The 288,358-nt window shown below is 39.4% G+C and overlaps 1 long non-coding RNA gene across 3 annotated transcripts; it reads right to left on the bottom strand.

Moving 5' to 3' along the window:
- Positions 1–114,931: 114,931 nt before the first annotated feature.
- Positions 114,932–224,919, bottom strand: LOC133052486 (uncharacterized). 3 transcript variants are annotated; one of them, XR_009692055.1, is made up of 5 exons: positions 224,724–224,919; positions 222,491–222,588; positions 175,203–175,349; positions 143,800–143,968; positions 114,932–117,252 (listed from the first exon to the last, which is right to left on the bottom strand). It is a non-coding gene; the product is annotated as an uncharacterized LOC133052486 (long non-coding RNA). The 3 variants fall into 3 exon arrangements; XR_009692056.1 differs by lacking the exons at positions 175,203–175,349; positions 222,491–222,588; positions 224,724–224,919 and adding an exon at positions 145,180–148,890 and having other exon boundaries at positions 114,934–117,252; XR_009692057.1 differs by lacking the exons at positions 175,203–175,349; positions 222,491–222,588; positions 224,724–224,919 and adding an exon at positions 144,110–144,224 and having other exon boundaries at positions 114,934–117,252.
- Positions 224,920–288,358: the final 63,439 nt, after the last annotated feature.

Below are 288,358 nucleotides of genomic sequence, written 5' to 3'. Positions count from 1 at the left end.
GTAGCCCACCAGGCTCCTCTGTCCATGGGATTGTCCAGGCAAGAATACTGAAGTGGTTGCCATTTCCTTCTCAGGGGATCTTCCCATCCAGGGATTGAACTTGCATCTCCTGCATTGGTAGAAGGATTCTTTACCACTGAGCCACCAGGGTAGCCGGATTTATGCTTAAGGGGCCATTAAAGCAGTGAACCAAGCAACTCATTTACCACCACAAGTAGAATGATCCATGGATTTTGGGAGGCTACACTGGGTGGACACTAAAACTTTCATTCCATTTATGCCCTGCCAAGGCTCTTAAGATGACGAAATTTTTATTAACAGGATGTTCTCATTAAAAAGGGAAAAGGCAGTGATATATCAAGACAACAATGTAGTTTTTCCTGACTTCAGTCCCTCTCATAAGAAGATCAAGTAGTAACTATCCATAGACAATACATCATTGTGAAAATCCAGAGTCCAGGGGTGAAGCTGAAGCATTGCCTTAGACCAAAGAGACTGAGAAAGACTCATTAGAAGAGTAGGGGGAGTGGCTATACTCTGACCATATTGCCGCTTCCCCAGACTCACACAGTGCCATACCAAGAGGGCCTTCCTGGGTCTATGGTTTCTCTAGTGAGTAAAAGAGAGCCCAAGATGGACATCCAGCTCCATTAGTATTGTGGAATCATTCTCAGGAGTCCCACTAGGGGAAATCTGCAGGGTCTGAACACTGAGGATCAGATAGAAATGGAGAAGAGAAGTGGGGCTTGCAGTAAAGTCAAAGTAAAGTAAAGTCACTCAGTCGTCTCTGACTCATTGCGAGCCCATGGATGGTAGCCTACCAGGCTCCTCTGTCCATAGGATTTTCCAGGCAAAAGTACTGGAGTGGGTTTCATTTTCTTCTCCAGGGAATCTTCCTGACCCATGGATCAAACCCGGGTCTCCAGCATTGCAGGCAAACGCTTTACCATCTGAGTCACTGAGGAAGCCAGGCTTATAGCAAACAATATTCAGATCTTGGCAAACCACATTCACCCTCTCAGCTGTGCTCAAGTAGAGATCCCAGCCAGTAACTCTGAGTTGGTGCCCCTGTATGGCTGTGAAATACAATGGTCAGTTCTGCCTGTTCTAGGTCATCAGTCAGCAAGCTATACCAGCTATGGAGCTTATTCTATGGGTGTATGCAGGTAGGAAACCAAATTTGAATCTGTCTACTGCTGAATATAGCTCCCAATCCTGCCCGACCAGAGAACCCAGGTGGTCTCATAACCAATGCTATAGTCACATTTGCAGCAACACTCAATCAGTAAGTTCAGTCACTGACTCTACTCATCTGCCCAGCCAAGTCAATGGCCCTCTCTGGCCAGGGACCTGATGGGCAGTTCTTTTTGATTTGGATCACCAGCCAATGGGCTGAATGGGCTGTAAAGCATACACTACGTAGTCACACAGGCAGAGAAGCAAATCTGAAGCCCTGCCCAACTGCTCAGTATAGCCTCTGGTCTCACCCAACCCGAAAGTCAGACCAGAGAACTGAGCAGCTGCAGAGCCCATCTGACAGCCACACTTGGGCATGAATAAAGCCAGCAGTCCTGCCCAACAGTGAAGTATAGCCTTTGATTTTAAATAATCAGGGAGCCTTAATAGAGATTCTGGACAGCCTCAGAACCCGGCCTATAGTACCACCCAGCCATAGAGCCCAGCCGACAGCCTTTCTCACAGCAAAGCCCATTCTATGGCCTTGATGGACTGCTGAATGCAGTCCACAGCATCAGTCAGGCAAGGAGCTCAGCCAGTGATCCTGTCCAACCACAAAGCATAGCTTGCAATCCCTCCCAACTTGGACAGTGACTCCACCCAACCATGGAGCAAAGTCTCTAGCCCTGTCGAACTGTAGGATACAACAGCAGGTCCCTCCTGACCAAAGAACCCAGTCAGTGACCTTGATCACCAACAGAGCCGGGCCAGTGGCCTACCCGATCATGCAAACCAGCCTATGGCCCACCTAACTTCGGGGCACAACCTGCTTCCCTGTCCAATCACAGAGCATACCCTATCCAACTAAAAAGTCCTGCCTGTAGCCCTGCCTAAATGGAGTTCAGATAGCAGGACCATATAGTCAGGTGTCATACAACCTTTCATCGCCACAAGATATGATTGCAGAACCAAGCCTGTAGCCCTGCCCAATCAAGGAATCCAACCATGGGAACCACTCTGCCAGGGAACACAGCCAGTTACCTTGTCTATCAGGAGGTGATTGCAGAGTCCAGTTAGTGGCCCTACCTAAGGATTGAGCATAGTCAATAGCTCTGCACAATCAAGGAGCCTAGTGGCCCTGTTGGAATGTGGAGCAGGCTCACTGAACTGCAGAGCCCAACAAACAGCATTACCCTTGACCTCAAAGAACAAGCAGTGGCCTGACTCAATGAGAGATCCCAAAAGCAAGAATTGCCTGCCCAAGGATGCTACCAACTGACTCGTCCAGAACTCCAAGCTGAGATGTTTGGTGAATGACTATTCTTGTGAAGAGAATCTGTAAAGTCTGAAAGAGGAGACCACTTAAGCAATTGCATGCATAGAGATGCAAGGAATCAGGGATCATAAAATATCAGGTAACCATGACAACACCAAAGGAATCTAATAAAGCTCCAATAACTGATTGTAAAGAAATGGAGATCTATGAGCTATCTAACAAAGGAGTCAGAATAATCTTCTCAAAAGAGCTCAGTGAACTACAAGAATACACAGACAACTACAAAAAATTAGGAAAACAGCAGAACTAACCGAGCAGAAGAATCCATGAACTAGAATATAGTCATATGAAATTATCCAGTCAGAGGAGCAAAAAGAAAAAAGAATGAAAAAGAGTGAAGAAAGCCTACAAGATTTATGAATACACACACACACATGCACACATACACATACACACATTATAGGAATCCCAGAAGAAGAGAAAGAGAAAGGAACAGAAAGTCTATATAAATAAATCATGGCTGGGGATGAGGGGAGTGGCCAAGATGGTGAGCTCACCTCCCACAAGCACATCAAGCTTACAAGTATTTGCAGAGTAACTGTCCATAAAGGCAACCTGAAGGCTAGCAGAAAAGATCTACAGTTAAAGATATAAAGAAGGAATCACAACTAGATGGATAGGAGGGGCAAAAATGCAGTATAATCAAGACCCATACCCCCAGGTAGGTAACTCACAAATGGAAGGATAATTACAGCTGCAGTTGCTCTCTGCAAGGAACCAGGGCTCTGAGCCCCACATCAAGTTACCTAGCCTGGGGGTCCTGCACCAGAAAGATAAGCTCCCAGAATGTTTGGCTTTGAAGGCCAGCTGGGCTTACTTTCAGAAGACCCAGAGGGTTATGAGAAATAGAGGGCCCACACAAAATCTCACATGCTTTGGAATCTAGGGTAGAGGCAGTAATTTGAAAGAAGCCTGGGTCAGACCCATTTGTTGATCTCAGAGAGCCTCCAGGAAAGGCAGGAAGCAATTGAAATTTACCCTGGTGACATAGATGCTGACAACAGACATTTTGGGGAGCTCATCCCACAATGGACACTGGTGCTGATAAGCACCAGTTTGTAATCCTCCCTCCAGCTTGTTAATGCCATAACCTACCCTGACCCACCAACCAGTGAACACCAGTCCTGGGATGTCCCAGGCCAGACAGCTAGTTGGACAGGGACATGGCCCCTGGCACTAGGACCCCCTGAAACTCTGGCTGTCCTGGGACTGGCTTTGCCTACTAAAGGGTCCAAGAATTGGCCCTACCCAGCAGTGGGCTGACATTCCTTCCAGGATCTCCTCATCACAGACCCCCTTTACCTTCCAGCTGGCAACAACTCCAGGACCATAGGGCCCTGCAACCAGAGACCCTAGGACCTGGTTCTTCCCACCAATTGGTCAGCACTAGCCCCAGGTACTCGTGGGTCTTGACACCACCCACCAACAGGCCAACACCAGCTCTGAGACCCCTAACCTCATAGCCAGAGTCCTCAGGACATGTTGCCTCCCATCAGTGGACTGGCACTAGCCACAGGACTAAGCCTCATCCACAGCTGGGTGGGCACCAGCCTCAGGATGCCCTGGGACCCATGCTCACCCATCAGTGGGCTGAAACCAGAACAAGGACTTCCCTGGCTGTGCAGTCAGCCACGTCAGGACCCAGCCCCACCCACAAGTGGCCAGCAGTCTCCATATAAGGCAGGGCCTGAAAACCAACCAGATTGGGGGCCAGTCCTACCCACCACTGAACCCATAGTAGTCAGTCCACCATAACAAAGGACCCATACAGCTCACATAGAGGGCACTCCTAGGGCATATAGCTTTACTGACCAGAGGGGAGCACACTGCTGAGCCCCACAGGGCATTTCCTACATAAGGCCACTTCTCCAAGACTGGGAAACATAACCAATTTAAAAAATATATAGGAATAAACACATAAAATTAGGCAAAATGAGGTGACAGAGAAATATGTTCCAAATGAAGAAACAAGATAAAAAACAAAAAAAGAACTAAATGAAATGGAGACAAGCAATCTACCCAATAAAGAGTTAAAGGTAATAATCATAGAGATGCTCAAAGAACTCAGGAGAAGCTCAGAAGATTAGAGTAAGAAGTTAGATATTTTTAACAAAGAGTTAGAAAACATAAGGAAGAAACAAACAGAACTGAAGGATACAATAACTGAGATTTAAAAAAAAATACACCAGAGGAATCAATGGTAGATTAGATGAGACAGAAATGGACCAATGGACTAGGAGACACAGCAGCAGAAACCACTGAAGCTGAATAGATAAAATGAATTTTAAACATGAAGACTATTTAAGAAAACTCTGGGACAACATCAAGCATCTTAACATTTGTGATATAGGGGTTCAAAATGAGAAGGGAGAGAGAACATTTTATAAGGCATAATAGCTGAAAATTCTCCTAACCTAGCAAAGGAAACAGATATCCAGGTCCAGTTTGTGCAGAGAGTCCCAAACAGGATCAACACAAAGAGGACCACACCATGGCACAGTGTAATCAGAAGGACAAAAATTAAAGATGGAGAGAACATTAAAAGCAGCAAGGGAAAAGCAACAAGTTATGTACAAAGGAAACCCATAAGGCTATGAGCTTATTCTGAAGACTAGAAGGAAGTGCAAGATATATTTAAAGTGATGAAAAGGAAAAATCTAAAACCAAGAATACTCTACCTGGTAAGGCTACCTGGTAAGGCTCTCCTTCAGATTTGAAGGAGAGAACAAAATTTTAGAGACAAGCAAAAGCAGAAACCATGAAATCCACTTTACAAGAAATGTTAAAGATAATTCTCTAAGCAGAAAAGTAAAGGCCATGACTAGAAATAGGAAAAGTATGAAAGGAAAAATCACATTGGTAAAGTAAAATATACAGTAAAGGTAGTAGCCCAACCACTCATAAAGTAGTTGGAAAGTTAAAAGATCAAAGTAGTAAAATCATCCATATCCACAGTAAATTGTTCACTTCTTTTACACCTCAACATAATACAGGCCATATATGATAAGCCCCCAGTGAATATCATACTCAACATTGAAAAACTAATGGCATTTCCTCTAAGATAAGGAAAAAGACACGATCCCCAATCTCATCACTTTTATTCAACATAGTGTTGAAAGTTCTGAAATATCAATATTTTTATACCCTTTAGATATGAAGACATTAAGTTAGTCACAGGTTATTTTGAAATTATGAAATTTAAAACATTTTTGTTCTATTAAAAAAAAAAAAGAAAGTTCTAGCTACAGCATTCAGATAAGAAAAAGAAATAAAAGAAATCCAAAAAGGAGAGGAAGAAGTAAAAATGTCTGTTTGCAGATGATATGGTCCTGTACATAGACAATCCTAAAGATGCAACCAAAAAGCTACTAAATGATGGTCATTCTGACTGGTGTGAGGTGATACCTCATTGCAGTTTTGATTTGTATTTCTCTAGTAACGAGTGATGTTGAGCATCTATTCATGTGTTTATTGGCCATCTGTATGTCTTCTTTGGAGAAATGTCTGTTTAGGTCTTCTGCCCAGTTTTTTGATTGGGTTGTTTGTGTTTCTGCTACTGAGCTCCATGAACTGCTTATATATCTTGGAGATTAATCCTTTCTTGGTTGCTTCATTTGCAGTTATTTTCTCCATTCTGAGGGTTGTCTTTTAATCTTGTCAGAATGACCATCATCCAAAATATCTACAAACAATAAATTCTAGAGAGGATGTGGAGAAAAGGGAACCCTCTTGCACTGTTGGTGGAAATGTAAATTGATACAGCTACTAAGGAGAACAATACAGAGATTTATTTAAAAACTAGAAATAAAACTACCATATGACTCAGCAATCCCACTACTGGGCATATACCCTGAAAAACCACAATTCTAAAAGACACATGTACCCCAATGTTCATTGCAGCACTATTTACAATAGCCAAGACATGGAAGTAACCTAGATGTCCATCAACAGATGAATGGATAAAAAAGTTGTGGCACATATATAAAATGAAATATTATTCAGCCATAAAAAGAATGAATTTGAGTCAGTTGTAATGAGGTGGATGAACTTAGAGCTTGCTATACAAAATAAAGTAAGTCAGAAAGAGAAAACCCAATATAGTATATTAACACATATATATGGAATCTAGAAAAATGGTACTGATGAATGTATTTGCAGGGAAGGAATGGAGACACATACATAGAGAAGATACTTGTGGACACAGCAAGGGAAGGAGAGAGTAGGGCAAATTGAGAAAGTAGCATTGATATATGTACACTACCTTGTGTAAGATAGATAGCTAGTGTGAAGCTGCCATATAACACAGGGAGCCCAGCCTGGCATACTGTGACAACCGAGAGGGGTGGAATGGGATTGGGGCATAGGAAGCAAGCTCTAGAGGGAGGGGGTGCATATATAGTTATGATCAACTCATGATGTTGTACAGCAGAAACCAAAACAAAATTGTAAAGTAATTATCCTCCAATTAGAGATTCCCTGGTGGCTCAGACAGTAAAGCATCTGCCCATGATGCCAGAGACCCAGGTTCGCTGGGTTGGGATGAAGGGGATGGCAACCCACTCCAGTACTCTTGCCTAGAAAATTCCATGGATGGAGGAGCCTGGTGGGCTACAGTCCATGGGGTCATAAAGAGTCAGATGTGACTGAGTGACTTCACTCACTCACTCTATCCTCCAATTAAAAATAAATAAAAAATGAACTAAACTAGAAAAAAATTTATCAACAAATTCAGTAAACTTGCAGAATACAAAATTAATATACAGAAAATGTTACATTTCTATACACTAACAATGAACTATCAGAAGAAAATTAAGAAAAAATCCCATTTATAGCTGCATCAAAAATAATAGAATACTTAGGAATAAATCCAAGGAAGTTAAAAATCTATATTCAGAAAACATTGATGAAAGTAAGACATCAATGAAAGAAAATGAAGATGACACAAACATCTGGAAAGAAATACCATACTCATGGACTGAAAGAATTAATATTGTTAAAATGACCATACTACCCAAGGCAATCAAGAGATTCAATGCAATCTTTATCAAATACCAATTGCATTTTTCACAGAACTAGAACAACAAATAATTCTAAAATTTGTGTGGATACACAAAATATTCTGAAGAGCTAAAATAATTTTGAGAACAAGGAAAACAGAACGTGTCACACTCTCTGATTTCAAACTATACTACAAAGCTACAGTAATCAAAACAGTATGGTACAGGCACAAAAGCAAATACATAGATTAATGGAACTGAATAGAGAGCCCAGATATAAACCCACACTTATATGTGGTTAATTAAATATGACAAAGGAGGCAAGAATATAAAACAGGAAAAGTACAGCCTCTTCAGTAAGTGGGAAAACTGGACAGCTACATACAGGACAATCAAACTAGACTATTTTATCACACCATATACAAAAATAAACTTAAAATAGATTAAAGATGTAAACATAAGACCTTAAATCATAGTACTTCTGTAATGAAGCATAGGAAGTATGCCCTTTGACATAGTTCTCAGCAATATTTTTTGGATATGTCTCCTCAAAGGAAACAAAAGTGAAAACAGACAAATGTTTCTTTTACATCAGACTAAAAAGCTTTTGCACAATGAAAAGAATGATCAACAAAAGGAAAAGTTTGCGTACTTGATGGGGAAAGATATTGCAAATTATATTGACAAAGAGTTAATATTCAAAATATACAAGAGCTCATACAACTCAACATAAAAAAATAAATAGCCTGATTAAAAAATGGACAGAGGACCTGAACAGACATTTTCCCAAAGAAGACATACACATGACCAACAAGCACACTAAAAGCTCAGCATCATTAATCATCGGGGAAATGCAAATCAAAATCACAGTCAAATACAATCTCATGCCTGTCAGAATGGCTATTTTCAAAAAAACAACAAGCAACAAATCCTGGCAAGGTTATGGAGAGAAAGGAACCATCATGTACTGTTGGTGGCAACATAAATTGGTGCAGCTACTATGAAAAAATGATATGGACTTTCCTCAAAAAAGTAAAATTGGAGCTACCATATGGTCCAGAAATTCTACTTATAGGTATTTCTCTGAGGAAAATGAAAACACTAATTCAATAAAGATATATGCACCCCTATGTTCACTGAGCATCATTTATAATAGCCAAGATATGGAAGCATCCTAAGTGCTCATTGACAGGTATATGGATCAAGAAGATGTGTATATATATATATGTACATATATACACATACATATGCACACACATCTATACATGTATGCATATATGCACATACATATATCTACATACACACATATGTATACATACATATACATATATACATACATACTTATACATATATATACATACACACATCTATACATGTATACATATATATATATACATATAAATAAAATGGAATACTACTCAGCTGTAAAAAAGCATGAAATCTTGCCATTTGCAACAACATGGATAGAGCCAAAAGGTATTATGCTAACTGAAATAAGTCAGACAAAGACAAATACTGTATGATTTCACTTATATATGGAATCTTAAAAACAAAACAAAGGAATAATAACTTAACAGAAACAGTGATAGATACAGAGAACAAATTGGTGGTTGCTAGAGAGGACAGGGAAAAGAGAAATAAATGATAGAGTTAAAGATGTACAGAGTTTCTATTACAAAATAAATGAGTTATAGGTGTAAAATGAACATTGTGGAATATAGTCAATAATTATGTAGTATCTTTGTGTGGTAACAGATGACAGCTGGACTTATGGTGATCATTTTGAAATCTATAGAAATATCAAATATCTGTGTTGTGTACAAAGAAACTAACATAGTGTTATAGGTAAATTATATTTCAAAAACAAAAAGAAACAAACTCCTAGAAAAATATCAGATTTGTGGCTATCAGAAGCAGAGGTTAGGGGCAGGGGAAATTAGATGAAGGTAGTCAAAATATACAAACTTACAGTTATAAGATAAATAAATACTAGAGACATTAACAGTGCTATATGTTATAAATGAAAGTTGTAAATCCATGGCTGATTCATGTCAATGTATGACAAAAACCACTACAATATTGTAAAGTAATTAGCCTCCAACTAATAAAGATAAATGAAAAAAATAAAAAAAAATAAAAAAATAAAATGGAAAAAAAAGAAAAAAAGAAAGTTGTTTAAGACAGTAAATCCTAAGAGTTTTCATTTCAAAAGAATAATATATTTTTTTCTATTTTTAAACATTGTATCTATATGAGATGAAGGATGTCCACTAAACTTCCTGTGATAATCATTTCATGATGTATGTAAGTTGAATCATTGTGTTGTACACCTTAAACTTATATAGTGCTGTATGTCAACTATACCTCAATAATACTAAGGGAAAAACTCTAAAGTAATTATGGCAGATATGGGCTGTGGATATAAAGCTTTATTTATTCATTTTCTATTGCTATATGTGTATTTTTTAACTTTTTACAATAGAACCAATTCCCTACACTCTCTCAAACACACAAACAGAAAAAGAAATAACGGCTGAAAACTTCCCAAATATGGTGACAGAAATGTGTATTCAGATTCATTATCCCAAAAATATTCCAAATAGATCACACCTGAAAAAAAGCACATTATGATTAAATTCAAAAGTCAAAAACAAGAAGAGAATTTTGAAAGCAGCAAAAGAAAAGTAACTTATCTCAAAGAAAGAAACCCCCATGAATTACAGCATAATTCTCCACTGAAATTTTGCAGGCCAAGAGACAGAGGCACAATATACTCCAAATGTTGACAGAAAGAAAACTATTAAGAATATTATTGTAATTGGCAAAGCTGTCCTGTACTAATGAAGGATAAAGATTTTCCTGAACAAACAAAAGCCAAGGGAGTTCACCACCACTAAGACTGCCTTACAAGAAATGCCAAACTTCTTGAAGAAATGCATTCTTCAAGTATCAGGAGAAATAAAAGGATACTAATTAACATCACAAAAAATAGGAATGTGTAAAACTCACATTTATAGTCAAATATATAGTCAAACTCAAATATATAGTCAGATTCTCTAAAAATATAATAGTGGTATATAATTCACTTATGACTCTAAAAGTAAAAAAATAAATGTATTAAAAATACCCACAACTACAATAATTTGCTATTGATAAATAAAATTGAAGAGATGTAAATTATAATGTCAATAATTTAAACTGTAAGGAAGCGATAAGTAAAAGTATAAAGTTTCTGGATTCTATTAAAGTTGTTTTTTAATTTAAAATACAATAATTGTTGTGGAATTTACTATCTTATTCTCAGCAAAGAGTAGATGATTTAGACATGTACATATCATATGTAAGCTTAATGGTAACCCAAAGAATAAATCTATAATAGGTACAGAAAAGATTATGATAAAGGACTCAAAGTGTACCACTACAGAAAGTCATCAAACTGCAAAGGAAAACAGTAAGAAGGTAAGCAAGGAAAAATGGATTTACAAAACAGTCAGAAAAAAAATTTTTATTAGCAAATAAGTCCTTATCTATCAATAATTAAATATAAATAGATTAAATTCTGCATTCAAAAGACATAGAATGCCTGAATGAACTAAAAAACAAGATCTGATGATATGCTGTTTATAAGACACTCACTTCAGCTTTAAGAATACATACAGACTGAGAATGAAGGGATGGAAAAGATATTTCAAGCAAATAGCAACCAAAAGAAACCAGGAGTAGCTATATTTGCATCAGAAAGTTGAAAGTGTTCAAAAGAGAAAAAGAAGGTCATCACATAATGATAAAGGAGTTAATCCATAGAGAGTATTTGAAGCACCTAAACATACATATGGGGCTTCCTTAATAGCTCAGTTGGTAAAGAATCTGCCTGCAATGCAAAACACCCGGGTTCAACCCCTGGGTCAGAAAGATCCCCTGGAGAAGGAAATGGCAACCCACTCCAGTATTCTTGCCTGGAGAATCCCATGAACAGAGGATCCTGGCAGGCTACAATCCATGGGGTGTTAAGAGTCAGACATGACTTAGCAACTAAACCACCACCAAACATACAAAGCTAATAATAACAGAACTAAAAGATAAATAAACAGAAATATGATAATGGTTTAGGACTTTAATATCCCACTTTTATCAATGGGTCGATTATCTAGAAAAAATATTAATGAGTAAACAGTGGATTTGAACAACACTACAGACTAAACAACCTAAAAGACATATACAACACATTCCAATGAACAGCAGCATAATGCATTCTTCACAAGCACCCATGAAATATGTTCTAGGATATATCATATGTTAGGCTACAAAATAAGTCTCAACAAATTCAAGAAGACTGAAATCATACTGTGTATCATGTCCAACCACATGCTATGAGACTAGAAATCAATAACAGAAGGAAAGCTGAAAAAAATCACAAATATATGGAAAGTAAAAAACACACACCTAAACAACCAATGGATCAAAGAATAATGAAAATAGAAATAGAAAGTATCTTTAGACAAATGACAAACAAAAATGAAAACACAACATACCAAAAGATGGGAAGCAATAACAGCAATTATAAGAAGGAATTTTGTAAAAATAAAAATACTAAAAAAAAAGAGAAAAACCTTAAACAACCTGACTTTACATACAAGGAACCAGAGAAAGAAGAACAAACTAAGCCCAAATTTGCAAAAGAAAGGATATAATAAAGAGTATAGCAGAAATAAATGAAATGGAGAATAAGAAAACAACAGAAAAGATGAACAAAACCAAGATTTGGTTCTTTGAAAAGATAACCCAAATTGACAAATCTTTAGCTAGACTAACCAAGACAGAGAGAGATGCAACTAAATAAAATTATAATGAAAAGAGGAGACAATAGAACTTATTGAAATAAAAAGGATCAGAAGAGACTATTATGAAAACTTAAACATCAACAAATTGGATAATCTAGAAGAAATGGATACATACCCAGAAATATGCAACCCACTGAGATTGAATCATGAAGAAATAGAAAATATGAACAGATCAGTAATGAGTAAGGGGTTTGCATCAGTTAAAAAACTTATTAACAAAGGAAAGTCTGTGTCAAATAATTTCACTGGTTAATTCTGTCAAACATAAGGATGAATTAATACCAATTGTTTTCAAATTCTTCCCAAAAAATGAAGAGGAGGGAAAACTCCCAAACACATTTATAAGGCCAGCATTACCCTAACAGCAAAGGCAGATAAGGACACTTCAAGAAAAGAAATTGACAGGCAATACTTCTGTTGAACATAGATGCAAAAAGGATTAACAAAATGTCAGCAATCCAAATTCAACAGCACATTAATAAAATCATATACCATTATCAAGTGTGATTTATCACTGGAATGTAAGGAGGGTTCAAACCATGTAAAAATGTGATAAATCACTTTACCAGAATGAAAGCTAAAAATCACATGATCATCTCAATAAATGCAGAAAAAATATTTGACAGAAGTCAATATCCATTCATGATAAAAAGTCTCAAAAATTAGGCATAGAAGGCCATACCTCTATATAATAAAGGCCATACCCATAAAGCCCACAGGTAACATCACATTCAAATAGGTGGGGAAACAGTGGAAACAGTGACAGTCTTTATTTTTGGGGGGCTCCAAAATCACTGCAGATGGTGACTGCAACCATGAAATTAAAAGACACTTACTGCTTGGAAGGAAAGTTATGACCAACCTAGACAGCATATTAAAAAGCAGAGACATTACTTTGTCAACAAATTTCCATCTAGTCAAGGCTATGGTTCTTCCAGTAGTCATATATGAATATGAGAGTTGGACTATAAAGAAATCTGAGCACCAAAGAACTGATGCTTTTGAACTGTGGTGTTGGAGAAGACTCTTGAGAGTACCTTGGACAGCAAGGAGATCTGACCAGTCCATCCTAAAGGAAATCAGTCCTGAATATTCATTGGAAGGACTGATGTTGAAGTTGAAGCTCCAATACTTTGGCCACCTGATGTGAAGAACTGACTCATTTGAAAAGACCCCAGTGCTGGGAAAGATTGAAGGTGGGAAGAGAAGGGGATGACAGAGGATGAGATGGTTGGATGGCATCACCGACTCAGTGGACATGAGTTTCAGTAAACTCCGGGAGTTGGTGATGGACAAGGAGGCCTGGCGTGCTGCAGACCATGGGGGTCTCAAAGAGTAGGGCACGACTGAATGACTGAACTGAACTGAACTGAACTGAACATTCAACACTGAAAGGCTGAAAAGTTTTCCTCTAGTTAAGTGAGCATGACAAGGGTTCCCACTCTGACCTCTCTCATTCAACATAGTAATGGAAGTCCTAGATAGAGAAATCAGTCAAGAAAAAAAAAATTTTTTAAGTATCCCAATCAGCAAGGAAGAAGTAAAATTGTATTTGTTTAAAACAATTTTTTTTTAATTGGGGCTTCCCTTGGGGCTCAGTGGTAAAGAATCCATTTGCCAAAGCAGGAGACACAGTTTCAATTCCTGATCTGGAAAGATGCCACAGAGCAACTAAGCCTGCATGCCACAACTATTGAGCTTGTGCCCTAGAGCCACAATGACTGAGCTACTGAAGCCTGTGTGCCATACCCATGCTCTGCAATAAGAAACCACTGCAATGAGAAGCCTGTGCACTGCAATGAATAGTAGCCCCCACTCACTGCAACTAGAGAAAAGCCCACATAGCAATGAAGACCTAGCCCAGCCAAAAATAAATAAATAAATAAATAAAATTATATTTTTAAAAGTCTTCATTGAATTTCTTACAATATTACTTCTGTTTTATGTTTGATATTTTGGCTATGAGGCATGTGGGATCCTAGCTCCCCAACCAGGGATCGAACCTGCACCCCCTGCATAGGAGGGTGAAGTCTTAAACACTGGACCACCAGGGAGGTCCTCTGCATCTGTTGGTAAATAACACGATCTTATATATGGAAAATCATAAAGACCCCATAAAAAATTTGAAACTAATCAATGAATTTGGTAAAATTGCAGAAGATAGACTCAATATAGAAATATTAGGTGCATTTCTACTCACTAACAAAGAATTATCCAAAAAAAAGAAATTTAAAAATTCCCATTTAGAATAGTATAGGAATAAATTTAACTGAGGAGGTTAAAAATCTTTCTACTGAAACATAAGAAATTGAAGAAGACACAAATAAATGGAAAGATATCCCACATTCACTGATCAGAGAAATTAATATTGTTAAAATGTCCATACTCTGCAAAGTGAATCTGTAGATTCAATAGATTCCCTGTCAAGATTCCAATGCCATTTTTTAAATAGAAGTACAAAAAGGCAATCCTGAGAAAGAATAAAGCTGGAGGCATCATGCTTCCTGAATTCAAACTATATTGCAAAGTTACAATAATCAAAACAGTATAGTACTGTTCTGGCTTCCCTGATAACTCAGTTGGTAAAGAATCTGCCTGCAATGCAGGAGACCCTGGTTCAATTCCTGGGTTGGGAAGATCCGCTGGAGAAGGGATAGGCTACCCACTCCAGTATTTTTGGGCTTCCCTTGTGGCTCAGCTGATAAAGAATCCACCTGCAATGTAAGAGACCTGGATTTGATCCCTGGGTTGGGCAGATCCCCTGGAGAAGGGAAAGGCTATCCACTCCAGTATTTTGGCCTGAAGAATTCCAGGAATTGTATAGTCCATGGGGTCACAAAGAGTCGGACATGACTAAGTGACCTTCACTTCACTTCACTTCATAGTACTGTTACCTAAACAGACATATAGAGCAATGGAACCAAATAGCAAGCCTCAAAATAAATCTATGTGTATACAGTCAGCTAATATTTGAAAAGGGAGCCAACAATACTTAATGAAGAAAAAGTAGTCCCTTCAATAAATGGTGTTGGGAAAACTGGACAGCCACACATAAAAGAATGAAATTGGACCCCTATCTTTCTCTACTCAGAGAAATTAAACTGAAGTAGGTTAAATTAAGACTTACATGTCCAACCTGAAACCACAAAACTCCTAGAAGAAAACATAGAAAAAAAGCTTCTTGACATCGATCTTGGCAATGATTTTATGGGGATAACACCTAATGCACAAGCAACATAAGCAAAAATAAACGTGGAACTACATCAAACTAAAAGATTCTGCACAACAAAAGAATGTGCATGCTAAGTTGCTTCATTTGTGTCCAACTCTGTACGACCCTGTGGACTGTAGCCTGCCAAGGCTCCTCTGTCCATGGGATTCTCCAAGCAAGAATACTGTAGTGGGTTGCCATGCCCTCCAGGAGGTTTTCTTGACCAAGTGATTGAACATGCAACTCTTACATCTCTTGCATTGGCAGGCGAGTTCTTTACCACTATTGCCACCTGGGAAGCCCAACAATAGAATACTCAGCAAAATAAAAAGACTATCTATGGAATGGGGGAAACTTTTGCAAACCACATATCTGAGAAAAGAATATTAATCCCCAAATATATGAGGAACTCATACAACTAAATAGCAAAACAACAACAAAAGCAAAAAGAAATTTTTTTAAATGGGCAAAAGGACCTGAAATGACATTTTTCCAAAGAAGATATTCAAATAGCCAACAGGTACATGAAAAAGTGCTCAACGTCACCAATCATTAAGGAAATGCAAATGAGAAACACAATGAGATATCATCTCACACTAGTTAGAATGGCTGTTATAAAAGACAAGTGATAACAAGTGCTTGTGAGGTGTAAAGGAAAACTTTTTGCACTACTGTTGACAATGTAAGTTGGTTACCGTCACTATGAAAAGTAGCAATTAAAAATAGAGCTATCATATAGTCCAGTAATTTCACTGCTGAGTATATATCCAAAGGAAGTGAAATCACTATCTTGAAGAGATATCTGCATTCCATGTTCACTGCAGCATTATTTGTAATAGCTAAGACATGGAAACAACTTAAATGTCCATCAGTGGATAAATGGATAAATTATATACACAGTACTATGTGTACACAATGGAATATTTAGCCATAAAAAAATTCTGCCATTTGTAGCAACATGGATGAAACTTAAGGGCATTATGACAAGTGAAGTAAGTCAGATAAAGAAAGGCAAATACTTCCTGATTGCATATATATGTGGAATCTAAAAGGGCTGAACTCATAGAAACAGAGAAGAGATTGGTGATTGCTAGAAGCAAGCAGTTGAGGGTGGGGATAATTGGTAGAGATGGTCAAATGGTCCAAACTTCTAGTTATAAGGTGATTAATTTCTAGAAATATAATGGACAGAATGATTATAATAATAATATATTATTAAATAGTACATTTGGAAGTGGCTTCTCTGGTGGCAAAGAATCTGCCTGCCAATGCAGGAGATGCAAGAGAAGCAGGTTCAATCCCTGGGTCAGGAAGATCCCCTGGAGAGGAAATGACAACCTACTCAAGTATTCTTGCCTGGAGAATCCCATGGATAGGGGAGCCTGGTGGGCTACAGTCAATAGAGTCGCAAGAGTTAGACATGATTTAGTGACTAAACCACCATATTATTAAATAGTATATCTGGACATGGCTAATCAAATACATTTTCAAAGTTCTCAGTACATACAAAAGTTGTAACTTTGTGAGGTGATGGATGTGTTAAGTAATCTTATTGTGGTTATCATTTTGCAATATATACATTATATAAAATCACTACATTATACACATTAAACTTACATAATATGCTCAATTATATCTCAATAAAGCTGGAGGAAAAGTGGGGGAAATCCTAAACAACTGAAATGTAATATTTAATCACATCTAAGGAATTTGCCCCATTCTCCCATTTCTGGAGAGGACTGTTACCATTTTATTTTCCTGTTTTGGGCAATTCAGGAACACCTGACTGTGTAGTCACAACTTAGTAATGTGACTCATGTAATTCATCTAAATTGGAGAATAATTAGCAAAATGTGTTCATATAAATGACAGTTTCAATACTAAATTCTGGGGAGAAACCAGGAGACATGGAAGACAAAATAGCATGGGGGAAATGGTAATTAAGCTTTACTAAAGTAAAATACATTTGTCATAGCTTTGAGTGAAGAGAGTCAAAGTCAGAATGATTTAGGAATTTTTTAAAGTTACTATTAGAATTCCCAAGCTGTAGACCAGTCATAGTCTGTAGCATTTTTTATTTTTTATTTTTATTTTTTATTTTTTTTTAATTATTATTTATTTTTTTTTCCAGTGGGTTTTGTCATACATTGATATGGAGGGGGGATCGGGATTGGGAATACATGTAAATCCATGGCTGATTCATATCAATGTAGCATTTTTTAAATGGGAAAAAATACGTAGACTCCAAATATTAGACTCAGGAGAATAATGTATTTGTAAGACTAAGCTAACACTCCAACTTTAGCAATTCTAGATTTAGAACCAACCTTGAACAGTTGAAGGTCTGTGTCCACAAGAGCTGAAAAGGGAAGCTCCCTTGTTCCACTCCTTAGTGCCTATAAGAAACACAACTCCTTGATTCCAGGATCAATGGGGACAATAAAGGGATAGATATTTTTTCCCCCTTTATAGCTCAAAATCGAGCCAGTTGTCAACCAGAGTTTGGCCATGATGTAGACCACAGACCTCTGTTTCTCAAGTATGCAGCTGTGACCTGTGAGGATATGAGGAGATGCAGGTACATTTGAAAAGTAGACCTATAGAGCTGCCAACATACAAAACAGATGTTGAGAAGAGTTGATAAACAAGGTCCTATAAATGCCTTGTTTTCCTGACCTGGAGCCCTCTTTAGCCCTGTACTCTGACATGGGGTAGAAACGCATTTCTACCTGGCCTCCCTCAGGAAGTAAAATTTGACCTGACTTCTGAAGTATGTTGTTGTTCAGCCACTCAGTTGTGTCCAACTCTTTGCAACCCCATGGACTGCAGCATGCCAGGCTTCCCTGTCCTTCACTATCTCCCTGAGTTTGCTCAAACTCAGGTCCATTGAGTCAGTGATGCCATCCAACCATCTCATCCTCTGTCGCCCCCTTCTCCTCCTGTCCTCAATTATTCCCAGCATTAGGATCTTTTCCAACGAATCAACTCTGCATCAGATGGCCAAAGTATTGGATCTTCAGCTTCAGCTTCAGCATCAGTCCTTCCAATGGATATTCAGGGTTGATTTTCTTTAGGATTGACTGGTTTGATCTCCTCGCTCTGAAGTATGCAAAAGAAGAAAACGCTGTTCTAGACAATGTTCAGACAGAGCTGTGAACAGGCCCTGTGTCAAAGATATTAAGGCACATTCAAGGCCCAGAAATAAGGTTTGCATGGCTAAACTACAAGGAGTGAGGGGGAGAGTGGCTGGAAGCATGAAGTGTCAGATCATCCTTAGAAATCTTATCATTTTCAGTTGTATATCCTTACACTCAGAAAAATGAGTAGCCAATGAAGATTATTTGGAGAGACACTGCATACCCTAACTGTCGTTTTGTGATTACTGTGTATGGATTGTGCTGAATGGATTGGAGGTTGACAGATTGAGTTCAAGGGTATCTTTCAAGAGGATATTTAATAGTCTGGGCAGGAAATGAGTGTAGCTTAAGACTGAGGTGGTAGCAGAGGGGACGGATGGAAGTAGATGGGTAGGGAAGAGAATCTTGAAAGGGCTTGTTGATGGATTGGCTATAAAGATTTAGAGAGATGTAGGTACCAAAGAAGATTCCTAAATTTCTATCATGTTCAATTTGGTGGAGCTACTGACATGCACTGATCCCTGGGTCAGGAAGATCCCTTGTAGGAGGTCACGGCAACCTACTCCAGTATTCTTGCCTGGAGAATCCCATGGACAGAGGAACCCTGGCAGGCTATAGTCCACAGGGTCACAAAGAGTTGGACATGGCTGAAGCGACTTAGCACGCATGCATCCACTGGCTAAAGTAAGGAACACTAAAAGAGAGTCAGATATTTGAGAGAAAGCATAAGGTCAGACTTGGACCTGTTGAATTTAAGGTATCTTTGAAACTTGAAAGGGAAGATGTTAAGGAGGACTTTGGATATTCTGGTCTGAATCTCAGAGGAGAGGTTTCACATGGTGTTACATCATTTTAATAATCAGCTGTGTTTGTGAATGAGTTTGCCTCACAGGAAGTGTTAGAGAAAGAGAAGGAAACGGGGCCTTAGACAAACTGAGTCTTAAGAAACTCTGTTAATGAACCTGTAGAAGATGATACACCTTCTACATAGAAATAGGAGAAAAACTATAGGTACATGATTTCAGGAAGAGAGAGCTTCAAGAATTAGCTAAAAATTTAACAGTGTCAGAATTAATAGAGGTGCTTGAGTGAGGAAATCTACAAGGCAAAAACTTTAAACAAACTTGACCTGATGGTGAAAATAAAAGTGTTATTATTGATAAGGAGAATGGTCAGTGGTGAGAATTACAGGGTTGTAAAATTTGCAGATTTATCAGAATGAGTTGTCCTCAAATGGGATTTGTAGTTTGGGATTCTGGTATGGGTTTGTCTAAGTTTGGTAGCAAGAGATGTGGGTATTAGGACTGGGCTTGAGTAACTGTTTCAGGAGATAGTCTAGGGGATCGCTAAGGAATGAGAGATTAAGATTTCTTTTCAGAGAGATAATTGCCCTTTCCTCAGTTTTCAACCCAACCAGTGATTCCAACTGACTTGACAGGAGATGACTTCTTGCTATATTGCTTCTGCTTCCATTTCTAAAATAATTCTTAATCTAATACAAATTTGTAACAACAAATTAATGACCTAAAAGCATGTGATTTGCTTATATACGTTTATTCAACAATGTCTCCTCTTTCATTTATGATTTTATGCATGAGTCCTCTCTCTTTTTTTCTTAGTCCAGCTAAAAGGTTTGTCAATTTTGTTTATCTTTTAAAAAATAGCTTAGTTTTGTCAATCTTTTAAAATTATTTTTCTATTGTTTACTTCTACTATTATCTTTATTATTTCCTTCTTTTGGCTCACTTTGGACTTAGTTTGTTCTTTTCCTAGTTTTTTGATGTGTGTAGTTATTTATTTGAAACATTTTTTTTGCCTCTGTTAATACATGTTTATCACTATAAAATTCCCTCTTAGAACTGCTTTTTACTACATTTCACAAGTTTTGGTATGTTCTGTTTCCATGCTTATTTGTTTCAAAATATTTTTTAAATTTCCATATTGATTCCTTCTTTGATCCATTGGTTGTTCAAGAGTATGTTGTTTAATGTCCACATCTTTGGGAATTCTTGTTTTCCTCCTGTTGCTGATTTCTAATTTCATACCATTATGGTCAGAAAAGATATTTGGTATTATTTCAATCTTCTTAAATTTGCTAAAACTTTGTTTTATGACATAACATATGATCTATGATGGAGAATGTTTTATATGCTCTTGAGAAGAATGTGTATTCTGATGTTATTGGTTGAAAGTTCTGTATATGTCTGTTAGATCTTTAGCCCAAGTATAGTTCAAGTTCAGTGTTTTTGTATTGATTTTCTCTCTGGATGAACCATTCATTGTTGAAAGTAGGGTATTAAAGTTCCTTGCTGTGGAAGAGGATGAGATAGTTGGATGGCATCACCGATTCAATGGGCATGAGTTTAAGCAAACTCTGGGAGATAGTGAAGGACAGAGGAGCCTGGCATGCTGAGTCCATGGGGTCACAAAGAGTCAGACATAACTAGGTAACTGAACAACAGCTACCACATTACTGTCAAATTCTCTCTTCAGATGTGATGATATTTGCTTAATATATTTAGGTGCTTCTATGTTGGGTGCATAATCACGATGGTGTGATCATTCACCTAGAGCCAGACATCCTGGAATGTGAAGTCAAGTGGGCCTTAGAAAGCATTACTATGAACAAAGCTAGTGGAGGTGATAGAATTCCAGTTGAGCTATTTCAAATCCTGAAAGATGACGCTGTGAAAGTACTGCACTCAATATGCCAGAAAATTTTGAACACTCAGCAGTGGCCACAGGACTGGAAAAGGTCAGTTTTCATTCCAATCCCAAAGAAAGGCAATCCCAAAAAGTGCTCAAGTTCAGTTCAGTTCAGTCGCTCAGTCATGCCCGACTCTTTCCGACCCCATGAATTGCAGCACGCCAGGCCTCCCTGTCCATCACCAACTCCCGGAGTTTACTCAAACTCATGTCCATCAAGTCGGTGATGCCATCCAGCCATCTCATCCTCTGTCATCCCCTTCTCCTCCTGCCCCCAATCCCTCCCAGCATCAGGGTCTTTTCCAATGAATCAACTCTTCGCATGAAACTACCGCACAATTGCACTCATCTCACACGCTAGTAAAGTAATGCTCAAAATTCTCCAAGCCAGGCTTCAGCAATACATGAACCGTGAACTTCCAGATGTTCAAGCTGGATTTAGAAAAGACAGAGGAACCAGAGATCAAATTGCCAACACCTGCTGGATCATTGAAAAAGCAAGAGAGTTCCAGGAAAACATCTACTTCTGCTTTATTGACTACACCAAAGCCTTCGACTGTGTGGATCACAATAAACTGTGGGTAATTCTGAAAGAGATGGGAATACCAGACCACCTGACCTGCCTCTTGAGAAACCTGTATGCAGGTCAGGAAGCAACAGTTAGAACTGGACATGGAACAACAGACTGGTTCCAAATAGGAAAAGGAATATGTCAAGGCTGTATATTGTCACCCTGCTTATTTAACTTATATGCAGAGTACATCATGAGAAACGCTGGGCTGGAGGAAGCACAAGCTGGAATCAAGATTGCCGGGAGAAATATCAATAACCTCAGATATGCAGATGACACCACACTTATGGCAGAAAGTGAAGAAGAACTAAAAAGCCTCTTGATGAAAGTGAAAGAGGAGAGTGAAAAAGTTGGCTTAAAGCTCAACATTCAGAAAACTAAGATCATGGCATCTGGTCCCATCACTTCATGGGAAATAGATGGGGAGATAGTAGAAACAGTGTCAGACTTTGTTATTTTGGGCTCCAAAATCACTGCAGATGGTGACTGCAGCCATGAAAGTAAAAGACACTTACTCCTTGGAAGGAACATTATGACCAACCTAGATAGCATATTAAAAAGCAGAGACATTACTTTGCTAACAAAAGCCCGTCTAGTCAAGGCTATGGTTTTCCAGTGGTCATGTATGGATGTGAGAGTTGGACTGTGAAGAAAGCTGAGTGCCGAAAAATTGATGCTTTTGAACTGTGGTGTTGGAGAAGTCTCTTGAGAGTCCCTTGGACTGCAAGGAGATCCAACCAGTCCATCCTAAAGGAGATCAGTCCTGGGTGTTCATTGGAAGGAATGATGTTGAAGCTGAAACTTCAATACTTTGGCCACCTGATGCAAAGAGTTGACTCATTGGAAAAGACCCTGATTCTGGGAGGGATTGGGGGCGGGAGGAGAAGGGGAATGACAGAGGATGAGATGGCTGGATGGCATCACCGACTCGATGGACGTGGGTTTGAGTAAACTCCGGGAGTTGGTGATGGACAGGGAGGCCTGGCGTGCTGAGATTCATGGGGTCACAAAGAGTCAGACACGACTTAGCGAATGAACTGAAATAATTGCTATATCTTCTTGGTGAATTGATCACTTTATCATTATGTAATGACCTTCTTTGTCTCTTGTTAGAGTTTTTGAGAAAATCTCTTCTGTCTGATATAATTATAGCTACTCCTGCTTCACTGTGGTTTCTGTTTGTATGGAATATCCTTTTCTATCTCTTTAATTTCAGCATATGTGTGTCCTTAAAGTTGAAGTGATTCTCTTATAGGCAGTATAAAGTTCGGTCTTATTTTTTCCCCCATTCAGTCATTCTGCCTTTTGTTTGGAAAATGTAATCCATTTTTATTTAAAGTAATTTATTGATAAATAAGGACTTACTGATGCCATTTTACTCATTGTTTTCTGGTGGTTTTGTAATTCCTTTATCATCTTCTTCCTCTCTTCATGTCTGCCTTTGTGAACTGATGATTTTCTGTGATGATATGCTTTGATTACCCTCTCTTTATCTTTTGTATATCTACTGTATGTTTGACTTCCCTGGTAGCTCAGACGGTAAAAGCATCTACCTACAATGCGGGAGACCTGGGTTCCATCCCTGTGTTGGGAAGATCCTCTGGAGAAGGAAATGGCAACCCACTCCAGTACTCTTGCCTAGAAAATCCCATGCGTGGAGGAGCATTGTAAGCTACAGTCTGTGGGGTTCCAAAGAGTCTTTTTCTTTTTGGTTCTCACATGGCTTATACAAAACATCCAATAAGTATACCAATATATTTCAAGGTAATAACAACCTAACAACTCAACATACAAAAGCTCTACCATTTTACTGCCTTACTGCCCTCATTTTATGTTTTGATATGACAATTTATATCTTTTATATTATGTATACATTAACAAATTACTGTAGAGAGCAGTTTGTTGTTGAATACTAATTTTTCTCTCTGCATCTCCCTAATTTGTCTATAAATTCTAATACATTAGGTTTTCTATACAGATAGTAATCTCAGCTTTGAGAAATAACAGTTTTCTGTTTCTTCTTTTGGAGTTCTTATATCTTTAATATCTTTCCTTACTGTGCTCATTATGACAATTTTAAACATAGAAGTGATGATGGCAGAGGCCCTTGTGTTGCACCTGCTCTTTAAGGATATACATTCAACATTCTTACATTAAGTATCAATTTTGCTCAAAATTTTTAGATATCCTTTGGATTAATGGGGTTCCTTTATGTTTTTAGTTTAATAATTTTAAAATCAGCAGTGTTTTTAATTTTGCTGAACTTTTTGCATATATTCAGATGATTATAAAATGTTTTATTTAATATATTAATGTGAAAATTTTATTAGATTTTTATTTAATCCAGTCTTGCATTGCTGGGATAACCCAATTTGGTCATGATGCATTATCTTTATTACACACTACAATGTTCTATTTGATAATGTTTTATTTGGGATTTTGCCTCTATGTTAATTGTTCCTGTCCTTTATCATGCCTACCTTTGCATTAAATGTTCTCTTGATATCTCCAATTTTCTTGAAGAGATCTCTAGTCTTTCCCATTCTATTGTTTTCCTCTACTGATATGCAGATGATACTACTCTAATGGCAGAACTAAAGAGCCTCTTGATGAGGGTGAAAGAGGAGAGTGAAAAAGCTGGCTTGAAACTCAACATTCAAAAAACTAAGATCATGGCATCTGGTCCCATCACTTCATGGCAAATAGAAGGGGAAAAAGTGGAAGCAGTGACAGATTTTATTTTCTTGAGCTCCAAAATCACTGCTGACAATGACTGCAGCCATGAAATTAAAAGACACTTGCTCCTTGGAAGGAAAGCTATGACAAACCTAGACAGTGTATTAAAAAGCAGAGACATCACTTTGCAAACAAAGGTCCATCTAGTCAAAGCTATGGTTTTTCCAGCAGTCGGGTACAGATGTGAGAGTTGGACCATAAAAAAGGCTGAGTGACGAAGAACTGATGCTTCCTTTTTAAAAAAAAAAATTATTTATTTTAATTGTAGGATAATTACTTTACAGTATTGTGATGGTTTTTGCTATACATCAACATGAATTGATCATAGGCATACATGTGTCCCCCACCCTGAATACCCCCGCCCACCTCCCTCCCTAGGCCATTCCTCCAGGTTGTTACAGAGCACTGGCTTTGATTTCCCTTCTTCATACATCAAACTCCCACTGGTGTCTATTTTGTATATGATAATATATATGTTTCAAGGCTATTCTCTTAAATCATCCCACCCTCTCTTTTTCCCACTGTGTCCAAAAGTCTGTTCATTATGTCTGTGTCTCCTTTGCTGTCTGGCAAGTAGGATTGTTGGTACCATCTTTCTGGATTCCATATATATGCATTAATACATGATGCTTTCCTTTCTCTTTCTGACTTACTTCACTCTGTATAATAGGCTCTAGGTTCATTCACCTCACTAGAACTGACTCAAATATATTCTTTTTTTATAGCTGAGTAATATTCCATTGTGTATATGTACCACAACTTCCTTATCTATTCAGCTTGCTTCCCTGTCCTAACTATTGTAAATAGTGCTGAAATGAACACTGGGATACATGTGTCTTTTTCATTTCTGGTTTCCTCAGGGTATATGCTCAGTAGTGGGATTGTTGGGTCGTATGGTATACAGGCAGCTCATGCTGCTCAATACTAGAAAAAAAAAAAAACAAGCCAATCAAAAAGTGAGCAGAAGACCTAAACAGACATTTCTCCAAAGAAGACATAGAGATAGCTAACAAACACATGAAAAGATGCTCAACATCACTTATTATCAGAGAAATGTAAATCAAAACCACAATAATGTATTATCTCACACTGGTCAGAATGGCCAGCACCAAAACTCTACAAACAATAAATGCTGGAGAGGGTGTGGAGAAGAGTATGGAGATTCCTTTGAATTGATGCTTTCAAATTGTGGTGCTGGAGAAGACTCTTGAGAGTCCCTTGGACTGCAAGGAATTCAAACCAGTCAATCCTAAAGGAAATCAACCTTGAATATATATTGAAAGGACTGATGCTGAAGTTGAATCTCCAATACTTTGGCCACCAGATGTGAAGAGCCAACTCACTGGAAAAGACCCTGATGCTGGGAAAGATTGAAAGGAAAAGGAGAAAGGAGTGGCAGAGGATGAGATGGTTAGATAGCACCACCAATTCAATGGACATGAATTTGAGCAAACTCTCAGAGATAGTGGAGACAAAGGAGCTGGGTGTGCTGCAGTCCATGGGGTCACAAAGAGTCAGACATGACTTAGTGACTGAATAACAACCTATATTAATCAGTAAGAAAGCTCTATAAATCTCCTTTTTCATACTGTCAGAGTCAGGTTTTGATATAAAGCTGATGCTGGTCTAAAAAAAGTGTTGGGGAATTTCCCCCTAGAGTTGGTTATATAAGTACAGTTTTTCTTTGCATGTTTATAGAAATAACCTATAAAACTGTGTTGTGCTTGTGCTCTCTAAAAATGGGCTTTTGAAAGGCTGTGGATTTGGGGCTCATGGAAAAATAACCAGTGATTAGTGCAATAAACTATGCAAGCTTCAGTAAAATACTATGAGAGGTGGACCTATGTTAGATTGGCCTTTAAGTGCTTGTCCAACCTCCTTTGAAATTGTTTCCACTCCAAGATATTCACTTCTCACTAGCCAAACAGAGTGCTGATAATAGATGGCACAGAAAGGGGTTAAAAAAATAGCATTTTTATTCATGTTTTCCTGGATAAGAATCAAAGAAAAGTAGTATGAGTAGCACCACTTTAAAAAAATGTTTTTTCTTGTTTTCACATACTCTGCTCTGCTAAAAGTCTTGATACCCAGGGAAAGGATGCACCCATAAGGGTTCAGGATGGGGAACACATGTAAATCCATGGTTGATTCATGTCAATGTATGGCAAAAACCACTACAATATTGTAAAGTAATTAGCCTCCAACTAATAAAAATAAATGAAAAAAAAAAGAAAATATATTAATGAGTGAGTGTTTGAAAGCTGAAATAGAAAATATTCACTTTAACTTTTTATTTCATAAGTAGGAACTGTTTTTACAATTGTAGTTAGCTTAACAAGTAGAGGTATTTTGCTCATCGGTAAATATATCATTTAAGTTCACAGATATTTGAATATTTTTTTAAGTATCCAATTTAGAAGTTGCTGTATAACACAAGGAGCTCAATCTGAAGCTTGGTGGTGCCCTAGAAGGGTGGGCTGGAGGTTGGGGTTGGAGGGAAGTTCAAGAGGGAGGGTATATATGTGTACTTATGTCTTATTCATGTTCTTATACAGCAGAGACAAATACAACATTGTAAAGCAATTATCCTCCAATTAAAAATAAAATTTAAAAAGTACCCAATTTAATAGAATCACACACAGAAAAAACTGGGAATCACCTGGTGATCATACTCTTAACACAGTCTAACACTTTACTAATATACTTGAACAAATATAGTTTTGATTAGCTATTACCCCACATCACCACAAAAGTTAGTGGCTTAAAAAACAGGTACTTTATTATTTCTTATGGTTTCTGTGCACTAGGAATTTAGGGAAGAACTACTTTGGGTGGTTCTGGCTCTGGACCTCTCATGTACCTGCAGTCAGATAATAAGTAAACCTAGGAATAGCTGGGTGCTGACTGTTCAGGGATCTCTCATCCTTCACAGAGTCTCTGGGAGTTTCCATGTAGTCCCGCTACATTTGCTAGTTTGAGCTTCTTAGTAACTCAGACTGCCTAATGGTTGCTGAAAGCTTCAAGAGCAAATATTCCAGCTCATAAGGTAGAAGCCAAATTGACTACTATGACCTAGCCTTGAAAGTCCCATAACATTAAATTCTGTCATGGGAAGCCAATTCTGTCATGCTCTGGGTCAAATCAATCACAATATCCCACCCATTTTCAATCAGAAGGGACATAGACCCAATCTCTGAATGGGGTGGGAATCAAAAAATTTGCAAATATATTTTAAAAATCATCACAAATATACAGAAAGTAGAGGAGGGCAATTTATAGTCCTTGTTTAGAATGACTGAGTGTTGGTCAATCTTAAAATAGACCTTCCTTCACCTGGATGTTGAACCCTTAAATACACACATTTGCAGTGTTTTAGATATTTGGAGTCCCGACTTTTTTCATGTCATCACCTTTGTTTTCCTTCAGCATTAGGATCTACATTAGAAATGAGGCAATCTTGGTCATGTATGTCTCATGATAGAAGCTCTTTGGGAGGAAAAAAAGGAAAGAAACTAACATTAATGAGCACCAAATTTATACCAAGTATCAAGCTAAATTTGATAATTCTATCTTACTGAACCTGTCCAACTATCTATTGCTGTATAACAAATTACTCTATAAACTCTTAGTGTTGCAAAACAACAATTGTATTCGTTTGGCAAATTTAGGAGTCAGGAATTCAGACCGGGCACAGTGGGGCTGACTCATTTATGCTCCACAATAAAGTCTTAGCTAGAGTGGACTGGAAGGCTGGAGAAGACTGTCATGGCTCTTCTGGGGCCATAAATCTGGGAACATGGCTCTAGTCACTGGTTGGGTTCCTTGATTCTTTTCCACATGGCATTTGTTGGAGCTGGAATGTCTAAGATGACTTCATCATTTATGTTTGGTGCTTGTTCTTGGATAGCTGGAACTGCTGGCTTTGTCTAGATATCCCTTTCTCTCTGTCTCTCTCTATCCATGCAGGCTCTCCTCATGGCTAGCTTAGTGATCTCAGGCTAATCAGGCTTTTTACACAATAGTTGGTGCCAGTCAGACTGAGTGTTCCAAGAGACCAGGTGGAAGCAGCAAGGCTTCTTATGACCTAGCCTTGGAAGTCACCCAGTGTACTTTCCACCATATTCTATTAGCCAAAAGTGAGTCACGGAATCAGCCCAGATTCCAAGATATGGAGGAATAGGTTATACTTCTTCATGGAAGAATAACTGGTGCATATGGAAAGGTGGGCTTCCCAGGTGGTGCCAGTGGTGAAGAACCCACTTGCCAACGCAGGAGATGTAAAAGATGCGGGTTCAGTCCCTGGGTTGGGAAGATCCCCTGGAGGAGGGCATGGCAACCCACTTCAGTATTCTTGCCTGGAGAATCCCATGGACAGAGGAGCCTGGTGGGCTACAGTCCATGGGGTTGCAAAGAATCGGACACAACTGAGGCAACTTGGCACACATATTGGGAAGGAAGGAATTGATAGTGGCTATTGTGGAAACAAGCTGCTATGCTTCCTTTCTCATAGGTGAGGAGAATGAGACTAAGAAAAGTTAAACACATGTAAATCCATGGCTGATTCATGTCAATGTATGACAAAAACCACTACAATATTGTAAAGTAATTAGCCTCCAACTAATGAAAATAAATGGAAAAAAAAGAGAAAAGTTAAACAAACAGTTTGGGATTATACAGTAAGTATGACAGTAAGCAAGGAATATGGAACACTAACCCAGGTAGAATGACTTCAAGTTGAGAACTCCTCTCACTTTATTGTGAGGCCTCTATGCAATCTATCAATTGGTGAGTCCCCACATTTGTTCCTCAGAAGCTCTGCTCCACAAAAAGCCATGGTTTGAAGTAGCTTGGGAAACATTGCATGACATATTTCTTTTTGGAGAATCAAAATACATATTAATGTGCAAAAGATGCTGAGATATCTGTTTAACTTTTTAAAATTTGTTTGACTAAAGAAAATTTTAAATATAAGACCCATTAACATCAGTCCATGGAATATGCTTTCACAGGTGTTGTATTAAATAACATTAAAAGATGCGTTATTGTTGATGTTATAAAATGCAATATTACAGGAAGAATATCATTTTAATGAGTACCATTTAACTGTCAAAATTACATAATGAGGCTATTTTCATGTTCTGATTAATCATCAGATTGAAATTGCTGTTTGTGTGCATGTGTGTGTGCTCAGTTGTGTCCAACTCTTTGGGACCCCGTGGACTGTAGCCCTGCAAGCTCTTCTGTCCATGGGATTCTCCAGGAAAGAATATTGGAGTGGGTTGTCATTTCCTACTCCAGAGGATCCTTCCCACACAGGGATCGAACTCGCATCTCCTGTGTGTCCTGCATTACTGGCAGATTCTTTACCACTGAGCAATGGGGGAAGCCCAGCTAAATCTAATGGATCCCTTATTAAGACTGATGAATGAGCCCATGGAGGTAGTAAAGAGTGATGTGAATGCTTTCTCTGGGCATAAACACGAAAGGGTGAAATTTAGAACTAGAAAAACGTATGACTGGCTGTAGTTGATTGATTAGACCATTGGAGACCAGTGGAGGTGCTCTAAAAGTGTAGCCACTGGGCAAATGTAGGGTTTTGTGAGGATTATTCTCACAGTAGAGCTGTATAGAATTAACTGAAGGAAGGGGAAACTATAGACAGGAAGATCCAGTGAGGAGGCAATTGAAGCTCACAAGTGAAGCAGTGAAAGTTGTTTTGATACATTAGGAGTAGATATATAGAAGAGGAGATAAATCTGTCATATTTCAAAGAAAGATTTTCATAACTTGGTGACAGATCGACCATAAGGGATGACTTTGGTTTCCCTATTTCTAAAATGAGGGAATTAATTACATTTCCTTCAAACTATATAATATCTATGAGTCTTGGATACTCAGACTAGAAATGTATTTTTGTCTTAGGACTCAGGCTGCTATGTATAATGAAATACCATAGACTGGGTGGCTTAAACAGCAGACATTTATTTTCTCACAGTTCTAGAGGGTGGGAAGTCTAAGATAAATGTGCTGGCAGATTCAGTTCCTGTAAGAGCCCCATCCTGGCTTGCTGATGGCTGCCTTCTTGCTGTATTTTTCCATGGTAGTGAGGGAGAGAACCAGCTCTCTAGTCTCTTCTGACAAAAGCACTAATCCCATCATGAGGACTTCATCCTCAGAACCTCATCTCAATTTAATTATCTTTTAAGGGCTCCACTCCTAAAACCATCACATTGAGTGGGTGGCAGGGATCCAATGTATGAACTGAGAGTGGCACAAAAGCCTTCAGTCCTTAAGAGTTTCCCATTCTGAATTTTCTGTTGTTGAGGTCTACTATAGTCTTAAACACTTGTGTTATTAAACGATGGCTATATCTGTGCATGCATTCTTGCAAATCATAATTATTTGTACTATGGAACTATACTTGCATTGTGCAAGTATTACACATTACTCATAATAATTAGCTGTCTTCCTCCTTGATAACTTTGAGTAAATCTTTCAACTCGTTTTCTGATTTTATGTGTATCAGCTAGGATTAGGTTTGGTTGAATACAACATAAAAGCCATATAATAGTGTCTTAAACACAATAAATATGTCTTTTCCACATAAAAGGATGGTGAACATAAGCTGTCTAGACCTGATATGGCAGGTGTACTGATGTCAGAGACTGAAGTCCCTTTACTCTCTCAGCTCCTCCATCCTAGCACATGGCCTCCATTTTCAAGACTGTTTCATCATTCACCACTTGGGAATTGTCCTAGATGATGTCATATCTCTAGCACTTCTGGGTTGCTCTATGAGAAGGCTAGGTAAGTCCTCAGGCAAAAAAAAAAAAAAAAAAACAAAGTAGACAGGCTCAGGAACTTGAGGTGAAAAAACTGTTAACATACTGGAAACTCTTCTGCAGCTACCAATGTACTAGAGGTGGATGAGGCAATGGGCACCCACAGGGTCTACTACTTGCCCCTGAGGCTCCATGTTCAGGTGGTCACATGCCTGATCAATCATAGGGCCACTTTCTGTGACCACAGTGATTGGGTCAGGTATGGGCAGATCAGTGATCAAGCATTTGTTACTTCACAAACACAGAACCAATCTCTTTCCTTCTTAAAATGCCACCCATTTCCCCAGAAGTGACTTTTTTCCCTCAGAGGTCAGTGAGGGCTCCTCCCTACTGTATCTTCCCTTCTGTATTAGTTATCTACTCCTGAGTAACAAATTACTACAAACATAGCAGCTTAAATAACATGCAGTTAATGTGGGTTAGGATCTGAGCATTGCTTAGCTGGGTCCTCTACCAGTCTGCGGTCAAGGTGCTGGTCAGAGCTCAGTTCTTATTTGGAGGCTCAACTGGCGATGGATCTGCTTCCAAGCTCACTCAAGTTGTTGGCAGAATGTGTTCCGTTTTGGTTGTAAACTGAAAGTTTAAATTCTTGCTGGCAGACAGCTGTAGGCTGCCCTTAGCTCTTAAAATCTTCCCACAGTTCCTTGTCATGTGGCCCTCTCCATTGGCGCCTCTAACAACATGGCAGCTTGCTTCTCTAAAGTCAGCAATGAAGAAAGAGAGCAATTCTGCTAGCAAGATGGAATTTTGTATAACCAAATATAATCATAGAAGTTACCTCCCATCATCTTTGCCATGTTCTGTCAGTTAGAGGGCTTCCCAGGTGGGCTTGGCAGTAAAGAATCCGCCTGCCAATGAAGAAGATGCGGTTTTGATCCCTAGATTGAGAAGATCCCCTGGAGAAGAAAATGGCAACCTACTCCAATATTCTTGCCTGGAGAATCCCATGGATAGAGGAGCCTAGCTGTCTACAGTCCATGGGGTCACAAAAGAATCAGAAATGACTGAGCAAGTAAACAACCACAACAGTCAGTTAGAGGCAAGTCACAGGTTCTACCTACATTCAAGGGAAAAGGGACTATACAAAGTTATGAATTCTGGGAGGCAAGGATCATAAGGGCCACCTAAAAGTCTGACACCACTTCTGAAGTACTCAATTCTACCATGATAAGAAAGGTCCCTCTCAGAAATTCCAAAGCCACCATGCCTTCTGAGGCAGGTTTCTTGCTTCTGCCTACACTGTGATGATTTAATAAGTTCTCTCTCTAAGAAGAGAAAAACCTCACAGATTTAGTCTCTCATAGAGCTCTCTCTCTGGTGGAGCCTCTGATAATTTGGAATTTACTTCAATTGTTTTGGACACCATATTTCTCTTTAGTGAATCCCAATAATGAATTAGCCTTCTTGGCAATCATGTTACATCACTGATTTAAATAATATTAAGACCCACTAATCCATCTAGGTCTTCTTTAATTATGAGCTGCTGTTATCATATGTGTTCATTCTTGCACTTTTCAGATCTCAGTGAATTACTTTACATTTATCCCTATTAAATTTAATTTTGCTAGTTTTTTTTTTAACCAGATTTAAAAACTATTTTTTCTATTTATTGGTTTTGGCTATCCTGCAAATTCTGGGTCATACACAGGTTTGATAAATGTGTATTATATGTATCAAGCCAGGTATTTGACTTAAAATGCTAAAAAAGGGCAAAATTGAGTTCAGAGTGCTGTCACCATGCTTGATACTAATAAATTCTTGCATTTAATGCTGGTTTTGCTTGTTCCCAATGACCCAAGCTAGGTGCTTAATGGTCACCACTTACTTTTCTAAAGGCTCCAAGACCATCTATTTAATAACCAACTGGTTGAAATGTAACAGCAAGTTCATTGGTATATATTAATAGTTTCTGGAATCTAAGTTTCTCTTTCCTTTGTAAACTGGGATACTATGATAATGCACAGCCAGATACCTCTTTAGAGACTAGGGAAGAACTCATTTTCTTGGCTGTTGGGAGTTTGGGCTATGACAGCTTACAGCTGAGTCCCTCTCTAGGCATTGCCCTCAGCTAGAGAGAGCACCTCTCCTAAGGTCACCAATCATGGCTCAGACAGTAAAGGATCTGCCTGCAATGCAGGAGACCCAGGTTCGATCCCTGGGCTGGGAAGATCCCTGGAGGAGGGCATGGTAACCCACTCCAGTATTCTTGCCTGGAGAATCCCAAGGACAGAGGAGCCTGGCAGGCTACTGTCCTTGGGGTCACAAAGAGTTGGACACGACTGAGTGACTAACACTTTCAGAGAGAGCCACCTCTCCTAAGGTTACCAATCCTGAGGTGAGAATGGGGCCACATTCATCATCCAGTGGAAATAAGTTTATGAAGCCTTGACTCTCTTGTCTCAAGTGAGACAACTCTGTAAGGCCCTCCCAATTCCAGAGCCCACCAGGGGACCACCTTAAGTCTTTGCCATCATTTAATTGCAGTTCAATCTCTCCTTCTGTCCAGTTATGCTTCCCTTACTCCTCTGTGAGTGTTGTTTGGTGAATGTGAATGTGTTAGTTGCTCAGTCGTGTCTGACTCTTTGTGACCCCATGGACTGTAGCCTGCCAGGTTCCTTTGTTCATGGGATTCTCCAGGCAAGAATACTGGAGTGGGTTGCCATTCCCTTCTCTAGGGGATCATCCCTACCAAGGGATCTAACCGGGCTCTCCTGCATTTCAGGCAGATCTTTAACCACCTGAGCCACCAGGGAAGCTCTAAAGGCATAGCCTAAGGTAAGTCTCTGACTCAGAGTCTGTTTCCTGGGGACCTTGACCTGGAAGGCCATCTCCATTCTTTTCAATGAGGGAGTCTCTGACACCCTCCCAAAATCTTCTTTCAGAGCCCAGGGTGTAATTTAAATTCATTTTTATCAAGCAAGAGCTCTCAATATCTAAGTCTTGTGCTTTTGTCCCTCAATAAATTATTGGTTATATGTTTTGGAGGCTAAAGATACTTTGTGATTGTGAAGGAAAAAAAAAGTTGAAGGATTTTGCTTTTATCCCGTGACCTGCTCACATTTGGCGAGCATCTCCTTTCCTTGTACTTCTTGTTTTGTGCGTAAGTGACTGAGTCCATTTTGTGCTTTTTGTGCTTTCCATATGCCTTAACTCATTCTGAACCTGACCCTCCTGGCACTGCTCATTATCCCCTCATGCCTTGTAGGTCTCAAAAAGGACTGATGGTGGACCTACAGACCACTCACTAAGAACATCCACTTTGTAATTCAGAGGTGAAGTCTGTGCCTTGATACAGAAAAGTGCAATCTTGGTTTTATCACTGCCTTCCTTTTAACTTCTGGCGTATTTACAAAAAGATTCTTTTCCTCCATCCCCCAAATCCACCCTGCCCAGCTCTGCTTTGGGTACCAATTTTCCTATAACCAATGCTTTTGAATAGACTTTTTGTGCCATGTTGTTTCAGACTATAGGAAGCCAGCCTAAGCAGCATTAATGCATCTTGCTGTTTTCCAGCCAAACATCTAATTGAGTTGATTTCTATGACATTTAAGAGCCGCCCACTGAACGTCAAATTTTTTCAAACTTACATTTGCATCTTTGTTTTTGCTACCTCCTAAATAAAATAGCACACATCACATTTTTCTTTGAGGAAAAAAAAATTATTAATAACCTTCTGAGAACTAGGGAGTGGAGCTCCTTCCTCCCATGAAGTCCCAAGTGAAACAGAAGAATGGTGGCTGTTAGAATAATAGCCACATTTATGCTGTTATGAGACATAAAATTATTCAGACACATGCAAGCACATTTCTATGTATGTAAAGTTAAAGTCATTTCCAGTTAAAGGGAAAGTCATTAGTATTGTCTGAACTTCAACAGATTGGTTCAACTTTTCCAATGCACTGTTACATTCCCAGCACATATCAAACTCCGACTGAAAAGGCTTCCTAATGTGGTGCATGTAAAATAAAATGGACTTGCAGTGGGCTGAGGTCTTGGATCACTGAGATCAAGCGCTGAACCAAGTTGAGCACACATGGTAATAAGCCAAAGAATGGGAACAGCATCTGAGATATTCAGGCAAAAAATACTCAAAGAAATTTCCAAGATATGATTAGGGATCTGGCAGCTCTATTGCCAGCCACGTGCAAAGGAAAATGCAGAACAGAGTAGAAGCATTACGAACTGACTGCCAAGAGGAAGCAGACAGAATTAGCATGACTCCTTGTCTTATCTAGCTACTGTGGATTTTTAATTATAGATTTCCAAAATTAATAAGATGTGGATGAAGATTTTCTTTGCTCACAGGAGGGGTACATCCAAGGTGTGTCTGTGTGTGTTCAGATGCTCGGTTGTGTCCTACTCTTTGTGACCCCATGGACTGTAGCCCACCAGGTTCTTCTGTCCATGGGATTTCCCAGGCAAGGATACTGGAGAGGGTTGCCATTTCCTTCTCCAAGTGATCATCTTGACCCAGGGAGCAAACCCATGTCTCTTGTGTCTCCTGCATTGGCAGGCAGATTCTTTACCTGGGAAGCCCCATACATCCAAGAGGTACATCCTTGGAATTCTGACTCCAAGACGTTTTAGCTGTGTGACCTTTGGCGAATTTCTTAATCTCTCTGGTCTGGGTTCCTTCCACTGTAGAAAAGGAATAACAGTGATAACTAAGTCTAAGGTTAAAGATTAAATGAGATATGGCATTGGACGAGTTTAGCACAGTGCCTGGTTATAAAATAAAAGTCCAATGAATTTTAGCTATAAGTACAATTATGATTATTATAATATGACATTAATCTTGATGGTTTTTCATAGGTAATCTCCCTGATTGGAAATTAATTACAATTAATTAAGGATCAACAAAAAGTGTCAGTTTCCCCATGAGTGGGCATTGGAAGGACAGGTTGGAGGAAGAAGGGAAGCTTCTAAAGGTGGGTAAGGTCCTATGTGTTTTATGGGTCTATTGACATTTCTGTGGACCTGGACACATTTTAATCCCTTTTAGCTAAATTGTGGTGGTAAATGTACCTGGCTGCCAGCTCCCCTTGCCCTTACCACCTTAAGTATGATTGAGATAAAAATCTGACTTTTATTTTTTACAGTAGGTCCTTGTTGATTATTTTAAATATAGCCGTGGATACATGTCAATCCTAAATTCCCCTTAACTATCTCTTCCTGCCTGGAGGAGGGCATGGCAACCCACTCCAGTATTCTTGCCTGGAGAATCTCATGGACAGAGAGGCCTGGCGGACTACAGTCCATGGAATCGCAAATAGACACGACTGAAGTGACATAGTGCGCACACATCTCTTCCCGCCACCCTTTCCCTCTGGTAACCGTCAGTTCATTCTCTGTCTTTGAGTCTGACTCTTAATGAGAACACTGCCTCAAAGGCTGGGACAATTTTTATTTCTTGAGAACCTTATTTTTGTCTAAAGTTTCCCAGCCTTGGGATATAAGGGCTGGTGTACTCATCACCTCCTTTCTTGAAGGAAATGGAAGAAACAAGAGACAGAATCTCTGACTCCAGGTCTCTTTACAGCCTCGACCCTCAGGGATGGTGTCCCTCCTACTTTCAGAAGAAACCCTCATCTACTTCAGACGCTTCAAACACAGATGCCTACAACAGCCTAGAACATAAGTGAAATAGACCAGGAGATTTGTAGGGCTTGTAATGACATGAGAGCTCATGTCTCTCCAGAGGGAAGCTTCAGCACTCTGAGTACAGGTACAGTGATGTTGTTGTTACCTGAGGGTATAGGTGCAGTGATGTTAGAGTCTCCAATTTTTCAAGAGAAGCTACAACTCTAGTTTTTTTTATGTGGAATGTCTTAGTTTTTAAATGTTGGCAAGGATTCAGGTTTTTAAAAACACCATGTGGGCCAAACAAAATATTTCTATTTGCCAGACATGACTCAAAGATTGCCAGATTGGTATCCTCCTCTACAATTTTAGGTCCCTAGGGAGGTTCCTTTTGACCCCAAATATGTCCCCCTCTTAATGCCACAACACTGGAAGTCCAGCAGAGTCCTTCACAACTCTAAAACATTTTCCTCAAGATGCAAAGTCACCCATGTGAAGAGCAAATTGAGCACTCATCATTCACTAGCTGCTTAGGTTATGTTAGTTAATTGCATCAACTTAAGGACTGAAGGCAGGGGAGGTTGTAGAGGTGGGTGGGGATAAGGCAGTTCACTGGAATCAACACCCCAAATCCCTTGCTCTGATACTCACTGGTGGTTGTAACATCAAGGAAATCAGTTCTCTGGCACCCACTTTTCCTTATTTGTGAAAAGAGGCTAATAATTGCTACTTCATGGGACTGTGGTGAGAATCAAGTGAAATAAAGCATACCAAATATCCGGCCCAGAGCAGACTGTCCTTAAATAAAAGTCGAATCTGGAGGGAAGAAGGAAAGATGTCTTCTGGTTCAGGGGCAGTTCTTAAGTGGGGAGTGGTCACCTGGGATCTCTTGGAAGAGGGGTAAAAGGGGTGGGAAAACAGGAGGGAGCTGCAAGCAATCAGAGCACATCATTCTCTGGCCAGCAGCCCAGCAAATACAGAAAGGATAAAGTACTAAGGGAGAAACAGGCATATGATAATAACCCACAAATGCAGCCTGTCACACTGACCTGTATTCTAAGCTTTCACAGGTCTAATTCATTCTTCCCATATTTCTGGTCACCTATGGATTCATTTTTCTGGATACTGTTTTTTTTTACTTCTTTGCTCAAATCAATGTTCCATGCCTGCATTTCATACTTCTATAATACATAAGTGAGTTGGGAGCCAAATTTTCTGCTTTATGGAAAAAACTAAAACAACAAAATGTCTTACATTTTGTGCTGTGCAGAACTCAGGAGAAATTTTAGAGGAGAAAATTTGATCAGAAGGAAACCAACTTGAAAGGTGTATGGCAAGGGTGTAGAGTTGAGCGAAGAATGGGAGGTAAGCATAAAATCCCATCAGTAAGACAAAAGGAAATAAGTAAATGTTACAGAATCACATGCCAGCAGTTTGACTTGGTAAAAATGTCCTATTGCCACAATAAAAATGCAATAGAAGGGCAAAAGAAATTATGTACTATGTACCAAAACCACACTTTCAGATCCTAGCTTCTATCCCATGCCCTTTGCTGAGCTATTCCAACTACAAGGGCTTGCAGATTTGCCTGTTTTGAGAATTCGTAGAGGAAGAGATCAGGTTTTATCCAGGAAGCAGACCACAGGAAGATGTTTCCCAGTTGAGTATTGAAATGTCTAACACCCATATACACATGAATGTGAGTGCATATGCACACACACATTCATTCATGAACACGGCCAAAGGGCTTTGAATTTGTGTTACTATATTTTATAAACCAAAGATGTTGACAAATCTCCATATTCTGTGTGTTTTCTGTGGTTGGCCTCTTGTCTAAGGAAAAAGATCAGACAGGATGTAAACCAGGGGTCCAGATGTGACTTTTCAGAAAAACACATTCCTGAGGTTGGCTTCTGTATGTCTTAGTTGCCAAAATCCACTCTTCTGTGTTCAACTTAGCCCCTCTGCACCACCCTCACCCCTGCCTCATCTCAAACGGCCACCACTGTGGTTGGCTTTGGTACTGAAACAGAAAGAAGGAAAAGCCTTGAGAATATATGTTGGCTCCACAACAAGCTGGAGAAGTTGTGTCAAATGCAATCCACTACCGAAGGTCAACTCCTTTCCATATCCAAGTTATTTCTGCAAGGTGTATTGTCTCAAAAACTCTCACCATTTGTACAAGTGTGGCCATAATTCTTGTGATTTGGGTCTCTGGTAGAACAGATATTATGTCCATTTTGATCATCTAGAATCTTGAAAACACCACACTAGCAAGGGACTACCTTAACTGTATTAAACTAAAGCTTTATTCTGTTTGGAAATTTCAATATATGAAAACAAAGATAGGCTGATACTTTAAGAAACCTGATTCGGTCTAGGACAAGACACAGGAATATGCATTTTATAACAAGGTACTCAGGTGGTTCTGATATAAAGAGTTATCTAACCTAACTTTGGGAACCACTGCTCTATGTCACCTAGGCCAGCAGTTCTCAAATTTTTGGAACCCAGAATTTCTTTACACCTTCATAAATTATTTACCATATCAACAAACTTGGTGGGTTATATTTATTGATAATTACCATATTAGAAATTGAAACTAAGAAAATTTTAAATATTTATTTATAAAAATTTTGAAATAACAATAACAAACTTGTTACAATTTAGCAGAAGTTAAATATTCTATGAAAAATAATTATTTTTTTCTAAAACAAGAAAATTAGTGAGAAGAGTAGAATTATTTTACTTTTTCAAATCTCTTTAGTGTCGGGCTTAGTAGAAGATAGCTGAATTCTCACATCTGCTTCTGCATTCTAGCTGTTGAAATATGCTGTTTTGATAGAAATATGGGGCTTCCCTGGTGGTTCAGACTGTAAAGAATCAGCTTGCAATGCAAGAGACCCAGGTTTGATATCTGGATCAGGAAGATACCCCAAGGAAGGGAATGTTGTATATGAAGAAACTTCAGCTTACTCAAACATGCAATTGAGAAAGGGAGGGATTAATTTAATAGCCATCCTAGGTAATTGCGAATATTCTTCTTTGACACTATACCAAAATACAGGCTGTAGTTCCTTAAAGGTTAGTTGCAATATGGAATTTGAGATCCTATCAGTGAGTTTATCATTCTTTGCTACATTAAAATTCATTGGTTTGTCTTGTACTTGGAATGCATTTTTAGCTCATGCATGACATCATAAAACTATGAACTGGTCATTTAGAAAACATTGGCTCACCAAATTTTTCAGATCTTCCAAGTGTTGACACATTTCATTATACAAAAATTTAAAAATCATATTTATTAATATCAACACCAATCTCATCAGAAAAGGTCTTTAAGTATAAAGACTTTGACAAGCTCCTGGTGATGGATATAGGCTTTCCAAAATTTTAATTTTCTCTTGAAAGCTGAAATTTTCTTTTTGGCAACAAATACTGTCACTTGTTTTTCTTGAAATAACAGGCTCACTTATTCATTGTCAAGAAAATATCTGCCAAATACCCAAGTCAGAATAACCATGGTTTGTCTGTCAGTTATTTATTCAAATAAAAATGGTCTTCCATGAAAAAACCAATGAGCTCAGGTCACAACTCAATTGCACAAGTACTTTTTTTTCTTGAGACAAATATCACATGTCAGTGTGCAACAGAAATGCTTTTTGCATACTTCTCACTTTGTCACACAGAAAATTAAAATTTAAAAGAAAGTGAGGCTTAGAATTTCCCTAAACATGTATTAATACAAGCTAGTGTTTGAGAATCCTGAAGCACTGGGCACTCTTGATGGCTCTGGCTAGATACAAGTCAGATGTTTACTGGGGATTAGGACTTCAACATATGAGTTTGCAGTGGTTGGGGAGAGAGAGACATAATTCAACCGATAATAGAATCATTCCATGATTTGTTGTATATAGATAAAATTTGAAAATTCACTTCAATATATACTCTTTAGATTAAAAGTGGCCCATCCTACTTTTGAAGAAACTACCAAAATCCCAAGAAATGCTGCCAACAGCAACAAAAACCACACACCAGTAAATAACATCTCCCCACAACAATGGCTGAATCCAGTAAATTTACATTTGGTGGACTTAGGTTTGATTCATTATTTTCTACAAACTTTGTCTTTCATTGTGGATTTGGGGGATAAACTAACTGATTTGGGCTCTTTTTTTTCATTTTATTTATTTACTTTTTCCATTTATTTTTATTAGTTGGAGGCTAATTACTTTACAATATTGTAGTGGTTTTTGCCATACATTGACAAACAGAAAAAGAGACACAGATATACTGATTTGGGCTCTTAAAAGATGAGGTAGATGTACAGAGTGTGTATAAACATCACAGAAGGAGTCAAAATCCTCTTTTTCTGTCTAGAAGGACAGATATTTGCTCTAAAAAAACCCTGCCATTATGGATACAATGGCTTTATAACAAAGGAATGATATTATAATAGTGTTGGGCTAGAGATTCTAGAATATTGCTTCAACTCACCTGTCTCTCATTCTTGAAGGACCTCAGAAAATAGAAACAAAAATATTTGCAAAGTGAGACCAAGTAAAACTTGATTCCTAACTAGGATTTTGCTTCTAAACTCAAATGGAAGGAAGCTATAATTTGAGCTGGGTTCCATGGATGGCTCATTTACCCAAGTAAAGTTGGCTTCAATGTCCTAGAACATAACTATCCTAAAGGCCCACTTTGCATCTCTTCCTTAAGTTCAAAAGTTACTATTTTACTAAGACAAAAAGCCACCCCATACATCAACGTTCATAGCATTAATGACAATGGCAAAAAGGTGGAAACAACTCAAATGTACATCACCACATTCACAGGTAAACAAAATGCAGTATATACACACAATGGGATACTGGGCAGACTTTAAAAGGAATGAAATTCTGACACATACTACAATATGGATGAATCTTGAAGACATCATGCTAAGTGAATAAAACAGACACAAAAAGGCAAATACTGTATGATTCCGTTTATATGAGGTATGTTGAGGACTGAAATTCAGAGGAATATTTAATAGTGAAGAGACTCATTCAAATGCAAATATTTGGGGAAGACGTAAATACATTATCTAATGAAGTGAAGATAGTGAATAAATTGACAATTACATTTGGGTGAAATAATTGTGTCACAATTGATCCGAAGTGTTGTTGCCTGTTGGTTTATTTTTAGTCTTCTCATTCAGTTTCCAAAGTACTTTCTCTCTTTCTCCCCCACTTCCATTTGTTTCGGTTTTTCTCCGCGTGTGTACTAAGTCACTTCAGTTGTGTCCAACTCTTTGCCACCCCGTGGACCGTAGCCCACCAGGCATCTCTGTCCATGGGATTCTCCAGGCAAGAATACTGGAGTGGGTTGCCATGACCTCCTCCAGGGGATCTTCCAGACCCAGGGATCAAACCTGTGTCTCCTGTGACTCCTGCACTGCAGGAGGATTCTTTACTGCTGAGCCACGGGAATTTTCTCCTCCGTTTAATTCCTTTTCTTAATCCTTTTTACTTCTTTTGCTGCTATTTATTCGGCCTTCATACCTGCATTTGTTCCTGTCTGAGTCTTCCCTTCCCCCATTTTCCCAAGATGGGTTTTGTGGAAAGATTAAAGCCTCTACCTGCTCTGTCTTTTGCTTCCCATATACCTCTTGGTGGGGCTTTCCTGGTGGCTCAGTGGTAAAGAACACTCCTGCCAATGCAGGAGACGTGGATTTGATCCCTGGGTCAGAAAGATCCCATAGAGGAGGAAATGGCAACCCACTCCAGTATTCTTGCCTGGAAAATCCCATAGACAGAGGAGCCTGGCAGACTACAGTCCATGTGGTTGCAAGAGTCAGACGTGACTTAGCGACTAAACAACAAATACCTCTCAGTAATAACAATGTTATAGAGAGACTCAAGATAGCCCGGGCATCTCAAACGTGGTAGTATAGTGGACACCCAAAGAGGAAAAACTGACACAGCCTATTTTCAGGGACTGACAAGTTCTTAACAGCTAGAGTAAAATAGGTTGAATCAGATGAGTTTTTTTCCTTATCACACCAGAAATTAGAACTGCAATTCAGCACAGAACTCTAGAAGCATATTAGAGTACAATACATTTGACAGCAGAGACATCCTACCCACCTAGCATATAGTTGACAAATAAAAGAAAGTCATATTTAATTCATGTAGCTTATAATTGATATAGGGGCTTCCCAGGTGGCGCTAGTGGTAAAGAACCAGCCCGTCAATGCAGGAGATGTAAGAGACCCAGGTTCGATCCCTGGGTGGGAAAGATCCCCTGGAGATGGAAATGGCAGTCCTCTCCAGTATTCTTGCCTGGAGAATCCCATGAACAGAGGAGCCTGGCAGGCTACAATCCATAGGGTCGCAAAGAGTCAGACATGACTAAGTGACTACCACCACACCACTACAAAATGATATGTTGAAGTCCTAACCCCTAGTGCCTCAGAATGTGATCTTATTTGGAAATTAGATCCTGGTAGATGCAGTCATATTAAAAAGACATCATTAGGTTGAGCCCTAATCCAATATGACTGCTGTCCTTACCAAAAGGGGAAATTTGGACACAGAGACAGATGCTCACAGAAGAAAGACAGTGTGAAGAGACATGGGGAGAAGATAGCCATTTACAAGCCAAAGAATGCCAGCACTAACCGGAAGCAAGGAGAAAAACCTGGAACAGACAATTTTCTAGAGACTTCAGAACAAGCATGGCCCTGCCAGTATCTTGATTTTGGACTTCTAGCCTCCAGAGGTTATTGGGAGACAATAAATTTCTGTTATTCTAAGCCGCCAAGTAAGGTACTTTATAATGGTAGCCTTAGAAAATGGATACATTCTTTAACATGGAAACTTCAGACTACAACACTTCTAGGGGTATCTGTATAGTCAAGAGACAATTCCTTTACAGTGGCCAAGCCCATCTCAAGAATCTTCCCCCTACCCTTTCCTGCCTTAGCTCCCAGCATTCCTTCCAATAGAACTCAGAAGGCATAAAACAGACCTGCAGTACCTTCAGCATTCATTACCTTCACAACTAATCTCACAACTAATCTATAAACTAGTGCCTTAATCTGTCAGGCTGCTATAACAAAATACCACTGACTGAATAGTGTATAAACAATAGAGATTTACTTCTCACAGTACTGGAGGATGGGAAGTCCAAGATCAAGGTGCCAGCATTTTTACATTCCAATGAGAGCTCTCTTCCTAGTTCATGTGCTCAGTCTCTCAGTTGTATCAGACTTTTTGCAATCCCATGGACTGTAGGTTGCCAGACTACTCTGTCCATGGGATTTTCCAGGCAAGAGTATGGAGTAGGTTGCCATTTCCTACCTCATCTTTCTAGTTCATAGCTGACTCCCTTTTGCAGTGTCCTTACATGATGGAAGACACTAGAAATCTCTCTGGGGTCTCTTTTATAAGGCACTACTCTCATTCATGAGGGCTCTACCCTTACAATCTAATCACCTCCCAAATGCCTCACCTCTGAAATCAGACATTAGGATTTCAACATATGAATTTTAAAGAGACATATTCAGGACAGAACAATCAAGTATAAATACTCCCATTTTGCAGAAAAGGAAATTAAGCCCCAGTGGTCATGGAACCTATTCAAAATCATGCAGTTATGAGCTGCTGGAAAGATGACATTGGCTTCCATTGTGAAGTTCTACCTGCCACAGCATAGCAGCCTCCCTCTGCACCTGGACTCTTTTGAAGAGGGAAAGCATTTTGAGTGTAGAACTTAATATTTATCTTATTCAATGCATTTCTTTTTCCAAAGGCAGCCCTTTTGTTTAAGATGTTGTAAATCATTCATTTTGTTGGATCTATTGCCATGAGCCAGACTAAAGGTTCATAATAAAATTAAATGACAATTATTACCTTAAAAGTTATGAGTGCCCATTAAGGACATTTTAAATGTTCCAAGAAAACTAAAATAAGAAACTCTTAGCAGACATTTCTTGAACACTTACAAGTTAGTAAGTGTTACAGTGGTGCAGAGTTGAGTAAGACATGGTGACCACCAGTCCTCAGGTAGTCGAAGAAGCTAGTAATAAACACATAGTAGGATATGTAATCTCAAGGTATGGCAAAAACCACTACAATATTGTAAAGTTATTAGCCTCCAATTAAAATAAATTAATTAATTAAAAAAACCAAGTGACAGATATGTAATCTCATGTCTCATATGATATGTGATCTCACTTTTACACAGTGAGTTTAGATGGATGGTTCACCTGAAATAACAAGTGGCTTCCTAAACTCATCAGCAGTTTTACTCTGATATAAATACAACCTTCTGATTTCTAAATTGCTTTTGTTTCTAGAGGAGAGAGTCTCTATTTGTCAGGCTCACTCACAACTCCTTCCTAGATGCAAAAGGTCCATCCTGATTCACTGTCAACTGCCCTCTCCTTAAAAGCCTCTGATCACACTCTCTCTTTTGATAGCTCAGTGCAAATAAATGGGAACAAAGTTTTAAAGTTCATCAGTCTCAGGTTAACTCATATACATAGAATTTCATCACCACGGTGCAATTTCAGAATCACAAACAGGCATACCTCTAACTCCTTAAAAGTGCCATCTTTCATTGATTTTGTTAGAGAAAAAAAATTGAGCTAGTACTTCATCCTTTTGCCTTAAACCAAAATTGCAACCTTCTGTGTGCATGTATGAATGTTTACAAGTATGTGTGTCTGTATGTGTGTGAATACACATACATGTCTATATTTCTTAGTTTTATTTTCTGAGAGTACCTAGAAACACTGACGCATCAGTAACAATGAATATATGTAGTGCCATATCTCATTTTCTATTAATAAATATTATTCCCTATTAAAAGCAACCATGGATCCTTAGAGAAATGGATGATTCCAGCACTGGGACATAGAAAGCATAAGATGATACTGAAATATCTTGTTGTGCTAGAAGAAAGGAAGTGTTCAAAGAATAGTGGGGACCTATCAAAGGACACAGGACTCAGCTTGGAGAGGCTCCCACTGGTGAAATCTTGGATAATTTGAGATTTAAAAATAAATAGTAATGCAGTAATGGATTACAACCCAATGAATGTAATAAAAACCTGTGAGTCTATACTGTTATGAAAAAATGGAGGAAAGGGTAAAACTTTTCCTTTGAGTAAAATGCCAACTAATAAATGTAGAAGATATTATGGAGTTAGAAAATCATCAGCAGATGCCAAATCTCATGAGTAAAAGTTGGGTGAAGAACATATTGACATAGTCTCAAAGAATCTCCCCAAATACTTGTTAACTACCATGGGAAAAAATAATCTTACAATGGAGAAATTTCACAGACGTCACTTTAACAAAGGGATCAAACTTAACATCGCCAATATTATGACAAACCAGTGTTATGTCCCTCTTGATAGGATGCACTGGGGAAGCACAGCCTCACTTCTGTGGCATTCCTATCAGAGGATCTAATTGTGAGGAACCCTCCTGTATTGTTGGTGGGAATGTAAACTGGTATGGCAACTATGGAGAACTGTATGGAGGTTCCTTTAAAAGCTAAAACTAGAGCTACCATATGATCCAGCAATCCCACTCTTGGGCATATATCTGGAGAAAACCATAATTCGAAAAGATACATGCACCCCAATGTTCATTGCAGCACTATTTACAATATTCAGGACATGGAAGCAACCTAAATGTCCACTGACAGAGGAATAGATAAGAAGATGGATCATTACTCAGCCATAAAAAAGAACAAAATAATGCCATTTGCAGCAACACGGATGGACATAGAGATTGTCATACTGAGTGAAGTAAGTCAGACAGAGAAGGACAAATATCATATGATATAGCTTACATGTGGAATCTAAAGAAAGGGTACAAATAAACTTATCTACAAACAGAAATAGAGTTACAGATGTAGAAAACAAACTTACAGTTACTAGGAGGTAAGGGAGTGGAAGTTGGGAGATTGGGGTTGACATATACACACTATTACATATATAATAGATAACTAATAAGAACCTACTATACATTAATAGCACAGGAATTCTACTCAATACTCTATAATGACCAATATGGGAAAAGAATCTAAAATAATGGAGATATATATAACTGATTTACTTAGTTTCACATCTGAAACTAACAACATTGTAAATCAACTCTACACCAATAAAAAATTTTAAAAAAGAAACGACAGATTCAATTTGAGGGACATTCTACAGAATAACTAGTCTGTACTCTGCAAACCTGCTAAAGTAAAAAAAAAATACAAGGATATGCTGATGGACTGCTCCAGCTTAAGGGAAATTAGGGTTATACGGCAATCAAATACAACACATGATCCCAAGTCAAATTATGGATTAACAAAAACAAAATGGCTACAAAGGACATTGGGACAATTATGAGATTTGAATATGGAGCATGGACTAGATAATAGCATTTCATCAGTGTTAAATTTCCTGATTTCTATTGCTGTACTAAGGTTATATAAGAGAATATTCCTGTTCTTAGGAAATGCACAATGAACAACAAATATATACACACATATGTATATATGAAAGAGAGAATGATAAAGTAAATGAGTCAAAATATAAATAATTGGTGAATCCAAGTAAAGTGTATACTTTTGCAACTTTTCTGAAAGTTTGAAATTATCAAAATAAATATTAAAATAATCAAATATAAAAGAGCAAATTGTTATTTTTTAAAGGCAAGCTTCATAGTAAAGATATCATGGTAAGTTTTATTAGTCATATATTCTTAAATGTGGGTGAACTTATCAGTTCCACAGCACCTGAGGAAGAGTTCTGATGAGGTGAGCAGAGGAGAGAAGGCTTAAGGGCACTGGTTGTCTAGAGAAAAGAAGGAAGGCCACAGAGAAAAAAAAATGGACAGAACACAAATGAGAGGCTGGGGGTGGCCAAGCTTCCCTTTGCCATCACTCAGCTATTCCAGGCTTACTCACTCACCTCCTCCATCCTTGACACCCAAAGCAGATGGTATCTCTCAGAGAAAGAACATGGATCAATTCCACACGTTTTGGGATAGATGACTCTTATTTCTGCCCAGTGGTTATATGCCTTTTCCCCTCATGCTTCTTGTTGACTCCAATAACTATGCCTGTGTGTAGGTATCCTCCTATTTAACCTTGTTAACTACAGGAAGGCAAGAGCATAACTGCTTAAAATTTTTATCGTAGTAGTGAGTTATTGCTGGGAAAGATTGAAGGCAGAAGGAGAAGAGGGCAACAGAGGATGGGATCGCATCACCGATGCAACGGACATGAACTTAGGCAGACTCTAGGAGACTGGGGGACAGGGAAACCTGGTGTACTGCAGTCCATGGGTCTCAAAGAGTCAGACACGACTTGGTGACTGAACAATAACAACAAAGATGAGGCTAATATAAAGTTTTCTATGATCTATTCATCTTCCAATTATCATTTATTCTACTTTGATTTTGTTAATGTACAGAAACATTTCCTGAGCAAGCAGCAGTTTCATGTCTGATTATCTTGTCTTATCTGAAATGAGGATTCCAGTGAGGTAGTCCCAAAGGACTTAGAAATAAAATTATCTTTTCAGAATTAAATTCCTTCAATGAGAGGAGATACCAAACTCAGCCTTAGGATTCTGGAGGTTAACTTCTGGAGTTGGTATGCTGCAAGCAAGAAATTTCTTTAAAGTTTTATGCTTTACAGCAAACAGTTACATAAATTTCACATTTCACTCCACATGCAATCTGCATTTATATTATTACCAGAATGTTTATTGAGGCCTAAATCTTCAGTGAAATTGTCCTCCAGGAAGATGGCTTGAACCTTGGTTTTGTGTCTTGGGTTGAAAAAAATTCATGAGTAACAGCGATATTCATAGTCACCTTAAAGAAGGGCTCTGAGAATTACAAGAGTTATTAACTATATTGTCTTTATCGACTGGACAATACTAATAGCTTACACTCACTGAGCATCTTTTGTGTGTCAAGCACTCTTTTAAGGGTTTCCTTTTTACTAACTCTTTTAATCCTTATGACAAATCTATATGGTAGTTTCTATCATTCAGTCAGTTTAGTTCAGCTGCTCAGTTGTGTCCTACTCTTTGTGATCCCATGGACTGCAGCATGCCAAGTTTCCCTGTCTTTCACTATCTCCCAGACTTTGCTCAAACTCATGTCCATTGAGTAGGTGATGCCATCCAACCATCTACTCATTTTATATATGAGAAAACGGAGAACACAGAGAAGTTACTATAATACCATAATGGTTGCTACTAGCTCTAAAGCCTGCACTTAGTCAATACCACTGTGTTTCCATTCAGTGTCTAGGATCACAGGTGCAGTCTGATGACTGAAACTCATCATTCATTAGCAGCTCAGAAACCTGACTTAAGAGGTTATCAAGAGTGGATCTGTCTCTCCAGGGCAGCTTCTCATCAACCCAGTGTATCCAAAAGGGATATTTATCAATATGCTTTTGGAAATCAGAATCATGGGGGTGGAAATTATTAAGCCCCTCTGACCAGCATCTTGTCTTCCTGGGGGTAGCCTTCCACGTGAGGCCAAACCAAGGCTAAAGGAAAATAGACTCCAAACAAAACAAGTTGAGTCTAAGGTTTCATGGTGTTGGACCAATATCACTTGATATTCATGAATCCTTCAGACTAAAGAAATCTGCTTCACTGAAGAAATTGCTTAAATTCCTTCATCAGGTCATCTCTCCTATGGAGAAGGATACTAGAAATGCTGACACAAGTCTTCTCCTGAAAATACCAGGATTGATTTTGAGACTATGGCTCGAAGCAGTTCACTCAGAGTTGGCATCTACAGTGAGTACCTGGGCACATTCATCCACACTCCATCTGCATCTTTGATTATTGCTTTGTATTGAGATGCTAAGTAAAATGCTATAGCATTTAAAATTCAGGTGCATTTCAACTTATAAGGACTTCCATTATCCCTAAATAAGTTATGCCTTTTCTTGTCCTCAAGTCCTCGTTTATGCTATTCTTCCTCTAGATTGCTATTTTCATCATCTTCTTCTTATCAAAATTCTCTTTGTTCTTTTATGGTCACTTCTTCAGTCAATATTCTGATCTACATGATTTCCCATTCCTATCTGCCCCCTCCATACACACAGAAGAAAATTATGATGATTGTTTTATTCTGCCTTATACTGTATTTTCTTATTTGTATTCATATCCCAGTTCTCAACACTACATCCCAAGACTCTCAAGCTGGTCTGTCTTGGTCTTGAATGTAGAATATGGACAGAAGTAAATTTGTGGTGTAGGTTTGATATAATTAAACTCTTGTTGTATGCTTGTACCATAAAGCCTGACGTGCTGCAGTCCATGGGGTCACGAAGATTTGGACATAACTTAGCAACTGAACAACAACAAATCATAAACTTACATTTCTCTCCTAGGTCTCAAAAACCCATTGATAGCAATAACCAGAATCCAATACATATTTATTAAGTGCCCACTACTTGCCAGAACGTGGGGCTCTATATTGGAGGGACAGTGATAACTAAGACAGCCAAATTCCCTGACCTCATGGAGCTTACAATCTGGCAGGAAACACATATAAGAAAACAAACAGTCACAGAATTCATACTACAGGGTCCTATCCTACTGTGTGTTTGCGGAGAGGTCATGAGGAGGATATCCACAGAAATTAGGTGTTAGATAGGCAAAGAAACCCAGAAAAAAAGTATTCCACAAAGAGGGACCTGCATGTGAGAAAACATGGAGGTGTGGCAGGAAATGATGCATTGAAGGAAGTGGATGAAGTTACTTAGGGAAAGAGACCGAGAAGCCAGGGATGGTTGAAAGATGAAGCTGAGACATACAAAAAAGTCTACCTTCAGATGATGTGTTTGCAGCCACATTATAGCATTTGGACTTTGCCCTAAAAACAGTGGGAAGGTATTGATAGTTTGTGTTCTATTTTTATAAAAATTACTCTGGCTGCCACATGGTAAAGAGACTGAAGAGGAACAAGGAATAGCAGGGGAGTATGAGTGATCTTGGATAGCTTCCATATCCTCTCTGTGTCTAGGTGTCTTCACTTGTGAAATGTGGAAAATAATAGTCTCTTTCTCTTAGGCCTGTGATGAGGGTTAAATGAGTTAATATATGTAAATGTTCCAGGCATTACCTGGCTACATATTGGGCTTTCATTAAGCATTAGCTATAATTATTAAAACATTTATTCATGTGCTTTCAGAAAAGAACAGGTATATATACATATGAGCATACATCATATTTTATGTCAGGGATTTCAGTTTTTCTTTTATTTGTATTGTTAAAGACTTAGTTATTACCCTTTTGCTGCAAACCAAGATGATTTTAGGATATGAATTATGTTCTTGCAACAATATTTCCAAATATTCCACATACTTTCAACTTCCATGAAAAGTAGAAATGAAGTAAGTGTGAGGGGCAATCATTTCAGACTGACAGACTTAGTTTCTGTGTTGTGTCTGGACTGTGCTAAGCATTGTAGGCATAGCAAGGTGGTAGGGTCTCTCTCTTCCTTTGAACATCACAAATTTAGAGCCCATCAGACCAAGAAACAGATCCACCTGCCTTGAACTAAATGGTTATGCACAAAATGTCAGATCAACTCCCAGAGCTTCAATGCCACAGAGACAAATCTATAGTCCCAAAGTGGATGCTGAGTAGGTCTTAACAAAGCCTAACAAACAATATGGCAACCAGAACCAAGCCTCAACATTTTTCTTTTCAATTTGGAGAAACAACCACAAAAGGTTTTTGTTTTTGTTCTTTTGTCTTCACAGCTGTATATCTAATCCTCTGAAGTTTTATTTACTATTTCATTGCAAATATCAAATACTAAGTTGGGATTCTTTCCTCTAACTTTTTCAATAGTTTTCATAGTGCACTAAACTGGAAGAAAGCCTCTGCTGAGTATGAATGATTTCTGACTTATCCTCTCCACTACCTCCAACATTATCTTCGTCTAAACACCCCATAAGACACAGCATGCCTAGGTCTGTAAAAATATATTTGGCTTCTATAATGTAAGTATTTTCACATGGACCACATCCCCAGTTCATTCTTTTGTCTTTAACAGTAGCTGATATTTTTTTAATTTTTTATTGTAAAATAAAGCATAGATACAAAAAATCTCACCACCCAATGGAGTTGTGCTTTTGTAATCATCACCCAGGTCAAGAAAGAAAACTTTGTCAACCATCCTGAGCTTCTCAATTCTCTGCCCTAATCCCAACCTTTCCTTCCTCTGAAAATAACCGCTATTCTCACTTTCTTGTCTTTATAATTTCATCACCCAAGGGTGCATTTCTATGTTCTTTGGTTTAATCTTGCCCATTAAAAAACTGAAGTCTCTTAATAGATGGTTTCCTTCTCCATCTCATTCATATTATGTTTCTGTTGAGGAACTAGGAGAGTTTGATCTGTAGAATTTCCCACAGTTTGGAATTTTTATTGTATGTATAATTGTGGTGCAGTTAAGCATATTCATCTGACCTCACAATACCCTGAAAATTGACAGCTGGAGCCAGAGGCTTGATTAGAATCATTTTCAATCTCTTTGGCAAGACTACACACACACACACACACACACACACACACACACACACATATATATATATATATATATATAGGTGGTGTTAAGTTCTGTCATCAGTAGGGTTACATAATATCTGATCATGTCTCTTGTTATTTTATCAGCTATCAATGTTCATATGCCTGGATTCATTTATTCACTGGGAAGTTGTAAAATGGTGATTTTATAATTCTATTTTTTATTTTTATTAAATAAAATACTTTTATAAAGAGATATTGCCTCTCATTTATAATTGTTACTCAGTGAGAGGGTTCATGTAGGAAAAGCAGGATAAATGCTTGGTTGTTTCCTCTTTATTATCCCCTGATGATGACCAATTTGTTTTTTAAAATATTAAGAACTATGGATATAACCATATTTGATGGATTTTGATTGCAATTTTTATCCTTTTGGAGCTCAAATTGTCTGATCTTTTGCCAGTGGGAGCCTCTTCCAAGTTGGCTTCTGAGGCTTTTTTAATATCTCTGATTTGTTCAACCTGGATTCTCTTTTTCTTTCATGATCTGGTTTGGGGTTATCTGCCTAACTCTTCTATATCTCACATTGGTTTGTGTTATGGTCTTTATAGTTAATTTAAGCATCTTTCTTCTTCTGATTAGAGCAGTGGTTCTCAAAGCATTGTGTCCAGAGCAGCATCATCAATATCACCTTGGAACTTGTTATAAATGCAGATTTTCAGATCCCATTCCAGGCTACTGAATCAGATAGATACTCTGGGGGAGAGGCTCATGAGTATATGTATTTTTAAAAATCCCTCCTGGTTATTCTGATGAATCCTAAAATTTGAGAACCATAGTTTAACAAACAAACCTTTAGAGTCCTTAAATGTACTGCTACAGCTCTAGCCATTGCAAAGATCTGTTAATGAAATAAAGATTGGTTTTCCTTCCATATGTTTTGTCAAACGCCTATTGCAGCTACCAGTAGCTTTAGAAATGGCATCTCTGGTCCTTTCAATGAGGCAATAACTTCTGTTTTATTTAATGAGAGGACTGGGAGACCTGCTTTTTTCTGCTAAGGTGAATATGATAATATCCTACTTTATAGTTTCTAGGTAGAGTCAGTAAGAATCAATGAATACTTATTGTGTATCTGCTGAGAGCCAGACTTGATGCTAAAAGAAAAGGACTCAACATAAACTAAGACACAGACCCTTCCCTTGATGAATTAGAAGAAAGGTGTTTGGGAAGCTAGTATAAGGATGCTCAAGAAAGCAATTTCCACTGAGGTAGGAGCTTGGCATAGTTCACTTCAGTCAATGTAGCTCAAGATTGAACTTGCCTTCCTGGAGTCTCCTGATAGTTCCATATCCATCTTGGCCTAGAGCTCATGCATCCCTGATGTTGTCCTAGCCCAGCCATGAACAGGGAACAACCTTATGACTCAACCTGTAACTTACAATCAGAGAGAAGCAAGACAAAAGGTTAAGACCAGATTCTTAAGAATAGACTTGAATTCCACCGAACCCAACTTTCAGCCTGGGGTGGAAGAAAGTTATATCTTTCCATAACACTGATGGGCTTTCTGACAAAAGGATCAATGAGGCCCTAAGCCTGTGGCCAATTCCTCTCTGTTTATATCCACAGTTATGCACTGTGAGGGACCATGAACACAGCTATGTGGACACAAGACATTCCAGATTCCATGTCCTACCTCTATCCAAAGCACTACTCTCAAAAGGAAGAACTGCCCTCAGGAAGACAGGCCCAGGGAAGAGGACTATAAGGGTCTTAGAAACCAGTTTGGAGTTATCTATGAAAGGAATCTCAGGGTCCCAGCTACCCAGAGCATGCTCCAGAGGGATCACAGCCTCTGTATAGGCACATCTCCTTCGATTCATGGAATCCTTATCACACAGGGTTAACCCATGCTAAAGAAAGGCCAAAGCAGGTCCTTCTAAGGAGCAGGTACAGGTTATCCATGTCTAAGGGTGGTGCTGGAGAAAGGTAGTGGATGTGAAGTGCTCCCAAGTCCTTAGTTCAGTGAGAGAGCTTGCACTCTCAGAGCTTTTTTCAGTCAGTTGCTGGTTTTAATCCTGGCCATTTTGCCTGGTAAAGATTATCATTGAAGATATCAGCAAAGACACTAGCTCTGGTTCACAGTTGGATTTCAGAAAAAAAGACAAAAGGCTCAAATATATAAAATAAGAAATGAAAGAAGCAGCACTACAACTGATACAGAAATACAAAGAATCACCAAAAAATACAATGAACAATTATAAGTCAACTAATTGGACAATCTAGAAGAAATAAATAGATTCCAGGAAAAATACAACATACCAAGACTGAATCATAAAGAAATAGACCAAGAACAAATAAGGAGATTGAATCAGTAATCAAACCCCTCCCAAAACAGTAAAGCCCACACCAGATGGCTTTACTCATGAATTCTACCAGACATTTAAAGACTTAATATGAATCCTTCTCAAACTCTTCCAAAAAAACTGAAGAGGAAGGAATACTCCCAAACTCATTTTACTAGGCCAGCACTATCCTGATATCAAGCCAGACAAGGATACTACAAGAAAAAAACAAACTGCAGGCCAATATCCTTGATGTGTACAGATGCAAAAGTACTCAACAAAGGTATCGGCAAACTGATTCAACAGAATGTTAAAGGGATCACACACTCTGATCAAGCGAAATGTATTCCTGGGATGCAGGGGAAATTCAACATATGAAAATCATTCAATATGATACATAACATTAAAAGAATAAGGGATAAAAAATCATATTACCATCTCAATAGATGCAGAAAAGGCATTCGATGAAACTCAGCGTCATATCATAATAAAAACGCTCAACATTTTAGGTGTAGAGGGAATGATGTACTTCAACACAACAAAGGGTATGCATCACAAGCCCATAGTTAACATCATACTCTATGTTGAAAATCTTCCTCCAAGATCAGAAGCAAAACAAGGATGCCTTCTCTAGCCATTGCTATTCAACATAGTATTGGAAATCCCACCTGGAGCAACTAAGCAAGTAAAGACGTAAAAGAACTTTAAATCACAAAAAGTGAACCTTAAAATACACAAAAAATTTAAAAAATCAACCAAGAGGTTGGGGAATCCCAGGATGGAATGCAGACTATGACCAAAAAAATCTAACTGTATTACAAATGTAAGATATAACCTCACTGAATATATTGAACAAAGGTGCTGACCTAAGTAACTCTGACAAATGATGTTTTCATCATATACACTAAGACTAAAGACAAAAGGGACTGTATAGGAACACTGAACGCTAGTGGTCTCTCATGGGGATCAGTCAGTTCAGTTCAGTCACTCAGTTGTGTCCAACTCTTTGCGACCCCATGAACCGCAGCACGCCAGGCCTCCCTGTCCATCACCAACTCCTGGAGTCCACCCAAACCCATGTCCATTGAGTCGGTGATGCCATCCAACCATCTCATCTTCTGTTGTCCCCTTCTCCTCCTGCCCTCAATCTTTCCTAGCATCAGGGTCTTTTCAAATGAGTCAGCTCTTCGCATCAGGTGGCCCAAGTAGTGGAGTTTCAGCTTCAACATCAGTCCTTCCAATGAACACCCAGGAATGATCACCTTTAGGATGGACTGGTTGGATCTCCTTGCAGTCCAAGGGACTCCCAAGAGTCTTCTCCAACACCATAGTTCAAAAGCATCAATTCTTCAGCACTCAGCTTTCTTTATAGTCCAACTCTCACATCCATACATGACCACTGGAAAAACCATAGCCTTGACTAAGTGGATCTTTGTTGGTAAAGTAATGTCTCTGCTTTTTAATATGCTGTCTAGGTTGGTCACAACTTTCCTTCCAGGGATTAAGAGTCTTTTAATTTCATGGCTGCAGTCACCATCTTCAGGGATTTTGGAGCCCCCAAAAATAAAGTCTGACACTGTTTTCCCATCTATTTGCCATGAAGTGATAGGACTGGATGCCATGATCTTAGTTTTCTGAATGTTGAGCTTTAAGCCAACTTTTTCACTCTCCTCCTTCACTTTCATCAAGAGGCACTTTAGTTCTTCTTCACTTTCTGCGATAAGGGTGGTGTCATCTGCATATCTGAGGTTATTGATATTTCTCCAGGCAATCTTGCTCATGGGGATATGGCTCAACAATTTCAACATGGCTGCACATGCATACTGAGATGAGCAAATAAATAAATGGAAGGTGGGAGCCAGGTTGCTCACTACTGGTGAGGGAACTTACAGATAAGCAAGGAGAAAAGGCTAGAGTGGTTCATATGGTATTGGATTAGAGTCAAAGATATCACTGTAAACTCATGTCTAGCTTAACGTAGATACAGATGGATTCTGTGCTGATTCATACAGAAGTAATTTTAGATGTGAGTGTATCCATGGGTTTGAATGAACACATTTATTTCTTAGGTCTGCCCTCTGAGAAGGTCTAAAAGCAAAAACACCCCAGTAGTAACAAGCACACCCAAAACCCAGACCTTGTTTTCTAACAACATTCTTTAATAAAAGGAACTGGGGCTTACTGGAGAAATGCTGATACTAGGGTTGGATCAGGAGATACAAGACGAGCCTGGAGGGTCTTTTAGCAGCAAAAGGTAAGGAAGAGTTCAAATAACAAAATAATGTCAAAGTGACACAGAAGTCACCTGAAATAGTTACCTATGGCTAAAGCTGGAACAATTTGAGCAACAAATACATAATATAGTATTGGAATATAACATAGAGTGTAGAACAAATATCCATGAGTCCATACTAGTGGCTTAATCAGCAAAGAATCTGCCTGCAATGCGTGAGACCTGGCTTCAATTCCTGAGTTGGGAAGATCCCCTGGAGGAGGGCATGGAAACCCAGTTCAGTATTCTTGCCTGGAGAATCCCCATGGACAGAGGAGACTGGCAGGCTACAGTTCATGGAGTCACAAAGAACTGGATACAAAGGAGGAACTAGGCACAGCACAGCACATACTGATATAAGCAAATGATTGAATAATAAATGGAGAAGACACACATCTGCACACAGGACCTCCCAACTGTAAAGCAACTATACTCCAATAAAAAATATTAAAAAAAAATTAACTTCCAGTAATTTAGGTAGATACTGTATCCCTGATCAAGTAGGTAGAATTTAAGTCCCCACCTTTTGAGTGTGGGCTGTGTGACTTATTTCCAAAAATTAGAGTATATAAAGGAAGGGGTTAAAAGTAACTTTACAATTGAAAGAGACATGTGTACCCCAATGTTCATTGCAGCACTGTTTATAATAGCCAGGACATGGAAGCAACCTAGATGTTCATCAGCAGATGAATGGATAAGAAAGCTGTGGTACATATACACAATGGAATATTACTTAGCCATTAAAAAGAATACATTTGAGTCAGTTCTAATGAGGTGGATGAAACTGGAGCCTATTATACAGAGTGAAGTAAGCCAGAAAGAAAAACATCAATACAGTACACTAACGCATATATACGGAATTTAGAAAGATAGTAATGATAATCCTGTATAAGAGACAGAAAAAGAGACACAGATGTGTAGAACAGTCTTTTGGACTCTGTGGGAGAGGGTGAGGGTGGGATGATTTGGGAGAGTGGCTTTGAAGCTTGTATATTAGCATATGTGAAACGTATTGCCAGTCCAGGTTCGATGCATGAGACAGGGTGCTCGGGGCTGGTGCACTGGGATGACCCAGAGGGATGGGATGGGGAGGGAGGTGGGAGGGGGGGTCAGGATGGGGAACACATGTACACCCGTGTCAATGTATGGCAAAACCACTACAGTACTGTAAAGTAACTAGCCTCCAATTAAAAGGAATAAATTCATAAACAACAACAACAACGAAAACAGTAACTTTACAGTGGAAAAACCTGATAGATACTGTCTTGGGTGATTAAAGTCTACATCAACAGTGATAAATCTTGTTGATAGTATGAACTTTGATATAATGTGAAAAGAAGGGCACTTCATTCTAAATCTGTCCTCCCAAAGTCCTATCACCCTCAGTCTAACCATGAAGAAAACACCAGGCAAACCCAAACTGAAGGACATTCTACAAAACATCTGAGGGTATTCCTCAAAACTTTCAAGGCCATCAAAAAACAAAGACAGTCTAAGAAACTCTCACAGACTAGAGGAAGCTAAGAATGAATGTCATACGGTATCTTGAATGAGATGCTTGAACACAAAAGGAACAAAAGGGAAAAACTAAGGAAATCTGGATAAAGTATGGCATTTTGCTAATGGTGTATCAGTGTGCTCCCTTAGTTTTAACAAATGTACCCTAATCATGTAAGAAGCCAACAATAGGGGAAATCGGGAAAGGGGCATTTAGGAACTCTGTATTATTTTTGCAGATCTTATATAAATCTAAAAGTATCCTAAAATAAAATGCCTATTTACATAAAATAACCAGATAATTATAGAGGCTTATTATAAGTACTATGGAAAAAGCAAAACAGGGTAAGGGAGATTGAGTGTAGGGGGAGCTGGGTGCTCTTCTACATAGCGTGCTTAAGGAAGGCCTGTCTGAAGAGCTGACATTTGAACAGGCAAAGGAGGGCAGCAAGCCATGTGGGCATCTGGGGGAAGACTATGCTAGGAAGTGGAATCAACAAGAGCAGAGGGTCAGGCTCTCAGGCTCTCAGGGAGGCAACTAATAAAAATAAATGGAAAAATAAATAAATAAAATATTAAACAATTTGAAAAAAAAAAATGGTCCAGATACGACAGAAGAGTCTGAACCCTGCCGGTCGTGGGAGGGAAGGAGGGAACAGACTTGAAAAATCTTACTTTATGGATCAGGAAGAAGAAAAGAAGAATGGTCAGAGAGAAAACAAGCTTGTTATTACCAAAGGGGACAGGTGTGTGTGTGTGTGCTCAGTCATGCAGTCAAGGGGGAGATAAATTAGGAGTTGGGGATTAATACATACATACCACTATATATAAAATAGATAGCAAAGACATATCATATAGCACAGGGAACTATATTCAGTATCTTGTAATAACTGATAATGAGAAATAATATGAAAAAATATATATATATATGGAAAACCACTAGACCATTCAGGTATGACCTAAATCAAATCCCTTACAATTATACAGTGGAAGTGAGAAATATATTTAAGGGACTAGATCTGATAGAGTGCCTGATAAACTATGGACAGAGGTTTGTGACATTGTACAGGAGACAGGGAGCAAGACCATCCCCAAGAAAAAGAAATGCAAAAAAGCAAAATGGCTGTCTGAGGAAGCCTTACAAATAGCTGTGAAAAGAAGAGAAGTGAAAAGAAAAGGAGAAAAGGAAAGATATACTCATTTGAATGCAGAGTTCCAAAGAATAGCAAGGAGAGATAAGAAAGCCTTCCTTTTGTAAAGAAATAGAGGAAAACAATAGAATGGGAAAGACTAGACATCTCCTCAAAAAAAATTAGAGATACCAAGGGAACCCTATGCAAACACGGGCTCAATAAAAGACAGAAATGGTATGCACCTAACAGAAGCAGAAGGTATTAAGAAGAGGTGGCAACAATACACAGAAGAACTGTACAAAAAAAATTCTTCACGACCCAGATAATCATGATGGTGTGATCACACACTGAGAGCCAGACATCCTGGAATGTGAAGTCAGGTGAGCCTTAGGAAGCATCACTATGAACAAAGCTAATGGAGGTGATGGAATTCCAGTTGAGCTATTTCAAATCCTAGAAGATGATGCTGTGAAACTGCTGCACTCAATATGCCAGCAAATTTGGAAAACTCAGCAGTGGCCACAGGATTGGGAAAGGTCAGTTTTCATTCCAATCCCTAAGAAAGACAATGCCAAAGAATGCTCAAACTACCACACAATTGCACTCATCTCACATGCTAGAAAAGTAATGCTCAAAATTCTCCAAGTCAGGCTTCAACAACACGTGAACCGCGAACTTCCAGATGTTCAAGCTGGTTTCAGAAAAGGCAGAGGAACCAGAGGTCAAACTGCCAACATCCGCTGGATCATCGAAAAAGCAAGAGAGTTCCAGAAAAACATCTATTTTTGCTTTATTGACTATGCCAAAGCCTTTGACTGTGTGGATCACAATAAACTGTGGAAAATTCTGAAAGAGATGGGAATCCCAGACCACCTGACCTGCCTTTTGAGAAATCTGTATGCAGGTCAGGAAGCAACAGTTAGAACTGGACATGGACCAACAGACTGGTTCCAAATAGGAAAAGGAGTACGTCAAGGCTGTATATTGTCACCCTGCTTATTTAACTTATAGGCAGAGTACATCATGAGACATGCTGGGCTGGATGAAGCACAAGCTGGAGTCAAGATTGCTGGGAAAAATATCAATAACCTCAGATATGCAGATGACACCAGCTTTATGGCATAAAGTGAAGAAGAATTAAAGAGCCTCTTGATGAAATTGAAAAAGGAGAGTGAAAAGTTTGGCTTAAAGCTCAACATTCAGAAAACTAAGATCATGGCATTCCGTTCCATCACTTCATCGCAAATAGGTGGGGAAACAGTGGAAACAGTGTCAGACTTTATTTTTTCGTGCTCCAAAATCACTGCAGTTGGTGACTGCAGCTATATAATTAAAAGACGCTTACTCCTTGGAAGAAAAGTTATGACTAACCTAGACAGTATATTATAAAGCAGAGACATTACTTTGCCAACAAACGTCCGTCTAGTCAAGGCTATGGTTTTTCCAGTAGTCATGTATGAATGTGAGAGTTGAACTATAAAGAAAGCTGAGTGCCAAAGAATTGATGCTTTTGAACTGTGGTGTTGGAGAAGACTCTTGAGAGTCCCTTGGATTGCAAGGAGATCTAACCAGTCTGTCCTAAAGGAGATCAGTCCTGAGAGTTCATTGGAAGGACTACTGTTGAAGCTGAAACTCCAATATTTTAGCCACCTGATGCAAAGAGCTGACTCATTTGAAAAGACCCTGATGCTGGGAAAGATTGAAGTTGGAGGAGAAGGGGATGACAGAGGATGAGATGGTTGGATGGCATCACCGACTCAATGGACATGAGTTTGGGTAAGCTCCAGGAGTTGGTGATGGACAGGAAGGGCTGGCATGCTGTAGTCCATGGGGCCACAAAGAGTCAGACATGAGTGAGTGACTGAACTGAACTGACATATATATATTGTACATAACTTTGCTGTATAACTGAAACTAACAAAGCATTTTAAATCAACTGTACTTCAACTTTTTACAAAAGCATAAGAGAAGAATGGTCTAGAAGGGGAAAGGTCCCCCCTCACTATGCTATCATGTGGCAGTGCTCAAGGTGCTATGGCTTTACCACTGCACAGTACATCTGGTCCCTACTGCAGCCCTGGTCTCCTGATCTTCACTTCTAAGAATCAGTATCCTGAGACCCCAACTAAGAGTTTCCCAGGTCACAGTTCACCAGGACAAAATGAAAAGGTTGAAACCAGGCCTTCTGACTGTATATCCCGTGATTTTCCATTTTGCTTCTGTCCCACAATACTTTGTGTGAGAGTACCAAAGCATCTGGAATGAGCAAATATTGTGTGGTCCCCTGAATCCTAGAATGTCTGATGGGACAAGCTGCCACCCCACCAAACACCGGGAACAGGTTCTAGCCTAGTTTACACCTGACTCAGAGAAAAACTTTTAAGAACGTCTTTTAATTCTTGATATTAATCATGTCTCTTTACAATATGCATTCAGAAGTTCAGGAGGACAGGTTTTGCTACTCTCTTACCATCCTTTCAAATGGATCTTGGGGCCTCATGCCTCATATTGTGTGTGTGTGTGCATGCGTGTATCTCCTACATTGCTAGATTACAGAACATATGTCCCTCTTCTTTTCTCATCTTTACACATGTTCTTAAGGTTGCTGAGGGCTGTAACTGCCTCAAGCAAAATTTCCCAGGCCTAACAACTGCTGACTCTCCTCTAAGTGCTTAGCTGAGTGTAAAACCAACCACAGGAAATGATCATGCTAAAGTACCACCCTTTTAGGTTCTCAGACCTCAAGGAGATAATGGTGGAGATGGGGAACAGGAGAGAACTCAAAGTTATCTGAGTTCCCTCCAAATCTATTTGATTATGAGACCACGTTAAAATTAATATTATTTGTTTTCTGAATCTCCAGGCTCCAGAAACCATAACATGTCAAGATTCTTCTATGCTCTTTGCCTCTCATTTCAAAACATTTCCAACTTATTTTATCCCAAACCTCTTAGTGGTGGATTCAAACCCATCTTAGAAAGGCCTCATGTATACCTATGGCCAATTTATGTTGATGTATGGCATAAACCATCACAATATTGTAAAGATACTATCCTCTAATTAAAATAAATAAATAAATTTTTTAAAAAGAAAGGCATCTATTGTGCTATATCTGCACTTCTTCCCCAGCTTGGTCCCACCCTAACTCTGTGCCACCCCCCTCTTGTCCCAATAGAGCAGAATTTCTTCTCATTCCTGAACCCCACCCATGACCCTCTTCTGAGTGGTTATATGGAGTGTTCCCTAGCATTTTGGAAACTTCTGGGTATTAGGCCTTTCAGAATCTTATAGCATTGAGAAATTTGAGTGTGTGGAAAGATTTTTTTTTCTCAAGTCGATTTTGGTGTCAAAGAGGAAAATGTTAAAACGCTTATCAGTCCATAAGGATTTAAATTTTCTAACAATCTAATTTAACTTGATCCTTCTTCATTTATTAATAGATTTCAGAGCAGTGTCTTCCTTCCCTCTTTTACCCACTCTCTCCTTCCTAAAAGATGTATATTAATTACATAATCCTCAGGCTTAGTTGCTCAGAAGTGGATTAGAAGACCTCTTCAACTGTTACATTATTTTCTGTTCCTGAAAGGAAATAATTGGAACATCTATGTCTTGGAGAAAGACATGACATTGAAGGTGTTAAATTAAACTGTCTGAGAACTGACTTCCTCGACAGCTCTGATTCAGGCCTCCCGAAATGTCGCACACTATGACTCATGCTTCCTTCTGGAAATGAGAAAACTTCCTCACCACCCTGATCTAAGCTGCCTGCTTTTGGTCCTCTGTGCTCTCAGGAAGGGATTGAGTTGTATGTTACATTTTTTCCATGGTGGGCAAGGAAACCCATCTTTTGTTTTTCCAAAGGGAGAAACACACACACATACACACACACAGGATGACACACTGAAAATCCTGAACATTAATACCAGGCAGAGAATCAATATCATCACCCCCACCCTCCGTACCCCTGGAAAATAAATAAATGATCTAAGAATTGTAAAAACAAGAGGGAGCTGACTTTTTAACCATTTATGTTACAAACTTTTTTTTTTAAGCTCAGTTTTCTAAGGGAAGAAATGCATAGTAACTTTGCAAAGTTAATGTTTTTATTATTCAAGGTGGTCTTAAAGAGTTTGGATGCTGTAGGTAGCTAAAAATCAGTTCTAAGCAGTGCTGATATATTTTCCAGGGATACTGTATTCCCCATGTATTAAGATGTTGGGGGGAAGAGCAAACTTGGGGCACAGAAAAAAGAGGGAAAATGAGGAGAGGAAGGAGTATAATTGCTAACAATATTCTTTTCTGAAATCTGCTCTAGATTGTCCCATAGCAGTGCCAAGTATAAATGTGTGCCCATCTGCATAATATTCATTAAAAAAATACTGTTTACTACACCTGAGACTATCACAACATTGTTAATCAGCTATACTGCAATATAAAATAAAAAGTTTTTAAAAATAATAATAACTGGGCACCTTTTATTAATAAATTCAGATAAACATCCCAGGCAGCTATTCCTCTTTCAACCTCTCTCACTGAATTTTATTTCTACTAACTTATATTTCTTTTATGATAAAAAATATCTTCTTTATAATAGTTATGGAATATCACAGAAAAGTGTCCTTCCTATTGGGTAACTTTTTTTAAATAAATTTTTTAAAATGCTATTTACTAGAGTGAAAAAGCTCCTAGGATATTAACTCAGTATAAACATTTGCCATATGGTGAATAAGAATTTATTTTGAAGGTAAGGAATTCGAGATCAGAAATTTTAATATTTTTCTATTTTCCAGCTAAATTAGGTTGAAATTTTGACAATTGCTTTATATATATATATATATATATGTATGTATATATATATATATAATGTGTATGAAATAAAGAATGGTATGCATATCTATACAGGGAATCCCTGGTGGCTTAGAGGTAAAGAATCCACCTGCAATGCAGGAGATGTGGGTTCAATTCCTGAGTAGGGAAGACCCCTTGGAGAAGGAAATAGCAACCCACTCCAGTATTCTTGCCTGGAGAAGTCCATGGACAGAGGAGCATGGCAGGCTATAGTCCATGGGGTTGCAAGAGTTGGTCATGATTTAGCAACTAGTCCACTACCAGCATGCATATCTATTTACAAGCCTTCTATTTGCTCTCTGAGTCTTCATACATAATGATTGAGGAGAATATTGCCTTACACACTTCATCTCTTTTTCTTTCCTTACAAGACAACGGGTATCAGTTCTGAGTTTTATTCCCAGCTCCACTACTGAGTTACTGTGGACTAGCAGTTTAATTGAAAGTAGGAGGATGGATCAGATGACTTCCAAAGACCGTTGCAATTTTAAGATTTTGTTTATAGCTGTGGGCTTTCTCTTCCTCTTTTCAAAGGAAACACCAAGATGTATTGCCTGTTCTTGCTGACAGCTCTTGACTGTCACCCAGAGACCCCAGTGGCTCTGTCAAGCTCCCAGTCCTAGGATATAGGGCCCAAGAACAGGGCACTCACCCATCCACTCTTTCTGGACCCTCCTCATCACTGGCAGATCAGTTGGCCTTTGGCCTGATTCTGAGAGGGTTTGAGAGGTTTGAGAGGATCTAAGGCAGGATTCCTATGTTCTTCCTTGATCATTGTTGATTTGCATTCCTTTCAAACAATTTTATGAGTAGATAGAAGCCCCCATTCATGCCACACACATTTATGAGTGCTTGTTATATTCTTAAATCACTGTGCCAAACCCTGGATATAAGACATAGTTAGGTAAGCCCTTAACCTTCATGAGCCCACAAGTAGTTATGCAATTGTGCTTTAGATCAGGGAAGCAGAGAAACCCAAAATAGTTCTTTATCAAACAATAGTGGCCTCTGAAGTTTCACCAGTAATAATACATTCTTTGAGTCTTTTAAGTTCCTTGGACTTTGAAAGCACTTTACTATAAATTTTTAAAAGTACTTGGAATGAGGGAGGAGCCTATATTATGGCCCTGAAGGAATGAGGTGAAGAGGAGGAAGAGCTGGGGAGGGGTAAAGAGACATCAAAGAGAGAACGAGGCAATTAACAAGGACAGAGACAATGGGTCCCAAAAGGTCAATGCTTATAGAAAACAAAAAGTTCTAATTAATACATTAAATTAAGATCTGTTCTGATGGTAGCGTATTATCAGTTGGTCAGCCTGCTGCAAACATTGAACTCCTGTCATGTTCCAGGCACTATTCTAGGTGCTGGTGATATATCAATGAACATGACATCAATGAACATGACTGCTGAATGAAAGGAGCTTATAATTTATAGATAAGAAGAAAGGCAGGAAGGGAGAGAAAGAAGAAGGTAATTTCAGAGCTTAATAATCACCAACCACTAAAGGGATAAAAGAAAACGATAGTACCATGTGTGACTGGGGAGGGTGGGAGTGGCTACTGTAGCTGAGGTGGTCAGAGGAGAATTTTCTAGGAGGTAGTATTTGAGCTAAGGCCTGAATAATGAGATATAGGTAGACTTGTAAATATTTGGGGGAAGAGTTATATCATTAATAAGTTAAAAGAATAGCAAATGTGAAGACAGCCCACTTGAGGGTCAGAAAGAAGGTTGGTGTGACTCGAGCACAATGGGTGCGGAGAGAGAATTATAGGAGGTGAGCCTGGGAGCTGGGCAGGGGCCATCTCATGCAGGCTAAGCTGATATCCTAATAATAATAATATTAATAGCAGAATCTGGCATTTATTGCAACCTTGCACCATGCCAAACACTTTCTGTGGATTAGCTTCTTTATTTGTCACATCTAGTCCACGAGGTGAGTGCTATTTCCACTGAGCTCCTCAGAGCCTGACTGCAAAACTAGTTCTAGTTATTAAATATTTTACTCTATTGATATACTAAGGATATTGGTAGACTCAGATATCTTGTTGTGCACATACAAAATAAAGCATGCCCAGTATCATCATCCAACTTAAAGTCTCAAGGGCACTATGGAAGGGATTCTCTTTAAAAGTCTGTGTAAGGAAAGAATGCCATTTGCAGCAACATGAATGGACCTAGAGATTATCATATTAAGTGAAGTAAGTCAGACAAAGACAAATGTCATATGATATCACTTAGATGTGGAGTCTAAAAAAATGATACAAATGAACTTATTTACAGACTCACAAACTTAGAGAATGAAATTATGATTGCCAGAGGGGAAGGGTAGTGGGGAGAGAGAGATTGGGATCAACATCTACACACATGTACACACTGCTGTATTTAAAATGGAGAACCAACAAGGACCTACTGTAAAGCACAGGGAACTCTGCTCAATATTATGTAACAACTTAAATGGGAAAACAGTTTGAAAGAGAATAGATACATGTATATGTATAACTGAATCACTTTGCTGTACACCTGAAACTAACATCACATTGTTAATAAACTACACTCCAATATAAAGTAAAAAGTTTTTATTTTTTAAAGTCTGTGTAAGTGGAGAGCAATGCCTGAGAGTATGAATGACCTCTGTGTGACTGCTTGAGATGGGGAGATGATCTTGCATTATCCAGGTGGGTCCAATGTAATCACAAGCTTCCTTATAAGAGGAAGGCAGGAGCTTTAGTATCAGTGATTTGATGTAAGGAGGACTCAATCCACCATTTCTGGCCTCGAAGATAGAGAAAGAGGTCATGAACCAAGGAATGCAGACAGGCTCTAGAGTCACAGGAAAAAGCAAGGGAATGGATTCTGCCCCCAGAGGCTTCGAAAGGAGTCACCCTGTTGATACCTTGACTTTAATTCAATTAGACTAATTCTGGACTTTGACCTTCAGAGCCATAAGAAAAATACACCAGTGTTGTTTTGAGCCACTAAATCTGTAGTAATTTCTCTCTCTCTCTCTCTTTTTTGATAATTCCGTGAAAGCAGGGAGTCCTAACCGCTGGACTGCCAGGGAATTCCTGATTCTAGCTTTGTTTTAGAGAAATGTTCCATCTACCAGAACCACATTTGTTCTCTGAAGAATGTGACACAAAACGGCCACTTTTCTCTACTCCATGAATGGGATTCTGTGAAAGTACAAAATATGCTTTGGATCCAGAGCCATGGGCCATACACACCAGCAGTTCTCACAACCCTCACTCATTGACTAAATACAATGGGAATCGGGTGGAGAGGGAGGTGGGAGCGGGGATCGGAAAGGGGAATACATGTAACTCCATGGCTGATTTAGGTCAATGTATGACAAAACCCACTACAATATTGTAAAGTAATTAGCCTCCAACTAATAAAAATAAATGAAAAAAAAATAAAAATTAAAAAAAATTTAAAAAAATAAATAAATGCAATGGGAGCCGTGAGAACTTTAAAGTTGGAGTCACAGCCTCCTAGGTTTGAGAGGGATCTTAAAGATCACTTAACTTCCCCTGTGAAAACAAACATCTCAGAAGTGGGATAAGGTGGGGATCAGTCCTTCTCCAGATTAAATTGTGTCTTTGTAAGTTCTCACATGTCCCTAAAATAAATACAGAAAGACGGACCTTCCCTAGGGCTACTCTGCTTCCCAGGTGGCGCTAGTGGGAAGTACCGCCTGCCAGTACAGGTTAGACATGACAGACGCAAGTTCAATCCCTGGGTCGGGAAGATCCCCTCGAGGAGGGCATGGCAATCCATTCCAGTATTCTTCCTTAGAGAAACACATGGACAGAGGGGCCTGGTGGGCTGCAGTCCATGGGGTCGCAAAGAGTGGTACAGGACTGTAGCGATTTAGCACAAAGTGCACACTGGAGCGTTCTGGAGCAGTGAGAAGTAGGCCTCTTGGTCTATCCATGTAAGAGGATCCAGGATGCCCAACTTCTGATGATGAGCACTATTCCATTTCCCATTAGCCTGAGCTATGCCAACAATTTAATGAAGTTTTGAAGCTACTGTTGCTACAGAAGCTAACGAAGCAGATGAGATATTGATGTTCTTAGAAGAGATGATTAAATAATTAGAGAATAATTATCTACATCAAACAAAGAGTCTAGGAGAACTACACACTGCAGATTTCTTTCTAATCTAACACTGAGTAACAAACATTGTGGTTTAAGGTACTATTAAAAAAAAAGTTCTTCTTCAGCTTTTTTTGAGTTTAGCAGGGGGGATTTTTTTTTTAAGATATGAAACTTTTTGTTCTCCAGTTGAATAATTGACTAAACTGCCTTTGTGAGTCAAAAAATCTCTTAAAAGTCTGACCCTGAAAGATAGGTTTAATTTCCCTTCTCTCATATTATAACCTCAGATTACAAAATCCCATTTAAACTTCTCTTTTCTTTGAAATAAATGAGAAGCAGGAAAGTGAAACTAAAACACTGGTATAAATATGGAGCTTTTCTAGGAGTGCAAAAAAAAAAATCAGCATGTATACAATTTCTTAGTAGTACAAATATTTCAATAGATCTTTTTGAAAAGTTCAACACAAAGAAAATCCACTTAACCCTTAATAAAAATGCTCTCTGTATTTGCTTTTCTCTTCTTGGCTCTCTACAGTTAGAATGCAGCAAGCATAAGCTTTTTCAAGTGAACTTCTGCCTTGTAAATCAATGATATTGGTGATGTTTCTTACTTTTTGTATCAAGTTGCTTAATGAAGGTACCATAACTTTTAAGGGTTTGTAGTGTGTTAAGAAAACAATGAATATTTAGATGCTAGTTAATAATGTCTGACCAATTTAGAGGTTTTTTTTTTTTTTTGCCAAATCCAGGAGTCTTTTCTACAAAAGATATTTTAAGTGGTCAAGGCACGTTAAACTTCAAATTGCAAGGTCACTAAAAGACACTGACATATGGCTGATTCACATTGTTTTATGGCATAAACCAACACAACATTGCAAAGCAATTATTCTCCAATTTAAAAAAAGAAAAACAAACAATAGTGAAAGAAAAAGACACTGAGATTTTCAATTAAGTGTAATTCCCTTTTGGAGAAAGATACCACTACTGATTCTCTGCATGAATATTCTTTGGGAATGATAAAAAAAGTGTATGAGGGGCAAGGTTCTTTAAGATCAGAAAGAACATCAGGGTCATTCGTACATTTATATATAGCCTGCATGATGTGTTAAATCATGGGCTTGTAGGTTTGTGAACCTGGCTTGGTGTGTAGAGAAATCTTGCTACTGCTTCTCTGGAAAGAAATTAGGGAGCTCGTGTCCTCTGAGGGGTTCCCTGATGGCTCAGACAGTAAAGAACCTGCCTGCAACGCCAGAGACCCAGGTTCGATCCCTGGGTCAGGAAGATCCCCTGGAAGAGGGCATGGCAACCCACACCAGTATTCTTGCCTGGAGAATCCCATGGACAGAGGAGCCTGGTGGGCTACCTGTCCATAGGGTTGCAAAGAGTTGGACATGACTGAAGTGACTTAGCATGCACGCATGTCCTCTGATAGCTCTGTTGACTAGGAACCTTCAGTCTTCCGTGCCCTGGGTGAAAGCCTCTTGGCAAAATTCCAGGAGACTGAAGGAGTTGACAAGCTTCCTTGCTACATATGACATGCTCAATAAAACTACGAGTAGGTCCTAGTCGCCACAGAAATCTTTTATCCTCTCTTCATTTCCAAGCAAAGACTGGCCACTAGACAAATTATGAAGTAGGTGAAGTTAATCTCTTGTATCCTCATTCTCTCCTTTTCTCTTCTGAGGGGAACTCACCCCTAACCAATCAAATGCCCTGTAAACTAACATGACATCACTCTCAGACCACCAATGGCTTCCCATCACTTTAGAATAAAATTCAAAGTACATACCATGGCCAACAAGACCCTACACGAACTGACACCTGCCTGCCTTTCCATCTTTATCTGCTACCACTCTCCCCCTCTCTCACTGTGCTCCTGCCTCACTGAGATATTTGCTACTTCCTTAATAGGCCAAGTAGGATCCCATCCAAGGCCTTTGCACTTGCTATTCCCCAAGCCTGGAAAGCACTTCCCATGGACAAGGATATGGCTACCTTCTTCACTCTTTAGGCCTCTACTCAAATTTCACTTTCCCAGAGTTGGCACTGCCTAACAACCAACATCGGAGAAGGCAATGGCCCGACACTCCAGTACTCTTGCCTGGAAAATCCCATGGATGGAGCAGCCTGGTAGGTTGCAGTCCATGGGGTCGCTAAGAGTCAGACACAACTGAGCGACTTCACTTTCACTTTTCACTCTCATACATTGGAGAAGGAAATGGCAACCCACTCCAGTGTTCTTGCCTGGAGAATCCCAGGGATGGGGGAGCCTGGTGGGCTCCCGTCTATGGGGTCTCACAGAGTCGGACACAACTGAAGTGACTAAGCAGCAGCAGCAGCAGCAACAGCAACAACCAACATAAATAGCTTACTCTCTCTCTCTCTCTTTTTTGCTTCACTTCATTTTGTTTTGTTTTTGGCCACATCAGGTGGCTTGCAGGAACCTAGCTCCCTGACCCAGGTGAGTGGTGAGGACTCTGTACTTTCACTGCCAAGAGCCCAGGTTCAGTCCCAGGTCAGGGAACTAAGATCCCACAAGCTGCATGGCACAGCCAAAATAAAATAAAGCTGATATTTAAAAAGATAAAATAAATAGCCCATTCTCCCATTACAGTGCATCATTAGTTATCCTCTCTCATCCTGCTTTATTTTCATCTCCCTGGTCATTAGTATAACACTCTAGAGGAAATCCTCACTTTACATGGTATTGAGGGATCCCAAAAATGGTCATACAATCCTGCAAAGCATTCTTAATAATTGGGGGAAATTATGATTGCTCCATGAAAGACCATTAAAACTTTTGGTCAAAACATTAAAAACTCTGCTATCACTGATTATAAACATATATAGAAATGTGAAAAAACTTGTATAATAAATATTTACTACTTTGTAATTTAAAACATTAGGAATATCAAGAATTTAAATGTTCTGTTTCTTGATAGAAAACATAAAAGTTGGATGGACATTTCACAAAAGAAGATATACAGGTGGTCGAAACGTATGTGAAAAGATGTTCAGCATCTCTAAATCATTCAGTTCAGTTCAGTCGCTCAGTTGTGTCAGACTCTTTGCGACCCCATGAATCGCAGCACACCAGGCTAAATCATTACTGAAATGCAAATCAGAACTCAACGAGGTACTGTTGCAAATCCATTAAGATGGCTGTTAATTTAAAAAGGAAAACAAAATAACAAGTGTTGTTGAGGATGTGGAGAAATTGGAACCTTGTGTGTTGCCTCAGAGATGTAAAAAGGTGCAGCCACTATGGAAGATTGCATGGCAGCTCCTCAAAAAATTAAACATAGAATTATACCATGATTCAAGAATTCTAGTTTCACATTTAGGTATATGTATGAAAGAATTAAAAACTAAGGACTTGAGTAGATATTTGAACACCAATATTCATGGCAGCATTATTCATAATAGCCAAAATGTATGAACAATCTAAAATTGGGATAAATAAAATGTAGTATATACATATACTGGAATATTTTTCAGCTTAAAAAAGAAAGTGAATTCTGACATGTTACAACATTAATGAACCTTAAAGACATTATTTTGGGGGGACTTCCCTGGTGGTCCAGTGGTTAAGAATCTGCCTTCCAATGCAGGGGACACAGGTTCAATCTCTGGTCAGGGAACTAAGATCCCACAAGATCCCACATGCTGCTGGGCAATAAGCTTGTGTGCCATATCTAAGACTCAATGCAGCCAAATAAATAAAGTAAAATGCATTAAAAATTAAATTACAAAGACATTATGCTGAGTGAAATTAGTCAATCACAAAAAGATATATATGTCTCCACTTATATGAGGTATCTGGAGTAGTGAAATTCATTGAGAAAGAAAGTAGAATAGAGGCTACCAGGAACTGGGGGAAAGACAATGGGGAATAAGTGTTGAATGGATACAGATTTTCATTATAGGATGATTTAAAAAGTTCTGGACATGGAAATTGGTGATGGTTGTACAACAATGTCAACATACTTAATGATACTTTACATTTAAAAATGGTTAAAATGGTAAATTTTATATTACATATATACATTTGCCAATTGAAATAACTTATAAAGAGTAGTGTGAACAGTGTTTGCCTCTTTCTTCTCATTGTAAAACTTATGACATGGGGAAAACATTATTTATATTCCTTGGTGAACAGTCATACCCCTTTTTAAGTTTGGAGCAGCTTCTAATATTCTGTCTGCTGTGTTTCCAATGTCATGAAAAATCTCTAAGAGTTCCTTTAATGTAAAGTTTTTGCTGGTGTGCTTTCCTCTGGGACATCTTCATCCTTTTCATCACAAGTCACACTCACTTTCTTCAATTAAGCCCATAAAGTTGCCTTTTCAAGTTCCTCTGGCTACAAATCTAGAACCTCTCAAACAGAGGCACTGTTCCCTTAATCTCACAGTCAGCTTTTTACACTATAACTCCATTTGCTTTCCATTGTTCAGTTGCCAAGTCATGTCTGACTCTTCCTGACCAAATGGACTGTAGCATGCCAGGCTTCCCTGTCCATCACCATCTCCAAGCCTGCCCAAGTTCATGTCCGTGTCCATGTTACTTTCTATTAAAAACTTGTAAAGCTACTTACACAGCAGTAAAAGTTCCTGACATGCTGTGTGTGCATACTACTTGCTATATGCTTGAATATTTTCAACTGCATGACATGTATTTCTTTCAAAATTCAGCTTAAAAAATTGCATGAAATTATATATATATATACATACATATATATATATATATATGTATATATCTCCAGTTTTATCACCAACAACCTGTTAATAAAGTTCATCTGAGTGAGTCAAAGTCGCTCAGTCATGTCCGACTCTTTGCGACCCCATGGACTATACAGTCCATGGAATTCTCTAGTCCAGAATACTGGAGTGGGTAGCCTTTCCCTTCTCCAGGGGATCTTCCCAACCCAGGGATTGAACCCAGGTCTCCCACATTAGAGGTGGATTCTTTAACAGATGAGCCAGCCACGAGGGAAGCCCATCTACCAAGCTTTAAAGGTCGAAAAAAACCGAGGGTCCATTAGATGAAGTTATGTTTGGTGGTAAAAAACAAATTTTCACATTTCTATTTAAGAGAATCAAGATGACCTGGAGCATTATCCAATAGCAGTAGTGTTTTAATAGTTGAATTATTGTGCCTTCAATATTTCTCTGTCACTGGAAGACAAGGAGACAACTGAACTACATGTTTTGCTGTTCTTGTGTGAATGGAACAGCAGATGAGCAGTGACCAGCTACTGACTGACTTTGAAAAGAACGACTGGTGGGACTTCTCTGGTGGTCCAGTGGCTAAGACTCTGCACTCCCAATGCAGGGGACCCTGGTTTGTTCCCTGGTCAGAGAACTGGATCCCACCTGCTGCAACTAAGAGTTTGCATGCCACAACTAAGAAAGATCCCACATGCTGCAAGGAAGATTGAAAGTCCCTTGTCAACTAAGATTCAGTCAGGCAAACAAATAACTATTTTTCTAAAAAAAGAAAAAAAAAAGGATGTGATTGGTCACTGACCACACCATAACAAACATTTGTGGACTGGAGAGATAGCAGTGAAATTTGTAAACATTTATGGACTGGAGAGATAGCAGTGAAATTTGTATTTTATGCAATTGCTCTTAATTAGTATATGGTAATGACTGAGCCTCTTGATGAAAGTGAAAGAGGAGAGTGAAGAAGTTGGCTTAAAGCTCAACATTCAGAAAACTAAGATCATGGCATCTGGTCCCATCACTTCATGGCAAATAGATGGGGAGACAGTGTCAGACTTTATTTTTTTGAGCTCCAAAATCACTGCAGATGGTGATTGCAGCCATGAAATTAAAAGACGCTTACTCCTTGGAAGGAAAGTTATGACCAGCCTAGATAGCATATTAAAAAGCAGAGACATTACTTTGCCAACAAACGTCTGTCTAGAAAAGGCTATGGTTTTTCCAGTGGTCATGTATGGATGTGAGAGTTGGACTGTGAAGAAAGCTGTGCCAAAAAATTGATGCTTTTGAACTGTGGTGTTGGAGTAGACTCTCGAGAGTCCCTTGGACTACAAGGAGATCCCACCAGTCCATCCTAAAGGAGATCAGTCCTTTAGGTGTTCATTGGTAGGACTGATGCTGAAGCTGAAACTCCAATACTTTGGCCACCTCACGTGAAGAGTTGACTCTTTGGAAAAGACCCTGATGTTGGGAGGGATTGGGGGCAGGAGGAGCAGGGGACAACAGAGTATGAGATGGCTGGATGGCATCACCGACTCGATGGACATGAGTTTGGGTAAACTCCGGGAGTTGGTGATGGACAGGGAGGCCTGGCGTGCTGTGTGCAATTCACGGGGTCACAAAGAGTCAGACACGACTGAGTGACTGAACTGAACTGAGCTGACTGACTGAAATTTGAAGTGTGTTATTGGGTGACTATTCTTAACTAGACTATGGTGATTGAAATTCATGTAAATCAGAACAATGTAAACCGAGGCCTATCTGTATTATAGATCTATTTATTTGTTTGTTGTATTTTCCCCACCAGAATGTAAGTTACGTGGGATTGAGACTTAGCTTATTTTTATTGTTGTTCAGTCACTCAGTCGTGTCCAACTCTTTGCAACCCCATGGACTGCAGCACTCCAGGCTTCCCTGTCTATTTTACTTCTAGTTATATTCCCAATGCCTTATGACCAAGTCATAATAAGGGTTGAACAAATACTTTTAGAAAAGGAGAGAGACAGGGAATGGAAGAAAGGGAGGAAGGAAGGGGAGAGGCAGGTAAGATCATTAAGTTAGATCAACTATCATGATCTACAGAGAAGTGAAACAACTTTCCCAAAGGCACCTAGCTCTCCAAGGTTCTGACTTGAGGTGTGACATATATCCTGTAAGCTACATTGTTCTTCTTACTCTATTCTTCTCTCCAAACCTATTTCAAGTTATGTATTCACATGAAGATGTGACTAACAACACATTGGGGCCTTAATCACTTGACCTTTGAGGAGGGATGAGAGCCTTACGTCAGCAGACCACAGTCCTGTGGGGGGAGGTGACATTAGGGTCTTCCCAGACTCCCTAGTATCAGACCACAGAGCCTACTAATTCTTAGTCTATGTCAAACTATTTGCATTTTCTTTCCTAAATGTCCTTGTGTGGTGCTACAATCAGAGAGTACAGGATGCTGGGGTTTTTCTCTGAGTATCTCACTCCCTTTAAGTTAGGTTTCTAATTTACTCATGGGGCTCCAGTGTCCCAGAGCAGATGGGGCAGCCTGGCCAACTCAGAGGAGAAAAGACTGACTTCAGATGAAAAACTTCTGTTTCTGTGACTAAGGACTTAGTCAGCTACCTGGTTTAGGATGTACTATTTGTCAGAAAGTAGATCTGGAGGAAATATCACTCATTCTGGCTAGAGTAATGGGTTTTCAGTGCGTTCTTTACTCATGAAATTAAAAAAGAACAGGGTGCCAGTTTAACCTTGTGGTTGAGGTTATGAATGAGAAAGGAAGTTTAAATTACCCAAGGAGGCTGTCCCCTTAATCAGAGTTTCAGAGCATTCCAGACTCTTGTGTCAATTAAAGCACATTGAACTTCAATAAAATAACAAAAAGGCAAGCAGTAGTCTTTTTCGAGACCCCCCCTTTCCCTTAATGTTCTGCTCAATTGTGCTCTCTCCTCACTCCCTCCTCCTTCCTTCTCTCTTTCCCTCTTTTTTTCTCTGTTTCTCTTTCTTTCCTTCCTTCTTTCCTTGAAAAAAAAAGCAGCTACTTATAAGAATAAAATTGCTTAAGTAATTAAATGGAAATGACCTTAGCTGATCTTGTCTAAGTTTCTAAATCCAAGCTCTACATCAACAATTATATATCATCTTTAATTTTCAGATCTTTTGCTTTCCCCCCTTTCCTTTGCCATCTTCCTCTGGTACCCTCAGATCACCGTACTTTGGACCTCCCACTAATGGTTTGAACCTGAGAAAGAAAGAGAGATCAGTGATGCCTGAGCCTCTTCTTGTTAGATGCTCTTATACAAAGTTTGGTGAAAAGAATTAGTTGGCTAGAATTAGTCTTCAGTTTGGTATATGTCCAACATCTGTGCTTTTCCTGGTTGTCATTAGCATAAATATTTGAGAGTCAACAACTGAAAGAATTTGAAAAACTTATTGACCGAAGATTTTTGTCATAGACACTCCATTTCAGCTGGCATCTTCCACTCTTTAAAAGGTCTCTTGTTTTAAACAGTACTTTCTTCGTTTGTCCTAGTGAATTTCAATTATGTACAAGCCTGTAGGGAGATACAAAGATGGATAGGACACAGTTCCTACCCTTACAACTGAAAACCATCCAAGGAAATAAGAGTCAGGCTGGCCAAGAGCTGAATAAGAGCACAAGGCTAAAATAATAGTAAAAGAAAACATTGAGCAAGACAGGGGGCATACAGGCCTTGTTTAATTTTCAGGTCACCATTGTAGACAGAATGTACCAAAGAAGGTCTGAGGAAAGGGAACAACTTGGGCGTTGTGGTAAGGAGGGACGTGAGGATAGAGAAAGGAGTTCAGATCAGAGATGCATGTGGAAGGAGTCAAAAGGCACAGTTGCAGGGGAAGACATTTTAGGTAGAGAATATGTGGGCAAATAAGGCCACCAAGTGAGGTTGTTCAATGCATAACACAAGGGGTTGCCATTCATATCATATTCTCTGCTCAGAATACAATCTTCGTGGTCATTGGTGGAAATCTTGGGGCAAAAGTCTAAGAGATTTCCAGGACAAAATCTCTTGCAGGGATAAGGAGTAGACTTACTATCATGATGTCAGTCCTCAGAGGGCAAGGCTCAGGTCTTATTTGTCTTTGGAAACTCAGAGCTTTGCATAGTGTCTGGAACATCTTAGGTATTTAATGCATGTCTCCTAAATGAACGAACTATATACCTCAATTTTATCCAAGCCCCACCAGCTGGTTGGTCCAAATGAAGGTGAGTTCACAGAATGGGGGTAACTCATATTTCTTTGACATCTCCGGATAATGCTGGGATGTGGCCCCTGAACTATCTCCCTCTCAAGTCATTTCAGTTATTCCCAGGACCTTAAGGGGTGTACTGTTTTCTCTTATTCTTCCAGTCTGGTCTTTACCCAATATTTTGAGAGGGACAACATCCTAGCCATGCCCACTTTGCAAAGCCATCACCCCTTCTATGGTATACATCGTGGGCATTTATCTGTGCTGCTATAGTGGTCCCTTTGACTCCTGGGACTGAAGCCTTACTAATTCTATGAAGAATTGGAGAGAATGGCCTTTTGTTTTCCAGGGTCATCCACACAGACATGAAGCTACATTGAATGTCTAATATCTGACAAAGCCCTCCTTAAAACAATCTCTTCAGCTTCTGTCTGTCCCAACAATGAGCAGAAATGGACACCATGCAGCTCTTTCTACACACTGTCCTCATCTTTCTGCAATCAAAAAAAGAATGCACGTTGGAAAATGTTGGGGGTATATGACAATGTGAAATATTTCAGTTTGGTTGGAGCAAAGTTTGTCCAGGCAAACAGGGACAAAAGTTGGCCCTGAGGGAGACTGAATTAAATAGTGAGAATGAATGAGTATGAACACTAAACACTATTTAGTGGAAAGCCATTTAAAAGTTATCTGAGGAGAAGCAATAGTTTTATGATTAAGTATGGAGGAAAACACCATTATGACTCATTAGAAATGTAACAAAAGTCTAGGCAGAATACAACAGTGGAGTTACACAAACCCAGGTTTGAGTCTCAGTGACCTTGGTTAAGTCACTTAACTTCAGGGAAGCTTAGTTTCCTCATCTGTAAAATAAGTATTCTACCCACTTCTCAGGACATTTTATAAGAAACATATTCATAAAGTGCTTAGCACAACTCCTGGAACATAATAAATATCTAACAAAGTGACCAAGAAAAGTAACATATTATAAGGTATTCTCACCTCAGTGTAATCAGGAATCCCCTAAGATAACGATATAGTAAGCAACCAAAACTGCAAAGGAGATGGAGTTTTATGTGGGGCTCTTTACCTTCTGTTTTACCAAAATGGCCCAGATAATAACTAGGGAGCAAGTCTGGTTAATTGATTCACATCTTGGTAGTAACATACATTTTTCTTCCATAAAGTTCAAGAAGAGGGAGGCTGGGAAGTGACTGGTGGTAGAAGTTCAGAGATCAGTAACAGTTTGGGACAGGGTGGTGGTCTTTTGAGGGTGAACTCCTTGTCCCTAACCTTTTGCACCACATCCTTAAAGATGACTCATCATTACCCAGAGTTTATTTTGGCATCAAATGGCTCAAGGCTTTTACTCCATTGAGCATTCTGTGCATTTCCGTTAAAGTTCACTGTGGAAGACTCACACTGGCCATCTATAGGTGTGGTCTATAGCTGACCATTCACCATTATTTTTAACTTTCTTCCTAGCTTCCAGAAAGCCCTAGATTCCAGGAACAGGCTTCACTTATCAAGAATTTCTAAGCTTTCTGAAGATCAACTTCTACCTTTTCAAGTACCTTCCAATTACTCTGGTATAAGTGACAAGACTATCTCTTCTAGGCATTATGTTAGCAGGTCAGAGGTTCCTGAAGAGAATTTATGTTTGCATTTTTAAATTTTCTGCTGACATAACTTCCAATAATACTAAGAAGACAACTTTTAAAGTGTGTGAGTGCAAATCCTGGCTATTTTGTAATCTATGGTGTATTTAAAAATCATTCATAGTAGATGGCACTTAAACAAGAAGTTTCTTGATGGTAGATACTTCCCTGAAAGACATAAAAAGCAACAAATCTTGTCTCAGCCTATAAAGTAAGTGATCATGCCATGGGATGTTTGACTTTGGAATAGAGGAATAGAACCATGCCTCCTTTGGGGGACTGGATTTGGATCCAAGAAACGAGTTCTTCATTCTCTCTGCCCATATCTGGGAGCCTTGGACAGAAAATTACCAGGAACCTCCTCATGATGTATGACACTGCTCACCTTGGACCAGGGGAGTTAAGGAAGGAAAGGACTTGGTAAGAGCTTCGAACTAACTGGCACTAACAAAGATGTCCACCAACAATGCTCAAACAAGTTGTCCTCCTGAATACAAATGTTGTAGCCAATATTTCTGACATTTCAAGAGCCTGAGAAATGCCAAGGGTTTCTACCGTCTGAGGCAGAACTTCCTCTGAGGAAGTCCTCCTGAAGTGGCAAGTGTTTTCTTTTCCACTGCTTGAAGGTCAAACCAAATCACTTCTTCCTCAAATAGATCTCACTTTCACAGGCTCATAAAATGGCCAAGTTAGAATGTGTCTTGGTTGATGAAGTCAGTTGAGGGTGTGAGGCTGACTCAGGCTGACCCAAGTTCCTCTGTTTATTTAGTAACAGGAATATTTAAATCAGAACTGACCTTAAAATAGCAACTCCTTGAAAAAAGGGCTCAGTACTGACTCCTAAAGAACCTTTTACAGCTACTCCTCTAACTCTTCCAGTGGTCACTGCTTAGAAAGTCTATCACAATATATGCTTCATGTCTGATATTTTCATCTTCACTAAACATTATTACGCCCCATAAAATTCTAGAATGCATGAAGGCTGATTAGAATACCTTAAATTCCTTTGCTCACTGAGAGAATATTGTGGCAGAATCTAATTCCCCACACTGGGATACTTAGGAATTGGCTTGCATGAATATGTTTGTTTGCTAGACATTTAAAGTATAATGTCCTTCATTAAAATTTTTAAGAAAACAGGAATAATACCTTCATTTCCTTCTTATTTTATACACTATGATCAAACAAATTTTTGATCATTCTAACCACAACTATTAATTCTCAAACCTCTCTCTTGGGGTCTACATGGCTGCTCTAATTCTCCACCTGAATGGCTCATAAAAATTCCAAAATCAGTGAGACTAAAAGACAATTTAAGTCTATCCTGCCTTCTATCTCCATCTTAATGACATGACATTTGCCAATTCTCTCAAACTGGAAAACCCAGAGGCACTTATCCTCAAGTCTTCCCCTCTTCATTTTTGGTGTGCAATTAGCCACCATACACTGTGGGTTCTCTTGCAGAAATGTCTCTCAGATTAGTCCACACATACTTTTTTGGATGGCTTCAGCAGCCTCCTGTAGAACCCTCTTGTTATTTTCCTCTTCTAGAGAGTCCAGGACCCACATATGATCATGCCACTTCCTTGTTCTGAAACTTCAGGTTGTTGGAAGATTAAAATCCAGACTCCTTGGCTTGGTACTCACAGTTCTTAGTCTGGCCCCAACCACTTCTGCAGCTTATTTTCCTGCCAAGTCACACTTCCCTCCACCCCTTAGACTTCAACCATGCTCAGTTTTTCACCAGTCTAGAAATAGGACTTTTTGGACTCTATGGGAGAAGACGAGGGTGGGATGATCTGAGAGAACAGCATCGAAACAAGTATACTATCAAAGGTGAAACAGATCGCCAGTCCAGGTTTGATGCATGAGACAAGTGCTCAGGGCTGGTGCACTGGGATGACCCAGAGGGATGGGATGGGCAAGGAGGTGGGAGGGGGGTTCAGGATGGGGAACACATGTAAATCCATGGCTGATTCATGTCAAAGTATGGCAAAAACCACTACAATATTGTAAAGAATTAGCCTCCAACTAATAAAAATAATTGGGGAAAAAAAAGAAATTAAAAGCATAACTAATTGAAAAAAAAAGAAATAGGACTGATCTTTTTACCATGCTTACCTTGGCTCATTCCCTCGCTCTCTAATGCCTCCTCTATTCCATCTGCACCTAGCCAAATGCTACTCATTCTTTAAGAGCCATTTCAAATGTATCCTTCCAGAAGAGGCCTTCCTTGATCTGTTCCTCAATCCCACCCCAAACTTATGACTCCACCCTCCACATTGCCTCAGCATTTTATTCACACTCATATGACAATAGAACTCTCAACCACCATATATGAGCAACTTGCAAGAGGTTCCCTGTCTTATAGTTCATTTTTATCCCTGACACTCAGTAGTATTTCATAAGTGGATTAATGAATATATGGATGGCTTGGGTGGTAAAGTTTAAACTGAGGAGAATGGGCAGACATTGGAGAGCAGGTAGTGTAAAAGCATGGAGAAATGGAAAGAAATTGGCAATCATGTCTCCTTATTTACTCACTTCTAAACTTTATTCATTTCATCCTTTTTCCTTCAAATGCAGTTATAATGAATATTTATCTTCTTAATAGTCCCATACCCTTGTATTTAAGAAGTAGGGAAATTAAATTTGCCTTCTAAATCTGCTTACTGAATTCATGAAAAACATTTTCCTATAGTTTATTAGTGGAAATTTTATTGCCTTTTAAATATTTTACAGCAACAAAAGTACTCTGAGGATCTTCCTCTTGTAGCCAAGATGGAGTAACAGGGAGAAGATTTATCTTCCCATCTTAAACAACTAAGAAATTGGACACAGTTAAGCTCTCTCAAAACTCCTGACCTACAGAAATGATATAATAAATGTGTGCTTTTCAAGTTGCTAAAAAATAAATTGGACAAAATATATGAAACAATGGTTTTTAAGAAACTGGGCAGCAGGCTAATAAGGACAGTGATCCCTGAAAGTAAACAATGGAAGTAATCTCTATAATCACTCCTACTTATGGCTTGTAGAATGCATCCAGGTCATAGCGCAGGGAGGAAGAACATGAAAGTTGGGCAGAAGAATCCTTGAGTTGAATAAATGGAGCTCAGAGTCCAGGGATTTCAAAGCAACTGGAGTTCACAATGTAGAGATGAGATGTATACAGAGAAAAAACTCAGAAGAGCTGTGGAGGGCCTCCCTTAAGTATTTAGCAGAGTACTGATCAGATTTCCCTGGTGTCTCAGACAGTAAAGAATCCTCCTGCAATGCAGGAGACCTGGGTTGGGAAGATCCCCTGGAGGAGGGCATGGCAACCTTCTCCAGTATTCTTGCCTGGAGAAGCCTTGCAGGCTGCAGTCCATGGCATCACAAAGAGTTGGACACAACTGAGCGACTAAGCACAGAACTGCACAGAGTACTGATCAGCATATGTGTGAGGAAACTACACAAGGCTGGGGAGAGAACCATCCCAAAGGTTTAGAGGGAGCATGTAAGTATGGCCAAGTGGTCTAAGGCACTAGATTCAAGCTTCTATTTCCCCAAAGGTTTAGAGGAAAGAGTGTCCAGTAGTCACACAGGGCCAGGAATAATTAATAGTGCCTATTCCTACCAGTTTGGTGATGGGAGTGGGGATGGGCAGGGCTATAAGGAGTGAGAAGGAGACATTATAAAAGGCCTTGAGGAAAGTTTTGGAGGTGACAGATATGTTCATTACCTTGATTGTGAAGATGGCTTCAGGGCTATACATATATGCAAAAATTTATCAAATTGTATACTTTAAATATGTGCAAAGGGAGTGGAGGGAGGCTCAGGAAGAAAGGAATATATACAGTTATGACTGAGTCACATTGTTGAATAGCAGAAACCAACAAAAATTATAAAGCAATTTGCCACCAATTAAAAAAGAAAAAATATGTGCAGAATATTTTATGCTCATTATACTTCAATGAAGCTATTAAGAACATAGCAATTATATGGTAGAAGTATGGATCCTCCATAGATAATTGTTTTTCTTTGAATCAATTATTTATGATAAACAGTTCACATAGATGGCTATTCATTCATTAATTTTAAAGATTTTTAATTCAAATTCAAGTAACTCACTACATTTTTAAAAATTTAACATCCAACTGGTAGCAAAAAGAAAAACAAAAAATTACATGGCAAAATAAAATATGGGCAGTGAGACAGGAATAAGCTGGAAGGAAAATGAAAGGTGGGCTCTTTCTGTCCCAGAGGAAACCTTAGGGTGGAAAGAGCTACTCCTCCACAAGCATCTTTGGGAATGGGTGAGGCATAAAAATCTGACTCAAGCTGGGTCAGCACTGAAAAAAATACCTCAATGTTTTTCACAGATTTTCCCTTTTATGTGAATGGATAGCCCAACTTTATAGAAAAGCAGATTGAGAAGCCTGGCTAATTACCCAAATCACAATCAGGGAAGGGGAAAAGGAGAAATTAAAACTGCATGGATATCCAACTTACTTTGGTGGCCAAAGTATTTGAACTCATCTGAAACTGCCTCATCTTGGAATGAATAGGACTCACAAGAGTGGAGGGAGGTCTACAAACACATCTAAGGGACAAAGACTGCCTCAGAATTATCAGTGAATATATTGACACACTTTTTAGGTGGGAGTAGATGGAGTATGAGGCAGCATTGGAATCAAGTGGAATATAATTGGAATTATAATAATTTCCCCAATGGCTTCACTGTAATCTATAGTCACTTCAGGTTGAAGTAAGGGGACAGAGATATGTGTGTGTTTTGGCAATGCCATGTTAGTTATTTTTCTTTCATTTTTTATGGTGTTTTCCCAAATAGGGCTCATAGCCCTTTGTAATACTGAGGTTCATTCTTTTGTGTTTTTTGAAAATCCAGTGGTGGAAAGTATTGATTTTGATTCTTCCAGTGGCTCTATCCAGTGCCCACTAAGTTTTTTGTCTTCCTTAGGCTACTCTTAGAAGTCTGACCACAGGCATAGACACCAGATAAAGGATGGTACTTGTCTGTGAGAAACAGTGTGGCTGGAAACAAAGTACAGTTTTCAGGAATTCTCTAGGAGACCTCATTATTATTTTACTTCCTTTTATTCCCTGAATGATAATGAGATCAAAACTCAAAATGATTATCAGAAATAATTTTATATTGGGGCAAATCAAGAAAAAAAGTTTGATCAACATGGATAGTCAATTTGAATCAAAGATGTTCTTGGCATTATTGGAGATATACAGGTGGGCAAGACTCAGGCCTTGATTTCAAGAAGTTAGTAGCCTAATGTACAGTAAAAGTAGGAAATCATTCATACAAAAAACTAGTAGAAAGGTTAAAAGACAAATGTAGTAAAATCATCTGCATCCACAATACCCAATTAAGGGAAACACAAACAATTAGACATAAACTATGATATCAAAAAGAGTAAACATGAGGGAAAGAGAATGCAAATGCAGGGTTGTTAAAATACATTTGAAATGAAGAGATCAGCAACTTGAAATAATCACATATATAGAGAGATTGCTATATAAAAGCTTCATGGTAACCACAAACCAAAAACCTATAATAGATGCACACACAAAAACAATAAACACACACACACACAAATACTAAAAGAATACAAACAGAACAATAAAGACAACCATCAAATCACGAGAGAAAGAACAAAAGAAGAAAGAAACAAAAAAGACTACTAAACAATGCCCTAAAAATTAACAGGACTGCAATAATAACATGTGTGTGCTCGGTCACTCGGTCATGTCAGATTTTTTGCAACCCCATGAACTGTAGCCTGCCAGGCTCCTCTGTCCATGAAATTTTCCAGGCAAGAATACTGGAGTGGGTTGCCATCTCCTACTCCAGGGGGTCTTCCTGACCCACATGTGGGTCCAGGATTAAACCCACATCTCTTGCATCTCCTTCACTGGCAGACAGATTCTTTACCACTGCTCCACCTGTGAAGCCCATAATAAGAACATACATGTCAACAATTACCTAAACTGTAAATGGAATAAGTGCTCCTATCAAAAGACACAGAGTGGCTGAATGGATACAAAAATAAGACCCATCTCTGCTGCTTACAAGAAACTTATTTCAGATGTAAAGACACACAGAGACTGAAAGTGAGGGGATGGAAAAAGGCATTCCATGCAAATGGAAATCAAAGAAAGCCTAGGAAGCAATACTTAGACAAAATAGACTTTAAATAAAAACTGTTACAAGAGATGAGGAAGGGCATTACATAATGATCAAGGGATCAATCCAAGAAGAATATATAACAATTGTAAATATATATTACCCAACATAGGAGCACCTAAATACATAAAGCAAATATTAATGGATATAAAAGGAAAAATTGACAGCAACACAGTAATAGTAGGGGACTTTAACACCCCCACTTTGTGGGCAGATCATTCAGACAAAAAAACCAATAAGGAAACACTGGCCTTAAATGACATATTAGATCAAATAAACTTTATATATATATATGTATGTATGTGTGTGTATATAAAGCAGCACAATACTTCTTCAAGTGCTCATGGAACATTCTCCAGGATAGATCACATGGTAGTCCACAAAAGAATCTCAGTAAATGTAAGAAGACCACCTGACCTGCCTCTTGAGAAATCTGTATGCAGGTCAAGAAGCAACAGTTAGAACTGGACATGGAACAACAGACTGGTTCCAAATAGGAAAAGGAGTACGTCAAGGCTGTATATTGTCACCCTGCTTATTTAACTTATATGCAGAGTACATCATGAGAAATGCTGGGCTGGAAGAAGCACAAGCTGGAATCAAGATTGCCAGGAGAAATATCAATAACCTCAGATATGCAGAGGACACCACCCTTATGGCAGAAAGTGAAGAATTAAAGAGCCCCTTGATGAAAGTGAAAGAGGAGAGTGAAAAAGTTGGTTTAAAGCTCAACATTCAGAAAACCAAGATTATGGCATCCAGTCCCATCACTTCATGGCAAATAGATGGGGAAACAGTGGAAACAGTGTCAGACTTTATTTTGGGGGGCTCCAAAATCACTGCAGATGGTGACTGCAACCATGAAATTAAAAGACACTTGCTCCTTGTAAGAAAAGCTGTGACCAACCTAGACAGCATATTAAAAAGCAGAGACATTACTTTGCCAACAAACGTCCGTCTAGTCAAGGCTATGGTTTTTCCAGTAGTCATGTATAGATGTGAGAGTTGGACTATGAAAAAAGCTGAGCACAGAAGAACTGATGCTTTTAAACTGTGGTGTTGGAGAAGATGCTTGAGAGTCCCTTGGACTGCAAGGAGATCTAACCAGTCCATCCTAAAGGAAATCAGTCCTGAATATTCATTGGAAGGCCTGATGCTGAAGCTGAAGCTCCAAAACTTTGGCCACCTGATGTGAAGAACTGACTCATTGGAAAAGACCCTGATGCTGGGAAAGATTGAAAGCAGGAGGAGAAGGGGACGACAGAGGATGATATGGTTGGATGGTATCACCAACTCAATGGACATGAGTTTGAGTAAACTCCGGGAGTTGCTGATGGACAAGGAGGCCTGGTGTGCTGCAGTCCATGGGGTTGCAAAGAGTTAGACATGATTGGGCGACTGAACTGAATTGAAAAGTAAGAAGATTAAAATAATACCAAGCATTCTTTTCAACTACAATGTTATAAGATTAGAAAACAACTGCAAGAAAAAACTACAACACACACACACAAAAACGTGGAGTCTAAACAATATGCTACTAAAGAACCAAAGGATCACTGAAAAAAATCAAAGATGAAATAAAAAACACCTAGAGAAAATTGAATATAAAAACTCAATGACCCAAAATCTATGGGAGGCAGAAAAAGCAGTTCTAAGAGAGAAGTTTGCCTCAGGAAACAAGAAAAATCCCAGATAAACAACTTAGCCTATTTCATAAAGGAAACAGAAAAAGAAAAAACAAAGTTCAGTTAGTAGAAGGAAAGAAATACTAAATATCAGAGTAGATATAAATAGAGACAAAAACAATAGAAAAGTTAATGAAATTAAGAGCTGGCTCTTTGAAAAGACAAACAAAATTGATAAACCATTAGCTAGATGCATCAAAAAAAAAAAAAAAAAAGGAAGGAAGAAAAAAAGAGGGCCCAAATCAATTAAATCAGAAATGAAAAAGAAGTTACAACCAACATCACAGAAATACAAAAGATCATAAGACACTACTATGAACAACTATATGCCAATGAAATAAACAACCTAGAAGAAATGGACAAATTCCTAAAAATATACAATCTCTCAAGACTGAACCAGGAAGAAGTAGAAAATATGAACAGAGACATTCCTAGTAATGAAATTGAAACAAATGACTTTTAAAAAACTCCCAACAAATAAAAGTCCAGGACCAGATGGCTTCGCAGGTGGTTAATTTTAATAAACATTTAGAGAAGAGTTAATACCCACCCTTCTCAATCTATTCAAAAAATTTCAGAGCAAGGAATGCTTCTGAAATCATTCTACAAGACCAGAATCACCCTGATACCAAAATCAGACAAAATCACAAGAAAAGAAAATTACAGGCTTATATCACTGATGAACATAGATACAAAAACCCTCAATAGAATATTAGCAAACCGAATTCAATAATGCATGAAAATAATCATATACCATGATCAAGTAAGGTTTATCCCAGGGATGCAAGGATTTTTCAATATCCACAAATCAGTGTGATACACCACATTAACCGATGTAAGAATAAAATCCATATGGTCATCTCAATAGATACAGAAAAACTTTTTGACAAAATTCAACATTCATTCATTTATTTATTCATTTATGATAAGAAAAAGTCTCCAGAAAATGGGGATAGAGGTAGCATACTTCAACATAATAAAGGTCATATATGACAAATCCATAGTTTCACATCATACTCAATGGTAAAGACCTGAAAGCATTTCTTCTAAGATCAGGAACAAAACAAGAATGCTCAGTCTTGTCACTTTTATTCAACGTAGTATTGGAAGTCCTAGTCACAGCAATCAGACAAGGAAAGGAAATACAAGGAATCTACATTGGTAAGGAAGGAGTTAAATTGTCACTGTTTGCAGATAACATAACATTATATCTAAAAAATCATAAAGATGCCACCAGAAAACTACTAGATCTCATCAGTGAGTCTGGTATGGTGAAGTTGCAGGATACAAAATTGATATATGGGAATCTGTTGTATTTCTATATACTAACAACAAACGGTGAGAAAGAAAATAAGAAAACAACCCCATTTATAATTACATCAAAAAGAATAAAACACCTAGGAATAAACCTACCTAATGAGGTAAAATGCCTGTACTAGGAAAACTATAAGACACTGATGGGGACTTCCCTGGTGGTTGAGTGGTTAAGACTCTGTGCACTGTGTGTGGGTTCAGTGCCTGGTGGGGGAACTAAGATCCCACATGCTGTGCAGTGAGGCCAGAAAAAAAAAGACATTGATGAAAGAAATTGAAGACAACACAAACAGATGGAAAGACACATCATTTTCATAGTTGGAAGAATTAATACTGTTAAAATGACCATATTACCCAAGGCAATCTACAAATTCAAAGTGATCTCTTTCAAATAACCAGGGCATTTTTCACAGAACCAGAACAAATAATTGTAAAATTTGTATGGAAAAACAAAAGACCTCAGATAGCCAAAACTATCTTAAGAAAGAACAGAATTGACAGTACCACACTCCTTGGTTTCAGACTATACTTCAAAGCTACAGTAATCAAAACAGTATAGTACTGGCACAAAAACAAACACATAGCTCAATGGAATAGACTATAGAGCCCAGAAATAAAGCCATGGTCTTATGGTCAATTAAACTGCAATGAAAAAAGCAAGAATACATAGACAGTCTCTCAAATAAGGTGCTGGGAAAATTGTACAGCTACATGTAAAAGAATGAAATTAGAACATTCTCTAACACTATATACAAAAATAAACTCAAAGTAGATTAAAAGGTAAGACCAAAAACCATAAAACTTCTAGAAGAAAACATAGGCAGAACACTCTTTTACATAAATTGTACTGATGTTTTTTTGTATCTATCTCCTAAAGCAAAGGAAATAAAAGTAGAAATAAACAAACAGGACCTAATTAATCAGAAAAGCTTTTGCACAGCAAAGGAAATCATCCACAAAATGAATACTTACTGAATGGGGGAAAATATTTGCAAATGATATGACCAATAAGGAGTTAACATCTAAAATATATAAGCCATTCATACAACTCAACATTAAAAAAACAAACAGCCCAATTAAAAAATGGGGCAGAAAGCCTGAATTCTTTTTCCAAACAAGATGAAACAGATAGCTAATAGGAACATGAAAAAGATGCTTAGCATCTCTCATCCCTGATGAGAGGAATGCAAATTAAAACAACAATGAGATATCACCTCACACTTGTTAGAATAGCTATTATCAAAGAGAATGCAAATAATTAATGTTGGCAAGAATATGGAGAAAGGGGAACCCCAGTACACTGCTTATGGGAACGTAAATTGGTGCAGCAACTGTGGAAAACAATATAGAGGTTTCTCAAAAAACTAAAAATAGAACTACTATATGATCCAGCAATTCAACTCCTGAGTATATATATTCAAAGAAAACAAAAACACTAATTTGCAAAGATTCATGCACCTCCATATTCACAACGGTACTATTTAAATTGCCAAGGCATGGAAGCAACCCAAGTGTCCATCAGCAGATTAATGGATAGAGAAGATATGGTGTATGTATAGTAGAATACTACTCAGCCATAAAAAAAGAATAAAATGTTGCTATTTGCAACCACATGGATGCACTCTGGAGGTTATTATGCTAAGTGAAATAAGTCAGATAGAGAAACACAAATACTGTATGATATCACTTATATGTGGAATCTAAAAAATAAAACAAACTAATAAACATAACAAAAAAGAAAAACAGACTCACAGATATAGAGAACAAATTATTGGTTACCAATGGGGAGAGGGAATGGGGGAAGGACAAGATAGGGATACAAGGTTAGCAGGAACAAAATGCTACATTTAAAATAAATAAGCTGCAAGGATACAACACAGGGAATATAGACAATAGTTTATAATAACTATATGGAATATAACCGTTAAAAATTTTGAATTGTAGATCTTCATAGAACTGGTCAACTTCAGCTCCTTTGGCATCAGTGGTTGGGGTATAGACTTGGATTACTGTGATGTTGAATTGTTTGCCTTGAAAACGAACCAAGATCATTCTGTCATTTTTGAGGTTACACCCAAATACTGCATTTTGGACTCCTTTGTTGGCTATGAGGGCTACTCCATTTCTTCTATGGTATTCTTGTCCACTGTAGCAGATATTCTTTGCAGCCAAAGATGAAGAAGATCTACACAGTCAAAAAAACAAGACCAGGAGCTGACTGTGGCTCAGATCATGAACTCCTTATTGCCAAATTCAGGCATAAAATGAAGAAAGTAGGGAAAACCACTAGAACATCCAGGTATGACCTAAATCAAATCCCTAACGATTATACATTGGAAGTGAGAAATAGATTTAAGGGAGTAGATCTGATAGACAGAGTGCCCGATGAACTATGGACAGAGGTTTGTGATATTGTACAGGGAGCAAGACCAGCCCCAAGAAGAAGAAATGCAAAAAAGCAAAATGGCTGTCTGAGGAGGCCTTACAAATAGCTGTGAAAAGAAGAGAAGCAAAAAGCAAAGGAGAAAAGGAAAGATATACTAATTTGAATGCAGAGTTCCAAAGAATAGCAAGGAGAGATAAGAAAGGCTTCCTCAGTGATCAGTGCAAAGAAATAGAGGAAAACAATAGAATGGAAAAGACTAGAGATCTCTTCAAGAAAATTAAAGACACCAAGGGGACATTTCATGCAAAGATGGGCTCAATAAAGGACAGAAATTGTATGGACCTAACAGAAACAGAAGATATTAAGAAGAGGTGGCAAGAAGACACAGAAGAACTATACAAAAAAGATCTTCATGACCCAGATAATCACGATGATGTAATCACTCACCTAGAGCCAGACATCCTACAATGTGAAGTCAAGTGGGCCTTAGGAAGCATCACTATGAACAAAGCTAGTGGAGGTGATGGAATTCCAGTTGGGCTATTTCAAATCCTAAAGGATGCTGCTGTGAAAGTGCTGCACTCAATATGCCAGCAAATTTGGAAAACTCAGAAGTGGCCACAGGGCTGGAAAAGTTCAGTTTTTATTCCAATCCCTAAGAAAGGGAATGTCAAAGAATGCTCAAACTACCGCACAATTGCACTCATCTCACACGCTCAAAATTCTTCAAACCAGGCTTCAATAATACGGGAACCATGAACTTCCAGATGGTCAAGTTAGTTTTAGAAAAGGCAGAGGAACCAGAGATCAAATTGCCAACATCCATTGGATCATCGAAAAAGCAAGAGAGTTCCAGAAAAACATCTACTTCTGCTTTATTGACTACGCCAAAGCCTTTGACTGTGTGGATCACAATAAACTGTGGAAAATTCTGAAAGAGATGGGAATACCAGACCACCTGACTTGCCACTTGAGAAATCTGTATGCAGGTCAGGAAGCAACAGTTAGAACTGGACATGGAACAACAGACTGGTTCCAAATAGGAAAAGGAGTACGTCAAGGCTGTATATTGTCACCCTGCTTATTTAATTTATATGCAGAGTACATCATGAGAAACGCTGGGCTGGAGGAATTACAAGCTGGAATCAAGATTGCCAGGAGAAATATCAATAACCTCAGATATGCAGATGACACCACCCTTATCGCAGAAAGTGCAGAACTAAAAAGCCTCTTGATGAAAGTGAAAGAGGAGAATGGAAAAGTTGGCTTAAAGTTCAACATTCAGAAAACCAAGATCATGGCATCTGGTCCCATCACTTCATGGCAAATAGATGGGGAGACAGTGGAAACAGTGTCAGACTTTATTTTGGGGGGCTCCAAAATCACTGCAGATGGTGACCTCAGCCATGAAATGAAAAGACGCTTGCTCCTTGGAAGAAAAGCTATGACCAACCTAGACAGCATATTAAAAAGCAGAGACATTACTTTGCCAACAAACGTCCGTCTAGTCAAGGCTATGGTTTTTCCAGTAGTCACGTATGGATGTGAGAGTTGGACTATAAAGAAAGCTAAACACCGAAGAACTGATGCTTTTAAACTGTGGTGTTGAAGAAGACTCTTGAGAGTCCCTTGGACTGCAAGGAGAACCAACCATTCCATCCTATAGGAAATCAGTCCTGAATATTCATTGGAAGGACTGATGCTGAAGCTGAAACTCCAATACTTTGCCACCTGATGCGAAGAGCTGATTCATTTGAAAAGACCTTGATGCTGGGGAAGATTGAAGGCAGGAGGAGAAGGGGACGACAGAGGATGAGATGGTTGGATGGCATCACTGACTCAATGGACAAGAGTTTGAGTAAACTCCAGGAGTTGGTGCTGGACAGGGAGGCCTGGTGTGCTGTAGTCCATGGGGTCACAAAAAGTTGGACACGACTGAGTGACTGAACCGAACAGTAGTAGATATAATGGTCATCTGAATTAAATTTGTCCATTCCGTTCATTTTAGTTCACTGATTCCTAAGATGTCAATATTTACTCTTTCCATCTCCTGCTTGACCACATCCAACTTACCTTGATTCATGGACCTAACATTTCAGGTTCCTATGCAATATTGTTTCTTTAGAGCATCGGATTTTATTTTCATCACCAGACACATCCAGAACTGAGTGTCGTTTCCACTTTGGCTGCTTCTTTCTTTCTGGAGCTATTGGTAATTGCCCTCTACTCTTCCCCAGTAGCATAGTTGACACCTTCTGACCTGAGAGGGAGCTCAACTTTTGGTGTCATATCTTTTTGCCTTTTTATATAGTTCATGGGGTTCTCGCAGTAAGTATACTGGAATAGTTTGCCATTCTCTACTCCAGCAGACCACGTTTTGTAGGAACTCTCCATTATGACCCATCCATCTTGGGTGGCCCTGTGTAACGTGGCTCATAATTTCATTGAGTTACACAAGCCCCTTTGCCACGACACAGCAGTGATCCATGAAGGGGACTATGTTGTATACTTGAAACTTAATATTGTACATCAACAGTACCTCAATTTTTACAAGTCAGAAGCTTGTTAAAGAGGAAATGACCAATAGACAAACGGCTGGAAAACAAAATACCCCAAAAATTGAAACCTAGGAGTGGGTTGGAAGATTTAAGCTGGGCAAGAATTTGGGGTTCTCCCCATGTCTTGCAGGCATTAGGCAAATTACTGTAAATTAGTCTCTAGGGCCAACATCACAGATAGCCAAAGTCACAAAATAGCTTCAAGAACAGACGCCAGGCTAGGTTGCTTAAATCCTGCTGGAAGCATGTTGTGGCAGATTATTAAAAATCACATCTTCCTATGTACATGCTCCTTTGCAATGTGACTTTGCTGCTTTTCCCATCAAGAGGTGACATTTCTTTCCTCTCCCCTTGAATATGGGCTAATCCTATAACATGTTTTTATCGATAGAATGGTAAAATTTACATCCATGACTGAGGCTTGTCCAATGTGATGAGTACTTCCTAAATCCAGGTCTTCCTGAATCCATAAAAAAAAAATTTGTTCATCCATTCAGTCACTCTAAGATGTCACTTCCTCTGCTATCCTGCACTGCCAAGCATTTGCTGTCCCTCTTGTTTCTAAGTGGGGCCTTGTGATTAGTTCTCATTACTGGAAGTGCACAGGAGGGTCACTTTTGGGTGAGGCATCAAAAATTAAAAGGTAGTAGGTCTTCTCTGTGTTCTCTCCACCTGTCTGTAAAGCAGATGTCCCAGAGTAATGGTGAAGCCATGTGAAGATAGTGGGGCCCCACAATGAAAGGAGTCAGATCTCTGGTTTTTACCTGGAGTGGAGTCCCTTATCAGCTGGTATTATATGGCAATGTGAGCAAGAAATAAAAATGGATTGTGTCAGTTCACTGAGATATCTGAATTATTTGTAAAAGCAGATCATATAACCAGTTGTGCTGGTAAATGTTTAGCAACTGAAACTCTAAATGAAACAAATAAAACAAAAATAACCTGATTTGTAAAGCTTGCTGATTTCCATAGTATAAATACTCCCATCACGAGCTAGTTTCAAGCTATCAAAATGATGTCCCTGAAAGTAGAGTTGGGAAGTGATGTTAACCACTGGCTCTTGTGACCCTGAATGAACTGACTCCAGAACGCCACTGTGCGTAACTTACCCTGACTAATTTACTCTACCATCTCCAACTCAGGCTGGGTTCTTGAGAATCCAGCCAGTCTGTCACATGGAGCTACAGACAAGATAAAGCTTGGGTCACCCCATCATACTGCCAACACTTGGTGACTACATGGGCCTGTGACTTAAGTGTTTAGTTACTGCAATTTGAAGATTGTTTGATAAAGGAAATTCAATACTTCCTTAGCGTCTGGCACACTGCCTTGCCCATGACAGGTATCAATAAATGTCTACTGAATCAAATTCTCAAAGCTAGTTCTTCACAAAATTCATGTAGCACTCAAGCCTCATATTCATTTTTTTAGTACTCTTCTCTCTTTTTTTTTTGGCTGCACTGCAAGGCATGTGGGATCTTAGTTCCCTGACCAAGGATGGCCCCTGCAGCCCCTGCAGTGGAATTGTGGAATTTTAACCACTGAACTGTGAAAGAAGTCCTGATTTCTTGGTATTATTCTTAAGAATGAAGACCAGGAATATTCAGAGTCCAAATAGTCAAATTAGCCTCTCTCTCGATTATATACATACATACATACATATATATATATATATATATACACATACACACATATATATGCACACATGTATACATTATAGCAGATATAACTATATATAATATACAGTTGATATATATACTAGAATTATATATAACAGATATAATTATATATAATTGTTATATCATAGATAACATATATTATACTAATTATAATTATGTGAAAGTAAAAGTTGCTCAGTTGTGTCTGACTCTTTGCGACCCCATGGTCTGTATAGTCCATGGAATTCTCCAGGCCAGAATACTGGAGTGGGTAGCCTTCCCCTTCTCCAGGGGATCTTCCCAACCCAGGGATTGACCCCAGGTCTCCCATATTACAGGTGGATTCTTTACCAGCTGAGCCACAAGGGAAGCCCAAGAATACTGGAGTAGGTAGCCTATCCCGTTTCCAGCGGGTGCTCCAGACTAAGTTATATATTATAATTGTATAGTATATATAATATTTTTATTTTCTCCACATTTATTATGTGTTAACAACATACTCAAAATTAGAGACATATATTCACATCATTTTGAAACACTCATGTTTATTATCACTATTCTTTAAATTTGTTTTGCTAAAAGCAGATACATATCTTGGCTTAATAGCTAGATCTCAGTACTCTGTAAAATGAGGGCAATGTTCTCTATCTGTGAGTTGCTGGCATCTCTGTAACTTGAAAAGGTAGTATTTTTAAAAAGGAAATTACAAAATACGCTTTAGAGGTAATTTTCTAATTTTTTAGTTTCTTCCCAGCTAAGCGGTTGTTTTGAAAATTGGACCTTAAAATAAACAGAGAAACCAACAAAACTGGGTCCTTGTAACATTGGAAAGTAGCCCAAAGACTTTAAACATATCTTAAGCATGCATAATGCAGAACAGAGGGCAAGTTGATTGTCAAATTCCTGTAGAGGGATTTTTTTTTTTTTAGCTATAACTTTTTCCACAAGTGGCATTAGGATTTGGATTTTAAAACACTCCATATTTGCCCTTTCATTCAAGTGTTTTCTTAATGTAATGTACAACTTAAGAAATGCATAACATCAACTAAGACATGTATATTACAGGTTAAAAATTTTCTTCAATTCTATGTTTAGTCTTGGGACTGATTAAAATGTGAATACTAATGAACCATGGGCTGTATGTAGATTCAGTCATTGAAAGCAGAGAGAAGGACATTTGTACAAGAGATCAAGCATAAGCCCAAATGGTAACTTTGACCAGAGGCCATGTAAGCCATATAACAAACATTCCCCCCCACCTCCAAAACAAATCCTCTTACATTCCCAAACAGAAGAAAGTGTAGCTTGTACAGTTTGTTCAAAAATGTTAACTTGAAATTTGAATCTGTGTTTGTTATCTTTTAAAAGTCTGAAAAAATGAATTTGAGGGTATTTTCTTACATTTCTGATCCAGAATCCTAAAATATATAATACTATTACTAAATAATTCTATTAACTAAATAACAGCCATGCTGTAGGAAAGGACAAAATGGGAATGAACTTTGTTTACTCCTTAATATGAGGACAAAGACTTAGACCAGACTCCTTGCATGTGAGCTGAGTTCAAATGAGAAAAATCCATTTTGCCAAAAGGACTAAATACCAAAGAAGAACTCGTAAAACTGATGATTTTTTTTAACTGCAACTCAACTGCCAAAAATGCAGGACATTTAAACTTGCTAAAGGCATTTTCAGGGCAAGGAGTAAAATTTGGGGCATATGAGCTAAGCCTTCCTTGGCTTATGGGTAAAAATCCTCTTTGATGGAAGCTATCATAATATCTAGAGCTCACCAGGTCTGCTGGGTAAAAATTTCTGGGTTGATTTCATCTGTACCCACAAAAGTCTTTGTTTAAACAACAATTTGGAGTGGCAGCTTAAAAAATGGAGAATATTCAGCTTATTCTGTTTGGTCACATATTATATTTTATGTGAAAGATTAGAGATCTCTTCAAGAAAATTAGAGATACCAAGGGGACATTTCATGCAAAGATGGGCACAATAAAGGACAGAAATGGTATGGACCTAACAGAAGCAGAAGATATTAAGAAGAGGTGGCAACAATACACAGAAGAACTGTACAAAAAAGATCTTCATGGCCCAGATAATCATGATGGTGTGATCACTCACCTAGAGCCAGACATCCTGCAATGTGAAGTCAAGTGGGCCTTAGGAAGCATCGCTATGAACAAAGCTAGTAGAGGTAATGGAATTCCAGCTGAACTATTTCAAATCCTAAAGGATGCTGCTGTGAAAGTGCTGCACTCAGCATGCCAGCAAATTTGGAAAACTCAGAAGTGGCCACAGGGCTGGAAAAGTTCAGTTTTTATTCCAATCCCTAAGAAAGGCAATGCCAAAGAATGCTCGAACTACTGCACAATTGCACTCATCTCACACGCTAGTAAAGTACAGCTCAAAATTCTCCAAGCCAGGACTCAGCAATATGTGCACTGTGAACTTCCAGATGTTCAAGCTGGTTTTAGAAAAGGCAGAGGAACCAGAGATCAAATTGCCAACATCCATTGGATCATCAAAAAAGCAAGAGAGTTCCAGAAAAACACCTTTTTCTGCTTTATTGACTACGCCAAAGCCTTTGACTGTGTGGATCACAATAAACTGTGGAAAATTCTGAAAGAGATGGGAATACCAGACCACCTGACCTGCCTCTTGAGAAACCTGCATGCAGGTCAGGAAGCAACAGTTAGAACTGGACATGGAACAACAGACTGGTTCCAAATAGGAAAAGGAATACATCAAGGCTGTATATTGTCACCCTGATTATTTAACTTATATGCAGAGTACATTATGAGGAACGTTGGGCTGGAGGAAGCACAAGCTGGAATCAAGATTGCCGGGAGAAATATCAATAACCTCAGATATGCAGATGACACCGCCCTTATGGCAGAAAGTGAAGAAGAACTAAAGAGCCTCTTGATGAAAGTGAAAGAAGAGAATGAAAAAGTTGGCTTAAAGCTCAACATTCAGAAAACTAAGATCATGGAACCCGGTCCCATCACTTCATGGCAAATAGATGGGGAAACAGTGGAAACAGTGATAGACTTTATTTTGGGGGGGCTCCAAAATCACTGCAAATGGTGACTGTAGTCATGAAATTAAAAGACGCTTACTCCTTGGAAGAAAAGTTGTGACCAACCTAGATAGCATATTAAAAAGCAGAGACATTACTTTGCCAACAAAGGTCCGTCTGGTCAAGGCTATGGTTTTTCCAGTGGTCATGTATGGATGTGAGAGTTGGATGGTGAAGAAAACTGAGCACTGAAGAATTGATGCTTTTGAACTGTGGTGTTGGAGAAGACTCTTGAGAGTCCCTTGGACTGCAAGGAGATCCAACCAGTCCATTGTAAAGGAGATCAGTCCTGGGTGTTCATTGGAAGGACTGATGTTGAAGCTGAAACTCCAATACTTTGGCCACCTCATGCAAAGGTTTAACTCATTGGAAAAGACCCTGATGCTGGGAAGGATTGAGGGCAGGAGGAGAAGGGGACGACAGAGGATGAGATGGCTGGATGGCATCACCGACTAGATGGACATGGGTTTGGGTTGACTCTGGGAATTGGTGGTGGACAGAGAGGCCTGGCATGCTGTGATTCATGGGGTCACAGAGAGTCGGACATGACTGAGCGACTGAGCTGAACTGAACTACATTTTACAAATGAAGTTATTTAGTCATTTATACCTTGATGACACACTATGACTCTGTTTCCAGTTTTGAACTCAGTTATGTTTGACATTTAGAGGCTAAAAAAGTATTCTCTACAAACAGACTTGTACCAAGCACTATGGTCCTTGTAGCATCCACAAGGCTACATGAAGATCTTAAGCACCTTATAAGTCTTTAAAGCTTCTATAACTAAACCAATCCACACTATACAGACTCCTATTTTGTTTCATTATAAAAAAACAAAACGTATTACTGGGAGAAAGGCCATATGCAAAGTGAGAGGAGAAACTCTCTAAAATTGCAAGTTTGTGTACCATTTATGTGGATCAGGAATTGCTTAGAACTAAAACGGTGTGATGTTAACAATAACATTACTGGTTGCAAGAGCAATAAATAGATTTTGCTTTAAAAGACTCATTTGAACATTAACATTGCTATATTCCACAAACACTAAAGTCAAACATTTGGGAGATTGTTTTAAAATTTAATGCTGGATGATCTTTTGACCAAATATAAGATCAGAGTCATTCCAGCAAAAGGAGTATTCTATTGAAGCCCAGGGACAGACTGTAGGGAAACAGGCTTTCCAGGAGCCTGGGAAGATGGATACAGAGAATGTCCACGGAAACCTTCACACTCTGTATTTTCCTTTAAATGAGCATAGGGTCTTGCTGATGCTGAGTTTCCTCAAGAATCACTTGCCCATCTATGCTCCAGGTTGTCTTTTAATGGTCTAGCATTGTTGTTGTTGTTCCATCACTAAGTTGTATCTGACTCTTTGCTACCCTATGGACTGCAGCACTCCAGGCTTCCCTGCCCTTCACTATCTCCCAAAGTTTGCTCAAACTCATGTCTATTGATTTGGTGATGCTATCTAACCATCCCATCCTCTATCTCCCCCTTCTCCTCCTGCCTTCAATCTTTCTCAGCATCAATGTCTTTACCAATGAGTCGACTCTTCACATCAAGTGGTCAAGGTATTGGAGTTTCAGTATCAGTCCTTCCAAAGAATATTCAGGGTTGATTTCCTTTAGGTTTGACTGGTTTGAGCTCCTTGCTGTCCAAGGGACCCTCAAGAGTCTTCTCCAGCACCACAATTTGAAAGTGTCAATTCTTTGGGAGCACAGCCTTCTTTATGGTCCAACTCTTACATCTGTACATGATTACTGGAAAAACTGTAGTTTTGACCATATGGACCTTTGTCGGCAAAGTGTCGTCTCTCTGCTTTTCCTAAGATAGCTCTAAATATTTCCCTCTAAAAGCATAAACTCTTCTTCAATGGTGCTGTGGTGTGGTGTATTAAAAAATGAGTTTCTAAAGTCAAAAAAGAAATCAAACTAAACACTTCAATTTTGCATGTTCAGTGTCACCTGCAGCTTCCAAGGGGTGCTGGGGTGGAGACTAGAAGGACAGAGTTAGAAGATATCTGAACTGCCTTTGTCCTGTTTGGCCAACTTGCTTCCAAGATGATTCCATGTTTTCCCCTAAATACAATAGGAATTTAACCTAATCATATTGTTTGTGTGTGTGTCTGCATATACCCATGTACATTCAAACACATTTGGTTTCTTCCAATAGTTGCACTGAAATCTGCAACTGTCATTCAGAACCTTATGTGTGCAGCATGAATGAGCTCTAACATTTGAACATATGGCGAGATTGAGGGGAGAGAGGGATGATGGGATCAGTGTGAGGAAATAAATGTATCAGAAAAGCACAAGAATATTATACTGAATTCGACTGAAAGGAGGGTTCTATTTTGACTAATGATGACCAACCAAACACACACATTATTACATCTGCCATAGAGCTATGAGAACAAAGAAAAGAGAGAGAAGACAACAGCAATAAAATGAAGGAAGGTGGATAACAAATGGATAAATGGTAACTGACTTAAGAGGCTCACTTCAGCTGAATTCTAAGCCAGCAGTGGGAAGGCCAAGAAACAACTAATTTTGCACCCCAGAATTTCCTAAGAGCTCAGAGATTTGTGGCATATGTAGATGAGGCAGATAAGGTAAGGCTAAAAAGAGGAGGTTTCACTAGAAATCTGTGTAAGAAGTTAGATCCCAAACTGTCCCTCCACTGTAAACAGAAAAGAGACAGATCTTACCTCATCCTAGCAAAGACTGAAGTTTTATTCACTTTAGTAGATGAGAAGGACAGCAAGTTTCAGAACTTGGGGACATCAAATACAGCAGATGAAAGAGATACCATAATGCACATAAAGAGAATAAAGGATACTTTACACATTAAATGTTGATGCCAGCTTTCTTTTCCCAATCAGATTTCCAAATGCTGGAAAGATGGGATTTCCCAAGAAGGTCCTCTCTTGGGAATCTGATCAGTTCAAGGGGGAAAATATATTATCACTGGAGATTTCCTAATGAAATAGATCACATAGATCATCTTATATAATGCTTCCACAGTTGAAAAACCTAATCACATGAACAAAGATTTATAATGTATTTGGACAGTCAAGGATCATCAGATATGAGAAATATGAAAAAATGTAAACAAAACAACCAAACAAAAAAGTAGGGTACAAACTTTGCAGAGAGAGGAAAACTTTTATAAAGGATACACAGTCACAGAAAGGTAAGACACTATATCCATAAAACAAGAATGTGATGATACGAGAAAAGAACATTCAGAATACACAAAGAGTTGAAGAGCTATTGGAAATAAAGTTAAAATTCGATAAAAAAAAAAAAGGAATATAAAGGTGAGAAAATCTCAGAAGAGAAAGCAAAAAGTGTGATTAAAAATCAGAGAAAATAAGTAAAGGACCAGTTTAGAAGATCCAAATTTGAATAAGCTGAGTTACTTTTGTAGAAGGAAATTGAAGTAATTTAAATCATTTGCTGAGGTATTCTAATGAGTTCTTAAGTTTTACAAACTGTTCCTTTTAAAAGTTTTAGTTGTTTTTCTTACCTATAGCTTAATTTTGTAAAAGTTGCAGAGGAATGTACATAGTTTAAGAGGCAAATAATTCTATAAGGCTTACAGAGAAGAGTAAGAGCAGTCTCTCTTTTGCATTCCTGTCTTCCACAAACACAGGGCAAGGAAAAACAGACGAGAAGACATCATCAACATAATAATTCCAGAACATTTCTCAAAATTGAAAGACTTGAATTTCCAGTTTAAAAGAGCTCATCACAACAGAGAAAACTAGATCCACATCAAGGCAGTTTTAATCACTTGAGACAAAGAAAACATCTCTCCAGAGAAAAAGAGAAGAAAAAAAAGTTCCTTCATATAAAGGATCATGAATCATTATGGCATTTTATTTTTCCACAGCAACGCTGGAAGCTACAAAACAATGGAACAATGCCATCAAAGCTTGAAGGAAAAAATAATTTTCCAACTAGAATTCTACATTCAGTGAAACTAGGAAATAAGTATGAAGGCAAAGTAAAACATCTATAGTCTCAAAAGTTTTATCTCTCATGCCCTCTTTCTTGGTAAGCTACTGGAGGATGTGCTCATCAAAAAACAAAACAAAACAATAAAATACAAAAGATGAAGATACAAGAAAAGGCAATAGGAGAACCAAGTCAAGAAGACAAAAAAGCATACCTAAGATGGTATGAAGAGAGATTCTAGGATGATGGTTTTCAGGAGATATAAGGAGCAAGCTTTCTCTATTTAAGCAGATCGTGGGAGAGATTCCACTGGAAAAAGAATAAACTGAAAGAAGAGCTAATGTACTCAAACTTATAGAGAGGAAGGATAGAGAAGAGTCTGAGGGTGAAGTGTTTCTAGGTACATAGAAAACAAAACAAACAAGAGAGAGGAAAATTATTTATTCTAGGGAAAACAAAAAGTTATGCAGTAAGAAAAAAAGTAGTCATTTATATACCACATGGCTTGTCTGTGACTAGCTTTTATTACAAAGCCATAATTATTCAACACTGTATTTTATTTCAGGTGAGATTTCTATTAATATATGAATGGTAAACAATCTGTCATCTCTAGAGATTTCTTTAAGAAAATCAGAGATACCAAGGAAACATTTCGTGCAAAGATGGGCACAATAAAGGACAGAAATGGTATGGACCTAACAGAAGCAGAAGATATTAAGAAGAGGTGGCAACAATACACAAAAGAACAATACAAAAAAGATCTTCGTGACCCAGAAAACCATGATGGTGTGATCACTCACTTAGAGTCAGAAATCCTGGAATGTGAAGTCAAGTGGGTCTTAGAAAGCATCACTATGAACAAAGCTAGTGGAGGTGATGGAATTCCAGTTGAGCTATTTCAAATCCTGAAAGATGATGCTATGAAAGTGCTGCACTCAGCATGCCAGCAAATTTGGAAAATTCAGCAGTGGCCACAGGACTGGAACAGGTCCGTTTTCATTCCAATCCCAAAGAAAGGCAATGGCCAAAGAATGCTCGAACTACCACACAACTGCACTCATCTCACACGCTAGTAAAGTAAAGCTCAAAATTCTCCAAGCCAAGTTTCAACAGTAAATGAACCACGAACTTCCAGATGTTCAAGCTGGTTTTAGAAAAGGCAGAAGAACCAGAGGTCAAATTGCCAACATCCATTGGATCATCGAAAAAGCAAGAGAGTTCCAGGAAAACATCTACTTCTGCTTTATTGACTACGCCAAAGCCTTTGATTGTGTGAATCACAACAAACTGTGGAAAATTCTGAAAGAGATGGGAATACCAGACCACCTGACTTGCCTCTTGAGAAATCTGTATGTAGGTCAAGAAGCAACAGTTAGAACTGGACATGGAACAACAGACTGGTTCCAAATTGGGAAAGGAATACATCAAGGCTGTATATTGTTACCGTGCTTATTTAACTTATATGCAAAATACATCATGAGAAACGCTGGGCTGGATGAAGCACAAGCTGGAATCAAGATTGCCAGGAGAATATCAATAACCTCAGATATGCAGATGACACCACTCTTATGGCAGAAAGTGAAAAAGAACTAAAGAGCCTCTTGATGAACTAAAGAGCCTCTTGATGAAAATGAAAGAGGAGAGTGAAAAAGTTGGCTTAAAACTCAAAATTCAGAAAACTAAGAACATGGTATTTTGTTCCATCACTTCATGGCAAATAAGCAGTGAAACAATGGAAACAGTGAGAGACTATTCTTTTGGACTCCAAAATCACTGCAGATGGTGACTGCAGCCATGAACGTAAAAGATGCTTACTCCTTGGAAGAAGAACTATGACCAACCTAGACAGCATATTAAAAAGCAGAGACATTACTTTGCCAACAAACGTCCATCTAGTCAAGGCTATGGTTTTTCCAGTAGTCATATATGGATGTGAGAGTTGGTCTATAAAGAAAGCGGAGAGCCGAAGAATTGATGCTTTTGAACTGTGGTGTTGGAGAAGACTCTTGGGAGTCCCTTGGACTGCAAGGAGATCCAACCAGTCCATCCTAAAGGAAATCAGTACTGAATATTCATTGGAGGGACTGATGCTGAAGCTGAAGCTCCAATACTTTGGACCCCAGATGTGAAAAACTGACTCACTGCAAAGACTGTGATGCTGGGAAAGATTGAAGACAGGAGAAGGGGACAACAGAGGATGAGATGGTTGGATGACATCGCTAACTCAATGGACATGAGTTTGAGCAAGCTCTGGGAGTTGGTGATGGATAGGAAAGCCTGGCGTGCTGGAGTCCATGGGGCCACAAAGAGTTGGACAAGACTAAGTGACTGAACTAAACTATGAACTGAATATCTATATGATCTGCAGTGATGTCTCTTTTTATATTTCATATAATTTGTGGCTTTATTTATTTTAATTGAAGGCTAATTACTTTACAATATTGTAGAGGCTTCTGCCATATATTCACATGAATCAGCCATAGGTGTACATGTGTCCCCCATCCTGAACCCCCTTCCCACCTCCCTCCCCATCCCATCCCTCTGGATCATCCCAGTGCACCAGCCCTAAGCACCCTGTCTCATGCATGAAACGTGAACTGGCGATCTATTTCACATATGGTAATATACATGTTTCAGGGCTATTCTCTCAAATCATCCCACCCTCGCCTTCTCCCACAGAGTCCAAAAGTCTGTTCTTGACATCTGTGTCTCTTTTGCTGTCTCGCATATAGGGTCATCATTACCATCTTTCTAAATTCCATATATATGCATTAATATATTATATTGGTGTTTTTCTTTCTGACTTACTTCACTCTGTATAATAGGCTCCAGTTTCATCCACCTCATTAGAACTGACTAAATGCATTCTTTTTAATAGCTGAGTAAAATCCCATTGTGTATATGTACCACTGCTTTCTTATCCACTCATCTGCTGATCGACATCTAGATTGATTCCATGTCCTAGCTATTGTAAATAGTGTTGCGATGAACACTGGGGGACACGTGTCTCTTTCAATTCTGGTTTCCTTGGTGTGTATGCCTAGCAGTGGGATTGCTGGGTCATATGGCAGGTCTATTTCCAGTTTTTAAAGGAATCTCCACATTGTTCTCCATAGTGGCTGTACTAGTTTGCATTCCCACCAACAGTGTAAGAGGGTTCCCTTTTCTCCACACCCTCTTCAGCATTTATTGTTTGTAGACTTTTTGATAGCAGCCATTCTGACTGGCGTGAGATGGTATCTCATTATGGTTTTGATTTGCATTTCTCTGATAATGAGTGATGTTGAGCATTTTTTCATGTGTTTGTTAGCCGTGTGTCTGTCTTCTTTGGAGAAATATGTTTCATTCTTTGGCCCATTTTTTGATTGGGTCGTTTATTTTTCTGGAATTGAGCTGCAGGAGTTGCTTGTATATTTTTGAGATTAATTCTTTGTCCATTGCTTCATTTGCTATTATTTTCTCCCATTCTGAAGGCTGTCTTTCATCTTGCTTATAGTTTCCTTTGTTGTGCAAAAGCTTTCAAGTTTAATTAGGTCCCATTTGTTTATTTTTGCTTTTATTTCCATTACTCTGGGAGATGGGTCATAGAGGATCCTGCTGTGATTGACGTTAGAGAGACTTCTGCCTATGTTTTTCTCTAGGAGTTTTATAGTTTCTGGTCTTACATTTAGATCTCTAATCCATTTTATTTTTTTTTCCATTTATTTTTATTAGTTGGAGGCTAATTACTTTACAATATTGTAGTGATTTTTATCATACATTGACATTTTGAGTTTATTTTTGTGTATGGTGTTAGAAAGTATTCCAGTTTCATTCTTTTACAAGTGGTTGACCAGTTTTGCCAGTGCCACTTGTTAAAGAGGTTGTCTTTTCTCCATTGTATATTCTTGCCTCCTTTGTCAAAGATAAGGTGTCTGTAGGTCTGTGGATTTATCTCTGGGCTTTCGATTTTGTTCCATTGATCTATATTTCTGTCTTTGTGCCAGTACCATACTGTCTTGATGACTGTGACTTTGTAGTATAGTCTGAAGTCAGGCAGGTTGATTTCGCCAGTTCCATTCTTCTTTCTCAAGATTGCTTTTGCTATTCGAGGTTTTTTGTATTTCCATACAAATTATGAAATTATTTATTCTAGTTCTGTGAAAAATACCATTGGTAGCTTGATAGGGATTGTATTGAATCTATGATTGCTTTGGGTAGTATACTAATTTTCACAATATCGATTCTTCCAATCCGTGAACACGGTATATTTCTCCATCTGTCTGTGTCATCTTTGATTTCTTTCATCCGTGTTTTATAGTTTTCTATATCTAGATCTTTTGTTTCTTTAGGTAGATTTATTCCTAAGTATTTTATTCTTTTCATTGCAATGGAGAATGGAATTATTTCCTTAATTTCTCTTTCTGTTTTCTCATTGTTAGTGTATAGAAATGCAAGGGATTTCTCTGTGTTAATTTTGTACTGCATTAACATTGTACTGCAACTTTACTATATTCATTGATTAGCTTTAGTAATTTTCTGGTGGTGTGTTTGTTTGATCAGTCTAGTTGGAGGTTTTCCCATTTTAGTGGTCTTTTCAAAAGCTAGATTTTGGTGTAATTGTATTACACCAAAATTTGATTCTTTGCATTGTTTGTCCATTTTCTATTGTATTACCTTCTGTTCTTTTTTTATTTCTAGCCATCTACTTATGGATTTACTTTGCTCTTCCTTTTCTAGCTTCTTATGTAGAATTTTAAGATAAATTGACGTTGGACCATCATCTTTTCTAATATAAATATTTAAAACTATACATTTCTATAGTGGCTGTACTAGTTTGCATTCCCACCAACAGTGTAAGAGGGTTCCCTTTTCTCCACACCCTCTCCAGCATTTATTGCTTGTAGACTTTTGGATAGCAGCCATCCTGACTGGCGTGTAATGGTACCTCATTGTGGTTTTGATTTGCATTTCTCTGATAATGAGTGATGTTGAGCATCTTTTCATGTGTTTGTTAGCCATCTGTATGTCTTCTTTGGAGAAATGTCTGTTTAGTTCTTTGGCCCATTTTTGGATTGGGTCGTTTATTTTTCTGGAATTGAGCTGCAGGAGTTGCTTGTATATTTTTGAGATTAATCCTTTGTCTGTTTCTTCATTTGCTATTATTTTCTCCCAATCTGAGGGCTGTCTTTTCACCTTACTTATAGTTTCCTTTGTAGTGCAAAAGCTTTTAAGTTTCATTAGGTCCCATTTGTTTAGTTTTGCTTTTATTTCCAATATTCTGGGAGGTGGGTCATAGAGGATCTTGCTTTGATTTATGTCGGAGAGTGTTTTGCCTATGTTCTCCTCTAGGAGTTTTATAGTTTCTGGTCTTACATTTAGATCTTTAATCCATTTTGAGTTTATTTTTGTGTATGGTGTTAGAAAGTGTTCTAGTTTCATTCTTTTACAAGTGGTTGACCAGTTTTCCCAGCACCACTTGTTAAAGAGGTTGTCTTTTTTCCATTGTATATCCTTGCCTCCTTTGTCAAAGATAAGGTGTCCATAGGTTCGTGGATTTATCTCTGGGCTTTCTATTCTGTTCCATTGATCTATATTTCTGTCTTTGTGCCAGTACCATACTGTCTTGATGACTGTGGCTTTGTAGTAGAGTCTGAAGTCAGGCAGGTTGATTCCTCCAGTTCCATACAGTGTGGAGATTTCTTAAAAAACTGGAAATAGAACTGCCATATGACCCAGCAATCCCACTTCTGGGCATACACACTGAGGAAACCAGATCTGAAAGAGACACGTGCACCCCAATGTTCATCGCAGCACTGTTTATAATAGCCAGGACATGGAAGCAACCTAGATGCCCATCAGCAGATGAATGGATAAGGAAGCTGTGGTATATATACACCATGGAATATTACTCAGCCATTAAAAAGAATTCATTTGAATCATTCCTAATGAGATGGATGAAGCTGGAGCCCATTATACAGAGTGAACTAAGCCAGAAAGATAAAGAACATTACAGCATACTGACACATGTATATGGAATTTAGAAAGGTGATAACGATAACCCTATATACAGAACAGAAAAAGAGACACAGAAATACAGAACAGACTTTTGAACTTTGTGGGAGAATGTGAGGGTGGGATATTTCAAAAGAACAGCATGTATACTATCTATGGTGAAACAGATCACCAGCCCAGGTGGGATGCGCGAGACAAGTGCTCCGGCCTGGTGCACTGGGAAGACCCAGAGGAATCGGGTGGAGAGGGAGGTGGGAAGGGGGATTGGGATTGGGAATACATGTAAATCCATGGCTGATTCATATCAATGTATGACAAAACCCACTGGAAAAAAATAATAATAATAATAAAAAAAAAAAAACAACTATACATTTCTAACTCAACATTGCTTTTAATGTATCCCACACTTTTTAAATATTTATTTGGCTGCATTCAGTCTTAATAGTGGCACATGGGATCTTTTTTGCAGCATGTATGATCTTTTGTTGCAGCATGGGGGATCTTTCAATGCAGCACATGGGATTTTTCATTGCATTGTGCAGCTTTCTCTCCAGCTGTACCATGTGGGCTCTGGAGCATGCAGGCTCAGTATTTGTGGCACTCAGGCTTAGTTGCCCCATGGCATGTGGAATCTTAGTTCCTTGACCAGGGATTGAACGCAGGTCCCCTGCATTGGAAGGCAGATTCTTAACCAGGGAAGCCCTCCCACAGATTTGATACACTATATTTTCATTTTTATTCACCTCAAAATATTTTCTAATTTCCTTTTTAATCCCTGGATTACTTAGATGAGTATTAATTTCCAAATACTTGGTGTTTTTCCAAATATCTCTTATTTATTTCGAATGTAATTTTGTTATACCAGAAAACACACTCTATATGCTTTCAACCCTTTAAAATATATGGAAACATGTTTTATGGCCCAGAATATGGTCTATCTTGGTGAATGTTCCATGTGTATTTGGAAAGAATGTGTATTATGTTGTTGAATGGAATATTCTACAAATGTCAATTAGGTTAAGTTGGTTGATAGTGTTATCTAAGTTTTCTATATCCTCATTAATGTTTTGTATTCTCATTCTATCAATTACTGAAAGAAAAATGTTGGAACTAAATCAAGAAAAAAAGTGAAAAGATAACAAATTCTTTGGAATATACAAATATAAAAACTGACTCAAGAACACAGAAAATCTTGACTGGTATCTATTAAAGAAATTAAATTCTTAACTTAAAATCTTCCCATAAAGAAAACTCCAGTCTCAGATTACTTCAGTAATGAATTTTATCAAATATTTAAAAAAAGAAATACTACTAATCTTATACAAACTATTAAAGAAATTAAAAGAAGAAGAAATACTTCCCAACTCATTTTATGAGGTCAGCATAATCCTGAGGTGAAAGTCAGAAAAGAAAAATAAAACTATAGACCAATATCCCTCATGAACATATCTGCAGACATTATCAACAAAATACTAACAAGGATTATGCATTTTGACCAAGTAGAGTGTATATAGCAGGAATGCAAAGTTGATGTAATATTTGAAAAATCATTCAGTGTAATTCATCTTACAGACTAAAAGTGATAGGCCATATAATCATCTTAATACATGGGAAAAAAGAGAAAAAGTATGCTTGTTCTCACAACATGTATTCAACATTGTAAGTCTTACCCAGGGTAATAGGTCAAGAAATATATATATATATATATATATATATATATATATATATATATATATATATATATAAAGGCAAAGCTATCATCATGTGCTAATAACATGGTCATGTTTGTTATTTTAAAAAATCCTGAGATTATCTACAAAAAGCTACAAGAGTACTGCATTGAACTGAATGTTTGTGTTACTCACAACACCAAAATTCATACTGAAATCTTAATCCCCAATGTGATAGTATTAGAAGGTGGGACCTTTGGGAGGTGGTCAGGTCATGTGTGTAGAGCCTTGAGGAAGGAGATTAGTGCCCTTATAAAAGAGACCCTAGAAAGCTCCCTAATCCCCTTCCACCATGTGAGGACACAGCAAACAAGGAAGCAGACCTTCATCAGACACCAAATCTGTCATGCCTTGATCTTGGATTTCTCAGCCTCTAGAACTGTAAGAAGTAAGAAATTAATTTCTTACATATGTATAGCTGAGTCACTTTGCTGTACAGCAGAAATTAACATAACATTAAACCAACTATATATCAATAACATTTAAATATACATACACTATATATATATATATGGAATAAATTTATTCTATTTATAAACCACACAGTCTATGGTATTGTTATAGCAGCCCAGACAGACTAGGACAGATGTGTAAGTTTAGTAACGTCATAGGAAATGAGGTAAATATACAAAAATAAACTGTATTTTATATATTTAGATAGTAGAATTGGAAACCAATATTAAAAAGACTGATTTCAGGACTTCCCTGGTGGCACAGTGTTTAAGAATTTGCCTGTCAATGCACGGGACATGGGTTTGATCCCTGGTCCGGGAATATTCCACATGCTGTGGAGCAACTAGGTTCATGCACTACAACTGCTGAGCCTACACTCTCGAGCCCATAAGCCACAACTACTGAGCCTGTGTGCCACAACTACTGAAGCCCATATGCCCTAGAGCCCACATGCTGCAACTACTGAAGCCTGCGTGCCAAGAGCCTGTAGAGTCTGTGCTCCATAATGAGAGGCCACCACAATGAGAAGACTGCAGACCAAAACAAATAGCACCTGTTCCCCACAACTAGGGAAAGCTTGTGCAGACAAGGACCCAGAGCAGCCAAAAATAATAAATAAAAATTATAAAAACATAGGTATTTTTATAAAAAGACCAGTTGCAGTAGCACTGATAAAATACAAAATATTTGAAATAAATTTAACAAAATATGGACAAGATCACTACTCTTGCAAAGTGTGAATCGTTGCTGAGAAAAAATTTTAAAGCCCTAAAGGAAATATCTGTACCAAGTTCATGGATCAAAAAAACCTCAAATTGTTAAGATAACAATTCTCCCCAAATATATCTACAGATTTTATGAAATCTCAATCAAAATTCCACTTGGTTGTTTTGTAGAAAACAAAAAAGATCATTCTAAAAGTTGTATGGAAATGCAAAGGATCTAAAATAACCAAATAAGATTTGAAGAAGAATAAAGTTGATGGACAAAAACTGATTTCAAGTCTTACAATAAAGCTTCCACTTTCAAGACACAGTGGTATTGACATGAAGATAAATATACTTAATAGAAAAGAATAGAAAGCATAGAAATAAACCCACACATGTATGGTTAATTGATTGTCTAAAATGTGGACAATGTAATTAAATAGGGATAAAATAGTCTTCTCAGCAAATGGTGCTCACATAGTTGGAAACACTCTAAGAAAGTAAAGAAGACCTGAACCAATGGAGAAATTCCATTATTCATGTATCAGAAGATTCAGTAAAGTATAAATATCAATTCTTGCCAAACTGACTAACTACAATTTCAATTAAAATCCTAAACTGTTTGTCAAAATTTACAATGGATTCTGAAATTGTATAATGCAAATGTGAAATGCCTAAACCAAATATCCCAAGCAATATCAAAGAACAACTCTAGTGGATATCAAAACTTACATAGCTTAGTAAGAAAAAGACAATGTGGTAAGGAAAAGATTTTAACCAGGTACACAAAACTCAGCAATTATTATGAAAGAAAATATTTATAGATTGAATAACATGAAAGATTTGTTTGAACCACTGAAAAAATGAAAGAGAAACCAGAGTAAAATATATTTGTAATAAAATAACAAAAAACTCACATCCAGGATATATGAAGAACTCCTACAAGTCAACAAGAAACTCAACCCAACATAAAAATGAGTGCAAGATTTGTACATCTGTGTCTCTTTTTCTGTTTTGCATATAGGGAAGATTTGAACTTGTACCTTACCAAAATGGAGGTATAAATGGCCAATGAACATATAAAAATCTGCTCTATCTCATTAATCATAATGTTAAATTCACCATAAATACCACTAAATACCTAGCAGAGTGGTTAAAATTAAGACTTACAATACTGTGTTGATGAGTATGTGGAGCAATAGAAATTCCTGCACATGGTTGGTTGAAACGTAAAGTCTAACAATCACCACATAACACTGGCATTATCTACTAAAGCTGACTTATCCAAACTCCATGACCTAACACTTTTATTCCTAAGTATTCTCCAATAGAATGAGTGTACAGGTGCCATTAGGTTGTAAGTAAAAGAACATTCATAGCAAGGTTACTGGATGTATAACTGGAAATATCCAAATGTTTACTAACATGGATTAAAATGCAGCAATAAAAATGAACAAACTACATCTACATAAAGCATGGATAAATCTCACACTTTTTGAGAAAAATAAGTCAAACACAAAAGATTATGTGCTTAAAATTCCATTTATAGAAACCTCATTAGCAAGCAAAACTAAGCTATACTTTTAGATTTTAGGATAGGTTTCCTTTGGGGAGGGGACGGGATGGTGAGTGGGATGGACATATTGGAATAGTGTTTCTGAGATACTGGCAATATTCCATTTCTTGACCTGGGTGATGGTTACACAAACCTGTTCAATGAGTTGTTCACTTATTTTATGTGCATTTTCCCATAGGCATGCTGTACTTCAGAATTTAAAATTTTTTTAAATGGGAAAAGATATGAGCAGGAAATTTATATTAAACTCCCAAAACTCAAATGCATATGAAAAGATGTTCATAATCATTAGTAACTAAAGAAATGCAAGCTGAAACATTATCACTTTACACCTTTCAGCTTGGCAAAATATCTCCAGTGAATCAATTTTTGGCAGGGATATGCATAGAACGTCTCATTCATTGATGTAGGGAGCAGACTGATCAGGCCATTCTGAGGGGTATGTTATATGTACATGTGTGTGTCTGTCTGTGTATCTATTATGATCAAACAACTCCACTCACTATATATTCCAAATAATTTCCTACACAGATCCAAAAGGAGACATGTATTAGAATGTTTATTATAATGTTATCTGTGGTGACAAGAAATTGGTTCCCATTTGGGGTCCATTACTGGAAATGGCACAGATATGTGTTAGTTGCAACATCATATCATAGAGTGTTATACAGAATTAGAAGCAACAAATTAGACAGCAAAGTGGACTGACCTTAAAAACATAGTGCTTAATTTAAAAAAGAAACAGAATGAGCTATAATATAGTACCACTCATGTAAATTAAAAATACCAGAATGCCAAAAAAAGATATATTTTTCAAGAATATATACAAATTAAACGATGTGTATTAAACATACTTAACCTTGGGTGGGGAGTGAAGGAAAATGGGAGTACAGGATGGTGATAAAAGGAAAATTTCTTAAAGCAAGAAAGAAAGAATGCAAATAGCCAGGATCAGACACCAACTTAACCAAACTATCAAAGTTAACATCACCAGTAGTGGGACAAATTGACATAACGTGCCTTCTGATATGGTGGACCAAGGACACAAGGTCACTTGTGTAGTATTCCTGCCAAAAACACAGAACTCAAATTTAAGCAGAAGGAACGACCAGAAAAATCCAAATTGAGGGACCATCTACAAAATAACAGGCTTGTACTCTTCAAAAGTGGCAAAGCCATGAAAGACAAAGGGGAGGCTGAGCAAGTGTCCTGGGTTAAAGGAAACTAGAGACAGGACAACATGGCATCTTAGATTGGATCTTGAACCAGAAATAGGACAATGGTGAGACAAATTATGAAAGCTGAATAAGGTGTCTTTGATTATTTTATCATATTGATGTTATTTTACTGATTTTTATAACTGTAGTTACATGAGAATTAACACCTGGGAAATCAAAATGGAGTATGTGAGTGTCTGTATTTTTGAGATTTAATTTACATACCGTAAAACTCATCCTTTTAAAGTATACAATTCAGTAGTCTTCAGTATATTTACAAAGTTGTGCAACCATTACTTGGACATGAATTTGAGAATATTTTCATCACTCCAAAGATAAACCCTCTACCCATTACAAGTCACTCCCCACGCCCTTCTTCCCCTAGCCCCTGGCAACCACTCACCTACTGTGTGTCTCTCTAAACTTGCCTATTCTAGAAATTTCATACAATGGATTCATGCAACATTGTTTTTTTTTTTTTGGGGGGGGGGTTGCTTCTTCCACTTAGTGTTATGTTTTCAAGTTTCCTTCAATATTGTAGCAGCTATCAGTTACTTCATTTCTTTTTATGGCTGAATAATATTCCATTGTATGGATAGACCACTTTTTGTTGATCCATTTGTCAGTTGATGGGCATTTGGGTTTTTCCCATCTTTTGGCTAGTATGAATAGGAATAGTGCTGCCGTCAACATGTATTTGTGTAAGTATCTGTCTGCAATTCTGCATATGTACCTAGGAGCGGACATGCTTGGTCATATGTATGGTGACTGTTTTAACTTTTTTGAGGAACTGTGAAACTTTTCCAAAACAGCTGCACCATTTTAAACTCCCACCAGGACTATCTTTACATTTTTTAGGCTTTTTTAAAGTGTGAAATTGTTTCAAAATGGAAAGTTAAAAAATAATCATACAGTGGGTGCTATGTCTTCTCTAGGAAAAGTCAACATACCAATGTCCATCCTTTCTTGGGTACTAGAGTAAAAGCTGAGAAAAAATGAGAAAACAAGTTCTTGGTTATTTGCACTTTTATTCTTGCTTTGGGGATCAATTCAACGCTGGTCCATCAAACTTGAGAGGGAAATGAAAACTTGACCATGTAACTAGGGAGTTGTTCTTCACAATAGGCTCCACTGTCAACATTGTCTTGTTTAAGGATAGTCAAAGGGACTCAGAACATCACAAGTATAAGAGTGAAGAGAGGAGAAAGAAAACTGTCTCCTTGACAATTATAATTTAATAAACCTAATCATGTGTCCTAGAGACTTTTCTCACTCTTTAAAGGTTGTCAAGTAACTCAAGTAGAATGACTTTCTCTTAGAGGGCACAAAGGCCAGTGACTTAGGTACAAAATAGACAATGGATTGGAAGTTAAAAGATACACAAACATACACTGTATTTTAAAAGCTTCAAGTCATTGACTTTATTTTTACTGATCCAGCACAGGGTGAAAAAAATACATTATATCATTACAATCAACTATTACATACAGACATGTATCTTTGTGTTCCTTATATTCATTTTCTGCTTTAAATCTGTTAACTTGTATTCATTTAAAATTCATATTTTCTTACTAAAAGTCTCCAGTTCATCTAACCAAGGGTTTATAATATCTCCTTTAAAACTTATATTCTTTTATTATTGAGAATTTAATGGTTTAGACTGATCTTTTTTTTAACACTGAGAGATTTAAATTTATTTACCAGGAACAGACAAACAGAACATAATGGAAAAAAGTTTTCCAGAAGCTATTTCCAACATTCTTTTCTTCTTTTTCTCCTGAAAACTGGTGGTTTATCTTTACAAGTTCTTTTTCATTCCATAAGAAAGCTGTTCTTCTTCCGGTTTCATAAGAGATGGTGAATAGTGGCAAACAAATAAAAACAAAAAACCCACTTTACACTTCACATCAGGGAGCAAATGATGGGGTGGGATGTTGGGGCAGAGAGATATAGATTCTTCTGAGATTGAAAGTCATTGAAAAAAATTACGGGGCTGTGGAAAAAGAACAAAAAGAAACTGGGCTCCTGCAGGTGGTCAAGAAGCCAAAATGAGGAGGAATGGTGATGTAGCAGGGCACAGTGATGAAGCCCATAGAGGCTATGCCTTCTGATAGTAAATAGGAATAGAAATCAAATAATAATACTAATAACATGCAGGTGACCAATCCTTGAGAGCTGAGGCAGAGAGAAGAAGGGAAGCATTATACCTGGTCCCTGGTTCACTGAGCTTCCCAGGCTGATGTGTGACCATCTTGGTGAAATCATAACAAAATCACGTTTTGCTAAAATGATCAGCTTTCATGGGGTCCTTTCACTGCACTCTGTCCAATGATTAAGCCCAATGGTTTACGCTGCCTGCAAAAGTTATTCCAAAACAGTATAGGTGAAGCATTGATGAAAACAGCCATGAAGAACGTGTTTCCAGGTAGCCTGAAACCCAGCAGACAATGTAGCTGTTGCTCAACAAACACAGAAATCTACATTGTATGCCAGGTTCATGCCCTAGACCTGGATGTTGGGCCTGTAAGACTTCCCACGTATGATTTCAATAGAATTGCCTGCTGCATTTAAGATTTCTGGCATTTTTCTTCTCTAACAAAGGGAAAAGACAACCACAAGTCAGAAATGCACTGCTGGGATGTATCTACTACAGGTGGAACTTCCTTAAAATAAAATTACCATGTTATTTTGAGAATGTCATTTAAAAGTCAAGAGATGAAATGGATGGATGGATGGATAAGATAGATGGACAGGTAAGATAGGTAGTAGGTAGATGGATGATAGATAGATAGACTGATTTATAACCAAATGCTTGATAGATAGTCTTGTGAACAAATGATGGAAGCACATGGGAGAGAGAGAAAAAAAGATATATAAACAATCTATGGATAAACCATCCAGATTCCTCCCCTTCGTGGTGCTGAAATTCAATAGACCTTATCATTCATGAAAGCTTGATGGTTCCCACACTCCCGCTAATAAGGGAAGACTTACCAGTCACCCCAGAACTTAACTCTGTGTGTATACATATGTATAAATCAAGGTAAAGCTTTATTATTGAGGACTTCTCAATAATCTCACTCAGGACACCGTAACTGAAGATAGAAGATGCCATCAGAGACCCAGTAGCCAGATGTAGCTACTGATTACAAAAGACAGGATCTACACTGGCTACTGAGCCATTGAGGGTACCTACACATTCCAGCAGCTAGATGATATGCAGCCTTCAGGGTGGGGCTCTGTGGAAGGAAAGAAAAGACATCAGTCCTGGAAACTTAAGTGGAAATGGTATCAGGAGGTTTCAATTGCATATTTTCTTTATTGACAGTCTGACTGACACTAATTCCACACATGCAATTTAACAGTCTCTAGGTTTTATTTACTTACTCAACATATATTGAGTGATATTGAGGTAAGTGCCAGATAGTCTCTCAGGTGTTAGAGAGTCAGCAACAAACAAAATAAAAGATGAAACTCCCTGCCTTTCTAGAGCATGCATGATTGCTTGTGAGAAAAATCTACACTTGATTATGTGGCATATTTTTGCAGTAAAATGTATATGTGTGTGTGAATAAATGCAAAATATTTACATACATAACATGGAAAAATATATATGCATATATGAAAAACAAATGAATTAATAAACAAAAATGCAATCCACCATTTCATCGTGGCCTTGGAGAATTTTCATTTGCCTTATACCACTTTAATTTAGCAACGATGCATATACGTACAGTAAATTGCAGGAAAAATCATATCACTTCCTCTATATAGGATGATAGTTATTTCCACCAAACACCTAAAACACCAATGAGAACTGCAAAGAAGATATGTTACAAAGTATTCAAAGGAGCAGCTTACTAGTATGTTAGTTCCCAGCTTTCCTCCCATAACGAAAGTGTTAGTCACTCAGTCGTGTCCAACTCTTTGCGACCCCATGGACTGTAGCCAGGCTCCTCTATCCATGGGATTTCCCAGGCAAGAATCCTGGAGTGGGTAGCCATCCCCTTCTCCAAGGAATCTTCCCAACCCAGGGATTGAACCCAGGTCTCCTGCATTGCAGGCAGATTCTTAACCATCTGAGCCACCAGGGAAGCCCCTCCTCAAATAATACCATGTAGGTATAAACAGTTAGAGGATAGGTGTCCTCCTCATTGATTGATTGATTCATTGATACATTCACCCCAGAAATGCCTACCGACTGCTTTCTTATTAATTTCTTCCAGGCACTGAGGATGTGACACTGAACCAAAACCCTGCACTCATGGAACTGAGAGCTGAATATTCAGGGTCGGGAAAGACAAAAAAGAAACTCAACAGGTATGGATGATCATTTCCATAAAGTAAAGCAACAGAGTGAAGAGGAATGTTCAGAAGGTAGTCACAGAAAACCTCATTGCAGGTATGACATTTGAGCAGATTCTTGAAGGAGAACTGTGTACACACCTGCAGTGAGATAACATCAGAGAGAGAGGCAAGATTCAGAACAAAGGCCCTAAAGTGGGAAGAAGCCTGATGTCTTGGAGAAGGTGTTCTTATATCAGCACATGACCACTGTAGCCAATTATTGTTTCCAACTTTTGGATTTTTGTAGAAAGTAAATGACTATGCAGCTTTGGTCCAAGTACACGTTTTAGAATCTGACCTTCTTATGAATTTAAAATACTTTGGCTATCACTTGGAAAAGATTTAGGAAAGTTATCATCAACTGGAAGAAAGGATATACTTAGAACTTTACATTAGTACAATTTGAGTGGACATGCAGCCGGATGCAAATATTTATTGCCTAAAAAAGGTAGCTTTAAAAATATGTTAGGCAACATTGTAAATCAACTCTACTCCAATATAAAATAAAAATTAAAAAATAAAAAATGTGTTAGGTATAAGATGACTGGTTTTCTGAGAGCTCTAAATATGTTAGTTTCAAGAGAATGATTTAACTATATAATCACAGATGTCTAATTTTAAGAGCGAACCTACTTGCCAAGTTATAATGATAGTGTTTCACCAGGTGGTTAGCTCTTAGGAAAGAAGGATGGAATTTATAAAGTGAAGTAGGTTTTTGTTTTGATTGTTTTGTTTTCTTTTTAAATAAATTAAAAACAACTCCATCTATGAAGTATATTTTGTCATTACCTAAAAAGTCAGGGCATACATACCGAAGTAAGAAAAACAAATTGCTTGTACAAGTTTGGCTGAATCTTACCTTCAATATAAAATAAAGCATTTATAGAACACACAAACTTACATTTCATAAACCACTAAAACTAAATGTTCATAACTATCTTTATGAATAAGAAGACTAACAATTAAAGTGAGGCAAGGGTTTAGTTTGGTTAGTTTTAGCACCAAAATTCAAAGGATTATCTTTTATAAATTTTGGTGTATATTTAGATTAGAAGAATGGTACTTTTAATTCTCAAAGCTCACACTATGCTCCAAATCTTCCTAAATCTAAAGAACTATAAAGTTAAGATGGTCTTTTCCCCCAACTTTTAAGTTTATCTAGGTAATACAAAAAGGAAAAACTGTAGATAAAATTTAATGGAAGGCTACTCTATAGATTAGAAATAAAGTGAAGTGAAGTCACTCAGTTTGCAACCCCATGGACTGCAGCCTGCCAGGCTCCTCTGTCCATGGGATTTTCCAGGCAAGAATACTCAAAAGGGTTGCCATTTCCTTCTCCAGGGGATCTTCCCAACCCAGGGATCGAACCCGGATCTCCCACACTGCAGGCAGACTCTCTACTGTCTGAGCTACCAGAGAAGCTCTATGGATTAGTGTCAACCACTAACCAATAATACACATTTTAAAGATTATTAAAATACTGGGACTAGAATATATAAGGAATATGCTGTAGCATAGACTATCAACCAATGATACATTTTATAAGTTTATAAATAAGTCAAACTAATAATGGCAAATTATACAATTCTATTACCTAACAATTAGGAAGACAACTAAACCCCAGGGACGAGTAACTAAACTATAACCAAGTTAGTCACTGTTCAAGTCCTATTCACAGTGCAAAAAAATAAAACAAAGACAGTCATAAACAACAACCTATCCATCCTGGATGAAGACCATTTATTTGGTGTATACACAATGGGAAAGAGAGTTAAAAGGGAGGAAAAGACTTATTAAAAGTTAAGCCTGCCACCTGCTGTTGAAAAGCCTGCCTGGAACAGGGATAAAGACCGTTTCTTGAAATGTTAACCTAGGATTTGAGACCAGGGGCAACCTATAAATCCAACCAAGAGGTCAAGACACCCACTGATGTTTAATGCCAAGTTTCCCTGGAAATGAATGAAATGCTGCTTCAAGGTTTATTCAATGAAAAGAAGAGTAGACTTCCCGGTTTTTTGAGGGATTATCTGGATGATTCTACTTTGCCTCCCCAAAGTATCCCTAAGTTTACAAATTATAATTCGGGGAAAGAAATTTTGACCCCAAGCACTATATGTTCAGGTAGTAAGTGAAGAGGCATGAACAATTTCATAGCACTGCTAGAACATTAGCTTTACCAAGTCAAAAACTGTAAAGTTTGGCTCTAAATTTGGCGGGGGCCAATCCTCATCCATGATTTTTCACGTATTTTAGCATATATGCACTAACAGCTTTCTGGAACTAAGTAGGAAGATAGTCGATTACTGTAGCATATTTATGGATTTGACAAAGCATACACCAGTATGTTACTTGAAAACAGTTTACTTCAAAAGTAAACAAAAATTGCTTCCCATGGAGTAGATCCCATGGTAAGTGTTCTTACCACACATATATTTAAAAATGACAGAAGGAAGCTATGTTAGGTTTTAGATACGTCTATTACCTGGATTGTGGTGATGGTAATGGGTGTTTGCATAGGTAAACTCATCAAGCTGCATGCATTACATATGTGTGGTTCTCTGCATATCAATGAAGCTGTTTACAAAAAACAAAGAAACTGCCTCCCACGTGGTTAAGAACAAAAAGTCGAATTAACTCTGACTGTAGCCCAGGAAAGAAAGGCACAGGGTGAAACTACGCTTGAGGAAAATCCCAACCTTTTAAATACAGGTGTCTAATTAAAGTAAGTTCTTGTGAACTCGGATTCCTTTTGTGTTACATTTGAGGATTGAAGCCAGGGTCTCACCATAACCAGCACATGGTTGCAGCCTGTCCAAGTCTTGCATACCTGAGGTCTTGTGACTACACTGACCAAAAACATTTAGACCAGCTGATGGTCACTTGATTTTCCTATCTCTTATTTAGTAAATTGCTCAGCAAGCAAGTCAACTTGGAGATTGCAGTGAACATTTTCTGATGTTCCTGCTCAAGACATAAAAAAAATCCTTGCCAGATAATTCTAGTCTGAACAGGCCTGTTTTGGCACGAGATCCTAAAACAAGCTTCTAAAGACGAAACCACTCACAGCCCATAAAGACAGACTCAGACGAATTTTTTAAAAATAATACTTAGCAATTAGGCACATGCCTTTAATCCTTCTCAACAAAAACCAAATTCTTTTAAACAACCATTCGATGAAAACATGAATCATTTTACTCATTAGAAGCACTCAGAGGAAAAGAATAGTTTTCACCAAAGTAACTGCCTTTTTAAGGACAAGTTCCAGAAATTAATTGCTCTAAATCCATGTGCAAATATCTCTCTCTTTGTCACTCTCACTCTCTTTAAAAGGAACTTCTAAATTCTCTTCATACAATTGTTGGTGGGGTGCAGTAATGGTGAGGAATTCTTATCGCTGAAAAAAAAAAGAAGTTAAATAATTTGCACCCTATCAATGGTAACTTAAAAAAACAGTATCGAAGTAAGGTGACTGTTTTCTGAACCTGTAAATAGTAGAGAAAAGCTCTCTCAATTTTCAGAATCCCTGACATAGACTTCTAATCACAATTAACCCCTCACTATTCTATACCATTACTGGAGTCTTCCTAAAGTTGCCCTCATTTCTAAGCCTTGTGCTATTTTATAAAGGCATCAACATCACATATACCTAATACTTCATTTATAATCAAATCTCCACCAAGCCTCTGCTTTCACCATTATACAGAACTCCTTTTGTCACGAAAGTTCTCATGGCACAAAATTCTTCATTTGGTCTTCCTTGACTCTTCCCATCAAGTTTCACTCAGTTCAGATGGAGTAAGAAGCAAATCCTTGACCTCTGCATACTGCTTGCCCAGCTCCTCTTCTCCTTCTGCTGGGCCCAGCTCAAAGAGATTCTCGAAGAGTCTAGAAGAATTCTAAAAGGCTTTCCTGGAGTCCTCTGCAAAGTTAGCGACATGTTACTCAGGGCCAGCTCCCTCATCACTCAGTCTGTGTTTCAGGCAGAAACACAAGCCAAATGGTTCCTTATTTAGAAATATGTCTCCTCATTAGAATATGAGTTCTATGAGGGTAATACCTTTGAGATTCTGAAGTATTAGCAGATGCACTGGATCATAGTCATCTTTTAATAAATATTTGTCAAATAAAGAGATCCAAGTGGAATGTCTGGCACCTGTACTGATGCACTTCAAAAAACAAAGGGAGACCATCTCCATTTCAGGAAAATTCTTCTATTTCTTTATCCTTTAAACATCATTCACTTCCTAGCTTAGTTTTATGCTACTTTTCTATAATATTTGTGGGTGCCTATAGGATCGAGCTCTTTGTAAAGGAGGATATTTTCTGGAGAGAAGTGTGAACTAGTGAAGGATGTGCCTCAAGGTGCACATTTCTATACAATCCCTTGTGCTTGTGTTAGTTGCTCAGTCGGGTCTGACTCTTGTAACCCTGGACAGGGTCCTCTGTCCATGGAATTCTCCAGGCAAGAATACTGGAGTGGGTTGCCATCCCCTTCTCCAGGGGATCTTCCCCATTGCAGCCAGATTCTTTACTATCTGAGCCACCAGAGAAGCCACAATCCCTTGTAGCACAAGGAGAATAACCCTGTAGCACAGAAGAGTCCTTGGGGCTCAGGAATGCTATTCTGTCTTCATTCCATAGGACAAGCAAACTCTGATGAAATGGAAAAATTGAGACAATTGAATAGGTAATGGCAGAGGATGGGAGAAGAGGATAGAAGGAAGAACAAAGGGAACATCCAGAGGTTGCAATTCCTTTTGCTGTGATGGCTATGAAATGAAGTATACTGTGAGCAAATGAAGCCTCTTTCAAAAATCATACATGTCTATCAGCAGCTAACACTGAGCTTTAATTATTATGAGGTGTATGGTAGCACGCTGATTTTTAAAATTATGTGGTTTGTAAAAATGGTTCATACCACAAAGGAAGAGAAGGGGAGACTATTAGATAAGTATGAAGACGTGGAAGGACTAATACAAATGATTAGAAAATGGTGGAGTGCAACTAGAGATTATCATGCTGAGTGAAGTCAGTCAGAAAAAGTTAAAAACTATATGATATCATTTATATGTGGAATCTAAAATATGACACAAATGAACCTATCTACGAAACAGAAACAGACTCACAGACATAGAGAACAGGGGGAGAGGGGAACCGATGGACTGGGAGTTTGGGATTAGCAGATGCAAACTATTATACATAGAATGCATAAACAACAAGGTCCTACTGTGTAGCACAGGGAACTATACTCAATATCCTGAGATAAACCACAATGGAAAGGAGTATTAAAAAGAATGTATATATGCATAACTGAGTCACTTTGCTGTACAGCAGAAATTAACACAACATTATAAATCAGTTATACTTCAACTAGAAAAAATAAATTAAAAAAGATTTTTTTTAATCTAATGTGTTGACCAAAAAAGAAAGAAAGAAAATAGTGGAAGGCTAAAGCTAAATGTAGCATATATCATACTCACACTATCTAATGACCAAGCAGCTACAACACCCAGGAGACATTCAGCAAAAAAGAACAGGATGAAAATGTGAATGCTACTTGTGCAACCAAGAGAAAATAGGAATGTGGAGATTTGTAGACTGCTCTGATATGTGTTAAATAAAGGAAAAAGGGAGTAATTGGCTATTTTCAAACTTCTAGAGAAGGGAAGAAAGATAGCTGTACAAAGTCCAAACCTACACATCAAGTATTTGCTCAGAGTGGTCACCACCCAGGGGATGTGTGACCAGTTTCTCCAACTGGTGGTAAGGAAACCAAAAGTGCTTCAATGGTAATAACTCAGTACAAACAAAGGGCCTATAAAAGTCTTGCTGACAACATTTTTTCTCCCCCATTCTTCTCTTCTTATCAGTTGATGCTCACCAAGAAGGGTTTTTGTCAGGGCCTTTGACAGTATTGTAGAGCAAATGAGGGTGTTCAGAGAAACACTGTCGATCTAATTAAAAGTCAGATCAAAAAAAATAACAGAGGAAAATATCAACAGATCAAGCTCTCAGATTACAATTGAAGATGGATTTTTGAGATGGTCACAGAAATAGTCTGGAGTGGAAGAAGGCAAAGGGATACCAAAGAAGGAGGGCCACTGAGAAGTGACACAGAGGAAAGATATAGGTCAATACAGCTAAAAGACAGGTAGAGGAGAAGCCCAACACTGACCTACAACACTGAGACATCAATCAATGGGACAACAGCTTCATAGGCGTCCTTGATGAACTAGGTAGAAGAGGAAGTTTATCAGATGGAGAAAACCGGAAGGATTCAGGAGTGACTCTCGGGTGTTTTTCTTTTTTTAAAAAAAGAAAAAGTGAGCATCTGGAGTCCAAGAGAAAGGGAAGATTATTCATAGGCCTGGGCAAAGTCAAGCAATGAAGGAAGGAAGTCTTTCTTCCTGTGTCGGGTGGAGAGAGCAACAGTGGCAAACTTTATCGCTCGGTTGAAAGGGGAAATAACAGAAACAAAACTACTGTTTATATTGATGGTAAGTAACGCAGGGGAAATCTGGTTCCTTTTTCTATGAGTGAAGAAAGAGACCAGGAAAGGTACTTAGCACTGAAGGATAGTATAGCCTTGAAAAGACTGGCTCAAAGAGGACAAGAGAATGTGTATATGTTGTGGGGTATGGGGGACATGGTAATTGGGTGAGTATAGGTGGCGATGTGCTATAGAAGTCATTTTCAGTCAGAAAGGAACAGCAAAGGCCTCTCATTTAGAGAAGAGGCGGGGTAAAAGGAGCTCAGAAATGACGGGCAACCCTTGAGGTCTAATGAGAACACACTAGATGTAACATGGCAATTCTAAAAGAGTGGTCAACCTCAGAGTCCGATGAGCAATCCAAACCACAAGCCTAAGCTTTCCTGGAGTATCTAGCCTGTGGCTATATATCCTATGGACATGTTGTTGTTGTTGTTTAGTCACTAAGTTGTGTCCAACTATTTTGCGACCCCATGGACTGTAGCCCGTCAGGTTCCTCTGTCTGTGGGATTCTCCAGGCAAGTATACTGGAGTGGGTTGCCATTCCCTTCTCCAGGGGATTTTCCTGACCCAGGGATCGAACCCTCATCTCCTGCATTGCAGGCGGATTCTTTACCACTTAGCCACCTAAGAAGCACCACATACATATTACAAGCCAGAAATGAACCCCATTTACCTGTTCCCTCTCCTGACTCCATGTCCCTAGCCCCATGTTCGTTCCCCTGCCTCCCATTCCTTGCTGGTAGGCGATGGCATCGAACTCATTCAAATTTCTCACTGACAATTACTATTTATTCTGACACTCTCTTTTAAGTCCTAGCCTGATTATTGAACTTTCTATAGTCTGAGGAACAAACAGTAAAAGAACACATCCATACCACGATAATCCTTTTCATGCTGATAATTAAACTCATCCTACTACTGGGAACACTAAAAGTTAATGCAAACCCTATGCTGATATAGAAGAGAGTTGTTAGGTACATACATCATCACTTTTCTTTCATGCCTGCTCCTATGGAAGCCAGGATGGGCCACGGAATTAGGGACGGAAAAAATGAAGGGACTTAAAAGGGCAGAATCTAGAGGATTTGGTGAAAAAAATTAAAACAAAAAAGTATTTCCTAGGTTGAGTTTCATTATTAGACGAAATCTTACAGTCTTTGTGTGCTCTTATATCTCCAGCTTTTCTAAGGTTAAAGGAACCTCAATGAATTTTAAAATCATGAATAGAAAATTGAGAAGCCGGAATTCTCAAGACTCAGTCAAGAAAACATGTCATGTTTTATTTTAGATATGCCAGTAGGGACAGACAGAAAACTCTTAAGAAAATTGCCATTTTACCAATATATCAAATAACAGGTTACAAAACAGCATTACTCAAAGTGTATTCTTTGGAGTATTAAACCAAGAGATGATTCACAAAAACCCCCACAGTTCTTGGAATCAGATTTGGGAAATGTTGATGTACCATATGCCCCTTCTTGAAGTTTCGATACAAACATGAAAGGTTCTGAAAAGTCCTACAGGAAAGGAACCTATTTAATGTTGTTCAACCCAGTTTTCCCGAACTTATTGGACCACAGAATTTTTTTCCCGATCTCCTGAAAATCTGTTTTGTGAAATGCCATCCAAGACAGTACTAAAGCCTATATTGGTTGCCTCACAGTTTATCACAGGCTTCCCCAGAGGCTCAGCAGTTAAGAATCTGTCTACAATGCAGGAGATGTGGGTTCAATCCTTGGGTTGGAAAGATTCCCTGGAGGAGGGTATGGCAACCCACCTCAGTATTCTTGCCTGAGAAATCCCATAGGCAGAGAACCTAGTGGGCTACAGTCCATGGGGTCGCAAAGAGTCAGACACAACTGAAGCGACTGAGCATGCACGCACGCAGTTTATCACTTACTCTGGGGAGAAGTCTGTCAAGAATTGTGCCAAGGCAGCTGCTCGCAAACCAGGGATATGAAAAGGAAGAGGGATACTGAAGAGAGAGGGCCACTGAAAGTGACAGAGAGCAAGGAGAGATGTCAGTCAACACAAACAAGGAGAAAGGGGGTGCCAGGCAAGGGCCAATCTTCTTGGCTACGTAAACCCTCATGTGCTGTGCTTAGTCGCCCAGTCATGTCCAACTCTCTGCGACCCCATGGACTGTAGCCTGCCTGCCTTTAGCTCTGTATTGTCTCCTTTCCCAGCTACCAGTTTCTGTGGCTGGGACAGAAAGAATGCTTTCTGAGACCTTGGAAAGAAGAATTTAAAATTAAAGTAATCCAGTGTACCAGATTTCATTTATTATGAAACATGGCATGGATGGATGGCACAGTGCAAATAAAGGAATTAAGCTCTTGTGTTCCCCTGATAGTTTTACAAAGCCTCTTGCTCAGTGCTGTGCCCTCAGTAATCAGGCCAGATGAAGGCAATCACGTAGTAAACGTCAACACCCGCTGTGTGTACAGTACTGTCTGACTATCACAGCTCTTTCACATCTGAGTCTTTGACTCTTATAACAACCTTGTGAGGCCAGTGGTTGTGTTATTATCTATTTATAGATAGGGAAACAGGATTAGATGGGATCACAGCCATGAACACCTCATATACAAATAGATGGGACTCTACTAACTGCCTGACATTGATGAGCGAAAACTCCTGGCCAAATACTCAAAGACATGAGTTTGGGGAAGTAGCAAGGTGCCAGAGGGAGAATGGTGACCTCTGCCCAAGAAGATGGGGGCTCTGTGATCCAGGTAAACAGCTTGGCTTCACTGGGTCTCAGTATGCCTCCCAACCAAATGGGGATAATATTTATCCTACCTATAATGGGATCATTGAGATGACCCCAAAAATGAAATTTATGAAAGTACTGTGCCGATTTTCATGCATGATGCAGACAGAAGAGATTTTATGTCTCTCACAAAGGTAGAATACAAAGGTAGCACCTTCCTGTCTTCGCAATCTGAACCCTGCTTCCAATGCTTTAGCCCTCATCATAAAGTGAGTGCTACAGTACTTGTGTTTAAGTCCAAATGCTAATAAACCAAACAGGCAGCTGTCCCCACAGGGCTGGACCAGATACCTTCTGAACCACTTGTTTCAATATCTTATAAACAGGAGGAACTAAAGTGATGGCAACTATTATGTTCACAGTTTAACTTGGTTTCTCATCTATACTACAAGGTTATATTTCTATACCAAAATCACTAAAATTTCATCAGTTTTTTTTCCTCCTAAAAGATGCCAAGTTTTTATTTTACCAAGTAAGGGCATCTTTAAATCCCTCCATAAATATTGCTCCTTTTTTTAAATTGAGAAAGAATTAACACACAATAAACTGCACATATTTAAAGCATACAATTTGATAAGTTTTGGCATATGTCTACACTCATGAAACAATCTCCACCATCAAGAGACTGAAATTATCCACCAGCCTCAAAGTTTCCTTGTGTTCTTTTGTAATCACTCCCACTTGCCCCACCAACTCCCCCACTCCAAGCAACCACTGATCTGCTTTGTCATTAGAGATTGCTTTGCACATTCTAGAACTTTATATAAATGGAATTATGCAGTATGTACTTCCTTGGGGGCTCTGCTTTTCTCTTTTCTCATTCTACTTTTCTCATGTGAGGTAATCTGTGTTGTTCACTATATTAATAGCTCACTTCTTTTCATTATTGAGGATAATCTACCATATGGATACACCACAGTTGGTTGATCCATTCATCTGCTGGTGGATGTTAAGGTTGTTTCCAGTTTTTAGCCATTATTTATAAAACTGCTGTAAACATTCATGTACAAGTCTTCATAGAGACATATTCTTTATTTTCTCTAGGAGTGTAATATCTGGATGGAATGGTAGATGTATGTTTATCCTTTTAAGAAACTATCAAACTGTCTTCTAAGACTTTTGTGCATTTTCACATTTTGACTTACATGTATTATAAGGATTCTAGACTCTCCAAAACCTTGCCAACACATGGTATGATCAGCCTTTTCAACTGAAGCCATTCAAACAGGTGTGTAGTATCTCATTTTCTTCTTCATTTGCAAGTTCCTAATGACTAATGCTGAAACTCCAATACTTTGGCCACCTGATGCAAAGAGCTGACTCATTTGAAAAGACCCCGATGCTGGGAAAGATTGAAAGCGGGAGGAGAAGGGGACAACAGAGGATGAGATGGTTGGATGGCATCACTGACTCAATGGACATGAGTTTGGGTAAACTCCCGGAGTTGGTGATGGACAGAGAGGCCTGGCGTGCTGTGGTTCATGGGGTCGCAAACAGTCGGACATGACTGAGTGACTGAACTGAACTGAACTGAATGACTAATGCAACATTTCACGCAATGACTAATGACTACTGAACATTTCATGCAAAGATGGGCTCGATAAAGGACAGAAATGGTATGGACCTAACAGAAGCAGAAGATATTAAGAAGAGGTGGCAAGAATACACAGGAGAACTATACAAAAAAGATCTTCACGACCCAGATAACCACAATGGTGTGATCACTCACCTAGAGCCAGACATCCTGGAATGTGAAGTCAAGTGGGCCTTAGGAAGCATCACTACAAACAAAGCTGATGGAGATGATGGAATTCCAGTTGAGCCATTTCAAATCCTAAACAATGATGCTGTGAAAGTGCTGCACTCAATATGCCAGCAAATTTGGAAGACTCAGCAGTGGTCACAGGACTGGAAAAGTTCGGTTTTCATTCCAATCCCAAAGAAAGGCAATGCCAAAGAATGCTCAAACTACCAGACAATTGCACTCATCTCACACGCGAGTAAAGTAATGCTCAAAATTCTCCAAGCCGGGCTTTAGCAATACATGAATCGTGAACTTCCAGATGTTAAAGCTAGTTTTAGAAAACGCAGAGGAACCAGAGATCAAATTGCCAACTTCCGCTGGATCGTTGAAAAAGCAAGAGTCCCAGAAAAACATCTCTTTCTGCTTTACTGACTATGCCAAAGCCTTTGACTGTGTGGATCACAATAAACTGTGGAAAATTCTGAAAGAGATGGGAATCCCAGACCACCTGACCTGCCTCTTGAGAAACCTGTATGCAGGTTAGGAAGCAACAGTTAGAACTGGACATGGAACAACAGACTGGTTCCAAATAGGAAAAGGAGTATGTCAAGGCTGTATATTGTCACCCTGCTTATTTAACTTATATGCAGAATACCTCATGAGAAACGCTGGGCTAGAAGGAGCACAAGCGGGAATCAAGATTGCTGGGAGAAATATCAGGAACCTCAGATATGCAGATGACACCACCCGTATGGCAGAAAGTGAAGAACTAAAGAGCCTCTTGATGAAAGTGAAAGAGGAGAGTGAAAAAGTTGTCTTGAAGCTCAACATTCAGAAAACTAAGATCATGGCATCCGGTCCCATCACTTCATGGCAAATAGATGGGGAAACAGTGGAAACGGAGGCTGACTTGATTTTTCTGGGCTCCAAAATCCCTGCAGATGGTGATTGCAGCCATGAAATTAAAATAAAAGACGCTTATTCCTTGGAAGGAAAGTTATGACCAACCTAGACAGCATATTAAAGAGCAGAGACATTACTTTGTCAACAAAGGTCCATCTAGTCAAGGCTATGGTTTTTCCAGTGGTCATATATGGATGTGAGAGTTGGACTATAAAGAAAGCTGAGCACCAAAGAACTGATGCTTTTGAACTGTGGTGTCGGAGAAGACTCTTGAGAGTCCCTTGGACTGCAAGGAGATCCAACCAGTCCATCCTAAAGGAGATCAGTCCTGGGTGTTCATTGGAAGGACTGATGCTGAAGCTGAAACTCCAATACTTTGCCACCTGATGCAGAGAGCTGACTCATTTAAAAAGACCCTGATGCTGGGAAAGATTGAGGGTGGGAGAAGGGGATGACAGAGGATGAAATGGTTGGATGGCATCACCGACTCAATGGACATGAATTTGGGTAAACTCCCGGAGTTGGTGGTGGACAAGGAGGCCTGGCATGCTGTGGTTCATGGGGCCACGAACACTATTGAGCAATTGAACTGAATGACTAATGCACGCAGGTAGCATTAAAGTGCTGGATTTAGGCTCCAGTCTCTTCAGAGGTTATTTTTTGGGGCTTCCCTGGTGGCTCAGATGGTAAAGAATCTGCCTTCAATGTGGGAGACCAGGGTTCATTCTCTGCATTGGGAAGATCCCCTGGAGGAGGGCATGGCAACCCACTCCCGTATTCTTGCCTGGAGAATCCCCATGGACAGAGGAGTCTGGCGGACTACAGTCCATGGGGTTGCAAAGAGTCAGACAAGACAGAGTGACTAAGCACAGCACAGTGACTAATCATGCTGAGTGTCTTTTCATGTGTTATTTGTCATTTTTGTCTCTTCTTTAGTGAAGTGTTTGTTCAAGCCATTTGCCCATTTTTCTATGTTGTTTTTGTCCTTATTATTAAGAACTCCAAGTTGTTTTTTTTTTTTAACAGTTGGTACAAGACTGGTAACTAAGAATTCAACCAAAATTTTATATAATTCATGGGTACCCATGAGGGTAAAAACTTGACAATGATTACTTCCTAAAGCCTATGCCGAAGTAAAACATTCTCTAAATGTTAGGGCAAACTTGAAATTCTTCTTAAGCTTGAAAAGAACTTAAATTATTCTTTTTATCAGTATTGCTGCTAAGTCTACACAGGTTCAACTTAGTAAAAAAAAAAATTTGCATTTCCATGTACTCTACTAGTACCCAAACTATCTTAGTTCTTCCTTCGTACATTAGCTGAAAATCACCAAATTTTGTCTTGAAGCCGAATTTCATACTTTGTACTAATTATGTTCTAATATCATATGATTCTACTTTTCAGAAATAATGTTTTTATGTCAAATGTGTGCCTACATTCACAAAGTGACAAAGGCTAAAACCTCTGTCACACTATGCCAGCAGCCATAGCTAAAATGTGATTTGCAAGCATGAAGATGAATTCTCCTTTAAGGTCTGTAGAGTAGGCTAGACGTGAGGGCTGCTGCGGGCTTTCCTTTGAGGAAAAGCAAGCCCAGTTCTGCTGTGCAGGGCATCGGTTCGCAGCTCAATTGTTACAGTTGATGTGGGTTTCCTTTTAGATGCCTGGAAAATGACTCTGCTGACCACATCCACATTCTGAAATACTTTTTGAGAACTTGTAACCAAACTGCAGGAACTGACTCATTTTGCAGTGCCCAGCTACCACACAATCGTACCAGAATAGACTCCAGTCAAAAGCAGAAATAGCGAGGTCTCAGAACACAGGCAACAAATTGTCTCTTTACATGGCGGGAGAGAGGGGGAAATCCCAGGGCACATGGGATGAAACTGCTCAAGCCCTAGGAGACCATCAAGACGTGACCAGTCTGAGGGGAAAGACCAAACAGAACACATGACTTCATGGGCAATATAGGTGTTACCCTCAAAGCTTAAAGTCAGAGGCTGGTGAAATAAGGACCTGAATGTCTAGCTCTCTATAGTGCACCTAGAAAGTAGATTCAGTTGAGAGAGATATGTGCGGGAGAATCTGCAGGAAGATAGTCTTGAATGCCCATTCTGGAATTCCTTGCTCAGGAGGTTAGGAGCCTGCCCCTCGTCTCCAAGGAGATGAGCAGGAATGGAATCTCAGCAAGGATGCCAGAAAGAAGTCAGGCCAGGGCCCAAGGACACCAGCATTTAGGACCAGAGATTTGCTGGTACTCTAAGGTTCCCCTTCATCCTTTGTTATTTATTTCTACTTCTTTCTCTCTCAGTTCCCAATGTGGTCCATCCAACTGGGTCAGCTTCCTCGTGATCTGCTAATTCTTACTCCCTCTCTCAGTGCAGTTCCTACTTAAGGGGCAGGATGAAAAGCAGCACACTAGGCCCTCCTCCACAAAACACTCTATGTTCCCAAATTACTGATTTCTCCTCCCCACAAGGGAAACCGCCATTCTCTCAGTCAGTTTAAGCCAGAGGCAGTAAGGAAATCCGGTCCAGTTGAACTAAACTATAAATGACAAAAGCAGTAACTCTTTCCTGCAGGTGGGTCTGTGGCTACAAGAATACGAATGATAACCTAGATGCATAACTAACTAGACGGGCTAGGGGATAAAATTTAGATGTGAAATCTCAGGTGGTGTAAAATAAGATAAACCTGGACAATACCTCCAAATAGCTACCAAGTGCATCTGCTAAGCCCTGGTTACATGGTCCAATGTTTGATAAGGCGACCTCTATACATACTTTATGTCTCATCTCACTTCACGCCTCTTAACATATACAGTCCCAGAAAACAGAAATTGTGTCTACCTTATGCAAAAGGTAGAACTTTAGTATCAGATGATGAAAATAAAAGAATGACAAGGGGATGCAACTCATTTACAGCAGTCAATGCTATTTTTAAGAAACTACAATTGTTTTTAACACAAATTTAAAGAAAAAAAAATGTAGACAGAACCCCCTTCTTCTCAACTGGTCAACTGGTATGACTTTCCCACAATCCTGTTCTGCCTCCAATTGTAAAATGAACATGTATGACACGACTTCTTAACCTATGTCAAACAGTAAATTTTCATACAGATTTCTAAGAGGTAAACTATCAATTGGTTGAACTGAAAACTAGGAGCTACATAAATCACTTCGAACATAGAATTAATTAAAAACCACACAGTTCAAAAGTCTAAACTATTTATCACTGAGTGTAAAATCAGCAAAGATAGGTCTCTTGGAAAAGTGAGTTTGGGTTAAGTATAAATGGAATTGAAATGGTTCACTGCTAGAAAACTGAGTACTCCATGCCTCGGAATAGATGTGACAGGAAAAATTTCCCACTTATGGATCTTCAGCTGATAAGGAATTGATAGCTCAACTTTATCTTTCTTTACCAAGGTTTTCATATCATCATAATTTAAATGACAAAAGTAGCATTTCCCAAAAGAGTGCCCTACACAACTTCACACTCTGGTTATGAGGCACAATGGACTAGACTCTCTAGGATCTTTACAGAAAGTCACCTGTCCCTTTGGAACACCATCTTCCTTCTCTTCAGTTACCATTTCCTATGTTGTAGCTTCCCAAGTGGCTCAGTGGTAAAGAATCCACCTGCCAAGCAGGAGATGTGGGTTCAATTCCTGGGTCAGGAAGATCCCCTGGAGAAGGGAATGGCAATCCACTCCAGTATTCTTGTCTGGGAAATCTCATGGACAGAGGAGCCTGATGGGCTATGGTTCATGGGGTCGCAGAGTCAGACACGACTCAGCAACTAAACAACAAGAACAACTTTCTTGCAGCTTCTTACTACGGCCAATAGGGCCTTACGTGATCTGCAACTTACTACATCCCACTCCTCAGCTACTACTTTCCCCCTTGCTTGCTGCTTCACACTGACCTCTTTATTGTCCCTTGAACACACCATGCTTGTTCCCTCCTCCAATACAATGGTTTTGTTTTCTCTGCCTAGAATCCTCTTCTCCCACATTCACGCATGGCTCTCTCCTCACTTAAACAGATAAGTCTGCACAAATATTGCAACATCAGAAAGAACTTTCCTGTCAGTTCTGGATAAAGTAGCTCTTCCTCAGACCCCTGGGTACTCCCTCTCTGTTGAAACAGGCTTTGTTTTTTCTCTCTAGCACCTTTTAACGCCCGGCATCTACTTATTTGTTCAATCACTGTCAGTCTGCCCCGTCCATGCAATCCTGGAGCTTGTTCACTGCTATATTCCCAGACCAGGAGCATCATCTGATATATAGTAGGTGTGCAATACATTTTGGTAAAATGAACGTTTCCCACCTGACAGCTTTGTCAACTGTTCTGCTATAAGCCTTACAGGGTCTGGTTGGCACCTGGAACAATTTTTGTTAACATCTTACCAAATACCCCATACTTCAAGGGCCAGGTGGACAGGAGCTACAGGAAAGTTTTTTTTTTCCCAGCCTGAAGAGAAATTGTGCAGAGGTTGTGGGAGAAATAATAGTTTCTTTTTAGTCTCCCTGCTATCCAAAGGTAGAAGATATGTGAAAATCTTTTCGAATATCATTGCCAAACAGGATGGAGGAAAAGGTAGAAATTTACTATTTTTACCAACTTAACTTGTCCCAAACAGTCCTTAGTTGATCTAGCTCAGAGAGAAGAGCCCTGAGATCATGAGCCATCCTTTTAGAGGCTGAATGATTTTGCTCTTAAATTTACATTAAACATTTCCTTCCATTGGGCCATATATACCTGCTGTTGATGTAGACTTTGCATGTCATGCTGAAAGATATAAAGCAATTTCATTGCCTTTCTTGCTATAGTCACACCTGTATCAGAAAACAAAGTTTGCGCCATTACAAATAATTTGAATGGTTAGTTATGTGTGTTTTGAAAACTATGGAAAATAATACTCAGGTTTAAAGCACAAGTAAACATAATGACTGTCTTGAGAAAGAGTATTCCTAACTGTAGCACAGTGACAAGTAACACTTCTTTAAATGTTGGTAGTTTAAGTCCTCTTCTCTATCCTCATCTCCCCCAGAGAGAGGGAGTATCTCTCATTTTTCCCACCTTCATTTACAGATATTTTCAAAAACTCCTAATATATTTAATTGAGGGCAGGACAGGACTTCTGACATCAAAATTGATTTAAATTCTATTTTTAAATTATTTTCCAAGACACCATTGTGGAATCCTTTGTTGTCTCATAATTTTCTTCAGAGAAATGAGTCAAAAACTCAGGGGAATTCATAGACTGGATTTACTGATGGATTTCCTATTATGAGCCCTTTTCCCACCACCATTAAAGAAGGAAAGAAAAATCATTTCTCTGCATTATTTTCCTGTCAGGAGCCCCTTCTTCCCCCTACTTTAAAAAAGAAGTCCAGCTGCCAAAGCAAGATGCTTAGATTTTGATGAATGTCAGTCTGTGAAATGTGCCTTGTCTCCAAGATGGCAAAGTATCAAATAAAAGATGTAGTCATTGAGGTGAAAGAAATAAAGAGTGAGTTTGTAGTTACTCCTCTTCCTTCTCCTAATGGACCTCATTCTGTCCTTTCTTTCATCTGTCTGCAGGTAGGGACTGAATGAGTTAGATGAGAATACAGACAAATGAATGAATGAGTGAACAAATGAAAGAATAAAGATAGGTATGCTTTAATATATCCTCTTACAGGCAGGCTCAAACAAAGGCCAGGATAATTTTTAAAGAAATTTCTAAGCATGCTGAACCCACAGGGTAGGGCAGCCTGCCCTTGCCTTCTAAACCTAATTCTCAACCTATATTTGAAGAAGGAGGAAATTCTCAAGGTGAAACTCCTTTCCCATATTCTGAAAATTAACTCCTCATCCAAACATGGGGTTTTATGCACATAGATGGCTTCTTATAAATCTTTACTTAGAAATTTTGCCCCTCTAGACCGTTCCCAGAATGAGATGAAGATAAAAGAGGAAATACTAGTAATTACTGATTCTTACTCATTTTATTTTCTATGGGTGAATGCTATACCAGATAAAAGAGTCTCCAGAAAGGTTGACGAAAGTGCATCCTGAGGACCCAAATGCTCACACACTTCTCCCTTCCACCCCCCACTTTCAAGTGAAAACATTAGAGAAAAAAATAGGGGAAGTTACATGAGTAAGTGTGTTAGTGCATGAGATCAACTGAAAACAAGGAATTCCCCTCTTGGACTTCAGTGGCCTAATTAAAACTCATAAAACACAAATGACTAAGACTGCTCCCATTGATTTGCAAAATAAGCAGCAAAAAAGTCAATTTTGTATTTCAATATTGAGAAGGCCAGGCCTGGAAGATGTGACACTTTGCAGAATAGAGATGAGAAGACCATTTCTGAGACTTTCAGGTTCAGTCAACTTTTATTCTGCTTTCTGTCTGAAGTACTTACCATCTATACTAGTGACACCATTTGGATATAGATTTTGGTCCCATAGCTTATCATCTGAGTGGTCTTAAGCACATTCCTTTACCTCTCTGTGCCTTAGTGTCCTCATCTATGAAATGGGCATAAGAATTGCACCAATGGATGGTCAAAAGAACTAAACAGGTCAATGTGGGCAGAGTCCTCATAACTGTGCCTACCCCAACCATTGGAAGTGTGCCAGAAATGGCAGCCACCATTATCATCACTGTTTCACTTCATCTGATGTGAAGAAAAGCATATCACTTAGAATGGATCCATAGGCTTTGAGACTAAACTGAAGTCTGGTCCTAAAAGGATCTGGGAAGGAACTCAAGTGTGTGAAGTACCATCATTCCAGGAACCACCACATGTGCTTTACGTGTGTTCTCTTATGTCACAGTCCTGGGAGCTAAATCCATTCTCTGGGGCTTAGGGACAGAAATGGGAATCTGGTTCCTCACTCAGCCAGTAAAGGGCCAAGTAAGCTTAAAGCATAAGTCTATTTGCTTCCAAAACCTGGGTCGCTTAGGAAGCAAACACATCAATGGCTGCTGTGAACAGGCACCTTCTTGGGGTTATGGGAACCACTGTCACATACTTGATATCCACTGGAAAGTGTATGGATGTGTGGAGATTTTTTTCAGGTAATCAGAACTTTGAAAGAATCTTATAACATTTCACTGGGCCTGTACAAAATCACTGAGTTTCTCTCATTGTTATGAACTCTAATCTTGCTTTACATCTCTCACACAAATCCTAATTGAGAGAAGTCAATGGGTTCTCATTTGAAAAGTCTGTGTCCATCTGCTTTAAGAAAGGTGGGAAAACTAAGCTTTCTTCCAATACTACCACCAGTCATGGGCTTTCAGTAGAACAGGTGCTAAAGACAGAAAGACAGAAAGGGAAGATGATTTAAAATAAAACCTTAGCTTGCTTTCCTTAATCAATGACTCCATCTTCTACCTTAATCAGTTATATTTTGCTTTTAAGCAAGTTATTACTTTCGTAGATTGACCATTTAAAAGAAAGCAACTAGAAACTATTTTGCCATTAAAATATAGCTAAGAAAAACAAAAGGTCTTAATTATATTGACTTAAAAGAATATTTTATATTCAACTTTTATACACATCTGTCCCTTTAAGAATTTATATTCATTATCTTGACTGTAGTGATGATTTCACAGGTGTATAAATCTCTCAAAACTTATCAAGTTGTATGCTTTTTAAACTGCAGTTTGTTATAGTTCAATTATACCTCAATAAAAATGTATGTTAAAAATCTTAAAAAAAATTTAAGAAAATAAACTCCATGAGAGCTCTAATGGTGTATATATATGACAACATTATTTACAGTTAATAATATCTATGTATTTTTTAATTTTATATTTTAGACTATCCTAAACACTTTGGCATGTATAAACTAGAATAAATATAAGATTGAAAGACAATAGGTTACACAGTTGAGAATTTAAGAACTTGATGCAGGAAGTGTTCAAAATTAAATCATTTACATCCTTTAATATGTAGAATGATTATTCTATATTAATTAAAATTTTTTTTTCAAAGAATAGCAAGTACGCAAGTTTAAGATGTTTTCACTGTACAGTTCTCCAGTTCCTTATCTAAATTGAAAGTAGTTCATAAAATATAAAAGTAAAGTAATTACTTCTCCTTAGTAATTTAAAATTGTCATGATTTTTAAAATACTCAATGATTATATTCAAATTTGGCTAAGTTTCCTCTCCTAAATGAAGACACGGGTTCTCCAAATTTTGATTGCACAATCAAAACAGTTTAAGAAAAAGAAATTGTCATGGTTGCGAATATAAAAATGGTAACAGTAAGAAAAATCCAATGAGCAGAAAAAAATTCCACTATTTCTAACAGTCTGAGACTGATAGGAAGAGTGAGTTTGAGTAAGGACATCAAAGAGAAATAAATCTAAGACCCTTAGATTTGTTCCAAGAAAACATAGCTGCTAGTGCTTGACTGAAAGGCCAAACCAACAAATAAGCACAAATATAGCATGTCAGAGGTAAGTGCTCAGAGGGAAATTAAGCAAGACAGTGGGATAGGGAAGTTGGGAAGTAAAGGGGGAGGTTGCTATCACCTTGGAATGAATTTTAACACTAGAAACACAGAGGTATTGGAAAGATACCTTATAACACTTCTTTGAGAAGTATTGTTAAAAGCATCCTTTTGTGGATACAGGGTCCTGCAGCTCAAGGTCTACAGGGACCTGTGCAATGTCCAACGTGGCTCCCATGCCAAGGAGCTCATTCCCTCTGAGGTGATCCATGCCCTTCTCAGAGCCCAGACCTCCTGCTGGATTAAAGGCCCAAGAAATGTCTCCAAAAGACTTTCCCCACTATTCAAGATCATTTCCTTGTGGGTGGAGGAAAGAGTTATTCTGTGCATCTCCATTTTTTCAAGATAAAGAAGTCAGGCTGACTGCTGATGGAGCGCCTATTGGGAAGCCTGTAATGAGATGAAGAGCCTCTCAGAGCCCTGGAATGCCCACCCTCCCACCCAGGAAAACCATTCCACAGCAAGCCCTTGGTAATGACCATGATGGTGATATCATCAGCTGCCAATGATACCAGGCGCGGGGTGACCAGGAATAAACAGCTGAAACGCCCCTGTAACTCACTGGAGAGGTCCAGTGCCATATCTTTTAAGCCTCCCACATACCTGAAGTGGATTCATTAAGAGCAGACTGCAGCTAGACTGCTTGCTTTCCGATCTTGGCTCTAATCACTTCCTGCCTGGGACACGTTGGGTAAGTTGCTTCACCTTGTTTCTCCATGTAAAGTGGGAATAACAGCCCTATCTGCTCTCCTCAGTTTTTGTGAGAATTGCATTAGTTAATAGGTGAAAGCATTTTACATCAAAACACATCTACTGAGCATCTGCCATGTGCCAGACACTGTTCTAGATGCCAGTGCCTGGTATATAATGTGAGCTCAATGTATACCAGTAATGAGAAGTCTACAAACCCTTATCTGACTCTCACATTGATTACGATGATGGTGAATTTAAACCCCAGTACTTCATGACCAAACACGTTAATAATTTCTACAGTAAAACATACAAACATTATACTAAGTAGGATAAATAAAGACTATAAATAGCTTCATGCCAGTTTAGGTCAGGATTTGCTACCAAAATTTTTACATTCAAACCTTTTGCTTGTCAGATGTTTTAATTTCAGAAGCAATGGTGGACCTATATAAGGGGCAAAACCCATTGAAATCTGCTTTTCCTTTCTAACTTCTGGACATGCTGTGTGTGAAAGTGTTAGTTGTTCAGTCATGTCTGACACTGTGTAACCCTATGGACTGTAGCTCACCAGGCTCCTCTGTCCATTTAGAAACAAAGACCTGGGAACTAGGTATACTCATTGCTACCAAGGTGTCACTGCTTCTGTGTTCTCTCAGTGGATAAAGCTGGGCCATATGTGTTTGCATGGGCTGTGCTGTGATTAGTCATTCAGTTGTGACCGACTCTTTGTGATCCCATGGACTGTAGCCCACCAGGCTCCTCTGTCCCTGGGATTCTCCATGCAAGAATACTGGAGTGGGTTGCCATTCCCTTCTCCAGGGGATCTTCCCAACCCAAGGATCGAACCCAGGTCTGGACATGCTAATGACTGAATAAATAGTCAAAACCATTTAGGAGCAGAAAATAGGAAGCCCTTCAGGCATGGGAAATCCACAACTGCACAATTAATCTATGCTAAATATAATTCAGGAAATCAGTCTAGAATATTCATTGGAAGGACTGATGCTGAAGCTGAAACTACAATACTTTGGCCACCTGATGCAAAGAACTGACTCATTTGAAAAGACCCTGATGCTGGGAAAGATTAAAGGCAAGAGAAGAAGGGAATGACAGAGGATGAGATAGTTAGATGGCATCACCGACTCAATGGTCCTGAGTTTGAGTGGAGTCCGGGAGTTGGTGATGGACAGGGAGGTCTGGCATGCTGCAGTCCATGGGGTTGCAAAGAGTCGGGCACGAACTGAATGACTGAACTGAACTGAACTGAAATATCGAAACAATCTTTCACCCCTCCAACAAAGTGTGCCATAAGCTTCTCTGTCAACCAATTTATTTCCGCAAATGGCAGGTCTTGGGTTTAGGTTCATATACTTAAATTTTACCACTATTTTAATAATACAATCCTATCTTTCCTATGGAAAAAAGACAAGTTATTAAATGATTTTAAAAACTGACTTAAAAACATAGACCTTCAAAGAATACAGGATGCTCTGTAGTTAGTCTAGGGGAAATGAATAAATGTTACACCAAAGAGGTAAACTATCTTGCTACCAAAGGAATTTTCTCCACATTGCATTTAAAGAAATATTTGCAGCTCTTGAAGAGCTATACAATAACTGGTTCAAGATGTTCGCACTGCTGGTCAGCACTGGATAAAGGACTTGCATAAATGCATGGAAACTGGCTTCTCTTGCCTCTTTGTTACCCCCATATGTTGTTATTTACCCTCCCCAACTTCTCTGACCCCTTTCCACTTATTTTATACTCAAGTATTGCTTTGTTCAAGACTTCTGTTTACCACTCCCATGGTGATCGGTACACAAAGGCAAGTCAGGAAGACATGGAACGAACGGAGATACTTATGTTGCTTCATGGTTTTTTCCCCTTCTCATTATCCTCCTACTCAGTGAGACTGTAGTGGGAGGTCTGAATGACATTTGCAAACCGAGAACTTAAAGTTACATTTCAACACTCAGCCCCTCAGTTGTCATAGGAACAACACTAGGAGGCTTATCTAGGTTCTGACAAACAGTCACTTGTTCTGCTAGTGATTAAAGTTCCCCCTTCCAATCAAATGTATACACACATACATATCCATACCTCAAAACATTTAGTTGGGTAGAACTGTATACCACACCAAAAATGTAAAATACAAGCCCAAAGGGAAAGAGTTTATATTCCTGGATTTGCAAATATCAATACTATTTGAGAGAAACTATTTTGAAGTCTGTCCCTTGACCTGAGTCCCTTCAGTTTACAACTTTACATACCCACATAGAGACATGTATGTACCATTAATATCTTTTAACAAGATACACAAAAAATTTAATACTCTCCATAATCCCAGCAGAGAATTCAGGGCAGTGCTCTGTTATTTATTTTACATGTATTTTTTAAAATTAATAAATGCTAACAGAGAAGAGCACACAGAATTAAAAACATGAAGATTTAGAGAAATGCTTCTGAATACACTTTCTAGCATTTACTGTTTCAACCTGCTTCTGTCATATTTTTGTCATTCAAAACAATGGCTTCTAAATGGATGAGTAAAACCTAAAAATTATATAGAGGCTTTCTTTGCATTAAGCACAGCAGTATTTAGACAGATTATTAAATCATCATGTTTCTCCCAAGTATTTACATGAAATACAGAGCTGAAAACAATTGTGAATCACTAAACACAAGCTAGCAGTTGGATATAAATTACCTGTAAATATCTTAATGTCTTGTCACCACTTCTCTGTCTCTAAGACTTTGAAACCTACAAATCCATGTACTTCAAGAAAAAGAATAGCATTTTTCCATATCCTCAACCACACTTTAATTAAGTCAAATAAGCTGTAATATTAACAAGTTTGGATCACCAGTCTGATTTATTGGAAGACCTGCCCTTAATGACCACGCTTACCTTGCTTTTTATCTATTTCTTTGAAAATAAATACTTCTACAGAAGTCTCGAGAGCTACTAGTCTGAGAAAAATGATCTTAAAAACTCTTCAAGTATAAGCTGGAAAAAAAGACCAATTAACAGATCCCACTAGATTCATCTTTCTCCCTTCCACTCTCACCTCACTCTAGTGCCAACAAGAGAAACTGTAGAACTGCTATCCTGCTTTTTACTATACATTTTCCCCTTTTGAGTTAAGGATTTCAAGATTTTGAAAGTGAAAACCCAAAGTCAGAAATGCAGATTTAATTTTCATTTTGAAATAAGGTATTTTTGAGAAGTAAATTAATAATATTGTATTCTCTATAACCCCAAACTTACAATTCTGTCACTAATAGTTTTATTATACATATTCACATTCATAAAGGGAGATCATCAAAATAACCTACATGTTTACTGGCAGTTAAAGGACAAAATATTTTTCATCTGATTCTATAAGTGGACATCACATGATTACTTCTATTGACCAATAAGAAACTGGTAAAATCAGAGAGCCACCATCCATTCTGGATTTATTTTCTTATTTTATTCAACTTTTCCAACACAGTCATCCTTAAGAAGCCAAATCAAGAAACCAGACATGCATGCTTAATGTAAAATTGTGTTTCCTTATGGTTCATGAATAAGAAACTATTGTATATAATACAGTTATTCAAAGCATTATTGTATTTCTCTGGAAATTTAAACATAAGGGTCACTCAGGTTTAAAATTAGAAAAGTGAATTTGAGGTTTCAGAGGGAGACACAGGCACACCAGTAAGAACTGCTAATCATGATTTCTCAAAATGTCTCTCAAAATAAACCATATAGAAATAACTACCTTTTCATTGTATTAATGTAATCAAATGGGACAGTCTTAAAATTCATGTCACAAATGTAAAATAAAAAATCTATTACCATCTGCCTTTCATAATTGGTAGGAAATTTTTTGAATGCATTACTTAAACTTTCATGTTATAGAATTCTAACTAAATTCTGGACATCCTGGGGTAGAAGGAGGAAAAGGAGGGCAAGTTGACTAATTCTGAAAGCATCTCTTCAAGTATCTATCACATATACGGTTCAGACTAAATGGAAATCTATATCCATGGAATGCTAATGCCACAATTCTACCAAAAAACTCATTTTTCTTTTCTTTTCCCTCATATTTGGCTAAACTGGTAATGCTCAGCTCATCTTTGTTAATTACCTGGCTTCTTCTCAGCCTTTATGCTATATTCTTGAGCTATTCCTTTTTAGAATTCTTCACTCTGTTTATATGTTCTTTAGCTCAACACAGTTGTTAGGGGTCTGTGAACAATTTTACAATTCCCACACACAGCATATGATATCTATTAGGGAGCAATGCCACTTTTCACTTACCAATTCTGGATAAAGCAGTATTTCCTGGTGACAGAATGCTGCTGCTTCCGTTCGCTAAAACTCCCTCTTCACAGCTTGATAAATCTGATTAGAAAATGTCTTTGTTCCAGATCACACGAGGCGCTTTTTTCCTATGAAAGTTTTCTAAAGAGTTATCTGCATTTCATTCCTGTGACAAAACGAATAAGAACAAGGGGGTGGGGTGGGGGGGGGGGGGGAACAGGGAGTAAGTCCACACAAGTTCCTGGCAAAGATTTTTAGCTGCATTTTTCTGAGTTTAATCAGTAAGCTACATTAAAGTGACAGTTACCAGTTCAGGGAGCCAGAGTTTGATCAAGGCAGCCACAACCAATTTGGGTGTCTTCCACTGATGTGCAGACCCCAAGGAAGTGGTCCCTTGGTCATCTATCACATGTGGCTGAATCACTGGACACCCATCGCCACCCCTCCTCCTCCCCTCCCACCCCCGGCCCCTGTTGAGCAGCAGCTCAGGCAGGAGAGTGACTGGTCGCCCAAAGCGGGACTTCTTATAGGGACCCGCCAATTAGCTGCTGACCAATCGCAGGCAGCACCTAGTACCTAAGTCACGTGACAGGGCAGTCCCTATGACTGCAGGATTTCTGAATTACTGGGGTTACACAAAGGACACTCATTCAGGAAAAGAGGGGGGGAAAAAAGCCATAAGCCGAAACAGAAAACGCCCAGGCTGTGACAACTCCGGCTTTAAAATAGGGAACACCCGAGCCTCACACAGACAGACAAAAAACCACCACCAAGCCAGGATGGAAATCAGAGGAGTGCCTGGCACATATTAAAAAATAATCCCCAAGCCGAGGCTGAGTTTACAAACCCACTTCAGCTATAAATCTACTCCTCCTTCCCCTTCCTCTTCAGTCTCCCCAACAATTTTGCATTCTTAACTTCTTTATTCTAAAAAGCTCTCCGGTGAGCCTCCGCACAGCGGCTGGAGGAAAAAATGGGTGAGACACAAGAGCCCCCGCTCTTTTCAGCCCCTCCAAATACCACTAAAGGAGATTCAAAGTCTGCTGTGAAAAAGTTTCTTAAACGAAATACATTTATCTCAAAATGGTTGCACAGTTCAGACAAAATTAAACACAGTCAGGACCAATTTGCACCGTAACGACCAAATCATCAGTTTCCCCCCACCCCTTTCTTTCTCCCACTCTCTCTCATGTAATCATTTTGGACTGTTCACATTGAGAACATTCTCGTTAAGTAAATGAGCCCCCCGCTTAGTGAGCCAGCTACTAATTTATCTAACACCCCCAATGCAGTTCTCAATTATTTTTTATATCTTAGGAAACATTCAACTGTGAACACCCTACCATTTCATTATCCCCCACCCAAAATGGTACTTACATTTGTTCTTTGTTTGGGTCTGTCTGGGTTTCTCCCTCTCCCCTGGACATTTGAAGCCAAAATATGGACATAGCTTCAACCTTCAAATCTAAAAGGCCCTATTTTGATCGTGCAAGGCTGCAAGAGCTCCTTCTCCGAGGCAAGCCGGGAACACTGTGCTGCTTGCCATTCCCAATTTATGGAAGGAAGCGTATGTCAAACAAACCAGGTGATGACTCAGACTGCCTCCCCCAGCCACGTTTTCCCTAGAATGGGAGGGTAGCGTAAGTGCAGCCCATTTGGATGTGACTCAGTTTTATTAGACTGGTGATTGTAGTTAATCTGACAAGCTCACATTTTTTTCTTTTATAACTTGTACATTTCAGGACCACAAGGCAGATTCTAAATGGTTTCAAAGAACTGGATCATGTAAAAGAGAAAGTTGCAAGAGTATTTTGATGGTATGGTGAGGCTCTGGTTCTAGTCCCAAATATTTAAACCATCCTAATTATTTGTTGAAAATTTTGCAACTGAGGCAACTGAATGTTTGAGTTCACGCGAACAGCAGTAAACAGGTTTTATAATTTTAGATCTACTGGAGGCTTTTATCATGGAGGACTAGGACTCTTTGTACCCTGTGGATCCAAGTTTAAGTCTGTAAGTCTACAGCCCACGTGGCATGTTCTTTCGGAAGTGATCAGGGGCATGGGAGCCATGTTGCAACTTTCACTTTTGCATTTACTACAATTCACATTCTAATCTGAGCCACTCACACACAAGCACATATGCAATATAACCACATCTCTCTCTCTCACACACACACAAGCATCTGTACTGTTCTTAAATCCCAACCTGCCTACAAGCTGCAAAATAAAAACCTGAAAATCTTTCAATGTCATCTGAGAAAATTCTGATTAAATATATTGGCATGCCTGAAAGTCTTCCTCTTCAGCAAAAAAAAAAAAAAAAAAAAAAGTTTACTACCAAGATGGGGGTGGGATTACATGGAATAAATTGTTCCCAGGTATTACACAGACAGGAAGAATGCAGTAATAAGGAGTGCAAGTCCCCACACAAAAAATCTGGAAGCCTCGGTCTGAGCAGTTTAACTTCAGTTATCTCCTTTCAGCATACTTCCTTTAACCCTGACAGAGTTAGCAACTGCTCTGACCAAGGCTTGACATGCATTGCTGATTATGCCTTGATGAAGAACTAATTTTGTTTTAATATAAAAAAATACTCTATTTCTATAATATATCAAAATGTTCAAATATCTAATTTTCAAATTGGTAGAGGAAGGCAGAGAAAAGGTTTATACCTTGTAAATCCAGTTGGTTCAGGAGCTGACTATTCACATTACAGAAAGAGTCCCTGTACTCTTTTACTGGAATAAATCCCACACTAAATTTATAGATAGAACTGACTTTCTGAAGTTAAATCCACACAAAACAATTTAGAAGTGCATTTCCAAATTGTACTTTTGAAACCTTTCTATTTTAACTATGTGCACATATTTCTCATTTGGTTCTTAAAACTTATATTTCCATAGGGATGTATTAATCTAGCCACTGACTTTCTTTTGAGTAAAATTTTATTGGTTTAAAGAACCAGTTATCTTCCTACAATATATAAAGACCATAAAATCTATAATTACACGGTTTTCAATGGAAATAAACACAGACTATGAAAACAGCATATTAATAAAATTGAACGCCTAAAATTTGGGCATCTAAAAGAATCCGTAACATATTTTTAAAGTCTAGAGCCAGACTTGCTGAGGTTTGAATCCTGGCTCTGCCATACGCAGCTGTGATACCTGGGTTAAAAATACATGTACAAGTGAAGGATAGTGCCTGACAGATAATATGTACTGTGTAAGGATTGGCTGTTTTGTTATCATTAATCTCTACGCTTTAACAGCCCTCTACGCACCATCATTTTAGAGTAATACATAGTCATTTTAACATTTCTGCATGAGAAAAATACAATTCCATAACTTTTCTTAAAAGAAATCACTTGACAAACACCTAGTCAATCCATATTTTCCTCCCAAAGTTTCAGTGATTTTTAATACTTGTCTGGTTTTACATTTGACATCTGCTGGGGCCTTTCTGTCCAGACTTCTTGGAGTTTCCAAAAGCCAGTGCAGAATCAGGCTGGGACCTGCTGGGAAGGACATTCAAGAAGAATTTCCATTCCAGTCAGCCCAGATGGGTCAAGACGTGGAAAGTCATCGGCCAGGAAAGAAGGTGAATGGGTCAAAGACTGGGGGAAATACTACAATCCTGTGGGTGTGGAGCACCACCCTTGACATCAAAAAGGGGCCCCCAAACAGAGGCATGAGGAAGTGGTTTCAGACCCAGGAAAAAGAGATTCACTATTTATTCTCTCCACAGGGTCATGACATAAGACTCCACCATAGTTACCCTCAGGGAAAACCAAGGAGTGAGGGTGTGTGGGGGGTTCAAAAAGAAACCTCAGCATGCACTCTCTCCCATGCTGTCTTTTATTAAGGAATTTCATTTCTTAAAGGAGAAAACTACATGGATTTCCATCTGAAAACTCTGTGAAGAAATTCAAGCATCCCACAAACCCTCCAGTAACAAAGCTAATCGTTTCCAGCCAATATAGAACATATTTGAAGAATGATAAAATGGACAGCAACCAGACATTGCTGAGATGCAGGCAAGTTTTATAAATATGGAACTCCTCAAATATGGTGCTCGGCACTGCTCTGGGGGAAAAGAGAAATAATTCTATGTTTTGTTGGAGGGCGAGCAACTGCTTAGACTTGTCTTTATCCAGGCAGTGTTTCTGAGACAGATGGTAACAGAATGGGGGGAAAGCCAGCAAAAATGGAGAGAAGGTGATTAGGATTACAAATGAGTGTTTGGGGGAAGGCTTGATTCTATTCCCCTCCATGCAGGAAGACACACAGAGACCTGATTCAACAATTTAGTTAAAGCCAGGTTTGGAGCTCGGGCACAGAGCTTCCTCTTGGTCACCACTCCTGTCTCCAGGCAATCTCTAGAACACCAAATGATCCAACTGTGTCAGATTCCCACAAATCGGAACTACAGGTCAGGATGCAGTCAGACAGCTTGAGTTCTAATACTGGCTCTGGGACTATAACCTGTGGGGACTTAGGCAAGTGACTTCATTTTTCTCACAGCTTTGGTTTCATCTGGAGAATGGGAATAACTGAGAAAATATGAGGAAGGAACAGAAATCACTGCATCCATAATATGTGCCACAATCATCAGCTCACTAAAGGGGAGGTTATCACCCCCAGTACCAATCTTCCAACTCCTCCGGGATGGGAGGGAACTCAACAGTCTTAGGCTTCTAAGTCACACTGTTCATTTGAAGGCTGACAAAATGACTTTCTCACTTATGTTTTACAATGATCAAACATCTTTAGATTCATGTGGATATCTGGCAGAAACCAACACAATACTATAAAGTAATTATCCTTCAATTAAAAATAATAAGAAATTAAAAATAAATCTTTGGGATAAATAACAAGGACCTACCTAGCACAGGGAATTATATATTCTATATCCTGTGATAAGCCATAATGGAAAAGAATATAAAAAAAGAATGTATATATACATGTATAACTTAATCACTTTACAGCAGAAATTAATACAACCTTGTAAATCAATTATACTTCAATTTAGAAAAATCTTTGGATAATGGCTAGATTCACTTTTTGATTATAGCAAAGTGATATACTTTGAGATGAGAAGATCAGTTTTATATCCAGTGTATATAAAATTCCCCAAATAAGAAAATGTTCATAGATGCCTGCCTATGTGGCTATGTGTCTACCTCTACCAACATGCACGTGAACTATGTCTAGAATTATATAAGACACTCTTAACATCTCTTTATGAGAGTTGCCCTTTGTTCCATGCTTTTCCTATTATATAAGCAGCCACTCTGCCCGTCTTCCTGCAATGATTTCAGATCTAAGCAGTACACTTTGCTCAGAAAAGTTTTCATTAGTTGTCTTTTTTCCCCACCCATTTTAAAGAATGAACTGACTCAGTTTTTGATGGCAACGCCACTGGGTGGGAGTGAATATGGGAGTGGGCAGGGTGGGAGAAAGGGGGGAGGAGGAGGGGGAGGTGGGGGTAAGAGCCAAGAGCTGAATCACAGCCATGTGAGTAATCTCAGGCTTTTTTTTCCTCTTCCTAAGGGTATGAATCAAATTAAGCTTGTTTTGCTGTGGGTGAAGGAAGAGGAATATAATAGCGTGAATCAGAGCAATTATCAAATATGCGGCACTCACTAAAAATTAATTACAATCACTGCTTTCTCACATGTCTGCCAGAAGATGCCGGAGAGCTTTTGCTAATCAATATAATCCTTTACGAAATTTCTCAAGAGTTTGAACTTGATTCTCGCCCTCTTCTCTTGAAAAATTTCCTTTTACACATACATTGCAGACACAGGAATTATTTCGGAGCTTCTGTGAGGTAATCTTTGGCCCTTAGAGATAAGTGTGAAAACAATGTGGCTAATACTGGGTAGAGACCAGGTTATACACTATCAAGCCATGAGGGCTGGAAGCAAAATTCTGAGTTTATGAGAACAATCACTCAGACGTGAGTTTAACCTTTCAAAAGCACACCGATGGGAAGGCTGTAAGCAACAACAAACCTGCGGGGCAAAGTGGGCATTCCTTTCATAATACTAGTTTTTAGTGAGAAAAGAGTTGTCATATGAAACTTCCGAACTGTCCTATGCTGGAATAAGTGGATCCTCATCCTTGTAAGAATTTATTAGGAGTGATATGGAGAAGAAGGCGGATGGAAACATATGAAATCAGGTTGCTTTTTTTTTTTTTAATTTACATGGAGAGTAAGGCCATAGCTCAGCTATTTACAGTCAAGATGCGTATCTAACCAGACTTACAGGAAAGGCACTTCCTTTTCTGCCATATTTTTAACCCAATCTGTTTAGTAATTTGTGGAGTATAAATATTACCATGGGGAAAATTGCCTACCTAAAAAAAAAGGCTTCAGTGATAGAATATTTCCTATTCCAGGGCAGGTCTATGCTTTAGGAAATCAAGAGGGCATATTTTGAACTTTACTGACAAATTTACATATTTTCCTACACGAATGAGCTAAAATGCATTGTCCCTTTGGGTTATCTATCCATGGTGGGTTTTTTTCACCCTTTTAAACATAGATATGGACATTCTATAGATAGGCAAATGCTCCCAATGGATTTAACACTTTTACAGAATATTCCACACACAGGAGCTCAAGGAGAGCAGTGTCTTTATCACACTGTCAAGTTTTCCAAAGTTCATTTCTATTTATGGGACAGTGTTTTTGTTCTAGCACAACCTTTCATAAGGTCACCAAATAAATTCTTTCAGGACCACTCTGAATAGGCAAAAGCTTTTATTAATAACTTTTCCATGTCTATGTGTTTCTCAATTTGGAAATTTTCATCTGTAATGACAAGCTCTTTAGGGATGACAGTTGGTAGGCCCAGTTTTACATATCTCCAAATCTGCTTATATAAAGGAACATTTTAGAGATTTTATTCAAGGTCTATTTACATATCTACAAAAATATATCAACACTGGGTCCATATAAACTGAGCTAGATTGGTTTTCAGACTTGGTGACTTGGCTTTCTACTCCCAGGCCTTCAAGTTCCCTGCCACCTGACTCCGGTCAAGCTCACTATGTCACAGTATTTGACTTTCAAGTCAATACTCTTCCTAATTAAAATCTTTAGTTTCTCATGTAGTAGGAATAATATTCCTAAATCTAGTCTTCTCACACCCTGACCTGTGTCTATTGCAAGGGAAAAAGTGTCCATAAACTGCCAATTCAGATTTTAGTCCTCTCTCTTCAAATGATCGAAATAGTAACTGATCAGGGCTTCTCTGATGGCTCAAGTGGTAAAGAATCCACCTGCAATGCAGGAGACACCTGAGACACAGGTTTGATCCCTGAGTCAGGAAGATCCCCTAGAGGAGGAAACGGTAACCCACTCCAGTATTCTTGCCTGGAGAATCCCATGGACAGAGGAGCCTGGCAGGCTATAATCCATGGGGTCACAAAAAGTCAGACATGACTGAGCAACTGAACACACACGGTAATTGCAGAAGACACTGAAAAATCGATCTTATTAATCCTCAGAGTTTCAGTCCTCCGAAAAGAAGAGTCCTTGGAGTACTCTACATGGGTTTTTTCTGCTCCTTAACATACCTAAATGTTTGGGGTGAGACTGAGAGTGGGGTGGTTACCATTCTGATGATTTCCATGGAAAGAAACAGAATTTTCAAAGGCATAATTGATGCTAAGTGTAAGTGAACTTAAGACTTTGTAAATCAATCACCAACTATACTGAGGTGACCTGGTTCTCATCTAACAATAGGGAAGAAAAACGAAAAAGAGCACTGAAATAAACTTGGAAGTCAGGCATCCAGGCAAGGTCAGGGGTGGAGGTGGAGGTGAAGGTGCTGGTGGTGGTCTTGGCTGGAAGGTGATAAGGTCACGGAGTCAGTGAGGCAGAAAACAGGAAGTGAGTAGGAGGCTCAGGCTGGGGAGAAGGGGGTGTTGGGACCCCTCAAAATGCAGACCACCCCCTAGCTTGTGAAAGAGGAACAAATAATAGACATGGGAAAGAGAAACAAGAAAAAGAGGACACCTTTTCATGTGGAAAGCATGATTTTAATAGTGAGCTTTTGTTTCCAATCTAGCACTAAGTCCTCTTTGTCATTACTTTTCCAAAAATGTATCTCTTGGCTCTCTCTAATTTATCTGATCCATCATCATCCTCTCTCCAGGATGTGGCCAAGCTCTCAAAAAACTGCAGCCTGTGAAGGAGCTGTAAGCAGGGTAGTGAGGGAAACTGCTTAAACTACTCCAGTATTAAAGGATTGAGGCTGATTAAGCGGAAGGAAGGAGAGAAAGCACTGAAGTAACTGTCTGTGGTGTGATGTGTCCGTAAAAAAAAAAAAAAAAAAAAAAAACCCTACCATATGGAAACTGGAAGGAGGCCCTTCAGAAGAGCTGGACTAGGAACCTGTCAGGGATGGTAAAGGGGAAGTCACCTTACTTAACCAGTGGTTGACCAGAAGTTCCTTCCAACTGATTCTAGAACTCCAAGTTGCTTTTTCAAGAGTTTTACAGAGCATTTTAAATTGCTTTAAAACAATTTCCTTAAAAGAAACCTTGCACTGAAAATAAAACAAATTGATGATGACCTTCTCTGTTGGAGAGTTTTAGCTCACAAATTAATTTAACCTGATGACTTCCTCTACAAGGTAACCATCAATGTATGACTCTCTCTAGAACATTGCTCCTCCGGTCTCACCTCCTGTGACCAGGAACACTCCTTAAGTGGTTGTACAGTATAACAAAGCTACTTTTCCTCTCTTTTCCTTCCCCAGCAGGTCATTGGAAGAGTGCAAGATGATCCATTACAAACTGTGGCTGTGCATTAAAAAGAATTGAAATAATGCCATTTACATCAACATTGATGCACCTGGAGATTCTCATAGTAAATGAAGTAAGTCAGACAGAGAAAGACAAATATCACATGATCTCACTTATATGCAGAATCTAAAACAATGACACAAATGAATTTATTTACAAAACAGAAACAGACTCACAGACTTAAAGAATGAACTTATGGTTCTGGGGCTGGGGGGAAGGTTAAGAGGAAGAAACAGATTGGGAGTTTGGGACTGATGTGTACACACAGATATACTTAAAATAAATAACCAACGAGAACCTACTGTATAGCACAGGGAACTCTACTCAGTATTCTGTAATAATCTAAATGGGAAAAGAATTTGAAGAAGAACGGGTACATATATATGTATAACTGAATCACTTTGCTATACACTTGAAAATAATGCAACACTGTTAATCAACTATACTCCAATATAAAATAAAAACAAATTTTTTAAACTGTAGCTGTGCTATAGTTATGATAACTGAGATGTCACCATGGTGGGAAGTTGGGTGATAGACACTCAGAACCCTCTATTATTTTTCTGTCTTCTTGGGAGCTTGTAATTAATTCAAATGAAAAAGTTGAAAACCAGAAACATGCAACTGTCTGAAAAAATTTATCTTCAAACCAATCATAACCAACCAAAGTCAAATTTCACTTCTGGATAATTGTTCCCAATGATGCTAGCTCTCTACTTAATGCTGGAGAAAAAACATTCAGGGGGAAAACCAAGAAACCAAAACACAAGTTTCTAGCCAAACTTCTCCCTTTTTGTTTAATGTATATGGAAGAGTAAATTTGGAATCATAAAATCTAAAATGTAAACTAATAACTATAAATGACAAAAGAAAGAGAAATTGGTTTTGTAAATTTAAGATCTAGAAAAGAGACCCACTCTATTTCATCCAACCTGACATGTCGTTGATTGTAAGACACTCAATTCTTCTATGCATCATTAGGTAAGAAACGAACTTTGTCAATTAACTATGACACAATCCCTTAAACATAGTCCTGAATGACAGTCAAACTAGCTTTTCATTGCTTTGTTCTGTGAGGTTTGGTGATTTCTCCTGCCTTCAGTTACACAGCTTGGCGTGTAACTGGCAGTCCTCCTGCATGTATCTCAGCAACAAATAACACAGCTTCAACTACTTGTATTTTCCTAGTTGTTGCTTTGAAAGAAAATGTGGGATTTCAGTCATTTATCCAACAATGAACATTTGCTTCACTAATATCAAATTTACTCCCTGCTGTTCTCATGCCTTTCTTTCTGGGTACACAATAACATTTTGTTTCAGTGCCAATAACATTTTATTTTATTAAGTGTACCTCCTTTTTGAGGCATGGCTGATGTATAAGTTTCTGGTGTACAGCACAGTGATTCACATTATTTAAAGGTTATACTCCATTTATAGTTATTTTAAAATACTGGCCATATTCCCCTTGCTGTACAATGTATCCCTGTAGCTTATTTACTTTATACAAGTAGTTTGTACCTCCTAATTCTCTACCTCTATGTTGCCCCTATCCCCTGTCCTTCTCCCCACTAGTAAACACTACTAGTTGTTCTCTATATTGGTGAGTCTATTTCCTTTTGTTATACTCACTAGTTTGTTGTATTTTTTAGATTCCACATATATCACTGTGTGTGATAACAAACAGCATTTGTTCTCCTCTGACTTACTTCTCTTAGTTTGATAATCTCTAGGTCCATCCATATTGCTACAGATGGCACTATCTCATTCTTTTTTATGACTGAGTAACGTTCCATTGTACATCTTTATCCATTCATCTGAAGGACAATAAGTGTACTCTTATTGAAAGTGCATCAAATGATAGGTACCCTCAGCCATATACAGAGCCAATAATATACAAGACAACTCAGCTAAGTTGTTGGCCATGTGAAAAGCTATGGCCAACTTTGTAAATGCGTGGGCAACAGCAACTGCATGGCAGATGGCACTTGGGACAGACTGTCCATTCTAATAAGTATCCCAGTTTTAGAAACAGTCAAATATGAAGGATAGGTAGAGGAGGTCTCTTGGAACACATAAAATTTCATAGATGCTGTAGGTCTCCTTCCAGCCTGGGAAAATCCTCATTTCCCATAGCCTGTTTCTGACCGCCTTGTTCAGATGATTAATTTACTTGCTCATTAAAAAAAAAAAAACTTATTGAGTACTCAACTTCTAGGTACTGGGCTAGGTTCAAGGACAGCAATTAACATGAGACAAAGTCTCTGACCTTGTGGAGTTTCCAGTCCAGAGGAGAAGGACAGACAATCAAATAAATGCAAAATATGCCAGCAGGTGATGAGATCTCTGGTAGGATACAGAGGACCAACAATCCAGGGGTGCAGGTGGGGGTGGGAGTGTGTGGTTGACTCTTATTTTGTTTAGGGTGATCAGTGAATAAAAGTCTTCTCAGATTAAGCAAGCATTTGAACAAAGTTCTGAGGAAAGGGAGGAAGTGGGTTCCATGGAGACCTAGGCAACAAACGAAAGGGCAAGGCAGAGGAGAGAACTTGTACAAGGTCACTGATATAGGATTATACCTGGTCAGTTAAGGGATAGCAAAGAGGCCGTGGCACTACAACCGAATGGGCAAGGGAGAAAGAAGAAGGAGATGACACTGATTCAGTTGAGCAGGAATGAGGGGAGCAGATGACAAAGAGCTTTCTAGGCCATTATCTTTCAAGGACTATGGTCTTTACTCTGAGAAAAATAAATACCTAGGAGGCTTTTGGTCGGGAAGAGTGGAAAGATTGAAGAGGTACCACCTGAGGCAAGGATGGAACAGAGTGCTTAGTTGATTAACCCAGAAGAGATGCCAGTAGCCTGGCCTAAGTGATATTGGTGGGAGATAAAGGTGACTGGTCAGATTCTAGATACATTTTAAAGGAAGAGCAGACAAGATTTGCTGATGGGGGCGTGCATGCTAAGTCGCTTCAGTCGTGTCTGACTCTTTGCAACCCTATGGACTGTAGCCCGCCAGGTTCCTCTGTCCGTGGGATTCTCCAAGAATGCTGGAGTGAGTTGCCATGCCCTCCTCCAGAGGGTCTTCCCAGTCCAGGGATTGAATCCAGGTCTCTCACAATGTGGGAGGATTCTTTACTTTCTGAGCCACCAGGGAAGCCCACTGATGGGGGATATAAGCTAAAGAGAGGAGTCACTGACTACTCCAGGGTTTCTGGCCTAGATAACTGAAGGAACAAAACTGCTATTTCCCAAAAAGAGGCAGGCTGGGTATGGCTGGGGCTAGGGAGGTGTGTAGAGAGGGATGAAGAGTTGGGTTTTAGATATACTAGGTTTGAGATGCCAAGTAGACATCCAAGCAGAAATGAATCTGAAATTGAGTGAAGAGTTCCGAGATGAAATCATTAGCTTTTAAGTGGTACTGAAAGCCAAGAGATTAATTTAACTTTGGGAGTGAGGACAGATAGAGAAGTGGTAGGAGAACTGAGGCACTTGAATAAGAAGAGGTTGGAGCGACACCAGGAGGATTCAGCAAAGAAGACTGGCAAGGAGCACCCTCTGGGAAGGCAGAGCACCAAGTGTGGCCTCAAGGAAGCCAAGGGAAGGAAATGATTTCAAGGAAGATGGCAGGAGCAGCTGGGTCAAATCCTGCTGGCAGGCTGAATAAGATAAGGACTGGGGACTCATCAGTGAATTTGAAATGCAGAGGTCTGGGAATGCTTGATGGGGGCCATTTCGGGGGTACAGTGGGTGGGGACACAAAGTGTAACTGGAGTGGAGACAATGGAGCATAGAAAGAGAGGTATTTGCAGCAGTAAATAAAGACAACACTTGCAAAGAGAAATGGTACAGTGGCTGGAAGGGGATGTGTGCGTGTGTGCTCAGTTGTGTGCTCAGCAACACTGATCACCCCAGTTAGAGGTACTAGCTGTGTAGCCTCTCTCAGAAGCTGACGAGTTGGTAGTCATCAGGTAGAGTCTCTCTGTGGCCATGAACTGAGGCTGACCAAGTTCTTGGTAACAGAAGACATTAAGCCCAACCACTGAACTTCTGAAGCTCTAGAAAAATTAGTTATCTGCAAATGACATTAAAGTTTATTGCAAAAAAAAGCTGTGAGTCAGGTAGTGGCTGTGAAAAGCAGCACCAAAATTCCATTATCAATAACAAAAAATCAATTGGTTTACCTGAATTAACTGACTTTAGAGACAGACAGCAGAGTGAGGTTAAGACCACAGACTTCGGAGCCAGACTGCCCAGGGCCAAGTCTCAGCTCCACCATTTACAGACTGGGTAACTTTGGGCAATTCACTGACCATCTCTATGTCTGCTTTCTTGTCTGTAAAATGAAGGGAACCAACAGTACCTATTTCATAGGGTTACTGGGAGGGTAAAGTGAATTGCTATGTGCAATGTTTACTATAAAGTCATCATCTCTATCTTGGAATTTAAAACTGAACAAAAAAAAATTAGAAGTAATATAAGGACCCTCTCGGGAATTTGCAAAACCAGAGACATCAACTGTACTCCAAAATTTGAGGACAATAAATAATGTAACTCAGCAAAAATAATTTTTAAATTGTTTTAATTTGGAAACAGACATCTAGTGAAGATTGAAATACAACCTTGACATTTTAGGATAAGGCAGAGACTTAATCAATAAATTATATGTCTGCTCTCCTCAGGACTTTTCATCCTCCATGGTCTTTTAGTATTCTCTTCTGAAACTTAAGGGGAATGCTGGAGTGGGTTGCCATGCCCTCCCCCAGGGGATCTTCCCAACCCAGGAATCAAACTCACATCTCTTACATCTCCTGCACTGTCAGGCAAGTTCTTTACCACTAGCGCCACCTGGGAAGCCCATTTAATCTCTAACACTAGACAAAACAGACCTGGAAAAGTTCACTGAGGGGTGGGGGTGGGGGAGGAGGAAAAAGTTCAGTGACTGCTAAAGGTTAAAAAAATAGCAAGTGGTAAAGTTAACAAATAAATCAGGGCCACCAACAGCCAGTTCAGCCATCCTTCCACCGTGGCCTGGAATGTGGAGTCTCCCCTAAAGGGTACCTATTTGCCCAATGAGAGATGCCATGCTGGAGGTACAGTGTTTCTTGAAGAAGAGTCCGGGAATCCCCGGGGCATTTCTGAAAAGACTGTGGTCTCCACCCTAAATGCTGTCAAAGTGCCCATCCCTCCCTACCTTCCCCACATCAGGTGGTTTGAGGCTCTAAGGTCTGTTCCAACCAGGCTTGTCACCACCTGTCCCTTACTTTTAGCCTCAGACTTAAAGAGACAGAACCTAACAGATAAGGGAAATAAAGTGACAGTGGTATAGATGCATTCCATTTTCGAAACTATACATTTTAAGAGGAGCAACGAATGGGTATGCCTTCAGAAGGAGAGGGGTCTCAGGGTATTAATATTTAAATTCAGATAATCTATAAACTGTGCTCTGACAATCAGTAAATGAAATCATCTGCTTGTGCAACAACTATCTATTTTTGGCTATGTGCAGTCCCAGGCTGGGCTCTGGAACAGTAGAAGTGAATTGGACAGGACTCCTGTCCTCTAGGATTTAAGATGCAATTGTAGAATCCAGGTATGCAGGTTAGGAACGATAATGAATACTATGAAGTAACTGATAGACTCTAAACAAATGAAAAATATCTGAAGCTCTGGAATGCTTTCTTCAAAGGAAATTAACAAGAAAGCCCAGTATGTAAAACAGATCAAAGTAAGTGATCTGGCAGAAGCCACAAGGGCCCCAATAGGCGGCTCTATTCCCTGCTGCCTGAACCTCACCAGTGCCCAGCCTTCAGAGCCCTAGAGAAAGCGAGGCAGGGTATGCTTTCAAAGGTGAGCAGCACCAGTGAGCAGATAGGAAAAGGGCTGGCTAGGTAAGAAGAATTGCAGAGACACAGGTGTGGAGGCGAAAACAATGCCACAGTGTATTTAGGGAAGAAAAAATAAAGAACCCGACGGTCGGGAATGGAGGCTTCGTGGATAGGAGGGTTAGAAAAAGCTGGAGCCACGATTTCCCATTTCTGACTTCAAATTCTAATCCTGAAGAGTGCACAGCAACCGTGCAGCTATTTAAAAATAAGCTGTGCAGCAGTGGCTTGGGAAGGCTTGGATGGAGGGCGTAACTCCATCCATCGCCCAAATGGCAGGGAGAGCAGTGGGAGCTACGCTTCCCATCCCAACCTGGCTTCTCATTCCAGCTCTCACCCATTCTCAGCGTGATCCCTGTGAAAACGAGGAACACGACCACAGGAGATCCCAACCAAGATGTCCCCGGGGCTGAAGTACCAAAAACAAATGAGAAGCCGAGGCCAGGGCAAGTTGTGGAAATCTGTGCCTCTGCTTACCATGGCAGGCATTTTTTCACACTACCCCTCCCCAACTTCCCTGACTTTTACCACTTGGAGATATAGGTCCAAGAGGCCAAATCTCCCAGTTTTTTCAAAAGAAAGAAACACTGCAGTGTTTATAACACTGTGTGAGCCAAAGAGAATATACCTATAGGCCATGGTGCATTCTTACATTAGAAGAAGAGTCTGAATCTATCTTGCCTACTGCATTAGCCCCAGCCAGCATCTTGCCCAGCTGTGTTTATGTACATATGTGTTCAATATATATCTGTTGAGTACATGAGAAACAAGTATTAGATTAGGCAGCAGTTTGTAACCCAACTTCTTTTGTCTCTCCTCCATTAGAGAAACACCACAGCTTCGGGGAAGTATATGGGGTAACAGGTTCTATGTAAAGGGAAATCTATGGATAAATTACTCAAAGGTCACTATTAACAGAGCCAGTGTCACTGGATTTGCCCTCCACACCTCAGTTCTTCAAAGTTTTTTGTTGTGATGTTATGATTACCTCAATCTCAATCTGGTTCTTTCCTTCCTCTTTTCCCTTCTTTCTTCCAAGATTTCACTCAGGGTTTTAGGAAGAAAAAAAAAAAATCAAATCACTAAGAAAATGGGGAGTGTATGTGCACTTCCATATGAGGGTGGCAGGTGGCGCCACATCTATCTCCAGCTTCAGAAGATAGTTAAGACCTCTGAGGTGGGAGACCTCTGAATCTCTGCTCTTCAGCACACTGGTCCTTACCAGAAAACTAGAATCAATGCGTATGTAGTCATGGGGTTGTCAGGAATATCTCTGGAGCTCTTATATTAAAATGTTTTTCCAGGGTTTTTGAGATATCCCAAGTCTGTAATAGTCAAAGCTATGGTTTTTCCAGTACTCATGAATCTATGTATGTATGTATGTATGTAAGTATGTATGTAAGAGTTGAACCATAAAAAAGGCTGAGCACCAAAGAATTGATGCTTCTGAATTGTGGTGTTGGAGAAGACTCTTGAGAGTCCCTTGGACAGCAAGATCAAACCAGTCAATTCTAAAAGGAAATCAACTCTGAATATTCATTGCAAGGACCCATGCTGAAGCTCCAATACTTTGGCCTCCTGATGGGTAGAGCCAACTCAGTGGAAAAGACCCTGATGCTGGGAGAAATTGAGGGAAGGAGAAGGGATGAGGTGGTTGTATGGCATCACTGACTCAATGGACATGAGTTTGAGCAAACTCTGGGAGACAGTGAAGGACAGGGAAGCCTGGTGTGCTGCAGTCCATGGCGTCACAAAGAGTTGGACATGACTGAGAGACTGAACTACAACAACAAAGTATCTGTTCTCAGTAGCTCTTGTTGGGATTCAACAGAAAGTCAAGTGTAAGATTTGAGGATCAGTGAGTTCCAAGATGGACAGGGTAAAAGTTCTACCTAATGTGTGTCTTGTACATCAGAATAAATAAAACAGCTCTTGCAAGGCAATAAGGAGATGGCTTCAGAAACCCAACCACTGAGGTGAGGCACTTAATCAGAACTTCAGGACAAAGACTAAAGTGTCCCAGAAACAAATGCACAGCTCCCAGAAGTGCTGAGACAGAAGAAACTCTTGATCATCTTGCTGAGGGCATGCAAGACTCAAGATGGCACTGTATTTCTGTATTTATGAACATATAACATTGTTCAGGGCAATGGGACATTTGGGCCAATTTACAGAGGAAAGGAGAAGGGAAATGGGGCTGAAGAGGATGAGCAGAGGACAGACTTCATAACTGGACAGTTTTTAAGAGCCAGGTCAGGATTCACTCATCACAGCTAAGAAATTTCAATCTATACCCCTCATCACTCACATCTACTCCCTTCATCTTCTACTGATCCCAGACAGTCCTGAGCCAATCCCATACCACACATGCCTGCCTTTGAACTTGGCCTCTGGGTATGTTCAGATCTCCCCCAGACCTTTTAAGAGCACCAATGATAGTTCTGGAACAAGATTTAGTATCATCTATTTCTGTTGCCTCCTTTAAAAATATTTTTATTGGAGAACTCTTAAAAGCATCTCCCAAAGTAGAGAGAATAGTATAATGACTCTAATTGACTGCAAAGGTTATTTTTGCCAAGCTTGTTTCATCCATCCCCATCCACCATTGTTTTTACCCCCTTGTTTTAAAAGTTAATAAAATTGATATTAGAGAACGAGTGCCTCACTCAAAGTGCCCTATAAAAAGAAGATATAAAATTATAGCTCAGGCCAAATTTTTAAAAAAATTATAAAAAGTTCTTTTGAGAGATTAAAACTGAGGAAGAACAAAACATAAAAGATAAACCCAGCCTGAGTGAAAGTCACTTTCCACCCTTGTCAGTAGATCCTCTGACCTTGGCAAATTAAAAGATCAATTGTAGGATAGGTAAGCAATATAATATATACACTTTTTTCAGGCCAAGAGATGTATTTTTAAAATATGACTTAAAATGGTTAGGTTGCTTTCTATTTTTCTGTGGAGTTTAAACTTTTAGCAGATGAAAGGATAATGTTCAGTGAACCACAACAACAAAAATCTGCATGTCCATTGTTGAACATTTTTTAAAAAGGTAATATGGGGAAAATATTTATTTTCTTAAATTGCAATTCAATGTCTGTCAGTGAGAAGATAGCTCCATTTGTGTGTTATTTATACCCATATAGCCCGCTCTTTTTTTGGGGGTAGAGTTAGTGGTAGCATCTTTGTGAAATATGATTTTAAGAGGGCAAAGGTAATCCTTTTCAGGTAACTAAAGCACACTTCCTAATTAAAACTGAGAGGCAGACATCTGGTCTTCTCCTAGGACTATGAGAAAATGTTTTATTTTATAAAACCAGCAGTCTAGATTGTCATATTTGCTGTTCCTTCCATCAGCCCTTTCAGTTCTAGCTAAATCCCATCCCTTCTCTCTCTCCAGACTGCACCACCAGTGCCTAAAAAACTCACATTTTCTAGGTGCTCAAAAATATTTCAGATATTGCAGAATGAACCACTATTGGTTTATCTGACACTCTTCCCATTGTCTGCAAACCTTACCTTTCTCGGCTTTCCAGCTCTCTTGTCCCAGCTCTATTCCATCTTTTCATTGATTGCAGTGTTCTGACATTTAAAAAAGTGGTGAAAAGTAAAGAGAAAGTGAAAGTCGCTCACTCATGTACAATTCTTTGCAACCCCATGGACTATAGTCCATGGAATTCTCCAGGCCAGAATACTGGAGTGGGTAGCCGTTCCCTTCTCCAGGGGATCTTCCCAACCCAGGGATCACACCCATGTCTCCTACATTGCAGGTGGATTCTTTACCAGCTGAGCCACAAGGGAAGTCCAAGAATACTGGAGTGGGTAGCCTAGCCCTTCTCCAGGGGATCTTCACAACCCAGGAATCGAACCAGGGTCTCCTGCATTGCAGGCGATTCTTTACCAACTGAGCTATCAGGGAAGCCCAAAACAGTGGTAAGTGTTCCAAAATGTCTAAGAATGACATCTTGTGCCAGATGCTATGGGTGTATATCACCTTTTACAAATCTATGGTCACTTGAAATGGTGAAAAGGGGAAGGAACCTGTTTGGGTGGCAAAAGGGAGCAGAGGACCGCTGAACTGCTGAGGCTTTGGAACTCAATTTCTGAGTCTCCAGGCACAAGCCAAACATCTAAAAATAGAACTTAAGTGTTTTATCAACAAGAACTACATATTACTGCCACTTGATGCTAACAAAGCCATATCTTTACAGTGCATTATATTTTGACTTTGCAACCCCTACCATTTTTGATGCTTAGTAACAATTTGAACATAGCCAATATACACTGTAGCACTCTGCACTGGATGATGGTACCTGAAGCTCAGTTGCAATGTAATAGCAGCTTCTAAATACCTTGGACAAAAGAATACTTCATACAGAATGACTGCCAACTGATTATTACCTCCATGATGGAGAGATCAAGTGGAAGTGGAAGAAGACAAAATTCTACTATGAGAAAAGCAGAATGGAGAAAAAGCAGTGTACCTTGAAAGTGAAACCCTAAAAAATAATGGGCCACAGATAGATAAACAACAAAGACCTACTATATAGCACAGGGAACTATACTTAGTAATTTGTAATAACCTATATGGGGAAAGAATGTGAAAATTATATTTATATATATATAAGAATATATAAATCCAGGAGCCCTGGGTTTGATCCCTAGGTTGGGAAGATCCCCTGGAGAAGAGAATGGCTGGAGAAGAGAATGGCTACCCACTCCAGTATTCTTGCCTGGAGAATTCCATGGACAGAAGAACCTGGCGGGCTACAGTTCATGGGGTCACAAAAGAATTGGACATGACTTATTTTTCAGTGACTAAACAAACATATATGTGTGTATATATATATATACACACACACACATATATATACACAACTGAATGACTTTGCTGTATACCTGAAACTATCACAACATTAAAAATGAACTATGAATTTTAAAAATGATTAAAATAATGGATCCCAGAGATCACATATAAATCCTTTTTGTTAGTAAGCTATAGTTTCTACTCCTTGAGATATCTAGAAAAATATTTAGATATAACTCTTTGCTAAGGTGGGTGACTCAGGCTAACATTTCTTCAACACATTTCAGTGAGGCAGGAAGAATATTTAATTTAATTTCTTTTCTATTTCATTTCAAGTTATGGTTGCTCAAGACCAGTACTGTTGACATTTGGGGCCAGACCATTCATCGGTGTTGAGGCTAGGAGGGCTGCTGTCCTGTGCATTGTAGGATGTTTAACAATATCCCTAGTGTCAATCCACTAGAGGTCAATAGCATCTCCACTCCCCAGTTGGAACAACCAAAAAACCTACTCCAGACATTGCCAAATGTCCCGAAGGGGCAAAGTCATTCTCAGCTGTTTTAAGTCCCCAAACACACCTGTCTGTTTAGCCTCTCCTCCTTTTTATCATCCCCTATCCAACAAAGGCCAAACTCACCATCCTATTCATTCACTTTTTTTCAAGTCTATAAATTTACTTCAATGAACACCTGTGAAAATTAAAAAAAAAAAGCCATAAAAGGAATGGGTGACCACTCAAAAACTTCTGATTTCCACTCTCCCTTTCTGTTAAAAGAATTTGTAGCTTCTAAAGCAGACAACTGTCCCTTTCAGGCCCCTTATTTCGAAGGTAAGATCACATATTTTGAATATGGCATTACAATCAAAATAACCTAACTCAAGATGATGACTTCTTCTACTTTTTCTACCTTTCTCTCTGTAGGAGGAACGCAAGTCTTAATTTTTAGGAAGAACACCAGAACTATGTAAATACTTAGCACTTTAAAGGAAACTCATTTTCACTTCAATGAATCCTTGCCAGGAGACACGATCTTAAAAACACAGAATCTTCACCATGATGCCTAAGGATAACAGCCCACAGTACTTACAGCCTCCTACCCAAGTTTCTATGGTGATGCTTGAAGGCAAAGGGTTTGAATTCAAACTGCCAAGTAATCTAAAGAAAACCCCTTGCCTCATTCCTCAAAGGAGTTTTAAAATAACTTGTTGAGGGAGGGAAAAGATTTATACTTTATACTTTTTAATACAATTGGTTTTTTCCTAAATTAAGACATTAATTTTCAAGTGAGACCTCCTGGATTCCTAATGGGCTAAGGATAAGAATTCTAGACCAGTTTTCTAAGACCCATTTTCTTTTTGACAATCAGGAAATACTAGACATTATTTAAGTAGAGGCCGAGTTTAAACTTGCCATGTAGCTAAAAAATCATCAGCAAAATATTAATCACAGCTGAAACCTGATATATACTCTCCCATGTTCCTTAGGTATAATACATTCCATCGATTAAAAATACATTCCATTTCCTCTAAGTGCACATTCAATCTGTCAAACTGGATGACAACACCATAAAGCTGCTGAAATTCTGAAACCCAACCTGCTAAACATCCTGAATAGCCCTTTTCCAAAGAAAAGTTACAAGCAATGTACGTATCCTTTTCAGATGTGAAAACGTCTCAAAATTCCCTAAGAAGGATTTCAAAATAGTCCCCTATTAAACTGCTGAATATGAAGAGCATTTCAAATTTCCAGCTTAATTTAAAATTTCCATATTCGTTGTCAATGGTACTCAAAAAATTTTTCCTTGTGCTCCTAGGAATGCTGCAGGGTTTCAGATCCCTCTAGCAGACATAGGCAGAAACCCTTGAAAACCGTGGGTTGTATCTTTAAAAGGTGTCAAAGGAAAAGCAGAAGAAATGCTGTAATCTCCACCCACTGTCACTTAAAGACATAGCAGCCCACGCTCTCTGCACGCCTAGCCAGCATCCTGCATCCACCCTTTCTTTCAAACCCACTGCATTAGACTATGGAAACTCAGGATGTGTGGCCACAGCGGCCCCTGCTCTGGCTCCAGCTGGCCCACCATGTGGCGTGGCCGTGACCTTAGTCACACTTCCCCCTAACATCCTGTGAGTGGGCTCAAGCTGGAGCCAGACCTTCCCACCGCACTGCCAGCCCTGCTCCTGGAAATGACAAACCCCACTGCCTAAAACATTCCATTCTCCTCTAATACCAACAGAGTTTCCTGCTCCCCACCCCTCCTGAACAACAGGTCTTTGAAAATCATTCACCACCCTGGTAATACCTTTAACCATTTAGCTATGGAGGGAGACATTTACAACTTCACTTCCAATCCTCACAGATGCTTGTTCTCAGATTTTTAACTCAACTATTTTAACTATTAGCATAATAATCATTTCTTCAGGAATTATAAGCCCAGCTAACATTCAGAATCTAAAACAGAGCACTGAAAAATCTGCACAACGAGCTCTCTTGGTTCAAGAAGTATTTCATTGCCTCAATAGGGTGCTTGCTGGATTCAGATTTATAGAAGCACTGTCTCCCTGGTCTTTTTCTACTTGGATAAAAGGATTTCAGAAAGCCCTGACTTGTATGTATAACTCTTGTGCTTGAAAAAGAACTTTTCATTGTATAAATAGGTCAATGAGAAAAGAAAAAACGCTCCCCATTTAATTTTAGTGGTAGTGTCGAGAAAGAAGCAACTTTAATTTCATTGAATGATGGAAATAACACTACTGATTGGCAGTATTAATCCCACCTTCCTTCTAAAATGCACATCTAGATCCAAGGATGGTTTTTCAAGCAAAGATGTAAAGCTGGGTAGAGTAACACCAAGGAGACAGTTCACGTATCCATTGTTTAAATTCATGCTATTCTAAATATTTGAAAACAGACAGAGAGCTTCTGGGTCTGCTTAAGATGTTGACAGCCCACTCCACCCTGTCTTTCCCAGGGAACACAAACTGTAAAACCTGGAAGGACTGCCTGGAGCAGCTCTTTGAGGACTGAGGAGTAAATAGTAGCAGGCAGATTAAGGAAGACCAGAATTCAAATACCACCGAAGTGCCAGTGAGTTTACCATGACTTTTTCCTCTAGTATGCCCCAAGAGTGAACTCAACACATTGCCAGCAGGCACCAGGCACAGACAGAGAGCCAGGAGATGCCCTGTAGTTCTGGTTCAGGGAGCAGGAAAGAAAACTCCTGACACTCAGAGAGTGAGGGAAATCCTTCATTTTTTTCCTCCTCTCTGTTCTCTCAGGCCACAGCCCCCAAGAGCAGCCTGGGGCAACAGGAGCCTGCAGGACCAGAACTCTGGAGGGGGAGAACATTCCTCTGGGTTCAGCAGAACGGTGGTTCCAAGAGGATGGGGCCAAAGCTCGCGATATTTTTTTCTCTCTCTGGTGTTTCTGTTTTTCTCTATTGCTTGAACTGGGGATGTGGGCACAGATGTGAAAGTACATGGTGGAACAGAATAATGAAATCCAATTTTTTGGTTAAAAAAGGGAAAGTCTGGTGGAATTAGAAACTACTGGAAGACAACAATGTCTTACTGTATAGCACAAGGAACTATATTCAATATCCTTTGATCAACCATAATGGAAGAATAGAAAAAAGAGTGCATATATATGTATATATACATATAGCATCTCAGGTGGCGCTAGTGGTAAAGAATCGGCCTGCCAATGCAGAAGATGCAGGAGACATGAAAGATGAGGGTTCAGTCCCTCGGTTGGGAAGATCCCCTGAAGGAAGGCATGGCAACCCACTCCAGTATTCTTGCCTGGAGAATCCCATGGCCAGAGGAGCCTAGCGGACTACAGACCAAGGGGTCGCAAAGAGTTGGACATGACTGAAGTGACTTAGCATGCACGCATATATATATATATATATATGTGCGTGTATATATATATACACACATATACATATATATATACTCAAACACATATATATGTATAACTGAATTACTTTGCTCTACAGCAGAAATAAACACATTATAAATCAACCATACTTGAATCAAATAAAAATTTTTAAAAAGTACTGTTGAGATCACAGAGGAAGGAACTTGGGAAGAGGCCCCATAAATGGTTTCTTAACTCTTAGACTCACCTGTAAGCTTTACCTGCATGGATTTCATCCTAAACAGCCTACTGAAAACTCTGAGAACTGAACTGCCTAAGTCCCAGACAGGTCACTGGGGAGCATATATATCAGACACATCCAAGTACCACTGTCAAGGCTTGGAAACTTGAACTGTCACTGGGACCAGCAGAAGGTGGGTTAGAACTTGCTCTATGAACCTAACCAAGTAGACTGTCTGCTAAAACAAAGATAGCAACATTCTCCATGGGCTTTCAACAAGATACAGTCTCATAATACTCAAAATGTGCTGGATAAACTCCAAAATTACCCAGCATGGGAAAAGACTATCAACAGATGCCAATGTCGAGATAACAGAGAGGCTTGAACTACCAAAGAATTTAAAATAGTTATTATAAAAATGCTCCAGTAACCAATCATGTGCAATCTTGGAACCTATAAGTGAAAGTGAAGTCGCTCAGTCATGTCTGACCCTTTTTGACCCCATGGACTGTAGCCTACCAGGTTTCTCCGTCCATGGGATTTTCCAGACAAGAATACTGGAGTGGGTTGTCATTTCCTTCTCCAGGAGATCTTCCCTACCCAGGGATTGAACCCAGGTCTCCCGCATTGTAGGCAGATGCTTTACCATCTGAGCCAAAATGTGAACAAAGACAGAAAATATATAAAGAAGAACTGCTGGAAATTTTAGAATGGAAAAATAAAATAACTGAAATAAAAACTCACTAGATGGGCTCAGTGCTGTGTGGAGATGAGTCAGTGAACTTGGAGATAAAACCATAGAAATTAGCCAATCTGAACAACACAGAGGAAAAAAAAAAAGATTTAAGAGCAAAACCACAGTGCCCCAGGGATTTGGGGGACAATAACAGAAGGTCTGTCATTTGTGTCATGGGAGTCCCAGAAAAAAGAGAAAGAATGCAGTGCAGGAAGAAAATCTAACAACATAATAGCTGAAAACTTCCTAAACTTCTCAGGAAACATAAATCTAAATATTTATTTATTGATTGATTCATTTGGCTACGCCAGGTCTTAGTTGTGGCATGCTGCATCTTTAGTTGTGGTGTATGGGATCTAGTTCCCTGACCAGGGATCAAACCCAGGCCCCCAGCATTGGGAGCACAGAGTCTTAGCCACTGGACCACCAGGGAAGTCCCAAGAGACATAAATCTGTACATTCAAAAAGCTATCCTTCAGGAATGAAATACTGATATCCTCAATTGAAGGAAAACTAAGATCATTTATTGGTGGCTGACTTCCTCTAAGATAAAGAAAATTAAGAGGGAAGTGATAACACAAGGAACATGAAGACTGAAGAAAGAGCAAGAGAACTGGTAGATATCTGGTTAAAAATAAAACATGATACTTTTCCTCTTGAGTTCTTTGTTGAAAGCAAAAATTATAACATTGCCTATGGGGTTTTCAAAGTATGCCAATATAACAGATCAGATGAAAGTAACAACAGAAGGGAGGATAAAGGGACCTTTATTATGGTCACAATTTCTACAGGAGGTACTGAATAAAAAGATACAAACAGAAACACAAAAGATCAAGTAAAATAAAACACTAAGAAATAAAGAAGGCAGGATACAGGAAACAGATACTTGAAAATAGAAGGAACAAACAGAAAACAATAATGAAATGATAGGCATAAATCCAATATCAATAATTATGTTAAACTCAAATGGTCTAAACAGATGAAAAGACAAAGACTATGAGAATGAATAAAAAATATGAGCCATATGCTAACAAAAACCTCACTTGAAATATAATACTATCAGTAGATAGGTTAAAAGTAAAAGGATAGAAAAAGGTATACTATGAAAACACTTCAGAAGAAAGCTGGAGTGGCTTTACATCAGACAAAACAGACTTCAAAACAAAGACAATTGCCAGAGACAAAGAAGCACACTACATAAAAGGGTCAATTTGCCAAAAAAAGATGTGACAATCTGAAATGCATTTGTATCTAACAACAGACCTTCAAAATACATTAAGCAAAAACTGACATAACTCAAACAAGAAACAGATAGATCTAAAGTTATAGTTGGAAGCTTCAAAACTCCTACTTCTCTCTTAGTAATATATAGTAGAAATAGTAGACAGAAAATACCACCAACCAACTGAATCTCATATTTATAAAACATTCTAACCCACAAAAGCAGAATATGCATTCTTTTCAAGTACACATAAAATATTCACCAAGATAGACCAAACTCTAAAGTATTAAACCTCAACAAACTTCAAAGAATTGAAATAATGCAAAATATGTCTTCTGATCATAATGAAATTAAACTAGAAATCAACAATGTTACTTCTAAAGTAATGTATGGGTCAAAGGGAAAGTCTCAAGTTAAAAAAAAATTAATTGAACAAAATAAAAATATAGGCTTATCATGGGACCTCCTGGCAGTCCAGTGGTTAAGAATCCATGCCTCCACTGCAGGGGACATGGGTTCGATCCCTAGTCAGGGAACTAAGATTCTGTATGCTGCATGGTGAGACCAAAAAAATAAAAAAATACAAGATATCAAAATATGTGTGATGTAGTTAAAATGCTACTTATGGGGAAATTTATAACAAATAGTTATATTAGAAAAATGAGAGGTCTCTAATCAATAATCTAAGCTTCCACATGCAGAAACAAGAAAGCAAAGAGCAAAATTCACCCAAAGCAAGAAAACGACAAAGAGATGAAATAAATGAAATTGAAAGGGAAAAAAAGGCAAAAAATGGAAAGAAAGAAAAATCAATGAAAACATACACTGGTTATTTGAAAATATCAATAAAATCACTAAGCCTCTAGAAAGACTGACAAAGGAAAAAAAAAACAACTTACTAACATCAGGAATGAAAGAGGGAATATCACATCATTCTCACTGACATTAAAAGGATAAAAGGAAATATTACGAACAATTCTAAACATATACATTTGATAACTAATATTGCTAATATTTTTTATGTTTTTTTTTAATCTATGTTCTTGAGGTGTATGGGTCTGTGGTTTTGTCTTTGTTTTGTTCTTTTTGCCATTTTTGGTATCAGAGTGATGCTGGCCTCATAAAACAAACTGGGAACTTTTCCCTTTTCTGGAAGAGATTGTCTAAAATTGGTGCTATTTCTTCCTCAAATATTTGCTAGAATTTACCAGCAGAACCACCTGAGCCTAGAGATTTCTTTTTCAGAATGTTTTAAACTATGAATCCAGTTTTATTAATGATTACAGAACTACTTAGGTTATTGATTTCATCTCAGATGAGATTTGGTAGGCTATAGCTCCCCCCCACACAGGAATTGGTATAATTTCTTGTTGAATTCTCAAATTTGATTCCCCTTGCATTAGAGAAGAGACAATTGGATCCGGGATTTTCCAGATTGTCACAGAGAGGGCTCCAATCTTCTTGGCAGTAAATCAGATAGGGGGAGGGGAAGGGGGAACATATAGGGGGTTCAGGGGAGGGGTTTTGATATGGTAAATTTCAGGCTCCTAGCTTCTGAGACTGGTCTGTCACATACCACTGTACTTACTACAGTCATCTAAATCCCTATTACCTGGCCAGGCAGAGGATCTGAAGTGTTATGAGGTGGCTAGAAACTGTGGTGCTGGAGCGGGGGCAGGGGGTGGGACATGGGAGTGGAGGCTGAGGTCAATTCTAAGTCCAATCAGCAGGGGAAGGCCAATGTCTCCACCCTCCTCTCCCACCAGAGCAACTGCCCACTGAGCCACCTCCTGGGATTCCTCCATCTTACCTGCAGCAAACAGCCAGGCATAGGTTAAGGTTGACAAGGCTTCTGCCCACAAAGAAGCAGAAGTCTTTTTAATTCTTTTATTATTTCGAGGAGAACGGGGCTGCAACAGGAAAAGTGTGGAAAACACTGCTCCCAGATGTCCCAAAGGAGGTGACGGGTTCTGGCCTGGCCTCCTGAGGAAGGCCCTGGGCCAGCCCTTCCCAGCCCAGGGCAGGGCACTTCAATGGAGTCAGCCGGGGTTTGGAAAGAAAGTCGTGGCATTCAACGGACTGGCTGCAATTCTTCCTCCATTTAGTCAGACTCACACACTGAGACTCATAAAGCTGAAAGTGACTGCATGAATCCCCCTTCCTATGGCCTTATTTCACAGATGAAGAGACTGCAGTCCAGTTATGGGAAGTAGCTGGCCCAAGGTTGCCTATGCTGTTGAGGCAAAAATGGGATTGGGGCCCAAATTCCAGGTTCCCACCAGTGTTCTTTACCCTACACATAAAAACAAGAATTGACTGTACAGCTAATATATATATATAAGGCAATGTGACAACAGTTCCTGTCATCATGGAATTTGAACTTCAGTGGGGAGTCTGGATATTCAATAATTACACAGGTAATTGTAACTAAATTGTAACTAAAATGAAAATGAGTATTAAATAAGAAACAATGTAATGAATATAAATATATTAACTTAAAGTTTTCCCAAAATACAAACCCACCACCATCAGCACAACTGTCATAGTGATCTCGATGGGAAAGTTTCACTTTGAAAAACTGGGGAATTATCAAATGTGAGGGCTTCCCAGGTGGTGCTAGTGGTAAAGAACCCACTTGCCAATGTAGGAGACATAAAAGACGAAGGTTCAATTTCTGGGTTGGGAAGATCCCCTGGAGGAGGGCATGGCAACTCACTCCAGTATACTCACCTGGAGAATCCCATGGACAGGAGCCTAGGGGGCTACAGTCCATAGGGTCGCAGAGTTGGACACGGCTGAAGTGACTGAGCAAATGTGATCTTTCACTGACTGAGTGAAACTGCATGTTGTTCAAGTCAGCAACCCAGACTGCTTTTGTCCCTAATGTGAAGCACAATCTTAGACAGGTACACGAAGAAGAATGTTACAGTTAGTATACTAAGGAACTAGACAAAAAGCTGGACATTGAAAGGAATAACAGTTCTTGCCATGAGTCCTTTCTTGAACCAAGATGAAAGAGTCACTGTAAGGTAATTCAAGTCAAGCATGGCCCAGATACTGCAAGGAGGTAGCACCACAGCCACCAAGGCCCTGAAACATGCACCAGCATGACATACTCCAGAGAGCAGGAGCCCTCTACTCAGTAAACTGGATAGTTCTGCAAGGTAGAGAATGAATGCCCATAGGAATCTATTCCAACAGCTTGCTGATGAAGAAAGAACAAGATGAAACATGCACAGATAAAGCTTCTAGTTTTATCTCAGAATCTGATCAATGTGACATTTTAAATGGGAAACTTTTATGAAAGTTTAATAAGTTACACTTTTGGGAGATGTTTCCCCTACAACTGGTGCTCTCATCATGGAAGTATTTAAAGGGTCTCTCGTTTTCCCACGTACTTTCTTTTTTTTTTTTCCCTCATACTTTCAAGGGATAAACAAAATCATGGAATATGAGACTTGAGGTGAAAAGTGGCCATCACTGAAGCTTTGCACATGGTAAATTACCACGTGAGGAAAAGGAAATGGCAACCCACTCCAGTATTCTTGCCTGGAAAAGTCCATGGACAGAGGAGCCTGGCGGGCTGCAGTCCATGGGATTACATGACTGAGCATGTGTGCACGAGAGTGGAGGGAGATGGGTTGGTAGCAATAAAGTGGTAGAACTAAAAAAAAAAAAATTACCACAGGAGAGAGTTTAATAAAACAGACTCAAGGCTAGAGTCCATGAACTGATAATTCTATTGTATCAGGAGGTCTTTTAACCATAATGATAAGGATTGAAATAGGTGTACAATTCTACATGAAGCATAGAGCCTTCCGTAAGAAAAAAAAAGGTCAACTTACCTATGAAGTGGCAAAGATAACTACTAAAAGAGATGTTTCCAGAAGCATCTCTACCAGATTGAGAAGTGGGGTAAACAGAACATGTAGTTTCTGACAGAAAAGCAGGAGGAACTGTCAGACAGTCAAAAAGCTTCTCGCTTTATCTCAGAATGTATAGGATTTAGGCCATAGCTATAGAAAAACAGGTATGTGACCATGCATCTGGGCTCTCTGCTCATCATCCCAAAATGTCTAAAGGTGTTTATTTTGGTTAAAGGTATAGAATTTAAGATTTTTAAAAATTTCTTAATGTATTCACCTTAAAAACTCAGATTCACACCTGCCAACTCTTATGGGGCAGAAATAATTTATCATCATCACAACAGGCTGTAAAAGTCTAAAGCGGGAACTACCACAAAGGCTTAATGGAATCTCCCCCTTGACAGTTATTAATAATAGAATGGTTTAGTTCACATTTCCCTCACACCTCAGGAGCTGGTGTAGTAACCTCAGGAGTACCTTGTTAGTTCAGTGATTCTGTGAATCAATGGAAAAATGATGACAACTAATCTTGGGCTCTATGTTTCAATGCCTTGATAGAAGAAAGGACAAGATGAAACACACACAAAGCTTCCAGTTTTTAATCTCTTGACAAAAAATACCCCTTATTTTGATATATGTTCACTGATGTATCCAGAGCACCTAGTACAGAGTCTGACATATAGTGGGACAGCAAAAGACATGCTTTTTGGAATAAAGAGAAGTCTTAATATTAGACACAAATTCTGTCAAACTAAAAATATATGCCCTGAAAAGTCACTATTTTGTTATTCAGAGTGATATACAAGGAAGGGAGGAAATAGCAAACCAAACATCCATTTTGTTATTTTTTTCTTGGTATGATTTGGTGAAATCAAACAAGTGAGGATACCTTTTATTGTTTACTATGTATGTGATTTGACGCAAATGATTTGAATGCCGCTCTTAAGTATCTATGTGTACGTGCGTGCTAAGTCACTTCAGTTGTATCTGACTCTTTGTGACCCTATGGACTGTTGCCAGCCAGCTCCTCTGTCCAGGAGGCAAGAATATTGGAGTAGATTGCCATGCCCTCCTCCAGGGGATTTTCCCGACCCAGGGACTGAACTCACATCTCTTATGTCCCCTGAATTGACAGGCGGGTTCCTTACCACTAGCGCCACGTGGGAAGCACCAATATCTATGGCCTCATATTTAAAATAAGGCCAATAATCTCTCCCTCACAGTATCACAGTAAAGATTAAATCTGTCCATATTATTTCAGAGCCTAGCACATAACAGCTGTTTTAACAAATGAAGACCTACGAGAGAGTATAAGAAAGTTTCTCACAGTCTTCTTTGACCTCAAACACAGAACCCGAGTAGAGGTATGTATCATCCGTGTCTCTTTCTGAGTTTGCAAGTGGAACCCCAGGAAAGCTTTCCAGTCAGGTGATCTGCTCACTGTAGCTCTTTAGTGGTAGATGGGAGGACAGAGGTGACCAGTGGGATTCTCCACCTGGCCCTGAACCCTCAGGTCCTGTGCCCTCAAGGAAGGAGTGAAGGTGCTTGGGAACAGAGGGGCACTGGAAAGGATGCCACCAGTAGGTACACAGGGAGCATGATGCTTAAGAGCAGGTGACAGGTAGACAAGCATACGGAGCACCAGGGAAGGATGGCTGGCCCCAATAAGGAGCATATGACCTCTTCCTCAGAGAAGCAGCCTTCATTTAACCAGCAAGTAAAAGGACATTTGGAAATAACTTCTACAAGCTGTGATTTGACAGAAAGTTCTAATGAATGTATACCGAAGCTTTCCAAAAAACAGCTCTGAAATTGGCTGGTTAATTTGGCCTAAACCGTAACATACGGATTGATCTAAATGCTGCCGAGAGCTTCCATTTTAAAAGCAAGATATATATTTTTTCAATACAGGTTTCACATTAAAAAAAAAATTGTAAGTGATGTAATCAGAAGGTCAATACTCACCAAGCTGAGCAAAAGTATTTCTCTTTAAGAGGGCACCAATCAAGCAGAAGTGATTCCCATCTTTATCTCCTAGATAAGCCATATGCTATTTTAGTTTTTTGCATAACTTCAAGGATGTTGCAACCTTTTAGGACTCAGTTTCTCCATCTGTTCAAAACAAAAAAGCAGGGAAGGATGGATCTAGCTCATTCTAAAACACTATGCTTCTATTCTGAAAACAGCAATCATTGGTACTTCCCTCTAGGCCAGGAATTTTATTACTAAATATGCTTACCTTTTAAGATGGGGTTACCAGGGAGGGACTAGAGTTTAAAAAAGAACACAGTGAGTTAACACAGGCTTAAAGGAAAACTTCAGAGACACTCTGTTTATCCTAAAACAAGATAGACTACATCATCTCCTTTTTCCTTTAATCTAATTTCCATAAACCCATGTCCCAAATGTCAGAAACATCTCTCACATTAGGTAGTGTGTGTGAACGTGAAAATGTTAACTGTGCAGTCATGTCTGACTTTGCAACTCCATGGACTGTAGCCTGCCAGGCTTCTCTGTCCATGGAGTTCTCTAGGCAAGAATACTGGAGTGGGTTGCCATTCCCTCCTCCAGAGAATCTTCCTGATCAAACCTAGGTCTCCCGCATTGCAGACACATTCTTTACAGGCTGAGCCACTATTAGCTAAGGCCCATCTTAAGATAAAATAAATCCACTTATAAGCTGGGAACACACTCTTGCTAAGTATGTGATTGTCAGAACACAAAAGATGAGCACAGTATTGAATCAATAGCTTATTGAGGACCCAGTGCAGCATACTAATCTCAATATCCTTGCTTAGCCCATAGCTAGGAGTGCAAGTCAGTCAAAGCTATGGTTTTTTCCAGTAGTCATGTATGGATGCAAGAAGGCTGAATGCCAAAGAATTGATGCTTTTGAACTGTGGTGTTGGAGAAGACTCTTGAGAGTCCCTTGGATAGCAAGGAGATCAAACCAGTCAATCCTAAAGGAAATCAATTCTGTTTATTCATTAGAAGGAGTAATGCTGAAGCTGAAGCTCCAAAACTTTGGCCACCTGATGTGAAGATCTGACTCATTGTAAAAGACCCTGATGCTGGGAACGACTAAAGGCAGGAGGATAATGGAATGACACAGAACAAGATGGTTGGATGCATCACGGACTCAATGGACATGAGTTTGAGCAAGCTCCGGGAGATGGTGAAGGACAGGGAGGCCTGGAGTGCTGTAGTCCATGGTGTGGCAAAGAGTCAGACATGACTGAGAGACTGAACAACAAGGAATGCAAGATGCTGACCAAAAAAAAAAAAATCTTGAAAGAGGGCTCTCATTTAGTACTGATGATGGAAGAAACACATCCATTTTTTGTGATCAGTTCAGTTCAGTCACTCAGTTGTGTCCGACTCTTTGTGACCCCATGGACTGCAGTATGCCAGGCTTCCCTGTCTGTACTAAGACTCATGTTCATTGAGTCAGTGACGCCATCCAACCATCTCATCCTCTGTCATGTGAGATTTTTTGTTATACATACAAATTATAATCAAGTTAACATACCAGCAAAGGTCTTATTTTGTACCATTCTCAGTAACGGAGGACAAGTCATAAAAACAAGGTATAGACAAAACCAGCCTGGTTTAAAAGCATGGGCTATTTAGAGTATACGAAGAAAAATGGATTTTTCATAAGTTCCAATATAGAGAATACCTTAATATTCATTAAGTACTGTAAAAAATCTTCCATAGACCTTAAATTTGATAATACTGGACACTCTAGGAGCCCAATGTAGGTATAGAAAATTTTATATTTATCAAACACTAATAACTGTACAGACTGAAAAAGCAGAGAGCACTCACTCACAGAATAAAGATTTCTAAAGCACATAATAATGACCAAGCTAGGGAACAGTTGAACAGTTTTACTCATTACAATGGCCCTGTACTATAACCACTTAAAGTGTTCTTGGTTTGTAATCATACAAGTCCATTTCTTAAAACTGGAGAACTATTACTGTAGCCAAAGGTCACCAAGCACCTATGTTGAGAGTCACTAAAAGAAAATCCATTTAGGAAGAAGTAGATTTGTACAATGTCTGGGAAGCAAAACATCAACTCGATATTTCTAAGGGGAACATGAAGTCCTCTTTTTTCACTCCATCTTGTTTCTTTGGACCTTAACACCACGCATAAAATGTCTAACTCCGACCATTTTGAAAGCATTCTCCTAAAAGCACAAAGAAATTTTTAATTACAAAAGAAAGAAGTGGTAAGATTTTCTCCCACTTATTTTAAGAGAAGAAACATACAAAGGAAACCAAAATATTACTTAAAATTCCTGATGCTAAACTCATGTTGTCAAAATAAAATATGGAGGCTCATGGAAAATAATCGCAACTTTGCTAAATACTAGCATAAAAATTATTTTTAATGTAAAAACTATTTGTTAAGGGTCCAGTCTCGAATGAACATATAGAAATAAAACCTTCTTGACAGAGATAGCTGGGCAAATAAATTCTTTATTTCTCTCATATTTTTCAGAATATGTTCACATAGTTCTTAATTCACAAGGCATAATATGGTTTACTCCACTGTATAAATGGATTCATTTGGAAAGTCTCCTTTCATTCACAGGCTTAAAAATGCTTGCTTCCTGTGTTCCAGGAGAACATATTTATAATTAGTAGTTTTTCTAAGATTTACTCTGCATGCTTTTCATGTGACTACGACATTGACAGGGCTAACCAGCACGGGGTAGCAACTGAACAGGGGCAAAATCCTCACTTACTAAAAAATGTTCACAAGCCTGTACTGGTAAGTCCTTGGCCTTCAGTGTTTATGTCCCTGAGGCTTTGGTTAGGTTTTAGACAGCATATTAAAAAACAGAGACATTTCTTTGCCAACAAAGGTCCATCTAGTCAAAGATACGGTTTTTCCAGTAGTCATGTATGTGAGAGTTGGACTATAAAGAAAGCTGAGTGCTGAAGAATTGATGCTTTTGAACTGTGGTATTGGAGAAGACTCTTGAGAGTTCTGTGGACTGCAAGGAGATCCAACCAGTCCATTCTAAAGGAAGTCAGTTCTAAATATTCACTGAAGGACTGATGCTGAAGCTGAAACTCCACTACTTTGGCCACCTGATGTGAAGAACTGACTCACTGGAAAATACCCTGATTCTGGGAAAGATTGCAGGCAGGAGGAGAAGGGGACGACAGAGGATGAGATGGTTGGATGGCATCACCGACTCAATGGACATGAGTTTGTGTAAACTCTTGGAGTTGGTGATGGACAGGGAGGCCTGGCATGCTGCAGTTCATGGGATCGCAAAGAGTTGGACAAGACTGAGTGACTGAACTGAACTGCACTGATTTTACCAGAAAGGAATAACGCAGCTAACAGTCACTAGTATATTAATATATGACATGCTAATTTATTTCTGTCAGCAAAGAGGACACCAGATGAAAGGAAATTTAAAGGGCCTCTCCACTCCCTTCTCCCCTCCTCAGTGGCCCAGCTGGATTGCCTGGGGTCTAGGAAATCAAAGGAGAAAAAGGCAGAGGGTTCATAATACTGGGTAAGGAACTTGAAAGACTGATTTATCTACTTCCCTGGTTTGCTTTAAAGGCCGGCAATTCTATTTTGTGTTTCGTTGAACTCTCAAATAACTTTACCAAAGCACACAGATAAAGGCAGAAATTAACATGTACAAAGCAAAAAAATATATGGAACATTCACTTACACAATTCATGGAAAAGCAATACATTTGCATCTCTCTGTCAAGTGAAGCATTCTGGGAAAGCAGACATCCCGGCTTCCCAAAGCCCCACAAGCCTCTGCAGCTTGGCTACTTTAGGGGTGGACCTCGGTTCCAAAGACCTTTTTGCATCTTGGAACCATAGCACATCCATCCTTCCCTTATTCCCGTGTTAACTCAATGATGAGTTTTCTGAGTAAGGTGATTCTGTTGGCCAAAGGAGGCCCCCCCAACGCATCATTTCCCCTTTGTTTAGAAGGCAGTTTCATTTTATACAACACCAAACTGGGAGTTGATTTGGGAAAGGTGAATATGAAACAGCAGTAAAGGAAACTGATATAGCTTCTATGGAAATTCTGGGTCTTTTTGTTGCTTTGAGGTCAACCTGAATTCACGCCAGTCATCACATTCAAGAGGATGCTCAGACAGTGCAAAAGGCAGTATTCTGGCTAACAAGCCATAAACAAATGAAATAAGGTTCGAACTGTGTCTCCTCAATTTGTTATTCTCAGCTTTCAAATACAATACAAACTCCCCTATGGCTCGATTTCCTTTTAAGAAAATTGTAAAAAATTACTCCCTGCTTCTCACTAATTTTCAGAACAAGTAAAACTTGTAAAGCATTTTGCAAATATATATAAAAATATATTTTAAAAGACTGGAGGGGGGATGAAATGTATAATCAGGATAAATACTTCTAGATGAAAATTCTTTTAGAACTACCTTGTAGTTTTTTGAAAGTGAAGGTGAAAGTCACGCAGTTGTGTCTACTCTTTGTGACCCCATGGACTATATACAGTCCATGGAATTCTCCAGGCCAGAATACAGGAGTGGGGTGCCATTCCCTTCTCCAGGGGATCTTCCCAACCCAGGGACTGAACCCAGGTCTCCCTCATTACAGGCAGATTCTTTACCAGTTGAGCCACCAGGGAAGCCCAAGAATACTGGAGTGGGTAGCCTATTCCTTCTCCAGTGGATATTCCCGACCCAGGAATTGAACCGGGGTCTCCTGCATTGCAGGCGGATTCTTTACCAGCTGAGCTACTGTTTCAGTTTAGTTCAGTTCAGTCGCTCAGTCGTGTCCAACTCTTAGTGACCTCATGGACTGTAGCACGCCAAGCCTCCCTGTCCATCATCAACCCCCAGAGCTCACTCAAACTCATGTCCATTGAGTTGGTGATGCCATCCAACCATCTCATCCTCTGTCGTCCCCTTCTCCTCCCATCTTCAATCATTGCCAGCATCAGGGTCTTTTCAAATGAGTCAGCTCTTCGTATCAGGCATTGGAGTTTCAGCTTCAGCTTCAGTCCTTCCAATGAATATTCAAGACTGATTTCCTTTAGGATGGACTGGTTGGATCTCATTGCTGTCCAAAGGACTCAAGAGTCTTCTCCGACACCACAGTTCAAAAGCATCAATTCTTCAGCACTCAGCTTTCTTTATAGTCCAACTCTCACATCCATACATGACTACTGGAAAAAACATAGCCTTGACTAGATGGACCTTTGTTAGCAGAGTAATGTCTCTGTTTTTCAATATACTGCCTAGGTTGGTCATAACTTTCCTTCCAAGGAGTATGCATCTTTTAATTTCATGGCTGCAGTCACCATCTACAGTGATTTTGGAGCCCAGAAAAATAAAGTCAGCCACTGTTTCCACTGTTTCCCCATCTAATTGCCATGAAGTGATGGGACTGGATGCCATCATCTTAGTTTTCTGAATGTTGAGCTTTAAGCCAACTTTTTCACTCTCCTCTTTCACTTTCATCAAGAGGCTCTTTAGTTCTTCTTCACTTTCTACAACCCTAGAGAAATATTTTTCATAAATATTCTTTGAACTGAGGAACTGTCTCAGATTGGAGACTATAAAGGAGACAAGATGACTAAAAAGCACTGTGGGATCCTGGATGGGATCCTGGAACAGAAGGAGGACGTACATGGAAAAACTGGTTGAAATGTGAAGAGAAGCCTGGAGTTTAGTTACAAGTTTTGTACCAATGCTCATTTCCTGGTCTTGATAACAGTTCGTGGAAGATTGAGGAAGCTGGGTGATGGGGCTATGGGACCTCTCTGTACTGTTTTTGCCAGTATTCTGCAAATGCAATATTAGTTCTAAATAAAAAGTTTTAAAAAACACTCTTTGAGACAGAAAAACCATTGATAAATGTTTTATTAAGAACCTCAGCAACAAGGATTTACCATATAATGTAGGGAATAATATTCAAGAACTTGTAATACCCTATAATGGAAAATAACTTGAATATATGTGTGTGTGTGTGCATGTATGTCTATCTGAATCACTCTGCGGCACACCTGAAACTAACACAACAGTGTAAATCAACTATACTTCAATGCTTTTTTTTAAGTTATATAATTGGAAACAAAAGAAGAACCTACATCTTCTAAATAGTGTTTAGTAAAATACATATGATTTGCTTCCACTAGTGAATTGATTCCACCCTATTTTCTTCCATGATCAGAGATATCTCTCTTCACGTATCTATCATCCATCACCCAATACAAATGTTTCTTGAGCTTCTTTTATAGCTCTAATGGGCACCATCTCTTTGTATAGCAGATACTATGATTTGACTTCTTGCATAAAGCAATGTTTGCTTTCCTTTCTTGAAATGTCTTCTTCCAGGATACAAGCTTTGTTGTCATACCAGAATTTTTTTTTTATTGTTGACATGTTTCCTTTATTGAATTAAAATTATACCAGTACAAAATAACAATGTATGTCATACCAGAATTTTAAGATAAGGTTTATGAATTCAGTCATTCAACATAATACTCAAGCTCTTACTTTGGGCCACATCATCTAAATAGTCTGAGGCCACCCATTCTCTTTAGTGGTGACTAACATTGAAGACTTCGCATCCTCCTGCAGACTTGAAAAGTGCGTCAGATCCAGAGAACAACTTTGAAGGAGTGAACAAATGCATTCTACTTTGTTTTCCTGACTCTGAGGCTGCTCAATGGAAAGGGTGGTCTAGACTCCTTTTTTTTAATGTCAAAGTTTAAAAACCTTGGTTTCCTTTTAAGTTAAAACCAAATTGCTAAGAGTCTACCGGCTCCAGCATGGTTTGGCTTCTGCTCTCCAATCGCATTTATCTGCAGCATTTCCAGGCCCATTCAATAGTCTCCTTGTGAAGCACTCCTGCCATCTATGTTCTTGGGCTTTCCATTGCTCTCTGCTGAGAAGCTCAAAAAATCTCAAGACACCAAATTCCATTCCCTTCTGAAGTTTCATTTTAGGAAAGCTATTTCAAACATCACTAATGTGAATTTTTTAAAAAAGAATTAAACTCATGGAGGGGTGCTTATGTGTCAAAATGAAAACTGAATCATGCTATTTACTAATCTATTTTCAAAGCTCTAAACCTAGATGAGATTGGAAAATAATTAATCTCTGAATTTTATAGAATATGCATTTATAGTACTTCAGAATGAATTGGAAACTGTGATTCTACCTGAGGGACAATATTTAAAATGCCTGTCCCTAGCCAAAACTAGAAGACATAAAAGACAGAAGACACCCTCAATTGAGATTAAGGGGCCATGCAAATGCCTGAGGCAATTCTTGAATCCAATGTCCATATAAATCCTTTCTCTCCCTTCATTTCTCATTCTTGTAAACCAGCAAAATCTATAAAGGATACATTGCAATAATCAAATTGCACCTTAAAAGCTATTCCCTTTTAAACATAATTTGCTGCAATTGTGAATGCAAACATTTTAGATGAAATCTTCCCTAAATATAACACAAAACTCTACAGTATAGCTTTTCTGGTGCGCTAAACTTAACTGAAATTTATCACCAGTTTTGAAGGAATGGTATTATGTGAGTCTGGTCTCAGCACCTCCAAGTCTGAAAAATGGGTCTCCTAAATTTAAGACAAAATACTGAAATTATCTTCAATGTTAAATGCAGCAGTACACCCTTTCATGTTGAAATTACACTGAGGGGACTTCATAATATATTTTCTACTAAAACTTTCAATTCATTATTTCTAAAACACTAGACTTCTTTAGAAAAAGCAAAACTGCTCGTCAATTTGCCTACAGACACTCATTTATTTAAATAAATATTCCATTTAATTAACCGTTCAAAGACCCTCAGATAATATTCTCACCAAGGAAACCTGAAGCTTTCTCTTTCCTATCCATGCCATTCAAATTCATGCACTTGAGACAATTTTCTCTTACTTATCATACTAAATGGGGGACATTATTTATTTATCCAAGGCCTCACCCAAATGAACAGAACTAATGATTGCCTTCCGTATATATGTAGAATATATTAAAAGTGACCCATGTCCCTGGAAATCCCGAATTATGAGAGAAAACAAAGCTTAACAGAAAAGACAATGGGAAAATAAGTTCATTTAAAGATTTTAGCTAAAAACTGAAATCCCATCATGCCCTAGGTGTAGATGAGTCTGTTATCTTCTTCCAGAAAAAATTAATTTCCAAGACACAGCTAGAGAAATCCACCTTTAAAGTTTGATTCATGATCTTCTTATTTCTTTGATCAAATAAGTACCTGCTATACGTTAGACACTGGATTAGATGGGTGCTGGTATTACAATGATAACCCATGTGGTGTCCCTTATCTTTAGGGAATTTAAGTCTAATGAGGCAAGAGACCACTCATGGGACAAGTCGCTTCAATGGTGTCTGACTCTTTGCAACCCTATGGAGTGTGGTGCGCCAGGCTCCTCTGTCCATGGGATTCTGCAGGCAAGAATACTGCAGTGGGTTGCCCTGCCCTCCTTCAGAGGATCTTCCCAACCACGGATCAAACCTGTGTCTCCTGCAGCTCCTGTATTGCAGGCAGATTCTTTGCCACTGAGCCACCGGGGAAGCCCACTCAATAATCAGTGTCAACAAAAATAAGGCAGATGTTATGAGAGAAAAAGACAGCAAATTTGTTATCTGGTCTCAGGTCAAATACTGTTGGGAAAATGAGTTTCAAGGAAAATAAATTAACATTTAAAAATATTTTCAACAAGAACAAAAACAAAACATTTTCTGATTAACACTCAAATAATTGGAAATTCCACAACAGACTTTCTGTCTTTGCACATTCTGATCAGTTATATTTTTGCTCTATCTATAACTTATAATCTTTCATTTTTAAAAAGAGAGCATCTATGTTTATGAAAAGGATGGTTTGTCAGTCCTTATACTTTTATCCCATGATTGGAAACAAAAACTAAGAAAATAAACTCAAATAAACCTTTTATGTTTCCAGTTTGCAGACACCACCACTGACCTTTTTGTTTTTGCTTACCACTGGACACTTACGGCGTTTTTTTTGATGCAAAACCACAAGCAAGCTCATCTACCAAGAACTACCCCCAGGAAGCCAGTGGAAAAGGAGCCATATTTGAAAGAACTCCATCTAACTCCCCTAAGAAGAGGAGAAATAAGACTTTGTAGGGGTGAACTGAACTACTTCTAAATTTCCCAGAGGGAACCCTTACTTGTGACCAATTCAGCTGCCTTTTGTATTATAGGAATCTTAAAATAGTTCTCCTTGTATTTATATCCCTTCTAAATTCACTATTGTTACTCATTATGAGTTCACTGGCATTAGTCAGCACAAGTCAGTTAGTCACTATATTTTTTAAACCACCAACTTCCCCCGCCCTTTCTGGTTCTCTGATCCTTTCAGCATTTTGCAACATTTAAAAGATGAGTAACTATACACAAGAAATGCTGTTGGGCATTTTTTTACATTGTTTTTGGTTTAAACAGTGACCATGTCCCCATTAATAAAAGGAGTACATAGTCACATTTTTTCTCATGAAAAGGTGACACTTCGTTTAAACCTTAGGATTAAAATTTTATTTCGCATATATTGGTTAATCATCACTTCTCGTAAACTTTTTAAAAATTAGCTCACACACATCATTTATTCAAACAATAAATCAGTGAATGGACACTATTCTTTCTTTTGATAAAAAGACCCTGGTCTAGTGTGATTTCTGTTAACCACAGGTGGAGAATGGAAAATAATCCAGGGAACTAAGGGTTGTATCGGCCTTTTAAAATTATTTGTCAAAGATGAGTTGATAAATAAGATGTGATTTTAAAATAGTAATGGAATATTACTCAGCCACCAAAAAGAATGAAATAATGCCATTTGCTGAGATTATCATACTAAGCAAAATCAGAAAGAGAAGACAAATACCATGTGATATCACTCATATGTGGAATCTAAAATACAACACAAATTAACATAGCTACAAAAACAAAGAAAGAAAGAAACAGATTCACAGCCATAGAGAACAGACTTGTGGTTGCCAAGGGTTCTGGGTAGAGGAGGGAAGGAATGGGAGTTTGGGCAAACTTATATCTAGAATGGATAAACAACAAGGTCATAATGTATAGCACAGGGAATTATATTCAATATTCTATGACAAATCATAATGAAAAATAATATATATATACATATATATAACTGAGTCACTGGTGTACAGAAGAAATAAAACATAGTAAATCAACTATACTTCAATAAGATTAAAAATAAATAAATAAAATAACCTGTCAATTAAAACCTGACATATTTATTCCAACTTATCTTTTCAACTTTATCTGTTAAGACCTCCCCAAATCTTTCATTGATTCATACTGCATTGAAGTGAATAAGCATCTCTGCTGTGAGCCAACTGAGAGACCTTGAAAGCCCTCTTCCCTTCCTCTCTCCATCCACGTCCAATCACCTCAAAGCAGATGCTCCCCACAGAAACCTTCCCCAACCACCAGAGCTGCCAGGCATTGCCTGCTCTTTGAACTTGTGCTATAAACTTATTATCCTGATCCTACTTATCACATACCTACATCCTCTCTTCCTAAGCGAACAGTATGCTTATTCTAGAGAATCTATCCTTTGGGGTCTCTCTTTAACCTACAGCACCAGGCATTTGAACATACACACCAAATATTTACAAAGCCAATCTTCTCCATTTTCCCCTTTCTAAAGACAAGACATCACACAGACCCAGATCAAATTCTTGTCCTACCTGAGTTTGGGTTTCCTCTTCCATCATTCAAGCAGCTTGACATGGCCATTGTGTACAGACAATTAAAACAAACAGTGCAAGGATTCCCCAGTGAACCAGTAATAAATAGAAATCAACATTTGCATCTCCCCATTTTCCTAATAAGCATGACAAATGTGCCCTTCATAGTATTCAAGTAATCTGTCACTTCATGCATGCATGCATGCCAAGTCACTTCAGTCATGTCTGGATGCAACCAGACATGCAACCCTATGGACTGCAGCCTGCCAGGCTCCTCTGTCCATGGGATCCTCCAGGTAAGAATACTGGAGTGGGTTGCCATGCCATCCTCTAGAGGATCTTCCTGGCCCAGGGACTGAGCCCACATCTCATTATGTTTCCTGCACTGGCAGGCAGGTTCCTTTAATTCCACATGGAAGCACAACATTATGAATTGTCTATTTGGACTTTCTAGAATAGCTACACTGAATTGAGGAGGGGTTTTTGTTATGAAATATAGGGACTAGATAGACTGTTTCTCATTGAATTTCATAACAAAAGGAAAAGTAGAAGAAGAAAGTGGTTGCCAAAACGCAAATGGGAAAAGCAGGAAGTAGAGGTCACTTTTTAGCTAGTCCTTCACTCTGGGGGAGCCTAAAAAAAAAAAAAAACTTCACTAATCAATTGCTTTACTTTTTTCTCTCTCCTGTGTATATGGAGAAGGGAATGGAGAGGAAGAGAACCAAGAGAAGGGCCAGGGTGTTTACCAAAAGAACAAATTTCGTGTTACAATGAACATAATCTTTCTAAATATGCTTGTCATATGCTATTGTTCCCAGCTACTTTCAAAACCTTACTTCTTAATTTATGACAATTCTGTAACTAGCCAGAAGTTTGATTTTGTAAAAAAGGGGAAAAAAGTATGCTGACAAAATGATGGAAAGTATAGCACTTTACACTTAGATGTGTACATTTCATCATATGCAAATTCAAAGGAAAAAAAAAGACCACTGAGAAAGAAACACTGAATTTACAATGCAGGAGCATTTACAGGCAAGTGTTTCTTTTAATGCATCATAAAACAAGACGGGTTAATGGATTATAGATGGTTAGCTATTTGATAAAGCAAGTCTCATAAGATACAGGTCATCTAGTGTTATATGTTCACTGTAAAATCCTTTCAACTTTGCTGCAGACTTGGGGATATTCATCAAAAGGGTTAGGGGACAAAATTAACAATGTAAACTTATGTTTTGAAGCCACACACACACACACCCCACCACCACCACACACAACACACAAATGACTCGGTAAAGATCTTTTAAAAATATTTATTCTTGCTTCCAAATTGGCAGTCACAAAGCAGAAAGTCCTTGGCTTCCATCTGCCTCATAAAGCAGAGCCCTGGCCGCAGGGGCCAGGTCTGTCAGGGCCCTCACCTGACTCAGGCCTAAGAATCAGCTGACTGCCCTGCCACTTGGCAGGGCTGGGGTGTGCACCTCCTCGTGGGCAGGCTGTCGTGGGAGGGAAGACAGAACCGGCTGGCACTGCTGCAGAACCAACCACGCACCTGGGCTTAGGTCCCCTCCTTTCCCCACATCCTGACTCCATTGCTGAAGAGCCAGAGGGTCTGGGGGTCTCTGGGAAGCCAGAGTCCAAGCACACAAGCGTTCCCCCAGACACTCAGGTTTCTCCGTAAGATGCTGGGCATTTCCCTCAGCTTTTCTTCTCCCCTCACCCGCCTGGCAGCACCCTGCCTGGCTTTCCTAGGAGGAAATCAAAGAAGGCGCACCCTCTGTGGTTCCTCACCCTTATCCAAGCATAATAAAAGGGTCAGGGAGGGGAAAAGGCTCTTTCTCACAGCTTGTACTTGCCAAAGACAGGAAAGCTAATGACACTATAGCAGCCGTGAGGACAGGGACTCCCCAGCCACCATCCAAACCTGGCCTCCCAATCTGCTTCATCACGTTGCTCCCAGGAAGAACCAAAGGCAAGAAAGAGTGAAAACAGCACCACAGGATTGTCTCCCAAATCCTGTGTTCTTTTGTGTCATACTCTGTCCCCTAGTTCTCTGGTAACACTTATTAGACTAAATCCAGGCCATGGAGTGTACTGCTTCTGTGGTTTTGCTTGAGCTAGAGCTGCTTCAACACTGAGTGAGGGGCTGGAATCCCCACAGAAGCTCATCTGTGAGAAAGGCCCACACAGTCCAATGAGAAAGCCCATTACCAGCCTTAATGATCTCATAGGTCATCCATCCTTTCCTGGCTCCATCAGCTCCCTTCCTGCCCTGCCCCTTTTCCCTTATCTCTTCTCTCTAGACATTTGAGTGAAACACAGACAACTTGAGGAGAAAAATGCCACTGTTTATCACACTCTCCAGCAAGCACTTGAACACATGCTTTAGTCAGTGCGGGGAAATGAAAGTCGCACATTAAATATTACAAACGAAAATTCTATTTCTTACCATGTGTGACTCGTATGTGATTTTTCTACGTCCTCTGTGGTTGGGTTGCTGTAAGTCCCAAGCAAAGCTTTCATAAGAACATTTTACAAAGACACACTACTTCCACAGAGACACAGACAAAGAAAATGTGGTATATACATGCAATGGGCTATTATTCAGCCTTTAGAAAGAAGAAATCCCCATCATATGCTGCAACACGGTTGAACCTTGAGGACATAATGCTAAGTGAGATGAGCCACTCACAATAAGACAACTATTGCATAATTCCATTTATACAAGGCATCTAAGTAGTCAAACTCGTAGAAACGGAAAGTGAAATAGTGGCTGCCAGGGGCTGGGGATGGGGGCTCTTTAATGAGTACAGACTTTCAGTTTTGCAAGATGAAAAAGTTCTAAAGATCTGTTGCACAACAATGTGCATGTAGTTAACACTGCTTTACACTGTACATTTAAAAATGGTTAAAGTGGATTAGAATGAACAATGTTCAAACAGAAATAAAGAGGCAAAAGAGAAAGTCAAATTTTTCTTAGGGTAATTGATCCTTTCTTAATTTAACTTCAAAAATTCCTACAGCCATTTTTATTTCTTTTTATTCTGGATTTTCTCAAAATTATCTTTCCTTAAATTTATCTTTGTAAATAAAAGCTGTAGGTCTTAACTCTAATCAGGAAAGTCGTTACAGCGGTAAATTTCCTGTTAGGTTTTTTTTTTTCTTAACCACAGTATTTAAAAAATACATACTGCCTTCACTCTATGTTTTGGATATACTCTAAATCTCCAATTCAACATTCTGATATTAAAAGTCTAAACAAATATTTGAGTGATTTTTTTTTTCTGATTGAAGATAAAACCTTCAAATTAAAGGGCTTTGAAGATTCAAGAATGAATAAAAAGCACTTGCAACCACTGTTTGTGACAAACTTTGTCATTTTAAGCATGCATGACATTTTCAGAGCAGGAAGGATCCTGACATTCTTCTCGAGTGGTATGCGTGGTATGCTGAATTGGCTTTTAAATCAAATGAGGCTGCTGATATGTAGCATTTTAGCAAAAGAAGTATATATCACAAGACAGTCTTAGAGACCAAACACTGTGGCTATTATAACAAAGGCAGCAAAATGAATAATTCATATGTAGACAGAGTGTACAAGTGTCATGAGCAACCGTGACCACATGAACAGTTCCCACAGTGGCCCTCCCTCTAACAAATCTATCTTATTATTCTCCTATTACTCTAAACATAGACCCATCATCCATTCCTCTGAAATATAAAAGTTACTCTGAGACATTTCTAAGAACAAGAACTCTTAAGTTGACAGAGCAAAAAGGTAGGGCAAACCCTTATTCACCCAGCCTTCCTTTCAGAGAAGGCTAAACTCAAGGGAAACTACACATTTTCTAAAGTTTGTGATTTCAACTTTCCACGGTAAGAACGATTACATAAGGGAATGGATTAGACTGTCCAAGATTACTTCCCTGAAAGAGGAATGCAGTGAAAAAACAGGTACTATATAAATGAATTTCCCAATAGCTCGTGATTCCTTGGCTTTTGGGATCTGTGGTTCAGAAGAACAGTCTCCTTTGAATTTCACCAGAGGCTTATTCAGGTATGTGAAATCAGTAACAAGCTAGGAAATAATCTGCATAGTTTTGATGTGATTTTCATGCTCCACCACAAACTGCAATCTATTAAGAAGTAACAGCTAGTTTCAGAAACCCATTTAGGCATGCCGTGTTTTTCTGTTACTTCTGCCCCATCTCAATTCATTTGTACCAGGTGCCACTGTCAACAACATGGAGCATTGCACCAGAGGTAACGGAGATAAAAAACCAGAGAGAAGCAAACTTGTGAGGCTTAATTCCAAGTGAGCCCTCAGTGGGATACACTGGTCTAAGAAAGGCTAAAGGAGGTACATACCCAAGCACATTTTGGTGAGGGTCTGAGGAATAAAGGAGAGGGGAGACTGAGTAGTATAAAAGGTCATGGTTCAAGCAATAACCTGTTACTTCAAGCTGAAATCAGCAAACTACCCAAAGTCTCCTAATTCACGCTATTGGACAGAGACTTCAACTATGAAGTATGCAAGGCCTGGCCCTGTTCTTCCATTATCCCTCATCATCCATCTTCCCCAAATCTAGTCACTGGAGCTACTAATAAAGAGTCCTTTCTATACATGAAAACTGATGACTTTTCTATACATGTACATGATGACGGTACAAGTATTTTAAAGAGAAGGACATAGGGAGATAAGTGAGACAAAGAAGAAAAAAAGAGAAAAGGAAAATGTCCCACATGGCAGGGACTACGTGAAGCATAGGGAATTAAAAAAATGGCCATATAAGAGGCCTTCTCTTGTGCCCCCAAACAGAAGAGCTGGATTCTTTCATGGCGAACTCCATGGTACTATCTGCCCCTTCTCATATTCTTCCATGTGGAACAGTGCTTTGTAACTTTAAACCAACTTCTACATCACACATGAATTTGACTTTTACTATGTCTATCAGTCCTCATGACAACTACCCTCGGTCTGAGGTTAATTAAAAGTTTTAAAGACAAAAACCACTACAATATTGTAAAGTAATTAGCCTCCAACTAATAAAAATAAATGGAAAAAAAAAGTTTTAATGGAATATGCAAACACCCTCTTCCAACAACACAAGAGAAGACTCTACACATGGACATCACCAGATGGTCAACACCAAAATCAGATTGATTATATTCTTTGCAGCCAAAGATGGAGAAGCTCTATACAGTCAGCAAAAACAAGACCGGGAGCTAACTGTGGCTCAGATCATGAACTCCTTATCACCAAATTCAGACTGAAAATGAAGAAAGTAGAGAAAACCACTAGACCATTCAGATATGACCTAAATCAAATGCCTTATGACTATACAGTGGAAGTGAGAAATAGATTTAAGGGACTAGATTTGATAGACAGAGTGCTTGATGAACTATGGATGGAGGTTCGTGACATTGTACAGGAGACAGGAATCAAGACCATACCCAAGAAAAAGAAATGCAAAAAAGCAAAACGGCTGTCTGAGGAGGCCTTACAAATAGCTGTGAAAAGAAGGGAATTGAAAAGCAAAGGAGAAAAAAAAAAGATATACCCATTTGAATGCAGAGTTCCGAAGAATAGCAAGGAGGGATAAGAAAGCCTTCCTCAGCGATCAATGCAAAGAAATAGAGGAAAACAATAATAGAATGGGAAAGACTAGAGATCTCTTCAAGAAAATTAAGAGATACCAAGGGAACAGTTCATGCAAACATGGGCTCAATAAAGGACAGAAATGATAGGGACCTAACAGAAGCAGAAGATATTAAGAAGAGGTGGCAATCATACACAGAAGAACTGTACAAAAAAGATCTTCATGACCCAGATAATCACGATGGTGTGATCACTGACCTAGAGCCAGACATCCTGCAATGTGAAGTCAAGTGGGCCTTAGGAAGCATCACTATGAACAAAGCTAGTGGAGGTGACGGAATTCCAGTTGAGCTATTTCAAATCCTGAAAGATGATGTTGTGAAAGTGCTGCACTCAATATGCCAGCAAATTTGGGAAACTCAGCAGTGGCCACAGGATTGGAAAAGGTCAGTTTTCATTCCAATCCCAAAGAAAGGCAATGCCAAAGAATGCTCAAACTACTGCACACTTGCACTCATCTCACATGCTAGTAAAGTGATGCTTAAAATTCTCCAAGTCAGGCTTCAGCAATACGTGAACCGTGAACTTCCCGATGTTCAAGCTGGTTTTGGAAAAGGCAGAGGAACCAGAGATCAAATTGCCAACTTCCGCTGGATCACTCAAAAAGCAAGAGAGTTCCAGAAAAACATCTATTTCTGCTTTATTGACTATGCCAAAGCCTTTGACTGTGTGCATCACAATAAACTGTGGAAAATTCTGAAACAGATGGGAATCCCAGACAACCTCGCCTGCCTCTTGAGAAATCTGTATGTAGGTGAGGAAGCAACAGTTAGAACTGAACATGGAACAACAGACTGGTTCCAAATAGGAAAAGGAGTACGTCAAGGCTGTATATTCTCACTCTGCTTATTTAACTTATATGCAGAGTACATCATGACAAATGCTGGGCTGGATGAAACACAAGCTGGAATCAAGATTGCCGGGAGAAATATCAATAACCTCAGATATGCAGATGACACCACCCTTAGGACAGAAAGCGAAGAAGAACTAAAGAGCCTCTTGATGAAAGTGAAAAAGGAGAGTGAAAAAGTTGGCTTAAAGCTCAACATTCAGAAAACTAAGATCATGGAATCCAGTCCCATCACTTCATGGCAAATAGATGGGGAAACAGTGGCTGACTTTATTTTTCTGGGCTCCAAAATCACAGCAGATGGTGATTGCCAGCCATGAAATTAAAAGACGCATACTCCTTGGAAGCAAAGTTATGACCAACCTAGATAGCATATTAAAAAGCAGAGACATTAATTTGCCAACAAAGGTCCATCTAGTCAAGGCTATGGTTTTTTCAGTGGTCATGTATGAATGTGAGAGTTGGACTGTGAAGAAAGCTGAGTGCCGAAGAATTGATGCTTTTCAACTGTGGTGTTGGAGAAGACTCTTGAGAGTCCCTTGGACTGCAAGGAGATCCAACCAGTCCATTGTAAAGGAGATCAGTCCTGGCTGTTCTTTGGAAGAACTGATGTTGAAGCTGAAACTCCAATACTTTGGCCACCTGATGTGAAAAACTGACTCATTGGAAAACACCCTGATGCTGGGAAAGATTGAGGGCAGGAGGAGAAGGGGACGACAGAGGATGAGATGTTTGGATGGCATCACTGACTTGATGGACATGGGTTTGGGTGGACTCTGGGAGTTGGTGATGGACAGGAAGGCCTGGCGTGCTGTGGTTCATGGGGTCGCAAAGAGTCAGACACGACTGAGTGACTGAACTGAACTGAACTGACACCCTTCCCCACTCCTATTCCCAAATTACAAAAATCTGAAGTCTGTGGAATACCTACACTTCAAAATGCTGAAAGAAACAATATGAATAGAAAAGTTCCAACCTAGAAATCTATAACCAGTGAAAATGTCTATCAAGATGGAAAGTGAGAAAGACACTTTCAAACTAACAAAAACTGAAAAAAAGCTATCACTAGCAGAACTTCACTAAATGAAATAGAAATGATGTTTTGTCCAACAGAACTAACACCCCAATGTGATAAAAAAAATTAAATAACATATCTAAGTAATCCACGGGTCAGAGAAAAAAACAATAAAAATTAGAAAATATTTTAAACTGAATGACAAATTTACTAAATATTAAACTTGTGGGATGGAACCAAAGCTACTTAGAATAAGAAATATACACAATGGAATATTACTCAACCATTAAAAAGAATTCATTTGAATCAGTTCTAATGAGATGGATGAAACTGGAGCCCATTATACAGAGTGAAGTAAGCCAGAAAGATAAAGACCAATACAGTATACTAACGCATATATATGGAATTTAAAAGGATGGTAATGATAACCCTATATGCAAAACAGAAAAAGAGACACAGATGTACAGAACAGACTTTGGGACTCTGTGGGAGAAGGCGAGGATGGGATTTTCTGAGAGAATAGCATTGAAACAATATACTATCAAGGGTGAAACAGATCACCAGGACAGGTTGGATGCATGAGACAAGTGCTCAGGGCTGGTGCATTGGGAAGACCCAGAGGGATGAAATGGGGAGGGAGGCGGGAGAGGGGATCAGGATGGGGAACACATGTAAATCCATGGCTGATTCAAGTCAATGTATAGCAAAACCCACTACAATATTGTAAAGTAATTAGCCTCCAACTAATAAAAATAAATGAAAAAAAAGAAATATATACATTAGAAAATAATAATAGCTGAAAATTACAAAGCTAAGTATGTATCACAAGACATTAAGGCAAAATAAACCTAAAGAAAGCACAAGGAAGGAAATATTAATAAGAGCAGAAATGAAGTAGAAAAAAAGCATAAAATAGTGATGACAAAGACATAAGTTGGTCGTTTGAGTAGATTAATAAACATGTCTAACCTTTGACAAAGACTGATGAATAAAACAGAAAGACATAAATGCAGACATTAAAGATAATTTTTTAATTTCAATCAACTTTATTTCAAAAAGTTTAAAATTTTGGACAAGTGGGAAAAATTCTCAAAAAATATAAGTATCTAAATAGTCACGTGGGCTTCCCAGGTGGCACTAGTGATAAAGAACCTGCCTGCCAATGCAGGAGACAGAAGAGATGAAGGTTCAGCCCAAGGGTCAGGAAGATCATGGCAACCCACTCTAGTATTCTTCCCTGGAGAATCCCATGGATAGAGGAGCCTGGGATCACAGGCTCACAGGGATCACAAAGAGTAGGACACGACTGAAGCGACTTAGCACGCAAATGATCACAAGAAATATAAATCTTACCAGTGCAACTGGTAGTTGCACTGATTTAGTTAAATCAGTAATTAAAAACCTCCCCACAATAAAAGATAAACTGCATGCCTGGATGGCTTAACCAGCAAGTTCTACCAAAATTAAGAAACCAATAAGACTTAATACAAAGTTTTAAGGAAAAATTATACAAATCTTGCCATAGAACAAGAGCAAAGGACATTTTCCAAAGCTTGGAGTTTAGACCAAGCCAAATACAAAAAGACAACTAGAATTATAAGTAAAAACTATAAACCAAATCTCATTCACGATCTCAAGATGCAAAAATCTTAAAAGAAAACATTAGCACACCAAAACCATATCATTTTAAAAGAATAATGTATCTTGATCAAAGTAAATCTGGAATCCCCACCAAATTTTTTTTAAAAAAATTTAAGTAAGTCAATATAATTAACTGCATTAATATATTAAAGGAGAAAAATCATATTTTCATCTCAATAGATAAGAAAAACTGACATCTATTGATGATTTTTATTTTTTTTGATTGATGATTTTTAAAATGAACTTAGAAGGAAAATTCCTATTCTAAAAAAGATACATAACAAAAGCCTGTAATAAACATAATATTTAATGGCAAACATCAAAAGCACTTCCTTTTAGAAAATGGAATGAGACAGGATGTCCATGATCATCTCTTCTTCTCAACACTGCACTAGAGATCTTAGAAAGTGAAAGTGAGAGTCACTCAGTCGTGTGACTCTACAACCCCATGAACTATTCTCCAGGCCAGACTACTCGAGTGGGTAGCCTTTCCCTTCTCCAGGGTATCTTCCAAACCCAGGGATCAAACCCAGGTCTCCCACATTGCTGGCAGATTCTTTACCAGATGAGCTACCAAGGAAGCCCCAGTGGAAGCTACCTGGGAAGACTAGAGGTCTTGGCTATGGAAATAAGGCAAGAAAAAGACTGAAAGATTAACAAGAAAGAAAAAATGGTATTATTTACAGATAAAAAGATTGTATTCATAGAAAAGGAATCACTATTATTAAAATTTTGATGGGTTTTTAGAAAAATTGCTGAATATAACATCAAAGTTCAAAAATAAATTTTTTATATATCAGCAATTGTTAGAAATTAAAATTTTGAAAACATGCCATTTTGATACCACCAAAATATAACAAGTGCATGGGAATTATATGTGTAAGATTACTATGCAGAAAATGACATTACTAATATGTTGAAGAAATAAAGCCAGGCACCAGAGTATGTACATTTACATGAAGCTCCAAAATCAGCAAAACTACATACTTTAGGGATACAAATTTAGGTAGGAAAATTGAAGAGCAAAATAAGGAAGTGGTTTGCATCAGGTCAGGATACTTCTGGGAGAAAAGGAAGGGGAGAGGGTTTCTGAGGTCCTGGAACCAGTTCATTCTTGGCCTTGGCAGTGGTTAAATGGGTGCTCATTTACACTATTTCTTTCAGCTGCTGCTAAGTCGCTTCAGTTGTGTCCGACTCTGTGCGACCCCATAGATGGCAGCCCACCAGGCTCCTCTGTCCATGGGATTCTCCAGGCAAGAATACTGGAGTGGGTTGCCATTTCCTTCTCTAAAGCATGCATGCATGCTAAGTCACTTCAGTCGTGTCCAGCTCTGTGCGACCCCATAGACGGCAGCCCACCAGGCTCCTTTGTCTACAGGATTCTCCAGGCAAGAATACTGCAGTGGGTTGCCATTTCCTCCTCTGTCTCCTTTCAGCTACATACTGTTAAAACCACATTTCTGTGTGTATATTTAATTTCATATGTGTGCATACATGCATAAAAGGTTTTTAAAAATCCTCAAAGAAGCAGCTACAAAACAGAGGGGTGGGGAGGGTGGAAGTGAAATCCATATGGTAAGAGAAACTTTATGACATAAGGGTGACCAATTTGTAACAATCACTGAAGAAATTTAGTGAAATGTCATTATTTTTTATTTTCTTAAAAAAAACAGAGTACTAGCAAAAAAACAGTCTCCCTTGTAAGATAGCTAGTTTTAGAGTCGGAAAGGTTTTTAACCAGGTCTGCCTGCAACGCAGGAGACCTGGATTTGATCCCTGGGTTGGGAAGATTCCCTGAAGAAGAAAATGGCAACCCACTCCAGTATTCTAGCCTGGAGAATTCCATGGACAGAAGTGCCTGGCAAGCTACAGTCCATGGTCTCACAAAGAGTCGGATATGACTGACTGACTAACAAACAAAATATTCCCTACTGCAAAATGAGAATTCCACTTAACTCATCAGGATTAGAGAGACTATATCTACAGTGTCTTGTCACGTAATAGTAAGCCACTAAATGGAAATTGCTTTTGTAATTGTTGTTGCTATAACTAAAAGGTGTGTACCTTCCCATTTGTATTAATAAGTTTAATTCTTAAACTGACATGTAAACTTCTGAACAAAGGCATTATCAGTGATTCAGTTAATAAAAATTGACCACAAGGAACTGCTTCACTTGAAATTATTAGTAGATGACAAGTTTAACAGGACTCTCAATAAATTACATTTAACACATTCAATAAATAAAGACTTTAGTAGGTTACTCTAATAGTTCTTTTTCTGAAAAGAATTCCAAGAACCCCTTTTTCATGTACATGTTAAATGACTGCAATATAACATTTATATAAAAATAGAGCCTTCACAGCCTGAAAACATTAAGGATATGTATGTCACCCATCAATGATGATCATTTATCCACATTAGTCCAAACGTGTTCAAACACACATGGCATTACTGTGACAGCATGAGCAGCTCCTGAGCTCTTTTGTCCTCACAGGTAATCTTGTTCCTGAACACTCATAGCACAGCAACTAAGGCCATTGAAAATCCCTTCAATGTTTGAGAAACAGTGTAAGAAGGTGGAAAAAGAATGTAGCTAAGAGACAAACAGATCTGCTTGCAAAAGCTGGCTCTGCCACCTCCTAATTAGGTATCCTCTCTTTAAGCCTCAGTGTCCCGAGTTGTTCAAATAGAATAAAATCAATCTCATGGGATTGTTTTATGGAAACCCTTTAATGCAAAAGAGTGGGACCATCATTCTGCTGAGTGAAGCTGCCTCTAAGTCACCTATCCCACCCCATCAGATCAAGCCTACTTCCTCACAGAGGTGTTTCCTTGCTAAGTGTTTCGAACAAGTTGGCCAATACAGTCATTAATCAGACATCCCCTGCAGTACCTGGATTTGAATCCCAGAAACTCAGAGCTGGAGGGAACTTTGAGACCACCATAATTTGCTGCATCTTCCTAAACTTACAGTTGTTTACATCATTTTACAGATCATCATCAGTTAATAGATCTGGTTAACTGTCAAGGATTTGTTGAGGACCTAGAACAGTAATTTTCCAGCCTGGCTGCATATTACAATCTCACAGGTAGTTTAACACACATGCACACACCCATGAACCATCTCAAATCAACTGAATCAGAAATTTGAGGTGAAGCACAGGCTCCTATATTTTGTACAATCTTCTCCAGATGAGTCTAATGTGAAACTAAGGATGAGACCAGGACAGTAGTTGAATAGATGACACAGAAGCTGTCAGCACTTTGTTATCAAAAAAGTGGCTTTAATAATTATGTGGGCATTTTTCTATCCTATCCAAGCAAAAGGAAACTCAGGAGATCCAGACTATATTTAAAGAATTTCATGGGTCAAGGAAAAAAAAAAGAATTTCATGGTCAAGAGAGTTATCCGATTTAAAAGAATTTAAAAAGGTAAATTCTCCAAGCTAGGCTTCAGCAATGCGTACACTGTGAACTTCCAGATGTTCAAGCTGGTTTTAGAAAAGGCAGAGGAACCAGAGATCAAATTGCCAACTTCCGCTGGATCACTCAAAATGCAAGAGAGTTCCAGAAAAACATCTATTTCTGCTTTATTGACTATGCCAAAGCCTTTGACTGTGTGCATCACAATAAACTGTGGAAATTTCTGAAAGAGATAGATGGGAATACCAGACCACCTGACCTGCCTCTTGAGAAACCTGTATGCAGGTCAGGAAGCAACAGTTAGAACTGGACATGGAACAACAGACTGGTTCCAAATAGGAAAAGGAGTACGTCAAGGCTGTATATTGTCACCCTGCTTATTTAACTTATATGCAGAGTACATCATGAGAAACGCTGGGCTGGAAGAAGCACAAGCTGGAATCAAGATTGCCGGGAGAAATATCAGTAACCTCAGATATGCAGATGACACCACCCTGATGGCAGAAAGTGAAGAAGAACTAAAGAGCCTCTTGATGAAAGTGAAAGAGGAGAGTGAAAAAGTTGGCTTAAAGCTCAACATTCAGAAAACTAAGATCATGGCATCTGGTCCCATCACTTCATGGCAAATAGATGGGGAGACAGTGGAAGCAGTGTCAGACTTTATTTTTTTGGGCTCCAAAATCACTGCAGGAGGTGATTGCAGCCATGAAATAAAAGACGCTTACTCCTTGGAAGGAAAGTTATGACCAACCTAGATAGCATATTAAAAAGCAGAGACATTAATTTGCCAACAAAGGTTCATATAGTCAAGGCTATGGTTTTTCCAGTGGTCACATATGGATGGGAGAGTTGGACTGTGAAGAAAGCTGAGCACTGAAAAATTGATGCTTTTCAACTGTGGTGTTGGAGAAGACTCTTGAGAGTCCCTTGGACTGCAAGGAGTTCAAACCGGTCAATTCTAAAGGAAATCAGTCCTGAATATTCATTGGAAGAACTGATGCTGTAGCTGAAGCTCCAATACTTTTGGCCACCTAATTCGAAGAACTGACTCATTGGAAAAGACCCTGATGCTGGGAAAGATTGATGGTGGGATGAGAAGGGGACGACAGAAGATAAGATGATTGCATGGCATCACTGACTAGATGGACATGAGTTTGAGTAAGCTCTGGGAGTTGGTAATGGACAGGGAAGCCTGGCGTGCTGGGATTCATGGGGTCACAAAGTGTTGGACACACGAGTAACTGAACTCAACTGATGCTTAAAAAAAAAAAAAGGAAAATGGAATGACATTTCTCTCAGGGCTTTGCACCTTCTCTTGATTTTATCTAAACCAAACAGGGCATTAGAAAGTCACTCACAATGTGACATTTTAAGTTATTCCATTTCATAAAGAAAAGCATTTTTAACGAAAAGTGGGATCAGAAGCATGACTTTTCTTCTTATCTATTCTCCATTTTGTGCAAAATACATTTCTACCCAAGTTCCAGGGATCGTGACTTTATTTTCCAAATTTCTCCTATAGAAAATAAGTTGTAACTATAGTAATACTTACCCACTCTGATAGTATTTCCCAGTTGCTTATTCTAGGATTATGAACATAGCAACCACACAAACTGCTGTTGCAAGCTACTCATGGCACTTGGATGCTTGGCAACCTCCAGGAATGAATACATCTTTAAACTATGTGGACATTTAGCTGAAAACTATAGTTTCAAACGTCTCTAAAGAGCTGTTTATGCTCAATCTATCCCAGATCTGTCCATTCTCATGAATACCACTTTTCTCTTTATCTTCATCCAGATGGACTAGTCAAAGTTACAGCAGAATAATCTGGTTGATAATTTTGCTCGTTATTACTGTATCTTGAAACTAACGACATGATGTCCAACATGTACAGCTAAGCAACTGATTATTTAGTCTATATGCATTTTTCTCTTCTGACATAGTCGTAAATAAGTGGTATAATCTTTATCTGGGATTTTGAGGATATTCTGGTCTTTAGGTAAGACTTTAGCAGTTACTATTGAATCAAGGGATTACTGGTGGACTGATGTGCTTTGTCACCATATTTTACCCAGAAATAAGTGGAAAGTAAGACAATGGATGTGATTCTTTGCATAAAGGTTCTGTTTGTTGATTACTGAATAAGTGATGGATTAACACCTACCTGAGGACAATTCATCACAGATAGGCAAGGGGTCCAGAAACAGAAAGAGCTTGTTAAGTGTATAACTGTAGTCTCTTCTCCTCTCAAACTCAGTAACAAGGCTTACTAGAAATGAGAATTAGTTATATACTTGAATGCACACACAAATACATGGATATACACATAAGTGTATATATGTACATTTTTTAAATATATCTATACATATAACCGTAAAGATCAAAATGTGAAGGATACTAAATTAACTAAAATGTAAATCAAGATTAAATCCTCAAAAAAGACCTCATAACTAATTTATTTTTTTTTTGAACATTTACTCTAAGCCCATCTACAGCAGGAGGAAAAGGGTTAAGAATCATAACAGGGGATTTTTTTCTAAACTGTAGCCACCAGAATGTAGTCCCAGTCTAATGATTCATGATCTCTAAGGTATATGATGGGGCTTCTGATTCTGAGCGGGGTTTGCAATGAGTCACCCCATGGCTGATTCACTTACCTCGATGACTAAGCCAGGCAGGAGTTCATCAGTGAGGGGTCCACAGCCCACCACAAGGCGGCACCCCAGGTAAAGAAGAGGCTAGGACTGGTAGGTTTGGAGGGGAAAATGGTAATTGAGCTGCAGGAAGGAAGTAGCATGCACCCAAGAAATATATAAAAATACACACCATTCATTGATTAACTACTGAATTGGTGTAGTACAGTCAGTATCTGATCATAGGGTCATCTTGAGTACTTTGAAAAGGATCAGTCAAAAGACTTAAAAAAGAGGTCCAAAAAGTGGCAAAGTTCAGGGCCCTAACACAAACATATAATTTGGAAGAAGAAAAATGAAACCTTATTAAATGTTAGACTGACTCCTTTTTTATTTTTTTAAAATCAAGATTCTTCAGACACCTTTCTCAAGAATTTCACACACATGCCAAAGGCTATCTTTCACTATTGCTACCACAGGTTGACAAATTTCTTCCATAAATGGCCAGACAGTAAACAGTTGAAGCTGACAGGCCACACAGTGGTCTCTGTCATTCTGCTGCCATTGTATCATGAAATCAGACATAGACAATTAAGTTAAAAATGGACTGTGTTCCAATAAAACTTTATCAATAAACACAGGTGCAGATTTGCCCTAAAACCAGTCAAACACATTAAACTGGTTGTGCATCTGAGTTTGTAAAGAATTTTTAAACTTTACTTCATTCAGTGTCCACCCTCTCCCTCCAGTGACTTATGTCCTCAGACACAGAATCTACACATAAGGAAATTCAAGAACAAGATTACTATCAAAGAACAGGAACAAGCAGCACAAATGATTATCACTTTGTCCCAAAGACTCAAAATGTTACATGTTAGATTACTTTTAATATTGTTTGAGTTTGAGTCCGTAAAACCAAGACTTCTGAAATTCAAATAAGCCAAACAAACTGTTCTGGCTCAAAACGCTTGTAATCAAGATTAAACATTATAGATAAAATAATGTTTTTTTTCCCATAGAAGTTGAAAAAGAAAAAATAATTCTAAAGAACTACTGTTCTAACTATGCCTATTTTAAATATTGTATACACCAATTGTTTCAACCTAATCATTATTGATTTATTCTTTAGGGTCAAATTGAAAGGCAAAGAATAATTCAAAAAGAAAATGTTTGTTTTAAAACAGCATTTCTAAGGACCAGGTATAAGAGTGCTATTCAGATTTTAATATACATACGAATCCCCTAAGGATGTTGTTGAAATGCAGAATCTGACTCAATAGGTCTGAGATGGGAACCCAAGATGCTGCATTTCTAACAAGCCCGCACATGATGGGGATGCTCAGGGCCCAAGAACCACCCTTTAAGCAACTAAGAATACATAATCCCCTTGGAAATGGTGATTCCTGCCCCTTGGGAATTCCTGCATGTTTGCATGCTAGGTCGTGTCCGACTCTTTGCAACCCTGTGAGCTGTAGCCCACCAGGTTCCTCTGTCCATGGGATTCTCCAGGCAAGAATACCGGAGTGGGTTGGCATTTCTTTCCACATCTCTTATGTTTCTTGCATTGGCAGGCAGATTCTTTACCACTAGGGCCACCTGGGAAGCCCCTTGGGAATTCCTGGAGGCCAGGAATTTAAAATTAGCTCCCCAGTGATTATGCACTTTTTAAAGGGATTTAAGGAAAATAATCCACAAATTAGGCCAATCTTCCCTGATAGCTCAGTTGGGAAAGAATCCGTCTGCAATGTGGGAGACCGGGGTTCGATACCTGGGTTGGGAAGATCCCCTGGAGAAGGGAATGGCTACCCACTCCAGTATTCTAGCCTGGAGAATTGCATGGACTGTGTAGTCCATGAGGTCGCAAAGAATTGGACACAACTGAGCGACTTTCACTTTTCTTTAATGACCAAAAAATCCACATTATATATTTAGAGTTAAAACCCAAAAAAGTTGAGTGCCATCCAAACAGGGGCCCTAAAACAGCACATTCAGTACCCTGGCAAAATGACATCTTTGAAGGAAACTAACCCTGACTGTCAGCCTATTACGTGTCAGGCAAAGTGCAACATGCTTTCAATACGTCATTTTTTTTAACCCTTCCATTTCACATTAGAGGCACCTGAAGACAAAGCCTCTGCTCAAGGTCACAGTCTGGGTTCAAAATCCACCAACCTGTCTCTCCTACTTTTATTTATTTCTATTTTTATGTTCTACTTCTAATCATCTCATCCCTTCCTGGTGGTAAGTAGGACCATTATTCCCTATGACTTCTCCCTCTCTATGATAGGACTGTTCATCCTGTGGGTCGTCATGGGGAGAAGTATATGTGCCACTTCGTTGACTTTGAGTTTGGCTCCGTGACATACTTTGCCCAACAGAAATATGAGCATATATGACACCAGCCACCTCCAAGCAGGTTTTAACTGTGTTGTGTGATTTGGATTATGTTCCTGCTCTCTGCCAAGAGAACAGCGTGTCTTAGATGGTAACTGTTCTTAAAGCATCATTTTTAATCAAAACTGGCAACCACCTATTGTCTATTAAAGATAATGACATGTGATATGAAAAATACACAATGTAAAATAAGCAAGGTCTAAGATGACCATGATGATAGCTGTGGGAGACTGCAACATACATATGCACAGGAACAAAAGGACTGAAAGGAAATATACCAAAATATAATCAAGAATTTTTTCAGAAAGGAATTTGAAAAAGAAGAGATACATGTGTATGTATAACTGAATCACTTTGCTGTACACCTAAAACTAACATAACATTGTTAATCAACTATGCTCCAATATAAAATTAAAGAGTTTTTAAAAGATTTTTTGGACTAGAGGTTAGTTTTTGTCCTCTATTTTCTATATTGGCTACAGTGGTGTCATATTGCTTTGACAAAGTCCAAATTAATCTTCAACTTTCAAATTTTAAGGCAAGACTTTTAAAAAATATAACATTAGTATAAACCATGAGCATGCCTTGCAAAAGGGAAAATGTGACACCTCAGAATCCTCAGAATTCTTTATATGTGCAATTACACCTCGGGGTCACTGGTTACTAGCAGTGTGACCTTGTGTAAGTTAATCACTCTGCTGTTTCCTCACCCATAAAAGGACTTAATAATATCTACTTCTTGGGTTATTTAGCACATTCAATACGGTAATAGATATAAAGCACCTGACTCATATAAGCATTCAATAAAAGCATTCACTACAGCTAATATCACAGAAAACTGATAGAATTATATCTGTTATAGAAAGGAATTTATCAGTGAAGCATTAACCAAAGATAATATTCAAGGCAATTTGAGACTTTCAGTAGTCCATGAACTCAGCTATAAGGACATTTTATGGTACATACCACTTTTAAAGATGCTTTTGATTACTCTAGGTTCAGCCAAATAATCTAGGATAACCTATTTTGAAGTCAGATGAGCAATCTTAAATTCCATCTGTAACCTTAAATCCCCTTTGCCATTTAACATGGTCACAGGTTCCAGGGTTTAGGGTATGGACATCTTTGGAGGGCCATCAGTCTACCCGGCACACTGTGGTACTTCATGTAAAATAACTCAACGTTCAAAAAACTAGCTAATGTCATAGATGACCACAATAAAGTACAATGTGAACCTCTCTCCTGATTTCATACTTTAATGTTCCCCATGGTTGATCAACATTCAGCCTCTACAATCAGAAAAGCACTTATCTGTAGAAGTGAATGAACGCTCTCCTTCACTGATTCAGCGCTAAGGGCCAAGTCTGATAAAGAATCACCCACAACTCCAGTCCAGGAAGCACTCACTGACTCGAAGTGGGCAGGGGGACAAGATGGATCCCACCAACACTGAAACTGGAGCTGCTATAAGGACTCCCAAAGTTCTGTGGAGCCGCAGCTGAGGTTGCTGGTGAAGACTTCACTGAGGAAGGCATTTTGGCTAAATGTTTATGGAAGAAAAGAGAAGCAAGGGGCTGAAGGCATGAAGGCTCAGCACGGTGTGGTCAAAGGTGTGAGGAAACAGTCCCTGCTGGCTGGTGAGTCTAGGTGGAGGAAGAGTGGGTAGGGGACTATGTTGTTGCTGAATTCCACTGCAGAAGAACGTCAGAAATTACTATACTTTGGAGAAATGTCTGTTTAGTTCTTTGGCCCATTTTTTGATTGGGTCATTTATTTTTCTGGAATTGAGCTGCAGGAGTTGCTTGTATATTTTTGAGATTAATCCTTTGTCTGTTGCTTCGTTTGCTATTATTTTCTCCCAATCTGAGGGCTGTCTTTTCACCTTGCTTATAGTTTCCTTTGTTGTGCAAAAGCTTTTAAGTTTCATTAGGTCCCACTGGTTTATTTTTGCTTTTATTTCCAATATTCTGGGAGGTGGGTCATAGAGGATCCTGCTGTGGCTAACAAACATATGAAAAGTTGCTCAACATCACTCATTATCAGAGAAATGCAAATCAAAACAACAATGAGGTACCATTACACGCCAGTCAGGATGGCTGCTATCCAAAAGTCTACAAGCAATAAATGCTGGAGAGGGTGTGGAGAAAAGGGAACCCTCTTACACTGTTGGTGGGAATGCAAACTAGTACAGCCACTATGGAGAACAGTGTGGAGATTTCTTAAAAAACTGGAAATAGAACCGCCATATGACCCAGCACTCCCACTTCTGGGCATACACACTGAGGAAACCAGATCTGAAAGAGACACATGCACCCCAATATTCATCGCAGCACTGTTTATAATAGCCAGGACATGGAAGCAACCTAGATGCCCATCAGCAGATGAATGGATAAGGAAGCTGTGGTACATATACACCATGGAATATTACTCAGCCGTTAAAAAGAATTCATTTGAATCAGTTCTAATGAGATGGATGAAACTGGAGCCCATTATACAGAGTGAAGTCAGCTGGAAAGATAAAGACCATTACAGTATACTAACACATATATATGGGATTTAGAAAGATGGTAATGATAACCCTATATGCAAAACAGAAAAAGAGACACAGATGTACAGAACAGACTTTTGGACTCTGTGGGAGAAGGTGAGGGTGGAATGTTTTGAGAGAACAGCATTGAAACATGTGTATTATCTATAGTGAAACAGATCACCAGCCCAGGTTGGATGCATGAGACAAGTGCTCGGGCCTGGTGCACTGGGAAGATCCAGAGGAATCGGGTAGAGAGGGAGGAGGGAGGGGGGATCGGGATGGGGAATACATGTAAATCCATGGCTGATTCATGTCAATGTATGACAAAACCCACTGCAATGTTGTGAAGTAATTAGCCTCCAACTAATAAAAATAAATGAGAAAAAAAAAGAAATTATTATACTAAGTGAAGACGGACAAAGACAAATATCCTATGATATCATTTACATGTGGAATCTAAAAAAAATGATACAAATGAACTTATTTAGAAAACAGAAACAGACTCACAGACATAGAAAACAAACTTATAGTTACCAAAGGGGAAAGATGAGGGAGATAGATTGGGAGTCTGGGATTGACATGTACACACTACTATATATAAAATAGAAAATCAACAAGGATCTACTATATAGCACAGGGAACTCTACTCAATATTTCAAATAGAACAGATACATGTGTATGTATAAACCGAATCATTTTGCTGTACATCAGAAACTAATACAACATTATAAATAAACTATGCTAAAAAAATAATAAATAAATAAATAAACTATGCTGCTGCTGTGCTGAGTTATATCTGACTCTTTGGGATCCCATGGACTATAGCCTGCCAGGCTCCTCTGTCCACGGAATTCTCCAAGCAAGAATACTGGAGTGGGTAGCCATTCCCTTCTCCAGGGGATCTTCCCAACCCAGGGATCAAACCCAAGTCTCTCACATTGCAGGCAGATTCTTTACCACTGAGCCACTTGGGAAGCCCAAAGCAACTATACTCCAATATAAATTTTTTTTTAAAAAAATTAAAAAATAGAAGTGGGGAAGGAAGTCAGCCTAGATCCTGAGACGAAGGAATTAAAGAGGCCAAACAAGGAGAAAAAGTGTCCAGAAGCTGGGTGGCAAGTTGTCCCCAAGAGAGGCCAGAAAACGGCAACAAATGGGAGGGGAGAGGGCAGAGCAGGGGGCAAGAGAAGGCAGAGAGTGAGAAAAAATAAACAGATGGGCAAGAGGCACAGGAGGGAGACAGAAGGAGGAGAGGCAGCAAGGTAGCTTTTCTGGGCAACCAGGAAGCACTAGTCACTGAGCTTGTACATTACTGCATAAGAAATACACGGAAAAATCACATAGAAAGTAACAGGGTGGGTGCTTGCCAAGGGCTTGGGTGCCACGGGGAGTTATTGTTTAGTGGGGACAGTGTTCCAGTTTTGAAAAATGAAAAAGCATCTGGAGATGGATGGTGGTTGCATAACATTATGAATGTATTTAATACAACGGAGATGTGTATGTAAAAATGGTTAGGAAAGCCAGTTGTATGTTCTGTGTGCTTCACCACAATAAAGAAAATGAAGAAAAAGAAAAGGAATAAATGAATAGTGAGAGAGCAGTGAGTGCTTACCAATTTCTTTTTCCAGTAGCCAAGTATTGAAAAGAAGTAGTATGTATGGTGAAGTAAAGAAAAAAAAAGTACAATGAGCTTGGATACCATCATTGAACAAACAGAAAGGGAAAGAAAGACAATATAAGACACAGATAAGGGTAACAGAATAAATCCCAGAGAAGGCAAATGGGATCAGAATCAAAATCATATGGTGGGGGCAGCTTTGGGTGATAACTGGAGGAAAAACCCTCTTCTCTGAGGTGGGGAGAGGTACCACCATCAGAATGGGAGTGGGGGCTGTGAAGTAGGAGAGAAGTGAAAGAAAGATGTCAGGAGGCAAAGGAGAAGGGAAATGGAAAATCCCAAGGATTGAAACCAAAAGCAATCTGTTTATTTTGGTCCTTGACCAAAACTGTAGAAGTAATTGCACAGATCAGGGTTTAGACAGAGAACACTTACCGGGTCTTAGCTGTGGTTTTACCTTGAAGGAGCTCTGTTACCTTAAGCAAGTCAAACTTCCTAAACTGCATCTTTAAAAGAGGGAGATTTGCTAAAATAATCACACCAACCCATCCAGCTCTACACTTTAATGGCTTCAAAGAAAGAGCTTATACCTTGAACAGCATCAGCTTACCTACACCACGTTTCCCCCCCAGAAGGGAAATGGGAACCAAAGTCAAGGTGTAGGTAATTTAAATACCCTTGGGCTGTTTTCACATCTCATTATTGATAGTGACAGCCACAACAAACAGATGGTTACTGCTGACAAGGCCTGTGTCATTACAGTCCTAATGGTAATTAATGTTTTTACAGCACTTTACTGTTCATGAAGAGCCTTCACACATGAAACATTTTAGTCCATCTTCACAATAGCTCTGAAACAGGTAAGGCTGCTCTTCTATCCATTTTCCAGTTGAGGAAACTGTGGCTTACAGAAGTCGATGATGTGTCCAAGGCCTCAAAGAAGACAAATGACAAAACTGGGACTTGAATCCAGGTACTCAGGATCAGATTTTTTTCATAGTGATGTATTGCACATAGAGTATTGCACAGCATTTGGTGTCACAAACACAGAAAATTCATGAGTCGAAAGAAATTTGCATAGATTGATTCTTTTAATTGATTCTGGCAGTACACTTTATTGAAATGCAAGTACAATCTTAATTTTCAAGTGATGAATGACTGGAATCCAAAGGACAGAGAAGGAGAGGACTAGGATTCAACTATTTGAATGTCCTCATTCTCGAGATGAGAAAACAGGACTCCCCTGGGACACATGACTTGTGGGAAGCAGAACTGACATGGAACTCAGGGCTCCCACCAGCCCCAGGGCTCTCAACACTGGCCAGGTCTACACAGCTTCGGAGAAAAATTAACAACCGAACTGCTTCTTAACAATGAAATGATTCCAATTTAAATAATCTGAGGGGCTCCTTCTCTCCTTTTTCCATCTGCGAACCATATGGATGCTGCCTATTAATGGTATTAGAATTCTTTGGAGCAAATTCTTTTCACAAATGGGAGGAGTGGTAATGACAATTATGTCTTCTTTTAGTACAAAATAGAAGTAAAATGGATCTACTAAGGAATCCATCTGAGAGTTTTAAACCAACTGAAACTGCCTTCATTCCCATCCTCTACCTACAAAATGTTTTCTAGACAATTTACAATGGAAAAACTGAAAAAATGCAATGAAAATATTTTGAACAAGACCATATTGTCAAACTATTCCCATTCTCCTCCTTGGGAAATAATGAGTCAGCAGGTGCTTCAAGAAAATTAGAGATATCAAGGGACCATTTCATGCAAATATGAGCACAATAAAGGACAGAAATGGTATGGACCTAACAGAAACAGAAGATATTAAGAAGAGGTGGCAAAAATACACAGAACTATACAAAAAAGATCTTCATGACCCAAATAATCACGATGGTGTGATCACTGACCTAGAGCCAGACATCCTGGAATGTGAAGTCAAGTGGGCCTTAGGAAGCATCACTACGAACAAAGCTAGTGGAGGTGATGGAATTCCAGTTGAGCTACTTCAAATCCTAAAAGATGATGCTGTGAAAATGCTGCACTCAATATGCCAGCAAATTCGGAAAACTTGGCAGTATCCTCAGGATTGGAAAAGGTCAGTTTTCATTCCAATCCCAAAGAAAGGCAATACCAAAGAATGCTCAAACTACCACACAATTGCACTCATTTCACATTCTAGCAAAGTAATGCCCCAAATCCTCCAAGCCAGGCTTCAACAGTACATGAACCCTGAACTTCCAGATGTTTAAGCTGGTTTTAGAAAAGGCAGAGGAACCAGAGATCAAATTGCCAACATCCCTCGGATCATTGAAAAAGCAAGCGAGTTCCAGAAAAACATTTACTTCTGCATTATTGACTATGCCAAAGCCTTTGACTGTGTGGATCACAACAAACTGTGGAAGATACTTCAAGAGATGGGAATCTGAGACCACCTGACCTGCCTCCTGAGAAATCTGTATGCAGGTCAAGAAGCAACAGTTAGAACTGGACATGGAACAACAGACTGGTTCCAAATAGGAAAAGGAGTACATCAAGGCTGTCTATTGTCACCCTGCTTATTTAACTTATATGCAGAGTACATCATGAGAAATGCTGGACTGGAGGAAGCACAAGCTGGAATCAAGGTTGCTGGGAGAAATATCAATAACCTCAGATATGCAGATGACACCACCCTTATGGCAGAAAGTGAAGAACTAAAGAGCCTCTTGATGAAAGTGAAAGAGGAGAGTGAAAAAGTTGGCTTAAAATTCAACATTCAGAAAACTTAGATTATGGTATCCAGTCCCATCACTTCATGGAAAATAGGTGGAGAAACAGTGGAAACAGTGACAGACTTTATTTCTTTGGACTCCAAACTCACTGCAGATGGTGATTGCAGCCATGAAATTAAAAGACGCTTGCTCCTTGGAAGAAAAGTTATGACCAACCTAGACAGCTTATTAAAAAGCAGACATTACTTTGCCAACAAAGGCCCATCTAGTCAAAGCTATGGTTTTTCCAGTAGTCATGTATGCATTCAAGAGTTGGACTATGTAACAGAAAGCTGAGCACCGAAGAATTGATGATTTTGAACTGTGGTGTTGGAGAAGACTCTTGAGAGTCCCTTGGACAGCAAGGAGATCCAACCAGTCCATCCTAAAGGAAATCAGTCCTGAATATTCATTGGAAGGACTGATGTTGAAGCTGAAACTCAAATACTTTGGCCACCTGATGCAAAGAACTGACTCACTGGAAAAGACCCAGATGCTGGGAAAGATTGAAGGTGGGAGGAGAAGGGGACGACAGAGGATGAGATGGTTGGATGGCATTTCCGACTCAATGGACATGAGTTTGAGCAAGCTCTGGGAACTGATAATGGACAGGGAGGCCTGGTGTGCTGCAGTCTATGGGGTCGCAAAGAGTTGGACATGACTGCGTGACTGAACTGAACTGAACTGAAGTGCTTCTAACCAAAATTACTTTTATCACAAAGTTGAAAAATGTTTACTGTTTAAACACCACGTGGCGCTAGTGGTAAAGAACCTGCTTGCCAATGCAGGAGATGAAAGAGACACAGGTTGGATTCCTGGGCCAGAAAGATCCTCTGGAGCAGGGCATGGCAACCCACTCCAGTATTCTTGCCTGGAGAATCCCATGGACAGAGGAGCCTGGCAGGTGACAGTCCATGGGATCACAAAGAGTCGGACATGACTGAAGCAGCCTAGCAATGTTTAAACAGAAGACTCCACTCGAAGAATAGATGAGGATGTAAATATGATTATGAAGTTTCAGATCCCATTTTATATGTTTTATGCAGTAAAAAAAAAAGTCTGAGACTTTCATTAGACTATAAAGGACTCAAGTACAAGAACATCAAATGAAGGGAGCCGTTCTGAGGTGAGCAGATAATCGCTGATCATCTTCCCTCAGGGCACCTGGGACCTTTGGGTTCATACTGATGAGACCAAGAGAAAGGATTTCTACTGTGGAAAAGAAATCAGCAAAGCTTTTAATGAACATGCAAAGGCTAATATCAAAGATGGAAAATACGCCTGTGTGTTCAGTTCTGGAGCTGTAAGAGGGAGGCTGGGACAGCAGGCTGAAGGTTCTTTTCAGAGTGAACTCTCCAGTGTTTCATAGTGTTTCGGAGATGAAGTTTTTACTAAAGTGGATGTTCAGCCTCAAATACATAACCAGGTTTCTCCTCAAGACAGTTGCAAGAATTTGAAACTAAGAAGATAGGAGACGAGTAAGTCCAAGACTGCCAAAGGGTGAAAATTTAATCTCCCTCATTTTTTCTGGGTTAAGAAGACATAAATACTCTAAGGTTTCAATCAAAAGCCCAGGAAAGCCAGGCCTGAGGAGAGTGGACAACCATAACTACATTGAGTCTTCCTAAAACTGCAACCTGGCCTTAATCTAGCTCAATATCTGAAGGTGATCAGCTCCTCTAACAGAATACAAGAAGGAAATCCTTTCTAGAAGATGTAATCTAGAACTAGCAAGACTCTTTCACACACTATGTCTGGGTACAAAATAAAAAATTATTAGACATGATGAAGAAGGAAATGTCAACCCACTCCAGTATTCTTGCCTGGAAAATTCCATGGAGAGAAGAGGCTGGCGGGCTGCAGTTCCTGGGGTCACACGACAGCATGTATGCATGAGTGGGGTGGAGGAAGATGCTGCTGCTGCTAAGTCACTTCAGTTGTGTCTGACTCTGTGCGACCCCATGGACAGCAACCCACCAGGCTCCCCCGTCACTGGGATTCTCCAGGCAAGAGTACTGGAGTGGGTTGCCATTGCCTTCTCAGGGAGGAAGATGGGTTGGTAGCAATAAACAGGGGCAAAATGAAAAAAAAAAAAAGAAAATTATTAGACATGAGAAAAGCTGCATGTAAATGCAACCAATATTCAATAGAAAAAAGACAAATAGATGTAGGCTCACAGATGATTTGCATTATTGGATTCAGTAAGTAATACCATTAAACTGATTAATTGGTTAAAAAATAAGGGAAAAAAGGAAATGGATGAAAAGATGGAGAATTTCAAAAGAGAACTAGACTTTATATAAAAAATCAAATGAACATCCTAGAAAAATTAAGTATCTGAAATTAAGAATCTGAAATTAAGAAAATGCAGTGTCTCACTGGATGGGTTTAATACCACACTAGACAAAGCAGGAAACCTGTCACACTGCTTCATAGCGTCACTTTATATTTTTAAATGCTTACATAAAAGGCTTCCCTGGTAGCTCAGCTGGTAAAGAACCCACCTACAATGCAGAAGACCCTGGTTCGATTTCTGGTTCAGGAAGATCCACTGGAGAAGGGATAGGCTACCCACTTCAGTATTCTTGGGCTTCCCTGGTGGCTCAGCTGGTAAAAACTCTGCCTGCAGTGTGGGAGACCTGGGTTCAATCCCTGGGTTGGGAAGATCCCCTGGAGAAGGGAACAGCTACCCATTCCAGTATTCTGGCCTAGAGAATTCCATGGTTTGTATAGTCCATGGAGTCACAAAGAGTTGGACACAACTGAGCAACTTTCACTTCACAGACAAAGCAGAAGATAGGATTAGTAAACTTAAAGGTAAAGTTTAATGGAAAACTCACATTAAAACTCAAATAGAAAAAAAAAAACTCAAATAGAAAAGAAGAAAGAAAAAAAAAAGAAAAGAAGAAAGAAGAAGGTAAGAAACACGGTATCCTGACCATGTATGTAACTGGACAGCCAGAGAGAAGTGAGGATAGAAGCAATATTTAAAGAGACAATGGCTGAGGATTTTCCAATACTGATGAAAGACATCAACCCTCAAATTCAAGAAAGTCAGCAAACTGAAGCAGGATGAATATAAGGAAAACCACACCTGGATTTGTGAATGTCAAATGCTTGGTACAAAAACCTGGCAAGTCATGTAGCTGCCCTCAAATTTAGTACCATTCTTGAAGTGATTATGATAAAGAGGATAGTTTGGGGATACGCACCCTACTCAACAATAAAGTTTCTGTTCTTTAGTAGGATTGTAGTCATTCTGCTCTTGACCAAACACAGAAAAACTGCACAATGACATCAATTTGAATATACTACAATGATGGATCCTTGACTCCTGGTTTCTACCTAGCCACTGATCTCATTTCTTTAACCTTGTAATAATGTAATTCTACATTTTATACAATAAAAAACTTAATCCCAATAAGAGTTTTTGGTAAAGCTTACTAAAATCAGGGGGAAAAACACAACCATAGTATTAAGACTGATGGGATGTCAGAATAAGATGGGACTTTTAAAATATATAGTCCAACCCTTATGTTAAGAGATGACAAAACTGAAGCCCAGAACAATGAGAATGATATGCCCAGCCCCAGAGCTATTTAGAAACCTACTGGGAACCAGAACAACAGTGTTTCTCTCTCTACATAATATAGTACATAGAGACTATGGGATTCCCTGGTGGCTCAGTGGTAAAGAATCCACCTGCTAATGCAGGAGATGTGGATTCGATCCCTCGGTCAGGAAGATCTGCTGGAGTAGGAAATGGCAACCCACTCCAATACTCTTGCCTGGGGAATTCCATGGTCAGAGGAGTCTGGCTGGCTACATTTAACGGGGTTGCAAAAGAATTAGATACAACTTTGCAACTAAACAACAACAGAAAAAATAAATAAATAAAAATAAACAACAACAGATATACCTTAGGAAGGAAAACACACACTATGCAACATATTGGGGATATAACACATAAAATATTTTAGACTATTGCCTGTAATATCAAAATAGCTCTTTTAGAAAACAAAAACATGAGTAACGTGGAAATGCTATCTATCTCAACTAGTACCCTATTGCAAGCTGTTAAAATTCCTTGATTTGATAAATTAACAAATAAAAATATTGATTTTTCTAACTTGAAACTGTCATTGTCTTCTAAAAATACTTAATTGTGGCCACCTGAATTGATGTTGTCATTTTAAATAAGTAGCAAAGGCAATACAGAGATTCAGTAAGAAACTGATCTATAGATAAGTGAGATGTGAACTCAAAGATGTAAAACTTTTGTTCTCTGAAAAATAAAAGGAAAAGCATGCCATAAGAAAAAACTTCTAGAAGACATTTTTTAACATTAAGTGAAAATTCTATTTTCACCCATAAATATTAGCACATCTGTCATTTTGACAGGGGATTACTCAAGAGTTGTGGCTTTTTCATGCCTCTAATTGTGCCAATGGCCAATCTAAGAGTGGCATAAGGCAGGAGGAAAACACATGAGAGACCAGAAAGAGGCCAGAAGGGTCTTAAAGCCATTTAATGGCCTCCTATTCTTTCAGGCTTTTTGGTTAAAAGTTTGAATGAGGCATAATGTATATGTTTTCTTTAAATACTTCAAACAGCTCTCTTAAAACATATAGATGTGTACTAAAACCAAGCTGTGGAAAAACTTAAACCTAACCATGGTTACCATCTTTGGAAAATTGGGGTCACTTTTTGTACATTTTACTAAGCATACTTACTAACACACTCTTCATGTATATTTGAACTAAGCTCCTACCTGTATATTAGAATGATACTTCCTCCTAATGCATTCTAGTCTTTTAAGAAAAGATTCTTTAATAGGTAGCAAATCAGAAACATTGAATTCATGTTTCCACTCTGAGTAGTTTGTAATAGCTGGAAAAGCACATAAACATTAACATTGGATAAACTACCACTATTGTTTCCCAGTAGAAGGATAGCTTCAATGTTCACACATAGTGAGGGAGAACACAGATGAACAGCCCCAATCAATTATATCTCTTTTCACTGCCTGATATCCTCCTCTTCCAAAAACGCCTCTTAAATCAGATGCTAGAAACAAATCAATGTGAGATACTCAACGGTCCTCCATGATGAGAAGCTTCCCCAATACCCAGGCGTATCTATAACAGCTTTCAGAAGGAAGGAGGAGGAGAGACATAACTCCTTTTCCAGGACTGAAGTGCAGCTTCCCCATTCCACAGCATCAATGGTATCAATATCTCATAAATGCCAAGAGGAAACCAGGGATGTTTTAAATATACTTTGGATAAAAGGATAAAGAGAGAGAACTTGAGGGGAGGCCCAAAGGAGGATGCTAGGAACCCTGGTAACCTATTGGTAGGCTCATCTTAGATTCAAACAGATTCAATCTTTTAGGGTCAAAACTGTTCTCCCTGCTGCGGACCTAAATGGAATCAGCTCTCTGGACCAAGCCTGCTCTACTCACATTCCTGCTTCTGCGTGCATGCATGCTAAGTCACTTCAGTAGTGTCTGATTCTTTGTGACCCTATGGACTGTAACCTGCCAAGCTCCTCTGTCCATGGAGATTCTCTAGGCAATAATACTGGAGTGGGCTGCCATTTCCTCCTCCAGGGGATCTTCCCGACCCAGGTACCAAACCCGAGTTTCTTGTGTCTCCTGCATTGCAGGCAGATTCTTTACCCCTGAGCCACTGGGGAAGCCCATTCCTGTTGCTAGGTAAGTGTAAAAATGTCTGCAATTATTCTCTTCTCTCTGGGCTCCTTACAACATGACTGCAGCTCCTCCCTTCAAGAGAGGGACTCTCTTTCCCCACCTACTGAGTCAGGGCTGGCTTTGTGATTTGTTTTGGATAATAGAATTCAGAGGAAGTCACTTTGTGCCAGTTGCAAGCCTAATCCTCAAGAGGTCTTGCATGCCTCTGCCCCCTCTCTTAGAACCCTGCCACCCACAGTGTTAACAAGCCCATGCTGGCCTGGTTAAAGATTAGAAACCTTGTGGAGAGGAGCTGAGGACATCCTGGAAGAGCCAGACCCTAACCCGCTCGGTGAAAAATCTGCCCAGATCCAAAGAACCACCCAGCTGAATCTGGCCCAAATTGCCAACCCACAGAATCAAGGGCTCACTAAATGCTGGTTGTTTTAAACCACTAACCAAACCAATACTGTGGTGGTTTGTTGAGGAGCCAAAGCTAACTGATATAGTAAGGAATGCTTTGTCATGAATTATTCATTCAATGAACATTTGTTAAATGTCTTCTATATTTGAAGTGGTGATTTAAGGGTACGAAGATTAGTATGTGATAGTGCCTGCAATTAGGAAGTCATTCCTCTAACAACAGTAAAAAAAAAAAGTATGAACAACAAAGTCTACTTAGAGGATAGGAAGGTTCAGTCAAAGAGGTCACATTTGAGCTGGTTTTTAAGGAAAGACCAGTAAATCACCAGTGGACAGGAACAGACATCAGAAGCAGAAGAAACAGCACTAGCAAAAGCACAGAAGGAGCTCAAGGAATGTTCTAGGAATGGAAAACAGTGTAAGACAGATGGAGTGTGGGGAGGAAGTGGCAGATGACAGAGCATGAAAAGCAGGTTGAAGGCAAATAATGAAGAGTGTCATACTGTAAATCAAGCTACAGGATTGGAATCCCTCTTGTAGGCGTGGAGAGCTACACATCATTTTTAAAGTGGGAAATGACGTGATTAAATCTGTTTTAGGAAACAAAAGCTGATGAGAAGTAGGGGATTAGAGGCAAGAGTTAAGAATCAGGGAGATGAATTTGGAGACTATTATTACCATCCTCAAGGGGACCTGAATCACAAGGTAGTAAATATTAAGGAAGAGAAAGTCTTTGAAAGGAGTTTCAGAGACAGGAGCAGGACCTAACAGCCTTGACAATCAACTATAGGTGGGCTTTGAGGGTGATATATAAGTTGTGTGGGAGAATCAGAGACAGTGCCAAGATTTCTAATTTGGGAGCCTAGATTAATAGCAAATGTATCAGTTAAGGCATCAAGAGCAGAAGAGAGGACTGGAGAGGAACAAAACAGGGTTTTTAGAAAGGCACCTATGGGATACCCAGAGTAAGAGATGTCCAGGAGGCAGAGAACAATACAGATCTGGACCTTATGCTGAGGGATGGGTAGTGGAAACAGGAGATAAAGACCTGGGGTCTCTTTAGAACACAGAGCAGGGACAGATGGCCAGCTCAAGACTGGAAAGTGAATGTGAACACAGGGCCTTCGGGGAAAAGATGGAGACAGAGAGGAGCAGAGGGATGGCATGATCCTGAGGGACATAAATATCTCAGAGGCAAAGGAAAGAAGTATCGCCAAAGAGCAGCAACCTTCCTTGGGGATGGAAGAGGGGAGGGGAAGGATCATTCTGAAAGTACGGGTTACAAATTAAGGAAAAATAGAAAACCATCCCTTTTGTCACATTCTTTCCTCCGGCCAAGCCATCCCTGGGAGTTTTCCCTAGGGTTCTTCCCACTTTAGAGGGGCCCCAAAGTCACAGTCAGTGGCGGTAGGGGGAGACAGCAACAGGAGCAGCTTGAGGAAGAGCATCAGTGTCCATATATTTGATGGAAAAAAAACTTTTTTTCAAGCCCTTGGTGGCACCTGCTGCAGCAAAGAACATCATCAACTTTCATTCTTAGGATACTTTTTTGAAATCTGCTTCTGGTTAATTTCTTGCATCTTCCAAACAGATTGCCTTCATATATTTTCAGTAACTAGAAGGAAAGCTTTTAAAAATATCCCCAAAGTAGGAAAAAACTTCATAAACAGAATGCAAAAAGCAATACCCAAGAATGAAAAAAAAATGGTAATTAGATTCATTAAAAATCATCAAAAAATACTGTGAAGACAATGAAAAGGCAACCCAGACTGGGAGAAAATGTAATACATATATCTGACAAAGGATCCATGTGCAGAATAAAAAGAAATGACAAAAAAATAAGAAAAATACAAAGAACCCAATTCAAAACTGGGAAAAAAATTTTAATAGGAATTTCACAAAAAGATATCCAAATGCCCATAAGCATGTGAAATGGCATTTAACAACATTACTTATCAGGAAACATAAATTAAGACCATAAGGACCACCTCACACCCATTAGGATGGCTACTATCAAAAATAAATAAATAAATAACAAGAGCTGGCTAGGGTGTGGAAAAACTGAAACCTTTGTACACTGTTGGGAATGTAAAATGGTACAATGTCTATGGAAAACAATGTGGTGGTTCCTCAAAAAATTAAAGCAGAATCACCATACAATGCAGCAATTCCACTTGTAGGTATGCACCCCAAAAAATAAAAGCAGGATCTCAAAGAAATATTTATACATCCATATTCTTAGCAGCATTATTCACAATAGCCAAAAGGCAGCAGCAACCCAAGTGCCCACCAACAGACAAATGGATAAATAAAATGTGGTGGACATTCATACAGTGGAATATTACTTAGCTGTAAAAAGAAAGGAAATGCCAACACATTCTACAACATGAATGAATCTTAAGGACATTATGCTAAGTGAAATAAGTGGGTTACAAAAGAACAAATATTCCAGATTTCAACCCATATGAGGTACTTAAAGTAGTCAAATTTATAGAGATAGAAAGTAGAATGGTGTTTGCCAGGTACTAGAGGAAGAGAAAATGGGGAGTTATTGTTTAATGGATATAGCTTCAGTTTCACAAAGATGAAAAGAGTTCTGGAGATGAATAGTGGTGATGCTTAAACCACAAAGTAAATGTACTTAATACCACCAAAATTTTTAAGTGGTTACAATGGTAAATGTTATGTACATTTGGCCAAAATTTTTTAAATTAAAAAAAAAATTTAAAACCCACAAGGACATATCACTACTCTCCTACAAAAACAGCTAAACTAAAAAAGACCAACAAAACCAAGTGTTGGTGAAAATGTGGAGCAACTGGAACAGGATCCTGGTCAAGTGTAAATTGGTAAAATCATCTTGGAAAACCATTTGGCAATATCTACTGAAGTTAATGGATGAGGTTCCCTGATAGCTCAGTTGGTAAAGAATCTGCCTGCAATATAGAAGACCCCAGTTTGATTTCTGGGTCGGGAAGATCCACTGGAGAAGGGATAGGCTACTCACTCCAGTGTTCTTTGGCTTCCCTTGTGGCTCAGCTGGTAAAGAATCCGCTTGCAATGCAGGAGACCTGGGTTCAATCCCTGGGTTGGGGAGATACCCTGGAGAAGGGAATGGCAACCCACTCATTGTATTCTGGCCTGGAGAATTATATGGACTGTATAGTCGATGGGGTCGCAAAGCGTCGGACCTGACTGAGTGACTTTTACTTTCACTGAAGCTAAATACAAGCCTACCCTGTGACCTTAACAGTTCCACTCCTCCATTTATGCTCAAAAATAATGAGTGAGCATGTGCACCAAAAATTATAATCCAGAATATTCACAGCTGCTTTATTCATATTAGTCATACAGTAGAAACAATTCAAAGACCCAACAGGAGAATGGATAAACAAACTGTGGTATATCCATACAACAGAAATTACTACTCAGCCGATTAGAATGAACTACTAACACAGCAACATGGATAAATCACAAAGACATTGTGCATGTGTGCTCAGTCGCTCAGTTGTGTCCGAGTCTTTGCGACCCTCTGGACTGTAGCCCGCCAGGCTCCTCTGTCCATGGGATTCTCCAGGCAAGAATACTGGAGTGGGTTGCCATGCCCTCCTCCAGGGGATCTTCCCAACCCAGGGGTCAAATCTGCATCTCCTGAATCTCCTGCATTGCAGGCAGATTCTTTACCACTGAGCTAATGGGGAGGCCCCCACAAAGACATTATGTTATGTGAAAGAAGACATACACACAAGTCCCTTCTATATGACTCTATTTACATGGAGCTTAACAACCAACAAAAGGAATGGATGGAGTTTAAGAAATACTACAGTGTGGAAACAAAATCATAATGTATTTATCTTCAGATTAGAAATAGGATAAAAACTGACCAGAAGGGGAAAGAAGAGGAAATCTTTTGGGGTACTGGAAAAGTTGTATTCTTGACCTAGGTGGTAGTTCCATGAGCATACACACATATAAAAGTTCATAGAGCAATACACTTCAGATTAATGCATTGTACACACTTTATTGTATGTATGTATTCAGTCGCTCAGTTGTGTGACTCTTTGGGGCCCCATGGACTATAGCCTGCCAGGCTCCTCTGCCCATAGAATCTTCCAGGCAAGAATACCAGAGTATGCTGCCATTTCCTACTTCAGGGAATCTTCCCTACTCCAGGGAATCTTCCTGACCCCAGGATCAAACCCGCATCCCTTGTGTCTCCTGCATTGGCAGGCGGATTCTTTACCACTAACGCCACCTGGGAAGTCCCATGTTATAACTCAAAAATAAAATACAGTATTTTCAAAGCAGTGCTCTTCCTGGGCACATCTTTAAAGCACCTGATGTCTCTATATTGAGAATGCTATAATTCCAGAAAGGAGTAAAATCTCATCTTTGCTCCTTTCCTTTGTGACTTAGAAGATTAGACCCCATTCTTCTTAGCCAAACTGAGCAATGATTAGTTACTTCCCAGTTTACAGAATCAGATAATGAATCTAAGTCCCACACAGTGCAAATTTATGTGTTCCTAAGTGTCTGAGAGCTGTCGTCAAGCCACTCCACACCCTTGGGATCTTTCCAGCAAACAATCTTTCAGTTTTCAATTTATACTTTTCAAGTCAGAGGTCCCAATTTGCTTTCTATTGGTAAATGTCCAATTTGATATTATTCTCTTCAAGACCAGCATCTGACTTTGTCTTACACCCTCATGGGCAGGGGTTAAACAAATCCCTCTTCAACTGTAAAGGCAGAAAGTAAAAAAATCACAAGATATCTCCACATTCTGGCATTGGATGAATGCATACATCCCCCGGGGAAAGACAAAGCTTCATCCCCTTTAACAGCCATTTTGATGCCAGCTCCTTATACAACCAACATGATCATAAATATAGCTTCCCTGTGAAAGCATCATTAGCTATGGCCCACAAATTTAAGGAAAGAAAATAAAAAGCCACCAAGGTGAACTCCCCCCACCCCCACTTCCTCTACCATTCATAACTTACTCAGTTGAAAAAGGGCCTTAATATGCAAAATCTTATATTTTAATGATGACCAGAGGCAAACTCTTTTGAATTGGGTCACAATGATAAACTTTCTGAACTTGAGAACTTGACTGTCTTTGTTCCCATATTAAAGTTGTCATTAGTTGAGTCAAGTAGGTGAATTATGAAGGTACTTCTTATATGTTGGGCTTGGAAAAGCCAGCAAGGTAGGAGAAAAATGACAAGGGCTGGTTTAAAAGAAGCAGCCCTAGGGAATTCCCTGGCAGTTCAGTGGTTAGGATTCTGCACTGTCACTGCTGAGCATGTGGCTAAATTTTTTTTAAAGTAGCAGCACAGAGAATTCCCTGGAGGTATTCATTTGATCCCTGGTAGGGAACGAAGATCCCACATGCTGCCCCAAGTGGCCAAGAAAAAAAAAGGCAGCAGCCTGTATGTATTCTGATAAGTGAGATGTCAAGTGAGACACAGTTTTTTATAAAAAGTGGGTATTATTATGTTGGTTCAACAGAGTGGCTTTGGTAACCGTGTCCCAAAATAAATTTTTCAGAACAATTGGCAGTTTCATACAGCTTCAGGAAAAGTGCTTTTAAAAGCAAACATCAAGTGACAACTGGTTGAATGCAAAGCCACATGGTCACAATGGAAACAATGCCTCTTTTTTAGAGCAGTAAAAAGTAACACAGTATAATGATGTGCAGTATTTTTATTTAAATACATGGTCTGCAATAGAATACACTTGCTTTCTCCTTTGAGAAGACCTCAAAATACATTTCACTTCATAAAAGTCGATATAAATGTCAGGATAGTGGAATGCAATAATTATAAAGCCAGATAGATGGATTAATTGTTCTACATACCTGTGGTTTTTCAGATCCCTGTGTTTGCGTACTGAGGTTCACTCTTATTTTTCTGAAAGTACTTCTGGAAGCTCCCGTCTTGGCTTCTACACTGCCACCTGTAGACGAAAAAGAGAAATAAGCCATGTATTATTCATTCACCATGCATATTTTCTAGGCATCTAACAGACAATTGGAGGGAAAGTGGCAAAATATTTGCTCTAAAAAATAAGTGTTCTTTCTTTTCTGTGTGTAAAATTTGTAAGGAGTCCCTCACCCTCAATAGTTTGATAAATTATTTAGAAATTTGCCCATACATAAGTCTCAGATTAACACCACTCTGATCAGTTCATTAAAGAGATAGGAGTCCCAGAATCTATTCTCATGCCAACCTTGCAACTGTTTCAAGACCGGTCTTTTAATATTAGAAGACAACTTTTGTTAACCAGGTAATTAAGAATTCTGTAAATTACCACAAAGAAAAAAGGGAGAGATCCAGGAAAAGATTGCTCTGTCACATAGTTGTAAAATGTCTATTTGAAATAATAATATTAATTCTAACACAAACTAGAGCTGTGCCCAATCTAAAACAGCTATGTGGGGTGTTTTCATCATAAGGCCCTATTCTTGATTTGAATGTGAATGAGTGCTGAAAGGCCTTTCTGACACTCCAGATTTTAATATAGGCAGGTCTTTTTTCTTAAAAAAAAAAAAAAGAATAGAAATCTATGAGCAGAACAAGCAATGAATAAAAATCTATGAGCAACTGTGTATCAGTGAGTCAAAGCAGCCATGAGATGAGAGGGATGTGTGTGTGTGTGGTAAGTGTCACACACACACACACAGATGCTGGAGTTAATCTAGAATAAAAGACCCAACCACACACCCACACCCACACCCACACACACACACACACACACACACAGATGCTGGAGTTAATCTAGAATAAAAGACCCAACCACACACCCACACCCACACACCCACCCACACACACACACACACAGATGCTGGAGTTAATCTAGAATAAAAGACCCAACCAGGGTGTATGTATGGTGTGGATGTTTGTGACAGAGACACACAGACAAGCAGACTACCCCAGGGTGTGGTGTGGTGTGGTGGTGTGTGGTGTGTGTGCCTGAGAGAGGGCAAGGGAGAAGGGGGAGAGAGAAAGGGAAAGAGAGGACAGAGAGACAGAGGTTGGGATTCCAGAGTTGAGAATTTTTGCCTCCCCTTGGTCCTAAAGTATATCCAGAAGAAGTGTTCCAGCTCCAGCACATTAAGCTAAAGGGACAAGCACCATTCCCTACCCCCCACTCCCACCCCAGGCGAGACAGCACCAGAAGCCACCCAGGCAGCAGGCCCGCCGAGCTCGCTCCCCAGCAAACCCGGGGGCCTTTTTTCAGCCTCATCAGGGATCCGTCCCCACTTACTGGTAATTTACTTTAACGCCTGGAAAGCCTGGCTTGGTTTAAGGAATGGCAGCAAATCTACGAAACTCAAGTCTCCTGAAGCCGCTCTCCTCCTCCTCCCTAACACTGACATTTACACTAACACCAACTCATCCTTCCCAACCCCAAAGGCGCGCTGGGCTACCCCAAGAGGCTCTTTGGAGGGCCCGCCAGCAACCAATGTTGCTCCCACGTGTCTCCATTAAAACCCTCACCCAAACGTGCACAAGGCGCCAAGTGCATGCACACAGTCAGCCTTCCGAGAGAAGTTCGGCAAACCCACTCCCTCCTCTCTGCTCCCTCCTCCACCACCACCACCTCCACCCCTGGCCCCTAAAGCGGGAGGGAGCGCGCGGGCTCAGGCACTCGCCCCGACAGACAATACTCAAGCAACTCTCGCCTTCCCCGCTCACGCCCCACCTGGTCCTGCCACCACTCTTCTCTCCAAGGGGCGTCCTGATGGATGCTGGGTGTGCACTGGGAAAAGGGGAGCGAATTGCACGCACCACCGAGACTGTGGGCGGGGGAAGGGGGTCGCAGTCCTCCAAAGCCGATCGGGGGATCAGCTCGTCCGGGGTGGGGGGTAGGGATAGGGACAGTGAGCCCCGAGAGAGGCAGCTTTTCCGCACCTCTTCCCCATCTAGCACAGCGCGCGCGCACAAGCGTGCACACCAAGGGGCCGAGCACCTTCCTCCTGTCCCCGGACCTGCCCAGCCTTCGTCCCCGAGCTCAGCGGCCCGGAAGGGAGGGCATCGGGCCCACGGTGGCCCAGGAGGGGACAGAGCGCAGCGCTCTGGGGTGCCCACCTGCGCGAAGGGTCGCCGTTGGTGGCCGGTGCGCCAGCCGGCTGCGCGATCTCTGCAGTGTCCGCTGCTGGAGGAGGTAGCGGCGGCCTGACCCTCGGCCTCCAGGCGTCTCCTCGCTCCTCGGCAGCGGCGGTCTCCGCTTCCCTTCCTCCCAGAGGGTGAGCCTCCCAACTAGCCCGCAGGTTCTGCCACCGTCCCTCTGCCCGCCGGAGTCAGAGCTGTCCTCTCCGCCCCTTTCCCGCCGCCCCGCGAAGCGCAGCGCTCCGCCCCCGGCCCGCCCATCCCCCCCCACACACCCCGGGAGGGCTGCGGGGCCCGCGCCTCGTGCGGCAGATCCCCAATCCCGCGCTCCTACCCGGCTCCCCTCTCCCCCGGCCCGCGGCGGCCGCCCGCACTCACCCTGCGGCCAAGGGCGTGGGCTCCGCGAGCTCTGCCCTAGCTCTTCCGGTGGCTCTTCACTCGCCGCGAGGCACCTTCCACGGCCCAGAGGGTGCCTCTTATCTTGTGGGGGAAGAGGGTTGGGGAAGCGAGGTGGAGTGCGCGCGCGAGAGAAAAGGCGAAGAAATTAGCATGTCAACTGCCGCGGGATACAGGTTGATGCCTGTACCTTGTTTAGGTTACACCTTAAATACCTGGATGTACTGCTTTCCTCGTTACCACCGCAGCAATATTCAGAAGCATGAATATGAGATTTCCAAGCTAATTGGTTGTAGGGGCTTTTTTCACATTTAATGATGCAGAAGACAACAGATTCACTCTATTTTTTATTAAAGTTACTTTATATATATGGCCACATCTCTAATTTTTAAAAATAACCAAATATAAATAACAGAACAGCTATGTTTGACAGAGACAGATCCAGCGTGTATGTGTTATTTAACCTCCTGTAATTATATTAATTGGATTCGTTTTAAAGTGTATCATAGGTATTCCTTAAGAAAACGAGTTCAGAATTTAGGGATTAGGAACCCAAAAGTTTTGATTTGGCTTTTTGCCATAGTTTTAAAATGTCAATTTCATGGAAATTATTAAATGTGGTTATGTAGGAAAAAAATGGATCTTTTTTCTTCCAAGTTGGCAACATTGTTAGATTTGGCAAAAGACAGATTCTTTAAAAGCCAAGAAATAATACCATTCTCATTCATTTTCTAGTGATGGATAGCAGCTTTTTCTTTAGGGTTTTTCTCCTTGAGGCAAACTTCCTTTCTGTTTCCTCTTACACTTGTTTTCTTCAAAAATTTCTCCCTAAATGTAAATAAAGCCATAGAAGCCTTGATTCTTGAGCCTTTGTTTTCTTAAGGGGATAGGAAAATTAATTATAATTGATAAAAATCAACCTCAGGCTCACAACACTAAATTTCATACTGATTAACCCTGGTTTTCAATTCTACTTTTAGTAATTTAATCTAACACTTGAGAACCAAGAACTTTTTCAGTTTTATGCTTGTAAGAACGAAATGCACACTTTCAAATTAACATTTTGAAGCAAAATTAAATTCATTAAATTGCCTAATGAAAAACATATTCGTTGTGTATTTGTTGCTGGGTAAATAAGGACAACATGGATGATAAACAGCATGCTGAAGAAGAGGCTCTGAAGCAAAGAAAACAGTCTTTAGAAAAACTGATGATCCCCTTTTCAAGACAAGGATGACAAATACCAGTAATTATGTGAAGAATGACTGCTGCCTCTCTTCTCTCAGCTTTGGTTTTGTGGCCAGGCCTGCATTTATCTCTTTTGATCATCATAATAAAAGTAAAGCAATTCAGCATTCCAGTGACATTGCTTAGTAAATTAGCAATATGAAAATGCTTTTATTATGTAATTAATCCAAACAAATGCCTCCGATAAATCCGATTTTACTCTTACATTTTTTTGTGCCTCTGGAGAAACACTTGCATGAAATAAAAGCAGCTAAGACAAGCTGAAGAACAACTGCCAGCCAGATTTTTCTGTGCTTTTGTGTTGCAATAGAGTTGATATTAAGTGACCTTTGGGTCTTAAATTATATATCAGCTATTGGTTATGAATTGCTCATTGGCTGTTTCTTTAATGAGCTGCTGTGTGTTTACTTTGCCTTGCTTATTCCCCAAAGCGTTTTTGTCTGCCTAATTGAATCTACCTTTGCCTAAACCATTTTCATTGAATGTCTACCAAAGAATCAGACCCTACTTCATAGCTCACTTGACAATCATCTTTGTCCTTCAAGTTAAGTCTCCCTTGAGGCTTTTGGTAGGAATCCAGCATGATCAAACATCCAAAATTGGAAAAAGAACTTCATCAGGCCTGGTTCTAACTCAGAGATAACGATCAGATTTCTCAAAACCAGGAGGGTGTGTCCTATTTGAATAAAAAGAAGAAACAAAACCAGCAAATCCGTTTTGTTCAGGTCTAAACTAAACCAACAAAATCACAATTGAGATCTTTTCTAAGCCTGAGTTATGCTAAGAGATGTATAAAAAGCACACTCTAAATAACTTTATCTGTATTTTCTCTCAAGGCTACAAATCTCTTGCTCCACTAACCAAACACCATTACGCTTCCCTTTTAGTTCCAGAGCTACTGAGAATTTTTCTTTAAATAAGAAAGTGCATCTAGAGATTCCTGTGCCACCCTCCACTTGTTTTCAAAAGTATTTTTGTGACATTGATAAGAACAGATCTGTACCTCCCGTGTAGAGTCAAGGAGAGGGAGTTCCAATGACCAGTCCAAATGCAAAGCAGTGAGGTTAAAACAAAAAATTTAACAGCTTAATCCTGTTGGCATCTCCCATTCTGATCCTCATGCGTGTGTGCTAAGTTGCTCAGTTGTGTCCAACTTTTTGCGACCCCAGGCTCCTCTGTCCATGGGATTTTCCAGGTGAATACTGGAGTGGGTTGCCGTTTCCTTCTCCAGGGGATCTTCCCAACCCAGGGATCCAACCTGCGTCTCTTCTGTCTCCTGCATTGGCAGGAGGGTTCTTAACCACTAGAGCCACCTGGGAAGCCCCTATTCTGACTTACCCCAGTATAAAGAGTTTCATAACACATTAAGCTCTTGAGAAAGTGTCTCCTGATAATTATTTTAATGATTTTTGTTCTCTTACTCTTTGAGCTGTGTTATAATTTATTATGAGCCTGAACCTAGTGTGTTGGTTTTTGATAACTGAGAATTGCAGACCTGGAGGTGATTAAGAGGGGAAGAGAAGACGATGGGGCAGCTCTTTAGAGTTTCCTTTTCTGGCTCTACGAGAAGCATGAACTAAATTTCTTCACCTTGGCTGATTGGGATTAGTGAGCAAATCATTGGTTCAAATTTGCAGAATGCCAATTACTTTAATTGGTCTCCTTGTGCTAGGGAAATATGTGACCGGTTATCTCACAAGACAGTGGTGCTGGAGACAATACCACCCACAGAATGCTCTGAATGAAATGTTGGTGCTGTCAGCTAAGTTACTTAAAAATGTGTGTGTGTGTGTGAATATGGATGTGTGTGTGTGTGTGTATAATGCAAAGATAAATATAAACCTGAATACTTGCAATGGATCCTTCCATTACAAAACACTTGGTAAGCTCTCTCTTATGGTTTTAGGGTATGTGATAAACTGATGAGTACCTCAGTATTTACCTTAGTCACAGGAAAGTACCTTTTTTTCTGATTCAGATCTTTCCATAAATCTCCCAGCACCAAATATTTAACTATTTCATTCCATGATAAAAGAAAGAAAGGAAGGAGGAATGAGGGACAGAAGGAAAGAGGGAGACAGGAGGGAAGAAAGGAAGGGGAAAGAAAGAAAGTGTATAGCCGGTGTGATAAGGTGAATACATGTAGGACCGGTTAGCACAAACTGACAAGCATGTCAGACTAGTCAGATCATGGTTTCCTCCCCCATGGACCATTTTGTTTTGGCTTGCTTCATGGCTGCCAACCAAAACCTTATTCCTAGACATGGAAAAACATTGTTGGTCACCAGATGTTGTGCGTGGAGTTGTGTCCACCCAAAATATGTTGAAGTCCTAACCCACAGTGCCTGTGAATGTGACCTTATTTGGAAATAGGGTTTTACAGATGTAATTAAGATGTAAGTTAAGATGAAGTCATACTGGAGTAGGGTGGGTCCTTAATCCAATATGGCTGGTGTTTTTGCAGGAGGAGAAGAAAAGACATGATCACAGTGGGAAGTCAACCATGTGAAGATGGAGGTAGAGATAGAGTCATGCTGTCACAAACAAAGGATGCCTGGGACTACCAGAAGCTGGAGGGGCTTCCCAGATGGTTTAGTGGTAAAGAATCTGCCTGCCAATGCAGGAGACACAGATTCAATCGCTGGGTCTGGAAGATCCCCTAGAGAATGAAATGGCAACCCACCCCAGTATTCTTGCCTGGGAAATCCCACAGACAGAGGAGCCTGGTGGGCTACAGTCCATGGGGTCACAAGAGTTGGGCACAGCTGAGCAACTAAACCACCACCAGAAGCTGTAAGAGGCAAGAAAGGGTCCTCCCATAGAGGCCCTGCCAGCACCTTGATTTTGGACTTTTGGCCTCCAGTAATGTCACACAATAAACTTATGTTATTTCAGCCGTCTAGTTTGTGGTACTTTGTGACTGCAGCCTAAGAAAACAATACACCAGGGAATCATTAACTCCTGGTGGTGTCAGCCCACCATCTTCCATACTCAGGAGAGAGAAAATGTTCAAGTGTAGAGTGTTCAAGAATGAAAGGCAGAGTCATCTGAATGCATGAAGGACAACAGCAGGGTAGAATCATCCAGGAACTGGAAAGCATCTGAGAATTTACTTAATCTATTTGCTACTCCAAGATGTGACTCGGCTACAACTGAGAATCATAGAGTCACAGAATCTTAACCTGTTCAAAGGATCTTGGAGATTTTTCTCTTCTTTTGAGATTACATGATACCTAGGTGGTATGACTTTAAAAGGTGATGGACAGGGTCCACTGCACACAGAACATCCCCCATCCCTCCACCCCCGCACGCCCCTCAACACCCAAGGTGCCCCACTGATTCAATTCCACCTCCAGTTGTTGGGTTAAAATAGCTTCCGCCCTTTATCTTAAAACTTTGGATCTTCAGTGGTCCCAAATTAAGTTGTAAATAAGTCTGGAAGATTTTCTAAACTTAAATTTAGCTTAAACTCTTGTCGGTTCCCAACTCGTATGCTTATCAGTTCATCATTGTATTCCCTCCATTGCCTAGTCAAATGCTGCACTCATAGTGTATCCTTCATAAATATTTGCCAGCTTGAACCAAAAAGCAGAGATTAGCTGGAACTAGATGAGAGGTTGGGTAGGGTGAATAGAGGAGAGATGGAGAAGAGGAAGAAGAGAGTCCAAGATAAACTTAATTTCAGAGCTCTACATAGAAGTTCCAGACCTGATTCTGATGGTGACATGGGACATAGAAGTGAAAGGTCAGCTAATAGCTTTTTCTCTTTACTCCTCCCAGTCTGGTAAGCATTTGTGGTGAGGAGGCAAGGCAGGGTAAGGCTTTTACCTTCTTTAGTTACCTTCTGTAGTAACCTCCACCAGCCCTAATCTCCTCTCCAGTCAGCCTCCTAAAATATCTAAACTGAATAAAAATAATGTATTTGTTATGTGAATGCAACTTCAAGCAAGACATAACACAAATCCTATCATCTGTCCCCACCTCCAAATTCCACTTAGATGAAGCTTCTGTGTCCTTCCTGAATTGAAATGCCAAAGCTGCCACTGCTAGTGAGGAACTCATTTTGAAACATTTGCTTGGGACAGATCCTAAGACAAAGCCTCAATCAGTATCAGGAAGTCTCCTCCTTTGTATATATTCCATAAAAGAGAATCCAATACTTTTGATAGAAGTCTGGGCCACTTGAAGATGAATAGAGTGTTTCTTTAGTCAGACGTGCCCAGGAGAAATAAAGAAAGTCTCAATTTTAAGTCTCAATTTTCTGAAGAAAGGAAAGCTGGAATAATTCTCTCTTGTTGGATCTTGATACCTAGACTCTAAAAACTTTTGAAAATGTTTGAAACACCCAGGAGTTGCTTGAGGCCCCAGGGATTTATTTCTTCATGAAATGTGCAAGAGTAGTTCTATTATAGCCCACCAATTGAATCACAGTGTTAACAACAGAATGAAAACAAAATTTATATTAGATTTAAAAAAAAAAAAAACCTAGGCTCACAAAGAAAAGTCTAAAATGTTGGTTGTCTACTCATGGTATTTTTGGTATGACATCCTCAGTAAAGGTCGTTCATCTTTAAATGCATGTGAATTCCATCAACTGCTGAACTTATTTGACGGTATAAATAGGGTGGCTGACTCCGTCTCTGGAAGTGCCACCCAGAAGTTGGGTCTTGGGGCACCAAACTTCTTCTGGCTCCCTAGGGTGTGTGTGTGTGTGTGTGTGTGTGTGCTTATTTGTGTCCGACTCTTATAGGCTAATGCCTGCCAGACTCCTCTGTCCATGTCCATGGGATTCTCCAGGCAAGAATACTGGAGAGGGTTGCCATATTCTCCTCCAGGGGATCTTCCCAACCCAGGGATCAAACCTGCGTCTCCCACATCTCCTGTATTGCAGGTGGATTGTTTACTGCTGAGGCACCCAGGGAAGCCTCCCTAGGATAGTGGTAGCCAATCCCAGCCAGGAGTAAGAATAAAACTTCCCCAGTGCTTAAGACCAAGGTGATCATTTAGACATTACCTGAGCCCCAAACCCTACTTGACCTTCAACCTCCAGCAGCTCCATTTCCTGCTTTATATTTCTCTGTAGCATCTATTTCCATCAAATATCCTTTATATCTTACTCATTATTATTGTCCATGTCTCCCCACTAGAATATGCATTCCCTAAGGGCAGGAGTTTTTGTTCATTTTGTTTACTGCTGTAGCTCCTGGACCTACAACAGCATTTGCACATGGTAAGTGCTAGATGAATATTTGTTGAAAGAGAGATTGTTGCAAACATTATAACTTCATATATTTCACTGAACATAACTGATGTATGCTCCAAGCATTCTCCTGCTTCTTGATAGGAAAGCCAGTTCATTTTTGGACTGTTTTTATTGTACTGACGCAAAGACTTAATAATGAAAGATAGGGTACAATGTGAAGAACATTCATGATGAGCACTCTGTGTTCTCTTTCCCTTCGTCAGCTCAATTTTCATTTCTGAACATAATAACAAAGATAAACCTGATCAGCTTTGACTCATAGGACATATCTACCCAAGACTTTTCTTTTACATAATTTGCTCTTCCCCTGATTTCTGTGCAGTAGCCCATGTTTCAGTGATAAAGACAGGAAAGGGAGTCTTGACTCAAAGAATACAAGATTCAGCCAAGGGCCACTCTGGAGAATGAAGACAATAAGGAAAAACACTTAGGACTTTGGGTTTTCTGCCTACTTTTTTCTCTAGCCTCTATCCTGTCAAATACTGGCTCACTCCTTTTGGTGTCTAGGGCTCAGGGACTTCTACCAGTGGATGACTCTCCAAGTGTCTCACATGGTTTCAAGACCTCACTGGCTACCTGGCTCAGAGGAAAACCTAACGGGGGGTCTCCTACCTCACTGATGCAGGGGGCACAAAGTAAGCCTGTTGATTTGAAGAGCAGTGGACCAGGGAAATGGCAGCGCACATCCCTATTTGCCTAACCCTGTATGTAAGAGACGTGATGGTAGTTGCTCCCTTCAAGGCTCACATGGCTTGACTCCTGACAACTCTCCAGTGAGACAGGGCAAGTGGGTGAGGCCGGGTGCTTGTAAGTCCAAGGCCCCATGGAACTGCATATGTCATGGGTCCATGAAGCCCACCTGTTTGGACTTCACTCCCAGAAATTCAGATATCATTGGTCTTGAGTGGGGTCCAGATACTGGAATTATTTTAAAGCTCCCCAGATAGTTCTCCCATGCAGTCAGAATTAAGAATTGTCATTCTAGTTCTGGGAATTGTTAAATTCAGAAGATTCTTACAGTTATAATTGACACCTGCATACAAACTTATCTCTAATTCAGTAATTCAAAACCCTCACATTGAAACATTTTCAGCTTACCCAGGGTGAAATCATCATGACAACATTCTTTAGAAAAAAGTTCAACCCATACATAAGTTAAAAGCTGTAGTCGTGAATCACCTTTTGATTCCCTTTTTCAAAAACAAAAAATGTCATGAACATGGCATATTTTCTCATATAGAAAATTGATGTAATTTGAAGTGTTATTACTCATCATCATTCACATTAGACTTGAAACAAAGCTAAACAAGAATATTGCTAAATGGAAATTTATTATCACATCAATAGAATTCACAGTAACACTGTAAAAAATTCAAACTCATGTCAAACATCTTTTCCCTCACCTCCTCCCTGAAGACGAAGGAGCATGAAAACATTAGTCTGGAAATTTTATCTGGGAGAAAGCTCTCAGGAAAGGCTAATAAGGAGTCTTGATCCTGAGCTAGTCCCACTAGTATGAGCCTCTGACGAATCTTAGCACCCTCTTCTATCCCGGGGAACCAAAGTCTTCCTCAGAAGTACACCTTGAGAAGGGCACTCTCTGCTGCCCGAGGTTATAAAGGCTTTTGCTGTACCTGGAAGATAATCCAGATTTGAAGTCCTCTCCATCTTCTTCTGCAGTTCCCACATCCCCACTTGTCGAGACTCAATTTCTCCCCAGATTGCCACACTCCATGCAACTCCAGAAACCACCGAGTGCTGTATCAGGGGAGGTTTGCAACCTTCCTATACTCTGCTGGCTCTGCCTGGGTTAGATCTTCTCTGAGACAACCTGTGATTTCTTCACTGAGCAGCATTTTGGATACAGGTAGAGTGACCAACCATCCCAGGTTACACAGGACCATTTGAGTTTTAGCACAGAAAATCTGGTATCCTGGGATAACGGTCACCTTAGAGACAGGCATCACTCAAGATCTCTTGCAATGCCTCTAAAACCTAAAAATGCACATGTAAAGAAAGCCATGCTTGTTTGCTTTGCCCCAGGATTTTGCCTAATGATGTATTAAACAGCTGCAGTTGTGCTTGTGGAAGCACTCTGTAGGAGATCATGCTGGTGCTCTGGTCAGTTTCTCTAGATTCACTTTTATGAGTTCTATGTATCCATTCCTTAGTGTCTGCATGCTGGCCTCCCAACTACTCTTACCTGCCACCATCTTCAGAGACCATCCCTTGGACTATTGGATCCAATTTGTTCACTTCTAATCTTTCCTGGACCTGTTGGGACACTTATGTGGCTCCCCAACTCACCCACCCTCTACCCTGGACAGCTCATAAAGCAATAACTGGTAAAGAAATACAAAAACTCCCCCTTCCCATGTCACAAGGGAAACAGCTCTGAGATGCAATTTACACTTCTGAGCTCTCTGTGGGATTAGGTTGAGGCTGGGATATTACCAAAACTCACACCCTTAACTTCTTCAATCTTTGTCTTGCTTGTCCCACTCCCTTATTGGTTTCTCTTAGGAACACTTCATTCATAAATAGCTTCTTCGTGAATTCTTATTTGAGTCTCTGCTCTGGAGAAACTGACCAAAGATAAGCTTGATTCAGGAAGAGTTTATATGATAAAGATATCTTTGCCTAGATGTCTTCTAGGGAGGAAAGGACATATCTACCTTTACAAAGTCAAGGGAAGACAATAGATCATCAATCCTGCAGTAATTCCCTCTTCAGGTTGCCAATAGAGAATTTTCCTGAAAACCCCAAGTGAACCTGGGTAATTTTTCCATTCTCCCATTATGTTTCCCAGCACTGTAGCAATTCCTTCACAGTATTATACTATTTAGCATGCTCAGTCTTGTAATCTTGGCAGACCATAAACCAATAAAAGGCAGGAACAAAGCATTTTATTCCTGAATCACAAGTCACACGAAAGGGTGACTTACAGCACAGAATACCAGTTGCTTGACCTGTTGGAAATCCAATGTTCAAGGAAAAGTAGCATTTACAACTGCTCAGAGACCAACATAAGATAATGACTTTGAGACAGGGCATGTACATAAAAATTGTGGGGATTTCTAGCTTTGAGAGGGTCATTTATCAGAAAGAACTCAGCTTGAAAGATATTTGTTTGTTTCTGCTAAATATTAAATTGATGTATGAAACCCTTCTGCCCAGGCAGAGAATGGGCATACTTTTTCCAAACTGAAAATTAATGTGGAGCCATCTATTTCTGTTTCCATTTTTGCATGTTATCTCCTTACTAGCAAGTGGAAAGAGCTATAAAACCATCAGTGACATAGACATTATGATGTGAATTCATAACTGAGTACCAGCAAATAAAAAATGAAAATTTCCTGCAATTCACCTATCACGTCTCATATGAAAAAGTGAGTAGTACAATATGACTCAGCATGGATTGAGACAGGAATTGACCACCATGTTCGATCAATGGAAGGAAGATGAAGATGTAAAATCAGAAAAAGGGCATTTACTTTAGCCAGACCTAGCCCACGATTTTAGTGAAGAGAAATTGAAGGTAAATATCTCTTAGGTGTAATTAATTAGCTGAGATATTTATACCTCCTTTCCTTTAATAAACACACTATTGGGAAAAGTCCTTTGATATGTGGTGGGTTTTATCATTTGTGATACAGAAGTGAAAGTGAAAGTGTAAGTTGCTCAGTCATGTCCTACTCTTTGAGATCCCATGGACTATACAGTCCATGGAATTCTCTAGACCAGAATACTGGGGTGGGTAGCCTTTCCCTTCTCCAGGAGTTCTTCCCAACCCAGGGATCAAACCCAGGTCTCCTGCATTGCAGGTGGATTCTTTACCAGCTAAGCCACAAGGGAAGTCAATACAGAAGTATAAAAAGTCTTAATTCAGAAGGAGGTCAGTGTCAGGTCGCTGCCAGTTGTCTAGAAATCTCTTTTCACACATGCCGGCATAACGCCATCCAACAACTTCACTAACCAAGTGATTGTGGTCAGAGAGCAAACCCTCCACCAAGAAAACACTTTACGGATTGTTTATTGCTGTTGTTTAGTCACTAAGTCGTGCCCGACTTTTTTGCGACCCCATGGACTGTAGCCCACCAGGATTCTCTGTCCATGGGATTTCCAAGGTGAGAATACTGGAGTGGGTTGCCATTTCCTTCTCTACGGGATCTTCTAGACCCAGGGATCAAACCTGGGTCTCCCGCATTAGTAGGCAGATCCTTTACTACGGAGCCACCAGGGAAGCCCCTTATTGATTATTATTTGCAACTTAAAAGTGAAGTCGCTCAGTCGTATCTGACTTTTTGCAACCCCATAGACTTTAGCCTACCAGGCTCCTCTGTCCATGGAATTTTCCAGGCAAGAGTATTGGAGTGGGTTGCCATTTCTTTCTCCAGGGGATCTTCCTGACCCAGGGATCAAACCCGGGTCTCCTGCATTGCAGGCAGATGCTTTACCATCTGAACCACCAGGGAAGCCCACAACTTAAAGGCACCACCTGATATACAGAGAATTCACACCCAATATTTTCATCAGCAACATGGAGAGTCAATTTATTCAACATGCATTATTTGAAAATTTACTCTATGTCAAGTACTAGGATAGACTCTTGAAAGGATAATTGTCAGAGAACTTTGCTGTGAAGAATTAGAAAATCAGATCAGAAATCTTTCACAAAAGCCTGACAATTAGGAGTTGTATCAAGCTACTCTAAAGGCAAGATTAAGCTGATAGTCATAGGATAGATAATAACATCCAACTTTTAATAACAAATTTCAGAAGCTAAAAGAAATAAATACTACATGTGGTATTCTTTTAAGTCTCTCTTTGGCCAACAAATCATAAGATCCACATTCTGAAACAGTACATGATAATCACACAGTTATTAAGGCAAGTGGTCCATTGCTTCCGGAAACAAGGTCGTGGTAGTCAGAGTAACAATCCTCTGAAGATGCCCACATTCCAGAACGTGTGAATGCATTACTTTACATGGCAAAATGGACTTTGTAGATGCAAATAAATTAAGGATCTTGAGACAGGGAGATTATCCTGGATTATCCCAGGTGGGTTCAGCATGATCAGGAGGGTTCTTATAAGAGGGAAGCAGACTTCTGAAGTCCAGAATTATAAAAAGAAAATTTGTATTGTTTTAAGCCACTAAGTTTGAAACTAATGCAATGGCTGACTGAGGGATGTCCGTCAGAAGTGACAGTGAACTCACCTTTGTAGAAACCTGGGTGAATGGAGACAACGGAAACAGGATGCCTGAAGGAAGCACTGAGGCACAAGTGTCAATCTTGCAATGTGGCCACTATTAAAAATGGTCACTAATTCTGAAGCCCCAATACTTTGACTATTTGATGCCAAGAGCCTACTCATTGGAAAAGATCCTGATGCTGCAAAAGACTGAGGGCAGGAGGAGAAGGTGGCAACAGAGGATGAGATGGTTGGATGGCATCACTGACTCAAAGGACATGAGTTTGAGTATATATATACTCAATATAGTGAAGGAATATAGTAAAGGACAGGGAAGCCTGGCATGCTGCAGTTCATGTGGTTGCAAAGAGTCGGACACGACTTAGCAACTGAACAACAACAACAATTCTTCAATTTCCCTTGAAAAGGTAGGGCTTATGTGCCCTACCCTTAAATCTAGCTTCCTTTTGGAACCAATAGTGTGGAAATGCTGACATATGACACTTGAGGCCAGATCACAGGAAACCACACCATTTTCACTGAGAAACAGGACTATCCTTATGTTCTTTTTTTCACTCTGTGAAATTGTGGTTTGATAAATGCTCGCATCTTTTAGGGAGATTACCAGTAAGAGTAAATGCACTTCATCAAAGAAAGAAATGAATCTAAGATTCCAATTCAAACAAATTATAGGCAATTTTCCTCTGCTTTTTGTTTTTTTTTGAAAGACATCGTGCTGATCTTTGGGCTCATTTTCTCACTAGTTTTGGGCATAGTTCTCCTTTCACCCTGTGTTTGGCCATTTTTATGCAACAAGAATTATTTTGAATGCCACTTCCTTCATTAGACCAAATGGGAAAAATGGTTTCTACTCTCCAATCTGGAATATAAGACTCAGGGCTGACTCCAGCAATGATGACATTGTCATAATCATCATCATCATCATTAATTATTATTATTTCCATATTTTTTTAAGTAGTAAGGACATTTATCTCACATAACAAGAAATCCAGAGATAAGTAGCTTCAGGTTTGGGTTAATTCCATATGTTCTTATCTTTCAGCCTTCACTGTGATCCTTCTTAGACCACCCTCTTCTATCTTATCAGCTTTCAAATATTTATAAAATAGAAGATTCATCCTCTAACAACACATATTTAAACAAGATTACTTGTCTCCATCCATTCTTCTCATTCCTTTCTAGTTTAAAGAAAGTAATTATTTTCTTGGGGATATTTGGCCATATCGACAGGAAAACTCCAAAATTAGTACTGATAAAGTATTTTTTCAACTTCGCTTAATTAAAGAGATGAACTTTGCTTGAGCTTCAGTTAGTATAATGAGTTCTTTGTGAAGATATAATAAGTGGTGGTTCTATATTAGAAAAGCCACTTGAAATAGCATATGTAGAGTTCCAGTTCAGGTTAAAAAAAACACTAAAATGTGATTTTTATAAGTAGCTTACATCAGTGACTGTGAAAGGTATGTGATTTAGATAGACATGGGGAAAATTTTTTATTTTGATATAATTTCAAATTTAAAGATCTCTTATATACCCTTCACTCAGATTTATAAACAGTTTCTACTTTGCCCTATTTGCTTTCTTGTCATCTCTGTGCATGTGCGTATGTAATTTTTTTTGAACCATTTTAGAGTAAGTTGAGGATATCACTTCTCTTTATTCCTAAATTCTTCAGAGTGTCTTTTTTTTTTCCAGTGTGTATTTCAAAAAGGGACATTTCTTACATAGATTTTTATTATCCATTTCCTCTTAAGTCTGAAAGTCTTTCAAAGGAAATCTCAATTAGAACACATTGCTATAATTAGGTCAAACTTACAGGTGTTGTGTGCTTCTTAAACTGATAGTTCCTGAGGGTAGAAAATTCTCTCTCCCCACTTACAGATATGCAAATTTTGTTCTAAGTTCCTTTTGTCTCAGTAAGTGCTGAGGGGAGAGGACAGAGCTCCTGAATTCAAAACTATTATAAACAGTGCTGCGATGAACATTGGGGTGCACTTGTCTCTTTCAAAACTAAAAGGAAGCCAAAAGTTTAATTCATGAATTCACTCAGGTTGCCTGCTTCCACACATTCTGGTCTGATTAAGTTTGTAAAGCCTTTCTAGATTTTTATGAATGTATGATTTCAAATGATCTTAAACTGGACCCGGGTCTTTGTTGCAGCCATACAAAAATTAGGAGACTGTCTGTCATTTTTTATTTAGTGATACCATTTTTCACTTTAGGCAAATTTCTTTCAAACTTTTTTTTTCTGAATAAATGATACAAATTAACTTATTTATTAATATAAAACAGATTCACAGATCTTGAAATCAAATTTATGGTTACCAAAGGGGAAATGTGTAGGTGAAGTGATAAACTAGGAGACTGGAATTAACATATACACACTACTGTAGATAAAATAGATAACCAAACCAACATAGCACAGGGAACGCCTCTCAATATTCTGTAATAACCTATATAGGAAAAGAATATGAAAAAGAACAGATATGTATATGTATAACTGAGTCACTTTGATGTACATCTGAAACTCACACAAATTGTATATCAACTATACTCTTATAAAAATTTTTATAAAACAGACTTTTTTATGGATTCTGGAAAAGTCCATTTCACCCTACATCATACTTGCTCAAGCTTTTGTGAAGCACAAGTTACTGTCACCTTCCAGGAAAACATGGTCTCATTTCTAATTTCCTACGATGTTCTTACTTTCAGCTCAACTCCCTAATAGCATAATTTATTTTACTTCTATATTTATCTGGACGTATAAAACTCATTTCAATATTATTTACTTATTCTTTAGCTTCATTTTAGTAACTTAGCCATCAAAACTGGTAGAAGTAACTGCTTCCAGTGCCTATGTTTCGGCTATTTTACAATTTCATAAACTTCATTTCCCCAAATGCTACAGTTTTAAAATGATTATTTTAAATGTCAAAATATAGTTTTGAATGAACAATAAAATAAAATACACTGTTGCTTAATATATTTCATTCAACTTTATACAATGAAAGATGCAAATTTTGTGATTAATTGAAGGCATATGATAGCAAAAGTGCAACTGGAAGCATGGAGTAGATAGGAAATCACTGGGTTGGAGCAATTATTTTTTAGTGAAATTGTTGAAATTCATAGCATACTAAATTGGGAGATACTACAATCACCCATAGACTTAGAATTATTCCTAAGTATATAATGATGTCTAAGGTTATTATAGTGATTTGATTTCATTTTCCAATTGTCTATTGTAAGTACTGTGTGCATGCATGCATGCTAAGTTGCTTCAGTCATGTCCAAACTTATGGACTGTAGCCTGACAGGTTCCTCTGTACATGGGATTCTCCAGGCAAGTACAATTTATTTTTGTATATTACCTTATATCATGCTAGACTCACATATTCTACTAGTTTTTTTTGGTAGATTCTTTAGTTTTCTGTATAAACAATCATGATCTATAAATCATCTTAAAAGATGATGCTGTGAAAGTGCTGCACTCAATATACCAGCAAATCTGGAAAAATTCAGCAGTGGACACAGGATTGGAAAAGGTCTGTTTTCATTCCAGTCCCAAAGAAAGGCAATGCCAAAAAATCTTCAAACTACCACACATTTGCACTAATATCTCACACTCTTGCAAAATAATGCCCCAAATCCTCCAAGCCAGGCTTCAACAGTACATGAACTGTGAACTTCCAGATGTTCAAGCTGGATTTAGAAAGGCACAGGAACCAGAGATCAAATTGCCAACATCTGTTGGATCATCAAAAAAGCAAGAGAGTCCCAGAAAAATATCTATTTCTGCTTTATTGACTATGCCAAAGCCTTTGACTGTGTGGATCACAACAAACTGTGGAAATTTCTGAAAGAGATGGGAATACCAGACCACCTGACCTGCCTCCTGAGAAATCTGTATGCAGGTCAAGAAGCAACAGTTAGAACTGGACATGGAACAACAGACTGGTTCCAAATATGAAAAGGAGTACGTCAAGGCTGTATATTGTCACCCTGCTTATTTAACTTATATGCAGAGTACATCATGAGAAATGCTGGGTTTGATGAAGCACAAGCTGGAATCAAGATTGCTGGGAGAAATATTAATAACCTCAGATATGCAGATGACACAACCCTTATGGCAGAAAGTGAAGAGGAACTAAAGAGCCTCTTGATGAAAGTGTAAGAGGAGAGTGAAAAAGTTGGCTTAAAACTCAACATTCAGAAAACTTAGATCATGGCATCTGGTCCCATCACTTCATGGCAAATAGATGGGGAAACAGTGAGAAATTTTATTTGTTTAGGCTCTAAAATCACTGCAGATATTGACTGAAGCTATGAAATTAAAAGACGCTTACTCCTTGGAAGGAAAGTTATGACCAACCTAGTCAGCATATTAAAAACCAGAGACATTACTTTGTCAACAAAGGTCCATCTAGTCAAAGCTATGGTTTTTCCAGTAGTCATGTATGGATGTGAGAGTTGGACTATAAAGAAAGCTGAGTGCCGAAGAACTGATGCTTTTGAACTGTGGTGTTGAAGAAGACTCTTGAGAGTCTCTTGGACAGCAAGGAGATCCAACCAGTTCATCCTAAAGGGAATCAGTCCTGAATATCCACTGGAAGGACTGATGTTGAAGCTGAAACTCCAATCCTTTGGCCACCTGATGCAAATAACTGACTCATTTGAAAAGACCCTGATGCTGGGAATGATTGAAGGCAGGAGGAGACAGGGAGGGCAGAGGATGAGACGGTGATGAGATGGTTGGATGGCATCACCGACTGGATGGACATAAATTTGAGTAAGCTCCGGGAGTTGGTGATGGACAGGGAGGCCTGGTATGCTGCAGCACCTGGGGTTGCAAAAAGTCGGACACAACTGAGCGACTGAACTGAACATCTATAAATAATGATAGCTCTACTTTTTCTTCCCAATTTTTGTGTCTTTTTTTTTTTTTTTTTGCCTAATTTCACTGGCTAGGACTCTTCATTTATTATTATTATTATTATTATTAGTTTGGTCATGCCCAGTGGCATGCAGGAACTTAGTTCCCTGACCAGGGATTGAGCCTGCATCCCCTGCATTGGAAATGCAGAGTCTTGACCACTGGCCAGAGAAGTCTCAAATATTTTAATGAGTATTTTTTTTTTTTTTGGCCATGGGGTATGCGGGATCTTAGTTCCCAGATCAGGGATGGATCAGGGATCAAACCAATGTCCCCTGCAGTTGAAGCTCAGAGCCTTAATCACTTGACCTCCAGGGAACCCTGGCAAGGACTCTTTAAACAGTACTGAATCAAATTATTGAGAGCAGATATCTCTCCCTTGTTCCTGATCTTAGAAGGAAAGTGCTTAGTATTCCATCATTAAGCATAATCTTCACTGTAGATATTTCATAGATATTCTTTATCAGGTTGCAGAAGATTCCCTCTATTCCTATTTTATATAGAAAACCCTCCATCTTAACATAAGTCTAAACAATTGACCAAAAATAAAAATCAAGACTGCCTTGGAAAAATTTGGAGTATGCGAGGTTTCTATACATTTTCCTTTTACCTTTGAGTTTCACACAAACCCTTCCTAGCCTCTGAACCTTGTCCTAGTAGCCTCAGCTCTTTGGAACTAAAGACATCTCCTAAGCAGAAGGTAATCCCCAGTCTTAAAACTTGCCTCCATGCAAAATGGTCCAACACACTCTGTTAAAACCCTAGAAAAATACCACCTAAAGATCAAAAGCCCTTTCAGTTTCTTACAATCCATTTACTCTTCCTATCAAAGGTGGCACAGATGGTAAAGAATCCGCCTGCCAATGCAGGAGATGCAAGAGATGTGGGTTCTATTTTTGGGTCAGGAAGATCCTCTGGAGAAGGAAATGGCAACCCACTCCAGTATCCTTGTCTGGGAAATCCCATGGACAGAGGAGCCTGGAGGGTTACAGTCCATGCGGTTGCAAAGCTTCAGACACGACTGAGCACGAGAGTGCGTGCACGTGCACATGCGCGCACACGCGCGTGCACACACGCACGCACACACACACACACACACCAGAGTCCTATCCTCAATCTAGCGAAAGAAAGGAAAATGGGAAAAGCAGAAAGAGAGCAGTCTCTCAGCTTTTCGGCTCCCAGGTGCCTCTGTGGATAGGGCTCTTTTAAGTAAGTGTGAGGGGCACTGCATGGAAGTGGTGGTGGAAGTGCATGGAAGAGGTGGTGAGGATTTAGGCAGTGAGGTGAAAAGAGCCCGGACTGGCAGTAAAGAGACCTGGGCTCTGTTCTGTACTCCTTTCCTTCGTAGCCTTTGACTCTGGAGAAGGCTCCCTCTCTAGAGACCTCCCTGGCTTCAGTGCCCTCACCTGTAAAATACACTGATTGAAACAAAACTTGAACTCTGAGTGCCCTCTGATATTCTGGATGACTTGATTCTAGATTAGGACAACTAAACATACAGAAAGACTGATGGTTACAAAATGACAAATCTACTAGATAGCAAGTGCAAATACCCAGTGCAACTGTTTACTAGATCACTGGGAGCCCCATTCACCGAGAGGTTATCAACCTGGGTTGTAACCTTAGATATTGATTACTCTGCTTCACATTTATCTCCTCAAATGGATCACAGCTTCCTAGCCGATAATGTCCCACACGGGACAGGGCTTTGACAGGGAAGAAGTGAGAGGAAAATCTCAAGTTACAGTACCGCCCAGGAAGGAGTGAGGAAGCAGGGAAGCAAAAGCTGGGAGCTGAAATGTCCCCTTACTCTAATGGGAGGAAGAGCAAAGGCAACTTACATGCATTAATGGGAGTGCTTCATTAGGGGACATCCCTGGAGATCCAAGATGTTCCAAGATTATAGAATAAAATTAATTGGACACCAGAGTAATATAGTTTCAACCCCAATCCAATACTTTCAAGTTCCATCATTGTTGTATTGAAGCTGACTTGGTCTTGGCTTTCTTGGGACAATGCAGACTTTTTTTCCTTTCTTATTTTTTAAATTATGAAAGTATGATAACACATTTACAGGAGACTTGGAAAATACAGAATAAAGTTACATAGAGTTCCACTATAGATTGCCATCATTTTTTTAAGTAGATAAATTAAGATTTTTAATCAATATTTCAATATCAAACTCTCAAAAATTAATAGAATGAATAGACAGAAAAGTAGAAGGATATAGTAGACCTGAAAAGTACTATGAACCAATTCAATATAATTAAGATTTATACAGTTTTCACACAACAGCAGGATACAAATACTATTCAAGTTTCCATAGACTATAAACTAGGAGACACTGGAACATACCAAGGGACATAAAGTAAGGTGCAAAAACTTCATGGTTTAAAGGTATTGAAACCATAGAGTCTGTTCTCTTATCACTAGGACAGTGCAGACTTTATGTAATAAATGTCATTAGTGACTGTATAACTGTAGCAATTTTAAAACATGGTTACAAATTCAAACCCTTCCTTTGAACATTGGCAAGCTTGTGACTGCTTTAACCAATAGAGTCTAGTAAAAGTGGTGCTATATGATTTCTGAGGCTAGATAAAGAAAAGTGATGTAGCTTTTATCTTGTTTGCTAGAACATTCTGACTTGGAGTGCTGAGCTGCCATGTGAGATGTCAGACTATTTTGAGACACCAGGCTGTGAGGGAGCCTGAGTCACATGGAGAGACCATGAGTAGGTGCTCAAGTCATCATTCCCAGTCTATAAGACATCACAGACCAGACACCAGACATGTGAGTGAAGAAGCCTCTAGATCAGTGGTCTTGACCTTTTTGGTACCAGGGACCAGCTTCGTGGAAGACAATTTTTCCATGGACAAGGATTGGGGGGATGGTTTCAGGATTGACTCAAGCATGTTACATTTATTGTGCACTTTATTTCTATTATTATTACACTGTGATATATAATGAAATAATTATATAACTCACCCTAATGCAGAATCAGTGGGAGCCTGGGCTTGTTTTCCTGCAACTAGGAGGCCCCATCTGGGTTTGATGGGAGAGTAATGGGGAGCCGCTATAAATAAAGATGAAGCTTCACTTGCTTGCCCGCCACTCACCTCCTGCTGTGTGGCCCTGTTTCTAGGTACCCATCCATGGCCTGAGGGTTGAGAACATCTGCTCTAGGTGATTCCAGTCCTTAGTCTTTCAAGCCACTTCCAGTCATCTGATTCTTTGTAGCTGAGGTGTCAGAATTTTTGAAAACGTCATAAGCCACACTTGCTGGTTCCCTGCCTGAATTCTTGTCACACAGAATCTGGGAGCATAAAAAGATGATTGTGACTTCTTGCTACTAAGTTTGGGTGATTTGTTACACAGCAATACATAATGAGAATAATAACCAACCAATGTGATTTGATCATCCTACCCAATACTTTTTATATTCAAAAATTTATAAACAAAACTGCTTGGAGAATATCTTCTAATTTTTCATTTGGGAAATAGGATCACTGTTATGAATTATCCATCAGGTGATCCATCCTCCAAAACGAAAACCTATTGGAGATTTAATAAATGTTGAATATATGTGAGTCAGCTGATATTTACTCAGCACCCACTAAATACAGAACTCAGGATAAGTTTTAAAACAATAATATGGAATACAATATGGAATATGGAATACAATACAGTCTGGCCTTTAGGAATTTGCATCTGAATTGAATGGCTGGGTCAAAATACAGGACAAGGGCAAATTTACTTATAAAAGGTACACTAGCCTAACCTGAGGCAGTATGGTACAGAGTTTACAAGCTAATGGATCTCAACCACCTGGGATTTGAATCCTTAGGTTCAAATTCAGATTCAGACCCCTCACTTCCAGCTGTGTGACCTCAAGCAAGCTACTTAACTCCTTCATGCTTCAGTTTTTTCTTCTGTAATATGGGGTTATCTGAGTATTTAAACACTCAGAAGGTGTTTAAAAGAACTTAATGAGCATGGAAAGCATGAAAAAGGTGTCTGAAACATACTAAGTTATCAATAAGTGTTAAGTGTCAATTTATAAGAGTATTGAGAGGATGCTTAAGACATCTCTCACACTGGTAAATGCAGACTAAAGCCAAGTTTCATCAAAATGTCACTTAGGGAATTTCCTGGCAGTCCAGGGGTGAGGATTTGGAGCTTTCACTGCCAGAGCCCAGGTTCAATCCCCGGTTGGGGAACTAAGATCTTGAAAGCCATCTGGCATGGCCAAAAAATTTTTTTTGATAAAATAAAATGGCACTTAAAAGTCCAGATACTGAAAGCTCAGATGTGCCCCCAGGAGCCTAGGCCTGCTGACTAGAATCTCAGTGAATCCTGTGTCATCCTTCTCCCCTCCCTAGTCAATGACTCCCATGGCCACCTTTCTCACCTGACTACGGGTATGATGAAAGGGCTTAAATTTGAGAGTTAGATCCTAAGTTCTAACTCTACCACTTACCTTTGCGACCTTGAGCAAATTAGCGTGCATTCCTCAATTTCTCCAACTGTGAACTGGAGAAAGCAATACCTACATTCATGGAGTGTGGTGAGGACAAAGTGAAAAGGAAAAGTTAAAATTTTACATAACCTCCTTCTTCTGCCTCTGTAACTCAGCTTGCCCCCTTGCAAAGTCTAGATCACATAGGTCATGTCGTCTCAGAAAGTGGGGACTTGCAATACTAGAAACTGGAGTTTATCTCACTCACCCTTGTCCTGCTCTTTGCAATCGCCCAGCCCCTGCAAACCTGCTTAATCATGCCTGTCCAGGTCAGGCATCTCCCTCCCCATCTTGACCACTGTTCCTGCACATGCAAAACCCCTTAGTTTAAACCAGCCTATTAACAGCTAGTGTTACCCACTACAGTCCGTCTATAAAAACTCTGTAATCCTTTTGTTTAGGGCTCAGAGCTTGGAGTGTTAACTCCTCCGGGCCCACTGGTGTAATAAACTTGAGTTCTCCAACTCTCTGAATGTGGTGCTTGGTTTCTTGAGTACTAGTGAAGAAGGAATTCATAGGGTTTGGACTCCATCTTAGGCCTGTTCATGCTGATCATGCTCGGCCACCTCTCCATTGGACTCTGAACTCTGTGTTTAGTGTCTATGGAAATGACAACAGAAGGATAAGACCCCCTCTGGACAGGGGAATCTTGAAGATCATATCCAGGTTACTCACCGCCTAAGAGAACACACTGATTGCCCCTTCATCCAGACAGGCCATAAATTTTTCTGTACCTATCGGAGTGTAACCTCGTGCTTATTGATTATTGGCTAATTGTTTAACTGTCTGAGCACATGGCACATGAGTGATGGGCTTATTGGGATTGTATTTACCCTTCCTTAGTTTATGTAAGTCTCAAGGAATTTGGGGTGGTGGGTTTGGACATGTACACATGGGGTATAAAAGATTTTCATAAATGCTGGTTGGGGTCCTTGGCTAAGAGGAGACTCTGCCCTGGGCCCACCGGTATAATAAACTGCACTCCACTATCTGCATTGTCCTTCTGAGTGAGTTTGTTTCCCGGAAAGCGTGGCTACAACACTGGTTTCTGCAACAAAAGTGCTAAAGAACCTAGCATGTAATAGGCACTTGATAATAATTCCTTTCACAATGAGGAAGGAGGACAGAGGTTAAGAAAGATGCCTCACTAAGTTTTACACTTTATGCTTGTTTATACACAGTTCTTGTGTATAATTTTATACATAATTCTTGTGCTTGTCCTTGGAACAGCCTTATGAAGCAGTTGCCTTACCATGGGTGAGGTTTATTATGTCCTAAACACACAGTGCCGTTGGATATATGTTACCATCCCAGTACTAACAGAATCTAGACATTCATGCTTTGAGGCATCAAAGCTTCTTACAGGTCAGAAAAAGAAAAACATTTTTTTTTCTGCTTTTTATTTTAAGCTTTAGCTTATTTAAAAGTTACTCTTCAGACAAAGTCAAATACCATATGACATCACTTCTCTTTGGAATAAAAAAAAGATAGAAATGAACTTATTTACAGAATGGAAAGAGACTCATAGAGAAAACAAACCTATGTTTATGAGAGGGGAAAGCTGGGGGGAAGGATAATTTAGGAATTTGGGAGTAACATATATATACTACTATATATAAAATAGGTAACCAACAAGGACCTGCTGTGTAGTACAGGGAACTCTTACTCAATATTCTGTAATAATCTAAATGGTAAAAGAATTTGAAAAAGAGTAGATATATATATATATATATATAATTGAATCACTTTGTTGTACATCTATAATACAACATTGTAAATCAACTGCACTTCAATAAAAAAGATTCAAGATGAAAAAACAATCATTATTACACGGAAAAATTGTAATAATAATAAAAGCCAGAAGTGAATTCCTCTCTCCATTAACATTAAACACTTATATTGGAAAAAAAGTTTCTCTGAAGCAACAATGAAAAAGAGTGGCATGCAACAACATATATGAGTCTCACAGACAATGTTGAGGAAAAAAAGACACAAAAACTACCTACTGTATGATTCCATTTACTTAACATTTAGGAAAATGATAAAGAATCTGCCTGCAATGCAGGAGACCTGGGTTTGACCCCTGGGTTGGGAAGATTCCCTGGAGGAAGGCCTGGTAACCCATGCCAGTATTCTTGCCTGGAGAATCCCATGGACAGAGGAGCCTGGCAGGCTACAGTCCATGGGGTCACAAAGAGTTGGACACGACTGAGCAACTGACACTTTAGGAAAAGGAAAGACAATTCTATGGCTTTTGAGGGCAGAACTGTGATTACCTTTGTTGGGATCCTGCCTGAGAGAGAGAATGAGGAAGGCTTTAGTGATTCTGGAAATGGTCTCAGCCTTGATCTGGGTCATAATGCGAGTGAGTTCATCTCAAAAAATTGTATCAAGCTGTACGCTTAAGATTCATGCACTTTCCTGCATGTGTGCTGGACTTCATTAAGAAAATATCTCTGGAAGGTGTTGTCATTACTGCTGCTGCTGCTGCTGCTGCTGCTGCTGCTGCTAAGTCGCTTCAGTCGTGTCCTACTCTGTGTGACCCCAGAGACGACAGCCCACCAGGCTCCGCCGTCCCTGGGGTTCTCCAGGCAAGAACACTGGAGTGGGTTGCCATTTCCTTCTCCAATGCATGAAAGTGAAAAGTGAAAGTGAAGTCGCTCAGTTGTGTCACACTCTTCTCGATCCCATGGACTACTTCCCTTTGATTTACAGGTGGTGGGGATGAGGAAGAGGAGGGTAGTATGGGGGTGCTTACATATGGCTTTGATTGTGGACCAAAGCCTCCATTTTGATAATTACTTTTAATTTAGCAGAAAAGGACTAATGCAGCGGCAACAGTGTGATTCAGCTCTCAGCTTTCCCACAGCATTCTGTGAAATGAAGGCATGGCGGGGGGATGTATGTATTTCTTTTCTTCATATACAAAGGGCTTATAAATAGTAATACCAACCTCAGTGCCAGGCATTTCCTGGGAAATTGATTGCTAACTGGGGTTAACAGTTCTCGGTCTGACTCTGGGCCACCAACTCTTCTTGCTGCTCATTAATTCCCAGAAAGGACCCTGTGCCTTGATGGTTATTGCTTAAATACATTAAAATCAAGTTAAGGGTCTGACAGTGTTTAGCTGTGATAATGGAAAACACAAGGAAGTTCTCCCAGCAGACACATTCATTGTTGCGTGTTTTTATTTAACTCATTTTCTTCTATATTTTTGAGTAACACCATGGAATGATGCACATGGACATTTTTTGCAGATGTGGTTGCTGGTGCGTATGTTCATGTTTAAAGGCTCAGAACTAATAACACGCGACCTGCCCAGAAGCCTCACTAAAAAACTTTGCAATGGGTTCATCATTTCAGTGAAAATTTTCTGTTTAGATCCAAGTTTTCTATGAGGAAATAGTTGAAGAAAAAGCATTAAGTAAATTATCAGCTCTGCATGAATTTAATGCAAAGACATTCACAAAAGCCAGAAGAGTTTGGAACATAGGGGGCAGCCTTTTATAACAACATTTGCCCCATGCCTCTTTAGAGGGTGAACAGAACTATTACTAGGGCTTTCTGCTCAGTAGAGGAGAATCATCCCGAGGCAATTCCTAGTGGTTCTTGGAATAGAAATGCATACACATTTCAAGTTCTTAAATTCCTGTCCATTTAAATTCAACCAAATGATCATTTCTTGCAAACTTCCTCATGTGCAAGGCAGGGCAGTGGAAAGACTGTGGACTGTGAACCCCTTGCCTTTGGTAGCTCACCATCAAGTGAGAGAGAGGGACAGACTAAGACCAGAATCTAGGGCAGAAAGCTTTCGTCTCTATGATTAAGGCAAACAGTGCTTGCTTTAAGAAAACAGAGTTCATTGCAAATGAGACACATTCATGAAGATCACCCCCACTGTGAGAACTCAAAGCATTTGGACTAATTCTCAAGTTCTTCTTGGAATCAAGTTCCAGAGAAAGAGTATGACTAGATGTGCAAGATTCCCAAGCAAAGGCTACTTGGTTGGAGAACATTTTGAGGGCTATCTGGGTCTCTTGAACTCACTTATTTGAATGCCTTGGTTGGGGGGAGGGGTGATGGGGGTTGTTTAAAATTCAAATTCACTGGCCCTACTTGAGAAAATTAAATTAGGATACTGTATCTGGGAGTGGGACCCAGACATCTCATTTAAATAAGGCTCCCTGGTGATCTTTTGGAATACTGAAATTTCAAATCATTGAATTAGGGTTTCTCAAATCTACAAAAAACGTTTTGCCCTAACCACCACCATCACCAAGAACACATCTTGTCTTGGCAAGAGCTAAATTCGTAGCATCCAGACTCCCCCCAAGTACTTTGCAGTTAGTTTCCTGTTTTAAGATTTGTCTTTAGCTACTTGCAGGCCAGGACCACTTCTGATTCACTCTTAACCTTCAGGGCACACCAATGATCCTCTCAGTACATATTTGATAAGTGGAGAAATGGATGAATTCGTATTTGAATGATGAGCAGCCTTCTTTCAAAATGTTCCCATGATCAAAACATTCATCCAAAATAAACATTAACCTGGACATGATCTGAATTCTATAAGACTGGCAATTACTGGGAGGCGTGTGCATGTGCAAAGTCCCTGTTTTGGATGCCACACCTGGTGAAGGTAGAACCTGGTAGCTTCACACATAGGATGCAAAATTGAAAACATTTGTCTGTGACGATCAGGAGGGATACAACTGTGGTTTGCATTAAACTGAAATTTAAGTGTCTACATGGACTACTAAAAATAAATTCCTATTATTGTGTCTCTTTCTTTCCATCCATCCATGTATAACCCATGGGTAATAATTATATACCTTTTCTACCTTCCGAGGTTGAGGAACATATATGTGAAATTTATAAATTGTGCTGTGTTATACAAACCCCAATTTTTATTATCACTTCTACTTTCTTTGGGCAAGTATTTCTGTGGTAATTATTTCACTTGGTGTGTGTCTTCCTCAGTCACAGCACACTCCAAGGAACCTGAATCCCTCAAACTGAGGTGTGTCCCTTGGGCAAAGTAAAATGATTTTAATAGTTGTTTAAGAAAAACACAGCAGGATGCTGTGTGAAACAGTTGCTAAATGCTAAGTGAAACAGAACTTTTAAAATATTATCCTGTTTGGGATCCTTTCAGTTCAGTTCAGTTCAGTCGCTCAGTCGTGTCCGACTCTTTGCAACTCCATGGACTGCAGCACGCCAGGACTCCCTGTCCATTATCAACTCCCAGAGTGTACTCAAACTCATGTCCATCTAGTCGGTGATACCATCCAGCCATCTCATCCTCTGTGGTCCCCTTCTCCTCCTGCCTTCAATCTTTCCCAGCATCAAGGTCTTTTCAAATGAATCAGCTCTTCGCATCAGGTGGCCAAAGTATTGGAGTTTCAGCTTCGACGTCAATCCTTCCAATGAATATTCAGGACTGATTTTCTTTAGGATGGACTGGTTGGATCTCCTTGCAGTCCAAGGGACTCTCAAGAGTCTTCTTCAACACCACAGTTCAAAAGCATCGATTCTTCAGGGCTCAGCTTTCTTTATAGTCCAACTCTCACATCCATACATGATTACTGGAAAAACCATAGCCTTGACTAGATGGACCTTTGTTGGCAAAGTAATGTCTCTGCTTTTTAATATGCTGTCTAGGTTGGTCATAACTTTCCTTCCAAGGAGTAAGCGTCTTTTAATTACATGGCTACAGTCCCAAAATAAAGTTAGCCACTGTTTCCACTGTTTCCCCATCTATTTCCCATGAAGTGATGGGACCGGATGCCATGATCTTAGTTTTCTGAATGTTGAGCTTTAAGCCAAATTTTTCACTCTCCTTTTTCACTTTCATCAAGAGACTCTTTAGTTCTTCTTCACTTTCTCCCATAAAGGAGGTGTCATCTGCATATCTGAGGTACACACTTCATTTTCTAAAGATAATCAAGGGTTAACTGCTAACTCACACTGTGTTGCGTTTATTGTGATAACTTGGAGAGATCTTTACCAAAGAGAGAGGAGCCATTTCTTTATTTTTTTTATAAGTGCCATTTAGCTGATATACTTGACTCTCCCCTACTTCCCAAGGGGGACTTTTTTTTCTCCCAGCTGACCAAGTTATTTTCATCATATTTCTTTTTAAGTTCCCGTAATCCCTAGAACCTGAAACTAGGGCAAAAGAGGAGAGAGCACACCCGGTGATATCGATTCATTGATGTGGCACTGTTGGTTTTGATTTTAGAAGGTCAATGCCCTATAGGCCAAATTTGTCCAAAGGATAAATACATGATAATGATGTAGTGCTTCCTCCTTTTAAAAATCCAACTACCACTGTTTAAATACAGCTAAGTATCAGTGGGAGAATGTAATGTATACTTTTAAAAGTAAGTCTCTGTGTGGTTTAGAGTCATTCTATAATTATGTTTTAAGTAAATGATGGCCTTTTAATATATAAAATAATAATATTGTTGATACTTCAGATAAATAGTTATTGTTTCATTTTTAATATGTCATTAACTTACCATTGCTAAAAATTTAAGCATGCTTTAAAGAATTCCCAAATTGAAATGAGATCATATTAGTAATTTACAATAGAGCAATACATTTCTGTTATGCTTATTTAATAGTACATTTATATCATGAAAATTCCTCATAAGATTATCATCTGGTTCTACTGAGTAGTAGGTAGGAAATGAGAAAAAAAAGTCCAAATAGGAGATTTGGGACAAGATGACAAATACACAAGGCAGAGTTTTTTCTCTGTAGACAGGACAGCACCTTAGGAAGATGTTTTAAAACATATTTAGGAAGGCGAGGGTGGGATGTTTCGAGAGAACAGCATCGAAACATGTGTATTATCTAGGGTGAAACAGATCACCAGCCCAGGCTGGATGCATGAGACAAGTGCTCGGGCCTGGTGCCCTGGGAAGACCCAGAGGGATGGGATGGGGAGGGAGGCGGGAGAGGGGATCGGGATGGGGAATACATGTAAATCCATGGCCGATTCATGTCAATGTATGACAAAAACCACTACAATATTGTAAAGTAATTAGCCTCCAACTAATAAAAATAAATGAAAAAAAAAACATATTTAGGAAAGAGGAGGGACTAAAGGAAATTTGTGTGTATATGTGTGTATACATGTGTGCATGTGCATGAAAATGTGTTCAAAATAAAAATAGCTCCTAAGAACCTAAAGTTATTCTTCAATGTTCAGAATATTCATTTATAAAAAGAATCACTCAGGGCTATTACATTTATTGACAAGCTAAATTCACATTAATGATACTTCTTACAAGTGTATAATGTTTGGGGGTTTTATAGTATACAGAAAATGTCACCAATAGATATGACCAATGATAGTCGTAGATGTAGCTCTGGATGTCACCACGTGGATGATGCCACATCTCTATTTTCAGCATTGGCTAAAAAACAGCTTTATGAGTGTGTGGACATCTGAAATCATCCTGGGTCTCATATGCTTTCCAAGCTCCCTGCCTGCTATATCATCTAGTGTAATCTTTTAACACTCATACTAATCACCTACTTGCCAAATTCATTTGAAGTTGTTTTTGTCTCCTTAAGGTGATTCCTTGAAACTATTTTATCATCAGATTTATGACAAGAAGTGGACCACAAGTACACTTATCCCAGGAGTTCTTAACCTGGAAAGCTTCAGGCATCAACTCCCAGAAGTTATATGTTCAATCTGCACATCAGGGCTGTATTCTGGGGAGAGGATTCCTAGCTTTTGTTGGAGTCTAAGAGATTAGGAAGAGTTGGGAGCAAAGGAAAATGAAAGCAAGTCACAGGAAGGGGCAAGTTAGGGTTATGGGACTTACAGACACAAACTACTATGTATAAAATAGATAAGTGACAGAGATGTACTATACTGCACAGGGGATTATAACCATTATCTTGAACTAATGTGTAATGAAGTATAATTCTGCAAAAAATACTGAATCACTATACTGTACACCTAAAACTAATGTAATATTGTAAATCAACTATATTTAAAGAAAGAAAGAAAATGAAAAGATAATCTAGAAAAAAAAGCAAGTCACAGAAGGGAAGGGAAGAGGGAGAGAAAGAAAAGATGGCAAAGAAAACTCATTCCACAGCCTTCTTTGGGACTCAGGTTCCAACAAATTCCTCCTTCACTCAGCCAGTTATCTCCAGCAGGTCCAGCTGCTATCCAGCTTTGACACACAGCCCTTAATTTTTTTCTTATTTTACCCTATGACTGTTGATTCAAGCACAAGTTTTTACTTGGGCAAATGTTTCATAACTATGAATTGAACAATGGTTCCCAAATTGCATCAGAAGGATGAGGATTGTGCTGGACTTACATTTGGATGCAATCAAATAGGATAAGCTAGATGAGAAGTCTTCAGCAGCAACTTGGGCTCTAATGCACACTTGACAATCCTACTGACACAGACCCATGAAAAAAGAAATCTACAGTCCAGGGTGATAAATACAGGTTCTTCACACAGATCAAAGGCTTCTAATTTTCAAGGAAAAATAAGCTTTTATTTTAAAAGATGTCTTAAGTTCACATTAAAATAATGCTAAAATTGTTTCAAGTTCCAAGAATAAACTTTCAGAGTAAACCTAGACTTTTTGAAATATCTAGAGATTAGATAATTCAAGATCAGATACATAGAAATTCTCAGTAACCCTTGAAGTGGCATAGTGGAGGGCAGCTCCCAGAGACACTCCTTTTCAAATGTTTACCTTGACACCCAGAAACACCTAGGCTGGAATTTGAATCTGGTCTCAGAAAAGCTCAAAATATGGTTTAACATTGACCCACAAGAGTAAATTTAACCTTAATCTGTTCCAAAAGACCACTATTTATAGGATGAACATATGATTTATCATCCATACTGGGATGCTTTGGGGAATGAAAAAAAGGATCATTAGCACATTAAGTCAAGGCAATACTCATAAACTGAGACTGTCCCTGACAAATTGGGATGTAAGATCACCTTATCTCTACAGAACTTCTCACTGATTGGCAATGAGATAAAACAAAACAAACATACAAACCCAAAGTAACAACCAGGAATGATTATCAAAACTGTAATGAAATCAGGTCCCAAATAGAACACAAAGGAATTCAGGATTTTTAATTACCAAAATTGATACTGTTTGTGGCTATTGACTAGCCTTTTGTCTGTATAAAACAAGACAGAAGGCATCTGGATACTGTCTCTCCCTGTATAAATGGAAGATCCTGACCAAAAGTGTTAAGAGGAAGGCACCACCTGGTGACTGATATGGGTTACTTTCTAGGTTGAGGAAGAAGAGTTGGAAGCTAGGACCAAATGGTAGTATATCAAAGAAATAAGCCTCAATTTGAGGGGAAATTTTTTATTAAAAATTTATTATTATAATGTTTCTTAATACACAGGAGTTAGCAAAATTATATTAGATGACTCTCATCTTGTTCTAAGTCTGTTTTTCACTCCTCTGATGAGTCTAAAATGTCATGGATCCTGTATTGAATTCACAAGGCTTTCCAGAAACTAGAAGAGACAGAAGCAGAAATAAAGGCTTTTCATTTCTCTTCTGGACCATTGCAACATTATTGTTAAAAAGACATGTATACATGGACTGTGGACTGTGCATGCATGCTCAGTCATGTCCAACCCTTTGTGACCCCCTGGACTGTAGCCCACCAGGCTCCTCTGTCCGTGGAATTTTCCAGGCAAGAATACTGGCTTGGGTTGCCGTTTCCTACTCCAGGGGATCTTCCCAACCCAGGAATTGAACTCATGTCTCTTGCATCTCTTGCATTGGCAGGCAGATTCATTACCACTGTGCCACCTGGGAATCCATATATACATACATAAAAAAATAACCTTTCATTATTCTGATTGGTTCCTGAACTAAGAAGAGGGTGGGATAAACATTTTGGTTGGTGAGTAGGGCTAGAAAGCCCTTTTAGAATATTTGTTAGAAAGTAATAATCATGTTTGTATTCAGGTTAACATATGGCAACTTGACTCCACCACAAGGTGGCCAGACATTTGGTCAAATATTGTTCTGGATATATCTGTAATGGTGTTTCTAGATGAGGCTAATATTTGAATCTGTAGGCTAAAGCAGACTGCCCTCCCCAGTGAGTGTGTGCCTCATCCAATAAGTTGAAGACTTGAATAGACCAAAAGGCAGGGTATGAGGGAACTTTGCCTGCCTGACTACTTGAGTTAGGGTATTGGTTTTCTGCTTGCAGAGTGAAACTTACACCATCAGCTCTCCGTGTTCTTAGGCCTTCAGACTTGGACTGGAACTATACCATCAGAACTCCTGGGTCTCTGGCTTGCCAACTGCAAAACTTGGGACTTTTCAGCCTCTGTAATTATATGAGCCAATTCTTTGATTGATTCTATTTCTCTGGAGAACCCTAGCACACCCACTTTCAAACAACCTAATACAGCAAAGAATAGGTGTGTGATCAACTGGAAGTTAAGAAGATATCTCACAGTGTGTAGCCCATGGAGGACAATCATAAGGAAAAGAGCACTGAACTGGTCTGGCCCCAATCCCAGCTGTAACCATAAACAGGCTGGGCCCAAACCAATGGGCCTCATGGCTATCAAGTCACTATGGATGTTGGAAGGCCACTGGTACTTGTGTATCCCCAAACATCTTGTCAGCTATTTGATACTCTTCATGTTTGAAGTCTAGCCCTCAGGAACAAATCCAGAACCATGAATAGACTCTGACAGCTGCCTCCTTGGCAGAGGCAACTAGAATGGTCAAGGGGCCAAGTGGAAAAGTTGACCAGATACACTGTCTAGCTAAATACTTCAGAGGAAAAGCAACAAGCCATGAAACCAAAAAGGAATATGGTTGAGAGCTAGCTTGGTCAAAAAATCAGGGCTCTAAATGGAAAAAAAAATGGAAGGAAGACAAAATCCTCAAGAACTAACCCCCCCCTGCCCCCCACCCCGGCTTCTATGATCCTTGGGTCCAGTTATTTATGTTTCTGCTGGGACCAGGTAGGTTGCTTCTCAAGATACCTGGTCCTTGCTGGATACCTCAGAGGTATTAGACATAAATTCTCAATTCTACTTTGTGGATATTCTGTTCCCATGAATTTGTCTCATTCTCATCCTTAGGTGCATCAATAAAATTTTATATCAGGTAGATAAATCCTCCCTGTATCCAATCAGGGCCCATAATTACTGGCCTTTTAAGGATGAAAGCATTTTTCCATCTCTACCCCTGTTCATTCCTGAGGTTAAAAAGGCATCTGTAAATTTGTCTGATAAATTTTCCATTCATTCTCCTCCTCTCCTTCAATATGCCAATCAAGCTGTCAGCTTGCTTTCTCTGCAGATTCGTAACACTTCACCTTCAGTCTCATTAACTGATTTGCCTTTTGTCTCCCATGAAGAAAACTCATCTCAACACTTAAAACCCTGGGAGTTACAATTCAGAACTTCTTCAGCTGTCTTTCGGATTTTTAGCTCCCACTGCTTGTTCTTTATTTTCTGCCTTGGAGACAGAAAAATTCCCTTTTTCTTTCAACCACCTTTTGTTGACCCCCACCTTTAAATAGGGAGTGAGATTTACACTCATATTTTAGCTTTTTTATGTACCGACTTTTATAAATTTAAAAATATAGTTCAATTTCACTCATTTGGACTCTATTTGGACTTTGTGAAAATTAGGATAAAGTCTGGGCTATGCACTTTGCTTAGGCATAAGCCTTTTCCATTAGCATAATAAACAGTACCTTGTGTAATACTTTATAGACAAACCATCAAGGATGTAAGCTGTGTGTTGGAGTACTGTGGAATCCAGATTGTCCTAAAGTAAGACTGACCTTAGATGTAAGCAGAGTGAGGGCAAATAATTCTCTTCACTGTTTGTACTTGGTGAACTCAGTTTAAGTTAATGCAGCCATCTGACTGTTGGGGAAAAAAACATTTCTAAAACTTTAGGTGATGGTTAAGGATACAGTTGTAGCATCAGACTGTCTATCTTGGAATCCTGGCTTTCCCATTAACTTATTGTGTAATCTACTACTGCTGCTAAGTCACTTCAGTCGTGTCCGACTCTGTGCGACCCCATCCCTGGGATTCTCCTGGCAAGAACACTGGAGTGGGTTGCCATTTCCTTCTCCAATGCATAAAAGTGAAAAGTGAAAGTGAAGTTGCTCAGTCATGTCCGACTCTTTGCGACCCCATGGACTGCAGCCTACCAGGCTCCTCCGTCCATGGGATTTTCCAGGCAAGAGTACTGGAGTGGGGTGCCATTGCCTTTTCTGATTGTGTAATCTAGGGACAGTTAACTTCTCAGGGCCTCAATTTCTTCTCCACAAGACAGGAAAAATAAAACAAGTACCTCCTAAAGTTGCCTTGAAGATTCGTTGAGATGAGTCATGTAAGGGAGAAGGTACTCTGTCATAGAGAGCTGACTGAGTCTGTGTTCTCCCTATAGCAGATCCTTGGATAAGGATGTGAGTGTAAGCATTTTATCTGGAAGGTGATCCCAGGTAACATGAGCAGAAGAATGAGGAAGGAAGACAAGGAAGAGAAAGCATCCAATAAAGGGTATGATACTTAGTAGGTTATCACTGTGGACAACTGGGGCTCATTGCCATGGGGGACCTCTGGGAAACTGTCCAGTGCACATCTCAGAGCTATGCCTGGCCCTCTGCCAAGAGGGCAGGGAACTGGGGTGTTTATAGATGAATTTGTGAGGACTGTGCCAAGCATACTGCTTGGGATGAGGGAGACATTGGTTCTGCCTTTGAGGAACTTACATTTTAGTGGGACTAGGGTAGAACATCTTGGGCATCTTATTGTATGTATTTAACAAAATGTTCAGGTGCTGTGAGAAAGGCTGTGGTCAGTCAAGGGGCAGCTATGCTGATGGACACAGAGTCAACATCAGAGGTTTGGACACTGGCCTAGACAATCAGAGCTGTTCAGAAGAGCCCAGTTTGTAGCCAGGTTGTCAACTGTATATGTCAGATTCGTGGGCAAGGCAAGGCCAGAGTAAGGAAAATGGGGAGGACAGGGTGACAGTCAGAGAATGGGCCATGGCAGGTAGATCAGGGCAGGTCCTTGCACAAAGAGAAGGGCCAGATAACCCGTAAGTGAGGTCCAGAGCAAGCCAAGTTGGCTTAGAAGCTTGTGATTTGGAAAAATAAAGTAAATCTATCAAATTTAGAGGAGTTTTCTTTTGGCCTAAAAAAGGAATAGGAAAAAGAATCATTTTCTATGTAAATTCCATAAGTCTTCCAACGATGGGGGAACAACATGTCAGGCCTTTGGGAAGTCCAACCTGCATGTCATTCAAAGTTCAGCTTGAATATCACTCCCTCAAAAAAAACTTTCCCCAAATAACCCTCCCCCTTTACACATTGTCATACCACCTTGGGAATCTTGTTTGGGAAGTCAGTCACCTTTACCACCTCATCCCAGGACCTTGCATAGAATAAGCTCGAATGGGTACTCAGTAATTACTAATATTTGCTGAATGAAAGAGTAAGTTTTTATACATTTATACATTTTATAAAATGTCACATAGGCTAGTAAATAGTAGTCAAAGAAACCCCCAAACAGCTCCTCTTGGGTGATTTTTCTCAGCAGTCTCTCTGTAACTTGGAATAGTTCCAGATCAGTCTGTTGCCTATCAGTGTTTAGTTCCTTTCTCAGCAACATGTTTAGTAGGCAGCTGTTCAGAAACACCCCTTGGTTAGTGCATGTGATGCTATAAGCTGTTTCAAGAAAAGATTCAAATTTGAGGCAGTAGATGAGTGCTACCTGTCTTCTCAGGGGTCTTTTGCAGTCACAGGTACCATCAGATACTTGCCTCATGTAAACCTTCATCCTTCCACTGAAAATATTGCACTTTCAGGAGCAGAATTTGAGCCTGGAATTTTCTTCTTTACAAGTCTTCAATCCCACATATCTAAAGGCCTTGGTCACAACACCAAGCCATCTTCCCTCCCCTGTGGGATAGAGGGGCACTTGTATAAGAGTTCTAGAGACACTGTTGGTCACCCCATGATTACCAAGTTACTTGAGCAAATTCAACTAATGCTGGAGAAGCACTCATTTACTCAAGAGTTGTGAGACAGTGGCTATGAAAACTCGTGGTTTTGCTTTATAGACAGTCTTTACTTTGCGTGGTTCTGATATGCAAAACTTTCAGATACCACAGTTCATGTAAAAACACCAGTTCCCAACAACGTGATGCAAATTTCAGTTACCATGGTATGTTAAAGCTCAGTAATTGCATGAAGTATAAACTTTGCAGATAGTTTTTCAGTCCACAGATTGCTATGTAAATAACAGATGCACATCACAATCAGTGACCAGTTGCATCATGTCTTTCAAAGTCTGTTTGTAATTGGTGTATGTAAATCTGTTATTCAGTTCACACTGTGACGGCAAAGCCTGTACTTGTGTTGCCTGCTTGTTACCCAGTGATAAAACCATATGACATTTTACAAGAATGAATAATTGAAAGAGGAAATTGGCGAACCAAGAAATGAAAAATGGCAATACTGGAAGTTAAATTTGAATTAAACATAAATGAAGTTGTCCGTAAAAATAGCTTACTGTGAGAATGTTGACCTTGCCCTCAAGAGATTCTAGATATGCAGTCAGAAGAACTTCATGAAGAACTCAACAGATTTACAAATGAAGAAAATGGTTGTGATGAAAAGAATATAGATGTTCCAGAGGAAGTAACATTGGCAAAAACGTCACATTAAAGGAATTCTCAGAGATATTTTATACAATTGAAAGTGCAAAGGACAAGATGTTGGAAGTTTAGAAAGGAGACCGGGAGCTGACTGTGGCTCAGATCATGAACTCCTTATTGCCAAATTCAGACTTAAATTGAAGAAAGTGGGGAAAACCACTAGACCATTCAGGTATGACCTAAATCAAATCCCTTATGATTGTACAGTGGAAGTGAGAAATAGATTTAAGGGACTAGATCTGATAGAGTGCCTGATGAACTATGGATGGAGGTTCGTGACACTGGACAGGAGACAGAGATCAAAACCATCCCCAAGGAAAAAAAAATGCCAAAAAGCAAAATGGCTGTCTGAGGACGCCTTACAAACAGCTGTGAAAAGAAGAGAAGCAAAAAGAAAAGGAGAAAAGGAAAGATATTCCCATTTGAATGCAGAGTTCCAAAGAAGAGCAAGGAGAGGTAAGAAAGCCTTCCACAGTGATCAATGCAAAAAAATAGAGGAAAACAATAGAATGGGAAAGACTAGAGATCTCTTCAAGAAAATTAGAGATACCAAGGGAACATTTCATGCAAAGATGGGCTCAATGAAGGACAGAAATGGTATGGACCTAACAGAAGGAGAAGATGTTAAGAAGAGGTGGCAAGAATACACAGAAGAATTGTCCAAAAAAGATCTTCATGACCCAGATAACCACGATGGTGTGATCACTCACCTAGAGCCAGATATCCTGGAACGTGAAGTCAAGTGGGCCTTAGGAAGCATCACTATGAGCAAAGCTAGTGGATGTGATGGAATTCCAGTTGAGCTATTTCAAATCCTGAAAGATGATGCTGTGAAAGTGTTGCACCCAATATGCCAGCAAATTTGGAAAACTCAGCAGTGGCCACAGGATTGGAAAAGGTCAGTTTTCATTCCAATCCCAAAGGAAGGCAATGCCAAAGAGAGCTCAAACTACCGCACAATTGCACTCATCTCACATGTTAGTAAAGTAATGCTTAAAATTCTCCAAGCCAGGCTTCAACAATACATGAATTGTAAACTTCCAGATGTTCAAGCTGGTTTTAGAAAAGAGAGAGGAACCAGAGATCAAAGTGCCAACATCTGCTGGATCATCGAGAAAGCAAGATAATTCCAGAAAAACGTCTCTCTCTGCTTTACTGACTATGCCAAAGCCTTTGACTGTGTGGATCTCAATAAACTGTGGAAAATTCTAAAAGAGATGGGAATACCAGACCATCTCACCTGCCTCCTGAGAAATCTGTATGCAGGTCAAGAAGCAACAGTTAGAACTGGACATGGAACAACAGACTGGAACAAATAGGAAAAGGAGGACGTCAAGGCTGTATATTGTCCCCCTACTTATTTAACGTATATGCAGAGTACATCATGAGAAATGCTGGGCTGGAAGAAGCACAAGCTGGAATCAATATTGCTGAGAGAAATATCAATAACCTCAGATATGCAGATGACACCACCCTGATGGCAGAAAGTGAAGAACTGAAGAGCCTCTTGATGACAGTGAAAAAGGAGAGTGAAAAAGTTGGCTTAAAGTTCAACATTCAGAAAACTAAGATCATGGCTTCTGGTCCCATCACTTCATGGCAAATAGATGGGGAAACAGTGGAAACAGTAGCTGAGTTTATTTTGGTGGGCTCCAAAGTCACTGCAGATGGTGATTGCAGCCATGAAATTAAAAGATGCATACTCCTTGGAAGGAAAGTTATGACGAACCTAGACAGCGTATTAAAAAGCAGAGACATTGCTTTGTCAACAAAGGTCTGTCTAGTCAAGGCTATGGTTTTTCTAGTGGTCATGTATGGATGTGAGAGTTGGACTATAAAGAAAGCTGAGCGCTGAAGAATTTATGCTTTTGAACTGTGGTGTTGGAGAAGCCTATTGAGAGTCCCTTGGACTGCAAGGAGATCCAACCAGTTCATCCTAAAGATCAGTCCTGGGTGTTCATTGGAAGGACTGATGTTGAAGCTGAAACTCCAATACTTTGGCCACCTCATGCAAAGAGCTGACTCATTTGAAAAGACCCTGATGCTGGGAAAGATTGAGGGCAGGAGGAGAAGGGGAAGACAGAGGATGAGATGATTGGATGGTATCACTGACTCAATAGACATGAGTTTGATCAAACTCCGGGAGATAGTGAAAGACAAGGAAGCATGGCATGCTGCAGTCCATGGGGTCATAAAGGGTCGGACATGACTGAGTGACTGAGCAACAGCAACATAGGGTATTTCATACAGTACTCACCTTTCAATGGTGCTCCAAATTATGTTTTATGTGTATTGCAGGAAAATTTGTAAACAGAGAAAAGTATACCAGATAAAATGTATCATTTGAATAGAACAACTATTTCAGTGGTATTCCTGCAACACAACTACTGTTTTCATTTTGTATCTTTCCACTACATTCTTTGAGTCTTCTTTAATTTTCATGTTGATTTATTTATTTGTAGAAAATGTGCTAAGGGAAAAAAAAAAGAAAATGTGCTAAGATACATGAAACATAAAATTTACCTTCTTAACAACTTTTAGTGCACAGATCAGTAGTTCTTAGTACATTTACATTGTTGGGCAGCCAATCTCCAGCTCTTTTCATCTTTCAAAACTGAAAGTCTGTATCTAGTAAACAACTTCCTATTCCCCACTGCTCACACCCCCTGCAACCACCCTCCCAAGAATTTTTTTTCTCAGCTGTAAAATAGGGACAATATTCCAAAAGGATTTTTATGAGAATTTAATGAGATAATGTATGCAAATTACTTGCTATGGTGCTTGATATACAGTTAAGTGTTCAACAAATATTAGATATTATTATTCTTTATGATTCTGTCTTATGATTTGTTTTGAAAACATCATGAATCAACTTGGGTGAAATTGGGTTTACATAAACACAAATGCAGCCTTTAAATAGAGAAAGATGAACAAAAAGGATTCAGGCAACAAGAGACCTTATGTGGAAGACGAAAGAGATGAATATCCTTATCTTGGAGATAGGGGTTGAGGTGGGGGCTCTGATCTACCTTGGCTTATTTGGCAGCTGTATATGAGCCTCAGTTTCCTTTTGGCATCTGTTGGCTAACAGCTTATAAGACCTGGGCTATTTTCTATTTGTTCTAACGCAGAGGTGGCACATAGCAGTGGGCTTTTATTTTGCTGTTTGTGTGAGGTATATTGGATTTTATTCGTTCATTAAGCAAATTTTTATTGCACCCTTAGGACGAGATGTGCTGGGCCCTGGAAATACAGACTTGAGAAAGATCCACTCTTTCTCTCCAAGGCACTGTGAGTCAGGCAACTAAATCACCAGTTACAGTACAGTGTATCAAGTGTCAACATGGGCAAAGGAGGAGTAGTCAGTCTGAGATTGTGGAGGGAGAGCTTCCAGGAGGACTTACTTCAGTAGGACCCTGAAAGAGGAGTAAGAGGGAATGAGAAATGAAGAGGGCCAGCCTAGAATATCAGGCAGAAAACGTGGAGAGTGAGAAAAATGAATGAAAAGCATAAGGGGGGAGATCATGAATTGATGGACCATGATGAGAAATTTGGACATACTCAGGGGCCATGTGGGAATAACCTCAGAGCTACAGAGACCATTAAGGAGGCTTTTTCAAGAATCTGTGCACAAGATGGTGCTGGCGTGCGTGCTCAGTCACTTCAGTCCTGTCTGACTCTTTTGACTCTATGGACTGTAGCCTGCCAGGTTCCTCTGTCCATGGGATTCTCCGGGAAAGAATACTGAAGTGGGTTGCCATGCCCTCCTCCAGGGGATCTTCCCAGGCACAAGATGGTGCTGACTTGAAATAGAGTGTTGAGATGGAGGGGAAAAGACACAATTGGTTGATTCTAAGGAAACAGAAATCAGCAGACTTGATGAACTTTGATGAGGTGGTGAAGGAACAGAGAGGAATCTAAGACTGTGCCCAGTTTTTGGCTTTGGCACCTTGGTGATTGGTGGTGGCATTAACTGAGAGAAGAGAGGAGAAGCAAGTTCTGGGTGAATGTAAAGAGTTCTTATCTGGACATACTGAGTTCAAGGTACCCATGATCTGAGTGGAGATAGTTGGTAGATAGAAAGATATGCCATATAAATGCAAAATATTATTTTTATTGCAAGTGTTATGTTATATTTTATATTATATTTTATTGCAAGTATTTAAAGTTAATGATTTCAGCATATTAATTCATTTGCAAATCAATAGTATCATACAAATATTATATAACAGGAAGCATATAATAGCTCATAAATAAGAGAAAAGCACAGCTAAAAATGTTATGCGGATATATATATTAGGCAGGCAACTCACAGGCCTGAGTATAAATCCAGGGTCCTTAATAGTGAGGTCTCTACGTATTGAAGTAAATCTTTTAAAGAAAGGAGATAGCACCTCATTTTAAACCAAGGTGTCATTTTCATCGTAATTCCAATTGATATATTGCTAATGCACCATTTGACAAGTTTTGATTAAAAAAAACCCAACAGTTCACTATATCACAGTTCATGATTACTAGAGCTTTCTTTGTGTACATATACTTTTTAAAAGCTTACAGCTACATGGCTTATCCAAAAGCCATGATGAAATAGCTCATTTTTCCTGTGATGTTGTCATTACATTATCACCAGAATAAAATAAAATTCCAAATTGTTAATGAACTGACTGCACTTTAATTTCTACAGGGAACTGGTAAAAATGAAACATTCCTTTTTAAATATTGCATATTTATTTAATGATTTAAACAAATGACATGTTTTCCAGCAAATCCTACAGTAAGTATTTGTCACAATCAGTGAAAACAGAAATGAATAGGACCAAGCGTAATCAAATACCAATTGTCCTTTCATCCATTACTAATGTTTCCAGTCTGTTAAAGTCATATTTGCCTTTTTCCAGGCCATACTGGTTCATATTTCCCACAGACTCATCATTGAAGCATTAATCAATAGTGAACTACTTGCCACATCTTTGTCCTTCTTTAGTTACAGGGAAAAGGAACACTGTGTTATCTTGCCAAAATAGCAAGACAAATAATTCAAATTTGGCAAATGCAAATTGTAGTTAAGTCAGACAGCCACTGTCTCAGGCTTTTACTTCTTATTTATAGGGCTTTTCTTTTATTCATATTTCAGCTGTAGTAGGAAGTGAAAGTCACTCAGTTGTGTCTGACTCTTTGTGATCCCATGGACTATACAGTCCACAGAATTCTCCAGGCCAGAATACTGGAGTGGGTAGCCAGCTGTAGTAAGACATGTCTGCATTATTTCCACTATGGTTTCTTTAAAGCCAAAAGCCACCATTATAGGAAAATTTGGGGATGTTAAATGTTTATTGAAATCATAGATGGCAGATTTTTCTCCTCCTGAATACATGTTAGCTATATTTCTTTAAATTCTTTTCCTTTCATTTTCCTGGAAAACATAAAAAACAAATTGGACAAGTAAATTAGAACATGCTCCTTGAAATGCACTGTGATTGAAGGAAAGGGGTGGGAAATGGACCATATTCTTGCACGTTACTGGATAATACAGGATCATTGGTTGAAACTGATTTTCATTTCAGAACCAACCGACCATTGCATTATTTGATTTTTCTACATCTCCTCACCGAAGTTGAACGATTCTATGAAGGTGAGCAGTTGGATACCTGATCTGTTGTTTCAATCAGAGCCAGCAATAATTTTGGGGTTCATTCCATACAGAGCTTGGAAGGGTCAGAGTAAAGCTTCCACATCAAAACCGTTGTTGTCCCTTTTATGTTTGGAGAAATTGACTTCTGTTAGGCCCCCAGATTCCAGAGGCTTAGTTCTGATTATTGTTCTGGTTTCATTGGAGAGCCACTTAAGTCTGGGGTGCCCCAGGATCTGCACGTCTTCGGTTTAATAGGTATGGGTTATTAGATTCCAACAACACAGCACAAAAACAAGAAAATTGGGAACAGTAGAGCAGAATTTAAAGGTAACATCATCATGCCAGATCTTGAGGTTCAATGCAGAATGCTAAAGTATATTTCCAAGAAACAGTAAGTCAGTATAGTGTAAAATATTTTCTTCTTCAGGTGGCATGATATATGTGTGTGGGGGTGGGGGAGGGGATTGGCAATTTCAGATTTTTCTCCTTTCTTTACCTAGCCATTGCTGGGCATTCCATGCCCCTGTGGTACCTCCATCTCCATGAGTGGTGCTGCTCCCTCACTTTTGTTTGTTTCCTGGCACCAACAGGATTAGCAGAGAGCTTCTGCTCCATGTTGGGTGACCCATACAGAAGGTCAATGATGTAGAAATTCAGAGGGTGATGATTGCAGGGTAGAGCAAGGTTGATCTAGAAGAGCTAGGAGCTTGGAAGCCAATACGTAGGGAGTCTGAAGACAGACTCTCTGGTCTTGAATCTGGACTTTGCCACTTCTTGACTAGGACTCATACAGCAAATTGTTGACCTCTTTACAACTCAGTTTCCTCATCTGTGACATGGGGATGATAAGAAGGCCTACCTAATAGAATTGTCATGAAAATTTAAATGGGTTCATAATGATCAATAATTTGTGCCAGGCACGTAGTAAGTGCTATCATGTGTGTGTATATTAGCTGCTCAGTGGTGGCTGACTCTTTGTGATCTCTTGATGGACTGTACCCTGCCAGACTCCTCTGCCCATGGGATTCTGTGGAAATAATACTGAGTGGATTGCCATTCCCTTCTCCAGGGCATCTTCCCGATCCAGGGATCAAACCCAGGTATCTCTCACTGAGGGCAGATTCTTTAGCATCTGAGCCACCAAGGAAGCCCAAGTGCTATCCTAGTGTTAAATAAGAAAACTCTTTAAATGCAACCGTGTTGAGTTCTCAGGATGAAATTCTTGACATGTGATGTAGTTGGACACAGAATGGATAATTTTTATGCTAGTTTCAGTTTTTGTATCAGTGGGTATAATCATTTTAGGATGTTAGGGGAATGTGAGGGAGCCTATAGAGACAGTAGCACAAAGGTGTAATCAGAAAAAAAGTCATAATAGAGGTAAACAAGTGAGGCTACCATATGTTCCAGAATGCACATTGATCCTCATGGCAGCCACTAGCCCCATGTGGCTATAGAAACTTAAGAAAAATAAACTAAAATTTGGTCGCATTTCAAGTGCTCGATAACCATATTGAACAGCACAGATCTAGAAATTTCAATCATAACAGAAAGTTCTACAGGACAGTACTGATTTAGATTTTTTATGATAGACTCATTTCGTGTATTTCAACTTTTATTTCAACTAAGGCAACTTCTAAATGTGTGATCTGTCAGACTTCCTATATAAAGAGGCTCACAGATTGAAAAACGTTCTTGTATAAGGCTTCATGCCCTGGCTTGGGGTTCCATAACTGACAGACACATGAAACTCAAAGCTGAGGAGAAAACTGAGTCCTGCCAACAGAGGAGGCACACAATATCAACCACTCATTCTGAACCGGCAGAGGGCATGCAGTGATTGTGCCTTTGGAAGGGTGAGTGTTTCGGGGATGGTTAGAGGTGTCCCTGGGAAAGTAAATTTGGCCTGATTCCTCTGGGCCAGTGAACAAAGACCCTTTCTGTTGGGAGAAGAAGGCAGAAGTAGGGGTGTGACTCAACTTTCCTTTGAAATCTGTGTAGCTCTTGATTATTACAATGGAAGTAGATGTAATAAAGAACTATAAATAGGAATCAAATATCAACTGGACAGTTTGTGACCTGCGTTGGTTTTGTTCTGTCAGCAGACACCATATTTACTAGCCTTTTTAGTGGATTTTTTTATAGACTCAGCTATGTTTTTCTGAACTAACTCTTTTGTTGACTTCAGAAAGTTCAGACCTGGGAATTACCTGGCTGTCCAGTGGTAAGGACTTGATGCTTCCATTGCTGAGAGTCTAGGTTCAATCCCTGGTCGGGGAATTAAGATCCCACAAGTCACATGATGTGGCCTGAAAAAGAAAAATAAAAAGAAAGTTGAGAGCTAAAGAAACCCTCCAGCAAAAGTTATATATACTTACCTGGACTGGACTGATCCCATTAGACTCTTATAGTCATGATTTTGGTGCTCACACCTGGAAAAATCCAATCACTAGCTCCCTCTACCCTCTAATAAGCTGCATATTACATCAGTAATATATGCCTAGAACTTGTGTTAGTGTGAAGAAAGTAACACTAGGAAGGCCAAAGCCAATCATCATTGACTGTGTTTGAGTTATACAATCTCTTTTATCTGCATAGAGTCCATGTATTGCCCAGTATTTTTACCTGCATCATTTTACTTAATCCTTACCAGAGTCTTATGGTTAAAATAATTATCTACATTTTTATAAATGAGGAAACTGAGGTTTTGCAAGAGAGAGAGAGTATGAGTATAATTTACTTGCTTAAGGTCACTGATGATGGCAGTATATCTGAGACCAGTACTTTATCACTGCAATTGACACTCTGTCACCTGAGGACATCTCCTGGCTTCATTTTTATTTTAATTAATCAGCTAAATTTTAAACACTGAAGAATAGTTGATATGAAATGTTGTGTTAGTTTCAGGTATACAAAAAAGTGATTCAGATTATATCTATATCTATCTATCTATACATATATATATATTATTTTTCAGATTCTTTTCCCTTATAGATTATTACAAAATATTGAGTATATTTCCTTGTGCTGAGTGCTAACCAATAGTAGGTCCTTGTTGGTTACCTATTTTATATATAGCAGTGTGTATATGTGAATCCAGTGTCCACTTTGAAAAGTGCAAATATCCTTAGGAGGGCTAACACATTTAATTTTCATAAGCCATTCACACCATAATATAAATTGGAGAATCACCTTGATTTTCTCAGTGACTCAAAGTTTAGAAACAAAAATCTCAGTGTGAGATTTTAAAGGCCATTTCTGCCAATGCAGGCCCTCAAGGAATGGATGTGTTGCTGATGAGTTGAAGGGCGAGTCTGAAACTCAAGGGAAGGGTCCAAGTTCAATGTTGCTTTGTGACTGGAGACTTCTGGGAGTCAGGGCAGCAGAATGTTGCAGAGACACCCACAAAGAGAGAGGGAGAAGACAAGAAGGAAAGGAAAAAAAGAGCATATCAAACATGTTTGCCTGCTTGGCAGTATTTCTCTGCTTCAGCTCATAGCTGCTGGAACATTTTGTGGTACCTCATGGTTTAAATATTGAGTGACCTGAGTTGTGGGTTGTGAGCAGAGTTTTACCAGGCAATGGGGCATGTTTATTTTTTCTCAAGATGTCCCTACATTTCTCCCATGTTTCATTATTCTGCAGTTGCTCCAAAGTTACTCTGGGCTCTGTACCCAAGTTTTCTGTCACTTAAGAAAAGCTAAACTATGCTACACAGCTATGCCACTTAAAGGCAGACTGAAATCTCAGCCCCACACAGATGCTAAGTACTCAAATGGGCCCGAGTGAAATAATAAGGAACACTCTCTGGCATTTCCTCAGACATTACCAGATTCACTCCAGTCTAGAACATTAAGCAATCCATTTCAGCCGTGCCTTCCTCCTGAGACAAAGCATGTGTCTATAAAAGGCCCTGCTGCTGAGTGGGGGGAGGGCGACTTCACAGTGTGCAGAAACCAATAAAGCACTTTGAGTCTGGCAAAAGCCCCAGCCCATCATGGCTCCACAGATGTTAGTTTTAGTAAAAACAAATTCAGATGCATTTGCCCAGGAAACTGCAATGGAGGGTCATGGTATTCCGTGTTTATTCTGATGTACGTTGGTTGCTTAGTCCTTGTACCCCTCCCTGCCCACCAGGTCTTCTCACAGTTGTGCCCCCCTCTTTCTCCATGTTGTCACCCCCTGCCTGCACCTCCTCTCCTGGCCAGCTTCAGCTCACCCTCCTACCCCTCTCTTGCTCTCTCTGCTTCTTCTACCTGAAGAGCTTAGGCTCACAGAAGCTTTCCCAGGAAAAGGTGGTGAATATTGTCCTTAGAGAGGCAAAACCAGTCTACGCTAGGAGCAGGATGGTGGTGCTAAAGGGATGCAGGGAATCTGGGTCTAGTCCCAGCTCTGTTCCCAAGTGGCAGGGAGACTTGGGACAAGCCACTTCCCTTAGGGGCTCAGGCTGCCTTGTCTGTAAAACAAAGAAGTTTTCAATTTGTGAAAACTCAGGAATATTGTTTAGAATCAAGAAATGAGGCTGGGGGTTGGAGGCATAAATCATCTCTGAAAATTAAATAGTGCAATTAAAAAAATTATATAACTATTTGCTATTGCCCAGAAAATCTTTTTGTGAACCTTGAAATAAAATAGTGCAATTTAAAAAATTATAAAACTATTTGCTCATTGAAAAAAAAAAGAAATCAGCACACAGACATACACACAGGAAAAGCTCAGAATTAGTTAAAATCTCCTCGATCAGAATGAGATTATTCTTAAGAGATCTATCAGATAAACCATCCTTCTGAAGACCATTCCCAGAGAGGGTTTTAGGATCCCATAGTCACAGGTAAAAGCTTGACTTGCCTAAATATTGACCCTACTCTATGCAATAATCAGAAGCAAAGATAGAAGAGTCATGTCTAATCTACCTGGTGAAGCAGAAAAAAACTTGAGATTCGAAATTAGAACATCAGGGTGCTAGTCCTGATTTTATTGGCCATATGAGTCGAACTGGTTGCTCTCTGTTTAGTTTCTCCTTCTCCAACACACACACACACACACACACACACACACACACACACACATCCCTCCCTTCTTTCCTTTGCACTGGCTGTGCCCCTGGAGACTGACCCCTATGGATCACGTCACACATTGTCCACCATCCTTGCCTTTCAGTTAGGTTTGATTACTGAGAGGCACGAGCAGGAGACAGGAGATGAAAGAAGATAAAGATATATTTATTCTTCTCCCTCCCTCACCATCAAGGTGTGATTTGAGCAGTTCCTATACCTATAATGTGAAGTGAAAGTCACTCAGTTATGTCCGACTCTTTGCCACCCCATGGACTATACAGTCCATGGAATTCTCCAGGTCAGAATACTGGAGTGGGTAGCCTTTCCTTTCTCCAGGGGATCTTCCCAACCCAGGGATCAAACCCAGGTATCCCACATTGCAGGCAGATTCTTTACCAGCTGAGCCACAAGGGAAGCCCCCTATACCTATGGCCACAGCTCATATCAGGAAGAGCAGGTGTCTTCTGAGTCAGTAGCCCTTATCTGATTCTGGTAATACAACCGCCTCCCCTTGCCCTAGCTGGTCCAGGGTAAGTGAGTTCCTAGCAATTCCCCACCATGCCCTGTCAGTTTCCATCAACCTGCCTACATCAGTGTAAACAGCCTCTTCATTCAACTCTGTTCGGTTCCCCTGTTGAGTGCACCATCTGGTTCCTGCCAGGACCTGTCTGATACAGAGTCTCACTGGTAAACAGAACTCTCGAGTGTTTAACACAGAGCACTTTAATGCAGGGAGCTGGTTACTCAGGTAAAGGAATCACTGAGAAGACAAACAAGCCACTTGGCAACTCCAAGATGAACAACAGCAGGGACATACAAAAGCAGAGGGAGGAAGGGACCAAGCCATGACACAAGCAGGCACTGAGGGATGGGAGGCAGCCAGCCAAAGCTTGCATCAGGGCAAATCTGACCAACAAGGAAAAAGATACTGTCAGTGCAGGAGAAATCACCAGAGGCAGTGTAGGGGACTAGCTTCTTCCTCTCTCCACCATGTCTCCCACCCTTCCTTCCATCAGCTGAACCTGATGCAAGGAGCCTCCTCCACAGTTTGGCCTGAGGGGGTCGAGCTCCCTGCCCTGCAAGGCAGAACAAGAAAGGCAAGGAAAATAGACCAAGAACAGATAGGTCCAGAACGTGCACAGTGACTGTGACATCTTGGATCAGCTACTAAGCCACTTTGAGCTTTTGCATCCTTATATATAAAGTGTTGAAAGTGTTAGTCTCTCAGTCATGTCCGACTCTTTGCGTCCCCGTGGACTGTAGCCTGCCAGGCTCCTCTGTCCATGGAATTCTCCAGGCAAGAATACTGGAGTGAGTAACCATTTCCTTCTCCAGGGGAGCTTCCCGACCCAGGGATTGAACCCAGGTCTCCCACATTGCAGGCAGATTCTTTACCATCTGAGCCACCAAGGAGATGGTTAATGTTTTACCTGCCTCCTGGGGATGCTCTGAACTGAACCCAAAAGTGTCTGTTGGAGTGTTTGGGAAGCTGTAAGGTGTTATATAAACTAAGGGATCTGTCTGAGTGCCCTGGGGTTTATAGGCCTGTCAATTTTTAATGCTGTCGCTTTTGTTCTCAGGCGACTGTTTTTAGTGTAATACCTCACTCAACCAAAGAAATACCTTTGCCAAATTGATTCTCTTCAGCTACCTAGGAGCCTGTTTTGCAAGGAAAGGCAATTAAAGCCCAGACTCAGAAGTGCAGTCATTTGTGTGTGATATAGTTCTATTGGTTACCCAATCAAGGGGTCTGCAGGGGGACCCGGCTCCTGTCTTTAGCAGCCCGGCTGCATCCTTGATCACACGTGCCAAGCCCAGTGTGGCACACGGAGAAAGTGTGCCCACTTAGCAGTCCCCACACAAGGCAGTGTTTAGGGAGGGAGAGCAGAGAGCCAGATGGAAAACAGACACATCTCTGCATGGGATTAACTTTCATGTCCCCTGGGCTCTCACGAAGCCAGAAACCAAGCCGGGGAGTCAGCTGCCTGCAAAGAATCGCTGTCCCACCAGCACAATGTGTTTGTTCAGCCCCTAATTTCTGAGGTCGGTGGAGACTGTCTTCAGTACTTGCCTAATCCTTCCTCCTTCAGCCATTCATTTCTCCTCTGGTCCTCTTCTGTGGCCATTTCTTTCTTCCTCTTTTCTTTTACTATCCAACTTCAAGAGGGACCTGAAGCCAGCCTTTTGAATCACAATACAGCATCACCACCACAGCAGTCCTGGGATCTGGCTGCATTTGGAACCATCTGGGGATCTTTTGAAAATCCCAGTGACTTGGCCATACCCAGGCCAATATCAGAATCCCTGGGGGTAGGACCTAGATATTGTTACTTTTAAGAGTTCCTCAGGTGATGTGAAAGTGCAGCCAAGGTTGAGAACCATTGTGTTAGAAGAAGAATTTAACTTCATCACATTGGGAAATTAAAACCATGTGCCTCCTGCCTGGAGGAAAGTCAATAGGAAAGCCCTACCCCAGGGCAAGAGTTTTACCAAACCATAGGTGGGCTGCCTGAGAGGGGGATTATATGGCAATGAATGGTGAGGTTCTTCCAGGGCAGGAGGCAATCCCAGACCACTGTGCTTCTGGAGCAATGACACCATCCATTCCAGTGCCAAAGCTGTGTTCACCTTACAGTTGACCAAGTCTTGGAGTGGGACAAGGAGAAGGGATCCAACTCTCTCTGTGTAGAAGCTTTGAGTCATGGGGGTTCATTGGGCTTTAGACATTATCTAAAATGAGAAGAAGAGAATATATGGGCCTGAGAGGCTAAGTGACTTTTACAAGGTGCCACAATGGTTTTCAGCCAGAACTCCATTCCATTCTTCTCCCATCCTCACACTTCCCCTGGAATTTTGAGCTTCTTTAGTGAAATTTTGGAAGGCTTTTAAAAATGATGTTTTTTTTTTTTTTTTTTTTTTTTTTGTACTAGGAGCCAGACAAATATGGGGAGACAGTTATAATGATTAGGAAATATTTATGTCTTTTGCCCATGGGGCCTCACATGCTGATTTGTTTACTTGGCAAATAAACTAGTGATGTCACTACACACATGGATTAGGAAAAGTTTAAACATTCATCTATGCAAACAAGGGAAAGAAAACTTGTATTTGTGAGAAACAAGTAGGAGTACATTCATTTTAATAAGGCTCCCTATTAAACTGTAGCATGTTCTTTTGGATTCTTTTTCACCACTTGGCGAAGAAAGAGAACTTTCACTCAGTTGAAAATGATTATGGAAATGTTTTCATCAAGATTATATATTTAAGAGTAAAGAAAGTCTAAAAGAGAAAAAGCAAATGCTGTATATTAATGTATATATGTGGAATCTAGAAAAATTGAATAGATGATCTTATTTGCAAAACAGAAGTAGAGACACAGACATAAAGAACAAACAGATGGATAAGGAGGGTGAAAAGGAGGGGTGGGATGAATTGGAAGATTGAGATTGATACATATAAACTATTGATACTGTGTATAAAATAGACAACTAATGAGAACATATTGTATAGCACAGGGAACTCTACTCAATCCTCTGTGATGACCTAAACTGGAAGAAAATCTAACAAAGGAGCAATATATGTATACATGTAGCTGATTCACTTTGCTGTACAGTAGAAACTAACATGGGCTTCCCTGGTGGCTCAGACAGTAAAGAATCCACCTGCAATGCGGAAGACCTGGGTTCAGTCCCTGAGTTGGGAAGATCCCCTAGAGGAAGGCATGGCAACCCACTCCAATATTCTTGCCGAGAGAATTCCATGGATGGAGGAGCCTGCAGACTACAGTCTATGGAGTTGCAAAGGGTTGGACACAACTAAGCGACTAAGCACAACACACAGAAACTAACACAGCATTGCAAAACAACTATACTCTAATAAAAATTGAATTAAAATAAATAAAATGAGAAAAAGATTATATATATATATATATATACATATTTATAGTGTTTTAGTCTGTTTCTGACAAGTAACAAGAGATGATATCATAAAGATGTCTTAAACCTTCCACATTTTAAGAAGGTTTCAGGGAATTCCCTGGCAGTCCAGTGGTTAGGACACCATGCTCTCACTGCCAAGGGCCTGGGTTCAATCTCTTGTCAGGGAACTAAGATCCTGCAAGCCAGCCAGCATTGCAAAAAAAAGTTTCAGTTTGAGGAAAAGACTGATTTTATTTGCGAGAGAGAAACGAGCAGATAAAGGCATACAGATATTGGCAATTTGAGCACTGATCTAGAATTTTCAAACTTGATTTCTCCTCAGCACTGTGCCCTTTAGCCCCAGTGACTAGTGGCTACTGTGGACCTGGGGCTAAGATCTGGGTGCAGCAAGGGGGAGTTAGGACACAAAATGTTAGGAGATGTCACTCTCAAGGCTGTGCCTGCACTTGTGCAATCCTGAGATGATGATGATGAGTTTTGCTTTCAAAGAGTGAAATTGATACCTAAGGAGGGTGACTTTAATGACCAGGAAATAATGCCAGTGTTACACAGATAACTTCTTGAAAGAAAGTGCTGGTGCCCCCAAAAGGTGCAGGAGTAAAAAGGGACAGAAGAATGAAAAGAGAACCTAGAAATTCAAGTAAGAAAATGGTGTCATCTATATGCCACACAAAAAAGAAAACTATAGGCCAATATCACTGATGAATATAGATGCAAAAATCTTCAACAAAATTTTAGCAAACAGAATCCAACAACATATTAAAAAGATCATACATCATGACCAAGTGGGATTTATCCCAGGGACGCAAGGATTCTTTAATATCTGCAAATCAATCAATGTGATACACCACATTAACAAATTGAAAGATATAAAGCATATGATTATCTCAATAGATGCAGAAAAAGCCTTTGACAAAATTCAACATCCATTTATGATAAAAACCCTCCAGAAAGCAGGAATAGAAAGAACATACCTCAACATAATAAAAGCCATATATGATAAACCCACAGCAAACATTATCCTCAATGGTGAAAAATTGAAAGCATTTCCTGTAAAATCAGGAACAAGGCAAGGGTGTCTACTCTTACCACTACTATTCAACATAGTTTTGGAAATTTTAGCCACTGCAATCAGAGAAGAAAAAGAAATAAAAAGAATCCAGATTGGAAAAGAAGAAGTAAAACTCTCACTGTTTGCAGATGACATGATCCTCTACACAGAAAACCCTAAAGACTCCACCAAAAAAGTACTAGAGCTAACCACTGAATACAGTAAATTTGCAGGATACAAAATTAACACACAGAAATCCCTTGCATTCCTATACACTAACAATGAGAAAACAAAAAGAGAAATGAAGGAAACAATTCCATTCACCATTGCAATGAAAAGAATAAAATACTTAGGAATAAATCTACCTAAAGGAACAAAAGACCTATATATAGAAAACTATAAAACACTGATGAAAGAAATCAAAGAGGACACAAATAGATGGAGAAATATACCATATTCATGGTTGGAAGAATCGATATAGTGAAAATGAAAAATGAAAAATACCCAAAGCAATCTATAGATTCAATGCAATTCCTATCAAGTTACCAAAGGTATTTTTCAGAGAATTAGAACAAATAATTTCACAATTTGTATGGAAATACAAAAAACCTCAAATATCCAAAGCAATCTTGAGGAAGAATAATAGAACTGGAAGAATCAACTTGCCTGACTTCGGGCAAAGCTACAGTCATCAAGACAGTATGGTACTGGCACAAAGACAGAAATATAGATCAATGGAACAGAATAGAAAGCCCAGAGATAAATACACGCACCTATGGACACCTTATCTTTGACAAAGGAGGCAAGGATATACAATGGAAAAAAAGACAATCTCTTTAACAAGTGGTGCTGGGAAAACTGGTCAACCACTTGTAAAAGAATGAAACTAGAACATTTTCTAACACCATACACAAAAATAAACTCAAAATGGATTAAAGACCTAAATGTAAGACCAGAAACTATTAAACTCCTACAGGAAAACATAGGCAAACCACTCTCTGACATAAATCACAGCAGGATCCTCTATGATCCATCTCCCAGAGTAAAGGAAATAAAGGCAAAAATAACCAAATGGGACCTAATGAAACTTAAAAGCTTTTGCACAACGAAGGAAACTATAAGCAAGGTGAAAAGACAGCCCTCAGAATGGGAGAAAATAATAGCAAATGAAGCAACTGACAAACAATTAATCTCAAAAATATACAAGTAGCTCATGCAGCTCAATTTCAGAAAAATAATCGACCCAATCAAAAAATGGGCCAAAGAACTAAACAGACATTTCTCCAAAGAAGACATACAGATGGCTAACAAACACATGAAAAGATGCTCAACATCACTCATTATTAGAGAAATGCAAATCAAAACCACAATGAGGTACCATCTCACGCCAGTCAGAATGGCTGCTATCCAAAAGTCTACAAGCAATAAATGCTGGAGAGGGTGTGGAGAAAAGGGAACCCTCTTACACTGTTGGTGGGAATGCAAACTAGTACAGCCACTATGGAGAACAGTGTAGAGATTCATTAAAAAACTGAAAATAGAACTGCCATACGGCCCAGCAATCCCACTGCTGGGCATACACACTGAGGAAACCAGAATTGAAAGAGACACGTGTCCCCCTATGTTCATTGCAGCACTGTTTACAATTGCCAGGACATGGAAGCAACCTAGATGTCCATCAGCAGACTAATAGATAAGAAAATGTGGTATATATACACAATGGAATATTACACAGCCATTAAAAAGAATGCATCTGAATCAGCTCTAATGAGGTGGATGAAACTAGAGCCCATTATACAGAGTGAAGTAAGTCAGAAAGCAAAACACCAATACAGTATACTAACGCATATATATGGAATTTAGAAAGATGGTAACAATAACCCTATATGCGAGACAGCAAAAGAGACACAGATGCAAATAACAGTCTTTTGGACTCTGTGGAAGAAGGCAAGGGTGGGATGATTTGTGAGAATAGCATTGAAACATGTATATTATCATATGTGAAACAGATCACCAGTCTAGGTTTGATGCATGAGACAGCATGCTCAGGGCTGGTGCACTGGGATGACCCTGAGGGATGCAATCGGGAGGGAGGTGGGAGGGGGGTCCAGGATGGGGAACACATGTACACCCATGGCTGATACATGTCAATGTATGGCAAAACCACTACAATATTGTAAAGTAATTAGTAATTACTAATTAATTAGTAATTAATTAAAATAAATAAATTAATTTTTTAAAAAGAAAAAGGTGTCATCTATAGAGAATAGTGAAGAAGAAAATGGCAATCCACTCCAGTATTCTTGCCAGGAAAATCCCATGGACAGAGGAGCCTGGCAGGTTACAGTCCATGGTGTCACAAAGAGTAGGACACAACTGAAGCGACTTAGCATGCATGCATGCATAGAGAACAGATTGGTGGTTGCCCAGGGGGGAAGGGGCTGGCAGATGGATGGAGTGGGAGGTGGGGGTTAGCAGATGTAACCTATTACCTATAGAATGGATAAAAAACAAGGTCCTACTGTATAGCATAAGGGACTATATTTAATATCTTATGATAAACCGTAATGGAAAAGAATATTAAAAAATAAAGCATATATCACTTTACTGTACAACAGATATTAACACAACATTGTAAATCAACTATACTGCAATTAAAAATATTAAAACTGGAAAAAAAGAGGAGAAAAGGGAGAAAAATCTATTAACAGCTATACTCTCACACAGAATTGCCATGAGCATCTAGAGGGTAGGGTTTCTTTAGCTAGAGGGTATATCAGAACACTCTGGATCCCTGTCCCAGAGTTTCTGAGGCAGGAAGTCTGGGCGGACTCTGAGAATTTGCATCTCTAACAAGCTGATGCATCTCTAACAAGGTGATGCTGCTGATCCAGAGCGCACGCTTTGAGAACTGCTGCTCTTTAGCCATGTCTCTCAAACTGGGATTCCTGACTGAGAATCTAAGAATGCCTTGGAAAGGGATCTTGGAGTTGCTTTAATCAATATGGTAAGGTGACAGACTCAGAGACAACTGCCTTTGAAAGAAGAGTTTATTACTCACGGTTTCCAAGTGGAAAGAACATGGCACATCATGTCTGGCCAAACAGGAAATACTAGGGTCTATCAAGACATAGAAGGAGTGAAGGAAGACGATGCGGCAAAGCCTTTTTATGGTTTTCGCAGGAAAGAACGGATGACCTTTGGGATTGGCTAGTTTAAATAATTGTAGTGGGCTCTGGGCTATAGGGGTGGTCCTCACTTGTCTGGTACCCAGCCTTGGGGTGATTTAGGGTAGGGAGGATATTGACATGGTGTGTGAGAATTTGAGAAAGCTGTTAGTTGGGGGTTGGCATTTGCATATGAAGGGTGTACTTGAAAGTAAATTGTTTCTTATCTCCAGGAATTAGTCAGCCCCAGAAGTGGCAGTCTGTCAAGGATTAGAAGGCCCCAAGATGTCAAAAGACTTCCCAGGTGGCACAGTGGTAGCCACTGTGCCAATGCAGGAGACACAGGAGATGCAGTTTTGATCCCAAGGTCAGGAAGATCCCTTGTAGAAGGAAATGGCAACCCACTCCAGTATTCTTGCTTGGAAAATTTCATGGACAAAGGAGTCTGGTGTGCTACAGTCCGTGAAGTCATAAAAAGTTACACATGACTGAGCGCACAAGATGTCCAAGCATCATAAAATACAGACAATAAAAAATATAATTTATACAAGAAATAATTTTTTATTTTGTCTTTATTGTAATAATGCTCTTCTTTGAGGGGGGAGTGGGAACTTGTTGTGAAACCAAATCCTTTCCTGGTGATAATTCCCTTTGTAAAGATAGTTTTGTTGCAGGAAAGGGGACCCCTTCCAGGGCCCGAAACTTGGCTCTTGTCTAACACTCGGAAATGAATTGTCCGAAGAGACACATGTGCTGATAAAGCAAGAGATTTTATCAGGAAAGGGCACCCGGGTGGAGAGCAGTAGGGTAAGGGAACCCAGGAGAACTGCTCTGCCGCGTGGCTCGCAGTCTCGGGTTTATGGTGATGGAATTAGTTTCTGGGTGGTCTTTGGCCAATCATTCTAATTCAGAGTCTTTCCTGGTGGAGCACGCATCAGTCAGCCAAGATGGATGCTAGCGAGAGGGATTCTGGGAAGTGGATGAACACGCAGTGTCTTCTTTCGACCCTTCCCGAACTCTTTCGGTTGGTGGTGGCTTATTAGTTCTGTATTCCTTACTGGGATCTCCTGTCATAAAACAACTCTTGCGAATGATTACTATGGTGCCTGGTCGGGGTGGGCGGTTTCAATCAGCGTGCTTCCCCCAACAGTTTCATAAAATGAGACTTGAGTTTATTAAATCACTGTCTCTGAAACAGGGGACGAAGGACCCTTGGAAATCCACAAATATATTCTTAAGGGTCAAAGATAACTTTTTCTTAACCATTTGAAGGGTTCCTTACTTAACTGTGAGCAACATGTTGAAATGGCATCTCACTTTCCTCTACCCCAATACCCTCTTCAGCTGATGAACAACTATTGTTACTTTTTAAAATTGCTTTCTATTTCATTTTTCTGGAAAAATAGAAAAATATGTATCTTTTTATAAAACCATGCCATACTTTAAGATGGATTAAAATAGAAACTGGCATGGAATGAAGAAAACCAAGCTCTAAGTATAAAATTAAATATTTCAACCCAATTTGGTGTGTTTCTTAAGAAAAGTTATAGTAGGCTGAATATATCATCAAGACACTTGAAATTACACTTATTGATACTGTCCAAATCATAAGAACTTAACCCACCAAAAGTAGCAAGCAGCATGTGTCATTTCAAACATTTAAATTGTTTTGTAAAAGCTAATCTCTTAAAGACAACAGATAGGGAATCAACAACGTAAAACAGTCATCAACTCATTCTCCCTACCAAGTCATTCCTTTCTCTTTTTATCTACTCACAAAACTTTTTATATACCCATAAGTGTGTGTGTGTGTGTGTGTGTGTGTGTGTGCGTGCATGCGCATGAGCGCACACATGGTCATACTTGCACAAATGATTTGACTAAGATACTCTGAAATATTACTTTCAGGAATGCTTACGTAGGTGACTCAACTGATTCAAGAATCAAGTAATTTCTTCTGTGTGACAGGGGTAGAGGTATCTTTCATTGTGTCTCTGTGCCAAGACAAATAGGAGAGAAATCTACTTTTCTCAGGGCAGAATCCGGTGTACTATGAGGTTAAAAGCAGCGTCATTTTTGTCAGTCTGCTACACACTGTTACTGCTCAATGAGCAGGCAGCTATTTATAAAGTGCCATTCTGCCCCAGCTGCACAGAAGAGTTTTTTGAAAAAAAAATTACAGTTCCTTCCCAACTTTTTTTGGGTCATTGAAGCTGAGGTTTCAGTGATACTTGAAATCTTTTCTGGGATGAAAAGTATAGAGAATTCCCCCAACAGAACTATCATAAAGTCTGGAAATGACTTCTGGCTGGGCTAGAATTTTCACGAGGGACGTAAAAAGCCTTTAGGGTGTGCTTAGCCGGCTGTAAGGGAAGCCATGCACACCCCAGCAAAACAGAGCAGTACACAATGAAACATTTCATGGCCCACAAACTGTCCAGTGCTAATTTGGATAACTGGAGTGCTAAGTTTATTTTTCCGTATTTTATTTATTTTTCTTTTGCTAAAACTCAACGACCTGCTGAGGCACTTCTACCCCACCTTTAGCATCTTTTCTCAAGGTTTTCTCACATATCTTTCTCCTCAAACCCTTTTTTACTCTGACCCTTTGCCCACAGGACTGCCATTTCTTTCTTCTCCTATTATCAATCAGTAATTTGACAAATATTTAATTCTATTGACTAAGTATTTCTTAATATTTGCTAGTTTACATGAGTAAGAAATAAAGAAACAGGACATACAATTCCTGGCCTAAAGGAATCTATAAATTAAAATCTTCTATTACTAGGAATAGACTCTCCTTTTTCAATACCCATGAAGCCTGCCTTTCTGAAGACTGGAGTTATTAGCAAAAGCATCAGCCAGTAGCTTGCCTGGGGCAACCCTGCAAGGTAGAAAAGCTGCAAGGGTTGCCTCTGGTGACAGAAAGTTGAGAAGGATACAGAGGTCACAAAGGCCAGAGGGCTGCATTCCCAGGAGGCAGTTGTGCGATCAGGAGCAGAAACACAGAAAGTCATTCAGAAATGAAGGAAATATTTTCCCTTGCTCAAATGAAAGCGGAATAGAAAACCAGAGAGAATTTTCAGATTAGAGTCAGCTACTCTGTAAGTAGGATCACGGTAAAGTAGAGGAAAGGAACTTAAACTTATTGAAATCATACAATGAATCAGGCATTTATTAGGTGCTTTACAAACATAAAGGACTTCCCTGGTGGCTCAGATGGTAAAGAATTTGCCTGCAGTGTGGGAGACCTGGGTTCAGTCCCTGAGTGGGGAAGATCCCTTGGAGAAGGGAATGGCTACCCGCTCCAGTATTCTTGCCAAGAGAATCCCATGGACAAAGGAGCCTGGTGGGCTACGGTCCATGAGGTCACAAAGAGTTGGACAAGACTAAGTGAGTAACACTTTCACTTTACATACATGATCTCATTTACTCCTTTTAACAATCCTGTGGGCTAGCTATTACTAGTGGTATTCCGATTTGAAGAAATTGCCCAAGATCATAACGTCAGAAAATGGTGGATTTAGGATTTGCATCAAGGTATTTCTGAGCGCAGAGTCTGAGTGCTTTCCATCATGTCTTGCTGATGACCTAGTTTGAGACTGATCAGGATGTGCTGTAGGTGTTTATGTCTGTCTTTCAAGTCAGACACTGCACGCTTACATCAACTTGCATATCATCTTTCTGGGAAGTTTTGTGTGCACATGAAAGTTTTATTGCTATTATTGCTATGATTCTAGAGGAAAATACCTATAGAACTTCAAATCACACATGACTCATTTCTTGACATACACTGTCACAAAGATTTTTTTATGAAAATATTGAATGCAAGCTCTACAAATAAGAAAGGTTTTCCTACACATGCACTGTAGAATAATGCTTAAGCCAAAAAAGGAAATATGATGACCTTATTAACCCAGTTCCTTCTACATAAAATTCCCACAAACTGTCAGCATCCCACAGGATTCCACCCACATATCATATCCTAGTGCAATACTTTGAACAAAGACATTAATCTCAGTAAACTTCCATGTGGCTGTTGAAACCACCTTCAAGATAGAGAAGTTTCATTATGGGCTCTGTAATTAGATGTAAAGCTGTACAAGTCTTCTTGTGCATATGAGGAGAATCTTGAATTTAGTATTTCAGGACCATCCATGGATAACATGGGCATGATTTCACTCAGTAGGCAAAGTTATCTTTGGAATCAGATGTAGTGATTTACAAAAAATGGCATACACATGCTACCACTCACTCAAGCTGGGCCTATGGCAGATACCACAGAAGGAGACCAACACTTTCCTCTAAGCTCAGAAGTCTTAGCCCTTCTTCAGGCTGAGCACCTGTTGATTCGAGTGGTCTTCAGGTGAATGAATGAAACTGAAATCCATTTGCCATCTGTGATCTAAAAATAACTTTTGTGGACAAAAAATCACGTGGACATGATTCAAATGTGTGCTCCTACTGTCTTTTAGAATGGGCTTCCCAGGTGGCTCAGAGGTAAAAATCCTCCTGCCAACGCAGCAGATGCTGGTTACGTGGGTTGGATCCTTGGGTCGGGAAGATCCCCTGGGGGTGGGGTGGGGTGGGAAATGGCAACCCACTCCAGTATTCTTGCCTGGAGAATCCCATGGACAGAGGATCCTGGAGGTCTATAGTCCATGTGGTCGCAAAGAGTTGGACACTACTGAGCACATATAGCACACAAATTGTTTTTTAGAACCATGCCAAGCCCATCTGGTTGATGAAACCTTCCTTTACAACCTCAACTACTCCTGACCTCCTACAGTGTATACTGTTTGAAATTTAGATTGGCATTTTACCAGAGATTGTTTTCTTATAGGTATATGATTGATTGTAAACCCTTCACCACATCACCTCATACCTCTCTGTTATGCTGTCATGTAGTGATGTGCTTTGCTTTTGGAAGATGCTCAGAACCATGCATGATGATGTTAAGATAACGCTTGATAGTAAGCGTTTGGAAGTAGAAGTCATGGAAGGAATAAGATGATGTCAATGTTCCAGCATCAGTTCAGTTCACCATTTACTGGAGAACAACTCAGTGTCTACTCTTAGCGCTCATGGGTGAGATTGCTTTGCACAAGAAAGGCAAAGTGTTTTTACAGAATGTGTAGTTTTATTCTAGGCAAACAACAGTTTTATCCAGAGGAAGAAAGAGGGAGATGGAGACAGAATCTTTCTATTGGTTGCTTTGTGTTGGAGAATAATGCCAACCATGTGTGACAGGACCTCTCCCAGACAGCTAGGCTCATAGGGATCATCCACTGATCTCTCGGATGGAAAGAGATTTGTGAAGCTGCTCCTTCTTGATGGCTTGCTGCGAGCTGTCCTTTGCTCTATCAAGTGTAACCAGAAGCCTGAACTAGAGATCTTAACTGTTGAACCTTCTGCCCAGGGGGTGGTATCTTATTCTGTTAATCTTCCACGAGTCCTCCTAATTATCCTGTATTGTCTGGGCTCTCTGTCTTGACATATGGACCCTACATAGTAGTACAGAGAGTTTTCCTTTGGTTACTTCCTTAGTTCTTAGCCTCTAATTAGCAGTTTTAGTTCTGCCAGTATCTTGGGCAATAAAATGAGGTATAATTATCATATACACATCATATATGTCACATATCATATATGTGTCTCTGTGTGTATTTATTCAAAGAACATTCTATTGTATAGTCTTTATACACAGCAATCTTTACTCAAACAATATCCCCGCAACAATTCTACACCAGCTGTATGGTCATTTCAAAGTTCTATGAGGGAAAAGGGCCTCCAATAAGTGTGAATAATTGTGGTTCTCTGAAACCTTGTTCACCTCATGTAACATCTTTATTGCATTATTGAAACAAACATCTAAGCACAGGCAAAGTACAGAGAACAATATAACCAACAAACAAGTATGTAGAACACATAATTGAATTTTGTCATTTGCTTCAGATTTTTTAAAAAATAAAAGACCAAAATTACAGAGTTGAAAGCATCTGTATATTCTTTCTCCAGTGCCATTTACTTTTTTCAGTCAGTTCAGTTCAGTTCAATCGCTCAGTCGTGTCTGACTCTTTGCGACCCCACAGACTGCAGCACGCCAGGCTTCCCTGTCCATCACCTGGAGCTTACCCAAACTCATGTACATTGAGTCAGTGATGCCATCCAACCATCTCATCCTCTGTCGTCTCCTTCTCCTCCTGCCCTCAATCTTTCCCAGCATCAGGGTCTTTTCAAATGAGTCAGCTCTTCGCATCAGGTGGCCAAAGTATTGGAGTCTCAGCTTCAACATCAGTCCTTTCAGTGATCACCCAGGACTGATCTCCTTTAGGATGGACTGGTTTGATCTCCTTCCAGTCCAAGGGACTCTCAAGAGTCTTCTCCAACACCATATTTCAAAAGCATCAGTTCTTCGGCACTCAGCTTTCCTTACAGTCCAACTCTCACATCCATACATGACTACTACAAAAGCCATAGCTTTGACGAGACGGACCTTTGTTGGCAAAATAATGCCTCTGCTTTTTAATATGCTGTCTAGGTTGGTCATAACTTTCCTTCCAAGGAGTAAGCGTCTTTTAATTTCATGGCTGCAATCACCATTTGCAGTGATTTTGGAGCCCACCAAAATAAAGTCAGCCACTGTTTCCACTGTTTCCCCAATCTATTTGCCATGAAGTGATGGAACCGGATGCCATGATCTTAGTTTTCTGAATGTTGAACTTAAAGCCAACTTTTTCACTCTCTTCTTTCACTTTCATCAAGAGACTCTTTAGTTCTTCTTCACTTTCTGCCATAAGGGTAGTGTCATCTGCATATCTGAGGTTATTGATATTTCTCCCGGCAATCTTGATTCCAGCTTGTGTTTCATCCAGCCCAGCGTTTCTCATGATGTACTCTGCATATAAGGTAAATAAGCAGGGTGACAATATACAGCCTTGATGTACTCCTTTTCCTATTTGGAACCAGTCTGTTGTTCCATGTCCTGTACTAACTGTTGCTTCCTGACCTGCATACAGATTTCTCAAGAGGCAGGTCAGGTTCATCAATATTTTCCTTTGTGATCTGTGCTTTTTGTAATCTATGCTGAAGACATGAAGGTATTCTTTTTCATTTTTTTCTCATAGTTTTAAAGTTTTGATTTCTGCATTCAGGCACATGACAAATAGATGGGGAAACAGTGGAAACAGTGGCTGACTTTATTTTGGAGGGTCTCCAAAATCACTGCAGATGGTGATTGCAGCCATGAAATTAAAGGACGCTTACTCCTTGGAAGAAAAGTTATGACCAACCTAGACAGCATATTAAAAAGCAGAGACATTACTTTGCCAACAAAGGTTCATCTAGTCAAAGCTATGGCTTTTCTAGTAGTCATGTGTGGATGTGAGATTTGGACTATAAAGAAGGCTAAGCACCAAAGAACTGATGCTTTTGAACTGTGGTTTTGGAGAAGACTCTTGAGAGTCCCTTGGACTTCAAGGAGATCCAACCAGTTCGTCCTAAAGGAGATAAGTCCTGAGTGTTCATTGGAAGGACTGATGTTGAAGCTAAAACTCCAATATTTTGGCCACCTGATGCGAAGAGCTGACTCATTTGAAAAGACCCTGATGCTGGGAAAGATTGAGGGCAGGAGGAGAAGGGGACAACAGAGGATGAGATGGTTGGATGGCATCACTGACTCAATGGACATGAGTTTGTGTAAACTCTTGGAGTTGGTGATGGACAGGGAGGCCTGGCATGCTGCGGTCCATGGGGTCACAAAGAGTTAGACATGACTGAGGGACTGAACTGAACTGAATGGGTAAAAACCTACTGTTTTCCACATACAGATAATCAAATGTCCCAGTAGTACTCATTGAATAGTTTAGACATTTTCCCCCTTGATTTATAAAACTTTTAAAATGTTAATTCTTGATAACTGGGCACCCTGAATTGCAATCTTTGAAGTCTCACCCATGGAGTGGACATGCTGCCTGGAACTCTTTCTCAATTATGACTCCAGATGTGCTGTGACATGGAACTTCCCAGCACTGAAGATCAAGCCCTGAGCCTTAGGAGTGGGAGCACTGACTCCAAGACCCTAGACTACCAGAGAACTAACCCCAGGGAGTATCAAATAGTGAGAACTCACACAAAGGAAACCACTTGAACACAACACCTGGCATCACCCAACCACCAGTAGCACCCTGTGCAGGATGCTTCATCTAAACAACAAACAAAGCAAAAATACAAACCCAGTCATCAGCAGACAGTATTACCACCTCAATCAGCTTTGCCCATCAGAGGAAAAACAAACAAATAAACAAAAACTCAGCACAAATCTCACCCTATACGAAGCTTACACAAACCACTGGGAGGGCAGAAACCAAAAGGAAGAAAGAATTCAACCTTGAAGCCTGGGGAAAGGAGAACTCAAACACAATAAGTTAAAAAAAATAATGAAAAGGCAGAGAACTAGTA

This window comes from Dama dama, chromosome X (assembly GCF_033118175.1).
Source record: "Dama dama isolate Ldn47 chromosome X, ASM3311817v1, whole genome shotgun sequence".
Lineage (NCBI taxonomy): Eukaryota > Metazoa > Chordata > Mammalia > Artiodactyla > Cervidae > Dama > Dama dama.
The sequence above is the reverse complement of the archived record's forward strand: the minus strand, read 5'-3'. Positions and strand labels throughout refer to the sequence as shown.